Source organism: Anolis sagrei, chromosome 5 (assembly GCF_037176765.1).
Source record: "Anolis sagrei isolate rAnoSag1 chromosome 5, rAnoSag1.mat, whole genome shotgun sequence".
Classification (NCBI taxonomy): Eukaryota; Metazoa; Chordata; class Lepidosauria; order Squamata; family Dactyloidae; genus Anolis; species Anolis sagrei.
In genome coordinates, this window is record NC_090025.1 from 26,843,832 (window position 1) to 27,132,189 (window position 288,358).

A 288,358-nucleotide genomic window follows, 5' to 3' on the forward strand; every position below is an offset into this window, starting at 1 on the left:
TCATTATAGGTGTTTCACATTTTTTTAATTGCTGTTAACTGATCTGAGCTAATGGGATGGTGCAGGATAGCAATTGAAGTAATTATAGATTTGGTAATGGGATAGTCAGTGTTGGATGAACCATACAGAATCTATTTTATTCTAATCTGGAAAAAGTGTGTTTTGCCAAGCAACATCCTTGAACTCTAGATTCTAATGTGTTCTGCCTATGGCACCCTGAGTTCTCCTTTTGGCTTTATTCCTAAATGATATCCCGAGATGTAATCCTCAGCAACAGACCAGGAACTTTGTGAAATGAACACAGGTCTCTATCACACTACACAGTTGCAATGTTGACTATGACTTTAGCTGTCATGACCATATCCTAAGGTTCTGTAATTTTGTGCAGCAACTCTTTTCCAGAGAACTTTATTGCCTAATGAAGCTAAAAATCCTACATTAAAGTTGAGGCAACCTGCATTAATTCCACAGTGTGGAAGCAACAGTGTGAAAACAGTGTGTTTGTAGAGGGCTTTGAACATTCTTAAATTATAATGGTTACAAATTCAACATCTGGGATGTGACTGGTTTAACACAGGAGTGGATCGTTGTTGTCCTCCACATTTTTTTGCCCTTTAGATCCCATTAATCCAGGCCGTCATATCCAATGGTAAGAAATTATGGAAACAGAGGTCCAAAATCATATGGAGAACCACAATTGCTGACTTGTATAGTTCGATCTTTAGAGCTTTAGTGCCCTGCTTTCTGACAAATCACCCAAGGAGCTTATCTAAAAAAAGCCATTTTGGACACGAGGTGACACTTAGAATTCTCTGGAATTTCTGTGGTAACCAGATTTGCTCAAATATAGCTGAGCCTGAAGAGTAGGGTCTCAATTAAGGGTGGGGGGGGGGCTTTAAATAGTCTTGTTATTAAGTTAAGAGAAGTTTGATATCTGTGCACACAACTCACTGACTCTGTGGATATGGGCTTCTTACATTGTAGTAGTAGTTGTACTCTGCAGTATGGCAGGATATTTAGGGAAATGCTGTGTATTTGAAAAATGTATTATAGTTGAAATATACCCTAAATAATGAATGTTGCATTAAAATATATTTTCAACTCTGCTGTAATACTACTTGTGGATATTGGATATTGTGTGTAGGATTCTATGCTTTCCTGAATGTGAATACCAATCCTTTGTATCCTATCACATCAATTTCTGGCATTTTGGACTCCACAATGGACTCCACATTCTGTTCTAAGTTCTAAAAATGATATTCACACCAATACAAGGTATTCTGTTCCAAGTTCTAAAACTGATGCTCACATCAACCATCTGAAACAAACTCAGAACATTGTAATCTTCATATGTGTGCATGTGAGAAGTCTCAATGCTCATGTTAAACTGTTTAGTTAATGGTTAGGAATTGGATATGTTCACAGACATTAGACTTACCTTATCATAACTCCAGCAGCCGTCGCCACTGGTGCTATGCTTCACTATGGGGGATGGGGAATCTGGCATCCCACATCGGCCGGATCCAGGGAAGGGTGAGCACATGTGGGTAGAGTGAGCATGTGGCTTTCCTGCATAGACTATATGGCAACACAAGAACTCTGTTGTGTTGCCCTGCTGGCAACAGACACTGGCTCTGCCCTCCTTCACCCATGTAGCTGACATGACATCAAGTGATGAGAGCTGGCTGGCTCTGTAGGTAACCTGGGCTTAACCTGGGCTAAAATCGGCAGATGTTGCCAATTTTAGCCCAATGTGATGAGGTCATAAGAAAGCTGCACAGGTTCCCCTTTGACATCCTCTAGATATAAGAAATTAAAATGTATGCTATATACTCATGTATAATTTTTAAAAATAAATCCCCCAAACCCTGGGTCAACTTATCCACAGGTCAATGTAATTTCTAATTTCTTTCATTAGACATGCAAAGGTAGTATTTGTTTGCACCTGGTTGTCTAGCTTAGGAGATCAATTGTGTGTGTACAAGAAAGGAATGATTTTCTTTTTTGAATAGAGTGGCCAAAAGGAAGAGCTTAATCTATCCAAGGAGATGGACTAAGCTATCTCTATCTACTATCTTCATCTTTGTAGTTTTTAACCCTTTTGAATGCCTGGGTGGGGAAATGGTGCCCCCTCCCCTGAGACAGCATTGTTGCTCCCCCCTCTGTGAATAGACCCCCGACTTATCCATGGGTGATATTGAAATTCATAACTCTGCTACTAAAACATGCCCTTGACTTACACATGAGGTCACCTTGTACACACACAATTGATCTCTTAAGCTAGACAACCAGGTGCAAACAAATACTACCTTTGCATGTCTAATGAAAGAAAGCAAAAATGAAGTCTGAAAACCGAACTCATTTCAGACTGAGTCTGAGGTTGTGGTATGAATAAGAGCAGCATGTCTTCGAAAGAGCAAGTCAAAAGTCAAGAAGGTATTTTGCTGAACTAACACTGATGGAATAGATTGTTGAGTACTAGCGTTTCAACTTGGCCAGATCAACTCTTACCAGATGCTCCTTTTTCCATTTCTTCTCTGCCAAATTTGGAAATGAAGGCCCAGTAAAGAAAAGAATACAGGAGCACCAAAACATACAATGTCAAATTGCTTTGTATGTTTTTGTACTACTGTATTCTTTTCTTACTGATCTCTTCATTTTAACTGTAGATGGTATGTCATTCCGGTGGGGTAGAATGCAAAACATTTGTATTCATTTCAATTGCAGAACCCGAGCTGTGATGTGCTGCCATTATGCATGGGCAGGGGAAGACTTTAGTTGCACAGCTTAGCCATTCAATTTGTGTAGCACAATCAGGGCACTGTTCCACATATGGACATTTATGCTGTGTACACAGAATAGTATAGTATCTACTGTTGAGGATAAAGTATGGGTAGCTCAGCAAACTCTTGCCGTAATTCTGCTGGACACTTTGCAGTGTGTATGAAGCCCGCATTTATAGAAAGAAAGGAACTTGATTCTTCACTACCTTTACATTAAAATCCCATTTGTGTAAATAGCATACAAAGAACATGAACATGTGCAATAACACTTATGTAATGTCTACAGCCAGGCTGGCTGCAAATTATTATAGTTACTAGTTACCATGGAAGAAACCAAATGATGCTAAGCTGCAGAAAGGCTGCAAAGCAGACATTGCATATAATACCCATTTGCTTTTATAGTAGAATTCCCAGAAGAACATTACTGCACTTTTTATACTGCTGCATAAACCATCTTAGTGAGGCAAATTCATTAGTTCAAAAGTCATCTGACTCTGTATTGGGAACCTGCCTTAAATGGCACCCACTTTGCCTGAGCACAGGAAACAGATTTGGTTCATTTGCCAAACATCTTCTTCTGTCTAGTCCCATTTCTCACCACAAAGAATTAAATATCTGTGCCAACCTGCAAGACCTTGGGCTTTTCTGTAGTAACATAAAACAGGCCAGCTATAATTTCATTTTTATTCTTCTGCAGCGTATATTTTTTCATCACACTGGATCTGCAGTGTGGAAATAAATTATGTATTTAGGCATTTGACAATTTTATTAAAGTTTCATTCCCATCTGATTTCTTTCAAATGATCCACATTTCAAGGATTTCATCCTTAATTAATCTTGGCAATACCAAGGAATATTGGAAGATGGTTTGGGGAAGAAAATGTATTAAATTGTGCTCTTCCCATTCCCTTTAGAACTGCTCTCTCAAGTTACAGACACTTTTTTTTGCTTCTTATAAAGAAAGATAACCTCCTCGCATTTTATTACTAAGTTTGGAGCTGCTGCAAATATTTACTTTGCTGTGATTACACAGTTAAAGCCACAAGTGATAGCTTAGTGTGTTTGTGCGATTGCCCCATTTCTGACTCTTCTGAACATATCACCTCCTCTATAAAAGACCCTTCTAAGGCGAATTCCTTCACATCCCACACCAGAGGCTCCACCAAAATCTGATAGTTTGGTGGTTAGGGGAAAATATTTCAACAAATCTTTAGCTCTAGCCTTCTGGGGTATGAAGACTAGCAAGATATCTTGGATTTGAGAATGATTCCGTTACATATCCAGGATGTTCTCCATGATGGGCTTTATCAGGCATAGCCAAAGATTTGCTATACGTTTGGTCAATGATATTTCTAAATGATTCCCTCCTTTCTCATCCTCCACTTCACCAATGAAGATAATGGTGATAACTACAGTTTACCAGTTCCAGTTCTCAGTGACCAAATACAGATGACTCAACCCCACCTGCATCCCTTCTTCAGAAAGGATCTGGACCAACTCAATTATTTATCCACTTTTGGCAAATGGTTTTGAAACCCAATGCACAATTCAATATGATACAATTGTTTCCATATTGAAAATGATGTTTTCCGTTTATTTTCTCCTGTCCCACCACCTTTCCTTTAGACTTCCAGTCATGGCCACTGGTCTTCTGTATCCTCTCATGTCATTTTCAGTCACTGTTTCTGATGGCTCTTTCAATTTGAATGACTACATGTATATCTTACAATTCCTTCATATATATATTTTAGAATGCATACATAGATAGTGTGAATGTTGGTGGCTAATTCTAATATGGTGGACTAATACTTCTATGCATGAAACTGAATGCAATTTTATCATATTAATATGGAAATTAGCTCTGCTTCTATAGAAAACATAATGCTCTACAGGAAATGCTACATAGACCTGATTGCTCTTGGTGCTCACAGCAAAGACTATTGGATTTTCAGCTAAATTTCTGATGACAGATGATTGCTTTTACACCTCCTTCAACATCTGTTCTAGCACGGGGCGGGGAAGCCTGTGCCCTGACCAGATGGTTTGAGGGTATAATTCCCACAATTCTGAATGTTTATGAACTAGGACTTCTGGGAGATGAAGTCCAAAAACATTTGGAAAAAAATGTTGCCTAATAGGAGAAAAGGACCAATAGGGTAACCAACAGAAGTGAGAAAGTCTTCCAGGTGACACGTTCGCTCCTCTAATGAGCAGCAGCTCAACCAGGGGTGACTGGTGCAAATATTTTCTCCCAGAAAATAAGAGATAATGCCAAGGGCAAGGATCTTTGGAACAGTTATAGAAAAGTGTAACCAAATGATTCAGAGAATGGAACAACTGCCCTAGGAAAAAAGTTACATTTGGCCTCTTTAACTTAGGAAAAAAAGATAGGTAAGATGGGAAATCATGCATAGCAAAAGTAGATAGAAAGAAATCTCTTTTCTTGGGCCCCGTACTGGGAGAAAGGTAGAATATAAATTAAACAAACAAACAAATATAAAACTAAAACCCAAGATCATCCACTAAGTCATATTGGCAGGGGAGTCAGTGTTGATGAAAGGAAGTCCTTTTTTCCATTGTGCATAGTTAAACTTCAGGATTCAGTGCCACAAGATGTAATCGCAACCATCATCCTGGGAAGCTTTAAAAAGAGATAATTTCTTAGAGAATGTGAATATTGATGCCTTGTGGTCAACTCCATCAAGTGCATGTGTCACCTTCAACCTGAAAGGAAGTTCACCTGAGAAACAGCTCATGAGCTCATGGCAAGCTTTCCATAGGCAACTGATTGCCCCCCGTGTAAATGGTTTGGTACACTAGATATGGTCCTGTTCAAAATGGTTCTTATGTTCTTATGACCTGCAGGAATAACTGGTGGTGGAACTTCTTCAACATCTACAAAGCACAAGAGACATTTCCACTATTCAAGTAGCAAACATTGTTGTTCGGTTCTAGATTGCTTGCCAGCCTTCTCAAAACTCCAATATATGCCACCAAGAGATGTGATTGTTAGGAATGGAAACTTAAAATATATTAAAGTTCTATAAAAATTACAATTCCATCAAATGTTGCATTTATATTCCTGGGCCCTGAATCTTCCTGTCACTCGTAAACGATCATGAGACATGAAACACGGTGTCCTGTAATTAGGGAACAGTGTTTGGAATTGTTCTTTCTTCAAGCCTTGGATACTCAACAGTCCTTCTTTTGCTGGATTAAAAGTGTGAAATATGGAGAAAAGGCACGTTCAGTACTCCATGCTGACAGACGCTCCTGTGCAAGAATCTGTTTGCATAATATCAATATTCCAAAAATACATCATGAAGTGTGGCATGTTTGGGATGCAATGTGTGGGACTCTAAATGTGTGTGGTAAAATTAAAGCATTTCACTTTTAGTCATCTCTTCCTCCACTAGCACTTCGTTAACTGTAGAAAACAAATCAGAACTGAAATCCTCTGAACTATCAAAACATGGTATTAATGTAGATCAGAAATTAAATCCAGAGAAAACATCTGCACTAATGTAAACTACTAGTGGGGAAGCAATTTTGAATGAATCCACTTAAAAGGAGACACAATTTGTGTTCAGTTTAGCTTAGATTTAAACTTTAGGCTCATTTTGCCACAGGTTTTGTTTCATTCTTGACAATGTCAGTGAGATCACAATATGGCTCTCTTGAAGGGCTGCCTTGTAAAATAAAGAAACTAGGCTCTGATCCCTTTCATGGGTGTGCAGAATATGGAATTTCTTATTAGCACCAGAAATGTGATTTCTCATACATATGGGTATTGCTACTTAGTATATGCAGTGGAGTGGAGGAATTGTGGTCCTCCTGACATTGTAGGAGTACAAGTTTTTGGTTGGAATCCTGTTGGAGGACTTAGTCCTGGAGATGTTGTGGAACTATGGTTCCTTGGTTAGAATTCTGTTGGTTAGCTAAAATTAGAATAGACCCACTTACCATATTTTGGGTGGTGAGTCAACATTGAGGGAGCATTGAACAATGCTCCCTCCCAACCTTCTCTTCTGCAAGCTAAACATACACAGCTCCCTTCTATAAAGGAGTGGCTTAGTCAGTTGGGCATGCTTAGCTTGGAAAAGAGAAGGTTGAGAGAGAGAGGGCATGATTGCCATGATTAAATATTTGAAAAGGTGACATACTGAGAAAAGGGCAAGCTAGTTTTCTGCTATTCTAGGGACTCAGGAATTGATACAAATGGCAGGAAATGAGATTTCACCAAAACATTTGGAAGAACTTCCTGACAGTTAGAGCTGTCTGACAGTGGAATATGCTGCCTTGGAGCGTGGTGGAGTCTCCTTCTCTGGACAGAGACTGGACGGCCATCTGCTGGAGAGCTTTGATTGTGTGTTCCTGCATAGCAGGAGGTTAGGCTGGATGGCCCGTGAGGTCTCTTCCAACTGCATGATCCTAGTCTGTCTAGGATTAACAACCTGATTTGTGAGCCAGCTTCACCTGTGCCTTGGGAAGTCATGCTTGGCCATGGTGGCCCATGCTCTTGCATAGACTACTGCAATGCACTATACGTGGGGTAGTCCAATATGTGGCTGCCAGATTTCTAACAGGAGCAGCATACAGGGAGCACACAACTCCCCTGTTGCGTCAGCTCCACTGGCTGCCGATTTGTTACCGGGCCCAATTTAAATTGCTGGTCTTGGTCTATAAAGCCCTAAATGGTTCTGGTCCAACTTACCTGTCTGAATGTATACCCTTGTATGAGCCTAGTAAAACTTTAAGACTGTCTGGAGAGGCTCTGCTCTTGGTCCCACCCCCTTTGCAAATGCAATTGGTGGGGATGAGAGACATAGCCTTCTCAGTGGTGGCCCCTCAGCTGTGGGACTCCCTCCCCAGCGACATGAGGCAGGCCTCATCCTTTCTAGTTTTTAGAAAAAAGTTAAAGACATGGCTTTGTACACAAGCGTTCAAAGAATAAGTGACTACGGGCTTTGACATGGTTTGAATATGAATTATGAACAAGGATCTTGGACTAATGGAACTATGCACTTTATATGTTTTAATCTGTTTACTGTTTTAATGTGTTTATTGACTAATTATTAACTGTTTTAATGGAGGGGGTATGTTATTGTTTTTACTATTGATTTTACCAGTATCGAATTGTTCTAGAGTTGTAAACTACCTTGAGTCCTGAAAGGGGGAGAAAGGTGGGGTATAAATGAAGTTAATATATAAATAAATAAATATAGCTCCCAGAGAACCAAATCGTATTGCAACCCTAGAATGAACAAAACACACAATCCAAGTCTTCTTTCTGGTGAGAATTAAAGACACATACTAGAATACTTCAGGCAGTTATTGAGAGGAGCCTTATATTCATGCACATTTTTATTGAGTAGTAATATAAAATGCTTTTTTCTCATTGTTACAAGTGCATGCTTTGATTGCCAACATTTCATAAGTCAAATTACAAAGGCAAGGCTGTAGGCTGTAGTGAATTACTTGGGCACTTATACAATTGTTAAAAAATATCAGTGGACTGCTTTGTTGGTTTTTTTCCTCTTCCTTTAAGAATGCACCAGTTGTAACCCGTAACTGATATACAAAGGGAAAAAAGTGAAAAAATTACACATTTTGTGGCACATGACAGAACGTAACAAAATGACTAAACCATCATGACATTAACAGTTATCATGCATTTAGTTTCACATGTAACTACAAACTTAGTTTTAATTTCACAAGGTTTGCTAAACATGCTAACCATCTATATGTGCACTGACAAGCTTATATTAAAAACTTTAAGAATACTCTCCCCCTTAGATTTTTCAAAGCTTTTTTTGATTACAAAATTTCAAAGGCATTAGCATTTTCTTTTTTTAGAGAATATAAAGTACGCCAGTATACATACATTTCCAGTATAAGTCAGACCACTAAGCGCATTACAGTCCCATACAGGCCTATACAGCCAATTTTTTTTCTTAAAAAACATGCATAGGCAGATTTTTACAGAATATAGATGCTTTCACTGCACTTAATATGGTGTCTTGTTCACTATACTTAAAAATGCACCACTCATAAATATTTAAATTCAGCAAGCCACAACCAAGACTTGATTTTTACCCAAAAAAATCCTAAATATAAACAGCAAAAAAGGAAAAGAAAAGAAAGAAAAGAAAAGAAGGGTATCATTATTCCAGTTTTTTTTTGTCCTTAAAAACGTAAAAGAAAAAAAATAATAAAGAATTATCACTGCCAAATTAATTAAGGTAAATGTTATCTTTAAAGAAGGGCATTCAAGCACACTAAAGAAACCTGAGGTAAGCATAATCTGTACAAAATTAAACTGTCCTTTTTTGGCATTTTTAAACAAATTTTGCAACATTCTTTTTTTATTTTTATATATATTTTTAAGATAGCCTAATTTTTTTAAGATAGCCATTGTCTGACATGAGTAGCAAAACATTATCAATAAATAGTCTCCTTATTTAGTTTGTACATCACTTTTGTTAAAAATGTTTTCGATGTTGTCCATGTTTAGTGCTGCAACTGTAAACGTACAATAGTTAGTAAGAAATCAGACAAAGTTGTCATGTCCAGTAACATAATAAAAGGCCTTTCAGTTAACATATCTAGAAGTTTCCAATGCAGTAGGAAAACATGTTCATTCCCCTAACTTTGCAATATATACCAGCATTAGCTTTCATTTAGCTTTTCTACAAGCATTTTAAAGGCATATCCAAGGAGGTCTTTAACCCCCAACCCCCCACCCACCAAAATAAAGTTTACTATCTCTTCTTAGATGATATTGTAAACTGAATCCAACACCTGGCCCCCGTAAGCTATCATCAGAGGCAAGAACATCCAACTGCTGATGAGCAGCAACCCCATCATGCCCTGCAGCTCATAAACAAAAATACATCAGAAATGGTCACTGAATATTGCTGCTATTACTGCCATTACTGTCAGTGCCATTAGTCTCTGAGGAGATTGCCTTGTTGATGGAGTTCAGGTTGGCATCTGATGGCATGGCATCTCTGCGGGGAGGCATCCGCTCATTGATCCGGTCCAAGCCTTTGGCCTCTTCAAAGCTCGTGATCTTGTGCTGCGGCGAGAATCCTTTGATGGCTACATGGGAAATGGGAGGGAGGGGGGAGGAAACAAAACAAAACAAAAAAACAAAAACAACAAAAAGGGAAAAGAAAGTGAATGGCGACACGAAGGGACAGCCTTTGGACAGTTTTATCGAACAGTCAACTGAGTGGGGAGATTCCTTTGTAGTGACGAAAATAAAATGACAATGCAATCAAAAGCTTCCAGAAGTATTTGAAAACAGCTAGAAAGTAAAAAAGCCAATGTCTTATGAGCAGTTAAGATACCTCCAATAAAATTCAGTCCTCTGCTTTTTTATACTGCAGTTTTGGGAACAAGGTAATGTTCTTTTTCACAACACACACACACACACACACAAAGAATAGAAGCAACTGGCATGTGTTATCTTCAAAGTCTAAGGGCCAAAAGTCACCTTTTTTGTTTGAGGAAAGGAAGTTCTTATTGCAATTTCATGCACTTAAAATGTTTGCTTTCATGAGCAATGCAGAGGTAGTTGTGCAGACCATAAAAAATTCACAAATCTTATGTTGCAATAGTACTTTTGGAAGAAAATGCCTGTCAAATGGATTTTAGGTAGTAAGTGCCTAATTGCCTCATAGCCTTTAGGTTTGGGTGGAACAGACAAAATCTGGCAGCACAGCAGCTGTCAAGGACTTCATATAAAAACATGGAATTTTCCAATATATAGCTTGCCTAGGAACTTTTGTGACTGTTTACAGCCATATTCACTGCTGAACTAAGCTTTTGAAGAAACAAGTACTGTATATAAAAGGTAAAGGTTTCCCCTTGACATTAAGTCCAGTCATATCTGACTCTGGGGGGTAGTGCTCACCTCCGGTTCTAAGCCAAAGAGCCAGCATTGTCCATAGACATCTCCTAGGTCATATGGCCAGCATGACTGCATGGAGTGCTGTTACCTTCCCACCAAAGCAGTACCTATTGATCTACTCACATTTGCATGTTTTAAAACTGCTAGGTTGGCAGAAGCTGGGGTAACAGTGGAAGCTTACTCCTCTCCCTGGATTCGAACCACTGACCTTTTGGTTAGCAAGTTCAGCAGCCCTGCAGTTTAACCTGCTGTGCCACTAGGGATTCCAGTACTGTATATACTCATGTATAAGAGAAGAAATCTTGGTCAAAAATGTGACACTAAAAATGTAGGTCAGCTTATCCATGGGTCAATGTAAATACTGCATTTAGCATTTTTTTTTAGCAGAGTGGTGAAAGACAAGAGCTTGATCCATCTTCTTGTTGTTGTTCATTCAGTCATTTCTTACTCTTTGTGACTTCATGGACCAGTCCACGCCAGAGCTCCCTGTCAGTAGTCACCACCCCCAGCTCCTTCAAGGTCAATCCAGTCACTTCAAGGATACCATCCATCCATCTTGCCCTTGGTTGGCCCCTCTTCCTTTTTCCTTCCATTTCCCCCAGCATAATTGTCTTCTCTAAGCTTTCCTTTCTTCTCATGACGTGGCCAAAGTACTTCATCTTGGCCTCTACTATTCTTCCCTCCAATGAGCAGTCAGGCTTTATTTCTTGAAATATGGACTGGTTGGATCTTCTCGCTGTCCAAGGCACTCTCAGAACTTTCCTCCAGCACCACAGTTCACAAGCATCTATCTTTCTTCGCTCAGCCTTTCCTTTGTCAAAATCCAGAATTTTGGTACCCAAACCTGCTTTCTACATGAAGTTGACTTATCCATGAGTATATACAGTATTGTTATCTAGAGAAAATTATCAGATAATCACGTGAAAGATGAAAGGTTTTTTTAAAAAAAGACCAGGGATACTTGAAAAATGAGTTCTACATCTTTGCAAGGGCATTGGGCAGTTAGCGAGAATTAAGTGACCAGGACTGTGCTAATAAGTCTCACAGCCATTTGGACATTTTCCCTGCTGAACCTAGTCATGATGAAATGCTACATCAGAATACAAATTAATCACAATAGAGCTTCTTCTTTTATTAGGATTTGGTAACTTGTTTTAAAGCTTAAGTAAGAATCTTAGTTAAAAAAGCATAATTTGGATTTCTGAATGTGATTACTGATGCAACATTACACCATGGTCAAGGTAGGGACAGAAACTTCATGTATTCTAAAAAGGAAGAGGATGGGGATAAGTAGGATTTTATTGAACAGTCTGTTCCTTTAATCATGGTAAAGAGGCTGTTCCCATTATGAAGGCACCTGTACAGGGAATTTAAGTGGTTTTATAATTTGAGGAAACTCTTAAAATGAATGAGACAGAAAGCCCTCACTGTCTTCACTACGGGGGAAATGATCATACACTACTCAGGAACAATAACCTTCTCTGTCAGCCCTAAAGCACTACACAATAATCTGGTTAAACTGCAATAATTCAGTGTGACATGGACTTTGAATACCATTCCTTTGGCATATTTGCCCTTCTTAACTTTGAAAGTGTAAGAAAACAGGAGCCAGTAACCGAATTTAAAAGTCAACAAACCTGCCCTTCAACAATGACATTAAGAGTCCCACAATTTCTCTTACTGGGCATTTTTTCAAAAAGCCTCAGTGAGATGCTTCCTCCCCTACCAGCAGGGCCTGATACAATGCTATCCATTATGGGATTTATTTTAGAAAGTGTATAAAACACAAACATGGGTGATGTCACTTTGGGTGACAGTCCATTAACAAAGTTTTCAGTAATTTACTGACACTACCCTCACTGAATTTGTTATAATTTCTCTATCAAGAGGTTTGATCTCCACTGAGAAAGTGTAACTCATTCTGAAACCTGTAATATGTTAACATTTTATCTTAAAGGCATTTTTTTTAGTACAACTTGAGTTGACTTTTGTGGCAAGTCCATCTTCTCTTATGTTGACACTGTACTATCTACTATGCCTATTATGGACAACTACTGATGACTGATCCGCTTTACCAAGTGATGATATTTTCTTTTCTTCTTTGTTTTAAAAAATAATTCATAGCTATATGGAATCTACTGCATGTTGGGCCATCTGAAGAACATATCAAAATTAAAACAATTAGTTAGTGAAAAATATAGCAGTTCATCAGTGGATTGGATCCAAGGTCTGAGTGAAAAAGAACTAGCCATTGGTGCAATTTCATAACAACTTGCACCAGAATTCACACAGTGCTTTACTAAAGTGCTTCTGCCACTAGAAGCAGAAGAATTTACAGTTGGCCATCCACATTTGAGAGTTTCACATTTGCTGATTTCATTATTTGCAGATATGATTAATATTGTTTCTCTAGAAATCACTAGGTTTTCTAGTGAAATTCTATAGTCAACAACCAGCCATAGAATCAAGTTGGCCATAGAATCATGCTGGAAAATCTAGACCAGTGGTTCCCAACCTGTGGTCCATAGACCACCAGTGGATCTCAAGAACTAAAATATGGTCCACAGCCTCACCATTACTACTTACTTGTAGTACGGATAATAGCATAGTGCTACCAATTTTTTTTCTTGGTGTCTCAATTTTTAGGCCTGTTTCCGGGGTTATTTTGGGTGCCGATTCAGAAGATTGCATTGGATAGACCACATAAGCTCTAAATTATTAAATGAGTTGCCTTTGGGCTGAGAGAGGCGGCATAGAAATGCAGTAAGTAAGTAAGTAAATAAATAAATAAATAAATATGGTTTTATGTGGGTGAGCAGATGGCAACTATTGGACGGCATATGTTCTGTATCAGAAATTAGAGCTGATGTGGTATATCCAATACAATTTTCTGAACTAGCACCCCAAATAATCAAACCAAATCTAAAGTTGACCAAAAACTGATTTGTACCCATTTTGTCACTAATGTTGGACAGTGGTCCCTGGTCAAAGTGGTCCCTGGTAAAAAAAAAAAAAGGGGGGGGGAGCCACTGATCTAGACATTCTTAGAGAGATGTTATCTCAGGTTAAAAAAAGTACTTTTTAATTAATTTTAAATAATTGCTGGGACCCTGTGACCTTTAACTCCAGCGAATGTGGAGAATTTGTAGTTACATGGGGTTCCATTTTCCTTTGCACAAGATTCTAGCACAAGGTTAATCTGGCCTTAAAAAAATTAATCATTTGTTTAATTGTATTTCAATGTTTTAAACTATCTTGTTTTAGTCCTCTGTGTGTTGGGAGTCAGGATGATGTAGTAGTTTCAATGTTGGACTACAACTTTGGAAACCAGGATCCCAATCCCTGCAAGGGCATGGTAACTCACTGGTGACCTCATACAAGCCAGCTCTTTAAGCCTGAGAGGAAGGCAAGGGCAATCTCCTTTTGAACAGACGGTGTCATGAAAGCCACATGAAAGATTCACCTTAGGATCACCATAAGTTGGTAATGATTTGAAGGCACAAAACAATAACAAGAAGCTGTACTGGACTCCATGCTGGTAAAAAGATGATATATTCGTAAAGAAAGACATCTTCGTCATGAAGAAGAGACATTTTGGATCCAACCCAATGTAGGACTGCTTCAGATAGCTTAATTTGTTCTGGAACATTCTGTAGAGCAAACTCACTCTTGGTTGTCTGGAACTGCCCTTCCTCACATGTAAACCAACATTAAGTCCTCCACCCATTCCTAACCAGGTTTCACCAAACCTTTATAGCTCAGATGAGGCTAAATGAAGACGCATACCATATATCCAACCTGCCTTTACATCAGTGCTGCCAATTCATACCTAGTCTCTTCAAACGGGTGTAAAATGAAGGGTAAGTTCAAGTGTAATGTGGACTGACTTTGGCAGGACATTCTGCTGCAGCTGGAGGTGTAAACATTAGTCTCCCTTAAAGGCATGAACAGGACCCCAGTGAAGCTAGTCATGTAACCAAAATCTTCAGTAGATTTCTCAAAGGAGAAAATATTTTAAATAAATAAATAAAATACCATAAATTAAATTAAAGTAAAAAAAGAAATTAATTGTTTAGAAACCAAATATTCGATCACAGTACAACATAATGATAAAGAGAAATTTAACTCGAAGAACACATATTCCCAGAATGGGCTGCATAAATGTTAAACCCGGTGTCAAGCAGACACAGTTATATACCATCGTGTTGAAGAAAGTGCTCTGCCGCAGTTGCTGGTCAGACAATGATTATTAGCAGTTTACATTGAGGTAATACTAAAAAAACACAACACAGTCACAGAAATCACAGGAAAAGAAACAGCCAAACTGTCAACAAGAATGCACACTGCAGAGTAGTTTGCCAACAGGAATAGAGGATTCCAACGTAAATAGCAGCTCGCTCACTGCTATTTAGAAAGCAGTTGTATTTTCTCTTACTTCTTTATAAGAATTTTTCTGCTACTGTAACAAAAAGGATTTTTATTCAAAAATAGACAGAAGGAGCCAAAATGGCACTCTTACTCCTTGCCAAAAGAACTAGTAGCTAATTATTTTTTTTAGAATTATTGTTATTATTCTTTTTGGAAAAACTCACATTTTAGGGGGGCAAGAATAAAATACAACTGAAGATTTTTGTTTGTTGTTTTGTTTTAAAGGGGAACTTATGAGAGTCTTCTTGCAAAACAATTTGAATGCTTAATTGTATCATCACATACATAAATATTAAAAGATAAAGAGTTTGGTTGATGTCTTAGCTTAACTTGCTTGAATTGCTTAGGAATGGAGAGAAAAGAATCCTTGAAAAAGGCAGCTGGACATTTCAAATAGTTTTGAGAGCAATTCATGTTTTATCAGCAGTCATTTAGAAAATAGTGGTGGTACTAAAATCAATGTTACAGAAGTTCCCAATGTTTGCAGAAAAAAATGCATCCTGCTGTCATGATTTTAATTTTCCCCTGACCTGGAGGGGACATTTTAAAATATTCTGAACTAGAGTGAAGACTCAATAAAAATAAGTTTCGTTAGGGACCTCACTTAAGGGAGAACATTTAACTCGATGAAGTCACATTTTTTTTCCAATTTTGAGATCTAGTTGAAGATGACGTGAAGAACGTGCCCCCCATCCTGGGAAATGGGTTCTTGTCAAATGGCTTTTACTGAAGAGCTGCCATGGCCACTTTGACTCGAGAGGCGAGATACGATTCGGCACTTTTAAGCTTCAAGGACACAGATCGGAACATCGTTGCCACTTTAAGAAACAACACCAACAACAAAAGAAACACTTTCCCCTTTAAAGCAAGTAAACTTAGGTTAATACTGAGCCACGGTTGTTAGCTCAACACCCACACACTCTATACAAGCTACAGCAAAAAAAGAAAAGAAAAATGAATACACCCAGCAGAGCCCTTATCTGTTGCAAAAACAACAGAAAGGGGTCTGGCCAATTTACCTTCATCAGCCTCAATAGCCTCAACAGTAGCTGAAGAGAAGAAAGGGGTAGCAAAACGAATGAGAAAAATGAGCAGAGGATTTCACTCTAAGAACAAGTCAGTGAATAGCAAAGGAGCTAGTACACTTAAAGGTTACTGTAAGTGCTGGATTTTGACACAGAAGACAACACAGAATGCTACACACAAAACAGACACAAGTGTTGTAACTTGCAAGCAATAGATTTCTTTTTTATTGTTTGGTGGTGGTGGGGGAGATGAAATATAATTGTTTCCTCTAACATAAACATTGCCACACTGATTATATTCCTAGGGGGTTATTGGTGTTCAGCGTCTTGTAGTACCTTAAGGACTGACACATTTTATATGGCCACGGATGAAACCAAATAAAACTGAACAGTCTTTAAGGTATCATCAAGGCTTTTTGGTTAGTAAAACAAAATTCAATTTTAACTTTAATTTACCTGTACCTTATTGCCCATCAGCCTACAGTGTTAATAGGATTAAGCACACATGCAGCATTGAATGGGGCAAGTTAGTCTGAGGAATGCACAATAGTGTGAGGCTAAGCCAGCGAAGCAACCCTGACCAATAATGAACACCACAATATTAGAGTATTTCCTGTGGTCAGTATACGGGCAATAGCATTGTCTTGGAAAAAGAGCTGTTCATGATTTTTCCTCCATTTCTTTTTAAAATGCAGGCACACATGAAAAAAGAATTACGAAATTTGCAGGGTGTTCAAAGACAGTGTTCAATTTTACCCATCACACACCATTTTCATATTATTTTTAAAGTGTAACACTAAAAAAGCTGATCTTAACTGAAGTTGTTTATTTTTTTTTTAAAAAAAACCAAACAACCAAATCTAGATTCATTTTAAAATTTTGGCAAAACAATGACATGTTTCATAATTGCTTGGTAAGATAGCATGGATATCAAACCACAGTAGCCTTCTGAATTGGTTTTAAGGGGAATTTGCAAGCAGAACTTAATATTAGAAATGTTTTACATTTTATATCAAATTCTCTTTGGCAGCCAGATCCATCTAAATTATGAGTTGAGAATGGCAGCATGGAAGAGTATCCTGCCCGTAAAGAAAAAAGATGGAACAAGAGCTATCCAATTTAGGTTATTACATTTTTTTGCAGTTACAATGTTGAATATGGAGATCAGTGGAATCTCATTAAGTGTCATCTTGTGTCAAAGACAAGTTCCCCCATGGAATCTATAGCCCTCAGGTGTGGCAAATAAGAGAACTTAACAACCAAACTAAACTAAATATGTGTAATAAATATGGAAGAGAGGGAAACAATAGAAAATAAGATGAGTGACAGGAATCCAAATCAGCATGGATACGGTGAAAATAATGGCCACTAGGAATGTACACATTTCACAGAATATATTGATCATATTTTCTGTTAATACATAGAGCAGTGAGAAAAATGTGCTTAACAGAAAGTATGTAGATTTCAGTATATTTGGTGAACGGTGCAAGGTGTTATCTAATGAACTGTGTATAGTAATGTTTCACTAAGCTACAACACTGCAGTATGAGGAGCTTTGCCAACACCCAGTTTAGTAAGACTTTTGGATACTGTCACCAAAGTGCTTTCTAGTTACTGGGTCAACTGCAGAGCATCTGTTGGACTGAATTTTATCAAAACCAAGGGACTCATGATGAAGACCTTCTAATATATGCATCAAAAAATTCCTTGAGTGTGACAAAAGTACATGGGTTATCATACTGCAGCATTTACAAAGCAGAACATTACCATGTGTGTAACACACAAGCCACCAAAAAGAGAGTTTACCACAGAATACCTGAATCTTCTAGATAAGAGAAAAAGAGACAGAAAAGGGAAAAATACAGGGAAGAAACTCCAAGGAAGAAACGGAAAGTTAGAGGCTGAGACTGAGTTATTGAAAAGGCGAATGTCCATGTCTCACGTGCATGGGTGCATGAAGTATATGTTATACAGTAGTACACACAGATAACAGGGTACAGTTCATACATTAAAATACTTGATTGTGGCTCCTCTTTTCAAAAGGAATACTCTACTAGCTATAACTCTGTAGCATCACTTTTACAAAACATGACTTGAAGCCATGAACTGACTGGAGAAAGTGCTTCTGTGTTTTCCTAAATAACAAAGCCACCATTAACAAGTTTTTCCCTTCAGGTTTATTCAAGTAAATTTTGAATTTATCATGCATAAGTTAAGTTTTTTTTTCTAGAATGGCTCCCAGAAAAAAACTGAATTCCCATTACAGAATATCAGTTTTGTAGTTCTTTGTGAACCAATGACGATATTTTTTTTATTAGTCAAACTAAGAGTTTGGTGCATTGCCCTACTCAGCTGACCCTACTGTATACATGTATGTGATCTGTTATACTTCTAATGCCCATTAACTCCCTTTCTGTGTATATGTACTGTTTGTGTCCGGGTTTATTGTCCAACTGCATCTCCTTGTATAGACCATATCATGCACTGCAGTCAGTGGAAGAGGCCCTGCTCTCGGTTCCACCCCCGTCACAAGTACAGTTGATGGGAATGAGAGAGGGAGCCTTCTCCATGATCACTCTTCATCTCTGGAACTCCCTCTCCAAATAAATAAAAATGGCCTCCACCCTCCTCTCCTTTTAAGAAATCTCTATGGAGAGGAGGACAACTAGGACACTCTAGATCAATTGGAATGTTGACTGACCTACTTGTACCTCGTGGCCACTTGGGTACACTTCAAGAACAACTAGAATCAGCCAATTCGGTGATGTGTTTTAATATTTTATATTGTTTTATACTGGTTTTATTATATTATGTACATTTATGCTTTTCTTATTGTGGGCACTGTGCTATCCTGGTTGTTAGCTGCCCTGAGTCCTTCTGTGGAGGTGAGATAGGACGGGATATAAATGCCCTAAATAAATAAATACATTCCATTTATTTTAATTGTGTGTTTTTTTCATTTGAGATGTTTTAATGTTGATTACTGTAACCTGTTTCTATGTGATTATTTGCATCTTGTTTTTCATTTTGACATCAGTTTTTTATACAATAAGTTCACTGTCATTATTGTGTTTATTATATTGCATTGTGTAATTTTAAAAAAATATTTGTCTGGGCATTGAATGTTTGCCTTTTTGCGTTGTAAACTGACCTGAATTTCCTCTAGGAGAGAGGGCAGTCTATAAATAAAGTATTATTATTATTATTATTATTATTATTATTATTATTTTATAGACATATTTGTAAGGAAGGCATATCAGAAGTATTCCTAACATTTGAACACACCTTCCTCTATGTGCGAAGCACAATTCTCCACCATTTCTTCTGATGACTAACACTGCTGGGAGATCTCCCCATATGAAATGGGAGAATCCTCTTATATGATGAGAAGCAGTACTCTTACAGGGAAACAGTCATTTTCTCACTTTCATCAACTCACAGTCATAACAGTCTGTCAACTAGAATATTTGGGAGGCTGAATGGGAATTTGTTCCAAATTTTGTTTGTTACCTGGAATTGGGGTATGGAGGGTTGCAGGTTAAGGAGATGGATACGTAGTGGAAGGTTTTGTGAGATCACTGGTTACTGTTATTGAGATTATTTTGTGTAACTATTTTTAACTGACTAAATCCACTGACATTCTGTTGCATGTTGTGCTCAATGCTTGCAATGCAGTACAAGCAAATATGGTCATAAAGCACAGCTGGAGCACTACAGTTGCATTGCAGCATAAGCAAAGGGATCCCTTGTTAAGTTTCATTAAGTAACTTAATTAGGCTGCTGATATTGAAAAAGGAATTGAGCATAAGTAATTCATTATCTGTGACTAGTTACTTCTACATTCTTCAGTGGTAGACCTACTTATGAGTAGAAGTTGGAGAGGATTAGTTGTGAGCCATGCACATTATTTGTTCAAAATTAATGGTATGAATTCAGCTGCAGTGGCATGTTTTTGAAAAACAAAGTCTCCAGGACCCTATTTTATATAAATAAAATTTCTCTCTATTAGTCAATCTGTTATTGCCTTCTATGAAAATGGCTTGTCAGAGGGATTGTCTGGGCTGATCTGACTGCATATGGAAATGGACATCCAATTGTTTTTTTCACTCAGATCAAGCATTATGTTTGGTGGCAGGCTACCTCAAGATCATCTGGAACTGATGTGCAATGTGAGGAATGGTCTAGGACCCAAACAGATAAGCATTTACTCTCCATTTACTCTCTCTGTCCTTCCCTCTCTCATTCTATTTGAGTACCATATAAGCCAGAATGGGCAACTATGTGTGACCAATCCCTCACAACTCTTTCATTGCAGGTTACCCAATAAACCCAAATACCCAAGTTTTCTTCTGCCAATACCCTCAAAATGGTGACAGGAAGAGACAGTATTTGAAGGTGCATCTCTTCCAGTTGCCATTCTGAAAGTGGCTGCAGAAGGAAACACAGATATATGGGAGAGTACACTTTCTGGGATGCTTATGAGAAGAGGAGTGGAGGGGGGGGGGGGAGAGACTTTGTGTAATTAGTGCCCGGCTCTAAGGACTGCAAAAGTGGGACATGGGACTTATGTGGTTTAGGAGCCACACTCTGCATACTCATGTTATAAGCTGATGCAAGTCTCTGTTCAGTTCCCCATGGAGGGGTGCCCACTAGTTGTGGCTATTATATGGCCTAATTTCACCCTAACTTGTTTGGGCAAAGGAGGAGCATAGTTGTGTATTCATGTTTTCTCTTTTGACACAAGGCAGTGTAGTCCTGGAGAACTAGAATGAGTGCAGAAAATGCAGTCATTGCACCACCCAACTTTATCTTCCTGTTCAACAAATTGCAAATCCCCTCTCTGTGTGTAAGAATCCTTGCTCACACCTCACATAATGTCGGCTATACCCCATTGAATTGGGTTTGTTCATTTGTTGAAAATCAGCCAACAAAATCCACCCCAATTTTCTAAACCCGTTTCTAGCCACTTTGAGCTCTTGCTCCCTTTCCCTTTTCTTAAAAAAATGCTGCAATTCCATAAAAAGGAAAAGAACATCAGGAATTCTGTAGTTTGGCAGCTGGATGTTTACGTACATCACACCACACATGCACAAACACACTTACCGCTTTGAAGAGTCTGCTTCCCTCCAGACAGCACCCCACTGGGCAGCATTCCTGTTGGGGTCAAGCCTTTCAGTGTCAACACACTCTCACTCTCTTCCCTGGGAAGAACAGGAGGAAACAATATCAATGGCAGCTAACAACCAACTGAATGAGGCAGAAGAGGCTCTAGCCGAGGAAACTTCATTTCTTCCAGGCAGTATATTGCATGTCATTGATGCTTATTTCTCTGCAGCGCACTGGATGTCATACTTTTTTTTTTTCAGAAATAGAAGGTAAATGCAGAATAAACTAACTACTTCATTCTTCCATCACTAAAATGTCAAAGAAATTGGACACATGTGAAGAAACGTAAGGTGGCAAAAGCTCGTGTCTCACCTTTATACCTGCAAATCAATTTCCTGAGCAGAACATTAATATAAGGTCTAAATTCCAATTTAGTTCACAATTTAAGATATGGTTAACACATCTTAGCTACCTTCTCTCTATCTGGTATACTTACATTTTAATGACTGTGTCAGACATGGATATTCAGAGTGTATTCAGAGATGTATATATGCTGCATAAATCCACATGAGGAGTGGGGACGTGTTTGTAGGAAGAAGAATGGTAGGTAATTGCTTGTTACTTTTCCAGTGACAATGGGACTGTGCTGTAACCTTTTTACCTTATAGCTTTTTGGTCATAACTGGGATTCCAAGAGCTGTGCTTGCTAATCCATACCTAGATCTAATATTACCACTTCAACATAAATCAGAATGGACTTCTTGTTGTTGGCCAGACATCTCACAAGAGAACTATAAACAAACACTTTGTGGAGTAGGAAGAGGCTTTCAGCAGATTAGTGCCCTAATACACATGAAGCACCTAAAAGCATCTCAAAGTGGACTGAAAAGGAATAAACAACAAGGTAAGTGTTTTGTAACCTTTGCAATAAGCAACAAGGTATGTAGAAGTCATACCTCAGCACAGAAAATACTCGAGCCATTTTGCCGATTGCCCGGATCTTGTTCCTTATAACTTCTTTTCGAGCTGCAGCAGTGGCACCTATGGGAAAAAGGATTTTTAAAAAAATATTGTAATTTTTAGTATGCTGCAATTATTGTTTTTATAATATTTCCAATATTTTCACAACCCAGTTTTCCAATTGAAGGTAGCATATATGGTTAAAAGTATTTTATCCTTTTGATCACCTTTTAAAAGCCCTATACGGTTCCGGCGCAGCTTACTTGTCTATGATCCACCTCAGAGCTTAAGATCATTGGGGAGACCCTGCTCTCGATCCCGCCACCCTTGTAAGCACTACTGGTGGGGGAAAAGAGTCAGGGCCTTCTCTGTGGCGGTCCTTCATCTGTGGAACACATTCCCTGTTGAAATCAGGTTGGCCCCTTCCCTCCTGTCCTTTATCATTGCTATGGGACCAAGCATTGACTGTAAACCGCCTCAAGTCGCCTCCGGGTTGAGAGGGGCGGTATATAAATATGGTAAATAAATAAATAAACATTCAAGCAGCAGGCACAGCATTAATAATGCATACGATTTCCTTGATTGCCAACGGACAGACCTCGGACTATGACTTTGGATTTGTATTCGGATTTGGTGTTGGATTTGTTAGATTTTAAATGAATGTTTTAATTTATTGTTTAGTGAATGTTTTAATTGTGATTTTATTGCTATTGTTTGTATGGTATCTAATGAGTGCTAATTGTAAGGTGCTTTGGGGACAAGAAAGGTGGGATATAAATGTCCAAACTAAAATAAAATAAAATAAAAATGAGCATAGGTATGTTTACTGTGTGCACACGGATTAGGCAGATGCAAATGTTTAATGCTAGAGTATATAAGGTCTTTTAAGTTTGAGTTCAGTTGACAATGGATTTTTACAACACTCTGTATGCTAAGTATGGAGTCAGAATATTCTGGAATTAAAACGTATCTTTTCTTTTGATTGATATGAATTGGTTGCAGTGAAACGATGTATAAAACTGCGAAGCATGCCAACTTCAAGTAGCTCTGAGTAAAATGCCTCTCTTCATTGCTTTCAGAAATATTTAACCACCCCCTTCTCTGTTCCTTTTAGGGCAAAAATTATACTGAGCTCCTACTGAGTTGGTACAATGACACACAGTCTTTGCTATGCCTGGGTGTACACCTGAAAGAATAAAGTACATTTTGATAGATCAAAGCCTTTCTCTGTAAGGAATTGATTCTGCGTAGTAACTCTCTGTACCCAGCTGTAATGTTTAACACAGCTTGCCATATGGATCATGTAATCACATGGAGAGGCTCCATAGAAGCATTTTATGCTTTGAAAAACATACTGTACAGACACAGAAACTCTCCATGGGATGGGGAGGATATACATGGCAAGCTGCCCTTGGCAACACACAACTACAGTTAACACATGACAACAGTATTCCACAGAGATTATATATTTATATATATTTACCAGTTCTTTGTCAGATGATACTCTGCCAGCATTATGATTTTAAAAATGCTTAACCAAATTATTCTTCAGACATATTTTCCCCATTACATTAGGGAATTCATATAGCTTTGTGTGTGTGTGTGTGTGAGGAGTGACTTGAGAATCTGCAAGTCCCTTCTGGTGTGAGAGAATTGGCTGTCTGCATGGACGTTGCCCAGGGGACGGCCAGATGTTTGATGTTTTACCATCCTTGTGGGACGCTTCTCTCATGTTCCTGAATGGGGAGCTTGAGCTGACAGAGGGAGCTCAGGATCAAAAATTTATAGATCGTGTCAGTGGTTCATGAGTGATCACCACTGCAGCAGACTCTCCATGGATTCAAACCACTGACCTGTTGGTCAGCAGTCCTACCGGCACAAGGATTTAACCCATTGTGCCACCAGAGGCTCCATTCATGAAGCTGCTTCCACCCAACTCCTATCCCCATACATTGGCGAACTACTTAACCACCAGGAAATATACCTGTACTTGCTCGAGTCTAATGCACCTTTGAACCCAATGCACACCTCAATTTTCAAAATCCTGAAACCCAAAAAAGTATTTGCTGGCAAATGTAATGCACAGTGGCAAAAAGTGCACTTTTCGCAATTTGGCCAAAGAAGGAATGCATTACAGTTTTGCATGCTTATAATTCATTCTTTCAACACAAAAGTGTCAGGACACCAAAGTTTTCAGCAATGGAAAAGAAAACCTTAGGGTGCATCTGTGCTGTAGAAGGAATCCACTTTAACTGCCTTGGCTTAATGCTATGGGATCATGGGGACTGCTAAAGAATGCTGATGCCTCACCAAACTACAAATCCTAGCATAGCATAGCATTGAGCCATGGCAATTGAATTAGAGATTATGTCCCTCAAACAGGAGCTCAGGTGCTTCTGACGTAGCTTCCTCTTTTGCTTTGGCTCAGCACTATGATCAATTTGACTACCAACTATAGGCATGAGCTATAAACTTGTAACCATCTAGCTTGAAAAGGCTGAATTTAGAATGTAGCACTTTGTTCCCTCTCTGTACTGAAGAGAGAAAGCATGTGGTCTGCTTTCTTTAAATTCATCTTTCTTCAAACAAGTATAAACATTAATGAAATAATAATGGTGGGCTAATGCAAATATGAGACGAGCCATTTTTTCTTCCTGTGCCTGCATGATGGACCATAGTAGTGCATTTCAGTGCAGCCATTCTTTTGGCCACCCCCCCCCCACCCAATTTGTTTGTTTTGGAGGATGAGAGGGATCAGAACAGCAAACTATTTCCATCTTACATGGGTTTTTTGTCAAAAAAAACACCCCAAAATCAGTCTCCAAAATATAAATACGGAGTTGTTTGTGGGGGTCCCAAGGGTCCCATGAATGACACTTTTTACCATTCTGTGGGAGGCTTCTCTCATGTTCCTGCATGGAAAGCTGGAGCTGACAGACAGAACCTCACCCCGTCTTGCAGATTTGAACTGCCAACCTTCAGGTCAGCAGTTCACCTGGCACAAGGGTCTAACTAATTGCGCCACCCGCGGCTCTATATATTTTTTAAAAAGTGTAATGATGGAAGAGCATTAGTGTAATAGCAGTCTGTGTAGATTAAATCAAGGATATAGAAATTAAATTCATAGAGCTGACTCAGGACATGCCATGAAAAGAAGTTTCCACACGAATTTGGTAAAAACAAAAACAAAAAAAACTGCAAACTGAACTAGCTTCTGATTAGATCAAGTAAAACAGAAGAAAATATGACCAGACAACCCTTTCAAAAATAATAAAGACAGAAAAAAAAATCTGTTGATGGGAAAAATAAGATAGAAAGGAGAATCTCTTGCAAGGAAAACATTTTCATGAGCCAAGGACTGCTAAGTCTAGAGAATGACTAAAAACAGTAAAATATTCTTTGCACAACATTTCCAATATAATGGAGTGGGTTGAAGAGGGAAGATAGCAACATAAGCCGATAGATATGCTTCTTTCTTTGTCGATTTCTATTTTCTTTTTACATTTTGACAGTAATGGTAACTATTAATATTAATATAATAATGGGTAATATCCAAGTTCTTTTTGTCCAATGCCAATAGATTAATTTTACTCAGTCACAGAAATAAATCTGCCATGCTATTAAGGAAGAAAAAAGTAAATACAATATTACTTGGGGAAATGTGTATTAAAAAGGAGGAAGAAAATGTAAAGTTTGTATAAATGGGCAAAGTACATGCAGCCTGTCTTGAGGGGAAAAAAGATAGAATTGTTGATTAATATTAAAGAACTGATCGACATGACATTTCTAGGTTGGAATCCAATTACTATTACTCTATTTAGAGCAGAACAGTTGAATCAACGTAATTTATGTTGTTTCTAATTTATTAATTTCATGCTGCTTTAATGAGTGAACACTACTTGGACTAATAGTTAACTTGGGCCATCAGTGACTCAAAAGATCCACAAAGGTTATATAAGAAAAATGGAGGAAGAATGAGAATATAAAGAATATATGGTAAGAATGAGAAGGTATAGATCAGGCATGGCCTAACTTTGGCCCTCCAGGTGTGTTGGATTTCAACTCCCAGAAATCCTAACAGCTTCAGGAAAGGGCCTGAGGCTGTTAGGATTTCTGGAGTTGAAGTCAAACACACTTGAGGGGCTGAAGTTTGCCCATGCCTGGTATAGATCAATTCAATCCCATGTTAGGAGAGTTAACACATATGTAAAATCCCTTTGATTCCACGGCTCTTTAGGTCTGACAACAAGATTTAGATCTATAAATGTTAGGTTGTATTTTTCATTATCACATTAATAAAATATTGTTTGAAAAAATAACTGTTGTCGTTGTAGTTCATGGCTGGAATCACTGGGTTGCTGTAAGTTTTCCGGGCTGTATGGTCATGCTCCAGAAGTATTATCTCCTGAAGTTTTGCCTGCATCTATGGCAGGCATCCTCAGAGGTTGTGAGATCTGTTGGAAACTAGGAAAATGGGGTTTATATATCTGTGGAATGTCCAGGGTAGGAGAAAGAACTCTTGTCTGTTGGAGCTAAGTGTGAATGTTCCAATTGGCCACCTTGATTAGCATTTAATGGCCTAGCAGTTTTCAAGGTGTGGCTTCTTACTGCTAGTTTTCAACAGACCTCACAACCTTTGAGGATTCTTGCCAAAGATGCAGGTGAAATGTCAGGAGAGAATACTTCTGGAACATGGCCATACAGCCCAAAAAACTTACAGCAACAAAGGTAAAATCATTTTATTGATCCCTGGAAATAGATTTAAAAGTCTCTGGCCATGTCAAGTTCTGAATCCTTTCATATTTCAATCAGTATATCCAACACTAAGCCTTCATAGCATTAACAATAAACTGCCAGATTTATATCAAGAGATTTCTTTAATCTAAGTCCCAAGCTGAAAATGATAACAAACCAGTCTGTTACTGTAGCTTTACCTTATTTATGCAGAAAGCAGAGTGTGTGCAACTTAAAGGAATATTTACAGGGTGATCCTTTCTCTAACTCCCAGCCTGTTGTGTAAGACTAATAAAAATACATGGTGGAGGCTGCTGAAAATAAGAGCTCGCTATGTATGTAGGATGTCGAAGTGACTGGACTGACCTTGAGGGAGCTGGGGGTGGTAACGGCTGACAGGGAGCTCTGGCGTGGGCTGGTCCATGAGGTCACGAAGAGTCGGAGACGACTGAACGAATGAACAACAACATGTATGTAGGAGGAAATATTCAGAATCTCTCAGATATCATCTTGGACTATTACTTGACACATTCCCCCCACTTCCCATTCTTTATATGAGAATGAGATAAATGTAACTTTAAAGAAATATCTTCTGCTATTATATTATACCTACTAAAAATATAATCTTGTCCTTCCTGACTTTAGGGCAACCATCTCCTCAAGAAATGTATATATTTTTTGTGAAACGATGCTACAGAACAATGCTAATTAGGTGCAGCAGACATGGATAAAGGTGAGGAAATTCAAGAGGTTCCTGAGTTTTAGCCCTTGAAAAAGTCACAGCACACCAAATTAAATAAAAGCTCTTCTTGCCCAATTAATAATACCTTTCTTCTGTGCATAATAAGGATCTTCTTATGAAATTCCAATGGGGGGGGGGAGAGAGTGAAGACAGAAGAATTTAAAATAAAAGAAAGAAAAGAAAACTATAAAACAGGACAACATCAATGGGAAAGTAATGCTTAAATAATTCTGAAAAATAGAAAAGAAACAAATTAGGCAGGGAACATTAAAAAAGGAATAAAAAGTGATGAGAAGAAGAACACTCAGCAGATCAAAGCCTTGTTAGTAACTTGTGCAGTAAACTAAAAACTCAGCTGTAAGTTCAGTCTGCTTTGGGCCATGCTGCACTGGGGCATGCATTTGTTTCTTTTGGGAGACAAGCTGCACAAGTTAACCAAAACAAGATAGACTCACTTATGTGTATGGCTTTGTGTTCATTTAAAAAAAAAAAAAGCACACTTCTGATAAGACTATAATAGACACAGTGACTGTTAAAAGATGTTAAAAGAATCCTAAAAGAAAACTCAACCTTCTGCAACTGTGGAGCAGAACCCTGCATCTGTATGCTTGTCCACAATGTCCTGCCTCATGTACAGAGGAAGAGTTGTTGGAGGCTACAGACAATATGGTTGCTGTTGCCCGTTTTTGGTCAAAAGGTATTTAACCACTTATGCTCCTTGTATTTTTATCAGTTTTATACTAATTTATGCAATGCTTTTTGATAGGAAATAAATAAATAAATCTGTTAATTGAATGCCTTCAAGTTGTTTCCAACTAATGTCAACCCTAAGGTGACCCTATCATGGGGTCTACTGGGGCTGAGAGTGTGTGATATGCTTAAGGTCACCCAGGGAGTTTCCATGGCCAAGCAGCAAATCATATCCTGATTTCCAGAGTTGTAGTCCAAGTCCATTCCATTATTCTGCACTGGAGAATCTGGCAAACATCAGGATTGGATAAACAACCAATGGACCTTCTATTTGTGGTTTTTTAGCTTGCTGTTCAGACTTGGCAGCTGTTGGAACTATAGTTTATCTGAGCCTTGTATTTCTATTGAGGGAACTGCCATTTTGCTATATAATATATTCACTGGGAATAGGAAAATATCACACAAGCCTGGAAGAGCCTTGAGATCTAAAATTATGAAAGAGTAATTGAGAGCAGCAGAAAGAAAATATGCTATGGCATTATAGAGACTTTCCTATCTGTATCTTAAGCTTACCTGATCAAACGAATGAAACAGAAACATATGAATTGGTAGATGACTCATTTGTGGGTCAGATGAGTGAAAACGGCTTATGCCAGGATAAAATACAGTTTGAATCCAAGCATTTAAAAGAAACCTGTGTTTTTTCCCTTCATTTGTTTGTGTGTATGGCCAAAGTCAGAATCAGAATTAACTGAGTAGGAGGGGGCAGTGAGATTGATATATATATTCTTTTCATGTTGTTTGTCCATGAAAATTCATATATTGACAAAGGCTTTCAGTGTCGAGATCACTGGGGTGTTGTGTGGTTTTCAGGCTATATGGCTGTGTATTAATAGCACTTTCTTCTGATATTTCATTTTGCATCTGTGGCTGGACCCTCTGAAGATGCCAGTCACACAGATGCATGTGAAACATCAGGAGAAAATGCTGCTAGAACATTGCCAAACAGCCCGGAAAATACACAATAGTCCAACGTTCATATAGTCCTCTGCCTATTGTCACAAATGTTAAAGACCTGCACATGTAAACTGCTTCACTCTGCTTAGAAAACTGGGAAATGAAGGTGAGGGGGTGCTGGCATAAGAATAATTATTTAAGACGTGCCTTTTTGGTGGGAGCACTGAGTGGAAAGTCCAACAGAAATTGCAGACAACCCACTGTCATGTAAATAATTATGCATAGGCTATTTGAGAAGGTGAACTGTAGAGAAATGCAACACTACATCAAAATCTACTTGAAAATAATTCCACTCGGTGTTCTTGTTGAGAGTTTGGACATGTTTTGCAACAGCATTTTCACTGTTGATAGTTTCTGTGCAGCACTATCAATCTGCATAACACAGGGGAAACTATTGAGATTTCTTCATGTTCCGTGGCCTTACTTGATGACTTCAAAAATTTGAAACCACATTTCACTTTCATGTGCTTTATGGTATATCCACCCATTCATCTATCTCTGTGTTTCTCCTGATTGTTTCTCTTCAGTTGTTTCTTTAGCTCTGCTTTCTGCCTTTCCTCATAATCTCACAATCGGTTATTTGTTGTTTTCTACTACATAACATTTTTAAAAGCCACTGTGTCATTCTCCTGCAGCATAAAAATGAATAGAGGAAGGAGAGACAAAAGGAAATAAGGCATCACCTAAGAAGTGGGTTAACATATATCCATGAAAGTCCTTGCAAAACTTTAAAAAAACAGTTGGACTTAAAGATGCTGCTGCACTTCTTTTTAATCCCCTTCCTGTCTTCCTTTTTATATAACACAGCATATTAGAGAATATATTAGGCCAAGATTTTGAGTGGTTCAGTGTATTCTCACTGACAAGACAAGGACTCCACTGGCTGCCTGACAACTTTAAAGCACAATTCAGAAAGCTAGTACCGACTTCATGATCACAAGAGCTGTTCAGCAGTGGATCTTACTACCTCAGAGTGTGGTAAAAGCCTTCTTTGGAGGCTTTTAAACAGAGGTTAGATAACAATCTGCCAGAAGTGCTTTGATTGTGCTTTTCCTGCATGGCAGTGGGTTAGATTACATAGATTTTGTGGTCTCTTCCAACTCTATGCTTTTATGATTCTTTGACTTGCAATACACAAAACAACACTGGGCAAGGTATCTAATCTTCTAATTTACCATGTTGGCCTGAATTCTTAGATCATCATACTCTCCTTTCCATTACAGATGAAAGGGGTGAAACAACAGTATTTTTGTGTGTAGCAATGACTCAATTTTATGAGAAACCTTTGCTATTAAACCTGCCTCTTAGTGCTACTTTCTTTTAGGTGAGAGATGAAAGCCATTTTATTTTTTCATGCGAAGTTTCAGATATGTAAAACACTTGAGGATGGCTATTTTATCAGCTGGTTATGATATTTCAATTGTGTCATCTTTTGGTGATATTTTAATTGTGTAAAGTGCTTGGGAACCAGTCCAGATGGAGGGCAATGCAGAAAATTTCAAATTAAATTAAATGAACAGCTTCTGTAACTATTAGTACTGTGCAAAACTATATTAGGTCTGTTAGTTGTTAGTAATTCATTAGATTTGTTATTAAGAAACATGTAGGAAAGGGGCCGGAAAGATTTAAGAATCAAAACACTCACCAATAATTTTTGTTAAGATTCTGAAACATTCGGAAGCCTCCCAAAGTCAGTTTAAATTTCAGTATATGAATTAAGCAACTTTGGTAAAGTCAAAGAGGCCATTTAAATGAAGCATTTAAATGAAGACCAAGACGGCTTGCTGGTCACCATAAGGAAAGGTAGCTAGCTGGGCTGGGCGGGAGATTGACAACACAACATTCTGGGAAATGTAGTTTGGGAAGGTGAAGCCCCCTCTGACAGAGAATTCAAAGGGCCCTGCCCTAAACTACATTTACCAGAATGCAGTGCTCAGCATCAGAAAGACCCAATGAGGGCTGCAAAAGCTAGCAATTTAGAGTAAGTCTAATAATAATAAATAAAAGAGTACTAAAGTAAGTAATAATATAAATCTGTGCTAAGTTGAAGTTCTATGGTTAACTATATGCCACATAGACACACTGTTAGACATCCAAGGGGATTGCTGTTGTGGCTTTTTGGGGGGCATAAATGTTTTTGTCTAAACTTTTAAAAATACCCCAAAATCACTAGATGTGTGAATCTTTCTGAAACTTGCAGGAATCGATACCCTGGTTTTCTCTTGCATTGTATATAAAATTCAAGTAGATAGATATAGATATAGTTTGTATAAAATTAAAAAATTAGTGGATGGGTGTAAAATTCTGAAATTTGGTGGCTAACAGTGAAAAATCTGTGATACAATTATAGCAGGTTTCATCATGATAGCTCTAAAAATGAGGGAGAAATGAGCCCCTGAAGTTTCCCCATTTGTTCAATTACTTAATGAAAAAGTAACAAAAATTAGTTATTTCGTTACAGTTACAACATTTTTTAGGTTCATAATTTTGGAAACACCCTCAAAAACTACTCAGCCCGCCCCAATTTTGTAATAAGTACTGAAACATTTTTTTTCATTTCATTTTGTAATGAGTACTGAAACATTTTTTTTCATTCAGTAGCCCTAGTAACTATTTTCCTCACTAGGAACTATTACATTCTGAAGAAAACAGGAGAGAGAATATAATTTTGTAGGGGAGTAACATTTTGATCACCATATCAACTTTCATGCAAAATGTCATCAACACACTCCTCATGCTAGACTACCAATAGTTTGCTTCCTTAGCAATCTACACGCATTTCAATAAAATTAATCCAAGAAAAAAAATTGACCAGGTAATTAAGAATAGGCACTTGTACTGTTGATGTTAGGGCAGAGGCCAACTCGAGGCATCTGGTGTCAAGCTGTCTATCACGTAAGTGCACAATTTTAATTAATACCTCCTAGAGTATTTAATTATTTCTGTCAAATCCACCTAGCAAGGCATACCATTAATTAGGATAGTAACTCAAGATGTGGAATTGCTGCAGTGCATGCACGTATATGAATACTGTGTTTACTGCATTTACTGATTAATGTTATTTAGTAATAAGATAAGCATACACCCAAAAGACATTAGGCATGTTGGCCCCAATCCAACTTAAAGTCCCAATTATAGAAAACTCATTGAATCAATGAAAACTTGTTATATCAATAAACTATTAGAACAGATAATGATGAGAAACAAAGCCTATTTTCCTGCTATTAACTACCAGTCTCTAACTGACCTATATCCCTTCCAAGAAGCTATTGTTTTAAAATATATGTATACTGTTTGTTTATGGGAGTTGCATTCAATAATAAATACTCTTTATAACATCTACTTATGCCAACCAAAACCCGGAATCAAGATTATTTTGGTGAAAAGCATATCCGAGATTTGGGCGTTCATTATTTCAGTGCTATTGCTATCCTAGTCTTTATGACATTTTCTTCTCTTATACTTGAGTCTCATTTATCTTCACTACATTTGATTTAGATTGATTGAATGACACATCAGATTCTGTTGACGACATTATGACTTCACAGGTGTCTATAAGTAAAATCATGTGGGTTGCCAAAGTAGATAAAATTGAACAGCAGTAAGAACAAGTAAACTTTAGAATAGTGAAAGCAAAGAAGAGAAATGCTATTATGTTGTGGCAATGCTGACGTAAGCAAAAGAGCATCAAAACTCTCAAAATACAGTGCACATCTAGCACAAAGCGGGGTGGTTGTGGTGGCAGTGTTCAATATCCCATTTTAAAGAAATATATATTGGAATATTTATAATATTAACTAATTTATCAAAGGTGACTCTCATATTCTCCATCTTACATGGTAATTTGTTACCCTGGTGATGGTTCTGTTATAGTTCAGCCAGGGGCTGATGGGTTCACTGATGAATCAGAAAGGATTGTGGGATTTCCTAGGATCCATAGTGATGAAGATTCAGGCCAGATTCAAAGTGTTGATGATTCAGGCCAAGGAAATGAAACTGGCTGAGACATTGCAGAACTCCAAGGTGGAGCCAGAAACAACATCTTTAGATAAGGGGTCAAGTGAAGAGCTAATTGAAATGGAAAGCTCTCAAGAGAAAGCACCTGGTGTTACGGAGATTAACAAAGGTAGTTGTTTACAGTTTAGAGCTGAGAACTGGCTCTGTAGGTCCAAGAGATTATATGGGAAAGAGACAGAGAAAACTCGTGGGAAATGAAATGATTTCATAGCGTGTTGTTTACCTTAAAGTTAGTTCAGGCAACATTGGTTTTCGAGGGAGAAGCTAGGCCTGATTTCTTTGGTCCTTGTGTCAAGTCAAGTCCTGGTTTTGCATTCTGAAAGTTTTTATATTCTTGTTTTATAATTCCTGCAAGTTTTTCTAAGTATACCTTTTGCTATGGATTGATGCTGTAATTGTGATTTTTGGCTATTCCTGGACTGTGTTACCTTTGGATTTTTATGAGACATTTGGATTCCTATATGTTTATCATCTATTGCTAAGCCTTTTTTGGATTATTTCTCCTCTTTCTTTATTCCTGCTTTTTCATATATTTTAATGTATTTTTAAACTGTTTGCTTAAATTCTGGACTCTTGCGTGGTGCTGTGGTCATAGGTGGCTCCAGGCCTGGGTGCAACAGGTTCACATGGTTTGTTGGGGAAAGCAACCTTATCATCTATAAGCACAGAAGCAGGGACACTAATGGCAAAGAAGTAATGACCCTAGATAAAATTTATTTAGACTACGGAAGGAACACTGTAAATATTTAGACTTGTTTACCATGCTAAAGTACTCCAGAATAGAACTAGGGAACACTAAGCACTGAAATGAGGAGAAATTTAGTTTAAGCATAGCAATTAGGGAAAGAAAAAGACTCAGAAGAAGTGATAGGAACATTATTATGTTAAAATGCAGGTATTAACTTGTTATACCCATTAAGATAGATTTCAGTAGAATAGTTTACAGCATTTGATGCATTAAGGAGCCCACAGAAATGACAGATAATAATACTTTTCTATCACAATTAAGTAAAATTATAAGCTACTCCTATGAAATATGCCTGAAATAAAAGGAATTATCTTACACCCCACACACAAACACACTGCTTATGATGAAGCTATTTTACTAATTCTAATTTTCCTCTTATCTGAATTAATTGGACCACTTTTTCAAAAATAATCTCAAGATCAAATTCTTCATAAAAGTTGATATTAGTCAAAGTAAGCAGACTGTGGAATGAAGCCCTAAATTTCTATTTTCTCACTATTTATTTGTTTTTTGTAAGGATTATTCCATTTGCATTCCTATACATTTTATTTTTAAAATTTCTGCGAGCAGGCTGACACACCAATGGGTTAAGTGTTCTCTATTGTTGTTCATTTTGGTAAGCACTTGAAGACAGACTCAAAGTTGGACTTTAGTTATTTAATAATAATAATTTTCTCAAATGGCTGAAATTTTCTCTTTCTCATGCACACAAAAATCATATCCCAGTTTAAATGGGAAATATCCAAACATCAGTTCTTTGCACATACTAAAAATAGAGAGGAGATAAATGCATTGAAAGGCCTCATAAAGATATATCATAGAGGACATTGGTAGTGATCACATATAATAGTTTAGTACATTTGTAGATCCTATTTAAGGAGGTATGGCAGTGGCCATAATTAATATTATCCTCCCATTCCGCAGTTTGCATATTATTGGAGAGAGAGAAAAAACATAAACTGGAGTGGGAAACAGAGTTCATTACTTTGTGAAGACATAAAGCAAGACTTTTGAATGTCTTATATGGTGACTGGAGATATACGGTTTCCTTCCTTCCTTCCTTCTTTCTTTCTAGAAACCACAGTGGCACAATGGGTTAAAGCCTTGTGCTGCTAACTGCTGACCTGAAGGTTGGCAGTTTGAATCTGCGAGACGGGGTAAGCTCCCGTCTGCCAGCCTAGCTGTCCTGCCAACCTAGCAGTTTGAAAACATGCAAATATGAGTAGATAAATAGGTACCGCTTCGTCAGGAAAGGGTAAGAGACACTCCAAGACAACTTGACGGCCACACAACCAGGAGGTGACAATGAAGGCTCCTCAGATTGAAAATGGAGAGAAGCCTCTGCCTTTGTTTGTGTTTGCGTGCTTCATTAAATATGATTGTAAACACATTGAATGTTTGCCTGTGTATGTAAATGCTGTAACCTGCTCTGAGTCCCCTAGGCAGAATATAAATAAAGTGTATTATTATTATTATTATTATTATTATTATTATTATTATTATTATTATTCTGACACAAAAACACAGTATGTCACAGCAAATGATATATATGCTGGATTTCGTATCACAAAATCACAAACTGAACACTTCCCAAGCATCTAGGACTGTGTGATGTATTTTTGAATGATGCGTGCAGATCCGAGCAAGGTGGTTATTATTATTATCATTATCATCACCATTATTATTCCATCTACTTTGGACTGGTACAAATTGCTTCAGAGCAAGTTGGTCTGTCCTGGACATGAAATGGGCTAATTTAACCTGTTTTGAACCTGAAAAAAATCAATCCAATTTTCTTTGCATGTCAGGATTTTTTCAAAGTGGTTTCAAAGTCCTAGTTCAGACTAAAGATCAGTTTACTCCTTTATTTTGCCTCCTGATATAGCCAGATATTTCCTGAAATTTCATAAGCAGGGCATGATGAGGACAACCATAACTATTTTGTTTTTAACTATTTAGGCCCCTTGTCGACTAGTAAGAGTGGATAATCTTATGCTCTACAAATTTCCCTCAATGTTTTAAGGTGTTATTAGGTGGTAATTAATTCCATATTGATTAACATGCTGGGCCAAATCAGATTATTTCTGTTCCTATTCCCTTAAATCACTCCCCTTGATATGCTATTTGTATCAAGTGGCAAGTACTGTTCTATACAACAGCATGGCTTCCCATATGTAGCAACCCTATGATGCACTTAACAGGCATGGAAAAGATATTCGAGTACTAAGTGACATTTTGGTTTGAAAAATAGGAAAAAAGAGACATATTTTCAATCTCTCTTTACAAACCATGCATATAGGCAAACATTTTCTAGCAAGAACACTCTTTTGGGCATCAAACCTGCAGAGTTTCATCCAAAGGAGAAACTTGCCTTAGGATTAATAAACAAGATTTCTCAAGCAGAAATGTTAATCTGAGCAAACTACTTCAACAGAAGGCACAAGGCTCTTACCATCAAAGCCATCCTCCTCTGTTCCAAGTTCATCATCTGAGCAGATGTTCAGCACGTTGACCAGCATCTCTGTCACTACAAGGGAAATCAATTGGGAGCCATGAGAGAAATAGAGATTTCCAAAGGGCCTGCCAAGGTAGTATGGTTAAGGATGATCAGAAAACAAAACAACACACAGTGTACATCAATAGCACAGAGAAGCTTGTGAGAACATACAGTGACATCCAAGAATTTGTGCGGTCAATATGAGATGATTAGTTCTGTTTCCTGCCAATATCAAAGGACCTGCACATATTAAAACTCCTGCATTTAAATAAGGCCCCCATATCCACGAGGGATACATTCCTGGTCTGATCAGCATTACCTTTTTTCGTGTCAGGAGCAACTTGAGAAACTGCAAGTTACCTCTGGTGTGAGGGAATTGGCCATCTGCAAGGACATTGCCCAGGGGATGTTTGATGTTTTACCATCCTTGTGGGAGGCTTATTTCATGTCCCCAGATAGGGAGCTGACAGAGGGAGCTCATCCGTGCTCTCCCCAGATTTGAACCTTCGACCTGTTTATCTTCAGACCTGCTGGCACAAGGATTTAACCCATTGTGCCACTGGGAGCTCCTTTCTGGCAGTTACCTGAAACCATGGATATGACTGAAGGCCACTAAATTACCTGATAACTGGTCCCAGCATGTTATAGAGATGCTCTGGAGGACCTAGAGATTCCAAGACAAATATCATACCCAAGATATCCTTTGGAGGAGTCTGCTAGGTCTCCTAGCACAACTTTATCATGACATCTAAGGGAAGCATACCATAGAATTGTCTGGAAAACCTAGCAAATTATTATCCCTTTTGTGGGTAAGTGAAACCACAGATGTCAGTTCCATGATTACAAGGGTCTCACTGTACAAATGTTTACATCTCTCCCTTTCAAATGAAAACTGGCAACCTTTTGTCAGAAACATGGCTTGCAAACTGGATTGGAACAACTTTTGTTAGGATTTTTACTGTTCCCACTGAAATTTTGCAGCTCATATTCCCATCTCTTTCTCCCATATAGAAGGCAGAAGTGGAAAGGAGGTATTGCAAGTTACAAATGAGATATTTTAGCAGAGAAGCTGGAAAGGTTTAAACAGGGGAAAGAGATATTTATGTCTATGAATGTTCCATAAAATCAGCACTAGGAGGTTGTTAATTCAAGTTGACAGTATCTGTTTAAGGTCAGGAGGTTTCTGCACTAGCAATTTTTGGATTTGCTGGGGGGGGGGGAAACACGAATGCCTCGCAACTTTACTGGAGTCAGAGTTTGTCTAAAAGGCAATTCCCAGGTTGATCCTTCCTACCTCATAGCTACTTGTACATTACCTACAACTGCAAAAACAGCTCCCACAACACATAAAAGGACAGGGAAAGTATCCTTGGGGCTGTTTTCATGCATTATGCAGCAACAAAACTAGCTTGATTACCAAGTGAATTTGCAATACGGAACTGCAGCCAGTTCTCATTTTGTGATGAGTAGACATGTATGGTACAATTATTTTCAATTATTTATCTGCTGTGTTCACACAGCATGTTTTTAGATGTACACTTAAATCTTAAGGTATTCACCTAAAGCAACAACTATGTGTGATACAGTCCTTAGAAACTGCACGTGCGCAGTGATTTGTCATGCTCAGCAGGGAAGATGTGAAAAGTTGCATAATTTCGTCTACCAAGATAGTATAAATAAAAGTACTAACAAAAACTATGCACTAAGTTCAAAACTTGGGGCAAACAGTCAGATTTTGTTGGATTTGTAAAGAAAATTTGTTTGGGTTTTTAAAAAAGTAGTACAATAAATTGGTAAAATAACCAAGGGCTATATATATTTGTTGATGCAGTAATTAAAATACTATAATAAGTGGTAGTAGAAAAGGCAAAAGAAAAAGTTTGGTTGGAAAAGAACTCTGTGCTAATAGCTTCACAATAATGGTAGGTGAGTTGCTGTGAAGTTTCCGGCCTGTATGGCCATGCTCCAGAAGCATTCTCTCCTGACTGGATTGTTGTAGGTTTTTCGGGCTATATGGCCATGTTCTAGAAGCACTGTCTCCTGATGTTTCGCCTGCATCTATGGCAGGCACCCTCAGAGGTTGTGAGGTCCTCACAACCTCTGAGGATGCTTGCCATAGATGCAGGCGAAATGTCAGGAGACAATGCTTCTAGAACATGGCCATATAGCCCGAAAAACCTACAACAACCCAGTGATTCCAGCCATGGAAGCCTTTGACAATACATATTTTTTCCTGACGCTTCACCCACATCTATGGGAGGCATCCTCAGAGACTGTGACCTCACAACCTCTGAGAATGCCTGCCATAGATGTGGGCAAAACGTTGGGAGAGAATGCTTCTGGAACATGGCCATACAGCCCGGAAAACACGTAGCAACTCAGTGATTCTAGCAATGAAAGCCTTCAACAACACAATGGTAAGTGAATTTCAAATAATATGTACTCTGCTTCAAAACATTTTTAAAAAGAAAAGCAGAAAAACAAGAAAACAGTTTATGCTAAATGTACTGCATGTTTTTGCCTTCATGAAGAAGGGGTCACATTTCAAATGTGCCAAAATATTTTGCATGCCAGTGTTCTTCTAGTGAACAACCTGTTCCCTTCATTGTGCTCTAGAGAGAAACTCATTTCAGGTAGAAAACTCTTTACATACCTTTTTCTCCAACAAATGGCAAAGACCAAGTAAAAACATCCATGAAATTTGGGAGCCAGTATGGGTGAGGAGAACAGTTAAACTGTCTGATATTCATAACGTTGTTCTCATATTTCAATACTGCAGCTGCAAAAGAAAAAAAGAAGATGAAACATATTTAGGCATTTGTTACTGACTCATTTTTGAGCCATGGTCCTCAACTATGTATAGTTAGCTGGGACCAAACTTAGGTAAGAGTGTGTGGCATAAAGGAAGAATTGCAAATTACCACAAACAATACATAAACACTTGCATTCAGTTTGGATTAGAAATGTCTCTGATAGTGTACAAACACGAATTCAAGAGATGTAGCCACTTGTCATCAGTATTTTCACTCTTTAATCTACTGCTGGGTTTACTCAGAACATATTTCTATTTCTTTAATCAAGTTTTGGATCAAGAATTGCATAGTTTTCTGAGCAGAATTGATATGAAAATGGAATGGAGGTTATGTACCCAAACTATTTGCCCACTGTTTCACCTTGAGACAGCCAGCATGATACAGTGGTCTAAGTTTGAATTATGGCTTTGGAGAGTAGGGGTTGAATCAATATTTTTAGAGGAAGGGTTGCCTTTGCTTCCATCAGGGGCTGAGAGAGTGTGACTTGCCCAAGGTCACCCAGTGGGTTTTCAAACAGCAATGTGAGTAGATAAATAGGTACTGCTTAAGGAGTGGAGGTATTTAAGGTATTCATAAGGAAATGTCAGAAAATGCCAGCAATTTGATTAAGGAGGAAGTTTACTAAGCTCTTCGGCAGGGAGATGGAGCAACAGCACTCCCCATGGCTGGAACTGAGCACAGCCTCCAAGATGCCAAAGATGGAAAAGCCTATATATATACCTCTATGTCTTGTCAGTGTATAAAAGCATTGAATATTTGCCATATATGTGTTCTGTGATCCACTCTGAGTTCCCTTTGGGATGCGAAGGGCAGAATATAAATACTGTAAATAATAAATAAATAGTTCAGTGTGCATTGTTGTTTGTTTTTTAAAGGAAGAAATTGATTTCTAAAAACACCTCCTATCCTATTTCACCTGACACTCATCAGATGAAATTATTAAAACTGCAGGTGGGGAATAGTAAATGGATATCTTATGGATTAATGCAATCCATCAATCAATTTACTGTAGTTCTATAATTAATGAACAACATCCAAATCATACTTAAGCTACATGATAGTAAATACATTTAAATCAGAAGAGAGATTTCACAATGTACACATTTAGATGGCAAGTAATATTTAAAATGTTCTCTGATGTATGGGAGGACATTTTTAAATCATTCTCTGAAAAGCACTGAATGTGGGCCACAGACGTGTAAATACAGACAGGGAGAGCATTCCTTATTTGGAATTTCTAAAATTCAAAATACTCCAAAATCCAAAACTGTCCACGTGAATGGGGAAGATAGCAAGTACAACACCTTAGCTTTCTAATGGTTCAATGCATACACATTTTGTTTCATCCACAAAGTTATGAAAGACATTGTGTATACAGCTACATTCAGGCTATGTGTGTGAAACATAAATAAATTCCATGTTTACTCTTGAATCCAATTTCCAAACTATTTCATTACAGTGCTGTAGCCAAGAGGGGCGGGTATGTTAAAAGTTCAACCCTGCCCTGAAATGTGTCAGGTTAAAAAAGAAACTTGGTTTACTTATAACTTGGTTAACCACTTAAAATTCTCGAGTAAACCAGATTTGGGGGGGGGGGGTAGAACCCTTTCAGGGGGAGGGGGTTAGATCCCTTAAACCACCACCACCACCACCACCCCGCTTTCTGTCTATGGCCCTGTCTCATTATGTAAGTAAAGGTAAAGGTTTTCCCTAACATTAAGTCTGGAGGGGGTGATGCTCATCTCCATTTCTGGCATTGTCCGTAGACACCTCCAAGGGCATTTGGCTAGCATGACTGCATGGAGCGCCGTTGCCTTCCCGTTGAAGCGGTACCTATTGATCTATTCACATTTGCATGTTTTCGAATTGCTAGGTTGGCAGAAACTGTGGCTAACAGCAGGAGCTCACCTTACTCCCTAGATTTGAAGCACTGACCTTTTGTTCAGCAAGTTCAGCAGCTCAGCGGTTTAACCTGCTCCACCACTGGGGGCTTCATCTCATTATGTACATATACCCAAATATAGGTATTCTGAATCTGAACAAATCTGAAACCCAAAACACTTCTAATCCTAAGCATTTTGGATATGGGATACTCAACCCATATATTCAAATTCTCCCTCTGCGAATGTGCTTTCACTGACCAGCTGAAAAAGCTATTTGCTCTGGGGAAGAAATGATGTGGAGAGAACAGGTTTTCCCTGACCCTCATGAGGAAAACCCCACTAGACTGCTATGTGAAGGCAATAAACAATGAAACTTTGCAGATCGGATCTCCTCACTGGATCCTTGAGTCTAGAGTGGAAATCCTGTATGGCTGAGAAGAATTATTTGCAATCTTATATCCCAACTTTGTCTTCACGCTTACACCCCTCTACTCTCAGGATGAGCCACCAAGGTTTTTGCACATTTGTGTAGGAGATATAAAAAGAACAGAACATATGCTGTTTTTCAACCTTCCCCCTAATGTTAGTTATTTTAGGTTGGATACATGCTCTGTTTTCTTGAAAAGACAAAAATGGCAGGCATGCCTCTCAGTTATTTGCAAGTTATAAAGCAAGTGAGTAATTTCAGAGTGACCTCTCTTTGTGACTTTTGCTGCCCCAGAATAACTTGGGATATTTAAAGCATGTGAACCCACTTTCTATGTTTTAGCACAGAAACACACATAAAAAGGCAGGCAAAGTGATGAGTTAAATGGCTGATAGCAGTGAAGATGCAGGTGTTTTTGTGAAACAGCCTATGGTACCCAAAAATCCCTGAATAAGTCATGCCGGGGGAAAGGGGGATCCCTCAAACTTGGATGTTACATCTAATACTTACAGTTTGTGAAAGCTAATGGAAAATACTTCTAAAAGTAACTCTTTTAAAAAAAAGGTCCTAAAATCCCCTCAAAAGCGCACTTAGCTGAGAAAATGCACACTTTTTCATGATTTTATAAACCAAGGAGTGATGAAATAAATAATTCATAAGAAGGATCTAAAAGCTACTTCAACTTACATCCCATTAATAATGTATATTGCTGAAATTGCACTCAAATACAAGTAACTTTAAAACAACAATTTAAACTGCTATGCCAAAAGCTTTCTTTAATTCAAAGGCCAGGGGGATAAAAAGCACCAAAGTCGTTTTCCAAAATGCAAAAAAGGAAACGTGTTTTATAACTGATCAATGTGGGAAAAAAATCTGCTACAAAAAAGAAGAGAGAAGAAATAACTGAAAGCAAAGCACAGATGAAAGGCAAGAGCCTGGTTCAATATGTTCTTGTGGTCTTATTGTGCTGCTAAATCTATAATGTTTCAGGATTGCCCATTTTCAAATATTGTACAAAAGGTAATTATGTTGCCCATTAATCTTTCAGAAAGGAATACATCAGTTCTTTCCAGAATTAATTCTTACTATTATCAAATGCAATTGAATGATCTGATTGCTTCTAGTATTCTGTAGCAGAAGCAAATTTCCACCTACTGCAGAAACTGTGTGGGTCATTATAGAGTTGTTCACCTCCCCTTTTGAACCCAATTAACTGCAACGAGGGTCTTTTGGTGATTTTTTAAAAGATGTAGAAAACTGCACAGTTCTCGTTATTGTACCTCCAGAGAGATATGGAACTGGACAAAATGCAGAAATGTTTAAACTGGATTTTCCTTTATGAGGATAAGTTACAAAAGTAAGGAGGATATATGAAAAAAAGAATGAGGTAGGGAAGATAATTTTTCTAACTGCTTCATCACACTAGAGAATGAATCCACTTTAAATCTGGTTTCTGCCTCCTGCAGCATTCTGGGGTTTTGTAGTTTAGTGAGGCTGTTAAAGGCTCTTCCCTAAACTACAAACCCCAGAATGCTGCAGGAGGCAGAAACCAGATTTAAGGTGGATTCATTCTCTAGTGTAATGAGGTATTAAGTCTTTCTTTTTCTAAAATGGGAGGTAAAAAAATAACTCACAAGCCTAACTATCTAATGCAAAATTTAAAAAGGATAATTATATCAACAATTCCTTTTAAAAAGTTACTTGGCAGCTCTATGGCCAATGGAACTCTCAATCCAATATTTGGGGGAATAATAGTTTTCCAACTCATTGTACAAGCTATATGTGGATTCTACACGTTGCTGAATGATGTATGAGGTATATAAATAAAGACGTTCAATGGTCTTTATTTTCCAATTTTCTTTTAGTTTCTAAGCAACACTGTTATGAGTAGTTATTACTAGTAGTCATGTTATTTTGTAAAAATAACACCACTGCCTCCAAAAAGTAGTGTCTGGGTGCTTCCATGGTAGCAGCGTGATGAATCAGATTCAAGTTCTAGGCTGAACTTTAAGGAACTGTCCAAAGTGCTAAACATACTTTGGAGATAGGAGATGAATCTACACCAGGCATGGGCAAACTTTGTCCCTCCACCTGTTTCAGATTTCAACTCCCACAATTCCCAACAGCCAGATTTCTAGGAGTTGAAGTCCAAAATACCTGGAGGGTCAAAGTTTGCCCATGTCTGGTCTACACTATAGATTTAATGCAGTTTGATACCACTTTAACTGGTATGGATCTATGTTATAGAATCATGGAAGTTGTGGTTTTACTAGGTCTTCATCCTTCTCTGCCAAATGGAGATGGTGCCTCACGAAACTACAACTCCCATAATTCCACAGCATTGAGTCAAGCCAGTTAAAATGGTGTCACACAGCATTAATTATATAGTCTAGATCAGTGGTGGCAAACCTACAGCATGCATGTCAGAAGATAAAAACAGTGGTCTCTCTCTGGAATGCATACTGTGATTTGCTTGCTTGCCTGTCTCCACTTGCCTGCCCCCTGCTCACTTGCCTAACCCAGTTCACCTGCTCGCTCAATCCCACCACTCCTTCCCCGCTTTCACAGGCTTATCACCCCTGCTTGCCTCTCCAAGTGCCCAATGCCCACCCCCACCCCGGTTTGGGCACTCCATCTCTAAAAGATTCACCATCACTGGTTTAGATTCATCCAGGGTTCACCACCTCTTCAGCCTCAATCGAAGAGCAAAATCCACTGCCTTGTCAATGTGTCTCTTGTTTCTAAATGCCTTTCATTTCCCCCAAATCAATCTTTATGTTGTTGTGTGCATTCAAGTTATACAAGCATGCATAGTGGATAAAATAAGAAATATGTGCTATTAAAAATTTGGCCAGTATCAAATTAATTTCCCATTAAAACTAATGACCGTACATTGACAATGTGAATAGTGCCACTCTATGTTTTATGGTTCTACAGGCAAGTGTTAGAAATCTTGTTTTTTAACTGTTTTACAAATTGTTTTTTTAAAATAAGAGTTTAGGTACAGTGAATACATTGACCTGTGGATACGTCAAGCCACTGTTGTAGGGTCCATTTTTTGACTAAAAGTTCTAGTCTATTTGCCAATATATTCAGACCATGAATCAGTCAGCTAAATGACTCCACACAGAAGGGAAAAGTTATAACGCAGTGCAAGTTTGAATCAGTTTGTCACTGATGGAGAGCGTCATAGGGCTCTTCCAGACAGGCCCTAGATCCCAGGATCGGATCCCAGGTTTTCCATTTATCCCAGATTATCTGGCAGTGCCGATTCATATAATCCAGTTTAAAGCAGAAAACCTATGATCATATCCTGGAATATATGGCCTGTTTGGAAGGGCCCACAGATTGACTCTTTGGTTGTGTTTGTTTTATTGCCCCTTCCCTTTCTTTTTCAATTAACAGCCTATTAACAAATCCCTACAGAATACATGTCTAAAATGATAGAAACATTAGATCTAATAATAACAGCAACAAAGTTAACTTAGCATGGACATTTAATATTGCTACCTTCTATCACATTACAAATTATTACATGCAAATTGTTCAACATTAAGCTATGATCAGCTAAAGGAAGTTGAAAACAACAGCACCAGCTGAGCCAAATGATGTAAAACCAAAATAGTCAACTTTACGGTACAACAAGCTTGCAGCGGAAGAAGTTACCTGCTCTTACCTTTGTTATTGTATACATCTAGATAGTTTGGTGCTGAAAAAATTGTAATTAGTGAAGGGAAGCCTGTTGTCTGGCTTTTCCTGTACATACGATACCTACAACAAATTGCATAAGTAATTATATTAGTATCATTAATTGCCCACAGAGTAGTTGATTTAGAATCTGTTACAAATACAGTTACATAAATGCACATTACATGGATTTGTGTGACTTACATGTGAAATGATGTGCTCAATTGGATGCAACTTAGCTAGTTATACGGCTTCACTACTACTGTTATTTAAGGATTCTGAGGAAGAATACATACAAGAAGGACTACAAACTCAGGACAAACCCACGGAAGCCTGGAAAGATTTTCTTCTATTACAAACATAAGACAAAGGGTGTGTTTTGATGGGTATTAAGTATGAACAAATAATTCAATATTGCTTTGGATGTGAATCAAGTTGTTTTGATTCTCCAAAAAGCACCAAACAATCTAGCACTGGCCAAATGTGTTTTTAAAAACATAATTATGACCAGGGCACAGACAATGTTGTGCCAGTCTATGAGAAGCCTGTTGGATTCAAGGATGTGACACGTGTGGCTAACTTCAAATGGGAGGGCATTTCTTTAACATTGACTTGATCACTAGTGAAAATACAAAACCCCAGCTAACCAACAGAAGTGGTTTTATATCCCAGCGAGGAAAGGTAATGATCTGACACAGCTTTTTAGTTTTTCTTAGTTATAGAGAAAATAAAAGGAAAAAAAATATTTGCAGCACAATGAGAAAAACAAATCATTATGTTACTCATAACAATGTACGTATATAAGAAATCTATAGATATTGGCTTTCTGCACACTAATAGTGAAAATGAAACTTGGAAATTGCTAAATTGACCAACAGCAATATGTGGTTAATATTATTAAGCCTACAAATACGTTTTGGTTAACATTTTTACAGACAGATGTTGTATGGATACTTGCAACAAAGGTGTGATCGATTTCATGTGGCAGGTGAGTTTTCCATTACAGTATTTATTGCAGCTTGGTGCGTAGCACAATAGACAACTTTCAAAACTAGTTTGTAATGTCATAGAATCATAGAGTTGGAAGAGACCTCCAACCCCCTGCCAAGAAGCAGGAAAATTGCATTCACAGCACCCCTGACAGATGGCCATCCAGTCTCTGTTTAAAAGCCTCCAAAGAAGAAGCCTTCACCACACTCCGGGACAGAGAGTTCCACTGCTGAACAGCTCTCACAGTCAGGAAGTTCCTCCTAATGTACAGGTGCTTTCCTGCAGTTTGAAGCCATTCCACATCCTAGTCTCCTAGTCTCCAGAGCAGCAGAAAGCAAGCTTGCTCCCTCCTCCCTATGACTTCCCCTCACATATTTATATATGGCCATCATGTCTCCTCTCAGTCTTCTCTTCTGCAGGCTAAACATGCCTAGCTCTTTAAGACACCCCTCATAGGGGTTGTTATCCAGACTCTTGATCATTTGAATCACCCTCCTCTGGACACATTCCAGCTTGTCCCTCCCAGAATTGGACACAGTATTCCAGGTGTGGTCTGATCAAGGCAGAGTAGAGGGGTAGCATGACTTCTCTGGATCTAGACACTGTACTTCTATTTATGCAGGCCAATATCCCATTGGCTTTTTTGCCACTGTATGACATTGTTGGCTCACGTTTAACTAGTTGTCCACAAGGACTCAAAGATCTTTTTCACCTGTCGAGCTGTCGAGCCAGAAGTCTCCCATTCTGTATCTTTGCATTTCATGTTTTCTGCCTAAGAGGAATATCTTGCATTTGTCCCTGTTATTTTGTTAGTTTTGCCCTTCTCTCTAATCTGTTAAGATGGTTTTGAATTCTGTTCCTGTCTTCTGAGGTATTCGCTATCCCTCCCAGTTTGGTGTCATCTGCAAACTTGATGATCATGCCTTCTTAACCTTCATCTAAGTCATTAATAGAGATGTTGAACAGGACTGGGCCCAGGACGGAACCCTGTTTATGGCACTCCACTCATCACTTCTTTTCACGATGAAGAGGAAGCATTGATGCGCACCTGTTGGGTTTTTTCACTTAATCAATTACAAATTCACCTAACCGTAGTTTTGCCTAACCCACATTTGACTAGTTTCATTTCACTAGTGGTTCATGGTAGCAGGCTGCTGTTAGTGGGGAAGGCGGAGCATTTTATATGTGGGTATAAAACCCTATATGGATTGAGATCTTATATGGGATTGCATATCTGCATAGCAAACATCAATTTTTGACAATTGTATCAAAAAGATTTTATCTAGTGTACTAGTTTAGACTACAAGATGAAGCTCCCATAACTGAACAATGTGGAAATATCACACATGAAGTCCAAATAAGAGCAAGTCTTCCCCCAATATTGTAATGGGAAGATTATTTCTTTTTTACAGAGATATATATGAAACCCAATCTCAAAAAACAAAAAGCTTGAAAACCACAAGTTTCAGGGGATAAAAATGTTTGCTCTTTGCATGTTTTGAACAGAAGATAATCTTCTGAAAGGAAATTGTGCTTTCCCAAGCTTTTCCCAGGAAAGTAAAAACATACATTTTAAAAGAAGTACAAACAGAAAGGTAGATTGCCCCAACACACCTAACAGCATTAGGAGTCTTAGAAAACCTCATTTGATTTTATTAGGCCTTCTCTGAAGCCAGTTATCTCATTGGAAGGAATCTGGTTGGAGTTGTAAGTTGTCACATTTTAAGTATCTTATGCCTGGTCTGTAATGGTATGAATTTTTGAATTAGAGAAAAACAAATTATAACTCAGTTTCAAATCTTCTTCTACTGCTAAACTTCCACCTTTAACAAATACAGACAACTCTCATCACCATTTTCTTTACAGAGTCTTATTTGTACCAATTGTTACTTTACTTCACTAAGGGAACGCTCTAAATATGTGTTGCCATGAAAAATTAGAGATGTGCAGATTACACATCTCTAATTTACCACTTTTAGTTTCAACTAAAAAATCTTTCCTTTGAAAGAAAAATATCATGTTGGAGCAACAGTAAGAATCCTCCAACAAATTCTGAAACCGAAAAGAATAAAGAAAGAGGCACATGGCGACAGATGCATTTGGTGACTTGATTCAACATACTAGTTATTTTCTTTGAAGTCTTGATTGTGTTAGAACCAGTGTAACTAAGACTTCTCTATGCATTTTTTAAACTTTTAAGATCAATGAATAAGTCTTCTTGTCACACATTTACCAGAAACACAAGGAAGTGCCTTGTCTGTACCTGTACCTAGGCTGGAATATCCATCTAGTATGCACTTCATTGTTTCTCACACACTCTGGTTCATTACTTTTTGTATGCATTTCTCAATCTGGATTTTATATGGCAGTGTAGAAGGGGCGTAAGATGCACAGTAGCTTTTGGTTTTGCTCACCACCTCAAGTGGACCTTCAAATAGAAGGTGACGGTACTAGTGTCTGGTGGAAAGTCTTCTAGATACACTGGCTGAGTATCAAGGTACTGTAGCTTTCTCCAATCTCATTTTTCCAGTTGCAGAAGGGAAGGGAGGATCAGATCCAACTAGTTTATCGCCTCAAGACCATGATTCTCTTCTTTCTCAAGAGGACAGATTTTTAGAAACCAGACATATTTGGCACGCTTTGCATGTTAGAAAGGTAGCCAAGAATGAACTGGTTTGGACTAGTGGGCCAAATTTGGCGGGTTAGCCACTGATTCCATATTATGTGTGTTAATGTTTTCTGGGATAAACTTCACTTTAGCAGACCTAGACAGGAATATAAAGATGGTAATTGTGCAGAAGCATAATTTATTTAAAAAAGATATATAAATGCTCACCCGGCATCCTGGGCTTCATGGGCTCGAAGTACAGATAACAAGTTATTGTGCTGTAGGAAGTCGCATACAGCAGGGTAGCTGTAAGAAGCAGAAGGAAAGTGTCATTAATGAAAAGACCACACATTTGTGTCCAACATTCATGAATATTTGATTAAATGGTACTTGTTCAGTTAATGAAATTCTATTGATTCATGGGAAAGGCCACCATTTCACTGTATAAAACAGTGGTTCCCAACCTTTTTTTGACCAGGGACGACTTTGACAAGGGACCACTCTCCAATATTAGTACCAAAAATGTTAGGAATCAGATTTTGGTCAACTTCATATTCAGTTTGGTTATTTGGGGTGCTGATTCAGAAAATTGTATTGGATAGACCACATCAGCTCTAGTTTCTGATATAGAACATATGCCATCCAGTAGGCCTGTCGGTTTTAGTTCGTTAATTCGTTTTTCGGAATTTATTCGTTATTTTTAGCATATCCGACGCGATTTCAAAACATATTTTCAAACCCGGAAGGGTTTAAAAATATCGAAACAGCAGCCCCATTTTTTTTACGAGCTTCAGCTCGTCTCGTTAATGGGATGGAGGCTGCTGTGCTGCTGGTGCCTGGGAGCCCTTTCCCTTTCCCTGCTTCACCTACGGAAAGCCTGAAGGGACATACTTTCTTCCTCAAAAAAAAAAAGTATTTGAATACTTGCTTGGTCTGTGAAGCTTGGTTGGCAGGTTGAGGCGTGTGCGGGGAGGGAAACTGATGGTCAAGGCGAAGGCAGGGGAGAAGGGCGCGCTCGAAAGGGAGGGAGATGTGATTGGCCGGCGGGGCAGATGATTGACAGAAACAGGAGAAGGTCGTTGCAGCCAAGCGAAGAGAGAGAGAGGAGGGCGCCCTCCTCCTCCTCCTCCTCCTCCAGCTGGGAAGAGAGCAAGCGAAGAGAGAGAGAGAGGAGGGCGCAGCAGCCCGAGCCGATCGGATGGCGCGCGCGCTCCTGCGCCCTCCTCCTCCTCCTCCCCCTCCAGCTGGGAAGAGAGCAAGCGAAGAGAGAGAGAGGAGGGCACAGCAGCCCGAGCCGATCGGATGGCGCGCGCGCTCCTGCGCCCTCCTCCTCCTCCTCCCCCTCCAGCTGGGAAGAGAGCAAGCGAAGAGAGAGAGAGGAGGGCACAGCAGCCCGAGCCGATCGGATGGCGCGCGCGCTCCTGCGCCCTCCTCCTCCTCCTCCCCCTCCAGCTGGGAAGAGAGCAAGCGAAGAGAGAGAGAGGAGGGCACAGCAGCCCGAGCCGATCGGATGGCGCGCGCGCTCCTGCGCCCTCCTCCTCCTCCTCTCTCTCTCTCTTCGCTTGCTCTCTTCCCAGCTGGAGGAGGAGGAGGAGGAGGAGGGCGCAGGAGCGCGCGCGCCATCCGATCGGCTCGGGCTGCTGCGCCCTCCTCTCTCTCTCTCTTCGCTTGCTCTCTTCCCAGCTGGAGGAGGAGGAGGAGGAGGAGGGCGCAGGAGCGCGCGCGCCATCCGATCGGCTCGGGCTGCTGTGCCCTCCTCTCTCTCTCTCTTCGCTTGCTCTCTTCCCAGCTGGAGGGGGAGGAGGAGGAGGAGGGCGCAGGAGCGCGCGCGCCATCCGATCGGCTCGGGCTGCTGCGCCCTCCTCTCTCTCTCTCTTCGCTTGCTCTCTTCCCAGCTGGAGGGGGAGGAGGAGGAGGAGGGCGCAGGAGCGCGCGCGCCATCCGATCGGCTCCGGCTGCTGCGCCCTCCTCTCTCTCTCTCTTCGCTTGCTCTCTTCCCAGCTGGAGGAGGAGGAGGAGGAGGAGGGCGCCCTCCTCTCTCTCTCTTCGCTTGGCTGCAACGACCTTCTCCTGTTTCTGTCAATCATCTGCCCCGCCGGCCAATCACATCTCCCTCCCTTTCGCGCGCGCCCTTCTCCCCTGCCTTCGCCTTGACCATCAGTTTCCCTCCCCACACACGCCTCAACCTGCCAACCAAGCTTCACAGACCAAGCAAGTATTCAAATACGTATTTTTTTTTTAGGAAGAAAGTATGTCCCTTCAGGCTTTCCGTAGGTGAAGCAGGGAAAGGGATTGCTCACGCCGTCAAGCAGTAAAGATGGCGGCGCCCAGGAGAGCAAAGTGATAGCGTTCTGGAGGGGGATCTTTTGGCCAAGCAGGTAGGTGGCTCCTCATAGTTACTCAGGCTATTTATTATAATAATAAATAATAAAGGTGGGAAAGAGAGAGAGAAATATGTTTACTAGGCCTGTTTGATCAAGAAAAAAATTGTTTCTAAAATGTTTTGTAAATATTTACGAAATTTCGTAAATAACAAAACATTTTTTTGGAAAGTTTTGTAAATATTTTAAATATCGAAACAAAAAAACACCCCAATTACAAATCGATTTTAGAAACAAATTTTTTCTTGATCAAACAGGCCTACCATCCAGTAATCACCATCTGCTCACTCACAGAAAACAATATTTAATAATCCAGAGCTGATGTGGTAGAAGCAATCTTTTGTCTTTCGTAGTCAGCCTCTCTCCTCCTGACATCCCCATTGCCTCAGCACTAAAAGAGGGTTTTGTGAAACCAGTTGCTCTTGTTGCCACATGGTTTCGAGGCAACAGTGTAGTAATGGTGAGGTCATTGACCATAGTTTTGTTCTTGCAGACCACCGGTGGTCCACGGAGCATAGATTGGAAACCACTGGGATAAAAATATTCTTCTCTTATACCAGTGTAAACAAACATTTTAGAAACCAATTGGAGGGAGAGAGGTGGGGGTAGGCACTCAGGGGCTGGTGAGTGGAAGACATGCCGAGTGGGGGTATCGGTGGGGAGGGAGAGGGTGAGTGAGCAAACAGAGACAAGCAATCAAGTGAGCAGGGGGAACAAGTGAGGGGGGAACAAGTGAGGGGGGAACAAGTGGGGGGAGTGAGTGAGTGAGTGGGTGATGGGTTGGTGGGTGTGTGGGGCAAGTGGTTGAGCAAGTGGGCAGGGGTCAGGATGGCCAGTGGTGGTGGGGGATTGGCAAGGGCACACAAGCCAGAGAGATGGCACTGCATGTCCCTTCTGTAACGCATGTCACAGGTTCACCACCACTGTCATATATTATCTCAAGAGAAAGTCTAAGAATGGAACAAGTTTGAACTATCACTATACAAATTAAGATTTAACAGGTGATCTGGTGTATTATTTTGCACATAAATACTTTTTACCAAAATAGCGTTTACTGCATGAAAACCCCAAGTGTACTTTTCACAGAAAAAAACCCTGTGGAAGAAAACTTTATATTCTTCCTCCCAACTGTTTCCCAAATGTTGGAAGACCACCTCACAAAGGAGCAAAACTACAGGAATTGTTCACAGCATGATGAGAGAAAGTTATATACATTTTTTTTTCATTCTCCAATAAGGGCTGGTCTATGTGTTAGGTTCCCCTCACCCAGATTAAAACATAGAACTTTTTAATAAAGAGTTTATGTAACTTTGATGTTACAAGGGAAAGTCATCACAAGTGAACAGATCTCTAGTATTGAAAATTGCAGCGCAGTTCCACAGCAGTCATGGTCAGAATGAATACGAAGTGTCTATAGTCAACACCTTTGCTTCCAAACTGCTATAATTTTGTTTTCTTGATCATCCTTTTGTCATTCTTAAATGTAGCTCTCATCTACTTCTTCTATTTATTTACATCCTCCCTTATTCATTTATGTTCCTGAGACTCGTTTACACAAATTAATTCAGATCCAGAAATTCCAAGGAAATGTTAATAAAGGTTTTTTATGTCAATGTGTTTCAGCATGCTTGCTATATATTAAGTAGCTTGCAAATGCTCTGAAACACAACATAATACATTGGGAAAATACCACGGGTGGTTCTTCCAGTTATAAGCAACATCTAGGTCTTCTAACAGAAAGCCTTTGTTCAAAAACCCCTTGAAACTACTTGATTACATGGGAGAATCCTTTATCGTTACGGATATAATATTTAGTCTAACAACTGATTACATGAAACAGTTTAATGCTTTTGATCACTTAAACAAGTGCTTCAGATTAAGGGGGCATTTGATGGAAGCTGCACTGAGTCCAAAGCTGGAGTGAGCAAAGGATCCTTTGTAGTCAAATTAATTACTGCGGAACTGAAATGTTTATACTCATTTCAAGTGGAAGATACACTTGTTTCATACTAAGATGTCATGTTTATGGGCCTATTTCTATTTTAAATTGAGTGAACTTTTATTCTGAAAATGCCTCTATTGTTGATTTGAATACATGTTTTTTTATTGTAGAGCATGCTAACTAAACTAAATCTATGGTCCTTATTCAAATTTAGATTGTGTGTGTATGTATATGTGGCTTCATGCTGTTTGTTGCCTCATGGCAACCCTATTAATTTCACATGGTTTTCTTAGGCAGTGAATACTTAGAAGCGATTTGGCCAGTTCAGCACCTGGTATTTTTGGTAGTCTCCCATTCAAGTACTAATCAGGCCTGACTTTGCTAAGTTTCCAAGATCAGATGGGATCTGGTGCCTTTAGGATACTTATGCCCTATTACAACTGACTTGAACAATTTCTGCTCTTGCCACTGACACCTTGCTTGTAGCTGAAGGCTTGCAACACAAATTTACTGGGCTTGAAAATGGGAACACATTTCAGCATGAGTTCCCTTAGCCGTGAATTGAGTTTCTGCTTGCCATTTAAGATGAAACAAGGTCAGTCTAACTGCTGGGAAAACAAACAAATATAACACTTTTGGGCCATAAAACTTTTGTGTCTATCAAAGACTGTGTAGACAAACTATTTACTGCAGGAATGGCTTAGCAGAGTTCCAGAAACATTGCATGCCTCTCACCAGAACATAGAGAGTCACACTCTGATGTGTTTACGTAACTTAAAAAAGCATCAGCATTTTTGGGAGGGCCATAAAGGGCAATTTCATACAGATTTTTATCTCATTCTAAGCTGTTTTATGCTCAGGACATGACCAGCTACAGCTACAAAAATGATTATATTTGGGAAATCAGACAACTATAGCAAACAGATCTGAAATCTGGACTGATATATGAAATCAACATGCCTTTGTATAAACAGTAGTCTTATTCAATGTACATAGCTCTTAGCTTTTTATGATGCAAAGCATTTTGGAAAAACAGAGATATGGATATTGGGCTTGAAGAATCCCCATTCTTCTGGCTGATCAGTGCCAAATGAAGTCAATGTTGCTTCCTGAAGAAGAGCCCAAAATGACCATGATCCCAGGGCAGAATCCGTAATTTCCAATTTACTCTGTGGCACATAGAGTTGCACATCCATCTTTCTTTTCAATTCCTTGATTTCTGATATTGCAAGTGTCAGTGTTCCTGCTAACACTAGAACCCTAATGTGTCAATATATGAGTGCATATACAGAGTGGAGATGAAAAAAGCAGGCTCATTTAGATACCTATGAAAAATCCTTCTCTCTTTCCTTTGGACTATTAACAGATAGGCAGAAGATGTATGTTCATATCTGAACACTGTTAATTGCATTGGTTAAATATCAGTGGTCAGATTGATCTGTAACAAAATCCACAAAGGATCCGCACATTGCAAGCTGTACAGTAGGTCCATGTATTATGCAAGACATCAATTCTAGGACCCTTTGTATAATACAATTTTAGTGTTATCTGGAATTCTATCACCTCTTCACACAGGGCATTTTTGCCCTAGTTTGCCGCTTTGCTTTGTGTCAAGGATGGAGCCTGCCATGCGCCATCATACGATGACCAGAAGGCCTCACTGACTTTCCTCCCAAAGTTGGGGGAAGTGCCAAATGGGGCTTCCTCCATAACTACAGAGAGGAAAGTGTATTTTGGGTATATCCGATGGAGGTACCCACACATTCCACCCCATGTGATGGAGAAAAGGGAGATGGGGCAACGTGCATTGCCGCCCTTTCTGCCATCTGCTGGTGGGAGGGAAAGGGTGCCAAAGCACCCTCTCCCATCCCCTCCATGTGATATGGGGAGGGGGAAGAACACACGAGGATGCTGCAAGCCGCCCCCTGTGCCTTCCCTTTCACTGGTGATTGCCAGTGGCACAACCTGGAACGGCCATGTGGAAAGCTCTCTAGTTTCCTTACCTGAAATGAATAATGTCTTGGTCTTCTGCCAAAGCATACCATGGATTCACTTTGGAGAACCAAGAAAATGCTCAGAAAAGTATTCTCTCTAGACCTCCAGTACAATTTTATGGTCAACTTCCAGAAGAAATTGATCAAAGAATAAAGCTGGAAACGTGGGGGGGGGGGGGGGGGGGAGGGAGGGGGGCCATGCCTAGGCATCACGAGGTCCTCAAGAACCATTCTATGGTGTTCAAAGTTCCTCATGTATAAATGAATCTGTATTCAATGAGTATGCATAAGCAGGCCTACTGTATTTTTAATTTCACAGCTTGGAATCTGCGATCCACAGAGAGATGCAAAGGGTTTTGTCTACAATGTTATAAACTCTATTCTTAATGGTGACTCTAATGCAATTGGCTTTCTTTTTTCCTGTTCCACTGAATGAGGAAAAATTAATTTCCCTTGAGCCTGGCTTTACTGGCTAAAACTATAATGCACAATAGACCCACTGCTTAAAAACCAAGCTTGTAAATTTGAGGAGCTTGGATGTATTTAAAAAAGATAAAATAAAAGCATTTGCTAGCTTGACAGCATCAGCTGCTGCCAGAGATTTCTCATATTAATCAGTCCTCTCAGAGGTTTCTCTCTAATGCTCTGACAAACCTCAAGCTATGAAAGATTTCCTTGTTTTCTGAAACAGAGCTGGCTTTAAGAACTTCGGTTTTAAAAGCTGGGAATTTTCCTCCTCTCTTTGAAATGTGCAGGTACAAAAAATTATATTCAGCACAAATTTATAAAGTCAAACAGAAATTATGTTTCTATATCATTTAAAAATTGGTTGCCAAGAGAGTATGGCTTTGTATATGTAAGTTGGTGGGTACAGCTGCATGCATGTCAAGATGGTGGGCGTCCAGTGGGTAAGTGACTGGCTACCATATGAATAAAATACTGAATTAAATAAGTCTTTGTTCAGATTCTACACAGTTCGCCTTAAGTTCTTATGATCTTATGCTGGCAACATTATCTTTGCATCTGGAATACCCATCAAAGTAATATTTCAGAACTGAGGGCACCTCCAATTTTTTGAGAGTTTCCATAACCCCCGAGTTTGCTAGTGCCAAGAATGTCTGGTGACATTTTTTATATTGGGATGTTGAAGGTTTTTTCGGGCTGTATGGCCATGGTCTAGAGGCATTCTCTCCTGATGTTTCGCCTGCATCTATGGCAAGCATCCATAGATGCTTGCCATAGATGCAGGTGAAATGTCAGGAGAGAATGCTTCTAGACCATGGCCATACAGCCTGTAAAAACCTATAACAACCCAGTGATTCCGGCCATGAAAGCCTTCGACATTTTTTATATTCTTCATATATTTATTTGGAAATCAAGCCATTGTATAAACCATGAAATATGTGCTACGTAAAGCTGTTTTCGAACAGCTTTACTATGGTGAGTGCTTTGGATAGCAACCTTGTGTCCTCCACTTAATATATGATCGTATCAATGATGATCATATCTCATCATTGGATGAGAAATTGTGGTACTTATACTCTAGCATATCTGAAAGTAATCAAGTTAATACACTAATCTACAGCTCTAATAAAAATCCTGATGGAAGCCTAAAAGGTTATCTACTTCAAATCTTCAACAAAGCAAACACAAAGACTTCCCCATCAATTCCCGTTTATATTTACCATTCAGGTTATGGTGGTAAATAATGAAAACAAGTATGTTCTTGAATATGTATTGTTGTCAGTCCTCTCTAAATCATAGTCAGAAGTCACAATTTCACACAACAACAGCATGTAAGAAAATTCTGATGCATCAAATTAAGTGTCTATCAATTCCAAAGTCTACTTTGTAATGGTAGCTATCCAGATGCTTCCAAGAAACCCACACTAGGACATGGACACAACAGCTCTCTTTGTTACCTAGCAGGAGATATTCAGGCTGAATGGAATCTCCACATTCAGTCATGACTAATACCCCTACTGATAGATCTGTCTTCAAAAACCCATCTATAAGCCTATGGATATCTTGGGTAACAAACCCCACAAATTAATTATGACAATGTTTAGAAGAAATTTATTTTATCCATCCTGAATTTCTTTCCAACCAGTCTTGCTGGATAACTGTTGTGTTCTAGCATCTTCAGGGAGCAGAATTTAACTCTCTGCATTCCATAATTAATTTGATAAAGTTTTTTCATGTTTCTTGTCTCTTTTTTTCTTACCGTTCACTGTTTGTTGTAGGAAAGATGCCTAAACTCTTTAATCGTGTTATTTAGTATTTTCATGTGCCCTTTCCAGGTGTACAGTGTCTTCCTGGGAGAACATTATGGCAAAATGAATTTAATTAATTTTTTTATATGTTTCTGTTCTGAGACCCAGTCCTCAAAGGGAAAGCATGGGATGAAGATTGGCATGGCCACATTATTATTTATTCTTTGTAGAAGCAAAGAAGGCTATGGACAGGAGTGCAACCAGTAAAAAAATAATAATCAGAGATTACTGCTCTATTTGCCATAGTCTTTTGATTCACTTAACCACACTGGGTTAAGTGCTTTCTATGAATCTATCCCACGACATAGGCATTATACTGAAGTTGCTATGGTAACTGACTTTAGTTATATAACCATGTGAGCTACTGGTAATATGAAATAATGAAGAAGATTTTAGATATAGTTTCTCATGAAATTGGTCAGGAAAAGGTCTATTCATTTGCAATTTCTGATAAACATTTCACATTCACTGCAATGCAATCAACAGGCTTTACTTACCTACCATAATTCACTGTCATATACATTACCAGAACAAGGTTGTACGCTTTCTTTTGCTCACTCTTTGACTAATTTCATTATCACAAAAGAAGGGGGCACCCTTAATACATACTTAGCTGGTAATGCTGGTAATGCTGGTAATGCTGGCAAGTTATACAACTGTAACTGAAATCTTGTGCCCAGTTAGGCTCATTTAAAATGCAGTAATATGAATGTTTATTGTGAAACGCATATTATGGAATTGAATAAGACTCTCTTAAAAACATAAGCAAAGAATTAAAGGCTCCATTCACTGAAGCTCAAGACGTTCACTGACCATCAGCTTAAAGCTGTATAGCAGGGGCGGATGCGGCCCTCCAAGGTCATTTACCTGGCTCTCGCTCAGGGTCAAGCTAAGTGTGTAACAACTTGAAAGCACACAACAACAACAACAACAACAACAACAACAACAACAATCCTATCTCATCAACCAAAAGCAGGCCCACACTTCCCATTGAAATACTAATAAATTTATATTTGTTAAAATCGTTCTTCATTTTAATTATTGTACTGTTTTTAAGTGGGTTTTGCACTACAAATAAGATATGTGCCGTGTGCATAGGAATTTATTCATGTTTTTTTTTTTCAAATTATAATCTGTCCCTCCAACAGTTTGAGGGACTGTGACCTGGCCCTCTGTTTAAAAAGGCTAGGCTGAACAGGGGGCAGTATTGATTGATTTATTTTATTTTTATCCCCTCTTTCTCCTGGTAAGGGGACTCTAGGCAACAAATAACATAAATGACACAATACGATTAATTTTTTGTATCAGAAGCGACTTGAGAAACTGCAAGTCACTTCTAATATGAGAGAATTGGCCGTCTGCAAGGATGTTGCCCAGGGGATGCCCAGATGTTTGCTGTTTTACCATCCTTATGGGAGGCTTCTCTCATAGGGAGCTGGAGTTGACACAGGGAGCTCAACCTGCTCTCTCCAGATTCGAACTGATGACCTATTAGTCAGCAATCCAGCCGGCACAAGGGTTTAACCCATTGCACCACTGGGGGCTCCTTTACAATTAAAGTGAAGCAAATGCAATAAAAATATGTATCTGATATTTTTTAAACCATTTACATCCTTTGTGCCACAAAGCACAGAAGTATCAAAATCCATATGGAGCCCCCGGTGGCGCAGTGGGTTAAACCCCTGTGCCGGCAGAACTGAAGACCGACAGGTCATAGGTTCGAGAGGCGGATGAGCTCCCTCTATCAGCTCCAGCTCCTCATGCGGGGACATGAGAGAAGCCTCCCACAAGGATGATAAAAACATCAAATCATCCGGGCGTCCCCTGGGCAACGTCCTTGCAGACGGCCAATTCTCTCACACCAGAAGCGACTTGCAATTTCTCAAGTTGCTCCTGACACGACCAAAAAAAAAAAAATCAAAGTCCATTTGAAGCTACATTTAAAAACTACACAGACGATATGACAAGGTTGCCAGCCAATGATGACTTCACTCTACAATGGGTCTATCATTCTGATGTGAGCAAGCTATTGTGTGTGACCAGAAAGAGAGGCAAGCATCTCTCCCACTATCCTCCCAAGCTGGTCTAATGTTCTTGGCAGACTTTGCCCCAAGATTCCTTGGGGGAATCATGGAATGGGAATGCAGACCCTGTTGGATGTGGTTTATATTTAAAATCATCTAAACTTCTGATAATAAGAGAATCCCCAATATAATTACAACTGTATGTTGTTTGTCAGGAAATGGATAAAAAGAGGATTAAGAAGTCAATGGAGGCAACACTGTGTGATGAAAGCTACAATCGAGAGGGCTAGAGTTCTACTGTTTATGTGTTGGATTCAGATAAATATTGGTGTAACAGATCCTAATTCAGATCCTGAGTCTCAATTACACAAATATTTTCACCATATACCAAAATGTAGCAGTATAATGCCTTATCCAGCAATGTATGTCAGGCTCGTACAAGCCCTCAAACCAATTTGCAGAAACTATTTTATAAAGAAGACCCCTTACCTGTAGAAATATGAACACCCCCTAACTGTGTTGTGAGTGAAATGATCCTGAGTCTTCTCATTTCCAAAGTCCTCTAGAGGATCTGACCACAGGATATCACACATAGGTCCATATGCAGGGGGTTCCTTGAATCGATCTAACTGAGAAAAAGAGAAGACAAAGAGAACGGCTAAGTGCTACATCAGGAGAACCAGGTGCAGTTCTCTGCTGCTTTAAAGGAATCCATGCCTTTGTATAACAGTGTACTTAAAATAAAATAATAAATGTTCATAAGCCAATTGCATAAAGAAAACATTTCCCCTGGCTTGAAAAACTGCAAAGGAAACCAATATTTATTACTGGTTAAATAACAGATATATGGGATTCCTGCGAGAACATAATGATAAAATACACTTTTTTGGTGTTTCTTACTGATACAAAATATACAGCTGGCTCTTTTAATGCATCACACAAGCTAGAACAGAGGGTCTTAACTTGTATTGGGTGAAGGACCTTTTTGAGAATGTGGTAAACGCTAAAGATACCCTCCACAGCTGAGTGCCACACCTCAACAGGTTTGTTTCCACTATCATATTAATGAAGAAGGTAGAAAGAAGGAAGGCAATCAGTTTCATCAACTAAATAATTCCATATAGATAGACAGATGATCAATAGATAACAGTGCTATTTAATTTTCTATTAATCATAGTTGAAAAATCAATCAAATACTGATGCAATTGCTATAAAGAAATCAGAGTCACTTGGTCTTATTGGTATTAATTTATAGGTAAAGGTAAAGGTTTTTCTCTGACATTAAGTCAAGTTGTGTCCGATTCTGGGGGATGGTGCTCATCTCCGAAGAGCTGACGTTGTCCGTAGACACCTTCAAGGTCATGTGGTCAGCATGATTGCATAGAGCACCGTTATCTTCTTGCCAAAGCAGTACCTATTGATCTACTCACATTTGCCTGTGTTCGAACTGCTAGATTGGCAGAAGCTAGGGCTAACAGCAGAAGCTCACACCACTCCCCGGATTCGAACCTTCGACCTTTCGGTCAACAAGTTTAGCAGCTCGACGGTTTAACCCACTGTGCCACCGGGGGCTCCCTTTAATTTATTAATTTATACTTTTCTGTATTTTGTTGTATTTGTATACTGTTGCACTATTGAGTGCTTTATGTAAGCTGCCCCAAGTCCCTTCGGGGAGATGGTGGCAGAATACAAATAAAGATGATGATGATGATGATGATGATGATGAGTCAAGCAACCCATTAAACCAACAAACCATCTGAATGGGAAATCACCAAAGTACCTTAGGTGAAAGTGTATTGAAAGGCACATCTCTATATAACAGGGGTAGGAATCAGATGACCCCCTATATTGCTGAATGATTTGACCCTCCAGATGTTGCTGAACTGCCATCAGTACTAAATAGCACAACCAATGGCAAAACATGATGAAAGTACTGCTGAGTACATCTGGAGGTGACCATGGCTTTCAACCTCTGGTGTACCAAAATTCATGGAAATTTTGTTCCAGGCTCTTCAAGAGTCTCTTTTTTGCTATGTCTCTCCCTGCTATCTTAATAGAGAACTTAATAGAAATTACAGGTAAATGTCTATAAAACTTTTAAGAACCTAGGCATCTCTTGTTTGTATAATTACACCTACACATCTCATCAGCAATTGGACTGTGACTTGGATCCAAAACAATAATGTGCAATCGAAATGCACAATATTGGATTCAATGGGGAAGAAGCTGCTTGCCTGTTTTCAAAACTCTTTCATCTTCCTGCTACATGTCCCTCACAACACATGCCATAAAGATATAAAGGATCCTTGAAATCTATCATTGGCATATTTTCTTGTACAAATTCAAATTAACAACAGAAGTAATCAATATAATGGCAGCCAAGGTGAACAGTTTCTTTACTATAATCTTCTTCATTTTTCCTAAGAAGAATGAATAAATATCAAAAATTAATACTGCTGAATAACTCTTTGGATATGAAAAATAGCATGTTCGTTGTATTTGTAATCCTATTTTCTCATAATATAAGCAATGCTGATTAGTTGTTTTATTGAAAAATAATTGGTCTTATTTTAAAATATTTAAAATAATTTCAATAAAACTATTTTATGTAAAGTCTGTACTGGTTTGGATGTAATGTCTAAACTATATCTCTAATCAAATATTTTAGTGGAAATTAACTACTAGAGAAAACTTGCAAAATTAATATGAAATCTTCTAAAATACAAATAAAAATAATCAACCAAATATGACAAGTATGACAAATAAATTAGCTAAATCAGATCCCAGCCTGGAATTATTTTCAGAAAACCTTTATCCCTGAATGTATAAATTATCTGTAGCCCAGCCATGCAATTTGCACTGTTTGCACTTACCAGGGTTAGTAAATAGTGATGCACTGATCCAGATAATAAGGCTGACTCATAACAGGTCAGAAAGGTAATATCAGATGTGAATTAAGATGTACTGTGTCTATATTTTCTGGCACAAGTATAGTGCCAGAATAGTTGTATCCGGATTAGGGAGATTGAAAATATGGAATTAAACTCAATAGAGACTGCCTTTCATATATTTAATTTTTGAAGGAACGATGTGCTATTTATGTAATCCATGTTTCTGGCATCCACATTATATCAGTTTTTGAATAACAACAAAAGAAAATAACAAGAAACTTTGCTAAGATGCCTCCCATATACAAACAATAGGAAAATGGGGGGAAAGAGCAAGTGGATTAAAAAAATTAATCAGTGGCATACAGTGATACAGAACTTACTTTTCTGATGTCATCTAAAGTATTGATCTCTGGAGATAAGCCACCATGCACACACAGGAACTGTTGGTTCATCAGAGCAGCCAAAGGAAGGCAGTCAAAGGCATCCATGCAGGCATCATACACACGTTCTGAATACTTTATTTTACCTTTTGGACATTAAGGAAAGGTTATTGAGAAAGGGGATAAATGTACTGCACTCAAGAATTCAGTCTCACATTCCCAAGGCTTGTGAGAACAAACCATGATCTCCATGGGATGTAGCGCTATATTTATAGGTAGACTTGCAGCGATCAAAGTCTTTTCTGAACTACAATGCAGCTGGGCATAACCATGTTGGCTGTAAAATTATGGGAGCTGTAAAAAATATGTTTTCCAAGAACTGTTTAGGATATCTTACAATTCTTGTGAAGTTCAATGCATCTTCTCCATACTTTTTATAGGTAAACTAGCTGTGCCCTGCCACGCGTTGCTGTGGCCTATAGTAAAACTTATCAAAGTTGAGGTAGATATCTGGACTATTATGAAAGAGAGGTACCTACCTATTCCTTCCCCCTTTTCCTCCTCCTTTCTTTCCTTTCTTCCTTCTCCACCTCTTTCTTTCTTTCCTTCTTTCACTACTTGGTTTCATCCTTCTCTCTTTCCTTCATTCCCTCCCCCTTTCTTCCTTTGCCTTTCTTCCCTCCCTGTTTGCTTCCTTCCTTCACTTTTTATTTCCTTTTATTTCACCACCATCATAACAATAACAATAATGCAATGCATTGCCTCTGGGACCTGACACCTCTCCCATTCCCCCAGGGTCTAATAGGAATAATAATACCATAATAATAATAATAGAAATAACAACCTTTACCCGCCACGCCTTGCTGTGGCCAACCTTCCCTCTTTCTCTCCTTCTTTCTCTCCTTCCTTCCTTCCCTCCCATCTTTCCTTCTCCTCTTCCTTCCCTATCTCTTTCCTTCCTTCCCCCTTTTTCTTTCTCTTCTGGTCTCTTTTCTTCCTTCTCTCTTTCCTTCTTTCCTTCCCTCCCTCTTTCTCTACATCTTCCCCCTTCCTTCACTCCCTCTTTCCTTCCTTCATTCCCTTTTTTCTTTCCTTCTCTCCTTCCTTCCTTCCTTCCCCCTTTTTCTTTCCCTCCCTCTGTCTCTCATTTCTTCCTTCTGTACCTCTTTCCTTCCTTCCCCCTATTTCTTTCTCTTCTGTGGTTGGGCGCCAATGCACATGCTCAGTTTTTTTGCCGTTTTGTGAGTGTGTTGTTTTTCATTTTGAGTAGATATGTTTGTACCTTGTGGGTTGTGTTATGGGCATGGGAATTTTGGTCAAGTTTCGTTGGGTTTTTTTGAGTTTTGTTTTGCCGTTTTGTGAGTGTGTTGTTGTGTTGTTTTTCATTTTGAGTAGATATGTTTGTACCCTGTGGGTTGTGTTATGGGCATGGGAATTTTGGTTAAGTTTCGTTGGTTTTTTTTAGTTTTGTTGTTTTGCCGTTTTGTGAGTGTGTTGTTGTGTTGTTTTCCATTTTGAGTAGATATGTTTGTACCTTGTGGGTTGTGTTATGGGCATGGGAATTTTGGTTAAGTTTTGTTGGGGTTTTTTAGAGTTTTGCTGTCCCGTTGAACCAACCTAACAGATGTATATATATAGATAATGTATGGTCTCCTATTTAAAGGTACAAAACAACAACAAACCTGATGTTCCCATTCAGTAGAGGTGAAAAGAGATAAAGTTGAGGAGTTGCTATCTCTATGGAAACAGGGTTGCACATACGATTTCATTTCTTTTCCCACCAGTAATGCATCATTCTGGAGGAGTGTCTACCATACCTTTAACTGATTAAGGCTTGTTTGGTTTAATCCTCTGTATTCCGTGTCCATCCACCAGCTAAGACATTCATTTGAAGCTCTTCCCCAGATGCCCTTGCCTGCAGAAGTTATTCTGGTGGCCTTCTTGAATTAGAAATTATTTTCCCCTACACCGTGACAGCATAACTTCTTCCCAAAGCAAAATCCATACTGCTGCTGCATATTAGATCTCAGACAAAGTCTGTTCTTTACCCTTGAACTTTGAGGAATTAGTTTTCATGGTTTAGTTCAATTTATTCTGGTTTGATGCACTTCTTCCTGGTATGTTCAGAAGATGGCTTGATGGATTGAACTAGTCAACTGCAGCATTTCTCTCTTTTTTGTATGATGGAACAATTTTATTAGACATGCTGCTGTTTCCTTATGATAAATTCCACTTTAGGAATTTTGTCAAGCCAACTTGAATTCCATTTGAAAAACATACACTACACGAAGCTGATAAATAAACATATTAAGGCCATTTTAAATCTATGAAATAATGAAAACTAAATTTTACGGCACGAATTGGTCTTTAAACTGCCTATATATCAAATACGCACAACAATCATTTGAACTTTGGCTAACATTTCTATAATCATCTCAGATGTCCCTTCCCAAAAGCAACCATTTTTTATGTTGAATCATGCATTTCCTCATTCTATTAAAGGGCAGGTCAGCACATAAACTTTCATCCCACATCTAATTGCTTACAGAAATGTTATTACGAAATAAATGTGAACATTCAATTAATTGGAAATGTTAATCCACAAATATGCATGTTAATAACTCTATAAATTATGAAGTGTTCAAATAAATTAGAAGCCTTTTCATCCTCAGCTCTGCAAAGGAAATGTCACTGGAGACAGATCTGTAGGCCATCGTTTTTCAGTGGTAGCTTTTCAGGACTTCAATGCAGCTGCTTATGCAAAATGGTCAGACAACTAGAAACAAACCAGGAACTACTAATACTTCAAAGCGAGAGAGACAAGCAGGAGTGAGGAGCAAGAAGTAGCACGAGTGAATGGGAGAATGTGATGTAGGGGTTTGAATTTTGGACTAGGAAATTGGGAGACATAATCTGAATACCTGCTTGGCCTTGGAAACCTACTGGGAGCCATGAACCTCAAGAGGAAGGTAATAACAATCCACCTCCACCTTCACCTCACCTCACAAACAAATCAAATCAAGGAAACATCACAACATACTAATTGCCATAGGCTGGAAATTACTTGAAGGTAAACAGCAACAACCTCTCTTGTTTCTCTATACAGTCAACCTTCCAATTTAACTAAAGTAAGGGGCACAAGATCCCATGAAAGTGGAAAAACACCAACTTTTAGAAATGCTATTTGTTTACGTGAGACAACTCTTCTCTAGGAATCTCTAGAATTGCGCTGGAGGACATAGAGAGTGTTATGCATTTTCTATAGAAATCTCTAGGTCCTACTGGAAGACTTAAAATCCCTAGAGAGACTGTATTAATTTGATCTACGCATAATCAAATCCATCAAAGTTAAACCCATAAATGTTGAGGGCCAACTGTATATGTTAGTGAAAACGAATTTTAAACGGGTCAAACTTTCTGCCATTTTATTTACAGCTAGAACATCTTGTTTGGCCAGCTCCCAATGATCCTCTCATTTCCACTTTCCTAATACCTACAATCTTTCATTGAAATAACATTACTACATCAGAGTTCTCAAGTGGGATATAGGTGTTGTCCTATTTAAACTAAGGTCACTACAATTTGGAAAAAACCATTGACCAATTTTAATTCTATGGCTCTGCTTTGGGGGCATTAAACTCAGGAAAGGTACATTTTCCAACATTTTACATGATTAAGACAGCCAAGATCAGATACAGAAGTGAAGGAAAGGATTAAGTTGACTCCAAGCTGTAGCGATTTGTGAATACAACTTCATTTAAACTGATTGCAGATTTGATTGTTCTTATTCCTGAATGAACTTTTACACACACATGCACACACCAAAAAAGCCAAATAAAATTTTTTGATTCATACTTACATTCTTGTTTAAATGTGAAATACTCTGTTAAATGTCTACATTCATGATTCCCACGCAGTAAAAACAGTGTTTTGGGATAAAGAATTTTCAAGGCCCACAAATACAGCACACACTGCAAATAGAAAAGCAGAAAGAAGATTAAAAAAATGAACATGTAATTTTGCTTTAAAAACACTTTGTTGATATGACTTTACCCTTCCCCCCAATTGATCATGCTGCTAATTTAAGCATTTACAAAGATTTTCAGCTATTTTATATACATTCTGTTTTGTATGGTCTGCCATGATTTTAATTTAGTAAGTCATTGTGAATAGTAGTACTGTATGTTCAAGCATATAAGACTACTTTTAACCCAGGAAAATCTTCTTAAATGTTGGGTGTTGTCTTATAGGGCGGGTGCTGAAATTTCTAAGCTGGCCTGGAGAATCTGTAGTTGCCGCATATGGTGAGGGGAGGCCAACAACAGCCTCAACCGCATCCCTACCGTATGCAGCGACATATGAAAGCAGCAAGGGTGGCATTATACAAGTACGGTAGAAGAAAATCCATTCACCAAGATTCATTGAAAGAAGTGACATAATGGGGTCCTGATGATGAGGTAAGGGGATGCGTCACCAGGAAGGTGTAAGTGAAGGGTGGAGGAAGGTGTAAGTGAAGGGTGGAGCAAGCTGCAAGCGTCCGGGATGCCCAGGGTATGGAAAAAAGAGATAGAGTGGTGCTGTGTCTGGAAAAACACACCTCTTTTACCTATCTGGCCCTCCCTTATATCCTATTACTGTACATCCTTCTCTGCTTCTCAGATCTTGCTCCTGAGGACTGCAGTGAAACAGCGCAAATGCGAATGTGTGCGATCTGAGAGGCAGAGAAGGAGGTACGGTAATAGGAAATTTACCATATTGAAAACAAAACTGATGTTTTTTTTCTTAATTTTTATTTGGTGTGCGTTGGAAGAGGGGTAGTATTATATGCTGAGTATATTATTATTTATTTATTATTTGCAATATTTGTATACCGCCTTCTCAACCCCTAAGGGGATTCAGAGAGGTTCACAGTGTTGGCGACAATTCAATGCCATCGATAAAACAGTATAAAACATTAAAATTGACCCTCCCCTAATAAAACGTTAATCATTATTATAAAACATTAACATTATTAATATTATTATTATTAAAATAACATCACCTATCACACAGAGACATAGCAATTGTCATAAAAAGTCCCGGGTCACTGCACTTTCAACTTATATTCCCATGATGGGCCGAACCTTGGTTCCACAGCCAGGTCTTTAGCTGTCTCCTAAAGATCAGGAGGGAAGGGGCCAACCTGATCTCACTCGGGAGGGAGTCCCAAACTCCATATTTTAACAGGAAAAGTTGTGGGTTGTCTTATATGCCCAATCGTCTTATACGCCAGAAAATACGGTCTATTACAAATGACTGACTAGTAACATTTCTTTCCATACATTTTGTTTCATATTTCCACCCAAAAAGTCCACACAATTCTGCACCATCCTATTAAGAAAAAAGAATCCATCTGGATGTAATGTACAACACTCATTAGTTTAGAAGATACATCAAATAACGGCTAGTGTTTCATAATAAACAGCTACTCATTAGCTCTTTATGAAACAGATTAGTTTGTGAAGCTATGTGACCAAAACAGCTGTTTGCACCACATAAGATTCAGAAGAGTTTGACATAATGCTGACATTGAACACCAACCCATGATTTCTGCTAGACTCAGGTAAATTTCCAGCTACACTACTTGACTTTTTGAAGTGTAAACATTGCAAATCTTTGTTTAGAGCTGCCTTTCTGCTTTCAGCGTGCTTTCGGTTTGTTCTTTCAGTTCATTTCCACCTCCAAAGAGTAGCCACTGTGAGAAGAATGGCCAAAACAGTGGTCTACCAACGGTCTGTGAGTTCAGATAATAGCAACTCACAGTTGTCAAAGCTGTGACATACAAAATAACTTTAAATCATGGTTTGATGTCCTACTTGGCATCCTCTTCAGTATGTGCCATAGCAATGTGCAAACTGCTTCATTGTTCAAGAAAGCAGAATACAGGAATGTATTCCTTCATCCTTATACTTCACAAGTCTATGGAAGGCTGAACTCATTTCTCACTATCTCTCATGGGTCCCAAGGGCACCTCAAAATCTGACAAATGATCCCTTTCATCTGCCAGCCTATATAGGCCTATAATGAGATACTGTGATGGTTCCGAAATTATCTCTTTTTGTTTCATCTGACTGATGTTGAAGGGGATCAAACAGGTTTTTTTTAAATGCCAGTTAAAGACCTAAGGCCAGTTCATTTCCTTAACATTTCTCTTTGGTGGGGGAAAATGTGGGTTGGTCATATTGTCTATATACGTCCCAGAAAATTAAACAAGGCTTAAGTGGAAAAGGGGGGAGAGAGAGATACAGCTGAACTGAAGAAATGATGGAGGGTGGGGAAAATTATTTTTGAAGTCGTTCTTTTCAAAGCAGACATATAGTTATTCTTCATATCAAGTCACTTCCTCAACAGATACTTATGGGAAAATGAGGACGAAAGCTTCCCACAGGCTTTATTCATATATGAGATGCTGATTAACAAAAGCTAGCATATTAATCAACAGCACTCCTTTCAGCACCTTGCAAAATTAAGAACAAGTTACAGGACATTTCCATAGCTAATAGAAAGAAGAGTAAATATAATATTTAACAAATTTGAAAGTAAAAAAAAATCGAGTGGGGAGGAGTATAAATTGTATATATTCATGTATAAGTTGCAAAATCTTAAGACAAAAAGTCAGCTCCAAAAATCTGGGATGACTTATCCGCAGGTTAATGTAAGTACTGTACCATAACACACACACACACACACACACACACACACAAACACACAAAATAAACTATTATTTGAGTAGAAGGACGAAAGGTGAAAGCTTAGTCCATCACAGGGGAACCTAAAAGAATTACCAACACCTTCTATTCTCTCTGTTGTGGTGCTGCTTTGGCCTTTTTCGAAGGCTTGGGTGGGGAAATGGTGGTGGCAGACCGCAACCCTGGTGTTTTGACCTTTCTGTGGAATGAGCCTCAACTTATCCATGGATCAAACTAAAATCCATAATTCTGTCCCCGAAACCTTCCTTGACTTATTGAAGAGATCTGTCTAACTTCAGAAGAAGAGAAAAAACTGGGAAATTTATTTATTTACTATATTTATATGCCACCTTTCTCAGCCTGGGGGGCGCTCAAGGCGGTTTACAACAAACTAATGGCAAAAATTCAATACCAACAAACACGTAGATAGAAAAAAATGATAATAACTAAACATTAACACATAACTACAGATTAAAATCATTAAAATAACTAAACATGAGACATAAACATCATTTAAGCATTAAAATGCATTAAAACATCATAGAAGAGATATTAAAATCATATTGAAAGAGCCAAACAACTGTCTAACTTCAGAAGAAGAGAAAGAGTTGGGAGGCTTGTTACACATACTATTGTGACACCGTCTATAAAGCAAAGTGTATTACAACCACAGACGGTGAGGATTTACAGTGAAGCATATTCAGATCTTACAATATGCTGGCTGTATGAGCAAAATAGTGAACTGAGACATTCTTGTGTTGCATTTGTGCCAGCAGAGACACTATTGTAAGTTTATTAAATAATATGCTTGCAACAAGGATGGGTGACATTTCCACTCCATTTCTTCTTTGACTAAGAACTTCCCAAAAGTTGAAAAATCTATCACAAATCGAATTAATGTAAGATAGTACAATGTGAAACTGACATATTTGGCTGTCCCAGTATAGGGCAATGGAGGTAAGGAAGGGAGTTAAGAATCCTAACTCACAGATCAAGGATTAGATGACTTCAGTAGTAACTAAATGACATTTTCAGAAGAAGAGGCCATAACTTAAAGAACAGATGGAAACAATCTGCAGAGTACAGAGGCGTCCTTCTTATACAGCAGCGCATGGTAGCACTGTATAAATTGGATTCTATCTTGCAGCCCGAGCTTGATAGGCAATTATTCTTTTTCTCATTTCTTTTCAGTCAGTGTAAGGTAGTCAGTACCCTGTGAGTCATGCAAGCTTCTGGTACTGAAGTCTGCTACTGTCCTTCCTCTATTTAGGATCAGCCCCTTTTTCAGTATCAAACCTAAAGGAGTTTCAGCTAACTTGTTTTTTAAATGTAAAATTGTAATTGTTACTTGTAGAACTGGAGAGCTCACATAGGCTGGTGGCACAATATGTACTATGATGAACACTTGTTTTCTAGTCTTTTGGTGTATTTGGGAAACCTCTATATAAAAGAGAAGGAACTTGCTATCTAAACTCCTTCTGTTGTGTAAAATAGCTAAGGATTTCTCAACCTAGTAGCTTCTACATATAGGGGACTATAATTCCATCACTCCAAATATGAGACAATGACTTGGCATTTTATATGGTTTTAATCTGTTTGATTGATATGTATTTAAACTGCTATATATTTAAATTGATTTATATTTTGATGAGATGTGTTCTATTGTTTACTTGTGCAGCATTGAATTTCTGCCAGATTTGTAAGCTGCCTTGAGTCCCCTCCAGGGTTGAGAAAAGCAGGGTAGAAATGAAGTAAATAAATAATAATAAAATAAATATAGGGGTGAATTATAGCCTTATACATCTGGAAGGCACATCTATTTAAACACATACGGCATTAATGTGATAACTACCTGTTTTTTCTGCCCCATCTCCATATGACTGATAGTCCTAAATGCAGTGTGTGCTGATGTGTCCAGAGGAGGGCAACTAAAATCATCAAGGGTCTGGAGAACAAGTCCTATGAGGAACAGCTGAAAGAGCTGGGCATGTTTAGCCTGCAGAAGAGAAGGCTGAGAGGAGACATGATGAGGGCCATGTATAAATATGTGAGGGGAAGTCATAGGGAGGAGGGAGCAAGCTTGTTTTCTGCTGCCCTGGAGACTAGGTCACAGAACAATGGCTTCAAACTACAGAAAAGGAGATTCCACTTGAATATTAGGAAGAACTTCTTAATGGTGAGAGCTGTTCAGCAGTGGAACTCTCTGCCCCAGAGTGTGGTATGGGCTCCTTTGGAGGTTTTTAAAGAGAGGCTGGATGGCCATTTGTTGAGGGTGCTTTGAATGTAATTTTTCCTGCTTATTGGCAGGAAAACCCAAGGGGGTTGAACTCAATGGTCCACAAGATCTCTTCCAACTCTATGATTCTATGATTCTATTACATTAAGTTACATGATAAGTGGAACTAAATATCTTAGAATGGATGGGCAATTTGACTTTTTCAGGTGCCTATTTACCAGGGCTTATCATTAATACATTGCATAATTTCCTTAACATTCTTCAGTGTGTGTTTTCCTTCTCCCCGCCCCCTTTATTATTATTTTTTCATAGTATCATAGACTCAACCAAACCCTTGATCATTTTAGTCACCCTCCTCTGGACACATTCCAGCTTGTCAACATCTCCCTTCAATTATGATGCCCAGAATTGGACACAGTATTCCAGACATAGTCTAACCAAAGCAGAATAGAGGGGTAGCATGACTTCCCTGGACCTAGACACTATACTCTTATTGATGCAGGCCAAAATCCTGTTGGTTTTTTTCGCCACCACATCACATTGTTGGTTCATGTTTTACTTGTTGTCCACAAGGACTCCAAGTTCTTTTTCACACATTCTACTCTCGAGCCACGTGTCCCCCATTCTGTATCTTTACATTTCATTTTTTCTGCCTAAGTGGAGTATCTTGGATTTGTCCCTGTTGAACTTCAGTTTTTTAGTTTTGGCCCATCTCTCTAATCTGTCAAGATCGTTTTGAATTCTGCTCCTGTCCTCTGGAGTATTGGCTATCCCTCCCAATTTGGTGTCATCTGCAAACTTGATGATCATGCCTTCTAAGCCTCCATCTAAGTCATTAATAAAGATATTGAACAGGACCGGGTCTTTTGTGGTTAAAATTATCAACAATGAAAGAACTTCCATATGACTGACTTTTTGTTTGTTTGTTTGTTTGAAAGATGCCTTTATTAATGAATGATTGAATTGAATGAACTAGAAAATTTCATTAGTTTTGCTTGTGTCTCCCTGTATCTATGTGATCAGCTGAAGACCTGTACTGACAAGCTGGAATGTATCCAGAAAAGGCGACCAAGGTGATCAAAGGTTGGGAAACCAAGCTTATGAGACATGTCTGACAGAGCATGATAGGTTTAGCTTGGAAAACAGAAGACTGATACATCAAAATCATACATATCATGGCTAAATGTCTTGTAATCTATTTGTACAGGTCCTTTGTGCATTGCTGTTCTGAGATCTCTCTCTGTCTCTGCCCCACTGCCCACATAGACATGTTTGGTTAGGATATGTGAGATATGCTTTCACATCAGTTACTCTCAAGACATGGAACTCTTTTCAACAGGAGGCTAGCCCAGTTTTCACTGTGTTCTTCTTTCTCTGGAAGGCAATGCTTTTCTTATTTAGTCCATTATCTGGCTACACAATGAAACTACTAGAGTGGTTTCACTGTGTATGCCTTATATGTTCCAGTTATATTTTTACAATGTTTTACTTTTTTAAAAAATTACTTGGCCAAAACATACTAACATGTTTGTTTCTATGTGCTCCTTAATGCTACAAGTTACTGCTTTCCAGCAGTATTGTTTGCATTTCTGCCGCACACTGTCTTAGTTCTTAGCCTGATAGATATTAATAAATGAAATAAGATAGAATAGAATAAAATTTTGCACAATGATGTCAGACTACAATCAAAGGTAGAACCAGCAATCTTTGCTGCATGACTCTTACTCTGACTAATTCTCAAATGGTATTGCTTCAGATTTCAGTCTTCTATTGAAGTTCCCAGAAGTGTTTCTCTCCATGTACTCATTCTTCTATTATTCTTTGATGCCATTATTCCAGTCAGTAGGTGGCTAGCCAACAATCCTTCACACAGATACATTAGTTTGCTATGTGCTGGAACAAGTTATAGAAAAGTCTCTGCTGCCCCCGTCCACTCAGTTTAAAGTGGTATTACCCCAGTAAATACTACATGACCTTATTGATGGGGCACTGGAATTGTGAAGGCACTTAAACTCTGATAGTCATTCCATTGCATTCTTATTACAAAGATGCTTTTGGACAGCTGGAATTTTTTTGTCTCCTCCCCTCAAATCTCAGGATATTATTTCGTTCATAATAAGGAGCACCTCAAGAACATAGAAAGCAAAAATGAAACTAAATTATGTGCTGTGAGTTTTCTCTCCCCCACCCCACCCATGTTTCTCTTTAGCACAGTGGAAGTTATGAAAGGCCAGCTGAAGAATGTACATTTCTTGCAGAACGTGGCTTGTATATACACACACTTGAAATTGTTGCTGCTGATTCTTAAAAGCATAAGCAGATGACAAAATACAAGTCTGTTCTGAATGGATTTCACTTGGAGGTCAGCCTGGAAATTTCTGAGCATCATCTTCTTTCACAATTCTTCCAGATCTAGAGATCTATGATGGGAAACTGGATGAACGTATTCTTACTCCCAGCTAGCTTTTCAAGTCTCAAGGTTTTGGGTGACAGGGGAAAAAAGCTGAATGCAGAACTCTACAATGGTTTTTGTCATAGTTTCTTTCTCCTCTAGCAATTTTTACTACAAATGTTGTTCCCAAGATTTGGTTAAACCTCACCTGGATTAATTCTGGGCTCCACATTTTACAAAAAAGATTGACAAGCTGGAATTTGTTCACAGAAAGGGTTTGGACCAAGGACTTGTGGTCCTGAAGAGGACTTTCTTTCTCCTGTAACTCGAGAAGATAAAGCTTGGCAAATCAACCATCCAATTTTATTTAGGGAAAAAAATGCATTTCAGATTTCCACTATGACAGATCAGAATCTGAAGAGAATGGGAGCCCAGAGTCACAAGCTCTTACTTTCTAATATAGCCTACCAAGGTTGCCACATTCCTTCCAGTGCTATATTCTATATTTTAAGACTCATTTTTTATTCGTGAGATGGGTTTATACAGAAGGAATAGTGGAAAAGAAAAGTATGTGCTATCCATTTTGTGGCTTCCCTACTACACTGTGCTTTGCAGTCCAGGAGCCTGTAGCATGCAAATGAGTTATTGACTGCAGATTAGGAACCCCTGGTGGCGCAATGGGTTAAACTGTTCAAATCTGGGGAGTGGGGTGAGCTCCTGTATGTCAGCTCCAACTTCTCATGCAGGGACATGAGATAAGCCTCCCAAAGGATGGGGATTTTTTTTGGTCGTGTCAGGAGCAACCGCTCCTGTTGTGAGAGAATTGGCCGTCTGCAAGGACGTTGCCCAGGGGACGCCTGGATGATTTTTGATGTTTTATCATCCTTGTGGGAGGCTTCTCTCATGTCCCCGCATGAGGAGCTGGAGCTAACAGAGGGAGCTCATCCGCCTCTCCCCGGATATGAACCTGCGACCTGTCAGTCTTCAGTCCTGCCGGCACAGTGCTTTAACCCACTGCGCCACCGGGGCTCCCAAAGGATGGTAAAACATCCAGAAGTCCACTGGGCAATGTCCTTGTAGATGGCCAATTCTCCCACACCAGAAGTGACTTGCAGTTTCTCAAGTCGCTCCTGATACAAAGGAAAAAAACCCCTGCAGATTAGGAAGCAGTTGCTTAGTCTTGAATGGATATGATTAGTATTGAGTAGTGCTTGGTACATTTGGTGGGGAAAAATTTGAACTTTTAAGAAATACATTTTAGCCTACCCACTTTGCATTGGACCTATCCCATGTGGGCCTTTGACTTTACTGAGTGTTTAAGTGCAGCCCCAAACATCATCCCAAATTTCCTTGAGTTGAAAATGATTAATCATTTGTGGACTAGCACATTGCTTCTAGGGCTATCTGATCCAGTATTTATTGTTTCCCAGAATACACTACTAAGGGATCAGTGCTGACAGTTAGATAGGATTGTACAACTTGTGAACCAACAATATAAATTCAGAATTTTTGACTGTGGCAACCTATCAAAATCTTAGTAAATCTGCCCCTGATAACTCTTTCCCATTCTTCTCTTTTTTTTTTCAGCTGTCTGCCTAAGGTGGCAGAATTAAGGTTTTGACAAGAACTTGACATGCACCAATGTATGACTGTGACAGACAAATGAGTAAGTCCCAGCTCTTTTTAGTTTTTAGGAAAGTTACTGTATTTGAGCTTCAGTTTCCGCTCACATACAAAAAACTGAGGTATGAATATGATCTGGTCACCTTATACATGTGTTGCAAGGATTACGGCAAAGGTAATACAAATAAAGTCCTTTGAACAAAGCTATAATTGTTAATAGAAATGGGTTAATGTGTTCAGTTATTAAGTAACAGATTTTTAAAAATAAATTGTATTACATTAGCAAAATTCTGTGTTGAATATATATATAGGTCACAAGTTGGAAAATCTAGTACTAACATAAACAGAAAGTACTCCTAGAGAACGGTCCTCATTTCATCATATTCCTAACATGTATGCTAAACTTAAACAGCGGGTATCATTGAGTATATTTTTCTTACAATTTGGCAGGAAGAAGTAATGTACAAAGAGAGAAAGAGAGAAAAAAAACCCGAAGCACAAAAAAGCAGAGCTTTGCCACCCAAGACAGAACAAAACTCATCATCTTTCCTTTGTGCCTTGAAAAATAAACAATTCTATCTTTAAATTATGATTTATAAAGAGTGATGATACTATTATGCTGTTCCATATTACATTTCTTTTTGCTATGTGAACTTTATTATCCTTTCCAATGCATCAAGTTTCTTCCACCCACTTTGTTTAATTTCCAGTTCTTACAACAACAGCGATGTTTCCTTCAGCACAAATTATTTGCAGCCAACATACAAGGATAATTCCACCCACCATGGAAAGATAGACGCAAAAGAATTGGAAGGAGTTTTGTGTCCAAGCCATTGAACAAGGTCTGGATTCACAATAGATTCTATGTCTTCATGTCATTACAAGGTAAAAAATTAGAATACAGATTGCTCTAAAATTCTGACTCAGGAACAATGTGAATTTCAAGAACATAGCAAAGTATCACTTCCATTTTGTTGTTAAGAAAAAAAAATGGGATCCAACATGAAAAAGATTGAAGTATGACAGTCCACTAGGAATTTTATACTGTTGAAGCAAAGGGCAAACTGGTTTTTAAAAAGGAAATTGACAATGGCATTAGTACTACCAATTAATTCTTCTAAGTATTCTTTATTGACTATTCTAAAGCCTTTGACTACGTGGATCATAATAAATTGTGGCAAGTTCTTGGTGGTGCGGGGATAACAAGTCACCTTGCCTGTCTCCTGAAAAATCTGTATAACGACCAAGTAGCAACAGAAAGAACAGATCATGGAACAACAGACTGGCTCAAGATTGGGAAAGGAGTATGGCAGGGCTGTATACTCTCACCCAACCTATTCAGCTTGTATGCAGAACACATCATGTGATGTGCAATGCTTGATTAATCCAAGGCTGGAATTAAAATTGCTGGGCGAAACATTAACAACTTTAGTTTTGCAGATGATACCACTTTGATGGCTGAAAGTGAGGAGGAGCTGAGAAGCCTTCTAACCAAGGTGCAAGAAGAAAGTGCAAAAGCTGGATTGCAGTTAAACATAAAAAAACCAACATTACGGCAACCAGACTGACTGGTAACTGGTAAATAGAGGGAGAAAACATGGAGGAAGTGACAGAATTGGTATTTCTAGGTGCGAAGATTATCGCAGATGTAGACTGCAGCCAGGAAATCAGAAGACATTTACTTCTTGGGAGGAGAGCAATGACCAATCTCGATAAAATAGTGAAGAGTAGAGAGATTGCACTGGCAATGAAGATCCACATAGTAAAAGCAATGGTATTCCCTGTAGTAACCTATAGATGTGAGAGCTGGACCATAGGGAAGGCTGAGTGAAGGAAGATAGACACCTTTGAACTATGTTGTTGGAGGAAAATTCTGAGAGTGCCTTGGACTGGCAGAAGATAATGAAGCTTTCCTGGAGCATCATTATCTACTCCAGGAAAGCTTAGAGAAGATAATGATATTGGGGGAAATGGAAGGATAAAGGAAGAGGGGCTGACTAAGGATAAGATGAATGAATGGTATCCTTGAAGTGACTGGCTTGACCTTGAAGGAGCTGGGTGTGGCCATGCCCAACAGGGAGCTCTGGCATAGGAAGGTCCATGAGGTCTCAAAGACTGAACGAAACAACAACAAAATTCTTTCTGCCAGAAAAAAAGAAAAACCCATGTAATTTCTCTCTCCACTGGGAGAGATTTATTAAAAGCTACACAAATTCAATTCACAAACTGGAACATACTCTGCCAAAGTGCTTTTGGTATAAAAATGTGAGATTTTCTGCACAGAGCAAATACTTTTTCTGCAGAAAAAAAAAATTTCTGTGTAGCAATTTTTTTAGCTAAAACATTGTAATACCTTTACCAATTCATTCTTGGGGAGTGGGTAGAACTTTCTTCTCATTGGGTGAAAGTATGCAAATGTTTGCAAATTTTTGCATTTTGTGGCTTTTTGGTAAAAAAATGAAGGTCTTTTTGCAAAAAAACCATTATGTTTTGATTTAATGTTTTCTCAAGTAAAAACATATTTTTAATCTGTGAATTTTCACTTTTGTAGGGGTCATGTGCACATGTGGATGACTGAATTTAATTCTACCCTATTCCCCTTGTTGTCAAGACTATTGCAAGGCTGAATTCAAGAATCTTCTCAATTCATCCTACTTAACTGTCAGCTTTAAATTCTGTAAACCACACAAACTGTTATTTCTTTGATCAACTATGTTACAAAAAGTGTTTTTAAAATGGATTATAGGGACTGGTTTCTTGGGAAAACAGTAAGCTCTGTGCTTAAAGCTACAAAGCAATGATATTAATATCAAATGAAGCCACGACTTAACATCTTTAACAAATTCTTGAACATATTTTACAATATAAAAAGTATTTCTTTCTTCTCATAACTGAATTTATACCTTGCCTTATGTGCAAACTGCACTTATTGTGCTTGTCAATATATCTAGATTTTGTAAGATTAAGAAGCCAATCACAACAATTAATTGCATGGAACAGTAACAAACAGTAACAACAAATGCTACTGAAGGCATAAAGGATGAAATATGTTTATGTTGGACTAATGTTTGCAATTTTATGGTGGATTTCTTCACAAGTGGCAGTTAATACTAATTTAAGATTATTTCTTGGGTTTAAAAGACAATTCACTGCTTCTTGCTAAGTTGAAAGGAATCTTTCAGAAAAAAAGTCTTCTAATCTCTTCCTAAGTGATGTCAAACAATGGCGAGATTCACTCTTCCCCTTCCCAAAGTGATTACAGAAGATCATGTTTACTGCGCAAAATTAAGCTTGCTATTGAGTAATACAAATAATTGCTTATTAAGAACACTAGAAGTTGCAGCCGGTGTTTGTGGACAATATAGAAAATGCTTTACTAAACTCTTTAACTTTTATTATGCGCCTGTGTGTGTATGAGTAAGTGTCCTTAAGTAGCTGGCTCTTTCACATGAAGGGAAGAAAAATATGCAAGCAACATTTTACCTAGCAGCCAAGTAAGAAGCCTCTTTTGTGTTCTGTTGTGGCTATATATCATTGCAATACATATTTATTTTGTGTATTGTGTTTTTTTAAAACCTGTAAGCTTCTGGGGAATATTCAGGATGTAAATCACTGATTTACAATTTGAGAAAATAATTATTCTAGCTGCGGTAAATGTAACATTCTATCTAATTGTTCACTTAAAAATGAAATTTAGGGTAAATAATTATCTGGTCAGAAATCATCAACAATTCAGTGGCCTTTTTTGTAAAACAATCTCATATCCATTAGCTGTCCAGATTTGGAAGTGACCATTTGGATTAATCCTTTGTGATCCTGTTTTTTCAGTTGTCCCAGTTTCTCTCTCCTCCAATTTCCCTTTTCCCTCAGCTTATTTCACAGTCGCTGCAAACTGAATTCAAATTGAAAAAGTTGTTTTCCAATTAAAAGTTTACAATGTCCCTTCTTTTAGTAGATGTGTTAAATTTGTCCATTTCGGCGAAGCCCATCCTTTTTATTATCCATTCCTCTGTTGTTGGTATTGTTGTAGTCCTCCATTTCTGTGCATAGAGCAATCTGGCTGCTGTGGTCATGTATTGCCAACTTTTACCTTTACCTATCTTGGTTGTTTTTATCAGTCAGACCAAGTAGAAAAGCCTCAGATTTTAGCTAGACACATCTCCCTAAAATTCTCTGGATCACTATGTGTATTTGAATCCAATATTTTTAATTTGGCAGCGGAAAAGAGTGGACAGAATCTAGCCCTTTTCAGTAGGCTTGGGCATAAACAAACTCCTGCAACTGTTCCTAGCTTGTGTGTTCTTTTTCATTAAGAACTTTTTCATTTTGACAACTATCTCATCTTGCTGTTCTGGTTTTTTATCTACGAAATATGTACCATCTTCTCTATGATGTTTGTTATACACACAAGAGTGGAACCAAGTCATGTACTTACAAGTATAGTGCATTGATATGAAATAAAAGAATCTGTATTTAAAATGTATTTAGAATGAAAGAGATAAAGTAACACTTACTTCAATACTGAAGTACCCTCTGTCAACATAGTCCCCTAGAAAAAGGTACCGTGTGTTGGCAGGAGAACCTCCCACTTCAAAGAGCTTCATCAAGTCAAAGAATTGTCCATGTATGTCCCCACAAACTGAAAGAAAGAGGGAAAAAAGGAAAAAAAGATGTTTATATTGTATGCTATACACACTGCAATATGTACTTGATTATTGACATATAAATCTGATTTTGAGACTTACTGTTGATTTTGGGATTTAAACAACTTTCATCTAACTAGTCAAACTACTGACCATATAACACACAACGGATCTGACTGAGGGGTGAGCAACTTGTGGGACTGCCAAGTAGTCTTATCCCTCCTCATCAACAATGCAACCTAGAACTGATGAGCACTGCAAGTGAAAAACATACAAAGAACAACATGTTCTCCATCCATATCTTACTGAAATGCGAACACTTTCTTTATAGATTTTTTTTTTTTGCTGAAAATGACATTTGTACATCAGGGTAAAATGAAAGGAAACCCTAGACATAACAAATAAGCACATGTAGCTAAGTAACGCATCACAGTGTTTGCATGGTAAAAGGCATTCATACATGGTTTACTGGTTCCTCCTTCTGCGCAGTACCAACACGCATTAGCTACAGTGCCACTGTCATGGACTCTGAGAGATCATCTGCCATTGTCACTCCTCCAGTAACTGTTTAGCATTTTTAGCCTGGCTCCTCAGCATATGGGTAGGGGAGGGAAGTATTGTAATGTAAAGCGATGCTGGCTGGGAACCAGGAAGAAGATGTAATAAACTGGCCAAGAGAGCCCTCATGAGGTTGGGGAATTACCTGATGCTATAATGTGTACTAGCTGTACCTGCCACACATTGCAGTGGCCAAACTTCCCTCCCTCTTTCTCTCCTTCTTTCTCTCCTTCCTTCCCTCTCTCTTTCCTTCTCTTTTTTTTACTTTCCTTCTCTCCTTCCTTCTCTTCTTCTTCCCTTCCTTCCCCCCTTTTCTTTCCCTTCTCCTTTCTCTCCTTCCTTCTCTACCTCTTTCTCTCCTTTCTTCCTTCTTCACCTCTTTCTCTCCTTTCTTCCTTCTCTACCTCTTTATCTCTTTTCTTCCTTCTCTACTTTTCTCTCCTTTCTTCCTTCTCTGCCTTTTTCTCTCCTTTCTTCCTTCTCTACCTCTTTCTCTCCTTTCCTTCACTCTTTGCTTCCATCCGTCCTTCTCTCTTTCCTTCTTTGTTTCTCTTCCTTTTTCTCTCCTTTCCTTCTCTCCTTCCTTCCCTCCCTCTTTTCTTCCTTCCCTGGCGACAGATGAGGCTCCCCCCTTACCGGACCCACCATTGTTCCTAGCTCCTGGTCTGGCTAAAAGAGGGAGGATGGTTGGTGGTGCCTCTCACGCTTGCTGTGTCTTTGCGCAGGAGAGGACAGGGCTATGGAATTCATTTGTGTGCATGTGCTGTGTTCGCTTCTACCTTTTTGGATTTTAAAGTTCTTTTTGCTGTTTTTTGGTGATTTTTTTGAGTGATGGTCACTTCTTGGGTTAGTAGGTGCCTTGTGACCAAATTTGGTGTCACGTCATCCAGTCATTTGTGAGTTATGTGTGTCCCACAAACTAATATTACATTTACATAGATAGATAGATAGATAGATAGATAGATAGATAGATAGATAGATAGATAGAGTGTCAGGAATCCACTGTCTCAATTCAGCTTGTTATCAATGAAGTGGAGTGTGTGGAATATTTCCATTTTGCTGTTTTGCTTTCCAATTTTCTTTTATAGTTTTTTTTCTTCAGGACTGCTGTTGTGACGCCCAAGAAGGAATGCCCATCTATCAAGTGATGCTTTGAGAACTCACTCAAGAAATTTCACCAGAAGTACAACAACTTACCTCTTACTATCAATCTGAACCTACAACTATCAACAGAACAAATGCGTTTCCTGGAGAGTATACATCTACTAAGAAGACACTATACTGCAAATGTACTAACCACTACATATACTTCCATGCCTCCAATTTCTATGCTGAACATACCACTAAATCCATAGCTTACAGCCAATCTCTCCAGTACAAACGCACCTGCTCAGACTCACATGACAGGGATGCCAAACTCAAGGAATTACAACACTGAGCCCTTGAGAAGACAGCATCATTGTCCAGAATAGGTAATAGTTGATTGATTATATGTCTGAGTGGTCTCATTTAGGAGCTGTATATGACCAACTAATGGGTTTCTGTAGTTTCTTTTCCTAGATTAATCCTGGGTGTAAATCTTGTCTTTCTGGCTTTTTTAACTTCACATGATAGGTGCTGTACCTTGAGGAATGCTTGTAATTCTATGCGTAAGGGGAAAAGTGATGGTTTTTATATGGATCTGTATAGATTTAAATTATCAAACTTAATTATTGCATTAAGAAACAAATAATGCCAGGTTCAAACCTTCAGTGCCCCCTTAATATGCACTCCAAGTTCCAGATAACTAGATTTCATAGTCTTGGAGTCATGGCCCATGCAGGCAGCCATTCCACTCTACAACTGAAAAATTGTTTCTTTTTTTCTCACAACTTCACAGGGAGTTTAGTGAAATTCTCAGCTCTGTCATTTTGCTGAGGATAGCTATTTGAGGCAGGAGCAGCTTTCACTTTTTTCCCCCTTACATTGACAACTTTTTCTCCCTTTTCCTACCCTGACTGCACTAGTTGAAATGACCACTTTCTAAGGTGGTATACTGTTATGCTTTTGGTGAGGCATGCCAGGGAAATGAGGAGCTTTGGATGTTATATCCACACCTGCTATGGACAGATTTTCCACATACCTTTGGCAGAAGCCTGTTGGCAGTACATATATACCAGCAAGAGACTTCCGCAGGCATCCTGGAGATCTCCCAACACTGTGAGTACTATTCTGATGGCCAGCCTCCTTTCCTGACAGCAGAGTTGCTTCTATACCGCATCCCAGGGCCTGTGAACTAGTTTTCAACTAGCAACAGAACTGTACCCTTAAGTCGACTGATACATTATGCAAGAATGAATTTATTTTCTCTTGTTCTCCTTGAGTCCCTGCTTTAAAGGTGAGGCATAAACAAAAGTACAGAACAGAATAATAATCCTATTCAATTTGCCTTCTGTTGTTTTGTTCTGCCTAATCTGCTGAATGAATTTATCACTATCTATGGCAATACATAGTTGTAAATCCAGTGGTGCAGTGGGCTAAATCGCTGAGCTGCAGAATTTGCTGACCGAAAGATCTGCAGTTTGAATCTGGGGAGAGGGGTGAGCTGCCACTGTTAGCCCCAGCTTCTGCCAACCTAGCAGTTAAGAAACATGCAAATGTGAGTAGATCAATAGGTACCACTTTGGCGGGAAGGTAATGGCACTCCATGCAGTCATGCTAGCCACATGACCTTGGAGGTGTCTACGGACGTCGGCTCTTCAGCTTAAAAATTGAGATGAGCACCACCCCCCAGAGTTGGACATGACTAGACTTAATGTAAAGGAGAGACCTTTACCTTTATGACCATACAGAGACTAAGACACTTTCTGCTGTCTACAAAGCAACCTGTGCACTTCTCACTAGATGGAGACAAGTTAAAGTTTTCAAAGGTCCTTTCATTTTTCAAAACCAAAGTTGATTACTTTCTACAGCATTTCCTGTTCTTAGCAAATCCAGGTATTTATTGCAATGTAATCTGATGAACTTATTTTGAGAGACTGTTAACTATTCTAACTATAATAACATCATAAAGCCAAATCTGAATTATTTTTGAGTGCAGTTACCCTGCTGACTACCTTCCCCCAAAACCTGTGTATTAAAAACAGTTTTGCCTTATGTAGATTCCTCTGTCTTCAAAAGCCTGTGCAGTGTTGTTGTACATTCTGTGTTCACCTGATAATACAGATTCTGTAACGCAGATTCCAGAATGTATTTTAAAGAAAACACAACAGTCTTTGTGGTTTACAAATGTTTCAGGTAACTGAACAACAGAATCTCACGCACAACTACTCAGAAGCAAGATCCACTGTGACTTTTCCCCATGTAAACAGGATTGTTGCCTAAATCAAATATGTTTTCATTATTTGTTCTTTCTTATTCAATAATACAATCCAACATGAAATGAACTAAAATTAGTGAATGCAGGATTAGCTTACTGTATTGTAGCATTCAAAACAACAACTATGTATCATTTTAACTCCAAAAAATGCTTCTTTCGTGATATGAAAAACCTAATTATTACACAAAGTAAATTTTAGAAACTCTCTCATATCAAATAAAGATACATTCTACCTTCATAAAGCCATTAAGTCCATTTTACTAGCTTATTGCTAAGCTAATGCAATCAAATACATCTATAATGCAACTTTATTATGATAGAAAATACGTTTTATGAGAAATAAGGAGAAAATCTGAACCATGGAAAAATATCTGAATGCAGTTATCTCTTCATGATCTGATTTTTTTTCAATGGCTGCAAATGGATGCAATATTATTTATTGGGTTTTGAGATGAAAAAGCTTGTTTTGCCACCCACAGATATTAAATATTTTATCTTGAAAGCTGCAAAAAGCAGCCCAAGGGCTTTTGAGGGAGAACTCTCCTTCCTTAACCTACAGAGAACACATTTTTTAAAAGAGCTTTTTGGCCACAAGCCTTCCTTGACCCTGCAGAGCTCAGGGGTGAAGCTCAGTCAAGTATGCCCCTTAAAGTCTAACAAATTGGGAATCCCAAAACAAAACATCTTGAGGAGAAACAGCAATGGGTTGGTCAAAATAAAAACATTCTGATGGCTTATGGGTCATTTAATGATAATTGTTTCTTGTTGGACAAATTCTGAAAACTGCAGGTATCAAATTCAATTCAATTAATTATTCAGTCTTGTGTGCTACTTCATGAACTTTAGTCTTCATGAATATATATGTCCAGATAAATCTTCAAATAGAATACGTGGCAATATGATGTCTGTAAAGGCAAAGGTAAAGGTTTCCCCTGACATTAAGTCTAGTCATGTCCAACTCTGGGGGGTGGTGCTCATCTCCATTTCTAAGCCGACAAGCCAGCATTGTCCATAGACGCCTCCAAGGTCATGTGGCCGGCATAACTGCATGAAGCGCTGTTACCTTCCTGCTAAAGCGGTACCTATCGATCTACTCTCATTTATACGTTTTCAAACGGCTAGGTTGGCAGAAGCTGGGGCTAACAGCGGTAGCTCACCCCATTTGGCAGATTCAAACTGCCAACCTTCTGGTCAGCAGGTTCTGCAGCATAGCCTGTTTAAGCTGCTGCACCACTGCAGCCCCTATACTGGAGGGTAAATAAAATATCAATCAGGTGGGTAAATATCAATTGTGTGGATTCACACCAGTTAATTTAGCAGTCCTTTGCAGCTTGTTGGCCCTCCATATTTGTGGGTTTAACTTTTTGAAGATGATGAACTTCCAATGGAAGCTGACAATAGAATCACCATGGAAAATGTACACATTCCTAGAAAGACTACTCCTCTAGAAATCTCAAGATCAGTGGTTCCTAACCTTTTTTGGGGGGACCACTTTGACCAGGAACCACTTTGACCAGGGACCACTCTCCAAAAGGGTTACAAATCAATTTCGAGTCAACTTTAGATTTGGTTTGGTTATTTGGGGTGCTGGCTCAGAACATTGCATTGGATAGACCACATCAGTTCTCGTTTCTAATGCAGAACATATGCCATACAGTAGTCACCATATGGTTGCCCATATTTAATAATCTAGAGCTGATGTGGTCTATCAAATGCAATTTTCTGAATAAACATCCTAAATAATCAGGAACAGACCTAAAAATGAAGGCACCAGGGTACCCCCACTTTCACGCGCCACATGGAACGGCTCCGCTCAAGGGAAGGGAGGAGGAAAAGAAGCAGCAGTCAGGAAGCTTGTTGTTGTGCCTTTTGTGAGTAGTTAGCCTTTCCCCTCACGACATCCCCATTGCCTCGGGACTATAAGAGGGTTTCGCAAGACCAGTCGCTCTTGTTGAAACGGTGTAGGAACGGTGAGGCCACAGGCTAGGTATTTTAGTTCTTGGGGACCACAGGTTGGGAACCACTGCTCTAAATCTTCTAATGCAATTCTATGGGCAACTTTCATTGGAGTTGACAACAGAGTTAACCTGAAGGACCTAGCATTTCCTACAAAGGTGTTCTCTTAGGTAACAAAAGGGGTTCTTTATTATTCTCAATTTTTCCACTTTTGTAGTGGTCCTGCCCTGTAACCAGTGATCCTTTACAGCTAACTTGAATCTAATTTTAGCATCAACAAAACAGTTAAGGAATTCATAAAATAATCAAATTCTTGTCTGAATTGGGTTGCTACAAAGTATTCATTACACACAAACTTGTATTCTGGGACTATTAAAATAACTTGAGACACACACTTATCATTTCATCTGATGCGTTAAATATGTATGAAGCAGCTATGTTCATTTTTTGTCCTTCTGCTCGAAAGGAACTTTCTAAATGAGGGACCCAAGAACTGCAATTTTAATTTCTGAAAAGCAGTCTAGTAAAATAAATAAGCGACATTGGGTCAATAAGAATTGCAAATGAAGGGCACTTGATCCAGCTAAGAACCACAGTAGGACTCAAAAGGTTAACATACTACTTCCATATGAGGGCCCTAAAATGGATGAGGCCCATTCATTAATTCTGTATCACAACACATTTATTTAATCTAGCAACGTGACGGTCATATATTGGAAGCATTTAATTTGGCATTCAAAATGCTATAAAGTCCAACAGTTCTAGATACCATTTAACTATTATCTTATTCTACATTAACACACCGAGAGGAGTCGGATACAATGTAAACTTCCATGGCCTTAACCTATGGATTGAGACCATGTAACAAAATGTAATTTGGCGGAGTACTTTGAATTATTTGCTAGAGATCTCCAACACTCTCACTTGACCCACAGAACTAGAGGTATTTAGAAATGAATTATGGAAGTATGGAAATTAAACCATGACAGTTAAAGCAGTATCAAATCACTGTTATAGTGTAAGTCACACATCCTGCGTTTGAATTCATGACAGTTCGGGCAAAAATGGGTCACCTGACAGATTGCAAACTGACCTAGTAACAATGCTTGCTATTCAGCTGGGGAAAATGTTTTGCATGTATAGTCAGCTATTAACCATTGTCGATTTGACTTTTGTGGATTTGGTTATTCATGAATTTGATTAAAATATTCTCTCTGGGAATCTCTAGGTCCTCCAGTACAATGTGGCGGAAGTTGATCATAGAGTAATGCTGGAATAGCGATATATTCCTGGAAATGTGTTCCCTTGTGTAAAAAAATTGCAATGTTACTACTGACAGGTTTTCACTTTTGCAGGAGTCCTGTGCTTCTAACCTTAGCAAATGCAAAGGGCCGACTATAGTCACAAAAGTGCATACGAAGCTTTACATAAGGGAAAAATCTCCTCTGTACAGTTTTAAATTTTGACTACAAGAATGTCAAAGTAGAGAGACCTGGTATATAGTGGTTTGTATGCTGGACTGGGGCTCTGGAAAACTGGGGTTCAAGTCCCACTGGATAGGATTTCCATGAGTTTTAGAAAAATGCGCACCAAGGATAATTCACTGGATGATCTTGGACAAATCACCCTCTTTGAGATTTGGAACACTTCCTCTGAATAAACCTTGGGTCACTGCAAGTTAAAGTCCATCTGAAGGTGTGTTTCAACAACAAACAGTGCAATAAGGCAGCAATAGGAAACTACCATGCCAACCAGATTCAATGAGGATGATTGAGATGGTTTTAAATAGTGGATTTTAATGCTGAGATAAATAATTTTAATGTTTATATATGTGTATAGTCTATTTATGTCCCTATGTTGCGCTCTTCCCTGAGTCCCCTTTGGGGTGAGAAGGGTGGAATATAAATAAATAATAAATATATAATAACAAATGGGAGACAATGCAATAAATAAGTTCAGAAAGACTGCCATAATTGGCCTGTGTTGGCATGTAAACTTCATGAATGGGTAAGTTCACATATGCTAACCTGCTCTAACCCGCAACTTTAAATATCTGGAAATGAAAAGGACTGACTAGTGAGATTGGAAGTTCCATATAATTGGTGCAATGATTCCATTCTAGATTTTAGCGTGGATTTTAAAGAACGTCTGCCTGGTGATGAAAGACATTTAGTGGCACCTTTAAATGTCAACCTAAAATCCAGAGTAGATTCACTGGAATCAGTTAGTCACCACTTGCCTTTCCCCTTCTGCTCCATGCAAGATTTCTATGCTCATCTGTATCTTCAAAAAATGCTGAAGAAAACAGTCAGAGCTAACTCAACATTTCTGATTTCCCAGGGTGAGCAAGTTTTGAACAGCTATACAAAACATCTCTATACATCTGACAAGAATACATGCTGTCAAAACCAAAATTTCACAAGTAGCATCTTGTCAAAACTGATATTTTTAGGACTTAGTGCATCTTTTTTGTACAGTACCTCACTGTTGGAGAGAGATTTGCTGAAAATAAAGAAAGCCCAGCCTGCTTAGAAAGCATATTTGTATGCCAAGAAGCGTGTCTAATAATTTTATCAAGGACACTTAACAGACATTTGCAGCTTCACATACATCACAGGCAGTCCATAACACACAGCGAATTGAAAAGCAAGTAGCCAGAGTAGGTTCTTAATTGTTGGATCAAACTATCCAATACAGTTATAGCTTGATATAAGAAGAGAAAAATATCAGTAGTATTTTACAATGTGGGTACAGAAATATTAACATTTACCAAAGTTCTCACAGAGCATTTTCCCTGTAGGTTTAGGAAAGAACCTGAGCTGTCATAAAGATGAGAATCTGCCCTTCAAATTAGCACGAATCTTCAATTTTCTCCAAACTATAAATGCATTTAATGGTTTTTGATAGTTAATCAGTTGAATAAGTGCTTAGATCATCCTGGTATATAAAAGGTGTTTATCATGATAAATGGGGCAATATAAAATGATATGTATAGGTATTTCCTCCGAACATTTCATCTGCTTTATATGAATTTACTCATAAACTTGTTTACTCATTTAAATAAAATAAATGGCAACAATTATATGTGAAGAGCTCAGGAAGGAGATTTAGTGAGACAAACAGAAGCTGTTGTATTTCGAAGACATCATGAAGTTATGTGACCCATGATATGGAAGAGATTGCAATGCTCAGTAAAGTGGATGTGAATAGGGAAAGAAGGAAGTCACAGTACAGATGGATTCCTTCAAAAAGATATCCATAGCCCTGAGTTTGAAAGGCCTAAATAAAGCTGTTGATGAATCTTCCTCTTGGTAGTCTCTTGTTCATAGGGTCACCATACATCAGAGTTGATTTGACAATAAAAGCAACGCCAAATGTATCCAGTAGACTAATGCAAAGAACAGAGTGTCTAAATAACAGTCTTCTACCATTGCAGAAATAGGACTGTGCACATATCCAAATTGAAACTGATTCGTAAAAATCGGTGATTTCAGTGATTCCCCAAAACAGGGCAAGTGAGAGGGAGCCAGAAGGCTGACCAAAACAAAGCAAAAGGAGCTGGATCTTTGGGCTACTGGAGATGATGGGGTTAATTGCACTGTACCTTAGGGAGAGACCTGCCACGGGGGTCAGGTGGTCTTTTGTTTCTTCCCCCTGGCAGCAGCCTTCATGTCTTCTGGAAAACTTCCCTAGTCCCCTCCTCCAGAGAGGGCCCTGTTGGGAACTCACTTTCCCAACAGCACTTGCGTGGGGCAGGCTCTGAAAAGTCTCTGAGCTCCTCTCAGCAAAAGTTAAAGTTTTTCTCCTGGTTGTGCCCATGTTCTGATTGGCTTGGAATGGACACAACCAGTGACTAGAACAATTCCCAGAACCCTCTCTTGTGGTCTGTCTTATTTTAAAAAGTATTATGGTAAAAACTTAAAATAATTCCAAAAAATCAGCAGATTGGTGAATTGTAATGAAACTTGACAGGCCTGCAAGTCTACAACTGATGTCAGTTTTTATTTTATTTGTTTCATACATTTATATCCTATCCTTTCCACACACATTCCCCCCCCCCCCCCCGCGAGGGGGTGTGTGTGCTCAGGGCAGCCTCACAACTGGCAGCCATTAGAAATCAAACAGAAACAATTAAAATAATAATTTACATTTAAAACAAGTAGTTAAAACATCAAATATAAAAACATCTAATTAAAATTACACAATTAAAATTACACATGCGATTAGGCTTACAAATGACTAAGAAACAAGCCTCTAAAGTTTCCCCATTGTAGACAATGGGCCGAACCTTTCCAAATTTGGCAATTTCCTGGTAAACAGAATGAGGGATTATCCAAAACCGGACTGAAAAATGGCATGATTTTGTGCCAAATTGCACACCCCTATGCAGAAACCCTCTGTTTCTAAATCTCATGTAAGCATCTCCAAGACATTTTTGGGTTGGTCGTCTCAAACATCAGAGCAGAAACAGATGATCTCAGAACTTCTGCTTAAAAAACTTTGGGAACCATCTTAACTGTTATTTACTATTTTAAGTTATCTCCAGCACTACAAAATTTATTCAGATATAATATGCTATCCATTGTAATGCCACTTCAATTTTGAAGATGCACATTACAAAAAAAGTTTTTTTAATCAAATGTAATGTGCCCTTAGAATGGCTGACAGGCAAGAGGAAGCCTGAAAGTGTTCCAACTAGCCTCCTTCATAAGGCCTTGAAACCCCTGGGTTTTGAAGGTCATTTGATTGAGAACAATTGAAAATCATGCAAGGCTGGTGAGTTTGTCTGATGGAGGGCTGCAGGTGGATTTACATGCACAATTCTAATGTGTCATCAAATCTAATGCACACCTACATTTTGGCTATGTAATTTACTACTTATCACACTAGAGAATGAATCCACTTTAAATCCGGTTGCTGCCTCCTGCAGAATTCTGGGGTTTGTAGTTTAGGGAGGAGCCTTTACAGCCTCACTAAACTGCAAACCCCAGAATTCTGCAAGATTCATTCTCTAGAGTGATGAGGACAGCCAACAACGGAGCACATTAAACTTGAGTAAAATTGGTATATGGAAGAACTCTGCAGTACTTTTAAATAGAAGTTGAAAATATTGCTGGACTCTGTTAATAAAAATAAGACTTTTCCTCGTTCCTCCGTATTATCAGATGGGACATTGAGCCACTGGAAGTGAGATTTGTGAGTACTAGAAATAATGTTTATTCCACAGTGCAATGCTCTCTCCAGGCCAACCTGCCCTTCCTGCTTGCTTACAATTTTTCACAAAGATGGCAAAGGCATTTCTGTTTCTGGCCAATTAATTAGTTCATGTGACCTCATTCTGCTTCTAATTTGTGAGCCAATCTGTTCCACTGGTTTATTTATCTTGTGGATTAAATACCATTGTCACTGAAAAAGTGCTTAATTTTATTATTTCAGGTTTACATGATCCTCCTTCCTCCCAAATAGAGAAGCTTCCATGCATTTCATTATTAGGTTAAAGGAGAGGATGTATCAGACAATGGAAAACATCAGGTGCAGAGGCTAATTCAGATTCCATAAATGGTAACTTTCTTGGGTAGCTTTAAAAGGGGATTGGGTGAATTTAAGGGTGATGGGCCATCAGTGGTTAGTAGATAGGTTCACTATATGTCATTCCCATTTTCAGAGGCATTTATGCAGTTGGTGTGTGCAACTATTCTCATGTTCTAATGGCAACCTTCCTGTGGTCAACTGATTTCCTACTGTGTGAACAGACTGTTGGACCAGACAGGCCTTTGATCTCATCAAGCATTGAGTTTTAAAAGTTCTAATGTTTGAAAGATGTGATATCCAAAGATTGCAAAATATCTGAAAACTTTAGAATGGATAATGGTATCTTTGCACATAATCTACAATATTAAAAGGCAGGTAACCTCGTCAGATTTATTTATATGGAACAGTTAGTACCAGAATGTTTTATTTTTTCCCCACTGAAACCAACTGAATATATTAAGGGCTCAATTTCTGAGTGGAGTATGGCATTCATGAATATGTCCTAGATTGACAAATACCTGTAGTGCTATCTGGTTCGCACTATGTGAGGCTATTTGTAGACTCCTGTTTGCATACTCTTGGAATCATCAAAAAATACCTTGTCTGTACTGTACTAAGTGACTGGAGATGACAGCAGTTTGACTGCAGTGAATGTGAGAACACACACATGGATTTATCCACAGGGCTGGCAACCACATTAATATAGCAGGACAAACTGTTCTTGGCTTGAGATGAACCAGTTCCATTTCAAAGTTGATGGGGGAATGGATAATTTGATCTGGATTTAATACAGAACTCAGTGAAACGCCCATGTTGTATGTCCGCTACTTGTCTTGATGTAAATTGTTTTGTTCCTTGAAACATACAATCTCCTTGTTCAAATATCTTTAACAATTTCTCCCCGTAAATAAAAATATGGATACAAAATAATTATTAATTGTAACAATCATAAGATCAGTAACATATTTACAGATAACTTTTCTGTCTGATAATGAAGTGCTGATTTTTGTTGCTTTTTTGTGATCCTTTTTTTTTTTTTACCAGTAATGTACTTGCAAAAATCTTAGCAAAGACAACATATGGACATTCTTCATCTGTGAATCTTGGTGTCCTTTAACATGCTTGATATTTTGAAATGGTGTTGCAGTGGCCTAATGTTTTTTATTATATTTCATACTATACTCATGTCTTAAACTAGGAGAAAGTTCAGCTATGGAACAGAGAAAAAATGTAAATAACCCAGCTTACTTCCATATATACTCACCACTTTCCAAAAGGAAAACAGTTTGTTTCTATGGAAGCAGTGACTTTCAGATACAGTACACAAGGAAGCCACTTCCCTCAGCTGAAATGATGTATACACAAATAAAAACAGCATATTGTTTTAGTTTACCTACTGGAAATGTATTATTAATGTCTTAATTCCAACTCTTTAAGAGGTCTACTTGGAATACACGGATATGAATATCTACACATATAAACAGGAAGAACATGTAAATTTAGAAAGGATATAATTTCTAAAAATGGGTCTTAGGAGACAAATTAGGGTGTGCCATGTTATGAGTGAGGGAAACACTTTAGCTAAAAAAAAAAGCAGGTGACACACTCTATTTTTAATGGCTTGTGATATGTGCCTTTCTTCATCCTAAGAAAGATAGACTGATATCAGAAACATGAAAACAATGGGAAGAATCTGGTGATAGTAAGATGATAAAAGGAAAAGAAAACAAATATAAAGAAGGGATGATGGTAAGAACAATGGTTCTTTGGATCATGCAGCATATGTTTAAGCCAACTAAGTCCAAAAGACTTGCAGAATATAAAATCCCGGCACCTTACCACCTGTGCCTTCAGCATCCTGATTCTTTGCAGTAGTGGCTAAGTACTGAAGGGCATGTTTCACTTGCAAACTAACTCCTGTTCATTCAAATCCTTGTCAGAGCAGGCTTCAAACATTATCTTGGGTGGAAAACCGAGGTATTTGGTCCCAATTAATCAATTATCTTTTAAAAGTGATGTTATTACAGTTTGCTTTGGTATACTCAATTATTCACAGACATGGTTAATACGGTCCCTAGGAATCTCTAGGTCTTCCAGTGCAACATTATGGTCAATTTCTACTTGAACTTCACCACAGAGTATACAGAATGACCTTGAAATTCCTAGACGGATATTATCCCAGGTTTTTCCACTTTTGCAAGTATCCTGCACCTTTAACTCTGGTAAATGTGGAAGGCTGACAGCAGTTAAATATTTGTCCATCATATGAAAAAAAAATCCTGTGTTTGGAAAGCACTTTTTCTGATAGAGGATAAATTATGGAATTAACTACCGCAAGACAGTGGTAACATCAGCTTGGACAGCTTAAAAGGAAAAAGAAAAAAATCACAGAGGATCGGGTTGTTGTGACCATCAGTAGTGATGCAAAGTTAGATGGGAAATTTCTGGGTGCTTCATCATTTTTGATTTACCCGAGAATTTGACAGATCACACCCCAAACATAGGTAAGATGCACCTTTGGAAGGGAAACTCATGCTTAGAAGTGTCAAGGGGGTACAGATTTTCTATTTAAATGCTTCGCAGGCCTGTTTTAAGCCTCTAAATGCATTTTTTTAGAAACAGAAAAGGACTGGACAATTACTTTTGGATTCTATTAATAAATAGTGTATGGGGTGATGAACAAATCTAAGAAATATTTCAATTGAGTTCTAGATGGATGGAATTTGCCATTTGGTGGTGCAATTTGGTGGCAATTTCATGATCTTAGACAAGGATTGCATTTTAATCCAACAGTGCTTGTGTATGATCTTATGCTAGAAAGTCCATGTGCATCTCGGTTTGTGCTACTTTTTGTAGTACTAAAGTCCTAACTGTATTCCATATACTTGTTTCTCACGTGCTTCCTCACTGCTACATGGTGTGAGCATTATCATGGAGCCTAACAACTAATATCACACATGAAAATATAATAATTTTGATATATCAGGAGAAACAGCAGCAGAAACTTCTAACTAAAGCAATGGTTGAACAAGTGATATCCCTGATTTTTCTGTCCATATTCAGATTCTTTCCCATCTCTTTAACTTCTTCCCATAGTTAGAAGCAGCACTAGTATACTGCATTTGTCAAAGAACATTAAAACCTTTAGGGTGGGGAAGCAAATGTGAGATGAAATGAACACAATTCTATGTCTTCATCTAAGTGACAAAGCCTTGGGTACATGCATGCATGTGTCCTCTTTCTGAGTGCGTTCTTACTGGGGGAAAAGTTATTTAGTGCCATAACAAAACATTTATACGGCATTCAACATTTACGAACAAGCTTAAGAGTGGGGGTAAAGACAGTGGGTTTAATGAGATCTCCAACAAATATTATCACCAGAAATACTCCCTTAGAGAACGAGAACAGAAACCAAGGGAGAGGGGAACACCTCTTGTGCCAGAAAAAAATGATCTTATGAGCAATGTCTGCCACAGAAGTGCAACACACTCTGCAACAAAGTTATACAACAGCCTGCTTCACATATGTAGACCATTTCCGCTACCTTGGCAGCCACCTCTCCGCCAAAGTCAACATTGACACCGAAATACAACACCGCCTGAGCTCTGTGAGTGCAACATTTTTCCAAATAAAGCAGAGAGTATTTGAGGACCGGGATATCAGTAGAGATAACAAAGTGCTTGTTTATAAAGCTATTGTCCTCCCAACCCTGCTATATGCCTGTGTAATGTGAACTGTCTACAGATGTTACACTCAACTCTTGGAAAAATACAATCAGCGTTGCCTCTGAAAAATCCTGCAAATCTCTTGGGAAGACAGGCAGACAAATATCAGTGTGTTGGAAAAAGCAAAAATGACCAGCATTGAAGTGATGCTCCTAAGCCACCAACTCCACTGGACTGGCCATGTTGCATGGATGCCCAATCACTGTCTCCCAAAGCAGTTACTATATTCCCAACTCAAGAATGGAAAACAGAATGCTGGTAGACAGGAAAAGAGATTAAAAGTTGGACTTAAAGCCAACCTTAAAAACTGTGGCATAGACACTGAGAACTGAAAAAAACTGGCCCTTGAGCACTCTAACTGGAGGTCAGCTATGACCAGCAATGCTGCAGAATTCGAAGAGGCACAAATGGAGAGTGAAAGAGAGAAATATGCCAAAAGGAAGGCGCGCCAAGCCAACCTTGACCAGGCCCGCTGTCCACCTGGAAACCAATGTCTTCACTGCAGAAGAACACGTGGATCAAGAATAGGGCTCCACAGTCACCTACATATCCACCGCAATCATCCTTGGGCTACAAGGGATCGCCTAAGATTATATCATGATCCCTTCTTACTTGAGCCCTGGCAGATGAATTTGTAAAGAGGTTCCTCTAGTAAACCCTTGAGTGATACAGAAGTTCTAGGAGGTGTATTAAGATGTGTAAGGACAGCTGTCAACAGTGACAGACAGAAAGATATCTGTCAACTATATGATGCCAATATATGTAGAATGAATATTATGTGTCATAAAAAATCTCTTCAGTTTTCTGATCAAGGATAGCAGAGCCATTTAAGGTATAGAAAGAATAGAATGAAACAGAGTGGTGGAGGCTCCTTCTTTGGAAGCTTTTAAACAGGGGCTGGATGGCCATCTGTCAGGCGTGATTTGAATGCAATATTCCTGCTTCTTGGCAGGGGGTTGGACTGGATGCCCCATGAGGTCTCTTCCAACTCTTTGATTCTATGATTCTATGACCAGAAAGTGGTAGACAGACGTTAACAGAAATAAAGACCAATAAATGAGAAGGCAGCATTTAATGAGCAACACTGGTGGTGATTTTGCTTCTATAAATATATAAAGCAGTATACCAGACATGACTTCAGGCAACTAAACTGGCTTATTTCAGACATATTTCTGTGAAGCGTTCTGCAATGATGATGATCTTTTAGCTGGAATGTACCAAATGCTCTGAGATACTGAATGGATGAAAGATTTGGAGAGGGGTTTTTTTTTCTGGACAGGAAGAGATGGTGGAGGTGGTATGTGTGTGTTTTCCCAATTAATAGGACAGCTTTTACAGTAAATGCCTGGCAAGGGACAAGATGTCTCTGCTCCTTCTGCTCCACATAATGTAATTTGACCTTTTCACAGTGCACACATAGCAAAGCCATCTCAGAGATGTTACACATTGATTACACAACAGACAGACAGTAGGGGGTGGGAGGAAGCCTTTTGTTACTGCTGTTCAGTCCAAATCACAGGGATGCCTATATCGTATTTCTTGAAATGCTTTCAAGGCTACCACAGTGAGACCGGTTTTTAAAGGCTCTTTTATCAAAGCGCACAACATGAGAAGAGGGTGGGGATAGATTGAGTCAAGATTCGGCAATGGCTAAAATAAGATCAGCGTCTACTGGGATTGTACATCCATGGTGATGTTAGCAGTGGACTTTCTTTCCCACTGTTCTCAAAGTGTCTACTTTAATATGAGAATGGATGACTTCAACAAGATGTCAAGTAAAAAATCAAACATAACTTGAAATATCTTAGAAATCACACTTTCTAAAATCTGGATTGTCCAATCCCAGTTTGCATCTACCCAGAACCTAGTGTCTTAGCCCCTCTTATTACTTTCTCTATCAAAAAGGATACTGGTGTTCCACTTCTGATCATCTCTCACTTTTAGGAAGTTTTTCCTAATGTTCAGGTGCAATCTCCTTTCCTGTAGTTTCAAGGCATTGTTCTGTGTCCTAGTCTCCAGGGCAGCAGAAAACAAGCTTGTGCCCTCCTTCCTATGACTTCCCCTCACATATTTATACATGGTTATCTTGTCTCCTCAGCCTTTCTTCCACAGGCTAAATATGCCCAGCCTTTAAGCTGCTCCTCATTGGGTTTGTTCTCCAGGCACATCTGTCTGAAGTCTTGTGTCCTTGCTGGGTCCATCCATAAATATCCATGGAAGATTGCAAGTGCACAAAAGTGAAATATCCTGCAGTTCAAGCTGAAATTCTAGTATCAGTTGTTTATCTGCTCACCAAGATGGCAGCTGTCACACAAAGTGTTACATTATCTTGGACTCTGCCTTCATATAAATATGAGAGATGTCATCTCAGCTCTGCAAAGCTCTTGCCTCATATTTTGCTGGCTCAACAATCTTTTACTCAGCTGGGGGCCATGGTGACCCTGATCATTTGCTTTGTAAATGAAGCCTCAATATTACCATTCACACCCCCCCCCCCCACATTCTCCCATAAACCTAAGATCTGTATATATGTATAAAAAAACATTAGGAGAGATGGAGCTATATTTAACAATGGGGTTATCATTTTTTAACACTCAAAGGAAAGGACGTATATTCCACATGGTGAGATCAGTAGTCAAAAGGATTCTGCATGGGTTCCCCCCTCCTTGTGTAACTGAAGATTTGAACATGTCACTTTCAAAGCAAGGATTGCTTTCCGTCTTAGGGCCAATTTCTCAGAACAAGATTTTTTGTTTCAGGCTGTTTATACTGCAGAACTGATTTCATAAAAATCAGCACTTATGTATAGACAAAGCACCTACTGCTTATACAATACAGCTTTCAAAAAGTTGCATAATGCATGACCAGGTTTTTTTCAAGTTTTTTATATATACATTTCTGTGATAAAAGAAAGTTTAATGCAGTTCACTGGCTCTTCACAAATCAACTAAACATAATCAGCTGTAATTCATACAGATAATCATTAATCAAATGAGTAATAAGAACTTAGAGTTCGTTAGAAGGTTATGTGGAGTCCATGAAAAAACCTTAACTTCACATATATAGTGAAATCACATCTGATGAGCTGTAGAATGTGTCCTTAAATATGTGTATCAATTTTGTTAGTTTATAAGGTTCCACTGGACTTTTTGGTGTCTTTGCAACAAATCAACTACCACTGTGAAATTAGGTTTATTATTATTATTATTATTATTATTATTATTATTATTATCCATATTTTGAACCCTCCCTTCTCACCCCAAGAGGGACTCAGAGTTGCTTACAGTTTGGCACAATTTGATGCCACATTGAAACATAAACATATAAATTATAAATACATTAAACATTCTGTCCTTAAACATAAAACAATAATATATAAATGCAATTAAAACAGGCTTTAAAACAGCAATTACAACAACCATAAACTCCATAATCAGAAACCACGAGCCATTCCAGTTACAGTCACATTAATTCTCAGCTGTCTATTACAATGTAGCTAGTTTCTGATAGTTCCATTCTATCCAAATCTATAGAAAGAGAAAAGAAATAGGTTCCAAAGCCAAGATTTTACTTGTTTTCTGAATGCCAGGAGGGAGGAGGCTGATCTCACATCACTACGAAGGGAGTTCCACACTCAAGGGGCCACCACTAAGAAGGCCATGTCTCTCGTCCCCAATAGCTGCACCTGCGAAAGAGGTGGAACCAAGAGTAGGGACTCCCCAAACAATCTTAAAGCCCATTCTGGTTCATAGGGGGAAGATGTGTTTAGATAGGTAAGTTGGGTCAGAACCATTCAGGGCTTTATAGGCTAAATTTTGTTAGATTTTAGCTAGTCTTGTAAGCCGCTCCGAGCCCCAGGGGAGTGGCGGCATATAAGTTTAAATAATAAATAAATAAATAAAGCCAGGCCTTTAAATTGTGCTCAGAAGCAAATTGGCAGCCAGTTTAGCTGACGTAGCAGGGGGGTTGTGTGCTCCCTGCACACTAGTCCAGTTAGCAATCTGGCTGCCACCCGTTGTACTACATGAAATTTCCGAACAGTCTTCAAAGGCAGTTTTCAAAGACAGCTGCCTTCTCTAAGTCTAGGCCCAGTTCCCTTTAAAAGAGGATAACATCTGAATACAAAAAAATTATTGGAGAGGGGGAGGAAAAGGCATCAAACACACACAAACAATTACAAATAACGTGTATCTGGTCTAATAACAGCCAACTGGTTTTAGAAATGCAGAAAGCTACAGATGGACTGATCTAGACACAATAGGAAACCATGTTTTTCAGTTATGTGAGCAAACTATAGTAACCTTTGGATTCACACTGCTTCCCTCCCCTCACTTTCATGCTCATGAGAATATTAGATATCTTCCTTTGAACTGGAAACTAACCAGCTGTTGTGTACTTCAATCCTACCTACCAAAACACTGTGATTCAAGGTTTTAAATGAAAATGAGAACATTAGCAAATTAAAAACATATATAGGTTGCAGGTAAAATATAATTTGGAATTATATGTATGTGCCAGGCTTTAGCACAGCAGGTTAAACCACCAGCTACAGGACATCTTGTCAGTCAAAAGGCTGCCAGTTCGGAGTCTGGATCAGGGTGAGCTCCTGGCCTTAGCCCAGCTTCTGCCTACCTAGCAGTTTGAAAGCAAATATGAGTAGATAAGTAGCTACCTCTTAAAAGAGAGGGAGGTAGTTTGAGGAACCCATAAGGAATGCCGGCCATTTGATCAAAAAGAAGGAAGTTATGAACAAAATCTTGGCAGGGAGACAGAGCGACAGAACCGCCCCCCGCCCCCCATGTCCGGAACCGAGCATAAAGCCTTCAAGATGTCGAAAGATGGTAAAAGACGATATATATGCCTCTATCCATGTATTGTTATGTATAAAAACGGCATTGAATGTTCCGTGATCCACCCTGAGTCCCCTTTGGGATGAGAAGGGGGGAATATAAATACTATAAATAAATAAATAAATATAATTATATGTAAAGAATTAAGAATAATTTAAAATATATCCCTTAAAAAGACAGAGCACATTATTAAAACCCTTATTTTTGTCAGTTTCTCAAAACCTCAAGACGAGGGACAAGAAAGAAGCCATTGTTTTCAATTGCAGTCTGTCCTCCATATCCACAGAGTCAATGATTCATGGTTTAAATATTGTGTGTGTGTATTCTAAAAAGCAAACCATAATTGTTCCACAGTATTGAATGGGACGTGAGCACAGATTCTGGTGCCCACTGGGGTCTTGGAACCAAACCCCAGCACATACCAAGGGACCACTAAACTAGGCCAGGGTTGCTATAATACCATCACTTGATTTTTCATTTTTTTAAAATTGGCTACACGAGCAAATCTGGGTTTCTTTACAGTCATCAATAGTTATATCACAGTTTTCACAGACACATCCCCCCTGACTGTGTTGACAGCTCATTTGTCTGCTATACTAAATGCATGCCTAGCTTCCATTAATTCTTTGAATCACTTAACACAAACACTGGAATGGCACAGCCAATGTGATACAAGATACCTACTCTCTTACCCAACAAGCCAAAAATAAAGGCATAAATCCAAACAAAGCAACTCAGCCAGCTGTTTCCCTTAGCAGAGTAAATTCCTCCTTGTCATATTAAGCAGCATTTGTTGACAGCGCAATGCACATTGATCCAGAAGGATGTAAGATGAGATTTGCCTGTGCAATGAAGGGGGCTGAGTTTTCCTTTTCTGACATCATCTCATGTGATGCTACTCCTCTCTGACGCAGATCAGACAGCTTCTGTCAGTTCCATCTTTATTGTCTTATTGACAATAGAGGTAAGCTCAGGTTGGGGTGTGTTTTTAAACAAAGCGTACCTTCTTATCTTTGTGTAAAAATTATTAAATGGGGACACAGGGGAATTCCCAGAAAAACGTGAAAGCTATAAATAAGATAATAAACATTTAAAAAACTGACAAAAACCAACAACTTGAATCTTGCAAACATCTACAAGAGAATGATCTATAATGTGCAACTGCAAGTCATTTCTGGTGTGAGAGAATTGGCTATCTGCAAAGACGTTGCCCAGGGGATGCCCGAATGTGTTGCCATCCTGTGACCCCACATGGGAAGCTGGAACTGACAAATGGGAGCTCACCCTGTCTCACGGATTTGAACCGCCGACCTTCAGGTCAGCAGTTCAGCTGGCACAAAGGTAACTCATTGCACCACTGCAGCTCCCAAATCTCTTACAAATGTCTAAAGAAGTATTCTGCCTAGGAATCTCTAAGTCAGGAGTCCTCAAACTTTTTAAGCAGAGGGCCGGTTTATGGTCCTCCCTTGGACTGTTGTGGGGGGCAGACTATAGTTTGAAAATAACACAAATAGGTTCATATGCACGTGGCACATATTGTATTTGGAGTGCAAAAAATGAAAGAACAATACAATATTTAAAATGAAGAACAATTTTAAGCAACATAAACTTGCCAATATTTAATGGGAAGTATGAGCCTGCTTTTGGGTGATGAAAGGGTAAAGTTAATTAGGACCATTGTTGTTGTGTGCTTTCAAGTCATTTCAGACTTAGGGTGACCCTAAGTTTAATGTCTAGGGAGGGGAGCAGGAATATGACCTTGGAGGGCCACATCTAGCCTTCAGGCATAAGTTTGAGGACCCCTGCTATAGGTCCTTCAGCACAACTCTATGGCAGAAGTTGACCAAAGATTCACAATGGAGGACCTAGAGATTCCTGGAGAGAATATATTAATTAAATTCACTAATGCTTTAATCCACAAAGGTGAAAACTGCAAATGGGAGGGGCCAACTGTATGAAATAAACATAAAATCAAGTCAGGGAATGACTATATTTCTGATTCAACCTCATCTGTTAAGATGATCCTTTCCAGAACATGGATCTATTGCTGCCTGTCACACCTCTTCTAAATTCCTCTTCAAAAACTAGCAGGAAGATACTGGGAGTTGTAGTCCAAACAATTAACTTCCCTGGAGTTTGAGCCTACAGCTTATGATTTAGCCACCATTCTGAATGGAAACAATATTCTATTTAAATTCTTTAATCCACATTCATTCCTCTTTACTTCTCTGCATTGTCTTGCTCCCACAATGTGTCTTCCCCCTGGCAAAACAAAGTATGCGCTAATTTTATGTCTTGCATTACTCCTGTCCTATGCAAACAATAACAATTTGTTCAGCTAAATTGTGATTGAGAAAAAGGCACTTTGGAATAGGCACTATATTAACATTGTTTTTACAATTATGCTTCAAGTATACTTAAGCATATTTTGGTGAAGTATACTAATCAAAGAATATGCTGGATGGTAATCAGGAGGTGCCTGGTTCCCCAGAGCTGACATATTCATGTCTCCCGCGGCCGGCTTGCCAACTGAAGAGCAGTGCAGGTGGCATTCCACTCCGGAGACCAAGCACAGCTGCTCTGGGATTTTCCCAAGTTCCTCTGGCTAACTGTCCATGGGACTGAAGTCACTCTCCAAGCTGCATCATCACTTGTGGCTAGAACAGTCAGCTGTTACTTTATTTGTAGCATATAAATATATGTTGAGCTTCCCAACTATACTCTTTGCTGCACATATATTAAGGAAAACAGACTGGATCTATTGCTTCCAATTAGATGTATTTTCTGCATGCCCAAGTATATTTTTTGCTGCCAAAACTACAAATTTAACTTGGTTTACATTCCAATTTTAAAAAATAATAAATACAATACAACTCCCTTACTTGTGGATTCAATATCCATGGTTTCACTTACATATAATCCAAAAAATACCCCGTTGAAAGTATTTATAGGCACTTCATTGTGAGGTTCTTGTGGGTTTTTTCGGGCTATAGAGCCATGTTCTAGAGGCATTTCTCCTTACGTTTCGCCTGCATCTATGGCAAGCATCCTCAGAGGTTGTGAGGTCTGTTGGAAGTAGGAAAAATGGGTTTATATATCTGTGGAATGGCTGGGGTGGGGCAAGGAGCTCTTCCCTGCTGCAGTTAGGTGTGAATGTTTAGCTGATCACCTTCATTAGCATTTGAAGGCCTGCCAGAGCCTGGGAAAATCTGTTGCTGGGAGGTGTTAATCTGTGCCTGGTTTTTTCCTCTCTCTTGTTTAGCTGTTATAATTTTAGAGTTTTTTAATACTGGTAGCCAGATTTTGTTCATTTTCATAGATGCAGGCGAAACGTCAGGAGAAATGCCTCTAGAACATGGCTCTATAGCCCGAAAAAACCCACAAGAACCTAATGATTCCAGCCATGAAAGCCTTCGACAATACTTCATTGTGATTTCATTGTATGTCTCCATTTCTGGTATAGTCAAATTATATTATTCATGGTTTCAACTATCAATGAGTAATCTTGCAAACTGTGATGGCACACCTGAGCCTTTGGGAAAACTATATTGTCTGGCTTTACTCGGGGTCTATCTGATACCTTCTGTTAAGATTAAGACCCTTAGCACTTTAGGCAAGGTGAAAAGATAACCAAATGAGTTTACTGAAACAAAATGAATAAAGGGTTAACTCCACCCGAGACTATCATAAGGTTACTTAAAACAATACATTACAAAAGGAGATTTTGCTGGTTGAAGTCATCTTTCTGGAATCTTTGAAAGTAACTTGCCTCTGGTGCAAAGCGATAGCTATAATCTGTCTCAATCTTCTTCCTTATGAAGGTTAAGCTGATTATAAGCTTCTGTTGTCCTTTGGACTGCTGGTATAATAATAATGCAAAATGCAGGTGCTAAAATGTCTATTTTGATTGCTTGGGCCTAGAACACCAGACAATCTCTGTAGCTCTGCTGCAGAAAAAAGGAGGAGTCCAGCAAAGAGAAATGGAATAGACCAATAAGACTGGCCTCTGAGGGGATTTTAAGGTCCACCCAAAAACTAATACAAAGGAAGGTCTCTACGCTATTGGAAAGGCCTATAAACGGGGGAAACTAAAGCAGAGGAGAGGAAAAGGAAAAGACAAAGTCAAGATTTCACACAAACTATCTCCCATGGGTACTTAAGTCATATTGTACTTTTTGTTCTCTTTTAATATATATGCAAGAAATAAAGCAAACCATCATCGATCAAAAATACTTACTAACAGATCTTTGAAAACCATAGCATATCATTAATTTTCTGACATACTTCCCTCCCTTTTCCATCACTGCAGAGAGAGTAAAATATCTGCCAAAACATACCAAAAGAACCCATAACATAACATAACTTGCCACCGGGTGTCCTGTTTGCGGAGTACTAGATTCTCAATTATAACAACTTGTTTTTACATCGGGAACAATGGTGCTTATCTAAGGACTGATGCTGACCTCTCTTCCTGTTTGTTCCTGGAAATGATTGTACTTCAAACAAAGCTGACAGCATGGGCCACTATCAACTTCCTGTTAATCTCAGTTTGTGTGTACTGAAATGCTCAATTCCACCAATGTGCACAAATTGAGAGCAAATTAAATTTTGAATTCATGGTCATGCTAGAATCAGCATCATTCAAATTTATGGAAAATAAAACAAATCATGTAAAACTCAGAGGTTGTGCTTTCTGGATGGGAATCATGTATCCTTCCATGTGATGCTAGACAACAGCTCCCAATAAAAACTACTTTTTTTGTACCTTTGCATATGATAAAAATTATCAAGACAATCCTCATGGCTCTTTCCAAAGAGTATATATATGGGATGAGAGACCTGAACAAAAGTAGTTTTTTCTTTCAGGATATTCTATTATTTCTCCACCACAGAACATGAGTTTCATTTGTGATTAGGTGTCCTATAGGCCCACCTCTCAGTCCCACCACCATCTCAAGTGTGGCTGGTGGGAACGTGAGAGAGGGCTTCTCCATGATCACTCCCTCTCTCCTCTCCTTCAAAAAGCTATTGAAAACACATCTATGCAATTTAGCTTATGGAGAGAAGGAGGATTAAGAACATCTATATGCACCTTCCCTTAGCTGCGAACACCTGTTAATTCACTATTCAATCCCCCTTCCAACTATTTTAGCTGAATTTTAGAGACTTTTAATGAAATTTTAAGGATTTAATATGCTTACACTTATGTGGCTTGTGCTATGTATTGCTTTGTTTATTTAAGTTGTTTAATTTATTGACTTGTTTTTTATTTGTTTTATGTCAATTTTGTTTTGATTTGTTGGCACTAAATGTTTGCCGTTGTTTATTTTGTTGTAAGCCATCCTGAGTCCCTTTGGGGAGATAGGGTGGGCTATAAATTAAGTTTCAATTCATTTCATTTCATTTTGCCCATCTATGTACATATTCCTTGAAATTTTAATACCTTCCACTCAAAAATAGGGAAAGCAATTGCAGTGTTGAGTTTTGTTATGGGATGTCCTAATCTTCAAAGCAACTAATTACTGTCTACATGCAATTCTTGCAACACTGCTAAATGAATTAGACCACTGGTTCTCAACGTGTGGGTCCCCAGATATTTTGGCCTTCAACTCCCTGAAAACCTAACAGCTGGTAAACTGGCTGGGATTTCTGGGAGTTGTAGGCCAAAACACCTGAGGACCCACAGGTTGAGAACCACTGCATTAGTGCATTCTAGTTAAATCAATATCAGACCTTGGAAACCCATCTTTAGCATTTACCAGGATACGGTTTTGGGTGAATCTTAAGAATAGCTCAGTTATTGAAGCAGGTGCATTCCTGGGCATCATTTCTTTAACAAAAAAATTGGTGCCAGAGCCAGAAATAACATGGAAATAGTGGGGATAGGTCACCTCATCACAAAAAAAAAAAAAGAGGAGGTCAATATATTCCAGTAAACTTTTTATTCAAAACTAACAATATGCATGTAACAACCATATACCAGTATGCCTTAAGTAAGCAAACATCAACCTTTTAAACTTTCTACAGAGCGTCTACTCTGCCTTTTCCTGTCTGTGGTTTGTGCATGTTCAATAAGGAATTCTGTTGTTCCTTGCCTGTTCTAGACAGGCAAACATGGCTGCAGCAGGACTAGCTAGAGTACAATACTGCTTTTTCTCAGCTCAAATTTCATTGCACTGTTAACTGTAGACACACCTAAAGCTCAGTTAGGCAGAGGAAAGGGGGCTGAGCTAGGTGGGTGGGAATGAAAAAGACTGAAAAGAAGCTTCACTACCAAAGGCTTCGTAAACAAAAGTATACTTTTGTCCTAAAATTGAAGCAGAATGACAATTTGTTTTAGATTTTCAAGTTGCTCAGCTATCTCGAAAGATGTTTTAAAATGAGAGAGAAAATTTTCTGAAATGATGCAACAAAAGGGAATGATCCTAATGAGAACCCACTGATGAACAGCTTTTACATTGTGCACTGCATGATTTCAAGTAAGTCTGTGTTTTATGACAGATAATTGGAGATGTAATGCAATGTTGCAATGTTGACTTTTTCAGGACTACAACACTTACATTGTTCCAACCAACATGATTGTGCTGGTCACAGATCAGTCGCCCTTAAAGGGCTGAGAATTGGCCTTCAACTCCCTGAAAAGCGCAGTAAATAAATAAATAAATAAATAAAAGCGCAGTAAATAAATAAATAAATAAATAAAATCTTGGGAGCTTTAGTTTCCCAAAGCAACTTTCCAATCCCCATAATCCCTCTTCCTTAAAAAAAACAAACCCACCAGGTATGAGATTTGCAGTTCTGTACCCATTCTAGCTCATAAAATTAAGGAAATTTTAAGAGTCCTTTTTCTCTTTTCAGCCCACAATATTTCCCAAACACTTTAAGACTATAGTTTAGATATACCAAAAATAAGTGACAAGATGAATAAGAGCTTCCCACACCATTTTTCAGTGGAGGAGAGAAACTCCTTGGCTGCTTTTCCATCTGGAACAAAAGATGGAACAAAAAGGATGCAAAAAGATTGAACACAATTAGTTTAAATAAACCATGATCAGAAGTAAAGGCAAACTTGAAATCTAAAAGATATTTCAGAAACCAAGGAAACTTAACAAGGTTACCAATTTTCAAATTTCAAAATTGTTAGTTTCAGTCTTCCAGCTAAGGCCCATACGTACGAAAGCAATTCCCATGATTGAACACATGACTCACATTAAGTAATCCAGTATTACCACTGGGAGACTAAAGCCCAGAGGTATCAAATGATGCCACCAGATGGCATCTGCAAATCAGTTAACTTTGTACTAACACTGGATGCTTATAAACAAGCACTATTCATACAAAAATATCACCAATTATACTTTTGCACTTTGCGTCTTATTGGTTCATGTGTCTTTCCCCCTCTTGTACATCTGTGTAGACAAGCATGTGCATATGTTTTCATCCACATGCTCTAGGCATCTGATGAATGAAGGGCTCACAAAGGCTTATCCTACAATAAATGTAAAGGTCTAAAGAAAGGATTTGCATTTTACAGTAACTCTGCCTTATGGAAGAGTACTTCAAGTGATCTGCACCCAATCAGTTGCAATTTTCTATGTCATAAGCAGATTTGCTCCAGAAATGCTTCAACACTTCAAGAGTAGACTTGGAAGGGCTTAACCTTTTCGCCAAGATAAACTGCATATAATACAATGTTGCAAGTCTATCTCTGACCTAATAGCATAACCCTACTCATTCCCTGGAATAATACACAGGGCAAGAACTCTTATAGGTGAAAAACATATTTTAATGTCCAGGAGACAGGGAAATCAGTTCCATCCTGAAGGCAGGAATTTCAAAGCAAAATTCATGTCCTTTCTTGTACAGCTGAATGTTCAGATTTGCATGATAACGGCACTCAAAATATAACTTTGATTCTAGCTTAAACAGCACAAGCTGCTGGACATTTATTTCTCCTACTACATGACAGCAATCCCAAGGCCACCTAAAGACAAAAAGATAAGGGGGAGAAATCTGACAAGGTGATATGCGAAAGACAAATAATGAGGGCATGCACAGGAGGATGTAAGGATGCACCTGTCTGCTACCTTCAAGTATAATTTTTGTGGTTAGAGTGTGATGATAACAACAGAAGACAAAGCAAGATTTTAACTGGGGAAGAGGGTATACCCTTCACAGCTTCATTTTACGCCTCAGACCATTCTTTTTCCTCCCTCTGCAATTTCTTGTTCTGAGCTGATTCCAATGCCAATTGCCATGTGAGCCTAGAGCAATATCTCATCAGGAAAATGTTACAGCTCATGTCCTATTTGCAAGTACCTCGGGGCCAAACTAAATGTTACACCATAGCTGAGTGTAACTTTACCCTATGGCTGCTTCATCTTTACAGTGAGCTGTCAGGAGGGGGAAATTTGCGGCAGAAGGAATGAGAGAGGGAACACAAATGCCAGTTGCTTTTCCTGCGATACTCTTTCCTCAAATAACAGGCTACATGAAGAAAGTAATGAAATGGAAAAGAGGAGAGCCAATGAAAGAGGATGGTGTTGAAGTTGAGTCGCCGATAAGGCTGAGAGAGGCAGTATACAAGTATAGTAAATAAAATAAATAAAATAATAAGTTTGTTGCTGCATGCCCTCAAGCTGTTCTGACTTATGATGACCCTATCTTGGGGTTTGTTGAGAGGGGCTTGCCTTTATTTCCTTCTGTGGCTAAGGGGGTGACCCTGTAGTCCAAGGTCACCTTGTGGACTTCCATAACCAAGCAGGGATTCAAATTCTGGTCTATAGATTGCAGTCCAATATTCAAACCATGTCACCAGACTATAAACTGCAATCAAAACCTAATTCTAAATATATTTTCTTCAAAATATGGACTTTTTCTTCTGCTACATACTTAGCACTGTAGCCTTATTCCCAGTTAATGGTTGTGCTATAATTTATGCAAAGATCTACCTTCAAGGTAGGAAGAGCAAATAGTTTGGGAGGCAGAGTTTCAACCTCAAAAGCAACTCCTGCCATCAAAGGCGACTGCACTGAGTGATGTTATTCATTTATTTATCATATCAGGAGTGGATCAAACAGTTGTATTGTATTTTTAAAAACCACAAAGTTTGCAAACTTGGCATTCTATTAAATGTCCTTTGACCAGTAGCTGGCCACTTGGAGTGCCTCTGGTGTTGCCATAAGAAGGTCCCTCATTGTGCATGTGGCAGGGCTCAGGTTGCATTATATAGGTGGTCTGTGGTTTGCTCTTCTCCACACTCGCATGTCTTTGACTCCACTTTGTAGCCCCATTTCTTAAGGTTGGCTCTGCATCTCGTGGTGTCAGAGCGCAGTCTGTTCAGTGCCTTCCAAGTCACCCAGTTTTCTGTGTGGTTGGAAGGAGTCTCTCATTTGGTATCGGCCATTGATTGAGGTTCTGGGTTTCAGTCTGCCACTTTTGGACTCTCACTTGCTGAGGTGTTCCAGCGAGTGTCTCTGTAGATCTTAGAAAACTATTTCTTGATTTAAGTCATTGGCATGCTGGCTGATATCCGAACAGTTGATGGGCCAGAGATGTTACTGCCTTGGTCCTTTCACTATTGGTTGCTACATCCCGGTGGATGTCAGGTGATACAATACTAGCTAAACAGCGTAATTTCTCCAATGGTGTAGGGCGCAGGCACCCCGTGATAATGTGGCATGTCTCATTAAGAGCCACATCCACTGTTTTAGCAGGGTGAGATACGTTCCACACCGGGCATGCATACTCAGCAGAAGAGTAGCAAAGTGCAAGAGCAGATGTCTTCATCTGCTCTTGCGGGTTTGTATCTGGTTGTGGTCCCCAGGTTGTGCCAGTCAGCTCTCATTTGATATTGTCTCTAGCACTCACTTTTTGCTTGATATTCAGGCAGTGCTTCTTGTCGATCAGAGAACGGTTCAGGGTAACTCCCAGGTATTTGGGTGTGCTGCAATGCCGCAGTGGGATTCCTTCCCAAGCAATCCTCAGAGCTCGAGATACTTGTCTGTGAGATCAGGATGTGTGAATAAGTCTAGTGACCTCATCACATTAGAGAACAAATCTACTTTAATTCCAGATGCTGCCTCCTGCAGAATTCTGGGGTTTGTAGTTTATGGAGGAGCCTTTAACAGCCTCACTAAACTACAAATTTATTATATTTATTTATTTATTTCGGTCATTTCTACCCCGCCTTTCTCACCCCCTAGGGAGGACTCAAGGCTGCTTACATCCGGTACAATTCGATGCCAACAGTTACAATAAAATGCAATAGCAATAACACAATAGATTAAAAACAGACAATTAACACAGTACAATACAACACAATACAATATCAACTAAAACCGCTCTATAGCCCCAGAAGTTTGCAGGAGGCAGAAACTGGATGTAAAATTGATTCATTCTCTAGTGTGATGAGGTAGTAGGAGAGAATGGGATTTATGGGGAATGTGGATAAAAGGGGCTGGGTTTAGCATCACTCCTTCTCCTTCTCTGCCATGTATGGCACCTTTCTAAGGGTGCACATCAAAGGAAAAGCAGCTACAGAGCCAGCATTTACAAGGAGCCAAGGAGACATTTCTGTGAAAAACCAGCATGTTTGTACTTCAATATAAAATGTAAGTCAAGTAAACATGTATATCTAATTGCAGTGAGTTTAAAAAAATAATCCCCAAATTGGCTTATTATAGTATGTGCGCGCACATATTTCTGCAATTTCAGGGGGGAAACATAAGCAAGTATTATTATTTAGATAAAGGAGGTGTAGGCAACCTGACACCCCATAGGATAGGATTGCATTTACATTCATGCTGAGAAAACAGTAATGCTTGACAAGCAACCTGACACATCATTAATGCAATGGTTGCAGAAATCTAAGCACATCTGCTGCCTTCCTGTTTATTTGTGTGTTTTGATTTAGATCAGTGCAATCATCCTTGTAAAATACAGCATCGCATGCAGTCCTCTCTAATATACATGGCAGACTAGAGGAAGGTTCCAACGTTACAGCTGGAAGAATTCTTACATATAGAAAATTGATCACGGTGACAGTCCAAATGATTTTCAGCTCCCATAATTCTCCATCACTGGCTCTGCTATCTGGGGCATATGGGAGTTGCAGGCCACAAATATCCACAAATACCTCCCATGAAATAAACGGGATTTTGGCCTGCATCAATAGGAGCATAGTGTCTAGATCTAGGGAAGTAATGCTACCTCTCTATTCTGCCTTGGTTAGACCACACCTGGAATATTGTGTCCAATTCTGGGCACCACAATTGAAGAGAGATGTTGACAAGCTGGAATGTGTCCAAAGGAGGGTGACTAAAATGATCAAGGGTCTGGAGAACAAGCCCTATGAGGAGCGGCTTAAAGAGCTGGGCATGTTTAGCCTGAAGAAGAGAAGGCCGAGAGGAGACATGATAGCCATGTACAAATATGTGAGAGGAAGTCACAGGGAGGAGGGAGCAAACTTGTTTTCTGCTTCCCTGGAGACTAGGACACGGAACAATGGCTTCAAACTAAAAGAAAGGAGATTCAATCTGAACATTAGGAAGAACTCCCTGACTGTGAGAGCTGTTCAGCAGTGGAACTCTCTGCCCCGGAGTGCGGTGGAGGCTCCTTCTTTGGAGGTTTTCAAACAGAGGCTGGATGGCCACCTGTCTGGGGTGCTTTAAATGCAATATTCCTGCTTCTTGGCAGGGGGTTAGACTGGATGGCCCATGAGGTCCCTTCCAACTCTATGATTCTATGATTCTATGAAATGTATTCTCCCCATTCAGAAGAGCACACACACTAACGCAGTTTAGTTTCAACATGGTCATGTCAATGCAGGGCTAAAAATAAGCATTCGTCAGAAAAAGAGTAGGCCTACTGAATGTTGATTTACCAAAATCCCATTGATGTAATGGGTCTACTCCAGTTGGGATTAAAATAGGATTTAGACCGCATCTGCATATTGATTTTCTTCTTATTTTGAAACAGTGTGTCCAGAATAATTTATTGGCTAAGAAAACCAGTAAAGGTCTATGCCAGATGGGATTTAGATATAGACCAGCATTCTTAGCCCTGGATTTCACTGTACTGAAAGGCCAGAATCTGTCCTGTTAATTTTCTGCTGTGTCGAGGGGACCAAAGCCTGCCAGCAATTTTATAGGTGAAGTAGTATAGCTTTGTCATGGAGATTAGGAAACACCTGTCAGTATCATTTACAGAGTGTTATCTAGCTGCTGCTTCCAGAAAACAATTTTTAAATTAAAGTACAATGTCTCTGCATTAGTGAAATTATAACACGAGGCAAGGGAAGACAGAGTGCGGGGGGGGGGGGGGGGGAGCGAGACTTTCCTGAAAGTCTTTCAATGTATGCTTCAGTTTTCAGTATACTTATCTATATTGATCAACTAAAGATATAACGTGCTATTTCAGAAATTGATTCGCTGCAGTACGACAGGAAACAATCTACTACTTAGTATTATTTCTGAACAGAGATGTGAGCTTCAATTGTTTTCTCTTCGGCTTGTCAAATCTCATTACTCAAATTTATTTACTTCCATTTTGTCATTGAAGGTTGAGTTTTGTGTTGTTTTTTTTTTTTAAAAAAAAACAACAGTTCAGCTATATAGAGATTACAGGATTTGTGCATCCTTCCTCTTGGGTTACAGATGGATTTAAACAGCTGCTACTAAAACCAACAGCATTTGGCTAAATCTCTGATGTCAAAGCAGCCAGTGACAGAAACAGGTTCGACGCAATCGGAGAGGTAAGTGTACTAGTCTACTCCAATTGCAAAGAGAGGCAGAGAATCGCAAAGGTAACAAGGAAATGATTTATATTCTCACAATGAAACAACATCATTATCTTTAAATAAATTCTTCAAAATGATTTTTGGAATTTTCTGGAGTGTCATTTTTAAGTGGGGCAAGTAATTAAATAAATAAACACAAATAGATGTAAAATTATAGGTCACTCAGTTGTAGGTTTTTCAGGCTGTATGGCCATGTTCTAGAAGCATTCTCTCCTGATGTTTCGCCTGCATCTATGGCAGGCATCCTCAGAGGTTGTGAAGTCACTCAATTTCAGAGGTTTTTAAAGTGATATATGGCAGATAAAAATAAGATACAGTTAAAATAAGCTTGGTATTGTTCCATTATCTGGGCAGAGGCCAAAAGGGGGCACTAGATAGGGAAGGACAGTTCATTTTACGAGGGTGGGGGGGAATTGAAGGAGGAAAACCATTTAAGCTGGTTATTCCCCTCCCACTTCCCATGTCATACATGACAGCTTCATGGGTGGGGAAAATAACAGGAAAACAGGGCAACAATTGTGTTGGCAACGATTAATGCATTGATAAAAAACAGTATAAAACATCAAAATTGACCCTCCACTGATAAAACATTAAACATTATTAAACATGTCACATATCACACAAAACATAGCCGTTTTACTACTACATCTGTCCCTGCCCGCCCCCCCCTCAATAAAATGGACTATCCTTCTTTGTTTAGTACCCCCTTTTAGCCTCTGCCCAGATAATGAAACAGTTCCATTAGCTACAATAAAAACAACATTAGCTCCCGTTTTTTGTTGTTGTTTTTTGTCATGTCAGTAGCGACTTGAGAAACTGCAAGTCGCTTCTGGTGTGAGAGAATTGGCCGTCTGCAAGGACATTGCCCAGGGGATGCCAGGATGATTTGATGTTTTTATCATTCTTCTCTCATGTCCCCGCATGAGGAGCTGGAGCTGATAGAGGGAGCTCATCCACCTCTCCCCGGATTTGAACCTGCGACCTGTTAGTCATCAGTACGGCCGGCATAGGGGTTTAACCCACTGTGCCACTAGGGGCTCCCGGTGGTTCAGTGGGTTAAAGCACTGAGCTGCTGAACTTGTTAACCAAAAGGTCACAGGTCCAAATCCTGGGAGCGGCGTGAGCTCCCACTGTCAGCCCCAGTTTCTGCCAACCTAGCAGTTCGAAAACATGCAAATGTGAGTAGATCAATAGGTACCACTCTGGCGGGAAGCTAACAGCACTCCATGCAGTCATGCTGGCCACATGAGTTTGGAGGTGTCTACGGACAACACTGGCTCTTCAGTTTAGAAATGGAGATGAGCACCAACCCCCAGAGTCAGACACCACTGGGCTTAATGTCAGGGGAAAACCTTTACCTTTTACCTTAACAAAAGAGCAAGTGTAGGGACTGAATACAGAAAAGTGTTTAACTCCTGCTTAACTCCAAGTGGGGCTCAGACTCATGTGGAACCAGCAGGAACAGCTACTTAGAAGTTCTCAGTGGTTAGGCAGGATGATAGGGGACAAGTCATCCTGCCTAACCACTGCTTATTGGATAGGAACAATTATTGAGGAGAACTTCCATCTAGCCACTATTCCACCAAGGCAAAGTAAGCATCTCTGCAGATAATCTGCATTTCCAATTTGTACAACGTGTTGTGCTTTAATGCTTCTTCCCTTGCCCTACCTCCTTTTTCCAGGGGCATTTCACTCTGCTCTGCTTTTTTGGTACATTTTCCAGTCATCTCACTTTCATCCCTTGAATCCTGCATGAGCCTAACCATTACATATAAATCTTCATCTTAATTTTTGTCACCATATATACATCCCACAACAATAATTAATTCTGTATATATCAGGCATGGGCAAACTTCGGCCCTCCAAGTGTTTTGGACTTCAACTCCCATAATTCCTAACAGCCTACCGGATGTTAGGAATTGTGAGAGTTGAAGTCCAAAACAGCTGGAGGACCGAAGTTTGCACATGCCTGGTATATATAGACAGACTTGATGATTGTTGTTGGAATACCTTCAAGTCATTTTCAGTTTGCAGCGACCCTAAGGCAAACCTATCACAGGGTTTTCTTGTCAAGATTGGATCCAAGGGGGGTTGCCTTTGCCTTCCTCTGAGGCAAAGAGAATTTGACATCGCCAAAGTCACCCAGTGGGTTTCCATGGGGTTGTGAACTCTGCTCTCCAGAGTCCAGTGACTACACCACTGTCCAACACTGACTCTTTATTGCATGATTGTAGCTTTGGGTACAATAATGTAACTGTAAGGATAAGACAACAGAAACCATACATCAATCACATAGTGTGTTTAAAAAGAGAGATGGAAGTTAAGTACAGAGCGCACATTAACGGTGTACATATTTAGCATATCCTCGATTCTTCTTAAATTACACTTTATCCCTTATGGAATTTGGCAAGTGCATGTGCAAACACACATACGCACAAGTGCACACACACTGCTTTCCTTTATAATGAAGTGGTTTACTAGCCCAGTGAGCACTAGCAAAAGCTTTGACCGAGGTACGACACCTCAAGAGGTCTAAAGAGACTTCATATCCTCTCACAGAACTCTACTGACTTCCCAGCTCTTATGCATTTTCCACTCTATATCTCCTCTCACCTCTTAATTTGGGCCACCAAATATCTGACCCTACATCTTTAAATAAATGCCAAAAAAACTTTTTTAAAAAAAAAACAGAAGAAAAGTTAATGCCAAAAAACAAATTTGCAAATTATGCACAAATCTACGTATACTGCTTCTGTGTTTAATCACATCAGTTATATACAACCATGAAAGCACACAAGTGCAATAAGAAGCCCTGAAATTTATTCATGGGTATTTATCTCTTCCTTTCCCAATCTTACTCTTTTAGTGTCCTACTTTACTTGAATTGTATGATATTCACTTTACTTACATTGTATGATATTTTAATGTCTGGTAGGCTGATTAATAGCAGTTTATGACCTGCTACCTTTAATGTTTATTAAGTAGAAGCAAATACATGTTTGCGAACCTGTGAAGCCTGCTTTCCCCTTGAGGACATTTGATTAGACTACAGCCTGCTTTCTCTCTTCCTCACACAATTCTGAATGTTTAATGTTAAACATTTCAATTCATCTCTCAGCCGGGTTGGCTTTGAAACCACTCCTTTATAAGACTTGTAGATTACAGCACTTCTTGATCACTGGCAAATTTCTGCCACCAGTACTCCAAAAAAGCAGCTAGAAACAATCTGTTAGCTTTGATGCTGGCAACTGAGCAAAACTAAACAAAAGGAAAGTCTAAGATGAATATCAGGAAACATTTGGAATTCAAGATCCATCCACTGCAGTAATTTCCCAAAAGAGCCTCAGGCAGATTCAGTGAAGTAATTTGAAACTAAAATGGACAAAGCAGGGGTAAAAAGCCTGTTGGCACTTCATTTGTACTGAGAGAAGACAAGAACCTCACATGCCTAGTGCTTTAAGTCATTTCTGGAAAACAAAAACAACAACTTTATTTGTACCCCGCCACCATCTCCCTGAGGGGACTCAGGGTGGCTAACAAGGCACTCAAGGTGCCACACATAAATTAGAATTACATATCATCAAAACAATACACAATTTGACTGGATACAAACAATGGACAATGTTAATCGATAAAATTAAAAACTTAAAAAATTCTAAAACACAGTCATATTTGTGGGTCTTTGGGTTCCTTCAAGTGCCGAATAACAATGGTCGATGTCATCACATGACCATAGTACATTACTCCAGGTCAAAGGCCTGTGTAAATAGCCATGTCTTAGGCTTGAAAGGAAGGTTTGGAGATTTGGGGCTAATCTAATCTCTCTAGGGAGGGCATACTAGAGCCGCCACTGAGAAGGCCCTCTTTCTCATTCCCCACCAACCGCACCTGTGATAGTGGTGGGACCGAGAGAAGGGCCTCCCAGCAGATCTCAAGGCTCACACCAGTCCATAGAAGGAGATGCAGTCTCGAAGATAGGTTGGACCCAATGTGTATACACAAGTGGGACAGGAAAACAGAAAAACATTTTATTTCTAGTAACCACCAAGTTTTTTTTTAAAAAAAATTAGTTGGTACAATGAGAACAAGACTGTTGAATTGCTTTTTTAACTTTCACATGTTGTGAAAGTTAACTATAGTTAACTGTTGTAAGCCAAAACTGAGGAAAAGATGGAATAATAATAATATCTTCAGATGCAAGTGTTGTCAGCACCTAACTCACCAAGTAGTTGTCCTGAATAAGTGTCATCATTCCATGCTTAGATTGGAGCACTGTTCCAATCAGTTGTATATAAACACATTGGTGCAGTAGTATATGGCCCAAATTCTGAAAATGATCACATCTGATCTCTGTGGAAGGTACAGAAACCATCTGCTTGATCTATATTGGCCTCATAGATGGTGGTAGAAATTTGTGAAGGGTTTGACACCAAATTTTGGAGCTCTTATAACTGAAAATAAATGGGCTCTTATAACGGAGAGACTGTGTTGGTGCAATACTCGTGCTCAGATGTGGTTCAGCAGAAAATGTACAAAGTTACCATACAGGGTATAGATGGGTGAGAGGGGAATATTAACATTGTTTTCTTAGATCATCCCCCAAAGTCACTTCATTCACCACACAGGAAGTGATGCTAATAATAATAATAATAATAATAACAACAACAACACTTTATTTGTACCCCGCTACCATCTCCCCAAGGGACTTGGTGCGGCTTACATGAGGCCGAGCCCAAACACAACAATACAAGCAGTAATAATAACAATACAAGCAATTAAAACACATAGGCAATAAGAAACAACATTATCAATAAGACAACACATAATTAAAAACAGTGGGAAGGCCAAATGTTAGGTTAAAATTGGAAATAATGCTGTACATGTAATAGCTGTGCTGAGACAGGCATGTAGCCGGGGGGGGGGGGGGCTTGAGGGGCTTCAGCCCCCCCCCCCCCCCCCGAAATCCTCATGGTGGTTCGCGAAAAGGCCTTACTGGTGCATTATTTAAACTGTTATGTTTATTCATATCATGATCTGATCACCATACTCAATATATCCCATATGCATGGGGGTATTGGGGTAATGATACAAAAGGTTTGCTAGGCTAGACCCTCTTCCACTCAGACTCAGCCCACCCCCCCCCCCCCCGAATCGAAATCCTGGCTACGGGCCTGTGCTGAGACTAAACGTTTGCAGCTACTTTTAGGCATGGGTCTATTAAAACCATCATTTCCGGTCTTTACATTACTGGATCAACAATGTTCATATTTCAACATAACCTTGGGCAAAACTGTATCTTCTTGACTCTTGTTTCCAATTATCATTGTATTGCAAATGGCTTCTGGTCCTTATGTGCCTCTATTGTGGATGTCATTGGATATGGCTCTAATGCTATGCTTACAAAAGGATCGCTTTCCTGGGCTTGGCAGTATTTGTATTTGCCTTCAGGGAGCAAGACAAATGGTATTAAGAGGCATCTTTCCACAAACGGACCTTCCACAGAACCATTTGAGATGAGCTACATATTTCACATTACTTCTAGGGGATCCTGCCTTTTTCTCTCATTACAAACTCTGAAAAACAATTTCTCATGTTGATGAGGGATATATTTCAGAGTCAGGCTTCAAGAACGAAAAACATCATTTAATAAGAAGCTTAATAAGTGCCACTGAAATGAATGGCAGCTATGCTTCATAGAGCTCTCACAAAGCTGTTCAATTTTAATTGGCTCTGTGCAGAAGACCTTTCTAATGGCTAATGCTCTAGAAGGCAAAGTGCACAGCCTTCCATTCATGGACACCACCCAAAGTAGGGGAAGAGTAACAAAAGGACCAAGGTACAATGTGTTCCATATAAATGAATGAGTTGGGTGGGAAATATTTTCAACTAAAGGTAGAATCCAGTTGTTTTACCAAATACAATCCTCTTTGTTGTAACTTTTGCTTCCCTTTCCCATTTGATATTTCTTTTAACACTTTTTAACATTTAATATCATTTCTCTAGGACAACCTCACTGTTTCCTTTCCCATCCAAATTAATAATCATGCCCTAAATCTTATAAGTCCCGATTTGAGTAAAAAGGTAAAGGTAAATGTTTCCCCTTGACATTAAGTCTAGTTGTGTTCAACTCAGGAGAGTGGTGCTCATTTCCATTTCTAAGCCAAAAAGCCGGCATTGTCTGTAGACACCTCCAAGGTCATGTGGTCGTCATGACTGCATGGAGCGCCATTACCTTCCCACAAATGCGGTACCTATTGATCTACCCACATTTGCATGTTTTCAAACTGCTAGGCTGGCAGAAGCTGGGCCTAGCAGTGAGCTCACCTCGCTCCCCGGATTTGAACTGCCAACCTTTTGGTCACCAAGTTCAGCAACTCTGGTGGTTTAACCTGCTGTGCCACCGGTGGGGGCAATTTGGGTACAACCTTTGAGTCACCATTCAACAATTGATTCAGTAGGTCTAGTCTAGTTGGGATGAACAGGATTCAGACCTATATCAGTATGATGATTTGCCAAATAGATATCAGAATCTATCTGTTCCACTGGGGAAGTGGCATTAAATCATGATGGTACGAATCAGTTTATAGTACTTTATACAATGCTTTGGCAGCACTTTTAGGGCTGGATAAATTCGCCCTCTAGAAATTGTTGGACTGCAACCCGCATCATCTTTCATTTGGCTATGCTGATTATGGATGATGGGACTACAGCTCCCAGCAACAACTACAGAGGCATAAATTACCTATCTCTGATTTAAAAAAACCTTTCTTTGTAGATAACACAGAGGGGTCACGGTAGCACAGCAGGTTAAACCGCTAGCTGCAGGAAATCTGCTGACCAGAAAGTTGGCAGTTTGAAGCCATGAGTCAGGGTGAGCTCCCGACTATCAGTCCTAGCTTCTGCCAACCTAGCAGTTCGAAAGCATGCAATGTGAGTAGAGAAATAGGAGGGGAAATTATGTAAAATGGGATACAGGATGATGAAGAAAAAAACTGATTATTTTTGAGAACCTTAGACAGATGGTTATTTATAAGATGGTAACCAAAGGGAAATGGTTAAACGCTTGAAAATACTGAGGTATAAATATTCAATTGTATTTCTTTACCTTTGTATTATGTAATGAGAAGTCAAGGGTAAACGTACTCAGGAGGGAATGGGGAAGTGGTGGAATTGAGGGAAAAATACTTGTTTTTTGATTGCTGAATTTTGAAGATTGTACATTTCTCTGTGTGTGTGTGTGTGTGTGTGGTGATATCATATACTGTGAAGACATTTGTATGTACTTTTAAAAATTACTTTGCATTCCTGAAAGTGGTTCCACTTTCTTCAGAATTTACCTTTTGTACTTTGTATGCTTCACAGTGAGCTGTTGGTTGAACAATAAAGTAATCAACTTAATAGAACCAGAAAAAAAAGATACTGTCACAGCGGGAAGGTAAAAGGGGTATGCAGATATGCCGGCAAAACAATTGGAGCGTCTATGGACAACAGACTCCTGGGCATGGAAAAATGGAACAAGATCACCTCTCCATGGCTGGAGTTGAGAATCGCCTCCGGACACCAGAGATCGAAAAAAGGGGAAGGTTTTTATCTTTGTTTGTGTTGTATGTCATTGTTCATTGTGTGCAAAAGGCATTGAATGTTTGCCTCATATGTGTATATTGTATATTATAATCCACTTTGAGTCCCTCCGGGGAGATAAAGCGGAATATAAGTCAAGTTTTTTTTTTCTCGTGTCAGGAGTGACTTGAGAAACTGCAAGTCGCTTCAGTTGTGACAGAATTGGTCGTCTGCAAAGATGTTGCCCAGGGAACGCCCGGATGTTTTGATGTTTTTTACCATCCTTCTCTCAGGCTTCTTTCATGTCCCGCATAGGGAACTAGCTGACATTATTATTGTTGTTGTTGTTGTTGTTGTTGTTCTTGTTTCACATAACAAACAAAACTAATAAGAGAGGGAAGGCACCAGAAGAAGGACAAAACAAAGGTGAGATGTCAATGTTCCAAAGTAATAACTTTAGTGAAACCCAATGCATTTAGGTCCCTTTATTTTTGTTCTTTCTCAAGTTGAAATTTTTGCAAGCCATTTTTTAAATATGTGAAGACTGCCTTAAGCACTTTCTCTGAAAAACTTGGCCCAGCTTGCTTTTGAAGAAGAATGGTATTATAAGTCGCAAATGCATCTCACCCTAATGAATCAATTCCTGTGTACTTTCAAAGCATGTTCTCTTTGCCCCCTATCGTAGGCAGCAAGGTTCTTCTCTCCCACTCAAAGTCAACCTGACAGTGCTAGATGACAGAGACAACAAAATATAAATTCACTAGATAGGCTGAAATACACTTATTCTGATAAGTGATAGATTCTTGAGCATTGCACACAATATACATTTCCATATAACAAAGCAGCAGAATATATGCCACCACTCCACAATTATTTGCATCTACCTGTGACTGGAGCATCAATATCCAGCAAATTCTTTTCCTGGCGGAGAATTGAAGCACCCTCTGTTATTATTCTCAAAGCGACACTCTCTTCCAGTCTTCCTTCCTTCATAAGGTGTGCCTTTAGGATATCCACTCGGGGCTTTCCATCATTGTCAAACACTTCCTTAGCTGTGAGCCGATGGCTTGGAGGAAATGGGACGGCTGCAAGAATAAAGATAGATGAGTTGAATACATCAAATAATCACATTAATACCTCAAAAAGCAATGTCTTAGCTCTAATACAGGTTTTCAACAACTCTTTGTGTAATTACATTGGGAAAAAATAAGAATATTTGCTAAAACAATTACAACCAGCTTTTTAAACACTTCTAGTTTGTGATCACTAACAAATGAATATTAAACTGTATTGTTCTCATGAGCGGAGTGGAGGATGCAATGGCTAATGTATGGATTTTAACACTGAAAAAGAAGCACTTTTAGAATATGCATATTTTTTAAAAGAATCATAGAAAGGTTGCAGGTTTGAATCCAGGTAGTGATGTGAGCTCCCACTGTTAGCCCCAGATTCTACCAACCTAGCAGTTCAAAAATATGCAAATGTTTGTAGATCAATAGATACTGCTTCGGCAGCAAGGGAATGGCATTCCATGCAGTCATGCCGGCCACATGATCTTGGAGACGTCTATGGACAATGCTGGCTCTTCAGCTAAGAAATGGAGATAAGCCCCAACCCCCAAAGTCGGAAACAACTGGACTTAATGACGGGGGACAGGGATGGGACCTTTACCTTTACCTTACTCCAACCCCCTGCCAAGAAAAATCGCATTTGATCTCAACTACTCACATGTATATGTATGGATCTCCCGGTGGCGCAGTGGGTTAAACCCCTGAGCCAGCAGGACTGAAGGTCACAGGTTCAAATCCAGGGAGAGGCAGATGAGCTCCCTCTGTCAGCTCCAGCTCCTCATGCGGGGACATGAGAGAAGCCTCCCACAAGGATGATAAAAACATCAAATCATCCAGGCGTCCCCTGGGCAACGTCCTTGCAGACGGCCAAATCCCTCACACCAGAAGCGACTTGCAGTTTCTCAAGTCGCTCCTGACACGACAAAAAAAAACCAAAACCATGCATATGTGGGAGAATTCATTATTCTGAATTCTCCTTTATCATTTTCTGTCTTGGCAGTACTTGCTTTCTCCCCCAAAGGGTGTTTCTCACCACAGAAAAGCAATGCTACAAAATGTAACCATGACTGTTAAAGCAAAAACCCTACAACCATTATGACACCTTCAGCAACAGACAAAATGCAAGTCAAGAGTAGGTGAGTGCTACGGAGATGCCCTTCTTGAGTATGCAAACAGTCACAGGCCTACATGGATGTCAATTCTGATCCTTTAGACACCAGTGACCACATTCAAAGCACTTTCTTATCAAGGGTTCAGTCAGTGCAAAAGCCTTCCATTGTCAGGCAGAGAGCTAGGCTTTTACAGCATTCTCGCAATACCACTGCTTTCACTTTCTTGCTCCCCGCTGAAAGCAAGAGAGGTGACACTCTCAGTTTCGAGGATCAAGATGAAGCATTATCCCAGCTTAACCCCCTTTTTGAAGCAGCTAAATTGGAGTGGCATTAGAGAGTGCCTGCCTTGCCAGCTGTAGGGTAATTATACTGATCCAAGTTGCTGCTACTGTGGGTGGCTCAGATTATCAAAAACTGAATGAAAAGCTCTGGGGTAAAGTCAAAACTAGTACGTCTACAGTACACACAGAGGCCAAATCTCCCAACATATCTATGTAATTCCTAGAGTTAATAAAGCAGCAATACTGGGTTTCTTTATCTGAAAAAGATGGGGGAAACAGCTTTCATCAACCTTGGGTTCTTAGGGGCTTTTACATAGCACAACACCCATCATGGCCATGGTATGGGAACCCAAGATTAGGAAAGGCTGTTCTGAAGATGGTTTCAGATATATTAACTGTTAACTTCTTTAGTTATGAGAGTAAATAATTGCATTGTGGGAATTAGAAACTATTTGCATTCACATTTCAAAAGGCTCAGAATTCCAAGTGGCATTGCTTTTGCAGCTAACCTCACCCCCATGCATGAAGAAAGTATCCTAAAAATGATTTGGACTTCAGTAGAGTCTCACTTATCCAACCTTTGCTCATCCAACGTAGTCTGCCTCCCTCCCGGATCCACAGCTGTTTCAATACATTGCAATGTTTTGGTGCTAAATTCGTAAATACAGTAATTACTACATAACATTACTGTGTATTGAACTGCTTTTTCTGTCAATTTGTTGTAAAACATGATGTTTTGGTTCTTAATTTGTAAAATCATAATGTAATTTGACATTTAATAGGCTTTTCCTTAATCCCTTCTTATTATCCAACATTTTTGCTTATCCAACACTGTGCCGGCCCATTTATGTTGGATAAGCAAAACTCTACTGTGCCTATAAAAAGGACTACATGGGCTAAATAATGGTCTCATTGCAGGAAACAAAAATATTTTTCTATTGCATTTAGAAAAGTGTCCATAAACCTCCTTTAGGGTCCTGAAAAGGGGCCTCCAAATTTGTTTGCAAGATTAGACTATGCATATCTCTTTACACAGAGAAAGGAGAAAAAAGGCAAGTCTTTCAACAGCCATTCTTTGGGACCTTCAGTAGAATAAACCACTATTGACTCATGCCTTAAAATAAAAGAGAAAAAGCTGCACTTTCCCAAAATTTCATAAAACAAATAATGCAGATTGCTTCAAAAACAAACATTTTGCTTCAGGCTTGCAAATATTTTGTCCTAAATTTTATTCTAACCACTGTAAATATGTTCCATATTATTTGTAAAAAGGACTTTCCAGACAGCTGGCCCTATGCAGGTATAAGATATACTGGCTGACATTTGCTTCAGAACAGCCTCCTACAAGAAGTATGTCATTAAATTCAGTTCAGACTTGAGGACAACACGAGTGTGACTAGTATGAATATCAAACAGATGATGCGTACAAATAACATAAGCAAGTTCTTCCATGGTTCCCACTTACTGAGATGTTCCAAACAATACCATTTATAAGAGCCAGAACACCAAATACCATTAGGGATGGGGCCATGACACCATCCGGTTTCTTCAGCAAGTTGGGCGTGGGGAAAGGGAAGGGAGATCATGTTTACATCCTGCTGTGGAAATAGCAGGATGAAGTTTCAATTTCTCCTGCAGGTTGGAAAAAAGGGCTCTAGCTTGCTTCGTGATTTTCTACTTCTTACGTAAACAAACCATTAATGGAGAAATACCAAGGCCCAAAACAGGAGAAATGGTTAATGTTTTTGTTTGGTGCAATCTGTGCCAGCAACACCAATGTTCTTAGCACAGCTATGGGAATAAGGTTCTTAATTAAACAGTCACTACAGCGCCAGCAAAGGGGAACACAACACCATTCCTGGCACACACCTTATGTACTATTATGTTGATTCCCTTTAGCTTCCTGACATTTTAACACGATAGCTTGATTTCGATTTCACTTCCATGACACCCAAAGACATCTCTTCCCTCTCTCCCCACCCTATAAACATGCACACAGTCATACAAACATGGATCAGCAGAGAAACATGGCTGAACCTAGTCATTCATTAAGATGATTTTATTACTTTCCAACTCAGTAAATCCCAATGTTGGGCTTTCAGATGTTATTGGACTATATCTTCCAGAATCCTTGACCAGTGGTCATGTTAGATGGGGTTCTGAGAGTTAGAATCCAGCAACAAATTACAACAATATTTAGGAACTACCAGTCTAATCAAATTACATTTAATAGCATAGGCAGACTAGACACAGTCTCAACTCTTCTACTGTTTTCCCTCACCACTACCCTTCCTTTATATCAGTGGTTCCCAGCTTTTGGTCCTCCAGTTGTTCTGGATTTCAACCCTCAGAAATCCCAGCCAGTTTACCAACTGTTATGAATTGTGGGAGCTGAAGTCCGAAACACCTGAAAGGCCAAAGGTTAGGAAACACTGTGCTATATCAACCTCTACTGTTTGCAATACTGTTAATACACATTCCAATTTACATGATGGTCATAAGATATGGGAGCTATAAGAAGAAGCTAGGAACCAGATCACATTTCAGAATTACAGCACTATTATTCAACTTCAGTTTTCACGGTTTCATTTCATGGAAGTCTGGGTTTTACAGTTTGTTTGTTTGCTTGTTTGTTTATGACATTTCTACCCTGTCTTTGTCAACCCCGGAGGGGACTCAAGGTGCCTTTACACATATGCAACTATTTTATGCCATTAAAACAATATACAATTAAAAGGAGCATTTAAAAAGGATTATAAAATACATCAAAATTATTTAAATACATTTAAACCAATATCACCATTTCAAACCACGCTATCCATAATCGTAATCCGGACTGTTCCAACAGTCCTAGCACATAATTCTATATCTGTTTATTGCACAATTTCTCCAAAGGCTTGATCAAAGAGCCATGTTTTTACTCTCTTGCAGAAGGTCAGGAGGGAGGGGGCTGATCTAATATCCCTAGGGAGGGAATTCCACAGCCGAGGGGTCACCACTGAGAAGGCCCTCTCGTCCTGCCAGTTGCACCCGCTAGGCCTCCCTGGATGAGGAGGAGATCCGTTTGAACAGGTAAGCTGGGCTGGAACCATTTAGGGATGAGCATTAGGAATTCTCAGCTGGAGTACTTTGCCTCACCAAAACTACAAACCCAAGGATTCCACAGCAGTAAACAATGGCAGTAAAAGTGAAATAATAGTGTTATAACTGTGTAGTATGAATAGGCTCAAGGTAAACAGCATGCATACTATACCATATCCTCAACAAAGGAGAACAAGAGAGGAAATTTTATTTAACAGTGAAGGAATGTGGGTACGGGTGAGGGCTGCTCTAAAGGAAAAAAGTAGGTATGCTTGTCCTTCCTAGAAAGTGAGGTTAATGCTGTAAACACAAATCATTTTACATGAACTAGATTTTTGGAATGAAGTGTTTTGCAATCAGATGGCTTTCTCAATCCAGGAAAATACAAGCAGCCAAACTAAAATTTGTGAAAGGGAGTATGCTCACATAAACATCTACCTTTATATGTTTATATATAACTGATGTTAAATTAGATTTGCAAAACAGGAAGAGCGCAACTTCTCGTTCCACTTTTTCACCCACGTTCAACTCAGCATTTACTTAAAAAAGCATTTACTTTATAAAAGTTCAGCGTTATATATAGATGACACCAAACACACACAAAGAGTTTAGTCATACGTCTGAACAGAAGAAATAACAGGCTTCATTTCAAATGTAATAACTGCCATATATTTTTGGTTTTTTATATGACATTTTGCAAAATGTTTAGCAACAAACTACCCTCAAAAGCTATCAGGATTTATGCCACTAAACTCAGGCAGCCTTTCAAAAACAATAATAAGCAAATGAAAACCCCATCCCCTCAAAAAATCAAGTTATTGAAAACACAGTTTCTGTCCTGGTCCTGGTTCTGTTTAACATATTTATTAATACCTTAGATGAAGGGTTAGTAGGTATGATCGTCAAGTTTGCATACAACACCAAATTGGGAGGGATAGCCAATACTCCAGAAGACAGGAACAGAAATTATCTTAACAGGTTAGAGAGATGGGCTAAAACTAACAAAATGAAGTTTAGCAGTGACAAATGTAAGATACTCTAATTAGGCAGAAAAAATGAAATGCAAAGATACAGAATGTGGGGCGCCTGGCTTGACAGCAGTACGTATGAAAAAGATCTTGGAGTGAAAAAAAAATTAAACATGAGCCACCAATGCGATGTGGTGGCCTGCATGAATAGGAGCATAGTGTCTAGATACAGGGAAGTCATACTACCCCTCTATTCTGCCTTGGTCAGACCACACCTGGAATTCTGGGAACTGCAGTTGAAGGGAGATGTTGAAAAGTTGGATTATGTACAGAGGAGAGTGGCTAAAATGATCAAGGGTCTGGAGAACAAGCCCTGTGAGGAGAGGCTTAAAGAGCTGGGCATGTTTAGCCTGAAGAAGAGAAGGATTGGAGGAGACATGTATAAATATGTGAGGGGAAGCCATAGGGAATGGGGAGCAAGCTTGTTTTCAGCTGACCTGGAGACTAGAACAAGGAACAATGGCTTCAAACTACAGGAAAGGAGATTCCATCTGAACATTAGGAAGAACTTCCCGACTGTGAGAGCTGTTTAGCAGTGGAACTCTCTGCTTGGGAGTGTGGTGGAAGCTTTTAAGCAGAGACTGAATGGCCATCTGTCAGGGGTGTTTTGAATGCGATTTCCCTGTTTCTTGGCAGGGGGTTGGGCTGGATAGCCACAAAGTCTCTTCCAACTCTATGATTCTATGATGCTCCTGACTGGAATGACTATTCATCCTAAACTAGCTAATTAAAATACTTTTCAGCTGCAAACTGTTAATGGTTAATTAGCACAACATTAAAAAGAATCGGGAAGAAAGGAATGATTTATTGACAATGTGCCTTTTGTTACTTTGGTTGTACATATGGAAGGTGTGCAAATATTTCATTTGCATGAATACATTAAAACACAAAGCCAAATTAGGTCAAAAGGAGATTCTATTAACTATGTAATACATGCCATCACCTAAAGAGGGCAGTAATAACTACTGCAATAAGCACATGTGGTCAGCTGGTATAATTAACAGTAATTTCAAGTGCAAAGCCTTAAATAGAATTTAAATTTCTGGTAAAAGGGAGCAGGGAGACACATATTTCAGGTTTCAAGAACAAGCTTTGGATTTTATTTAACCCTGTGATTCACTAGAAGAAGCCAGATGTAAATGACAGACTATGAATCAGAATTCTGATCCCAGGGATTTGTCCTGAATATGACAACAACAGAGGAATGATACTTTTTCAGTGTGATACTGCTGTCAAAGTTATCTCTGGATTTCTTTATTTCAGTAGTATAATTTAGAAATGCAGTGTTATGTGATGCTGTTTGGCTCTAGGACTCCTGTGGTTATCAAAATCCATGGATGCTCAAGTCCCATTATACACAATGACATAGTAAAATATATTCCTTACATAATACATATATTTTGGATTTTTTTTTGGTGGGGAGGTAACATTTTCAAGCCTCATGTGGTTAGATTCAGGGATACCGAATCCATGGATATGGAGGGCCAACTGTTCAATAGCATTTTGTTGCTTTTGTTGCTATACAACAGTTAGAATTTTTTTTTGATGAAGCACTAGAGACCAGTCTTCTTTCTGCTCATTCTGTCACATGAAACACAATTTCCAAAGATACCCCATTTTAATGAGTTTCAGAAAACACAACAAAGAGTTTAGTAGCCCTTTGAAGTGACATACACTTTTACAGATGAGAATCCACTTTTTCAGGAGTACTGTACACAGATAGCATTAACCTCAATTCTTAGGTATGCATATTGCATATATGTTCCCAGGTTACTGGGATAATACATAGGTTATACCTACAAAAGGTCCACTGCTTCTCTTTTGTTGGCACAACCTGCAACAAATGGTGTCAGGAATAGAGGGAATGAAGTGGAAAAGTACAGTTTATGACTGTCATTTGTAACGCTTCAGCTAAGCTTCACAACAGTGTCAACTGATGGTAACAAACATTCCAACTTTGTTATTTGCTACTTAATGTAGCAGTGTACATTAATTTAGAAAACACTTTACAGAAAAAAAATACTTGAAGAGCTAACTGGAAAGGGCAAACCTAAAATGCAAGTTTGCTGAAACACTGTATGAAGAAATGAAAAAAAGAAGACTCAACTTTAATTTTAAAAGGACACTGATAAAAAAAGCTAAAGGGTCAACAGAAAAGAATACAGAAGAACCATGCTGGATAAGAGCAAATGCCTATCTAGCCTACAGATTTAAATGTTAAAGATACATTACTTGTCTATCAGTGTATTCCAGTTATATTACTGATTTCAGTGGAGCCCCCGGTGGCACAATGGGTTAAACCCTTGTACCGGAAGGACTAAAGACCGACATGTCAAAGGTTCAAATCTGGGAGAGTGCGGATGAGCTCCCTTTGTCCACTCCGGTTCCCCATGCAGTGACATGAGAGAAGTCTCCAACAAGGATGGTAAAAACATCAAACATCTGGGCATCCCCTGGGCAATGTCCTTGCAGGTCGGGGGGGGGGGGGCATGGATGCATAAACAGGATACTGCTAGACAAAAAGAACTTCCTAGTACAAGCTGCACTATGTCAAGCATGGCTTCTAATGGTAAGTGGTGCATATATAAATGCTGCTTCTGTCCATGTCACTTATTATGGATTTTATTTAATTTTAATAATTTATTTTTACAGCACTGTAAGTACTTTAGGCAACAGAAACTCCCAATATCAAGGATCCTGTAGTGCATGAGTGTTTCTTTGAAGTCATTAATTTATGTTTACCACCGATTCTTCTGAAAACCTTGGTGATGGAAGATCACAAAGACCAGGACACCTTTCAGAGGACATTTAACAAGAGAGATTGGCAGCAAAGTAACAGATGATAGAGCTCTTTTGATGTCAAATTCAGACTGTCTTACACCTTTGAGGGCAGTCTGTTGTCTTCAGCCATCATACACCAAGGTCATCAAATTAAGGCCTTCCAAGGTTATTTACCCAACCCCTGTCCTAAACTTTATACTTGGGGTCACCCTAAATCTGAAACAACTTAAAGGGACACAACAGCAGTCCTAATTGACTTGACTATCTTATCAGCCAAAAGCAGGCCCATTGAAATATTGCTAAGTTTATGTTGGTTAAAATTATTCTTCATTTTAAATACAGGCAGTCCCCAAGTTACAAACAACATAGGTTATGTAGTTTTGTTCTTAAGGTGAATTTGTATGTAAGTCAGAATGAGTACATTTTTAAGTGTAACTTCAGGCTGAAAAACAGCTAATTTTACTTTCTTTGTCACATAAAGACAAAAACAAAAGATCTTACCACCTCTACCTCAACTTGCACATGACATCTTCCAAAGGCTCAGAAAAGAAAGCACAAGGGACTGCATGTTAACCAAGCAGACTCTGTCCCTTGGGCTCCTGGCTCCCCAGATGATGTTGCAACAAGTTGAAAACATAGATGTTTTTTCACCTTCTGATTCTTGTAAATTATTAGAAAAATAAGCTGATGTTTTCATTTTCATCTCACCTGCATTGGCTTGACAAAGCTGTTACTCAAAATTGTAAACATGACATAAAGAATCATGTTTACAGGACTCTGCAAGTCATGTTTACATGGTTACAGAGTCATGTTTACTAATAAACTGTGATCCTGGTGTCCCGAATTTTGGTGGGGGTCCCAATCCGTTTTTTGGGACTCTCCAGAATTCGGGAGGACAGAAATCAATTTTTGATCAGGGAAGCTGAAAGATTCATTTTCTATATGGCCCATTATGGGCAGAGCTTTCCAGGCTCCCTTTCTCATCATTTTAAGAATTGTTTGTCCTTATAACCTTCATTAGGACCTAGATTAAGAACATCAGAGTTAAGATACCACTCTTTCTGTGATCCTTTCCCTTTTGTCAGTAGAGGAGACCAGGTTTAAAGCTTAGTTCAAGCTGTTTCTATTCTAGAGGAGACAAGTGCTGCAGGTGCGCATGGCACTCTCTCCCTTTCTACAGCATGCAGCTTTCCAAGGCCTTTTAAGGAGGCTTGAATCCTCACTTCCCAGGGCAGGGAAGGAAGAGTGACAGGCATGGAGCTATCGTACCCTGGATTTCCTTTAAAAAGCCTTCTTTTTTTTCTCTTGATTTGTAGGCCCTGGAGTGGTGCCTTGCCTTTTTCCTCCTCACCTTTCTGCTTCGGGTTTAATGCTTAGTAGTTAAAGCAATTTCTACTCTTCTACTCTTGAGGAGACAGGCACTGCAGATGCATGTGGTGCTTCCTCCTTCTCTGCAGCACACAGCTTTCCATGGTATTTTTAGGAGGCTTTAATCCCCACTTCCATGGGCAGGAAAAAAAGGGTAACTGGCGTGAAGCTATCCTACCCTGGGCTTCATTCAAAAAGCCCTTTTTTCTTGATTTGCAGGCCCTGGAGTGGTGTCTTGGCTTTTCTCCTCTTGTACTATTCCTTCTAGTGGCTGCCTCCTTCCCACACTCCATTTGTAACTGAAGACAGCCAGTTTTTGGCAGCTACTCTTGTGTTGTACCTGGAAAAAAACATGAAGACTAAGCCCTTGCTGTTATGGCCAACCAAACAAGCCAGACTAGTCGGATTAGCCGAAGGGAACCAGCCACTCCGAATCTGTGCACAAGCCTAATGTTTACACAGTTACAGAGAAAAAAGTAAACCATTATACCATATTTTCCTCACCAGGTTATTTTGTTGGATTCCTCATACCATAGAAATGTGAAAAGCCACTGGTTCTGTGGATCTAAAGAATGTATTAAGTATTAATGCCCTGCATTGCTTATATACCAACTCTGGGTTCAAGTGAATAATGATTTCTTTCATTGCATGTTTGCTAGGAAAGCAACACAGCCGAATTTTAAATAGTGGAGTCAAAGTAGTATGCCATCAACATTTTAACTCTCAGCATAGGGGAGGTTTGGTACAGGTTTTTGTTGTTGTTTTCAATCCAGGCAGAATAAAGCACTTAACACACTCGAGAATAAAGCACTTAACACACCACCATAAAAGAACCAAATCACTTCACTGTATTATATAGTATGAAGTTTGACCATAAATATTGCAATTCATTGGCAACACAATATTTACTTTACTGTATGACTGCCCTATTCACAAGACTGTTACACCCAGTTTCATTTATCCACATTTGTCAAAATATGTCCTCTCTAGGTGTTTTCTGGGCCTTTCAATGTGATTCTGGTATTCTTGGGCAAAGGTCCTTTATTTCATAGGGTTTGCTATTATCCACAGTTTGGTATATCCACATGAGGTTCGGGAATGTATTCCTCCATGAATACAGGGCCGTACTGTATTATCCAACTTCATTATTCCAAATAAAGTAAACAAATCCTTTTGAAATTTTGGCCTGCTAATGATTTGGACACTATGCTATCTGAAGTAAAATACCAGTGAAACTCTTCTCTATTTCATACTGTGCAATATCTAATTCTTTAGAGTGAATTGTTTCACTGCATGCTAAATGCAGATGAAAAGCAGTGCATCAGTATTTATCGGGGAGGATGTGGGGGGAACCGTGAAATACATGCCCCCAGCATGACAATTAAAGCATGGATTCTGCACCTGCGTAAGTAATACATGCGGGAAAGTAAGAGGCACATTTGGAGAGAACAATTGCTGTGAAGTTAACAGCTATTTTAGTCTTATTTTGCTGGGTTGCTTGTTTCAGGTGATATACTGTACGTAGAAAGTGAGTCATGACAGCCCCTGGTTGCTAAGGAACAGCCGAGTCGCAGCCCACTTAGAGTAGAGAAGCCTGCCAAAGATCTAAGCCCAGAACTTCTGTGGGATGGATGCAAAGAGGAGCTCTGCCTACCTGTTGTGTTACCTCCTGACAGTCTCTGCACCCTGAAGGCGCCATAAATTAAAGAGCAACAAAAACAACATCATAAACAAATAAAACCCTAGCTGACTTGAGGCTTCTGAGAGCAGGACTTACTATATAATTATAATAATAATAAACTTTATTTATAACCTGCCAAAGGGGACTCGGGGCAGCTAACATGAGGCCAAGCCCAAAAATAATACAACATAATTAAACACAAAACAGCAAGGAAAAAACATCATAAACAAAACATACAAAATAATAAATAAAATAAAGCAGTATAACATAACATTGTATTATCAACACAACGGGCAGGCCAGATGTCTGGAATGAAATGTTAACATTTAAACCCTGGTTGTGATAGGACCACAACGTGTATTTGTAAGTAAGGAACCCAAGAAGGAGGAGCAGTGGGGTTTAGCCTTTTTAAAGCTGCTTTATCATGACAGTGAATTGTAGGTGGAAACAAATAAATGGGTTGAGTGGTCACTTTCTGAAGGCATATCAGAAGAGAAAGGTTTTTAGCTTTTTCTTGAAGGTCAATAGGGTTGGGGTTTGCGTAATCTCCCCCCGTAGTGAGTTCCAAAAGCGGGGGGCCACAGCAGAGAAGGCCCTCTTCCTCGTACCCAAAAGTCGAGCCTGTGATTAAGGAAGGGGCGAAAGAAAGGTCTCTCCGGAAGATCAAAGAGATTGTGAAGGTTTGTGGTAGGAGAGACGGTCACGAAGGTAGGAGGGTCCCCAAACCGTTTAGGGCTTTTATAGGTAATAACCTGCACCTTGAATTGGGATTTTATATATATATATATATATATATATATATATATATATATATGAATGATGTATGGGCAACCTTGGCTCTCCAGGTGTTTTGGACTTCAACTCTCACAATTCCTAACAGCTGGTAGGTCGAAGTTTGCCCATGCCTGATCTAAGGCAATGCAAAGATGGCTTTTGAATTTGTAGATGTTGCCCACGTATCATTTTGAAATGCTCTGGAATGAACACAGAAAGTCCAAAAGACATTAAAAGCATTTCCCCGCACCCCACTTGTATTCTTGATTCATCTTTGGTTCCTATTTGATTATGAGAATCTCTGATGTTTTTCTTAGAGAAAATTGATAAACATTTAAGAATTTAAAATTATTATTATTATTATTAACTTCAAAATCATCATTTATATCTGCCATTCTCTCAACGGTAGGACTCAAGGAGACTAAGAGCATATTTAAAAACAATACAGACTAAACTATACAAAGCCATTAAACTATATAGAGGATGTGATTGGTGTTTATGTATTTGAATAGATTTTAGATATTTGTAACTATTTTAATGTTCCTATGTTTTTGGTTTTAAATAGAACATTTTTATTTTATTTTTTAAACTTTGTTAGCTTCTCCCCCAGTCAGCGGTTTGAATCCGGGGAGCAGGGTGAGCTCCCACTATTAGCCCCAGCTTCTGCAAACCTAGCAGTTTGGAAATATTGAAATGTTAGTAGATCAATAGATATCGCTTCTATGGGAAGGTAATGGCGCGCCATGCAGTCATGCTGGCCACATGATCTAGAAGGTGTTTATGGATAACACCAGCTCTTTGGCTTAGAAATGGAGGTGAGTGCCACCCCCCAGAGTTGGACACTACTAAATGTCAGGGGAAACCTTTACCTTTATAGCTACTCTGAGTTTCTTTTAAGAGAGAGACAGCAGGATATTATTATTATTATTAATCTCAATCTCAATGTTATTTAAAAAGCAATTTAAATGTATAATGTTAAAACACTGAAAGACCGCATTAGAACAACATCAAAGAAAGGTTTTTGAAAACTTTGCCAGAAGCAAGCAGTAAAGATTTGGGAGGCAAGAAACATGTCCCACAAAAAGCCTCGGAAGCAAAAAACAAACTAACTAAAAAACAAAACAAAAAAGGAAATTTTACTGAGAATTTCAAACTCAACAGTATATTGTACAATGTACAATTTACCACCCATAGATTACTATGCACAAACCTGCTACTATGGCATATCCTACTTGTGTTGCAAAACAAAATAACAGCAACCAGAAGTGCTAATCAGAGCAGGAGAAGGCAAATTGTAGCCACATGCAATTTCCAGCCTCAGAGGAAGGCAATGGCAAGTCCTTTTTGAACAAATCTCTGTTTTTATGGGCCTTGGCTCTCCATTCCTGCTTTTCTGGCAAACAGAAGGGATGGAAATTCACCTTCTAAATAGGCTGGATCCTCACCATTCATAAACTGTTTACTGCATTTTTACTGCATAGACATATTTTGTTGTTACTCCAGGTTCTTGCGGGGAAAGTGGATTTGGCTGAAATGTGAGAAACCGCTTGGCCCTGTAATTCTGTTCATGAATATTCAAACCAAAATTGGTCAATGGGACTTTGCCTGAGGGACATGAATTTAGGATTGTGCTCTTATAGCTGTTAATAGTCATTTTTTTTAACTATTTTTCTCTAACAGCAGTCTTACAACAGCATTGCTAACATCATCAGGCTGCTCATCTACTTTCGAAAGTCATATCAGTTTTCAAATAGTTCTCCAAGACTGCATCAGGAATCAATGTTTCAAGAAACTCAAGTCTAACGACCAGGAGCCTATTCACATTACACAGCAATAGCACTGTGATTCCACTCGAGCTGCCATATTGTAGAATCCTGGGTTTGATATTTTGGAGAAGTACTACTATTCCCTAGTCAACCATTTTAAATACAAATCCTAAACTACAAATCCCAAATTCCACTGTATGTTGTCATGACAATTGAAGTGAAATCGATGCAATAACTGTATAGTATGAATGGGCCTCTGGTTACTAGGGGCCCTTCCATACAGCCATATAATACAGAATATCAAGATAGAAAATCCCACAATATCGGCTTTGAACTGGATTATCTGAGTCCACACTGCCATATATTCCAGTTCAAAGCAGATAATCTGGGATTTTGTTCAGCTCTGTGGATTCAAAGAACAGCTTGAATTGTGCAAAATGGAATTCTGCTCATGGATCTACTTTTTAAAGCCCCTTCCTTCCTTCCTTCCTTCCTTCCTTCCTTCCTTCCTTCCTTCCCTAAGCCCTTGTGTGCCCCCAACGCTGATTTAGAAGTCAGCAGAACCTTGGGAATAGCTTTCTCTGCAGGGTGAGGCTTGAATCACCAGAAATCAAGGATTCCCATTTATGTGTGCATACATCCCTCTCATCTCTTTCTAGGCCAATGTTAAGCCTCATGATACATGCCCTAGCATACGCACATTATCTCTTGTTTACTTTCCAGTTGTTATTCAAAACATCTTAAAAACAATGTAGAGAAAGAGCCCTTTAAGTATACACCAGTGCAGGGAGGATTACATATGGAAAAGCTGATTGCAACTTCCTGATCTCCATCGGTGGAATTTGCTTTTGAACTTGGCATCCCACCCAAGTTTGTTCTGTAAGCTTCCAAGCAGTGTGTTGACAGATTCAGCTTTTATTAGCGATTGCACAAAGAACAATAACATCCCATTTAAAAGCTGTTAGGAAAACAATTAGCTTTACCAGAAAGCCTAGATGGAGAAAAAATCTCCATGCTACTCGTTGCTAAAACCATGTACTACAGTGGGAAAAGCACTGTATTTTTGGTAAATGTGATCTATAGAATGTATCTGATGACAGAATCTGAGTTTATAAATACCCCTGTTTATAAACTAATGCATCTCCCTTCACCAGAAGTGGACAATGATGGTGGGGAGATCCAGAAGCATATTACATGCCATAACCATTAACAGGAATTATATGGTCTGCCAAAAAAATTAAAAAGGAAGTTGCAGAAGTTTACTTCTAATTTTGTGGGGAACAGATTAATTTTTCTATGTTAAATAATGTGAAATCTATTTTAAAAGTTGCACCTGCAAGTCTCTGTTATTTATCTATTATCAATCCCTCTGTCCATCTATTCATATATGTATCAATCTATTTTTGCTCAATTAACTAATTAATTTTATCTTGCTTTTCTCTTTGCCCAAGCAGCCTTCTTCCAATTACAGCAGAGTACATCTAAAAACAAAATCTACTTTACAAAAATTTCCAAAAAATTGAAATATTTATATAAAAACACAAAGTGAGGACAGTTTAAACACATTTAAAAATGTAATAAAAAGAAAGGGCACAGCCCCATTGAAAAGGCCCTTCTCATCATATTAATCATAAGCCAAAAGTCTGTCTAAGTAAGATTTTTGCCTCCCAGGGAAAGAGAGGAGCGATGAAACCATCTGACCCTCCCATGAGAAAGAATTTCCCAGTCTCAGAGAGGCAACTCACAGCATTTGGGACAGAATAAAGGGTAGTCTTTTTGGTTCCAGTAGCACATAAAACAGCATCGGGGGCCACATGGAGTGGCAATGTTATACTATGCTTGTCACATCCAACATCACTGTATTCCCTCAACTGAAAACCTACACAACTTCAACACATCAAATGAGAGTTTGTAGAAACCTAAATCTCCACAGTATAGCATTCTTTTCAATGAGGGCAAGTACTGAGAAATATTCGATTCTGAAATTCCACCCTAATCATCTAAAGCCCTATTTCTTCCGGAAAACCTACCTAGACAGTGTCTAAACATGAATTTTAAACATATGTCCTTTGTTTAATACATGTTTTGTGTATTTACAACAACAACAACATTTTATTATGGTGCAAAGATCCCTTTTCTCCAAAGGTGTACAAGGTTAATAAGGTTAACAGCAGCCAACTGATTAGACACATAAATTTTACAATAGTTAAAACTGCTTAGAATACAGAGCTAAAGGACTGGTAATCATACACGACGAATTTTGGACTGCGATTTCAATTACGAGATGCATGGATTATTATTGGTGGCCCAATAATTTGTATTGTATATGTGTTTTAGGTTTTAAACTGAATACTGTTTTTTAAGTGTTTTTAAGTGTTGTAAACCGCAATGAGTCACCGACTTAGGCTGAGATATTAGTGGTATACAAGCGTATAAATAAAATAAATTAAAACTGCTTGATGCCATACATGATGGCTAAAAACATAAGTTAAAAATGACAAAGGTACTGGAATTTTTCAGCCTGCATCGTAAATTGGGAATTGTCTAATCCTGGCTGCCATGGAAAAAAACTTGGCAACCGCCAAGGTCACGTGGGGAAGGTCATCACCAAATAGAAACTTCTAAGGGCAATCTGGCTGCAACATCTGTCACCCCATTGATCGCCAGGGTTTTGTGTATTTTAATATGTATTTTATAGATATACATTTTAATATGTGTATTGTGGTAATTTTACAATGTTTATGTGTTTAAATTATTCTGTAACCCACCTTGAGCCACAAGGAGAGGTGGGTAAGAATTATTATTATTATTTTACTGACACAAAACCACAGTATGTCACAGCAAATGAGATATATATGCTGGATTTAGTATCACAAAATCACAAGTCAAAAACTTCCCAAGTGTCTAAGCCTGTGGGATGTATTTTCAAATGATGCGCGCAGATCCAAGTAAGGTGGTCTTTTGCAGTTGACAGATCATGATTTTATCAATGTTTATTGTTTCCAAATGCTGGCTGAGATATTTTGGCATGGCACCCAGTGTACCGATGACCACTGCGACCACCTGGACTGGTTTATGCCAGAGCTTTTGCAATTCGATTTTGAGGTCCTGATAATGGCTGAGTTTTCCCTGTTGTTTGTCCTCAATGCAACTGTCACCTGGTATGGTGATATCAATAATCCATACTTTTTTCTTTCCCACAATTGTGAATAATAATAATTATAATTATAATAATTATTATTATCAATGACCCAGATGCCTTACTACATTTACCAGAGGATTTGTGTACACTGATATACAGAAACAGAACTAAAGCTGAATTCTAGATATACTTCTGGATATTCCCTAGATGTACTTAAAATCACAATCAAAATTAATGCAGAGATTCAGGAAATGGGTGTGGAGCATTAAGGAACCAATGGATAAAACACAGGGAACACCTTACTGCAGTAAATAAAAGGCCAACATTTTATTGGCTCCAGTTGGAAGGCATTTCCAGCCTTTGGCCCACACCCCAAAATGAATCCCAGAAAGCCTTGGGCATAACATTGGAAGGTTTTACGAGATAGGCAACCTTCCCTCTCACCACCACTTCCAGCCACGTTAAACAAGGCTCATCTTGTGAAACCCAACACCTTGTGAAATCAAACCCTGTTGAGAGTCTCCACTTCTTTGACAGAGCAAAACAGTTTTTAAGACCGCTCTGGAGATCAAACCTTTACTAACCTTCAAATGTCAGTTGCCAGATATGGGAATCAATAAGTTCAGCTTTGAAAAACCCAGAAATTTTATGTCAGGGGTTTTTTCATAAGTTGATTATTTTAAAAAAATGCTGTTCTTCTTATCCTCTGTGGCACAGCATATTTTAAATGCCTCTTACAACTAAGAAGTCCTTATTTAGGTGGGACAGAAATCCCCTTACTTTCTCCAACTTACAGATAGGCAAGAAAAAACTGGAGAGGGTGGAGATCACCATCCTACAGTGCCATATGTCCTCAACTTGGCAACATCAAATGCATTTGGGTCAAGAAAAAATAACTGTAAACACTCCGAAACATCCCCCAAACAATCTCCCTTAGCTGTGCTGAAGTCCAGTTCTTTTGTGACATGCCAAATGCTGGTTTTATTCCTTCTTTTAAAAAAATGTACAAGGTAACCACAGTGCTGTGACATTCTAGCCAAGTTACAATCATTACCTGTAGCTTAATACAAATGTTCTAGGCACATTTACTTTGTATCTGAAAAAGAAACCATTTCCTGGCTCCTGATGTTTCAGGCCCCATGGTGGCTCCATTTAGAAAGCTAAATGTTTGACATTTTACAGCTCAGAAAGGGTTTGGGAAAATGTAAGCTAATTACACAGGTCCAACTGTACCTAGTTAAACTCCCAGGGAGCGTCCCAGGAGTGTGTGGGCAGCACTGTGTAGGTAGGAGTAAAGTTGTTGCTGATTTCACTGCATGAGCTCTGCAACCTTCTTATAAGCTGTTCAACCATTTTATTTAAATATCTCAATCAGCAGCAAGAAAACAACTTGAAAAGACAACAGCATCATTGTTTGGTTCCAGGCAACGAAAAAAGCTGCACCTCTATTCCTTTATGTCACCTTTACAAAACATACAAAAGAAGCACATTTTTACCAATGAGTCACATTTATGTAAAAACGGCAAATTTTCCAAGCTCTGGAATAAGGCTACTTTGCAAATGGGTATGATTTCTTTACTCTTATTATACTTGTCACAATCCCCTTTCCAAATCCAGATCACAATACCTTCCACTCTCTTTACACACTAAGAGCATCGTTGGCTGTATCTTGTTTAGCATACTGTGCCTCTCCTGACATTATGTTTCCATGATGATCTAGCATGGTACCCATGTGCCTGTGCAGGCTTAATTTGAAGGGAGGGGGTGTTTTTTTAATCAGAAGCCTTGCTCCCCTCTCCCAGTTCTAGGAATGACTGATGATGACAGGTAATAGGCAGGGCATCATTTTCATGAGTACTTTTTCCATTGTGAATCTTGAAAATGAAATCCTGCAAAATGCCTTCACACAGCTCTAGAAAAAGCAAAACATGCACGCACACCAGAAGATGAAGACATGTTAGGGGCTTTACTTATGTCACATTTCAAACACTCAACAGAATTACCCGGTGCTTTTTTGTATTTTCAGGATATTGTATTTGGGCACTCCTTATAACCTAAGGTCCTTAACTAAGGCCAGCACTTGTCAGAAAAATAGATAAGATAATATGAAGCAATGTTACACACATTCAGCAATGTTTCAAAATACACATAACAATCTATTCTGCTTGAAGCCTAGAACAAGTTGGGAAGGGAATAATTTGTGTACAATTGGTAAGATCCTCATGAAGTCCACTACTGAAGCTAAGATCATACTCTACAGCAATGCATCTTAAGCTGTCTGATGAAGAGGGACAGATTTTTTTAATATGCCAGAGGACAGTCCATATTTGTGTCCATTGGCTACAGGTAGTCCTTTCTTTCCTGGAAACTCACTAGGCACTGTCAGCCTATTGACCAGTCCCAATCCATGACACACCAGTCTGAAAAACACTGCTTTAGTTCTTGTGTGCCTTCATATAACTTTTGACTAATTGTATTCCTGAAACAAATCTATTACGGGGTTTTCTTGGCAATATAGGAGTGCCATTGCCTTCTGTTGATGACGAGAGGGTATGACTTCACTAAGAATACCCAGTGGGTTTCCAAGGTGAAGAAGACATTCAAACCCTGCCAAAGGCCTAGCCCAACACTCATACCAGTACACTATGTTGGTTTTCTAGCAAATGGACTGGATCCATCGCCAAACTAACCACACAAGGCATTTTTGTGACTCTGAGTCAATTTGTTGTGGTTAATCTACCCTAGTGGAGACGAAGAAAGAAAACCCTAACAACAACATCATTCCTCTGATTAATCTTTCAGGAACTTGTTCATTTTAAATATAATTATTTTATTATTGAAAGACTTCTATGGATGAAAATTGATTTCACTAAGGTGATGGTAAAATATCACATATGCTTAATTTTGTCTATTGTAAAAGACCTGTAACTTAATATACAGGGTTAGTCAAAATGCATAGGCCAATAAGCCATTCAATTGAATGGCTTATTAGCCTATGCATTTTGACTAACCCTGTACAATCTTCAGTGAGTTTTTCTATAAATTGCACCAACATTTTATTCTAGCAGTTATCTGCTGAGCATGATAACGAAACAATTAGAATAGAAATCAAGCTGAAATAGTGGGAAATAACTTGAGATATGACATCATTTTACAAAACTCTGCAGTTTAATAAGTCTTTTTATGAAATATTTAGTTAATGCTATATTAGTTGACCTAGGAGACAGGTAAAAGAAAAACACATATACCCTAGGTCTTTAAAATACTTGATCATAATTCAAGTCCTTCTTCAATGCATATAATTCACTCTAATGAATCAGAATAATCTGTCTTTCTATGTATATGCCTTCAGGACACCTGTTCATTTATGGCAGTGGTTCCCAACCTGTGGTCTGTGGACCACCAGTGGTCCACAAGTATGAAAATATGGTCCACGGCATCACCATTACTACACCATTGCCTCAAAACCATGTGGCAACTAAAGTGACTGGTCTTGCGAAACCCTCTTATAGTGTCGAGGCAATGGGGATGTTGGGAGGAGAAAGTCTGACTACCCACGAAAGATTACTATTACCACAACAGCTCTAGATGATTAAATATGATTTTCTGTGGGTAAGCAGATGGCAACTACTGGGTAGCATATGTTCTGTATCATAAACTAGAGTTGATGTGGTCTATCCAATGTAATTTTCTGAATCAGCACCCCAAATAGCCAAACCAAATCTAAAGTTGACCAAAAACTGATTTGTAACTCTTTTGGTACTAATGTTGGAGAGTGGTCCCTGTTCAAAGTGGTCACTGTTCAAATGGTCCCTGGTCAAAAATGTGTTTGTTTATTTATTTACTTCATTTATACCCCGTCTTTCTCACCCTGGAGGGAACTCAAGGCAGCTTACAACTCTGGCAAAAAAGATTGAAAACCACTGATTTATGGCAACCCATGCATTTCATGGGATTTTCTTAGGAAAGGAACACTTAGAGATGGTTTTTCCAGTTCCTTCTTCTGAAATACAGCCTATAGTACCTGGAATTCATTGGTGGTATCCCATCCAAATGCTAACCAGGAATGACCCTGCTTAACTTCCAAGATCAGACAGGATCTGGTACCTTCCATTTACCTAGGCCCTAAGAATCAAATGCTAAGATATTTTACAGAAAAATAGCCATGGAATGCTTCGCACAATTTGAAATGCATCATAGATCAGAGGGAAGTTTTTATTTAGGCTTTTCATTGCTTTATCATATTTGTAGTCAATTTGGAGTTATTTCTTGTTTTACTGCTTCATCTTACTCATATGAATTGGAAGAGACATTTCAGCAAGGTCCACTTCCAAATAAGGGTGCTTCTTGCTCTACCAAATCTACTTAATTTATCTGTAAAATAAGCAATAAGAATAAAAAAGATGGATTGCTTTACCAGGATTGCAATTTCCAAAACATTTATGGTGAAAATCTTGTTGAAGGTAGTGATATTTACATGCTAAAAAATTTATTGGGTTGTGACAATTTATCTGCTTACATAAATAAAAGCAAGCTACACAATAACCTTAGCACAAGAAAAGATACAATGATATCGGTAAAACTGAAACAGTTTGCTTAAACAATAATTTCATGAATTAGTTTACTCTTAATTCATTTCTAGCACTGGTACTTGAGAAAATTATTATATTGGGTTGTTGTGTGTTTTCCGAGCTGTATGGCCATGTTCCAGCAGCATTCTCTCCTGACCTTTTGCCTGCATCTATGGCAGGCACCTAAGAGGTTGTGAAGTCTCACAACCTCTGAGCATGCCTGCTATAGAAAAAGGCAAAATGTCAGGAAAGAATGCTTCTGGAACATGGCCATACAGCCTGGAAAACACACAACAACCCAGTGATTCTGGCCATGGAAGCCTTTGACAATTATTATTTTGTTCCACGGTTTATTAAATGAGATAGGGACAAGGGTTTGGCAAAGTTAAAAACGAATTTCTTTAGAAATACGTTTTTATCTGAGGCAGTTGCACAGCATGAGGGCAAGCATTAACATGCAAGATAGAGACATCAAGAAGATATAGTTGATGAATGTACTAGGAGACTGAAATCCAAGATTTACCCTGGTGGAAAGATATGTAAACAAGGATGAAATAACTGCTACCTCATGTCTAAATGGATAGCTGGGTTACGGATAAAAAGAAGGAAATACCACACAAGAAGGACTAATGAAAGGAACATGACAGAGGGACTGGAACTAGCAGTAGCTTAGGTTGCAGTATGATTTTATGCCTAATGTTCTTGCTTTCCCCCCTCCCTTTTGAGGCAAAGAACTGAACCCATCAAATATAAACACCTTTCTCATTTTCCTGGCACAACTGTACATTATTTAACCATACAGTTCCACAGGGGCTATCCATAGGTCCAGGAGGGCATTCAGCACTAAAGGAGAAACAGGGCATTTGGGACCTTAGGTAGCCTGTTTTCCCTTCTCACAATGTTTCTGACAGACCAGAGAGGAGATTTGTTTTATATCTCTTCTCACTCTGGGGAGAAAAGTGAAGTTGCTAGAAAACGGAAAGGAAGGACAAAGGAAAGGAAGGACAAAGGAAAGACAAAGAGGAATGCTCCCTCCCCAACTAGGGTAAAAATCTATCCCTTTTACAGCAAGACGTAGAGGACGGATCTTCACTATACAATTATAGATGGTGCCACTTTATCCTGCTTCCCATCTACAGGACTTTTATATTGTTTGTGTGTGTGTGTGTGTGTGTACACACACAGGGCCGTAGCCAGAGGCAGGGAAAACGAAAATTAGGGGGAAAATGGGGAAGATAGGTGACCTCCAGTCTATCCTGATGTACTCACAAAGAAAGCTAATACCATATGCTTCACCCTCTAGACCTCTCTTTACCAACTCTTTTCTCATATTATAACAACATCAACAAAAAACCTTTGATTTATTCTTCAAAACTCAAAATTGGCAGGACCTACTCTTCTGAAATGGCTGAAAAGGGACTTTTATTTTGCTGAGGAACTTAGTACCTCAACAACCTACAAATACTTGGATTCTAGAGAAAAGCACAGCAAGGAACTATGTAGTGCCGATTTACCTTAAAGTAAATGTGATGGGCTTCCAAAAAGAAAAGAGAAGGAAGATTGCAATACCAACAAAGCTCAAGGAGGGACTAGTTCTAAAAGTGCAAGGTTGTGGTCCAATAAATCTTACTGTAAAGAGATGGTTCAAGACATGTCTACAGATATGCCCAACAACTATGTTTCATATATCAGTATTATAAATTATATTGGAATAACATTGCTTGCCTGAAGAACTCTTTATGCATATCTTGTGTGTATGTTTAAACTTCTGGCTTGAGTGAAAGGGTATTTTATGATACTATTGCAAACTTGGTGGTCGGTAGTGGGTTAAGGTTACATTGCACTGATAAAAACCTGATGAGTGAATTGCAACCCTGACACTTTATTTCACTGGCTTTAGGGATTGCAATTCAAGCAATCATTCCCACCATTTATGAGTCTGTTGGAAGTCAACTTATATGGGGAAGAGTGGAGGAACATACTGTGGTTCTGCTAGTTTGACAGGCCTTCAGAGAATGCCAAGCTCAGCTGTTAAAACAGCTGCTAAGCCTATCAATTTTCAGATCAGTTACACACAAAAAACTCTACATAACTAGGGTCTCCCAAGCATATTGCTCCCCGTAGGCATCAATAACCCCTTCAGATGCTTTTCTTTGGAATCATCCTTTCGCTACCTAAAGGAGAAATTCAGTTCACACAGCAACTCTTCAATAGCAATATAATTACATCACTCTACTAAGCAAACATAAGCGCCAGAGCACAAACAGGGTTCAATTCTAATTTTAAGAAAAGAGATGCAAAACAAGGGTCTCCTCTCTTCCTTTCTGCGAAACACAATATGACCTTGCTCCTTTGGAGAACCCAACAATATTCTATGCTCCAGATAGGGTCACCTTAATTTTTGTGGTCTAAATGAAACTACATAAGAATCCCTTAAAAGTGTGTGAGGGGGAAGAGACTAGTCTAACTAGTAGCATATTGGGCTGGCACTTGGGCAAACACAGGTCCTCACCAAGATTTGACATTCATGAGTAAAGTGCGTTAGACAGACACTTTTGAGTCTGGAAAGGCAGAATATGAGAATTCTAATAAATCATTACACTCTACAGAAAGCAATATATGGACCTGTTAATGGCATTGGACTGTAGTTCTCAGCATTGGGCATGCTTTCTAAAGCTGAAGAGAAAAACAGCTCAACCTCATCTGGTGGTCCATAAGTTGCCTGCCATTGGTCTCCGTGAAACTGCTCAAGTTTTATAAGGTATCCATGGAGACTGGCTGTTAAAATTGCTTTAAAGAAGTGCTAAGCTTTAAAGAGAGCGATACAGCTTCAATTATTTCTTTTTGCACATGCAAAAACAAATCGTTTCTCTTTACTAGGTGTGATTATGGAAGTTTTTGCACACATTTCATGATTTTTAATATTCTAGATTTTGCTAAAGATTTCTTTGGTGCTCAAAGTGGAAGAGAAGAAATCTGTGATTTAAACTCTGTTGAAAAGCAACAAAAAAAGAAGTCCCCACATTAGAGAAACCAGCAGAAAGTGCTGTTGCTTTCACAAGCTCCATAGGCATGAGTCAAGTCACTGATCTGATATCAGTTCATCAGTTTAAATTGATTAATCTCCTCCCTCCTCAGACTGCATGTCTTCTCTAGCAAGGATTTTAATATTGGATGGTTATCTCTCTAATATAGTGTGGCTGAGATCTCAATTTTTATCCTTGTACCGTCTAAATTGGTTAGATTTGATTAAGGAATTTTAACCTCATGACTTTTGATAGCTTTTAGGTTATCCAAGCTTACCTGACCAAAAAAAAAAAACTTTACATGACGGTGGAAGATAATGATTTTACCAACTAAATGGGTACAATCTATTGTATTTTACTTAAAGTGGGGAATCTTTAAAAACTCATGGGTCTATTGAGTGCCTGGCACTGTCTGTGAGATATAGTCTTCAGCAAGAAAATAGAAGAAAGACAGAATATATTTTCAGTATGATATTCTTTCAGACTGGGGGTATTGTGTTAGACAGATTATCCAACAGCCCCAAGGAATGTGACTGCAGGTGTTAAAACTGCTAACAGAGAAATTAGGACACTTCCAGGAAAAATATCTAATGGGTGATAGTGAAAGCATTGAAGATTATTTGGTCAACATGAAACGAATGTGATTGAACACACAACCACAGTTGTTACTCCAATCTGTGTGATCTAATTTTTATGTGCAGCCAGAAAAAAAAAGATTATATATTGCAAAATGGAATGTGAACTGAGATATAAACTGGTTCAAACTGTTTTCTGTTGTGATGCTTCCTTAACTGACTAATCTAAACTTTCTCTCATCATTGTGGGTGTGTATCCACTTCCATAAAGAGGCCACATTGAAAGCTGTCCAACAGTACCTTTTCCTGAACATGCCTACAGAGAATGGTGTGACCACCTTTAAAGCAAAAAACTGCATTTATTCCACACCGTGTTTCTTCACATTCCATCTATACAATTTTATTATTGTATAGTGTTGGTATTGCTAGCAGTGACAGGTTAAGCTGATACGTTACTACTCATGCACAAAATTGCTACCTGAAAGTCTTTGAAGTATCCATGCCTCAAGTTCAAGCTACACATAAAGAGAAAAGGGAGTATATGACATTACCATTTTTCTCACTCTTCTTTGCTTCACTATTTGCTAGACATTATATTTAGTGGCACAGTGGTCATTATACCACTGTGAAATCATATGGCTTTGCAATTATATGGTGTCATAGAGAAGCTGGTTAGCAGTATCCCAATAATGTGATATCACATGGCTTTGCAATTATACAGTGTCATAGAGAAGTGGTCAGTAGTATCTCATTCACCCTCTTGTAATTTGTAGTTTATAATATCACATAAAATTACAGGGTTTTTGTTTAAAGTAAGAAGGTTGCCACATGGCATAGGAGGCTGCCACATGGCAAATCAAACCACTTGTCTGTCTAGTCAATTCCTGACAACACAGATGAACAGGAGCATCCCATTCTGATGGACGTTTTTCAAGCCATAGTTACCTGGAGATCAAGAATTCTAAATGGAATCTTCGATAGGAAAAGCATGTCCTCCTTTCATTCAGCTATGGCCAGTGCTCACCTATGGTTCCACAATTAACATGTACATGAAATTTTAACATCTACATGAAACCACTCAGTGAGGTCATCTGGAGTTTTGGAGTTCGGTGTCATCTGTATGCATATGACACAACTCTATTACTCATTTCCACCAAAATCCAAGGAAGCTTCCAAGTCCTGGACTAGTGCCTGGCAGCTGTGACAAACTAGATGAGAGTCAACAAACTGAAACTTAATCCAGACAAGACAGAGGTCCTCTTGGTCAGTCGTGAGGCTGATTGGGGGTATAGAGTGGCAACCTGTGCTTGACAGAGTTACATTCCCCTGAGGACACAACTTGGGGGCCTCCTGGACTCATTGCTGACCCTTGCCAGGAGGACCTCTGCATAATTAAAACTTGTGTGTCAACTGTGACTGTACCTTGAAAAGCCAGATCTGGCCATGGTGGCCCATGCTTTTGTTGCATCTCATATGGATTGCTGCAATGCACTCTACATGGGGCTGCCGTTGAAGATGGCTCAGAAGCTACAATTGGTACAAAGATCAACAGTCAGGCTGCTGACAGGAGCGAGTTATAGAAAATGTGCCACCCTCCTACTAAAGGAGCTTCAATGGTTGCCTACATGCTTCCGGGCCCAATTCAAAGTGCAGGTTATCACCTACAAAACCCTAAACAGTTTGGGTCCAGTCGACTGCTTCTCCCCCCATGAACCTGTTCGGGCTTTAAGATCTGCCAGGGAGGCCCTCCTCATAGCTCCACCTCAGTCACAAGCACAGTTGGTGGGGACGAGTGAGAGGGCTTTAACTCATCTATGAAAAATAATATCGAAATCTGCTTCTTGTCCTAGCATGTAGTTGACTGCAAAGATAGTAGGTTTAATCGTCCCATGAAATGAAACGCTTGTTAATGGCTGGCCTCTGCAGATGAAAATTTTTGGCAGGAGTCCAAGGAGTGGGGAGGGGGTCAGGATAAAGGGGAGAACATCAGTTCTCCAATTCTTATGCTTGCCTCTCCTAAAATCTCATTACACTACTCTTTCAATGTCCTGAACTTATCGTTGCAGTCAATTCATGACTGTCCTTTGACGCCACCTTTACCAGCTACTCTATATATTCATGTATAAATCAACTGAGGAAATCTGGGTCAATTCATCCACAGGTTACAGTAATTGCTGTACCTAACCTAAAGGAGCCATCCATATCTGTGAGTTTAGTCCAGTGATTCTCAACTCATGAGTCCCCAGATGTTTTGGCCTTCAACTGCCAGAAATCCTAACATCTGGTAAACTGGCTGGGATTTCTGGGAGTTGTAGGGAGACCCACAGGTTGAGAACCACCAGTTTAGTCCATCTCAGGAAAACATAAAATAAGCATCAACCTCTTCACTCTCTCCACTGTGGCATTGCTTCTGGGCCTTTTTGAATGCCTGAGTGTGCAAATAGGAACCAATGGTGCCTGCCCCCTGAGGAAGCCCTGGTGTTATTCATTCTCCATAGAATGACCCTCAACTTTTCCATGGGTCATATCAAAATCCATAATTTTGGCCTTTGACTTGTATTTGTGGTAATGTATACAATTCGCATATAGGGTAGTTCTTTCTTTAATGAGGGGAAGGAAGAAAAATATTGATTCATTTGTTAGGAAAAAAAAATCCCCTTTCCCATAAGATACAACCACAATGCATCTATAGTAGCACGTTCCTCTTCAGTGTCTTTGTGTGTGAGCTGCAACATTGACATTTGTGGGAAGAGGCTCCTTTGAATTAGGCTACTTTTGCTTTCTTCCAGAAATGAAGAGGAGAAGGGAAATGATATACTGGAAGAATTTAAATGCATGAAAGCCCCACATGAACACAAGGTCTATGAATGCTAATTAATGTATTGAGAAAAAGGAGAACATTTCAATTTGGGGTTTACAGAAAGCAGAAGGAAAGGGATTCATATTTTAGTGGCACTGTGGGAATTCACTCATGTAAAAAAGAGGATTACAACAGCATTTGAGCTGGAGGACAGACAAAATTCCAGAGCACGTATGGACATCTAGAATGAATTAAGTACCGTGTACTCATCTCCTTCTGTTTTGTTTGGGGGTTTTTTTTTTATCTCTCTTGGGAGGGGAAAAATGTACCTTTTGTTCTATTAACTGGAGTAACGTATATTCAGGAATGTCTATAAATTCAATTGAAATGACATCAAAATGAATGAGAAAAAGTAATAAAAATGTCACATTACAACCTGGTTTGCTTGGCAACTAATAGTTAAACCAAGATTTAGCATTATAGGTATGAATTAATGCAAGCCCAGGCAACATATTGAGCTGAAGCACTACCCATCTCTTCTCTTCTCCTACTGCACAGTTGCTGAGAGAATAAGTGATGAAATAGTTACTCTAACCCAGGCATTGGCAAACTTTGGAGGGCCAAAGTTTGCCCGTGCCTGCTCAAACCCCATTTCCTATCTTGTAATATTTTTGTTTGTTTTTCAAAAAAAATCATTTTCACAAAACTACTCTCTGATACTGCTTTGTCTACCAATTAGCAAACAATGACGTCTGTTAGTTTCTATATCATCGAACAGTGAATCTGTTCTGAGTTTTTGTCTGAATTTTAAGAGTGCTCTCCAAGGGGTAGAACCCTATCTCCAATATTAAAACATTATCCTAAATAGCCCCTTTAAAGTTCAGCCAGCTTTCTTTATCCACAGATTCTCTATTCACGGATTCAAAGTGGACTGTGGCATGACATTCTGTAATACTTGCTGAATTGAACACTATTTGTGTCTTAATATTTGCACTAAAATGTGTGATGCAAGGCCAGAAAGTTATTTTTGTTCTTTACAATATGTTCTGTCTACTTGATCTTTATGAAACAAAGTAAAGACTTTCTGTATATATTTCAGATTTCAATATTAATGTCAAAAATACATAGTATGTTTTTAAAATGTTGTGGTTTTTCTAACTTCCAAGAAACACCCTTGATTTTGTCATTTTATGTAACAAACACCATTTTACTACACCCTAGTGTATAATGAGGTTTGAACATCCACATATTTTGCACCCACATGGTGGTGATCCAGAAATCAAACTCTAGCAAATACTAAGGGCCCACACATTGTAGACCAGGAGTTGTCAAACAATGTATTGTCAAAAGCTTTCATGGCTGGAATCACTGGGTTGTTGTAGGTTTTTGGACTATATGGCCATGGTCTAGAAGCATTCTCTCCTGATGTTTTGCCTGCATCTATGCAATTATCCTCAGAGGTTGTGAAGTCTCCTTCAGGAACATTACAGGAGTTGGGCTATAGGGTTTTTTAATGAATTAATTCCTACGCACTCTGATGAGATAATCAAGTGCATTGGTATTGTTGTTGTGTGCCTTCAAATAGTTTCAGACTTAGGGTGACCCTAAGTCTAAAAGTTAGGGTGGGGGCTAGGCAAATGACTTGGTGGGCGGTACTTTGTCCATGGGCCTTGGTTTGAGGACCCCTGGTTTAGACTAAAAGTTGACAACTCACTAATATCATAGTCATCAGCTATTTTTAACCATGAGTCCTGGTTTGTGTGAGAGAACAAGTCAAGAAAGACAAAGGGAAACAAAACTATGGCTTTTTTCTCTCCTTTTGATCATGCAGGAGAAGAAGAGAAGAAGCCTTGGATAGGCTTACAGAACCTCATGTGCTTAACTTTATTGTTTTATGTTTTGATTACTTTTTTATTTTTAAATGCAATTATTTTATGTTATTTAAAATTCTCATTTGTAGGAGAAATGTGGGGGCAAATATAACATAATTGTTATCATATTTGTTCCCATATTTCTCCTAACAAATAGGAATTTTAAATAACCTAAAATAAGTGCATTTAAAAACAAAAAGCGATACTGTTCCATTATACAGGCAGAGGCCACTAGGGGGTGCTAGAGAGAGAAGGATAGTCCATTTTATGGGGGTGGAGGGTGGGTTGAAGGAGGAAAACCATTTCCCCTTATTTTCCTGTTATTCCCACCACCCATGTCCCCATTGTGGAAAAAAGCCTAGTTTATGATATAAGAAGGGGGGAGGGGCATAACCAGCGAAAACAGGGGTATATGGTTTTCCTCCTTCAACTTCCCCCTGTAATATGGACTATTCTTTTCTCTTTATCACCTTCTGGTGGCCTCCGCCCAAATAATGGAACAGTACCCGAAAACAGTAATTAAAACAAAAAATGGCTATGCAATTAAGACAATCAGTACAGTGGGAGCAACTCTTCTCTTGATGAAATGCTTCATTGTAGCAACCCAGTATAATGGCAAAGGTCTGGAAGAAAAACAGGGAAGGTGGGCAGCTTAATCTTTCAAGACAGATGTTTTACTATTAGGGTTGTGTATGTATTTCTCAGCCTAATAGAACTCACAAGATTAATTGGTAGATACATCAAGCCAGAACCTCAGTGGAAGGAGGATATCAGTTGTCTCCTTCCACTCCTCAGTGGAGGGGAGACACTCAGAGATTCCATAATCAGCCCTCCACATATTCTGCATCCATGTATTCAATCATCTATGACATGAACATGCCTCTCTCTCCCCCTCCCCTTAAATTCCAAAAATCAAATCCTCATTTTGCCATTTTTATATAATGATACTTGGCCAATCCACAGATTTTGGCACCCACAAGAGGCCCTGGAACCAAATCCCAGGAGATACCAACTCCCCTTCTCTGTATTCCTAGCACAGATACACTCATAATCCTCACATCCACCACAAAATTCTTTGTGGGTATTGGCTTTTAAGGATTTCAACTACTCTTTCCCCAGCTTTGTAGAAAGAAAATGCTATGTGGAAGAATAAGAATTTGACTCAGTCACAATTTAAGATAAATGGAAGCAGGGACAGGTTAAGCCTGGGAGGATAAGGTTGAGAAAGAATGTGTGAATCAGAATGAAAGCTCTGGGTAGTTTATGGGAGTGTTATGTCCTTCTTTTCAACTAACTACAGAGAAAGAAGTAATGAAAGAAAGGACAATCAACCGCACTTTTGGCTCACTGTTTTTAAAACATACTTTTGTGGAACTCTGGAGGGAGAATTAGAAAGAAAAGGGGCTAAACTAAAGGGAAGAAGGTATTCTAGGGCATTTAAGCCTGTTACACATTTTTTTAAAAAATCATTTAATTCAATTCAATGTGATAGTTTCAAGATAACAGAACACTACCTGTTTGTAAGTGAATGGATCCAAAACACACAGTCAGCACCCAAACAAAGGATACCATATTAATCATGGTAACAGGTTAGCAAAATTTCTGTTTGTATGATATCACTTTCTATCTGGCAAGTACAAGAGAAAAATCAATTAGGATGTCTCCCTAGAGATGTAGTACTGCCGAGTAGGCACACCACAGTGTAACAAAGAAAGGTTCCTATTGATTTTAAAGTAGCAGGCCATTCCAAACAACAACAACCACCTTGTCTCTGCATGCCTTAGCCTATATTGATACAATTTGGAAGAATGAATACTTAAGTAAAATACACAATCAAATATGGTAAATAAGTTAACAAATGGTTAGCTGTTAAAAGAAAATTGGATCCAATTCTCGAAGCTTGCAAATACAAAATGATTAGTTAGAAACAATGAGTGCAGTTTTGTAATGGACGTGGAAAGAGACCAGCATCCAAATCTGAAAATTAAGGGGATGGTGTGAACTGAAACAATGAATTGATATTCTCTTATCAATTTTTAAAATAATATTGCTCCTGAAAAACACAAGATAAACCAGAGGAGGTCCAAACTTTCAGTTCTGTCAATTGACAGGATGCCAAGGGAGTATTCTACTACAGTTCTCTCCGTGTGTATCTTCAAATCACTCCTCAACCTATGTTAGCATCACAAATTTTGTAAGATTTCCATGGGCACTCAGGTGTTGTTTTGCCAGCTCCTTCTTCTCACATATAGCTGACACCCCCTGATGTTCACCTGTGCTCTCCCATCCAAGTATTAAGCAGAGTTTAGCTTCCAGGGGTCAGATGGGATCTCATGCTTTTAGAGTTAGACATATTTTACAGTTAGACTAGGTGTATATGGTTCCTAGCATTGAAAATAATATTGCAAGTAGACAGCAAGATGATCAGGAAGATGACTACATTCGCACTGTTATTTCCTTTTTCTTAACTGTAGGAGGATTTTATACACAGGAATACATACAAACATTTAACCATGCCATAACCTGTCTAAAATCTGAAATTGTATACTCCTTAATATAGAGATTAGAGTGCCCCTCATCAGAATCAAAAGGATACAGAACAAAATGGAGAACACATAGGGGCAAGATTAAGCATATCCATAGAAACTTGTAAAATTTCTTAAATTCTGCCATCCATATATCAGTGGTTCTTAACCTGTGGGCCACGGACCACTAGTGGGCCATGAGGATGAAAATCTGGTCCATGAGCCTCCTTCCTTCCTTCCTTCCTTCCTATTTATTTATTTATTTATTTCCTCTTCTTTTGTGCTGCCAGCCACTCCTTCCCTGTCACAGACCATGGTATATGTTGTATATCAGAAACTAGAGCTGGTGTGGTCTATCCAATAGTATTTTCTGAATCAGCATCCCCAAATTGCATCTAAAGTTGACCAAAAACTAATTCATAACCCTATTGGTGCAAATGCTGGAGAGTGGTCCATGGTCAAAGTGGTTCCTGGTCAAGTAGTCCCTGGACGCATCGTCCCTGCGTAAAAAGAAAAGGTTGGGAACTACTGATATATATGAATAATAAATGTCATGTGTTTACCATTCCAGATCCAACATAAAACAGAAAGATTCTAGGATTAAAACATAATGGAAAACTTATATTCTGTTTTATCTATAATGGTAACTACAAACTGAAAGTTTACTCAAAAAAGAAAAAGGAAGACAGATGTGCAGCCTAAAATACATGACCTGCAAGTATTTGCACCCAAAGAATGAGAAATAAGTTGTTTATAGCATATTTTTCTCCCTGAAACTGTTTTGTAAAAATAATATGGAGTTGTTAGGACTTATCTGAACCTCTCTGCACAGGATGGCGTGTCTTACGTTTACTGCTAATGAAATGCTAAATGTTTACAGGGTTAATAACGAGGAAGGAAGGGGAATCCCATAGGAATTCTGGAAAAGTTTTGATATTTCTATATTGCAGTCATGAAAACTTCATTTGGGTATTTACAAATAGAGTTCAGACACCCAAAACAAAGGAACAGGCAAGGTTTCCAAGATAATACAAATGCAAAAATTGTAAGATATCTAGATGTGAATGATTCTCAATGTCTCACTCTCTGCCATGCTGGAAAAATTGGGAAGAAAAATAACATTTTGGGTGACCAGAATTCTTATTGGGAGAGGGGGGAATGCTTCCATTTTTCCATCTCCATAGTTACACACCTGGCTCAAAATAGTACGAAGCAGAGTTGGGAAATGTTGATGCCTGTAGCAAAGAACAAGATAGAATCCCTTCCTTTCACATGTCGATGATCTGGCGGTTGGCTTTTACTTTGCTACTTTGAACCAGGACACTCTTGAGAACTTTCGAATAGCAAAGTAACACATGGCAGATGGTAGGCATGAACACCTGAGTTCTGTCCTCCAAAGTTGCTCCAGCATTCATTCCCTTTCCTGATTTCTGAAGCAGTTGCTTCACTCTGCATAACACTCTGAATATCTGATTCACTACATTGCATCAGTCTCTGAGGAAAAGTGCCTTCTATTCTGAACCCAACAGCTAGCTATAGCTTCTAGAATTGCACCCTGAAGCAATACTCAGTTTCAAGCAAGGCAGACTTTCACAGCCTGCTTTACAAACCTGAAGGGTGGAAATCCCAGCTCAAGGGATTACAAAACTCTTTATCTGGTTTACAGCAAAACCAAACAGTTGTCAAAACAAAAGGGCATTTTGTACAACCAAGCAGAATTGTAGACATGCAGCAGCTGGCTGAAAAGGATAGTCCTGATTCTCATGAAGAAATTTAAGCTGCCTTGTAGGCACAACTTATATGAAATAATGATCATCGCAAGAATGAAGTTGTTGACTCTTCAAAGTGATAAAACTGTTTATGGCTTCAACATTCGTACTAACTAACTACATATCCTGAATACAGCATGGTGCAGCTACTAATTAATGGGATTTCAGTTATTTTTGCAATATCAGAAATTACTTCAATTATAGTAATAAATTAAAATAATAAAACAGCAACATTATTAAGTTTCTAACAGTACTGAATTTCTAACATAATTCCATATGTGCACTGATTTAATCCTATTTGTACTGGGGGTAAGCACAACAGAGCTGAAAGTACCTTACTCCTAAGTAGTCATTTTGCCACTAGACATGCTCCTTGGAAGCTTAGGCTTTGTCTTCTGATCATGAGAACCCAAAGATGAGACAACAGAGAGTCATGGTATCATTGCAAACTGTGAGTATCGAGATTTCATTTTTCAAAGTGATCAGAACACATTTGGCTGAAATTGTACAAATTGAAGTAGTTACCAGGCTGTTTTTAGACTTAATGAAAAGTGTTTGTTTAGGATTGAGGCAGATCATGAATGGTCATGAAAGAGGCTCATCAATCTAGAAAATGAAATGATCCACATCTCCCTATCCTCTCTATCTGTGCTGTTGGTGCTGCTATTGTATTGTCGAAGGCTTTCATGCCCAGAATCACTGGGTTGTTGTGAGTTTTCCAGGCTGTATGACCATGTTCCAGAAGCATTCTCTCCTTATATTTCACCTGCATCTATGGCAAGCATCTTCAGAGGTTGTGAGACTTCACAACCTCTGAGGATGCCTGCCATAGATGAAGGTGAAACATCAGAAAAGAATGCTTCTGGAACATGGCCATATGGCCTGGGAAACTCACAACAACCCGGTGCTGCTATTGATGTGTTCCTTGAAGTCAATGTCATCTTAATGGCAACCCTATCATAGGGCTTTCTTGGCAAGACTGATTCCAATCTTAGTTCAACTTGCTAAGATTGCCTCCATCTTATTTCAACTTGCTCACGATCAAGTCTGAGTTAGACTCTAGTCTCTTGGTTCCTAGTCCAACATTCAAAATCATACAGCATATTGATTCTTTCATTGTGCTATACTTCTACTTTAATGTCTTCCACTTCTACATTCTCACTTCACAGATGCTAAGGGACTCCGTACATTACCAAATAAATGTACGCTTGCCCAGTTTCTGCTGTCTGAAAATAAGAGCCTTCTTTTGATAGTTCTTCATTGCTCAGCCAGGCTGGGTACAGTGAGAAATCAAATATGTCAATGAAAGCAAAACATTCATCATTAACAAGTTACAGATAATAGGCATTAACAATTCTTAACATAACAGTTGCTGCCAGCTGCTTGTGAACTGTACAGTGTTATGAGATTACATACTAATTGAATTTGTTTCATACAATGCAAATTTCAGTAAAAAAAAAGTGGCACATTATCTGGCATACTGCATCATTCATGTATTACATGAAAGGAATCCAGAACTGCGTATTTTACTACCAAGAAATGCAGATAGCTGGAATCATACCATGATATATCCATCTAGTACGTTTATGAAGACATATGAATTTGTGTTTTGTTACAGCCAAACTAAATGCCACTAGGTCTCATGGAGATTTTATTTGTTTTTGTTTTTAAAGGCAAAACTGCTCCAATGAGATTGGAAGAGCAGTATATGAACAGATTAGAGAGATGAGCCAAAACTAACAAAATGAAGTTCAACAGTGACAAATGCAAGATAATCTACTTAGGCAGGAAAAAATGAAATGCAAAGATACAGAACGGGGGATGTGTGGCTCGAGAGCAGTACATGTGAAAAAGGTATTGGAGTCCTCATGGACAAGAAGTTAAACATAGCCAACAATGTGATGTGGCAGCAAAAAACAAAAAAAACAAAACAAAAAACAATGGGATTTTGGCCTGCATCAATAGAAGCATAGTGGCTAGATCCAGGGAAGTCATGCTGCCCCTCTGTTCTGCCTTAGTTAGACCACATCTGGAATACTGTGTCCAATTCTGGGCACCACAATTGAAGGGAGATGTTAACAAACTGAAATGTGTCAAGAGGAGGGGAACTAAAATGATCAAGGGTTTGGAGAACAAGCCCTATCTGGAGCAGTTCAAAGAGCTCATATTCCTAAAGCACAACCTGATCAGGTGGAGGGGTAGATTTGGACAATTGCATCACAAACAGTTCGGCCACTCCCTCCCATTCGTTCACCAAATACTTCCTGTTGACCTTCATATTAATAATATGCAAGCTTCGCAGTTACAAATGATTGTTGGTTTGGATTGTTATAATGTTGTTGTTTTATTTTTGTTTTATACTGTTACATTTTACCTGTGTTGATTGGGCTTGGCCCCATGTAAGCCGCCCCAAGTCCCTTCAGGGAGATGGAGGTGGAGTACAATAACAACAACAACAACAACAATGCTACCTTACTGTGATAATCAGACTGATCAACAGGGACATGAAAAAACCCTCTTTTTATCATCTATCTCATACATGTAGCAGAATGGCATCATATCTGCTTCTAATCAACAGCTGCCACTGAATTCCACTATTAGTCTTCTGGGCAACTTTTGAGTTCTTTAATTTTCATGCCATAGCTGTGTTGATGAAACTTTTAGTAATACGAGGGTCAGCAGGAAGTCTTTAGTAATTTCTTTGCACCACATTTTATTCATCACAAATTATACCTTGTCATCTGGCTACTGTGTGGATTGTGTATCTGATTAAGAAACAAGGAAGCTGCAATACAGGCTAAGTTTAGCAGTTATTCAGGGGCATGATGCACTGCACAGATATTCAGAAAGAAGCAGCAGCAGCTATGGAACAGATTGCTTTTCATTTCCCTTACATTAGGAAGGATAATGGAAGAGAAGTTGAGAAAGGAATAGTGCTTTGAAAGCTGCAAACAGCTGTCTTTTTATTATTATTCTGGAAAAAAATACAAACGCTTCGACACAATCATAAGACCCTTTCTATTTTCATCACAGCAGCAGCACTGTGATTTGAGGACTTCAAAGTTTTAGGAACCAAAATATTTGCTTTGTCCTTGACAGCTTCCCTCCTGTTTTCATCAAGTATGTCTTTAGATCACACATTAGGGTCTTTCACATGAATGTCAGCTTTCACATACTTGGATGAACTCTTTATTCCTTACTGCCTACCACAGGGTAGAATGCATGCTGCTTCTGGGAACCCTTTTGATTCTCAGGTCTTTCCTGGGTTTCTGGTCAATGCTTCCATCACCAGAAAAAAAAAGGGGACAAGTTGCTGTTCCTAGAAGCCTCTTAACAACCTCCAGTACCTGGTGCTACCTTGAAAAGAGACTTTACAAAGCCAGAGGCAGACTTCCAAAAACCATATTTACTTGAGTCTAATGCTCACCCTTTTTGGTTAAATCACACAGCTAAAATTGAGGTGTGCATTAGATTAATTGGTGTGCTAGAATTGTGTGAAAACACTCTGAAGGTCCCAGAACCCCCCAAGACCAGAAAGGGAGGCAGGGGATAAAGAGACAGTTCCTGGGGACAGCAGTGGCCTCAGGACTCCATGACACCCCGAGAAGGAGGAGGAGTGCCTGGCTAATGACCCAGTTGTTCCTGCCACTTAGCTGTAGAAGGACTGCAGGGCCTTGAGGTCTTTCTGGCTGAAGGAATGGGAAGTTTAACCTTCACCACCTCCCACTGGGCCAGGGCTTGGACATGCATCCTGTCTCCTACCAGTCCTCAGGGTCCTTCACTCACCCCAACCCCCAGGCTCAGTCTCATGAGGTTCCCAACTGGCCTCGTTCATTTTCCCTCTTGGAAAACCATGAAGGCCTCATGAATGAAGTCAGTTGGGAACTTTGTGAAGATAGTGAGTTTGCAAGCCTCCGTTGATAAAGGACATGGCTTCCCAACTGGCTTTATTCGTGCTGCCTTGAGACACTATGCATCCTATGCCTGCACTGTTGGGTAATTTCCATTCAACTACAAATCTTTTTTGTTTGTTTTTGTAAGATGCAGTTTTAAAATTGAGGTGCATATTACATTTAATGGTGCATTATACTCAAGTAAATATGGTATTTCTAGTGTCATTTCAGGCATCTGAAGTGGTTTACAATGGGGTCCTGAGGGTGGATAGTTGGCACCCAGACCTTGGGAGTTTCTAAAACCCAAACAGCATTCACACATATTTCTTCCCAAACTGCTATGGGCCTCTCTTTGCCATGTCTTCCAAATTCTTGGCCCTAGAAATTATTTAAAACAGCTTTTCCACACTTAGGTCCTAAATGTCTTTAAACTACAAACACAAGTGCTTACTTATTATTCTTGAACTTTTGAAACCATGGGAAATTTCTAATGGAGTCTGTATATGTATTGTGCTGTTCAACAAAATACAGCCACTTATCGTGTACAAGACTTGGGTGTGCTCTTCTATAGATCCCAATCAGAAGTATTAAAGGGATATTGTTCATGGAAAAATGGGAAACAAACACATTTTAGAATGTTGCCCTCAGCTGTAGCAGTCCAGTTTCTGTGTTGTAACACCCAAAGAAGCTCAAATGCATACATGGAAGATTTATAGTGATAGGTTGTTACTGATGCTACTGTTCTTATATACTATGTGACCATTATCAGCTTCTCAGCTTTACATAGATATACAAATAATAGTAGGCACACTAAAGAGATGAAGAAGGCTTTCTTTCCTTTTTCTTTGACAGATGTTTTATACTTACCAACTTTGGAAAGAATAACAAAGTTTCTATAATACCATCTGTTATTAGAGTTTTCGACCGTCCACATCCAAAACTGGATAGCAGAAAAATAAAATGAAGAGCAAGAAAGAAATATAAAGGATCTTTCTGGATGATAAGAGAGGGAAAAGAAACACTGGCAAAGCCTTGTGAACAGAGCTTGATACATTGTTGATGACTGGCCATGCTATCAGGAGTATTCTAGGAGTTGGAACACAAACAGTAACGTTTCCCAATCTCTGCTCTACAACACAGGAACAATACAAATCTGCATGTCCATAGCAAACCAGGAAGCAGTTACATTAATGATACAAATGATATATGCAAACATAAACTAATGGGTGCCCTTGGCCAAAGGTTGCAATCACCTGATATAAATACAATGATTAGGATTTTTACGTAACTAAGATTCAACCTTGGCCCTACCTGGAAGAGACAAATCGAAATGAATTGAATTTGTAGGTCATGGGTAATTTGAAGTCCATTCATTTCAATGCTTGCGCTCTAGATAAGACTGACACTGGATATGAGTTATACATTTATTATGAACAGTGCTGATATGTGCTAGATAGAAACTCTTACTGAGAATCCAACATGCACTCAGTGTCTGACCTTTGACCATTCTTCAAGGGTGTCAGGATCTACACATGGAAGATCTGCTCTTGTCAAAAGTGTAAATAGAGGCATTGTTTATCAGTGAAAATGTTGACTAGGGAAATCCAAGCTCAAGTCTCCACTGAGCTATGGAACTCTCTGACTCACCTGGACTAGTCACTCTCTTTTTCTTGACCTACCTCTCAGGGTCATTGTTAGCATAAGTAAAGAGACAGAGAGCCATGTGCACTGGGGGAAAATCAGACCAAATTTCAACTAAGAAAATTAATGTAATTCAAACTTGCAAACACTATTTTATTTAATGTAAATTGTTTAAATATTTTATCTTAAAAAGCAAAATATCTAGGCAGACATTAAAATATTACTGCCCATGGATTTAAAAGGTTTGATTGAAAACCGTGAGTGTTTACCTGCCCAGTTTATCTGTCCAAACGTATTTGCCTCTACTAACCATCAAGGACCTTAAGATCATCCGGGGAGGCCCTGCTCTCAGCCCCACCGCCATCGTAGTCATGTTTGGTGGGGATTAGAGACAGGGCCTTCTCCGTGGTGGCCCCTTGACTGTGGAACTCCCTCCCTAATGAAGTTAGATCTTCCCCCTCCCTCCTGACCTTCTGGAAAAAACTTAAATCCTGGTTATGGGATCAAGCATTTGCAGAATAGACTGTTTTTAGTGGTGAAGACAAGATTTTATTTGACTGCATTTGGACTGATTTGGACAATGATTTTAATCTGGTGAACAGTTTTTAATGTATATTTATAATTATTTTAATGTATATGGTTCTATTTTATTATGTGTTTATATGTGTTGGTATTGAATTGTTGCCGGTTTGAAAGCCGTTCCGAGTCCCCCCTTGGAGGTTGAGAAGGACGGGGTATAAATGTCCTAAATAAATAAATAAATAAATAAATAAATATGACTTCTTTAAGCCATCAAAAGTATTTTTTTATTCTATTACTATACAAGACCCACCTTCCACATAACATACATGCAGTTAAATTCTCTATTCAGCCCTTCGGTATTTCAAGACAATATATGCCACAATATGAAGATGTGATCAAAACACATTTCTCGCATTTATCAATTCCTGAGCATTACGAGAGGTTATTAGCAGCCTCAGCCTAAAGGTACAGTTTCCCCTACATATTAAAAGCATAGTTGGAAAATCCCTTTTTGTAAATAAAAGTCCTAGGATACATCTTATGAAGTCAGCAGTCCACACAAAGAAAGATAAGTCATCAAGATTATGTGCAATGATTATTGAATCAACTTTGGACCACAGTCTTTGGATGGCATGATTTTAATACTGAATATATTTTTTTTTCAAATGCTTAACTTGAATTAATTTTAACTCAAGTGATTTTAAATTTTTAATGTCTGGATGTGTTGTAAGGCATTGAATAAATGCCACATGTGAGGCACCTTGAGTCCCCTTTGGGGTAGTGAAAGTTGGGGTATAAATAGGGCAAATAATAAATAAATAAATAAACCATGTCATCCAGTGGCAAAAAAGGCCAACGTGATTTTGGCTTGCATAAACAGGAGTATAACATTTAGATCCAGGGAAGTCTTGCTAACCCTCTCTTCTGTCTTGGTCAGACCACGCCTGGAATACTGTGTCCAATTCTGGGCGGGAGATGACGGGTGATGTTGACAAGCTGGAATGTGTCCAGAGGAGGGCAACTACAATGATCAAGGGGAGGAGCAGCTTAAAGAGTAGGGCATGTTTAACCTGATGAAGAGAAGGCTGAGAGGAGACATGATGGCCAAGATGTGAAGGGAAGTCATAGGAAGGAGGGAGCAAGCTTGTTTTCTGCTGCCCTGGAGTCTAGGGTGTGGAAGAATGGCTTCAAACTACAGGAAAGGAGATTCCACCTGAACTTGAGGAAGAACTTCTTAACTGTGTGCACTGTTTAGCAGTGGAACTCTCTCTTTGACTCGGGGTGTGGTGGAGGCTCCTCCTTCTTAGGCTTTTAAACAGAGGCTGGATAGCCAACTGTCTGGAGTGCTTCGAATGCAATTTTCCTGCTTCTTGGCAGGGGGTTGGTCTGGATGGCTCACGAGGTCTCTTCCGACTCTATGATTCTATGAACAAATCAAAAAGGCAAAATACTCTTTGTTGTTTCTGCTTCATGTACAAGCTCTCTTTCTTCCATGAAATGTATTCCTTTTCAGCAGTGCTGACCCTATCATTAAGCACAATGAGGCAGCAACTACAAACAACAAATTTTGGGTTTTCTGAAAAGGTTAACCTATTTATTGCTTTCTATTTTTGCTGCCAGAGTTGGAAAGAATACCTTTTGGGATTTTCTGCTTCATTTGGCAAAGTGGCACCATTGGTTTGGAGTACTTTTTCCCTTGTCTAGTGGGATGGCACTGCTAGCTATATTACCTCAGTCAGAAAATGTCTTGAGCTAGCCCTATTTTCTGGGTCGACCATGGACTCGTCTGGGTAGTGACCACTTTCCAATGCAAGCTCATGCCAAATTGCTCGGTCAGGAATGGCTTTTGAAGTTGCAACATGGAAACTACACATGAAAAACGGAGACATTTCACCTGCCTGCAAACATCAACCCAAATCAATACATAATTGAGCCTAGGAACTGAAAACCTGGCAGAATAAAAAGAAAGTAGACATGTGGCTGGCAATGTGAACTGATTCCCTTCCCATCCAATTTGCCATATCAAAAAAATCTCCCCAAAACCATACAGAGTGCCACTTCATGAAATATGAAATGTATTTTAATATCCTTCCTCCTTGGTTGATAGCTTCAAAATGAGAAAGGTGACATCGGAAAGGTTTTATCTTTTTATCCATGTTTATGAGAACAGAATAGCCTGAACCATCACCACAACAATGATCCACTTAAGCTCTTCAATACAAGGCACATTTCTCTATCTCTCTGCAGCGTCCTACAGATAACTCTTTAATGGATTCTATAATTGATTACTTCAGCTTCATGGGTTATAATATCTGAGCATGCCCCTTATGAATTATAGCTTTGCTTTAGTCTTCAGCATCTTCTTATGCACATTTCGTCCGCCCTCTTTAAAAAACACTCCAATTCAAGCCTGTAGGAACACATTACAGCTTTATTTCATTAGTCACTGAAATGAGTCATCAAGAGAACCTTTCTCTGCTTATGCAGAATAGCCAAGATTTTGCATCATCTAAACCATTTTAGTTCTAGGAGTTCTGGCAGATGGGTTTTCCACTATCTCTGTGCTGGAGTCTACTCCAAAGGAATACGTTTTACTCCATGTTGATTTCACCAATCTCTTCCAGTTATTCTATGATTCCTTATCTCATATTTCTCGTTTATGATATTTATAGGCTTCCAAAATTGTACTCCATACCTGGTGTGCAATCAGCCATACAAACTGTTTTTATTTTGTAGCAATCCAAATGGAAGATTAGGAATAAATTGAATGCTGTCAATGTTTTTTAGTGCAAATTACTGAAAGTTAATCTTGTTGGGAATCAGAATTGTTAGTCTCAAAAATGACCCTCACTTGGTGTGATTCCACCATGAATATAGCAAAGTGCTAGAGGCAATCTTCATAAACAGCAGAAACTTACGTGTGGTGAGTCAGGATTAGCGTCAATTCAACAGGATGGCACAGGACTCCAAAGTCACAACTTTAGGTTCAAAATATTTATTGAAGTTAAAAAGAAATCCATTCTAGATAGGGTCTTAGATTTAAGTACTGTATATGTTCGAGTATAAGCCTAGTTTTTCAGCCCCTGTTTTAGGCTGAAAAAAATCCCCTTGGCTTATACTCGAGTCAAGGTTATTTATTATATTACTCTGCTATTAGTATTATTTTTTATTACATTTATTATTTTACTCTATTATTATTATTATTATTACATTTACATTATTTTACTCTATTATTACTTTTATTACATTTACATTATTTTACTCTATTATTATATTTATTGCATTTATTATTTTACCCTTATTGTTATTATTACATTTTTTACTTTATTATTATTACTATTGTTATTAAATTTCCATTATTTGCTCTATTATTTTTATTACATGTTATTACATTTATTATTTTATTCCATCATTATAGGTAATATGTGAGCACATTTACATTGAAGGAGATCGGAATAATGGTTGAATCAGAGTTGGGCAGTCTTATCTTAAATTATGGTTTTGTGTAAATACTCAAAAACATTTAACCTATGGACGATTACCAGTAGAAGCTACATTTCTCACCCTCGGCTTATACTCAAGTCAATACCTTTTTCCAGTTTTTTGTGGTAAAATTAGGTCTCTCTGCTTATATTTGGGTTGGCTTATACTTGAGTATATACGGTAATTATTCTAATATAATATTAGAATAAATACATACTACAAAAAAGTATCTTGGAGCTAGCTAGCTCTGATTCCCAACAAAGGGTTATTGAGGCCCAGATACATGTGCACTGAGCAAAAAGGAAAATAGCTTTAAAAGACTGGTTGAAGAAGGAGCAGAGAAAGATTTTCAAAGAAATTTTTGGAGCCTTTTTTATTTTAGAATATTTTTCTTCAATTTTGTTTTTTGAAACCTTTTTTTAATTTTCTTGGAGCATTTTTGGAAGCATAGAACCATGGAAAGGAAGCAAGAATTTCCTTGGAATCTTCCTAAATAGGAAGATGAAGGGGCGAACTTTTTAAATTGGAAACGCTAGCTGATGTTGACACCGAGTCCCAAGCAACTGGAAGTCTGTGAGCAGGATGCACCAGCAGCTGACAGTCAAGGATACGGAGAGTGGGTCCAGACTGACAGATCGTCGATTATTTCCCATACCTTATCAGAGAGAAATTTCGAATTTGCTTATAAATTATTATTTTATTTAAATGCCCAATTCTGGTCATTTAAGAGAATTTGTTTAAAAAATACAGCTGTTAGCATTTCTTGTTTAAGTCTGCATATGCAGTTAAGTAGGAATGGGATGCTTCTTGGCTTCAATTCCCATCATCCAGCACCCCAGCTATATGGGACTTCCAGACTGGCAACATCTAGAGGGCCGATATTTGCCAGACGTTTGAATAACCTTTTCACTGATCATCTAACTTTACACTATTTTAGACTAAAGTCTATGTATGAGTGGCAGATAGTCCCACAGCTTATTCTCTTTCTTTCAATCATGTCATATACTAGGCTCAGCTCTGAAAACAAGCAATTCCTTCTTGGACTAAACCAAGCCTCTTGAAATCAGGGATATATTTTTCCAAACCCCTTAAATCAGGATGCTGACAGAATAGCTCATTTAATTAACAGAGGAAAATAAATGAATAAAATTCAGGTACTCCCTCCACAATGTTCTTCTGAATTTATACAAATAGTTTTAAATTCCTGAAACTCCTGAAATGGGGAATATTTAATCTCTCATGGACCTTTGAAAGGTTACTGTTTCAGACTCCAACTCTCAGAATCCTCCAACCAGTCTTATTAGGAAATTCCAGGAATCACAGCAGAAAAGGCAACTATTCTAAGGGTTTGTCTCTTGTATCATTTTACCCAAAACACTCCTAAAATATACCCCTAACTTCTTTTAACTGAATAGAAACTCAGGCAAATGTAAAACTCTGAAGGGAAAAAAGGGTCAACACAATTTGATGGCCGCTTTGGAAAATCTGTCCTGGCTGGGTGGCCTAAGGCATTTTCTTAGCAAAACCTATGTAAACAACATGCAATGTTACTGCTTGAGCTAAAAAAGGTAAGGCTCCATAGCAGTGTTGGGGCAGACTGACATAAATATTCTGCAAACATGTCATGCAGCTGGGCTTGTAATCCCCTTCCTGTGTTGTTTATAGCATCAAGACAAAACAGTTTAGCCTTAAATGCATTTGTTTTGGGAAAGTAATCCAATTTCCCATTACTACACTAAAGAGAGATGTTGAGCTGGGAAAACATAGGACCTTTTTGCCCATGGTTGTACCTCATAGAATCGTGAGCAGACCCCGTGGATCTAAAGGAGATCAGCTTCCAAACTATAAAACAATACTGGCTTGTGTGTTATTGTGGTTTATTGTGACATGTGGGTCTTGCTACCACACTGTTTATTCTTATAACAATGGGAATACACAGCACTCTAGTTGGTTCCTCTTTTGGGATTAGTTTCCTACCTTGCATGATAATATTAATAAAGTACATTATTTCTAATGATCTCAGATCCAGGGTAGATTTGGCACCATTAGAGCCAATGCTTGCCTAACATGCTACAAACCATAGTGTCAAACAGAGTAAGATAAGCTCTTCTAAAATTCTTGATTGCATGGCTACACCAGTAAGTGGGCGATGTAAAATATTCCACATCAAATGCCAGCTAAGAAAATTAATCCCACTAACTTGGAGTAAATTTGAAAGGACTCTTTTCTCCCACCATGGAGGTTTATGGCAAAATTAAACAAGCAATCTTTTTCAAAAACGATATTTTACAAAACCCCACCAGAACCCCCAAAATAATATCATATACTGACAGTCAATTCCTGTTTCATTCTACATTGTTATGTATTATGTTAACATTTTTTTCACAAATTCATAAAAAACTGCCTTCCTGTGTGAGAGCCATGGATCATATAAAGCCCTATTTGACTTAGTAAAGGTAAAGGTTTCCCCTGACACTAAGTCTAGTCATATCCAACTCTGGGGGATGGTGCTCATCTCCATTTCTAAGCCGAAGAGCCGACGTTGTCCATAGACACCTCCAAGGTCATATGGCCAGAATAACTGAATAGAGCACTGTTACCTTCTTGCAGAAGTGGTATCTATTCATCCACTCACATTTGCATGTTTTGAAACTGCTAGGTTGGCAGACGCTGAGCTAACAGCAGGAGCTCACCCTGCTTCCTGGATTCAAACCGCCAACCTTTTGGTCAGCAATTTCAGCAGCTAAGCGGTTTAACCCGCTGCACCAGTATATTTGACATAGGTCCAAGCTATCTAGGTCCAGGTTATCTAAAATACTGTTCTCTTCCTTAAGCCTAGCAAGATTGCTTCATGCTGTAAAGAATGAGTTCCACTGAGGATTTTTAATTCTTAGTATTTGTGCATGTATGTGTGTATGTCATTTCAAAGAATAGTCCAATTTTATTCTGGTTCTTCATTTGAAAATGCACACAACTTTCTAAGAGTTGCCTAGGGTGGATACAAAAAAGGCCTTTCCCAGTGGCCAGTCCAGGACCCTGGAACTCTTTCCTAAGAAATGTTAGGTTGTCTCATTTTGTGCTGTCTTTCTGCCACCCTTTTCATTAGATAGGGATTCAGCATCTGACATCACTTGGTACAGAAAGGGCATGTTAAACTGAGTAGATGCTGTAAATTGCACTTTTCAGAATGTTTGCAAACATTCAAATTCCTCTTTATTCATGTGCATGTTTTAGCTGGATTTGTTTTAATTATAAACCACCTTGATACCATCCTTGGGATTATAAACATAATTAATAAATCACAGGTAGCTCATTCCATATTTATGGAGCCCAATCTTCCTAAACTAGTTGGCAGCAGTTTCTCAAACATCCTTCAGGTAACCCTACCTGCAATAAAGAAACTAGAAATACCAAGGACTGACCTTGGGACCTTCTCATGTAATATACTACAGAGTAAAGTTCTCCCAGTACTATATCTGAAGAGTCGGCCACCCAAATAACTTTGAGCATTAAAAAAATACAAACAAAGCAGAGTTCTTCAAGAGGAACCAAACTCTCAGTATGGTGGAGATGTGAGAGATGATCTTCTAAGTCAGTGGTTCTCAACCTGTGGGTTCCCCGATTTTTTGGCCTTTAACTCCCAGAAATCCTAACAGCTGGTAAACTGGCTGGGATTTCTGGGAGTTGTAGGCCAAAACACCTGGGGACCCACAGCTTGAGAACCACTGTTAAGGTTTTTAAAATGGGACATTTTGTAAAGAATATGCTGGGTGCTTTTGATCTTTAATAGCTTTTTATCTTTTTAAAATTATGTTTTATTCTTTTAAATTGACGTTCAAATTGTTTTAAGACTGAATAGCGAAATCCTATCTGCACATTCAGTTTTTGCCCATTTTATTTGCATTGCTCTTTTAAATTGTAAGCTGCTTTGAATAGCAATTTTCCGAAAAACATAAATAATAATATTTGGAGCAGAGGGTAGCACTTAATGCATTGGCTAAGCTAGTTGGGGTCTATGAAACCTTGTGACACAGAAACATCTTAATATTTATTTATTTATTGTGTCAGAAGCTAATTGAGTGTAAAGTTGTAATGTATTTAAAAACACAAAGTTTAAAAACTTGGAATTATATTAAATGTCCTTTGACCAGTAGAATAGTCACTTGGACTGCCTCTGATGTTGCTGTAAGAAGGCCCTCCATTGTGCATGCGGAAGGGTTCAGACTGCATTGTAGTAAGTGGTCTGTGGTTTGCTTTTCTCCACACTCGCATGTCATGGCATCTACTTTGTAGCCCCATTTCTTTAGATTGACTCTGCATCTCGTGCCAGAGCACAGTCTGTTCAGCACCTTCCAAGTCGCCCAGCCTTCTGTGTGCCCAAGGGGGAGTCTCTCATCTGGTATCAGCCACTGATTGAGGTTCCGGGTTTTAGCCCGCCACTTTTGGACTCTCACTTGCTGAGATGTTCCTGTGAGTATCTCTGTAGATCTTAGAAAGCTATTTCTTGATTTAAGGCATTGGTGTGATGGCTGATATCCAAACTTGAGGATGGGCCAGAGATGTCACTGCCTTGGTTCTTTCATTATTGGCTGCTACTTCCCGGTGGATGTTAGGTGGTTCAATACATCTTAATGTGTAAGACTGTAAGGCTTTCCTTTATAACAATGAAGCCCATGTTCCTAGACAATACCCCTTCCATCATGCACAGGTAAAAGACAAATTGACGTGAAATGGCTATGGGCACATGAAATTAAGGGAGAACCATACTGAGCCTCACTACCATTTGACTAATACACATTACAAGAACATGGAGTTCTCCAGTTTAGAGGAATATCTCATTGTACCTACCTATGGATGTAGAAGGGTTGGGGAAGAAAAATCCACCGAGGTCCCTCCAAGCCCTGGTTGACCTCTTTGTAGCCTGCTGTGTTAAATGTTTTAAACCACTCTAAATGCATAATGACTAATTCATGTAATACAGCAAAGAATGAAAAAAGGGGAAATATACAGCTCGGCAAGCTTGAAATTTGCCAGGTTCATTTTTGACGAACTGACACATACATGCACACAGCACAGCACTATGTCTTGGGACCAGCTGCCTATGGTTGCCTTGCGAATTCTCAAAACATTAAAATGAATAATGTTGCACAGAATGGAAAATTACAAAGTGCCAGTGATAGATCAGATCCCTTTACAGCAACAATGCTCCTTCAACCTGCCCCAGCCTCATATCTTCCAGATGTGGACTGCAACTTTTTATAATTACCATCCAGCAAAGATAACACATCTGGAAAATACTTGTTTAAACCTGCCCTAACTAATCAGTGGGGCTGAGAAGAACAAATGATGACAGACACATTACATCAGCTGCTGAACTACAAATCAAAACACATTTTAAATCAATTTGTTCCAATAGTTCTAGTCTCCCTAAGAATAACAGTTGAATATAGGTCTTAGCTGAGCCTATCTCAAAGGATTAATGTCACTGGATTAAGTAGAATGTAAGAATCATACATACCACCTAAACTCTTTTACAGAAAAGGGACAGCAAATATGTAGTCAATAATTTTAAAAGTCTGCTTGCAGCAAAGTTAGAATTTTTCCCTACAGGCTTAGCCTTTTTTCCATTAGGCACATGTATTTTCCTTCTGCTTAAACCTCTGGTATTTACACTGAATTTAGAGTGTTTATTCTAATGCTCCACACCCTGTGACTCCTGTAATCCCACACAACATTTTCACTGGAAACAAACACTATGTTCGAAGTATTTGCGAATAAACATTCCAGCTAATTTACTTGATAAATGTATATACTGCTTTTCTAAACAGAAATATAAGTAGCAATGATGACAACCTCCAGCATCAAAGTTCATTACTTATCCGAGACACAGATACTTGCAGCTTTCGAAGTACAATACTTAAAACCTGGTCCGCCAGCATCATCGTTTTCAACAATGAATTTTAAACTCATGTCTTGTGTTTACTGTATTTTAATCTTTGTTCTGTGTATTTTGATATATACAGTTCATAGAAATACATTTTCATATGTGTATTTTACATAATGTTTTATATTTATGTGTGCTTGAACTATGTTATCCCTGCCTTGAGAAGAGGCAGGTGAGAAACTATTATTATTACTACTTGATACACAACAAGATTAGTACAAAACAAATAAGATCACTATGCTGGTTTTTGTATTGGATCACATGTTGGACACTTCCGATGTGTTTAGGACTGTGTGATGTATCTACAAATAATGTGTGCAGATTCGAGTAGGGTGGCCTTTTGCAGCTGACAGATGGTGATTTTATCAGTGCCGATTGTTTTCAAGTGCTGGTCAAGGTCTTTAGGCACTGCAACCAGTGTGCCGATCACCACTGGGACCATCTTTACTGGCTTGTGCCAGAGTCTTTGCAGTTTGATCTTTAAATCCTCATGTTGTGTAAGCTTTTCCAGTTGCTTCTCATCAATCCTACTGTCACCTGGGATTGCAACGTCGACAATCCATATTTTGGTTTTTTCCACAATCGTGAGATCAGGAGACTTGTGCTCCAAAACTCTGTCAATCTGAATTCAGAAGTCCCAGAGTAGTTTGACGTGTTAATTTTCTGTAAATCTTCCAGACTTGTGATCCCACAAGTTTTTTGTCACAGTCAGATGGTTTTTATGTCACAAATTCCAGTGGATCATCTGAGCAACATGATGGTTCTGCTTGTAGTCCGTCTGGACAATCTTCTTGTAGCGACGGAGTATGTGTTTCATCATTTTATCTGCTTCCTTGCAGAGTCTAATTGTTGTTGTTGTTGTTGTTGTTGTTATTTTAAGCTTCAGAAATGGAGTTTAAGTTGTTATTTGTCAATACTATTCTTGGCATAAATTCTTCTTTCTTTCCTTTCCTTTCCTATTCCTTTTTTGCTTATTCATACCCATTTAATGTTTTTTTTCTTTAATTTTAGACAGACAGTAAGAATGAATCCCAAAATTAATTTGGTCCAATATTTGTGTGTCAAAAGGAGTGTCTCGGTGACATGTGGTATTATGGACACAATTTAGTAATCCTATACTACCATATCCATTTCTCCTTTTCAGGGAAGAACTCTGGATAAGGTTGAATTGGCATAAAACTATACTTTTTTATACAGAAGGCACTCCACTTTTGTGCTTGGAACATAGGACCCCCACAAAAGTGAGAAAGCCACGAATAGAACAAATTTGTTTTTTAACTTAACAAAATATATCTCTAGGAATCTCTAGGTGCTCTAGGATAAGTATGGTCAATTGCTGCTATAAAACAGTCCAAAGAACTGGCCTGAAATGCCTAGAGATTCCTGGATAAATTGTCTCAATTTTCACTAGCTGTTTCACTAGATTCCTAGTGAAACCAACCAAATCCAAACATAATAAAGTATACAAAGCTTAAGCATGCAATGTGGAAGGCTGACTGTATATATCAGTGGTTCCCAACCTTTTTTTGAGCAGGGACAACTCTCCAACATCAGTACCAAAATGGTTACGAATCAGTTTTTGGTCAGCTTTAGATTTGGTTTGGTTATTTGGAGTGCTAATTCGGAAAACTGCATTGGATCGACCACATCAGCTCTAGTTTCTGATACAGAACATAGGCCATCCAGTAGTCACTATCTGCTCGCCCACAGAAAACCATATATATTAAGCCTCGGCACTATAAGATGGTTTTGAGAGACCAGTTGCTCTCATTGCAACTGTGTAGTAACAGTGAGGCCACAAACAATATTCTTGTACTTGCAAACCACATATCAATGGATCTCAGGTTGGGAACTACTGGTATATATAAATCAATATTTTGAAGTACAAAAAGTAACCAAAATATTACTGTTCTTACTTCTATAAAACCCGTTAGCTACGCTGTATAAACTGTAGTGTAAGTGCAGTCAAAGAACGAGACCTTTGTCATCATCAAATGCATTGAGCAACTGTCTGAGGGGAACAAAAGCATTTAGGAGGTGTTTCAAATGTAGACTTCAAAAAGTATTGGAGCAGGTGTCAAACTGAGGGAGGCTAGGTTTGGTCTTACAAAGAATTCAGTAAGAAAATAAATTGCTTCATTTTTCCCTTCTTCCAATTTCCAAGTTAGGCATATGTTCTGTAATCTTCTGAAAAATGTCCACATTCAAAAACTAACTGTGAAAGATTGTTAGTCAGAACTAAAGCTTATGGATTTATTACCAAAATGTATAGTCTTTTATTAAGCCATAAAAAAGATTCCAGTAGTAATTTTAACCCTCTTTCCAGTACATCTTCTAAACAAATGAGAGTTGCCATGTATTGTTCCATAGAAGAATGTTCACAAGAATGATGAATGATGAATAACCAGGGAATGCTACAATACTCAAATGGCAAGAGACAGGAAAAATATGGAGAACATTGGTTTTGAGTAGGTGTCAGCTAACTTTATTTGCAATGAGTTTAAATGAAAGTATTATTATAACTATTATTCTATAGTTTTTCCCAAGGTTGGAATCTAAAATAAAATTATTTTTCTATTACTTTATAGTTTTTCCCATGGTTAGAACCCAATATTTTCAAAGTGCTGGCTTTAGCCTTTAAAGCCCTAAACGGTTCTGGCCCAGTTTACCTGTCCAAACGCATCTCTTCCTATGAACCATGTTTAAGATCATCTGGAGAGGCCCTGCTCTTGGTCCTGCCTTCTTCACAGATCCGATTGGCGAGAACAAGAGACAGGTCCTTCTCAGCAGTGGCCCCCCGGCTATGGAACGCCCTCCCTAGGGACATTAGATCGGCCCCCTCCCTCCTGACATTTTGAAAGAGAATTAAGACCTGGCTGTTCGAGTAGGCATTTGCAGAAGCAGTATAACTGATTAATTGAGACTCATGGAATTTTAATGATGAGACACTGAGAACTGTATTTTATTTAATTGTTAATTATTTATTGTTTTTATATGGTTTATACTATTATGTAATTGTTTCGACTGTATTTTATCTTGTGGGGCATTGATTGTCAAAATGTAAACCATCTCGAGTCGCCTCCAAGCTGAGAGGGGTAGTATACAAGTATAGTAAATAAATAAATAAATAAAATATAGTGGCAAAGGATTTATTTAGACAACCTTAGGTAGGATACCACTCTAGGTCATCCAATACAACCCTATCATATGCCAGTATCAGAAATCATTCAATTTAATTGTGTTAGGCTTCAGGTAACTGAAGTCCAACCAGGAACCTAACCCCATGGATTCAGGCATCTTGCTATATTTGTTCAGACTTTGGTTTGTACAACTGGCTTAAATAATATTTTAATTTAATTTAACTTTGCTTGAAGCCCTGAAAGGCAGAAAAGTAGTTAACTAATAGCCGACCACTCTTAGCATTTGGAGACTTCCCAATTCCCCATTTCCATCTGATAAACACAATAGGGCAGTCTTTGCCAACTTGGTGGGCAATAACTCACGTCATTCCTGTCTCAACATGGTCACTAACTAAAGGAGCTCTGTTATGTCTCTTGCCTTCTATAGGTCAACATAAGAAAAATTACTAGCCTCTTTAATGTGCATGCAGAATGTGTTTTCCTCCGTATGAGTTGACTAAAGGCTGTACAAAAAGTAGTAGAAGCAATGTAAAACTACTCTTTCACCTAAGGCCTAAGACCACGGAAAAGGACACAGGTATTTGTTTTAAAGCAATTTGGTGCAAGACTTTAGCCCATTAATGAAAGTCACTTGGAAAAGATCAGTACATAGGTTTGAAACTTTTCTTTTGAAAAAGTGCCAGAGGCAACATGATTTCAATATAACCTTTGAAACAGAATCATCAGCATAAGAATAATAAGCATAATTTGTGAACCAGCAGATCTAAAATGTCTTCAGTATTCGTTGCCATCCATTAAGCACCTTTTAAATGGTAATAACCACATAAATAAAATTCCTTTCTGGATATTAGATGATGCAGCCTTTTTAGCGAGCCACCAGTGAGCCCATCTCCCATTACAGACCTGAAGAGAGAAAGTAAGGAGAGTGTGTGTCCTTATGAACTTTGCTCTTCCCCTCATTAAAAGCCACTGAAACACTGCCAAGATGCTGTTCTGATACTGTTATAGTGCCAATTATACTAAAGATACAGATGAACTGCGTAGCAAACTGTTTTGCTAGGAGCAAGCAGAAGCAGACTCTGGAACAGCGCAACAGCAGCCATGCATGACACAGTATCTGAAGGCACCAAGGCTGTCTAGTTCCCTTTAACAAGGTTTTAGTAAGTAGGTCAGCTGTCACCTGTGACAGGGTTCAACTACTCATTGGAGGAACATATTATCTGTGGTATCCCAGTATCGTTTTTCAGCAGCTGAGTCTGGAATCATTTGCGCCTTCAGAACCCCTGGTATATTTTTCAACTAAGGGCTTCATTTCTTTTTCAGGATCTGGGTGTAGCTGAGGACAGACAGTAGAAATTCCGGGTCTTACAACGTGGCTTAAAACACACACCCTTCGCAAACTGGTTGCCATTTTGGATTTTCAAATGCTGCCTTTCGGGTTTGCCAAATAACATCTACAGAATGATGCAGCATGTGTGTGTTTTAATTAAACAGAACTAAGCTCTGTTAAGCCTAATGGATTGGCTGGCAAAACAAAATCCTGAATACTGATCATAGTTGGATCAAGCCCGATGTGCGTTCTTTCTTGATTTTTAACTCTGCAATGTCTTTGTTCCTGTGTCTCCAAACCATCAATTGTAAGTACTTGAAATACCTTTTAATTTCAACACTGTTATCTTCAACTATTCTAATTACACTGAGAAAAAGAACATCCCTCCCATAGCAGAACTACACTTTTCTTGGAATACTCCTCAAAGGAAGGCAAGAAGCAGGTCATAAAACAAAAATAACATTTTTTTAAAAATTGCACAACAGCTAATTCTTCTTCATTAACTGAGCAAAAAAGAGCAGTTACATTTCAAACCAGTCTTTGATGCTGAAAAATGGGGTGTAATCTGGATCAGAAATTGCAAGGAGTGAAGAGATGCTGTATTTTTTTAAAGGAAATTACCAATGTCAGATTAACTGCCAGTTTTCAGCCCCGTTCCCAATGTGATAAGAATAATGGATAAACACTAGAAAAATCTTAATTCTAGTACCAGGTGTACCATTGAATGCAAAAGGCAAAACTGAGATAGTTCCTGCATCTCAGACCAAACCTAACCTATAGGGTGGCTGTGAAAACAACATATAGGCAGAAAAGACCATGGAAAGAGAAGTAATCTTTTTTGGTAAATGTACAGTAGAGTCTCACTTATCCAACACAAACGGGCCAGCAGAATGTTATATAAGCGAAAATGTTGGATAATATGGAGGGATTAAGGAAAAGCCTATTAAACATCAAATTACATTATGATTTTACAAATTAAGCACCAAAACATCATATTTTACAACAAATTGAAAAAAAGCAGTTCAATACATGGTAGCATTATGTAGTAATTATTGTATTTATGAATTTAGCACCAAAACATCACAATGTATTGAAACAGCTGTGGATCCAGGTGGGAGGCAGGCTGCGTTGGATAATATAGAACGCTGAATGAGTGAAGGTTGGATAAGAGAGACTCTACTGTATTAAAATAAATCCATGCACATAGGGCCCCAGTATCACCATTTATAAAGACCAGGTTACACACTTCAAAGGCAAAAAGTGATGAGCCTCATTTGAATGACTAATGACCAACTGTAAGTCCAGACATTTGGTAAACAAGTCTTTATTGATAGTCAACACACTATACACTCCCACTGAAGAATTTAACTTTTCAGTATCCCTACCTTCAGCTCCCGCCATAACCCTAATATAATAAAGAACATTGTATTAGTATGTAGTTGGGGGGGCTCTAGACTGGTCATTGTTTTGAATGGGGACACTATGTGCATTCAATATAGAGGCAAGTTGGGACTGAGGGTTCTGGCTATAAAATGCCCTTTTGTGAACCCTCAACCCCAAGGTGTAATGACAGCTGGAGAGAAGTTTGTTGTTGATGAGATGATGTCACCTTCAGGAATCCCCCGGGCCCTGCCAGCAAAGCAAGTTCGCTTGAGTAGTGGCACGGTCTAAAAATAGGTGTCTTAGAAACAAGTTAAGGAACTTGGGTTGTGGAGAAAGGGGGAGTAACCAAACCGAACTTATTTTAGCTGTACTGCTTTGCTCTGCAAAACGTGCACATGCATGTTAGAGAGAGAACATGAACAAGAAAACAAGAGATACCAGGAAGTTTCATTTGAAGACACATATGTTTGCTTTTTGATACTTGAATACAAGGAATTAAAACTGCATCTCTTGTTTTGTTTTCCATCTACCAGCAAGCAAGGACTTCAAAGAAACCCATTGTCAATTGGCCACGACAGTTTGATGGCCACATCTGCCGTTCTCTGCATCTGAAGAGCCTCATTCATCCAATTTGCATTATGCAGTGCAATGGACTGAGCGAAGGAACTAAATGAACCTCAACAGAATATGAAGTGGAGACTGGACAAGCCCTCTTCTACAAATCTAAAATAGTTCGGAAGCCAAACAAGATCTTATTCTGCTTAGCATACTAATTTGTGCATTCTTAACCTCTCACTATGGAAAGCACTGAACTGCATTGGCTTTGACCACAGGCCAGTTTTTAAATCCTCAGAAAACATTTCATACAAAACAAAAATTGTATGTAGCAGTACATCTTTGAAGAGAAACAACATGAACTTCTAAAACACATACACAGCCTGTTTAATGCTTTGTGTTTCAAATGGCATCATGCAAATATTTTTTGGGCTTCACAGAATTTTATGCAAATTCTTTGGCTGAATATTCCTTTACAATGATGCACTGTGTGAAGGTAATCTTCAAGTAAATATGCATTTCACTCATGTTTACGTCACAGTTCGGAACCTGTTTGTGTCATAATAACCACATTCAAACAGCACAGGTCCAATTTCCCCCCGAAAACTAACATAAAAGAAAAAGTACTGACAGTACATGAAAGATTGGGGGTGAGATTGCTTTTTTCCTGATATATGCTGCCTTTTCCTGCAGTATCAAGGTAAACTGTAAAATCTGTTCACGTAATAGTTGGGGCAATGTATAAACAAAAGCTGGCTGCAGAATTCTGGGCACTGTAGCCCAATGTGGCAATTTTCTTAAGCCCTTTGGGATGTTCTTCCTTTCCTGGAGACCGTGCTGCCCTGGTTTTCCTTGACAGATAGCTTATTTCTGCCAAAGTTTTTAAGGCTCTCTTTCTCCATCCATTGAAGTGATGTTACTGCTACCACTTTCAAGATTTTGTTTCCTTTGAAATCAATCATTTCTGAATTTCAGCTCCCGCTGACACTTTACAGGTATCCTAGATCACAAAATAGGAGACTACTTGGAAATAATTTTTAAAATCCTAGTTTGTTGCTTTGTAAATTGTAAATAATTTTGTTTGAAAGGCAATCAGAAAATCATATTATCCAGCAGCTTTCTAAATCTAAATTTTACACCACCAAATCCATTGCTAAACATGTTGCTAAGATGAAAAGCAACATCTACCAGTCAATGCTCTTAGAAATCTTTTGATTTGGGGAACAGTGAAGGCTGGCAACACTCTTCTTCCATGTTATAGTACTATTTTAGGAAAAATATTTGCCATGATAATACACCCTCATAAGTAGCAGAGTCCCAGGTTGTAACTCTTAGCTATTTTACCTAGTAACAGGTATAGTGACTGTTAGCCCTATTTGGAGACATGGAAACTGCAACCCTCATTTCCCTCACTATTAACTATGTTGGTCAAGACTGATGAAAACTGTACATCAACAACATGTAGAACAGTCGCAAACCTTCTTCACTCTCACAAAGCAAAGCGTTGACTTCATTGATAATGTTACTACTTTAAACAGAGCATTGTAAATGTCATGGCTATCAACTCCAACAGTTTTAATGGGGAATTAGCAACTCATTCCAGATTATAGAATAGTATTTGATCTTGGTTTTAACTGTATTTGTTTTGGTGTTAATAATTTTGTATTTTTGTTTTGAATACTCTGTATATTTCTACTGTGTCATTGCATGTATGGAAACTACCCTGAGTCCCCCAGGGGAGTTAGAGCGGTATATAAATAATAATAATAATAATAATAATTATTATTATTATTATTATTATTTTCACTGAAGATAAAGTTATCTATGACTAGTAGTTACAGCACCTACATTCTGATCCCAGTATCAGAGCATCATGTCTCTGAGTACTTTACTTACTTAGGCGATCCCTCGTTGGACAAGTAAGATGGTCTTCCTTGATGACTATTTTTGTGGGTTTGTAGGTGGCTGTGGAGCCCTATTCTTGAGCCCTATTCTTATGTCTCTGAGTATCAGTGTCAGGAAAGGAGATTGTCATACCCTATGAAGGCCCTCACTGTTTACCTCTTTTTAGTTAGAGGTTAATATTTTGTGTACAGTTTCTGGGGAGATCAGACTAGATAGCCTCTTTGAATTTGAAGCCTCTGTTACCCTGCCCCTTTAAGAATCCTTTCAGGGGCAGAACCTCAGGCAAGGCACTTCTGGTTCTTTGAAAGAGTCAGCCTTTTCATCACTGGAAGATGAAGAGAGAGGAGGATGTGGGGGTCAGAGATGTATGAGCTGTATTCAAGTCTAGTCAAAGATAAATAGTGCTCTGACCAGGCATGTAGCCGGGGGGGGGGGGGGGGGGGGGGCTCGGGGGGCTTCACCCCCCCCCCCAGAAATTTTCATGGTGGTTCGCGAAAAGGCCTTATTGGTGCATTATTTAAACTGTTACGTTTATTCATATCATGATCTGATCACCATACTCAATATATCCCATATGCATGGGGGTATTGGGGTAATGATACAAAAGGTTTGCTAGGCTAGACCCTCTTTCACTCAGACTCAGCCCCCCCCCAAAACCCCCCCTGATAAAAAATTTAGCCGCCCCCCCCCCCCCCCCCCGAAACGAAATCCTGGCTACGGGCCTGGCTCTGACCATCTCAGAGACAGTTGAATACCATACAAGAAAGAGACAATAAGAAGAAATAATGATTGAAGAGCCTCAGTTTGGCCAGAACTGTGTCTATGTCTCCGAGACATTACCTCTTATCAAAAAAACTTTGTAGTGAGACTCAAGAGGAGAGAAAGCCTAAAATTCTTGTCACTAATAAATTCCTGTTTGATTCAACTATATAGTCTCCAATTTGTTCCCTGTGCAGCCAGTTCACCTTCCAAGTAGTTAAGGTAGTGTGGAGACAGAACAGGGATGTAACCATAATGTTATATATAGACAAACTCCAGTATAGAAAACAAAAGCTCTCAAAGTCAAGAAGCTTTATTTAAGAAAAAAAAAGAGTTGATGTTGTTAGGCCTGAGGAGTAAATAACTGTATAATAGATTAGAAGGTAAAGCAATTCAAATATTTCACAGGATTTCATCCCATTTATCAATGGGGTTTTTCTTTCATTTTTACTTTTACCAAAATATCCCAGAAGTATCCCTTGCAACTTCTGGTGGTTGTGCATTACCTCTGCAGCTAGTCATAAATCTACCAGACTAAGTTAAACAATTCCAAGTTAATGGAAGAAAATGGCATTCTACATCATGCCAACAAATATAAGCACGGTTAAAGCATGGCGAGACCCACCACCAAGTGTTCAGAATACATAGCCAATTCAAGCACCTTACATTTTAAAAATGGAGAAAAAGCATGTCAGGGCTTATGTTCCTGACACTTCACATCCCGCTGCAGTCTTTGTGTAGGTATTTGGTTGGTCTCTGTAGGAAACAGAGTGATTGGGCCTTTGCTGTGATCTTGCAGGATTCTTCTTAGACTAAAACCAAGGGATGACTCACCAAAAAATTCAAAGAGTGTTAAGGTGATGAAGAACCTAACCTTCTGCAGATATAAACCAGATTACTTCAGCTTTTATTGCTTTGCACCATTCTGCATCTGGCACAGCTTTTTATGCACTTCAGTTTTTATGGGATCCTTCTGCAACTCTTCACAGCCTGCTCTGGATGAAACGGTCTTGGATAATTGTGTATCATCTGCTAAATGTCACTGACGGCTGATCCTCATTTCTTCTTGCCAAAATCTTATTGTTGGTCACTTGTTAGCCAGGCCAGTACAGATCCTTGAGGAAAACCGTCCATTTAACTTCTCTTGTCCAAGGGCAGACTATTAATTGATTTGTGTATGTGATGAATCCATGAAAAGGTTTTTTGTTCTATTTTAATATGACTTTTTAGAAGGAGTGGTTTTGAAGAACTGCATTTGCAAAACTAATTATATTCAAATAATTGCTTTTATTTACAGGCTTGCTGGCAGTTTCAAATGGAATAACACAAGGTCTTGACCCTCTCTTTTACAAAAGCTATGCTGCGCTCTTGTTTTATCAATATGCACTGTAATTACACAATTCTTTCATTACCGTATTTGCTTTCATAAACTGTGAAGTACTAGAGTTAAAGTTAACTATTTATGTATAATCCCATGCATTAGAAGTAAACCCCAACATACTCAACAGGATTTACTCTCTTGTAAGTACAGGACTGCAATACATGTTTTGAAAATTATTTCAAATATTTAGGAAAACTGCTTGGAATTGAATTCATATCTCATTTGTTTACCATTTTTTAAAAGATTTAATTATTATTTTTATTTGATTTGTAACCTACGAGTTATAGATTTGCAATACTTCTTTCATCATGTCCTAACATCATCCTGCTGTTTTTATTGCAAAAATTACCATAATTTATAAATATTTTAAAAATTTCAAGTGCCTGAAAACTAAGATTCCAAATAAAATGGAGATATCAGTTTCAAAACAGCAACCTGGTTTGTTGCTGTTCTCAGTTTTTGAATTGCAAATATGTATGCTATGTGTTTTTGTCTTGGGAGTTTATTATGCAACTCCAGCCAAGCGGGTGGTATGGAGACAAACAGGTAAATCAAGCAGAGTTAAACAGCCCAAGACTCATCCAATATGCACTGAATGTCAAACATCCAGACCAGAATAAAAAACTTTGTTTTTTTTTAAAGGTCCAAGTGAAATCTTATTGGTCTTTTGTGTCAACAATATCCTCATTCTCACAAAACAGCCAAGAACAAGATGGTAGCTCTCTTTTAAAGCAAGCTAAAAACCAAAGATAAACATTAGATAGAATGATGTCACCACATTAATTAGAAGATGCAGTGGGACAACACAGAGGTGCAGAATGTGAAAGATGCAGTGCTACTCAACTGTTCTATACCAACTAAGCTAGAATGCTATCATCAAGTGGAGAAATACTTTCTCCTCATTGCAACTGTTGAAGGAAGATACATTAATCCAGGGAGAAGATGCAGTGAGATCTCAAATACAACAAATACAACGCATCTCTTAGGGAGGGGAATTTTCCATTTTGCTTCAAAGCAGCAGTAGTTATACTACTGCTGGATCCCCTGGATCTTATGTAATAACTACAGACCAGTGTCTAACTTTCCTTTTCTGGGCAAAGTGATTGAGAAGGCAGTTGCCCTTCAACTTTAAGCAGTCTTGGGTGACACACACTTCCTTCACTCATTTCAAACCAGCTTCAGAGCTGGATGCGGAGTTAAGAATACTATGATCATCTAGTGGATGATCTCTGCCTCAACACCGACAGGGCAATAGTGTCCCTGTTAGTACTTCGAGATCTCTCAGCAGCCTTTGATATCATCGACCATGGTATCCTTCTGGAATGCCTGGAGGGGCTGGATATTGGAGGCACTGTGATGCAATGGTTCCGGTCATACCTCTCAGGCAGGTTCCAGATAGTGGTGCTTGGGGATAACTATTCCTCAAAAAAGGAGCTGCTATGTGGTGTCCCACAAGGTGCTATTCTATCCCCAATGCATTTTAATATTTACATGAAACTACTGGGAGAAATCATTTGTATGCACGGGGCAGGGTGTTATCAGTATACTGATGACACCCAAACATATTTCTCCATGACTTCAAAAGCAGCTACAGCTAAGGTTAGTGTGTCTCCTCTGAATAAATGCTTGGAGGAGGTAATGGGTTGAATGAGAAAAAGCACATTGAAACTGAATCCAGACAAAAGAGAGGTACTTGTAATCAAGAGTCCTAATCCGGGGATGAAAGTGGGTCAACCAATCCTGGGTGGGGGTTGCACTCCCCCTGAAAGACTGTGTTCACAGCTTGGGAGCGATACTGGATTCGTCTCTCCAAATGTCTGCCTAGGTAGGTGCGACGGTCAGGAGTACTATCAGATTCGGCCGATACACCAGCTGCATCCATTCCTAGATTTGGAGGGCCTGAAGATGGTAGTGCACACACTAGTAACCTCAGGGTTGGACTTCTGCAATGCATACAACATTGGAATACATTTGTAACAAGTTTGGAAACTCCAGCTGGTTCAAAATACAACAGCCAGATTGGTTATGCGAGCATCTAGGAGTGAGCATATTATACCTATCCTAAAGTCACTCTAATGGCTGCCAATTAGTTTCTGGGCAAAGTACGAGGTGTTGGTTATGACCTTTATAGCCCTGCATGATTTGGGTCCAGATTACCTAAAGAATTGTCTTCTCCGTTCAATCTACCCCGTACGCTTTGGTTCTCTGGGGGACAATTACTCCAACTAGCCAAAACTGGCAACCATCACCCAGAGGACCTTTTCATCGACCACTCCACAATTGTGGAATGACCTGCTGGTAGAGCTCCAACAGCTGGATCACCTGTCAGAATTTAAGATATAAGTGAAGACCTATCTCTTCTGGTAGGTCTACCCAGATCGTTTTAATGATTAATTTTAAACTTCTACTGTATGTCTGATTTTTGTTTAGTGCATTTTAATATGTATTTTATGGAAATATGCTTTATATATGTATTTTACAGAGTGTTTTAAAATGATTGTGTGGTTTTTTATGTTTTAGTAATGCTGTAACTCATCTTGAGCCGTGAGGAGAGGCGGGCAAGAAATAAAATAATAATAATAATAATAATAATAATAATAATATATTATCATCATCATCATCATCAATGCCAGAATGCCAGAGGTAATTTGATATCAAAGAGGCAGGATTCTTCACCTGTTCCATTCCCCCTTTTATGATTATTGCTTATTTTACACTTATATTTGATCTTTTTATTTTCCATTGCTGAAATTGCAAAATTGCTCTAAAACAATGCAGCAGAAATATCGGAAGGCATGGTTGAAAGCATATGTAAAACTATGATCATGTAAGTTTCCCACTGTCGATGGTGAATGAAGAGAAATGTGATACTGAAGGTGCTCATTCTGGAATGTATCTGCTACCTATGATAGTGAGACTGCAATGGAATAGTGGTGTATGATGAAGTCCATAAACTCAGAAAGCTAGAAACAGTTTTAAGTACTGACCTTCTAAGGTTCACAGCCAACATAACACCCAGAACATACTGGTCAACCTCTGTGTAAAATGGCAGGTTGCAATTCTTCAAACCAATTGACTTTGTTCAGAACAGTGTGCAATGCATTACATTTTATTATGACTATATAATACCTCTCTTTTTAGAAAAATCTGGTTATCATTTGTTTTCAACCCAGTTACCCCCACTGGCTTCTAGCAAAATTATTTATATCCTTGCCAGAATCTGTACTAGAGATCATTTAACTTCCCAAAATCAACAATTGCAGATTAGAGCAAATATATTTTGATGTATAGCTATTAACTTGATGCATATTTTCCACTGCTACATTTTTTGACAAATCTGATAAATCTAAGACGGATCCTGCAATCTGTAAATCTAGCAAAGAACCACAAGACTGTTAGATGCCAAGTCACAGTGCACACACAGGAAATCCAGAAATGTCTTCTTTCATGACTTAGTATTAGCAGCTTTGAGAGTGTGCTAAAAATATCATTGGCCAAGCTTTCCAGGTGGCATTGACCTATTTATTTATTTTGTTTATTCATATGCTACCTTTCTCTCAATGTGGGACCCCAGGTAACACATAAAGGTAAAGCAAGTTCAGCTAAAATGTAACAATTGAGAAACAGTTGAAAAACATCATATTAAAACCATTTTTTATTATTAATATGATTTAAAACGTGACAAAGTCAAAAATAGAAAACACCCCCTTCCAAAATAAAATAAAATAAAATAAAATAAAAGCTCTCTGCAAGCAGTTACGACTTAAAAAGCCTGTTTGAATACAGAGATCTTTGAAAGCCTGTCAATGAAAGGAGGACAGAAAGGGGCCAACTTAGTCTCCATAGAAGTGAATTCCACTGGATGGAAACAACCGCTGACCTGTGATAGTGGTAGGACTGAAAGAAAGCTCTCCCTGAAAATATTGCTACTCTGAGAGTTTCATATAGGGAAATACACCTTTTTCAGATAGGCTTGTCCTTCTATATCATTTTTTTCACCTTCCTTCATTTCACATCATGCCTGTACATGTATTTTCTGACTTGTCAGTTTCACTTCCTTTCCATTGCCTAACAATAAATGTAATCAAACTGCCAACACCCCAAAATGTATCGTGAGACCTACATTTCTGTCATCCTGCACCCAACACTTATGCCTGATTGTGACTATATAGTGTGAGGCCTTTTCCAGTGCTAAAATATTTCTGTTGATGCAAAATGATACCCTTGCTCTGTTTGGTGCCAAGGTACAGAAGAAAGTTGTTGTTTGGCTTTAAATTCAGTTTGAGGCCATGGGTTGGGGTGGGATCTCAGCTGTCAGCCCTAGCTCCTGCCAACCTAGCAGTTCAAAGATATGCAATGTGAGTAGATCAATAGGTACCACCTAGGCAGGAAGGCGAAAGGTACGCATGCAGCTATGCCAGCGAAACACATCCAGGAGACTCTAAGAGACAACAGGCTCTTTGGCATGGAAAATGGAGCATGAGCATCTCCCCATGGCCAGAGTTGAGCATTACCACCAGAGGCCAGAGATGGAAAGGGGAACCTTTGCCTTTGTTTGTGTATTGCATATCCTCAGAGGGGACCAGGGGACAGTTCCATCTTGTCTCCTGCATATGTCATCAGTTGTGGACCCCTCCTCCCAGCACTAACTGATGCCCTGGGCCAGAGTGAAGAGTGAGGGGGCCAGAAGGCAGTTCCACCTTGTCTCCTGTGCTAATAATATAATGTATAATATATTGCATATACTTATATTATTATAATGTAATACAATATAATACTACTAATACTACTACTAATAATAATATGATATAATAATTATATATTTTATATTACATGTAATGTTACTAATAATCTTACAATATAATGGTATAGTACAATATAGTAATATATAATCTGATATTGTACTGTGCTAATAATATAATATCTTGTGTGTGTGTGTGTGTGTGTGTGTGTATGTTTGTATGTATATGTGTATGTATAGAGAGAAAGAGAGAGAGAGAGAGTAAGCCGCTCTGAGTCTCCTTCGGGGTGAGAAGGGTGGCATATAAATAAATAAATAGATAAATAAATAAATAAATAAATAAATAGTGTATGTCATTGTTCATTTTCTGAAAGGCATTGAACGTTTGCCTATATGTGTATACCATAATCCGCTCTGCGTCCCCTTGGGGAGAGAGAGGAGAATATAAATAAAGTGTATTATTATTATTATTATTATTATTATTATTATTATTATTAATGCTATATTTATACCTGGATCAGTTTTATCACAAAGGATGATTTGAGCCAAATATTCCACCTAAATCAACCATCTTGGTAACAGGTGACTTTCAGTAATGCTACCTTATCTTTCAAATTCCCTTCTCTTATTAGCCTGAATCCTCTTAACCTTTGTGTTGACTCGATTAGTTAAATAGGTCTGCTTGAGTTGGGTATAACCAACAGGATACCAATGGCTGTGTAAGTGTGTTTTAGGACCTTGTAAGTCTGAGAAATGTACTTTAAAAATTAATTTTGACTTTTCCAGCCTTAAAAGCATCTTCTTGATGAAAATATCCACCTCTTTTAGTACTATTTTGTCTATAGTGGATTTTTTCAACCTCCAGCTATTATTTATATTATTATCTATGGTTTATTTGTGCGAGCTTCTTTGAAGAGAAACCAAAAAAGCATTTTAAATAAAGAAATAAATTAAATATGCACTTGAAATGGTGGATGTTCGATATTTTCAACTCGGTGTATAATGGGATTACACCTGCATACCATATATATACCTCATCATGCTATCATCTCTGTCATACACAATCCACATGCGCACATTCATTTCACACACCAAGCCTTCAGTATACAGTAGTGAAGTCGATAGATTAACAGTAAAGCTGCTTTTTCACAGTTTTGCTCCAGCAAATTAAGTAAATGAAAAAACAGTTTTAGCACAGGAAACACATGCTGTTGCCTTCCTTCCCCAACTCTTAATCTACAGAACAGTCTCATTAGCCTAGTAACAGGCCTGAGCCACTTTTAACCAGCTTAAACCTTGCCTTCTGCAAAGTGCTCCTGTAAAATCTACAAAAATAAGAGTATTGTTTTGTTTGAGTCAGACAAAACACCCTAATAGGCCAGTTCATTAAAACTATCGAAGTTGTCATACATGGTGACACATTTGTTTCAGACCAATCCTCTCAACCCCTCAATTATATTAGAAAATAAGTGCAGAGGACAAGAAATTAAATGAGATAATGCTGACCATTTTTGTAGCAATGCTCTGCTGCCACATAAGTGCAGAGAAATCCTGTCACACGAGTGCTTGCTGTATTTTCTGCTCCCCTTTTGAATGACAGAATGATTTAGGATACAAGGTTATCTGCTTGAAAGCTATGTGTGCTTGGTTCCCAATGCAACTAACAACTTTGCATCAGTAGAAATTTCTAGCCCTGGTCAGATGCAAAGCTAATTGTGTTAAAAAATAAAATAAAGATAACTCTTTGGAGTCTAACAGTACATGTAGCTGGAGAATAGGAAACAGAGAAATTATCTGACACTAACTTTTTAAAGTATAAATTTACAGTGGACAAAATATGGACATTAAATAAATACGTCAATTGAATGGGTTGCTGTGAGTTGAATGTGTTCACTAATATACATTATTTCATTAGAATGAAATAATGTATATTAGTGAACACATTCAACTGATTTAATGTGTTGTCGAAGGCTTTCATGATCAGAATTACTGGTTGCTGTAAATTTTCTGGACTGTATGACCAAGTTCCAAAAGCATTTTCTCCTGTTGTTTCACCCACCTCTATGGCAGGCATCCTGAGGTTGTGAGGACCTCTGAGGACCTCACAACGTCTGAGGATGCCTGCCATAGATGTGGGTGAAACATCAGGAAAGAATGCTTCTGGAACATGGCCATACAGTCCAGAAAATTTACAGCAACCAGTAATTCTGATCATGAAAGCCTTCGACAACACATTAAATCAGTTGAATGTGTTCACTAATATACATTATTTCATTCTAATTTTAGCACTTAGTGTGTACCCAAAGACATTAAATATTCAGGTAATTTTACATCTTCTCCAAATGCTCCATCTAACAATTCTATAAAATGGAGACAAACATGAAAATCCCCATGTTGAAGGCAGTCAGAATACTGATTAGTTCCAGATCACTTCAGCTAATAGCAATGATCTAGGAACTTGTGAGTGAATTCATGGAATTGTCATCTACCAATGTGCCTCCAACTAGCTTTATCTTTCCAACAACTGTTACTGCATTAAATTCAAAAGTTCAAGCTACTGGGTGCATCACTATGGCTAAAGAAAATTAGCTCCCAATATGGAACTATCTAGGCCACTGGTTCTCAACCTGTGGGTCCCCAGATGTTTTGACCTACAACTCCCAGAAATCCGAGCCAGTTTACCAGCAAGAGGGTTTCTGGGAGTTGAAGGCCAAAACATCTGGGAACCCACAAGTTGAGAACTACTGATCTAGGCAGCAATAAAAAACAATCCCCTCCACATAATATGCCTATACACAAATCAAATTCACACAAGAAATAACTCAAGATTTTGCTAGTGAGCCAAACTATTTTTGGAAAGATATGACAGGGTACGGAGGAGTCAATATGGCTGGTCAGTCACCAAAGAGAAATTTGAAATTCATTTGATAGGAAACACTTGTGTTTGCAGTGAATAGAGATTTCACACACACAATGGGAAAGAAGGGGAAAAGTCTTGATCTTTCCCCCAAAATGACGTCTATTCTAACACTGGATAAAGGCAGAAATTATTAACACACCCCAAACCAATATAATTTACTCCATGTATTCATGTATAATTGAAAGGTCAACCCCAAAAATCTGGGTTGACTTATCCATGGGTCAAAGTGAATATTGTATCTTAACTCTTATCAGAAAATGAACTGTCCCCTTCTCTGAATAGAGCGGAGAAAGGCAAGAGCTTTGCTTATTCTAGGAAAACCTAAAAGAAGAAACAACTCTGCCTCAACTCTCTGCCATGGTGCCATTTCTGGCCTTTTTTAGTGTCTGGTGGGGAAATGTTGGTGGCAACCAAGGGCGGCTGGCAACCTGAGATAACATTGTGGTTTCCCCTTCACTGTGAATACCACTTGACTTATCCAGAAGTCATATCAAAATCCATAATTTTGGCCCCAAAATCTGCCTTCAACTTATACATGAGGTCAATTCATACATGACTATATACGGTACATTAAGTTTGGACAAGGACATAAAGAGATGAGATAAAGCGGAAAAAAATGAGTAGAGGATTAAGGTGACCTGAACAATTGGGAGTCATGCAGGAACTTGTTCTAATATGGGTACTTTTTGTCATTGCTAGTAAGCTGGTTCAGTTTTGTAATTAGCTCTCAGTGTCACAGAATGTTCTCAAGTACTCATTCTCCATGCAAAATCTGTCAAAAAGAAAGAGAGAGTAAACTGAAAGCCTGAGGGTATTTCATTGGAATACACACCCTGTTTAGAAATGTTGTCAGGGAGTACAAATTATCTCTCTTTCAAGAGCTGGCAAATTTATGCCTCAGGTTCCACCTTTCATTCCTATTGTTCAACAGGTTTTAGCTTCAGCCAGCCAGCAAGGATACTGTTCCAAGTCACAAAAGCAGGTAGGTCGGGTTTTGGGGCTGGCAGAAAGGAGAGACAGAAATCTCTTAATTTCACTAACAGTTTACAGCAAGATCACCGTAACCCATATATGATTTATTTATTCTCATACTTGTGTCTCACACTTTGCAAGAATTCCTAGCAGATAGCTACAATGTAAACACAACCACAAAACAATGAAATATTTTGAGATCCAACTCACCCTGTCAGTGGTTTCATTCCAGCACCAAGTCAAACCAAGACTTTTTTTCATTTTCTTTGGAACCCAACATTCATTTAGTGTGTGAAAATGAGTATACCAAAATCAGCTTGTGAAAACTCAGCAACGATGAGTAGAAAAGAAATGTAAATTTCTATTAGCTTTGGTTATTTCTTATACTATTTTCATGTGTGTGCATGTGTATCTATGAGAATGAGAAGGGAGTTACCATATATACTTGAGTATAAGCCAAGTTTTTCAGCCCATTTTTAGACTGAAAAAGCCCCCCTTGGCATATACTTGAGAACAAGTTATTTATTATTTTACTCTATTTTATTATTATTATTACATTTATTATTTTACTCTACTGTTATTATTGAATTTCCATTATTTTATTCTATTTTATTACATTTATTATTTTACTCTGTTATTATTGGATGGACACTTAACAGATTTACATTGAAGAAGGTTAGAATAATGGTTTAATCAGAGTTGGACAGTCTTATCTTAAATTATAGTTTACGTAAATATTCAAAAGCATTTAATCTACTTTAATCTAGAAAGGAGAGTCCATCTGAACATGAGGAAGACCTTCCTGACTGTGAGAGCCGTTCAGCAGTGGAACTCTCTGCCCCGGAGTGTGGTGGAGACTCCTTCTTTGGAAGCTTTTAAACAGAGGCTGGATGGCCATCTGTCAGGGATGATTTGAATGCAATATTCCTGCTTCTTGGCAGGGGGTTGGACTGGATGGCCCATGAGGTCTCTTCCAACTCTTTGATTCTATGATTCTATGATTCTACTTTTACCTCAATTAATGTAGTTTTATTGGTAACTATTTTTATTTTGAAATTCACCAGTAGCTGCTGCATTTCCCACCCTCGTCTTATACTCAAGTCAATACATTTTCCCAGTTTTTTGTGGTAAGATTAGGTGCCCCAGCTTATATTAAGGTCAGCTTATACTTTAATGTATACAGTATGTTTGATGTTTAACATAAAACATGAAGAGCCTTATTTTATACGGCGAACAGGGTACAAATCAGCTATGAATATCTTGGTAATCAAAGAAAAGTTGTTTCTTTGTTCTGTTTCCTTTCTAAAATACCATAAGGGTGGAAATAAGACTTTTAAAAAAATACAAAATAATTAACATTTAAAAATAATAATTTAAAAAATAAAGATGAATGGATGGACCTACTGATATAGAAAAAGAGCGATGAAGAGCAAAAACAAACATTATAATAGGTGCTAATCTTCTATGACACCAGAAACGTAAAAGGAAAAAAAGAAATGATAACCTGCAATGGCCTGTATCTTAAATGAACAAAAGAATGTTTTTTTGTCCTTGGGCAAGTTTCAGATAGTTCCCTACAGTATTCGGTGCTCTTTTAAGCTGTCCCAGTTTTTATTCACAGATGAACCTGGTGTGTGACACTTGCTACTATAATTTAACTGTTGTTACATCTGGAGCTGTAATTTGTGATACAGGACATGATTTTCACAGATTATGTATTCCAAAAAATCTTAACACACCTCTAATATATTCCTTCACTTTTAGACACAGGCATCTCTGGGGAGTTGTTACTAGATAGTGCCCAATGACCAAATGGTAGCAAGCTTTTGAAAGAGTGCAACAAAGACACTTTCCCTCACATGTTCCTTTTACCAAAAGTTGGTATGTTTAAAACTAGAAGTCCAATTCCAAGTGCGTTATACTCATATGAGAATCACCTCTTCTTTCATTGAGTAAGCAATACTGTTTCACTAGTTTTATTATTCTGCTTTTAATGTCCACATATCCTGCTCAATCTCCATGGAAGGCATTTTCTTATGTACTCATCTCAGATGTTTGTCCATTCTGATCTACCACTGATTCAAGACCACAGGTATCACCAGTAATTCCTTCATTTTCCAACCATCTTTACTAAATTGTTCTCTATTTATCAATGACACTTAAAATGTTGAGAAAGGACATTGCCAATATAGCACAGAAACAGATACTTCGCCCATAACAATGCAAGGAAGACTCCAATAAGGTTGAGATTCCTGCAAAATTCAGCTCTAGGACCACGGGAAGAACAATTATATGCCAAAGGTTCAGAGCCAAAGTGAACCCTGTGAAGACAGTAGCTGGAAGAACCTCTCAGAATGAAATGGAAGAAACTGTAGGACATTACATCTGAAGCTGTCACTCTGGTATTAGAGAAAGGCAGAAATTGTTCAATATTAAGATTTAAAAATAAAAAGGCTTAGAAAAAAAAGAGATACCTTTGTTATTACTGCTGTTAAAAATTTAGGGCATGGATACAATATGTACACTTGGAGCAAAAAAAAATATCATTGGTTACTCAAGCTGGTTTTTAGTAACATTATCTTATCTTAACACAACATACATTTGTTATAAATCTCTCCATCAAAAAATAAAATACCGGTACATGAATGTCTCTTTCATGCTATGCTAATTCATCTAGAACCATTAAAGTAAGTGGGCCTATTTCCGTTCCACAGAAAGCCATATGAACCCTATGAGACAAAAGAGAGAAGCAAAACTGGAAGTGGCTGGAAGGCTATGTACTTCTAGGCTATTTGGCAAGTGTATGCTTGTGGGACCTTATGACCTTTTCTTGTACTTCCTGTGTTTCTGGAAAATTTACACAACAGAGGGGGAAACTCAAGTTAGGCTCCAGGAAGATTTTGGTTGAGGTTGGCACTGAGGAACTGCAAAAACAAAACTTTGGGGCTCAATGCAGTCTATGAGCCATACTCCACCCACCATGTAGAATAATGATTATATAAACCATCAAAGTAACTAGTGTAGAACATGACCCTTATTTCACATTTAATCATACATGCTAAACCAAGAAAAGCCCGCCCGATTTAATCACTGCTGTGATCTCAAACAAAACAGTGGTTCAAAATATTTAGTAGTAGTGGTGGTATGCTGTTGTTATTAACTGCTACCAGTCAGATTCATGGCAACCATATCAATAAGAGACCTTCAAGCTATCCTATACAGGTCTTGCCGATTCAATACTATTACTTCTCTGATTGCGTATTATAAAGGGCGCACATACTGAATGCATTAAGACAACATATATGCCTGTCTTCTAGCCAAAACTCTGCAAAATTAGCATGGATTCACAAATCCATCCCATTCAGAACATGATCCAGCATGTCTTTCATGTGGGACCCCAAAGTGTAGCAGCATCTGGAAGACATAAGGACCTGGACATCATATCCAGCTGGTGATGATGACAGTCATACTATTCTTCCCTCTAAATCTCAAAATTGCTTTTCCTGCTTCAGTTCTCTGCTGCCAGTGATTAAGCTCTAACATAAGTTAAATTCCCTGCCCCAAATTTCTCTGCTGTAAAGTATTGCTGCAGAAAGATGAAACTGGAACAGGATTCATCATCAAACAAAGAGCCTATAGGGACCATTTGGTTGAGACTGGCTGTTGCAAGTGGTGATTGAAGAATATGAGGATATTATTCATATACAGGCAGTCCACGAGTTACATATATCTGACAAATAACTCATAGTTAAGAACGGGGATGAGACAACAGGAAGTGAGAGAAATCTACCCCTCGGAAGGGAAATTTACTTCTGAAAGAGTTATCATGGGAAAAAGTTGGTTCAACTGAAGCTTTATCACCAATCCTTGTTTCCACAACAAGCCAATGTTTTCAAAATCCAATTATCACAGGGAGAGAAAGTGAGGTGAAATCTTCTGAACAGCAAAACAGACAGCAAAACAAACACTGTGTGGATGTTAGCCCTTCCCCATACTATCCAAAGATAGATAGATAGATAGAGAGAGAGAGAGAGAGAGAGAGAGAGAGAGAGATATGTAGATATCTGGAGTTACACTTTAAAATGTACTTGTTCCAACTTATATACAAATTCAATTTAAGAACAAATCTACAGAACCTATCTTGTTTGTTACTTTGAGACTGCCTGTACAGTTCAAACCCATACCCACAGGACTGGTACCATGGTTTCACCTACCCACATCAAATACATACCCTCTATGAATCGTACAGCTCTGTAGGTCTAAAACTCCCAACATCCCTTCAGCACTGGCTATGCTCACTGGGGCTCAAGGGAATTGCTGTCCAACAACATCTGGAGGGACTAAAGGTATAATTTACCCATCCCTGAGATAATAAGAAGTAGAGAAGACCTTAGGTTAAAATATATTTCAGCTCAATGGATTGAAGAGAGCTGTGGTTAATTTCACAAAATACAGAACGTATTTGTTGCACCCATAAAGCTGCAATGAAAGGAACTGAAGAAACTAGGAGATTCTAGAAGGCAACAGAAATAGATCAGTACTGTTTCTGGGAAGGAGAAGAAACAGCCACTAAGTCAGAGAGAATAATTTTATAGCTGACCTATCACACCCTTTGCAAGCAGGAACACCAGTCATATTGGGGAAAAGCAGGCCAGATTGACGATATCACACTTGAACTGCCACCAAGTCTGCTTTTGTGAGAGTGCAACAGCCTGTGCAGAGGCAGCGGCAGCACCGTAGCCAAGCATTCCCAGTCCACTTTGTGCTTTCCGCAATTGCAAATTGTCAAATGTTGTATCTTTCAAAAGCATAGTATCAGTAGCCTTTGGAAGTGAATGGTCTATAGGAAGCAAGAAAGTAATCTAAGTAGTAGTCAGAATTGCAAGTACACAAGTCAAGTGGGACTCTGAGTTAGTTTTATGCTAAAGGACTGAAGACGCTTACAATATGTTCAACACAAAGAAACCATGTTAAAATATATAACAATTTCCATACAGATTGCTGTGAATTTTCCGGGCTGTATGGGCATGTTCCAGAAGCACTCTCTCCTGATGTTTCACCCACATCTATGGCAGGCATCCTTAAGAGATTGTGAAGTCTGTTGGAAACTAGGCAAGTGGGGTTTATATATCTGTGAAATGTCCAGAATGGGAGAAAGAACTCTTGTCTGCTTGAGGCAGGTGTGTATGTTGCAATTGACCACCTTGATTAGCATTTAATAGCCTTGCAGTTTCTAAGCCTGGCTGCTTCCTGCTGCTTGGAACTTCACACTGCTAATTCTGAACACAAATTAATGAACTTTTTCCAAGTTGAACTGCAGATGGAGGACACAATTGTTTGTCTTCATTGTTAAGGCATTTGGCCTGCGTTGCCTTTGCTTTTGAGCCTTTGATATCCTTTTGCATTCCAGGTGACAATTCATACTCCTGAAAGCTCTTCAATAAACTATTGCTATAAATATGTGTAAATGCATAGGTAAAGTAAAGGTTGTCCCCTGACATTAAGTCCAGTCATGTCTGACTCTGGGGTGTGGTGCTCATCTCCATTTCTAAGCCGAAGAGCCGGTGCTGTCCGTAGACACCTCCAAGGTCATGTGGCCGGCATGACTGCATGGAGCGCCGTTACCTTCCCGCCGGAGAGGTACCTATTGATCTACTCACATTTGCATGTTTTCAAACTGCTAGGTTGGCAGAAGCTAGGGCTGACAGCGGAAGCTCTCGCCGCTCCCCGGAATTGAACCTGCGACCTTTCGGTCAACAAGCTCAGCGCTTTAACCCACTGTGCCACCGGGGGCTCCCATATCTATAACTATATCATTATAAATAGAAGACTACCATATCAGGAAGGACTGAAGTCTTATCTTTCCCCATAAATCCTATTTGATATAGGGAACAAAAGATCATATTAAGAGGGTGTGAGGAAATACTTTTTCTCCTAGGAGGCAACAGGTGAAGAAAATGCTTCACACAATGCACTGCAATCTCTACTAGTGTGGGATTATGCTTACTGAAAAATGGATGGTAACATATCTACACATTCCGGGCATCTGCCTATGTTCTTATTAATGAGAAATCCTGCCCTCTGGACTTCATAAGAGATGTCCATAAAGGGAAACGTATGGGAGAAAGTAACATTTACTCTTGACCAACTGCTAGATAGACTGGAATCTCCCAGACTTGTATCCATATATGAAGTTTCTGGAGAGCAACCCTCCATTAAGAAGTCATGTTCACACAAGTAATGCATCCCAGAGGACTTAGTCATATCATTTGGTTCTGTTTCTGAAGTCATTCTTTGTACTTGTAAGCAACTATGAACTTCACCCAAGTCCATATATTAGAGTTGCTTTACATATTACATTTTTATTGTGTGCCCATAAAACTTTCATTGTGTTTACATAATCACAAAATACAAAAAGGGGAAAGGCCACTGAGAGTATCCATTCAACCAAGAGTTTTTTCCCTAGTTTTAGTCTTAGCTTTGGTTTCTGTGAACAAATCACACTGATTTTTAAGAGGCCATTATTTTGAGCTAATAGATTCTGAGCACACATCTGCAGGTTGGGATACAACCCACAAAATTAGTTATTTCCAGAGGGTTTATTTGAGCCTCTGCATTAAGGAAGGAGAGATCATTGAGCAACAAAATATTAGATTATCCAAATTACTTGCTCAAAATGAAGTGCCACCTTACCACCTTGAGTACCTCATTTCAGAAAGATACTCTGAGAACTGTTATAACAATAGAGCTGATGTGGCAATGTGTATATCTAATAATAATTCATAGGGTACAGGTGCTCTGTTTTTTCTATCTATAGCGTTAGGACATGATTATTAATTGTCAGTATGAAATAAAATTACAAAACAGAAACCACCATAACTTACAACTTTGTTGTACAGAGTGAAGTCAGTTTGACTTATGGCAACCCTATGATTGAAAGATCTCCCAGAAAGCCAGTTATTAATAGTCCTACTGAGGTTTTACAAACTCAGGGCCATGGATTCTTTGATTGACTTAATCTACCTGAAATGTGATCTATTTCCTTTCCTACAGCCTTCAACTTTACTGAGAGATATTGCCTTCCCCAATGAGTCATGATGTTTGATAGCCACAGATTAATCATTTTGGCTCCTACTGAAAGTTTAGGTTTGATTTCTTCTTGGAACCATTTATTTGTCTTTTTGATGCCCCATGCAGAACTCTCATCCACTATTCACAGTTTAAATTGTGGATGTTCATTCTTGACTAACCACATCTAATATCCACTACACAGAAACTGGAAATAATAATGTACCATGGATACTTTATTTGGTATTTAATGATATATCTTTTCACTTATCTAGTTCCTTCAGAGTTGTCTTGCAAAGTTTTAGCCCTCTTATGATTTTTAAACTTAAATTCCATTTTGATTGATGATTGAGATGAAATATAGGAAATCTTTAAATTACTTATATGAATTCATTATCCACATTGACACTATGTAAATCATTTATGGTCATTATTTTGTTATTTACACAGTAACTGTTACTCTGCTTTTGCACTTTCTTCTTTAACTTTAATCACTCTTTGTTATTTAATGCTAATAACAAGGAGTCATCTGCATGGTTTACATTTCAGATATTCCTTCCCCCAATGTTATGCCTTCTTCCTCTGAATCTAATCCCATTTTCCACATATCTACAAATTATATATATAGGATGATAAAATGTATTTTTCCCAATTAATCAGAAACTGTTGTGTTTCTATATATTCTGTCCTGAAAATGACCCTCTGTCCATGCTATAGCTGGCACATCAGGAAAAAAAAAGGTATGTGTCACTCCCATTTCTTTTAGGGCATGATCTCAATGGCTTTGTTATAGTCTTTAAAGCATGTACTGATTTCCTTTGGAAGTTCTTTGATGCATTCCATTAGCCAACATATGTTTGCAATATGCCCTCTAGTGTCTTTTCCTTTTTCTGAACCATAGTTGGATGTCTGGAATCTCTCTCTGCAAATATGGTAAACCTTAGTGGCTACAAATAGAGATGTTCTACATTCTTTCCTGATAACATCCCTGCAATCAATACATAATCTTACTGGTTCATGGTCAATTGGGTCTAGTATCAAAGAATCAGAAGAGATCACAAGGACCATCCAGTTTAACCTCTGCCACGCACTCCTGACAGATAGCCATCAGTCTCTGTTTAAAATTCTAGGGAAGTGGGCATACTGGGTGCTGCCAGAAGAGACTGTGGAATTGTATTACCTCATTTATGAAATTTATAGAAAATTAAAGCATCATAATTTTCACTCTACAGACCTCCTATGCCCCCCCCCTCTCCCCTTACCAGTATCTTTTTAAGAAGTATGCAAGAGACATAACAATGGCTCCTGATTGCTCAGAGCCTTCTGTGTGGAAACATTCATTGGTCTCTTTTACACTCCACAATTATAACACTTTGATACCACTTTAGCCACTATATCTGTATTCTTTTGGGATTCTAATTTGTAAATTAGTAAAGCACTACATAGCTGTGAAAATCTAAATGCTAAATACACGTATTATTGGATATAAAATGATTGCATACTCAAGCACAAGGTGCTGCTATGAGGTTCTAGATGTGGAGAAAGAAAGGACAAATCAAGGGCCAGTAATATAAGTGCATCTCGTGGTATAAAGTGCAGGAATCACTGTGATTTGCTACAACTCTTTGCTGCAAATTAGATAAACGGATTTGGGTATTTGCTCATCTTTTTAAAGCAAACAAATTTCTGGTTTCACTGCTATTCTCACCATTATTTTCATATGAAGATTAATAGCTGAAAAGGAGTTCTATGTTTAGAGGAAGCTCTAAACCTGGAGGCCAACATAGGAGGGATGGGCCGGAGCTTGCATGCTTCCTTCCTCACAAGTTTAATGAATGTAATTTGCTATAGGCCAGCATATGACTCTATGATTCTAGGTGAACATACAATTTTGTAGTTTCTGCCTGTTGATTAGACAGAACAAACTTCTCATCTTATCGCTCATCAGTCAAAAGCACTTGTTCATAATGCCTTCTGGAGTTTCCCCTCAAAGCGAGTTTACGTTTTCCTTGGAGATACATGATTAAATTTAAGAACAAATATCAGCCACCTCTACTTCAGAAATGCATTCACCCTGAAAATCTTTCTAAAGAAATTACAGAGAGAGAGAGAGAGAATGCAATAAGGAAAGCGACTGCAAGAGTGCACATCTGTAAGTCTGATTCAGGTATACATGGTGAAAATTAATGAATCACATCTAGCTATTACATAAATGCTTTCTCTACAGTTACACAGTGTTTGCAAAAATGAAAGTATTGTGACACTGTAAAATCTATTGACTGTATTATGGCATCAACATAAAGACAAACACTGTTATTATGGCATGCAGTTTTGTGGTCTACAGTTGCATGTGATAAAGTAGACTTTAGCCCAGAAGAGTGTTTGTCTTTAAGAGGCTGCAATATGCATTGCTGGCTTCACAGCAATAGAGAAACAGTAAGATAAATTTCTGAAAGGCAGCCACATTGAATTATCTATGTCTCTACATTTTTTTTGTTTTTCAAAACAAACACAGCAGGAATACTCAAAAGAATTGGAGAAGGAATGTGCACAGTTGCTAAAAGTTGCTGTGAACGTTAATAGACTATGGTTGAAATCCTTTATGGCACAGGGTGGTCTAACAGTTACACAGAAAAACATATGCCACATCTCCAATTAATGTCATCTAGACCAGGCATGGGCAAACTTCGGCCCTCCAGGTACTTTGGACTTCAATTCCCACAATTCCTAACAGCAGGAACGCTGTTAGGAATTGTGGGAGTTGAAGTCCATAATACCTGGAGGGCCGAAGTTAGCCCATGTCTGATCTAGACCTACCATTTAGCTGCTATAGTCTCCTTTCCCTTAGAAAACCACCCAGTGGGTGCTGGGAGAGTATGGCTATTTTCCCATAACCAAATGCATACCAAGGACTGCCTCCACTGGCTTGCACTATTTCCTTCATTTGGTTCCTGCTCCAGCAAACTAGCTTCTCTGATAACTAAATAGTAACAGTGAAAGGGCTACAGCAGCTAAACCATGAGCTCAAGGGAGCTTTGGTCATAGTGGCAGAGAATGAGAATAACTAACTATAATGACCAAAAACAGACATGCACAGTCATAAGAGGATGCCAGCCTATTATAGATTGGCAGTTTCTATCATCATAGTGCAATACATGGTTACACAATTATAAACAAAGTATATTTTGTATTGTCAAAGACTTTCATGGCCGGAATCACTGGGTTGTTTGTTGTAGGTTTTTTGGGGCTATATGGCCATAGTTCTAGAGGCATTCTCTCCTGATGTTTCGCCTTCATCTATGGCAAGCATCCTCAGAGGTAGTGACCTCACTACCTCTGAGGATGCTTGCCACAGATGAAGGCAAAACATCAGGAGAGAACGCCTCTAGAACATGGCCATATAGCCCCCAAAATCCTACAACAACCCAAAGTATATTTTGTACAGCAGTTATTTCAGACAAAGTTTATTTTTGAGAGCAGTTAAAACCAGTGAAGTCGTACCATAGCTACAATCTCAGTTTGGTGCATTTATCACTGTTCTGTTTTTCTCTAGGTGATGAAAATGTGGTCCCTACATGTGTTTACGCGTGAGACAGCTACACCTGAGATTCATAGCCTTAGGGAAATAACAACAACACAGCCAGAGTTAACTGGGAATTCTTATTCTCCAATGCAGTCATTTTCTTCAGAGAGAGTTTAACTTTTTTGCCTCTTCATGTTTCAAAATAAAACAAAATACCTGTCATGAATGAACTTTCAACAAAGAAATTTGACCAAGAAAAGGCATGAACACAAATACACAAGACAATTAATTTTGAAAAGCCATTTATGCTGCCACTACACCAATTAGAGTTCAAAACACTTCATGGTCATTTAGGAGTCAGAGCATTTATAATATAGGACACCATTTTTATTTTTGCATAATGTGAAATTCCACATCACACTTAATGTTCTTAAAACAAGCACCCAGGGAATTACTAGAAATTACTGGCTTCTCTAGAAGAGTAAGATTAGCTGTAGAGTATTTCTGAGAAGTCAGGTGTCAGAATACACTTCCACAAACTAGAATGTGAACTCAGCTGCTTAGTGATCCTCATAGGCCAATCTATTTTCAAAATTTAACCAGAATATTTCAATGAGAGGGTCAATATAAAAGGCAAGTGACACAATGCATGTGTGCATATGTGTGCATGTCTTCATGTTGTTTATTGTTTTATGGAGATCTCATGGATTTTGTAATTTTGGCCTAGGCAAGGAATATTCAAAGGTGGCTTTGCCAGTCCTTTCCTCTGAAATAAAGCTGAAATCTCCTAGTATTCATTAGCACTCTTCCATCCAAGTACCAGCCAAAGTTGACCTAGGTCAGTTTCAAAGTTTAGATGGGATCTGGTACCTTTAGAGAAGTGGTTTCCTACCTGTGGTCCGTGGACCCACCAGTGGTCGGTAAGAGTGAAATATGGCCTGTGGCCTCATCATTACTACATTATTGCCTTGAAACCACATGCAACGAGAGTGGCTGGTCTCGCGAAATCCTCTTATCGTGATGAGGCATCAGGGATGTCGGGAGGGGAGAGGGTGACTATCCACAAAACATTAGTACTACCACATCAGCTCTAGATTATTAAATATGTAGGTGAGCAGATGGTGATTACTGGATGGCATATGTTCTGTACCAGAAACTAGAGCTGATGTGGTCTATTCAATGCAATTTTCTGAATCAGCACCCCAAATAACCAAACTGAATCTAAAGTTGACTGGAAACTGATTCATAACCCTTTTGGTACTAATGTTGGACAGTGGTCCCTGTTCAAGTGATCCATGGTCAAGTCCCTGGTCAAAAACAGGTTGAGAACCACTGCTTTAGAGCATTTAGGACACAATTACAAATATTCTCTTATAATGGGCTATTAAATAAAATTCAAGCCACAGACCAGCTATGGCCCTTCTTCCTTGGTCATCTTTGCATCCACCAAAGGAAAATCCAGATTTGGAATTCATTTTGCCTCTGACCTTTTGCCACTACACTAAGGAAACAAACAAAAATTGAACAAGCCTTTCAGAAGTGCAAGTAGGAAGCAGATAATCTGCCTCATGGCATCTGAATTGTCTTATCTACCAAACACTTAGTGATATACAGGGTTAGTCAAAATGAATAGGCCAATAAGATGGTTTAAGGCAATAATATTGGCCTATTCATTTTGACTAACCCTGTACTTCCACATCTCTCTTTTGTGAAATAGGGAATACCTTGCCATTAACCTCCTGTGACAATTTACACAAACTACTCCATAGTTTTTTCTAATGTTCTGGAACAGGATTTGGAGGTTCATACAGAGCAGCAAATGGGGGGGGGGGGGTCATTGATTCCATCAGAAACAAGAAGAGCCAACAATAAAAACAAATGCTGAATTTAGAGGCACATTGCAAGCCAGCCAGTTATTATAATCTGAAAGTCCTCCCCATGTGCTACCATTTTCTGGGTTTGAATTTTACAAAATAGATTAAAATGTTATCTCTAGGAATCTGTAGGTATTCCAGAAAAACTCTATAGTCAAGTTCTGCCAGAAGTTGATCATAAGTCACATTGGAGAACCGAGAGATCCCTCAAGAGAACATCTCTTGAGGGATCTCTTGGTCTTCCAGTGTAATTCTACAAACAAAATGTGGTAGAGTTGTTGTGTTGGAGAACTTAGATATTCCTAGGAAGATGTCCTCTTAGCTTTGAAAAAGAATATTTTTACTCACAGTTTTCACTTTTACAGTTATCTTGTATCCCTGACTTCTGTGAATATGAAGGGCTAACTACTATCTAGACCTACTAGAGAATTATAGAATAGTGCAAGTACAATTCAGAATGGCCATTGATTATGATTTTGGATAAGGTAATATTAATAAGTGTTTTAAGGTTGGATATGTTTTGAATGATTGTTTTAATATATGTTTATTTTATTATATATGTATGTTTACATGGCATTGAATCATTGCCTATATATGTAAGCCACCTTGAGTCCCCTATGGGGTTGAGAAAGGTGGGGTATAAATAGGGTAAATAAATAAAATAAATATCTACATGGTGTTACCAGTGGAATTGAAAGGGAGATCAGGAAAGAAACCAATAATAAAGGATAACCAAGGCTGCAGAGAACTGTGGGATGAAAATAAACCAGCAACATGTGGAAGATGTAGGAAAAAGTTGAAGAGCATTGATATCAAGTTTAGTTTTCTGAGGCTGAGAGTGTGATTCACCAAAAGTCATCCAGTAGGTTTCAATGGCAGAATGGGATATCAAACGCTGGTTTTCGGAGTCATAGTCCAAAGCTCACCATGCTGGCTCTTTAGAAGAGCATTATGGAGTGGCAAAAGAGATGGGGTAGTAAGAAACAGTGTGACATGTTTTTACATCAGTCTTGGAACAGGCTTGGTCCCAGGAGGGTATACAAAAAGTATAAAACAGAAAACAATTTGTCCCAAAACAAAAAGGCTGAGCAGCACCTAGCACCTGACTTATCAAAAACTATTTGTTTTATTGACAAGCCAAATATTATCAAATAAGTGTCAAGTATTTTAGAAGCATTACAATTACATGATAATCGTCAACAGATTTGCTACTTATGTTAATCACAAATTGCAAATTAGGTAGCTGTAACTGTGAGGAAACAATATTGGCTTTACAAAAATATGTTCAATTATTTTATTGCTTTTTTATTCTGTCCTCTCCTTGAGGAAATGAGCATGGCAAGCATACTCTCCCTTCTTCCAGCCAACATTGTGTGATATGTTAAGACAACAGCATGCAAGTAGCTCAAAGGTTTTTTTGACAGTTGTGTTTTATTGAAAATAGCTTAAAACAGAATATCAAGACCGACAGCAAGTATATATATAAAGTAAATGGTCGAAATGTTGCTGTTACAAATGTATTCTTAAGAGTCTACCAACATCCAACTGGTCTTTAAAGGCTCCGTCATAAGATCAAGTGTACAGTTATGATGTTATTAGTCTTTGAAAAATTTCTGATGTAAAGGGATTGCCTTGTTGTTCAAATAATCAATTGAAACATTTTTTCAACAAACCTGTTCTCATTTATTTCTTCTTTGATGTTCATGGTCAGTTTTGCTAAGTCCAAATCTCCTTGGAACTATGCATGGCCTAAGGGTTTGTTATTGATCTGTCAGGATTTAACTCTGGTTCTTCCGCCAACTAGTCCGACTTACTACAAAAGAGCCAATACATCACATATAAGACTAATAAACTAATCTTCTGATTCCCCAAAACATACTAGATAAAGAATGAAAAGACTTAAATACCGTATGTGGCAATTCCTCTTATTAGAATCTGTAGTTTCAAGATGGAGACACATATGGTATCAAATGTCTAATATTTATAGCTATGAAAAAGACCTTATTAACATTTGCTTATTACTTCTAAACCTGTCCACAGATTCCACACCATGGTTCTATCATAGAAATCAAAAACAAAAATCAAATAGACAACTGAAGAACTTTGGGTAAGGTTGAAATGTATACACTAGGGCTGGGCGGTTTCGTTTGTTAATTTCGTAATTCGTTATTAATTCGTTATTTTTTTGATAACGAAGCGATATTGAACCATTCAGGAGCAACTAAAAAAAGAAACGAATTTTTCCAATTCATTTCGTAATTGTTTCGAAATTGTTTCGTAACTGTTTCGAAATTGTTTCGTTATTATTTCGTTATTATTTCCGTATGTCTGGTGCAAGTTTTATAGTCGTTGTTTGTTTTATCAGTGATAAAAAAAAATTATCACACCAACAGTCAACAACAGAGGGAGAGGGAAGCTTCAGAAGTTCCCCCTGTCCCATTTGGAGGGTTTTTTTTAGCGTATTGCGCAATTGCGTCCGCCATTAACGAATCGATTCGTTATTGTTTCGAAATTGTTTCGTAATTTCCGAAATTTAGTAAATATCGAACTTTTTAAAAGAAAAATTTCGGAATTCTTTTAAATAACGAAACACAAAAACCCCCTAAAAACGAATTGAGTTTAGAAACAAATTTTTCCGTGGTTGGACAGCCCTAGTATACACATATCAGACCTTCATCTTGCCCAGGTTATATAAACAGATGCTAAATTCTCCATATAGATTTCTCCCTATAGATCTGTGGTTCTCAACCTGTGAGTCCCCTGATGTTTTGGCCTACAACTTCCAGAAATCACAGTCAGTTTACCAGCTGTTAGGATTTCTGGGAGTTGAAGGCCAAAACATCTGGGGACCCACAGGTTGAGAACCACTCCTATAGATAGAAATGAAGAATATCAGACAGAAAGGTCCTTCCACAATACATCATTTTTTTCTCTTTTATCCACGAAATGCTAGTGAAACTACTGAGCAACAGTCTCTAAAGAGAATTAGGCAACTGGTTTGAGATTATGAAAATTATAAGTCCAAAGGATCCAAAGACAGCAGGTAAGGTCAATCCACACAAAGCAGACCCAAAGGAAATAGCTAACAACAGTGTAATTTTCAGAAACAGCAGATGATGAAGACAACATGTTTCTAGGGCAAACTATTTCCTTCTAAAGATGGAAAGGCCTTACACAAATGAATGCTATGGAGTACCAATAATTCTTTTCCAGGGAGAAAGATTGTACTGTCAGATGCATGACCACCTCACTGCCTTTGCAGACCCTGGATAGGAAAAAGAAACATATGGCTTCCATATTACTTCTACAGCAATGTGCTATAGGATCTGTTCAGCCAGAACTGTCATACATTATAAAGGACTGCTCTAAACTAACTAACTTTTCCAAAATTGCACAATAGATCCCAGAAGCAAAACACAAACAGATGTTCCAATAACATCCCCGAGTCTTGGTGAGGGATGTAGTTTCTCAACCCTATTTAGAAAAGCAAGCATTACAATTCCAAAATCACAACAATTTGCAGAGGCATGTTGCAGAAAAAGTTTCAGACTATGGTAGTCACTCAAACCTGAATTCGCAGGCAAATAGGAGAGCTCTCGAGCTGACCATGTGATGGAATTTTGGTGGAACTTGTCAAAATCCACCATAGTAAAGGTAAAGGTTTCCCCTGACATTAAGTCTAGTTGTGTCCGACTCTGGGGGGGTGGTGGTGGTGGTGGTGCTCATCTCCTTTTCTAAGCCAAAGAACCGGCATTGTCCATAGACACCTCCAAGGTCATGTGGCCAGCATGACTGCATGGAGCATCATTACTTCTTGTCAAGGCAGTACCTATTGATCGACTCACATTTGCATGTTTTTGAACTGCTAGGTTGGCAGAAGCTGGGGCTAATAGTGGGAGCTCACTCGAACCACAGATTCGGACCGCCAACCTTTCGGTCAGCAAGTTCAGCAGCTCAGCAGTTTAATCTGCTGCGCTGCCAAGGGGAGGGGCAAAATCCACCATAGTGCTAGCAAATTCATGCATGAAGGCATCCAGAATCCTCCCAGAATTATGACAGACTACTTGCTGAAAGGCAGTATAGAAATCTAACAAATGAAATACATCCAACCCAGAATTCCCTTATGGACAATCGTTTCCAAATATTCAGGTGATAGGGTAATGGGATAAATCCTGAAGAACACAGATTGGTTTGCTCATCCCCATTAAAAAGCATTGTAGTAATGTAGAGCACACAAATGGACAGCATAAATTAATAATGAATAAAACATGAGATCGATGGCATCTGGTGGTGAATCCATTTCATGTTTTAGCCCAGACTTTACTAGGCAGCTCCTTTAAAGTTCAGATTAAAACCCAGCGCTGGTGCAGATGAATACACTGAGACAGAAACCATCAGTTACCACTGCTAGTAGTAGAAAAATATAATGGGTTGAATTCAGGCTAAGACATACTCAACAGTAGACTTATGGAGTTTAAATTAATCTAAGAGTGCCATCCCATTCAAATACAAACCCAACAGACTAGTTGTTTTGACCTCCATTCAGGAGCAAAGTAGAATACAAATAAAATAAATAATTAAATATGCTACCCCTACCATAGGTGTCCCGTGCCGCAAATTGTACAAATCGGATATGAGTTAACATTAATGTTTATTTGACCAAGATCTACTGGAAAAGAACTCAGGATCACACATGGTGGGATGAGGGACAAATGGCAAAAGAGAAAGAGCAGAGAAGGAAAAAGTCCAAACACTATTGGGATGTTGGGTGTTTTTTTACAAAGAGGAATAAGTTCCGACTTTTCCTCTTATACTGTACTATGCAGAACATGGCTGCAGTTAAACACCCTGTATCATCTTTCCAGTACTCAAAAGGTTTTATACCTCCAAATAACACGCACTGATCACTGCAAGCCTTAGTTGGCATCTCCCTTCTCATAATTCATATAAACCAAGTTATAAATCAGAAATATAATTTGCTCTGCTGTCTTTTGGCATCTTAACCTCGGGTCTTTGTATAAACAAGTTAGCTGGGACATGATGTTGGCAGCCTTGTAAAATCTTTTAACAAAATAATAAGATAGCCATGTTGACTTCCAAACAGCCTTGTTGCTATGCCAACAACAACATGCTGTGTCTATAAAAGAAGATATCATAGGCACTCTTTAAATATTACCCTAGTCACATGGAAGCCCATTTTTCCATATGTGGCTGCCACTGCTGCTGGAATAACATTTAAATAACCCAAACATATGGGTTCAAACCACAGATTTGCCACTCTCCAGGTTGGGGAGGAAAGAGAGTCCCAATTCCATATACAGGCAATCCCTTAGTTGCAAACATCTGACTTACAAATGATTCATAATTAAGAATAGGGGTGAGCCAACAGGAAGTAATAGAAATCCACCCATAGGAAGGGAAATTTACTCCTGAAGGAGTTATCATGGGGGAAAAGTGGCTCAATTGAAGTTTTATTACCAATCCTTATTTCAACAAGTCACATTTTTCAAAATCCATTTATCACAAGGATAGAAAGTGAGGTGAAATCTTCTGAACAGGGTCAGAGACAGCAAAACAAACTCCATGGGGTTGTTAACCCTTCCCTACGCTATCCAAAGCTAAAGAATGAAAATATATATTTCTGTTTAAAAGATGTTCCTGTTCAGACTTACATACGAATGCGACTTATGAATAAACATACAGAACCTTGTATGTTCGTAACTTGGGGACCACCTGTATAAACAGACTGGACCATTTACACATTAGCCAAGAGGCAGTCAAAATGGTCTTCTAGCTGCAATTTCCATCAATGCACTAATGGTTATGCTAGATAGGAATGACAGTTGTATCCAACAACATCCAATGAGCCATAGCTTTCCTCCTTCATTCTATGAAGTGCTTCAGGAAAAACCTTTTCCCTAATGTTTGAGAAGCTGGATTATCATTCAAAATACTTGCAAATTACCACAGGGTTTAATTAAACCTATTATTTCAAGAGCATCAACCTTCAAAATACACAAATACTATGAACAGCAGCACCACAGGTGTCAGTAGGAAACAGCAAGGATAACTATACTAGCATGTCTTTATATTGCTATCCTATACTTTTGGAGACTATAAGGGGAAACATACAAGAAAGAGAGAATGAGGTTAACCATACAAAATTAGTGTACTCACACCTTGCTATTTTCAGATCTTTTCTTAGATAAGCAGCCACATGACATATATCAACAAAACAGTGCACACAAGCTTAAGAAAACCAAAGCTAGACTGTATTGTTTTCTCAATACTAATGGCTTTACCTCTTGCCATGAATGCCCATACTTTACAAGCACTTTCAATATCTTGTGAAATATATTAACATCTCGTGTATGCCAAGCCTCATTACTACAAGCCTCTATAGAGTGCTACTGTTTGGTACCTTGTGACTGTATATAGAGACTAACACCCAATGGATGCTTTGCATTTATGGAAAACAATTCCACCAGATTTACGTTGATTCCACCTATTTTCTGCAGGTCTCTGCTCCAGATAGTCCCTTCCCCCTCCACCACAGACCTTGAAGAGTGAAATCTGTGTCTCATGTAGATATAGGGAATGTCACCCTGTATGAGTAGAAATACTTTCACTAAGACTAGAGTATATCCCTAGATTCAAATCACAATGTCCACATCATGATTAATGTGCTTTATAATATTTGTATCCAACAAACAATGGTTCACAGTCTAGATCTCTGCATGCAGAAAGAAAACAAGTGGTGTGTCCACCGTATGAAAGCATCAGCTAGCTTGGTCTACTGTTTACCAGCATTCTACAGATGTGTCAGGATATCTAGACCACTATAAGAAATGTGTATTTGGTTATATATTTATATATTTATCATACCATAAGCAAACTGAGGGTACAGTAGTAATGTATTTAAAAACACAAATTTTTAAAACTTGGCATTATACTAAATGTCCTTTGACCAGTATCTGGTCACTTAGAGTGCATTTGGTGTTGCTATAAGAAGGTCCTCCATTGTTCATGTGGCAGGGCTCAGACTGCATTGTAATAGGTGATTTGTGCTTTGCTCTTCTCCACACTAACATGTTGTGGACTCCACTTTGTGGCCCCATTTCTTAAGGTTGGCTCTGCATCTCGTGGTGCCAGAGCACAGTTTGTCCAGTGCCTTTCAAGTCACCCAGTCTTCTGTGTGCCCAGGAGGGAGTCTCTCATCCAGTATCCGCCATGGGTTGAGGTTCTGGGTGTTAGCCTGCCACTTTTAGACTCTGCCTTGCTGAGGTGTTCCTGTGAATATCTCTGTAGATCTTAGAAAACTATTTCTTGATTTAAGGTGTTGGTGTACTGACTGATATCTGAACAGGGGATGGGCCATATATGTCACTGCCTTGGTCCTTTCATTATTGGTCGCTATTTCCTGACAGATGTCAGGTAGTGCAATACTGGCTAAACAATATAATTTCTCCAGTGGTGCAGACATCCTGTGGTAATCCTGCATGTCTCATTCAGAGCCACATCTACTGTTTTAACATGATGAGATGTTTTCCACACTGGGTATGCGTGTTCAGCAGCAGAGTAGCAAAGCGCAAGGGCAGATGTCTTCACTGTGTCTGGTTGTGATCCCCAGGTTGTGTCAGCTAGCTTGTAGCATGTATTTGGTTAAAACCTACACACAATATACATTAGGTAGCTCAAATAATCTATGATGTTGAGGTCACTACAGACAACTTGAGAGGCCTGGGTGAGTTTTAGTAGCTTGTTACACAGTCAAAATGGCAGAATGAGGAGAATGTGGATGGATGTTTCACGTGATTGTCTGCTTTGGCTTGTGGCCCTAGCTTGCTTAAGTGTTGTATTTTACTACACATTTAAGTGATATTCTGCACTTCTCCAAAATGGGACCCAAGGTGGCTCAGAACATGATATAAAACAAAGTACAGTATTTAAAAACTAGGAATAAAAACATTGAAAGCAATCAAGTAAACTACTTATGAAAAGATCAATATTTTAAAACAATATAAAACCATTTAAAAACATGACAATAATAAAAGTGCAATGAACTCTCAAATGCTTGGTCAATAAAAAGATCTTTACCAGGATAACTTATAGTAGACTTAAAAATTGTCAGTGTTTTAATAGTACTATTATATAAAAGAAGACCACATGATAAATGTGTGCCTTTTGAACACACAAACATATTTTCCAACCAAACACATATCCTTAATTTTGCAACCAAACATCGTTTATTATGGGTCTTGTCTTTAGCATAATTTTATGATAAATTAAGAAATTGAGAAATATAAAAAGAGAAAGTGCAAGAAGAGACGCAGATAGTATTTCAAGAGCATGTTAGATCCCCCTTCCTCTTCTTATTACTATTGTGTGCTTTCAAGTCCTTCTGGTGACCTGAAAGTGAAGGTATAATTGTGGTTTCTTGGCAAGATTTCTTTAGAGGGGACTGCCCTTGCCTTCTCTCTGAGGCTGAGAGATGTAACTTGTTTAAGGTTTCCTGGTGCATATACATGGCTGAGAAGAGATTGAACCTTGGTCTCCAAAGTCATAGTCCGATGCGCAAACCACTACACCATGCTTAAGTCTTCATTTTACTGTTTATCTAACAGCAAAATTGTGAAAGTTTCATTGTACAATGTTGTTTTGCTTTGTTCAAAGAATTTTTACAGAGTTAAAAGATGCTAAAGGCAGCAAGCAGAATGGATCTTAGCTTCCAAGATCCCTTCTGATCTTGGAAGTTAAGCAGGATCAGTTGTGTTGAGTACTTGAATGGTAGAATACTACTGAACACTAAGTGTTGTAGGCTATATTTCAGAGGAAGGAGCTAGGAAACCACATCAGAGTATTCTTTGCTAAGAAAACCTTACAAAATACATGTGGTTGCCTTAAAAATGGGAACTTGAAGGCCTATAAGCACACACAAGAGGATGTCCTCTTTCACCTACAACCTTTCCTTGTCCTCTGACTGCTGCTTCTATCCCTCATCTTGACACAGAAAACCTACTAAAGACGACAGAATAGTTCAAGAAACATTTTGACTGGTAGTACTAAAATTCTCCTTGCAGAAGCATCCCATAGTCTAACTAGTTGCTAACCAACTTGTGAGGGTAACAATGAAACAATGGGAACTTAAATGAACACTTAGGCAAAACTGATTCAATAAAGTTTACTTAAGTTCTGATTAACAACGGCATAATCAACTCAGCTGATTATGCCATCATAAATTAAAACACAAGTTGAAATCATGGAGCCTTGGGGCCCCACATGATTTCCTCCAGGCCTGCTTTTGTCGCTCTTACCACCACTAGACTGTCCAAAATAAGATGGTGAATTGGCTGTATGAAAGTATTTGAAAGCAGTAATTCAACAGTTAAATAGGTTACTGTCCATCCATCCGTCCACCTACACCTTCAGAATATTGAACCATTAAAAAACAAAGTAAACCTTTTGCTTTGAGAGAAGAGCTGTTCATTCTTTAGCAATTTCCGTAGCCCCTGCAGGTTCAAGAAGCAGATATAGTTCCTTAAACTCACTGCTCTAATATCAAGCCTTCAGTGTAAACAAAGTACAGTAGAGTCTCGCTTATCCAACATAAACTGGCCGGCAGAATGTTAGATAAGCAAAAACATTGGATAATAAGGAGGGATTAAGGAAAAGCCTATTAAACGTCAGAGTACATTATGATTTTTAAAATTAAGCACCAAAAACATCATGTTTTACAATAAATCAACAGAAAACGTAGTTCAATACATAGCAACGTTATGTAGTCATTACTGCATTTGCAAATTTAGCACCAAAACGTCACAATGTATTGAAACAGCTGTGGATCCAGGCAAGAGGCAGAACTGCGTTGGATAATATAGAACATTAGATGAGAGAAAGTCGGATAAGCGAGACTCTACCGTAATAGTAAAATCTTGTTACATTCTTTATTACACATGAGAAAAAGTTTCATTGTTGCATACAAGAAAATCTTCATCAATAACCACTGGGTAGTATTTAGTTACAGAAAAATAATGTGTGAGCCATGAGCAGGTTCTAGAAAAATTGAGCTAAATATAATCACTAACCCCAACTAGAGTAAACCCTTTGAATCAATGGGAATCTTTAAAGTTAACACTGAAGTTCCACTAAGTTGACAGAGCTGATTACTCCAGAATGCTGGTGGAATTGCACAAGCATTTCTGTCAAAGACAATACTCCCCACAGGCATCCTAAACACAGTTGATGAAGTTGGGAGTGGCTGATGAGATGAAACACTCTTTCCCTCAGCCCTCTTTATGCCTTTATTATTGCACTCTGACTTAAGTATGAGAGTCCTACATTAGATAAGGCCTGAGTTCCTCATAAAGATTGTGGGGACACTTTGCCTTAACAATATCCAGAAATATGAACAAGAAACCAGTCCATTGATCATCAATATGCTCACATGTCCCATAAAACACAGAATTGGTGGTTTAACAACTGCAAACCCTTCTTTCTCCCTGTAAGAAACCCAAGTGGGAAAAGGGTTGCTGTAAAGAGAATTTAGTAGTTAACTGTTCTTTGGTCAGAGGCAAAGGACATCTTCAAGCTCAGCATGCTTCCTGGACAATACAGAACTATCTTCTTTCCCAAAATGTGCTAAAAGGTAAAGGTAGAGGTTTCCTCTGATATTAAGCCTAGTCGTCTCTGACTCTGGCAGGTGGTGCTCATCTCCATTTCTAAGCCGAAGAGCCAGTGTTGTCTGTAGACACCTCCAAAGTCATGTGGCTAGTATGACTGCATGGAGCGCCACTACCTTCCCACAGAAGAGGTACCTATTGATCTCCCCACATTTGCATTTTTCAAACTGCTAGTTTGGAAGAAGCTGGGGCTAACAGTGGGAGCTCCCCCCACTCCCCTGATTTGAACCACCAACCTTTCGGTCAGCAAGTTCAGAAGCTCAGCGGTTTAACTCACTGCAGCACCAGGAGGGCTAGTGCCTCACCAAACTACAAAAGGCTAATTACATGATGTCTACAAGGGGTTAATTTGTAGCATACAATGCTGGGTAAGATAACACCTCTTTTCCCAATTCTCTGATATGAAGAGATTTTGCCCAGATCTCAAAGTTGGTCTTCAACAGGGATGGGGATCATATGGTCTCCAAGACTGCATCTCCCAACAGTAATAGTCAGCAAGGACAATATTGGGAAATCTCTGGGCCATATCTCCACCACTGTACAGAGAAAGGGTATGAATGCATGCACATAGGCTGCCACCAAGCCTGTTACTGCTTTTGCCAGTCTATGGAAACTGTAATCCTCAGTAAACAGTAATTGTATATTTCCTTCAATTACAATTTAGATTGATCTGATCTATTAGCCAACTCCTCAGGTTTTAAAAAGAGGGGAAAGGCAAGTAAACAGGCAAATTAAAGGATTCTCTCTCCTTGAACCCCACTATAATTTTACTCGTTTGCTCACCCTCAACTTGCAAATGACATATCTTCTTATGGAAAGAGAAGCAAATGGAGGAGCCGGAGTCATTTGATAAAACTAAAAACACAGGCCTGTTTCTGAAAAATATGGGTTCAGGTATTCACAGGAAATAGCACATTCACCAAGTTCTGCCTTGAAGTAGCATTCATTTTTGTAAGCTGTGGCTTCATTCATTTGTCTTTATGAGACTTTTTGAAGGATACATAAGAGCAATGAATATACCTTTCAACATGATTTATTAGTAACATCACCCTCAGCTGTAATGCTTACTTTGCCATGTTTAAGCAACAGAGGCTAGAATTCATATAAAAATACTCTTAAGAGCATATTTCCAGTTTTTAGAGATAGAAATCAAAACATTTATAAGTGCTACAGCTGCTAGAAAGATTCAGAGAAAGAACCAAAATGTTTTAATGGTTTTTTTCCCCAAAAACACTGATTAAGCAAACTTAATCAGGCATTTGGGATAAATACTGAATACATTTACCAGGTCCATTGGATTCCTACTACACCTTTTCCTTTTTTGGATAAACAAGAACAACACTGTGTTGTAAGAATAATGTTCAGGGTGCAGAAATGGAAAACAGTTCGATATAAGATCTAAGTCTTTGCTTTATCCAATACTCACTCAAGTAAACCTTAAATCATAATTGCAGGTTTGCTCCCTGAAATCTTCACGTGATACATGTTTTATAAGGATGTTTCTTCACTATAGCTTTCAGGTGATATACTGAGAAATGGAAGTTCATGTGCTCTGCTACGCTGGCCCAAGTTTGAAGCAATAAGGAAGTGGCCAAACATGCTTTCATGTTTGTGTCTAGAAATACCTCTCAGACAGGAAGAAACAAAAAACAATTAGGAAACACTTGTCTTCAGCAAACTTTTGCCAACAGGAATCTAGCTGCAAGTATACTTATGCATGTGATTTTAAAGAAAACTGGTAAAAAATGATGTATTTTGCATTTCCAACATTTATCTTGCATATTTTTATAATGTTTTGCTTCCAAAAGTTGGCAAAAATATTATATAAATATGCAAGATAAATGTTGGAAATGCGAAACATATGCAGGCACTTTTTACAACATGTGGTGGTTCTGTAGAATCGCAAATAATTACTGGAAAAATATTCATGAAATAATCCAGGAAATACTGAAAATAAGAATTTAACTGAAACCAGAATATTTCCTTCTGGGAATGGCAGACCTGAAACTTGAGAAAGGTAAAGATATCCTATTCAACTATCTGGACACACTGCAACAATAACATACGCAAGAAAATGGAAGGCTAAAGAAATCCCAACAACAAAGAAATGGCTACTGAAAATAGTAGATATAATGAGTATGGTCAATCTGACCCAACAACTTAAAAATATCAAGGCAACCCAAAAAAAAATACAGTCTGGACACTGTTCAAACAAGAAAAAATGAAAATGATAATTTCATTAATGGAAAGATATAAAGGGAAATTGTTGATACCAAAAAGGGTGAATGGGAGAAAGAAACAAGACCTAAAAACGTATAAAGCAGTGGTTCTCGACCTGTGGATGTCCAGATGTTTTGGCCTACAACTCCCAGAAATCCCAGCAAGTTTACCAGTTGTTAGGATTTCTAGGAGTTGAAGGCCAAAACATCTAAGCCACCCACACGTTGAGAACCACTGATATAAAGACTTATTCACCATGATAAAAGAGATTGGAGGTCAACAAAATCCCCCCCCTTTTCTCCTTCCCCCATTTCCTTGTCTCCTATTAGTAGTAAGTGATTGCTTTTTCCTTTCTCCTTTTTCTTTCTTTCTCAATATAGGGGTTAGTGACTTCCCATCCCTCCCTGCCCCCTCTTTCCCACAATTCATGATATTGTATTAAATATATTTATTAATAAAATTATATTTTAAAAAAGAATCTAGCTGTACGTTCACTGCATCTACAATTCATTCCAAACTTTATGAAACGTATTTGGCCTGTTCTGTTTTAATAGAACATTAAAAAAAAAAGAATAGTGCAAAATTCTGCTAACTGATGTAATGATAATCTCACCAAGTCTAATATGGCAGTTGTTCAGGCATTTAATAGGCTCAAAATGTCCCACCTTCTGAACAGTGCCTGTTCTCCTGCAGTGGCATTTATCAGCATCCTGCTGTTGTGAAGACAGTCATTGACGGTTGGGGGATTTCACTTAGTGGCAAAGAAAATGCTCCCAATTCACATGCTGGCTGACCCTGCAAAGCAGGAGAAACATCTAAAGCAGTTCTCAACATTCCTAATGCCAGAATTCCTAAATACAGTTCCTCATGTTGTGGTGACCTCCAACCATAATATTATTTTTTTTGCTACTTCACAACTGTAATTTTGCTACTGTTATGACTCATAATGTTAATATCTGATATGCAGGATGTATTTTCAATTGACCAAATACCTGTTATGTCCTAATTTCAGTACTGGTGGTGTTGGAGGAGATTATTTTGTCATTTGTGAGATGTGGTTGATGGCAGTTATAGTTCACCTATAATCAAAGAGCATTCTGAACTCAACCAACATGGGAATTGAACCAAACTTGGCACACAGAACTCCCATGACTAATTGAAAATACCGGAAGGGTTTGGTGGGTATTGACCTTGAGTTTTTGGAGTTGTAGTTCACCTACATCCAGAGAGCACTGTGGACCCAAACAATGATGGATCTGGACCAAACTTGACACGAATACTCAATATGCCCAAATGTGAACACTGGTGGAGTTTGGGGAAAATAGACCTTGACATTTGGGAGTTATAGTTGTTGGGATTTATAGTTCACCTGCAATTAAAGAGAATTCTGAACCCCACCAATGATAGAATTGGGCCAAACTTCCCACACAGAACCTCTATGACCAACAGAAAATACTGTGTTTTTTGATGGTGTTTGGTGGCTCCTCCTACAACACTTCACAACACCCCCCCCCAGTAGTCCCAACCCCCAGGTTGAGAAACACTGATCTAGAATGGCTACTCAACCAAAATTGATGAAAAATAAACAAAAGTTTCTATTTGCCAAAGCAGCCACTCCCACAATCCTCTCATACACTCCAACCATTTCAACAGATTACATTAGCCAACTTCTAATGCCCTTTAGTGTCCTTTTAGTTTTCCAGCTAAAAGGGCACTAAAGCAGGAATTGTAATCACTGAAACAACTTCCACAGCAGTTAGAAGGCCGTGTTACTGTAGCACTCCAGTAGTTTATCTTGCAACGTCCACAATCTTTCCTGGATTTCTTCATTCAAATCATCATTTACTCCTACAGCAATTATACTGTTTATGTGTCAGATACAAAGCAGTCTTATGACTTGTGGCAGTGGGAGAAGGAACACAGAGTATGAAAAGGATTTGCACGCATCTACCTTCTGTATTTTTATACTGACATTATGCAGAAATGTGAACTTTTTATAAACACAAGCATATATGCAGAACAGATTGGCACATGCTTGTTGACGTAAACTGCTTAACAAAACAGATGTTAATCCAATACTTTTCCCCTCTCTTCACCTGGACAAATGTTGGAAAGGACTAATGCAAACCTAGCCTTATGCATCACAGCTTTGGTCGTCAACTGTCAAAGAGAACCTGCCATCACACATCAGAATATGCAATTTCCAATGGATATTGGAATAAAAGACTAATGTCTCAGACAACCCTCTAATATTGACAGAGACTAACATGTATGTAGAGTAATCACACTTCTCTTGATAAAGGAAATCTTATGGGTTGTTTTTGGAAACTGGTAATTACTATACGACACTTACCTTGTCAGTTGTATTGTTCTTGTTTTTTTAAAGAGAGCTTGTCATTTGAAAACAAGAAAAAAGGTAAACTGATTGCAGGTTCTATGAGCATTATTTATTTATTTATTTATTTATTTATTTATCATATTTATATACCACCCCTCTCAGCCCAGAGGTAGTAAAAAGCAATGAGCAATGGCTTTTTAAAAAGTCTATGATGGCCTTCTCTGCCTAGGAATCCTCTGCTACTCATGGGGAATTCCTGCCAGCCATTCTGCTAGACATCTAGGACTTAAATTACATCTCCCATGTGGATGTAATGCTTGATCAGCCGTAAGGCAAGTAAATAACTTTTTAACCCCTTCTGATACAGCTATAGAGACATACAATTTGATATCTTCTTGAGATTTGTTAGGACTTAAGCCAAGCATGACCTCAGAGTCACTATGGTTTGCCATTAGGAGTCTTGACTCTAAAAGCCAATTGTAGTATGAGGACATAGCTGTAGAAGTTTCAGGTTCAAATATCCACTCTGCCACTAAAATTACATGGTCAGTCACAATCTGTCATGTCTGAAATGTCCCAGGGTCTCTATAGTAAGAGCAATGCAGTTATTTATCAGAGATAATTGTCACACAAATTTTGAGATATAAAGAGCACAAATGGGAATTCAGTGAGTTTTCAACAAGCTCAAATTCATCTGTATTACATTATTATCACCATCATACGACCAATATAGGAGCCCCTGGTGGTGCAGGAGGTTAAACACATTGAGCTGCTGAACTTGCTGATCGCAAGGTCGGTGGTTCAAATCTGGGGAGCAGGATGAGCTCTTGCTGTTAGCCCCAGCTTCTGCCAACCTAGCAGTCTGATAATATGCAAATGTGAGTAGATCAATAGAAGGGGAAAGGTAATGGTGCTCCATGCAGTCATGCCAGCCACATGACCTTGGAGGCATCAACGGACAATGCCGGCTCTTCGGCTTCGAAATGCAGATGGGCACCAACCCCCAGAGTTGGACTTGACTAGACCTAATGGCAAGGGGAAACCTTCACATTTACCTATGACCAATATATAAGTAGAAACCTGTCTTTGCACTTAACAGACTTAATGTTGTTATACCAACATATGAGTGGTTCTCATACAAACCTTGAGATGATGTTGGCCTGTAGCTCCCAACATCCTTCCCCACTAGTCAAGATTACTGGGATTTGCAATTCAACCACATCTGGAGGGCTACTTCATTCCCTCTCTCGTTTTTGTCCAATTAAGGCACAGAGTGAGAGAGGTCACAGAGAAACTGAAACTGGCATTCCTCCAAGGACGATGAAGCATTCCCCAACCAAATGAGGAGAAAACAGAAACAAACCCAATTAGGTTTCTTCGAATACCTTGCCTAACTGTGCATTATTTCTGAATCACAGGAGGTGTTCCAATGTTGTGCTAAGTTCCCTGAAGAGAAGATACCGGCCCAAAGAACTGATCAGTGCTTTGTATGAATTGCTAAAGGCAGAGTAAGGCATGTACTATATAGCACCTTCCTCAGTAGACATATCAATACAGACAGAGCTCGTTTGCTTTACTAAATATACAAGATCTATTTTGCAATGCATCTGGGAGACACAAACACTTTGTGCATCTTCTAGAGCACTATTTTGACAACACATTCCACCTGAAAGTTCCTGTTGCAACTATTTGCACCCATCTCTTTTGAGAAATATATTTTTTAGTTTACAGCTGCTCTTTGATTTTAAAACACATGCTTTTTCTTCTACTACTGCAAAGTTTTCATTTGAGTGTTGTGTCCGTAATCTTGGGCATGTAAAAACTGATACATGCTTACGAATATGCAAAGAGATCTTACAGCACCTTAGAGACTAATCAAGAGAATCAAGTTGGTAACCTAAGCCTTCGTAGACTATTGCTTCAGATGCTTCAGACTGCATACAATTATAGCAAATCTCTGCTGCACCAGCAATGAACTAATTAGTTGGAATTCTGAGGAGGATGAAGGAAGAAAATGTTAAAAATGCCTTTTTTTATCTCTTGGGCCATTTAAATCCTTTATTCTTGTAACGTATAGAATTTAGATACCCATTGTAACATGGTTAGGAAATGTTGGCGCATCAATCCACAACTCCCATCAGCCTTTCCAAAGAAAGGCTAATATCAATCAAATTATTATTTCAGTCATAGACCAGCACTAAGGCTAATAGTAGGAGAGGTTGCAGTCAAAAATACTTGGAGGGCCACAGAAACCACAGTCTTGCAGCATATGGTATCATAGAGGAACTTGCCATTTAACTTTTAAAACTGCAGTTCTTTACCCAGTTACTAAGCTATAAGTCTCACTGACTCAATGAGACTCATTTCTGAGCACATACTCATAGGAATAGTGACCTATTTCAACCTTTGTCCCAGGATAATGCTTGCCCTTAAAAGATTTAAATGTTTCAAATCCCTTATCTTAAATGTTTGGGATTAGGAGTGCTTTGGCTTCATAGTTTAGTTTAGGGGTTTTTGGGGGGTGGGGTGGGATTGGATGCTGTATTTGAATGATATAGTAAAATAGATAAAGGTAAAGGTTTTCTAGTCATGTCTGACTCTGGAGGTTGGTGCTCATCTCCATTTCTAAGCCGAAGGTAATGCCACTCTATGCAGTCATGCAGTCATGCAGCTGGCATGACTGCATAGAGCGGCATTACCTTCCCTCAGAAGCGGTACCTATTGATCTACTCATATTTGCATGTTTTCAAACTGCTAGGTCAGTAGACACTGGGCCTAATAGCAGGAGCTCACCCCATTCCCTGATTCAAACCGCCGACCTTTAGGTCAACAAGTAGCGTAGCTCAGCGGTTTAACCCTCTGTGCCACCAAATGCTCCTGTAAGGCAAAACACCTTAAACATATTGCCTGAAGGTAACTTTATACTATATTTTAATGTTGTGCATGAAACAAAGTCTCTGTCCACTGAACTCTCAGAAAGCAAAGGTGTCAACATCTAAGCCATCCATGTGGATGATATTTGATTTTCATTTATTTCAGGCTTTGAAATCCTGGATAAGGGATGTTCAATCTGTAATTCTGTAAAACAACATAGCTCTAATCCATACAATTTGCCAATTGTCTCATTACAGCAGAATAACTGGCCAATACTGTACTGGGCACCATTTTTCTACTGCATAAGTGGCAAATATATAAGATGGGGTGATATTCTTGGTCCAGCATCTACAAAATAAGGTTATTTCTCCCATAAAGAGACGACTGGAACGGAATATGGATTATGAGATTGGTTACGATTCTACGTTGAGACGGAGCGGATTTTTTTAGTGTAACTATATAATTGTTGTATTATGGATATGTTGTTATTTTGTTATTGCCTTTTGTAAATTGCCTTTTATATGTTGTACACCGCCGTGAGTCGCCCTAAAGGGCTGAGAACGGCGGTCAACAAATGCAGCTAATAAATAAATAAATAAATAAACTACAACAATACATTTTCTTATAACTATCACACATTTCTTCACAAGACATTAGGCAGCCACTTAATGCAACGGGTTGGGACACAATGATGTTCCTCCACATCTCTGGCACCTGCTTAGTACGTAGAGTATACATCACATTACAGTTATGTATTAAGAATGATGCAACTGAAAATAAATACTGGAAGCTTTTTCCCCCTGCATACTTTCTGCTTCCATAGTCTCATTCTTCCAGAATGTTTCATGTAGATACGAGTCTTTCAAGGCGTGCTCTGAACAAATATGACCAGTGCCACAATTCATTAATCATAATTACTCCTGGGGAAAGTGAAAACAGGTGTAGTATTAGCTTACAAAACCTTGCTGTTAAGCTTTCAGAAGCACTAAATTCATGTGGGCTCATACCATGGACAGAAAGTTATTAACATTCTGAAAGCATACCTATAGCCAGTAGATTGCTATGGATGCTTAAGAGTCTTAACCACCTGGGTTTCAACATGCAATACCACACTCCAGTTGCATTTTTGTCAGGATGTTAAGAATTTGGCATTCTGGGACAGAGCAGGGAAAGCGAAGACTGAAATGCAAAAGGACAGTGGAGTAAGAAGCTCATAGCCAAAACTTTGTGTTAAGTCATCTCTTCCATTGCCTCAACTGTACTGGCCCGATTGGAAGAATTAAGTTGAATAGAACAAAAAGTTGTGAACTTCTCTGGCTTTGTGTGTGTGTGTGTGTGTGTGTGTGTGTCAGGAGTGACTTGAGAAACTGCAAATCGCTTCTGATGTGAGAGCACTGCCCGTCTGCAAGGATGTTGCCCAGGGGACACCCGGATGTTTGATGTTTTACCATGTTGTGGGAGGCTTCTCACATGCCCCCACATGGGAAGCTAGAGCTGACAGACAGGAGCTCACCCCACTCCCTAGATTTGAACCGCCAACCTTTTGGTCAGCAGTTCAGCAGGCACAAGAGTTCAACCCATTGCACCTCCAGGGGCTCCTATTTCTCTGGCTGATCAAGCAGTATACAGATAAAGCATCTATAGATACAACTAGATTATTAAAAATTAAACACAGGGGCACACAACACAAGATTATCCATATTATTGTGCAAGGGTTAATTATTCCAGACCTGCAGAGAGGAGAGAGGATAATGTTCATAGGATCCATGCAAAGTCTCTACATGAATTTGAATGCTTATGCTCTAGTGTTGTGAATCATAAAGAAAATCACTACAAAGGCAGGAGACGCTTCCCTTCATACACCCTTAATGGGAAGGTGGTAATAGCAGCAGACAAGCATGCTCTACTTCCTCTTGTTGTTTGTTGTTGTCATGTGCCTTCAAGTCATTTCCAATTTATGGCAACTGGGGATTTTGTGGTAAGGTTTGTTCAGGGAGGTAAGGGTGAGAGTGTGTGACTTCCTCTGAGGCTGAGAGTGTGTGACTTCTCAGAGTCATCCAGTGGGTTTCCATGGCTCAGCAGTTATTCAAACTCTCATTTTAATAGCCAACTTAAGGCTACATCACACTGGAGAAAAATAAATCCACTTAAAATCCAGTTTCTGTCTCCTGCATAATTCTCAAGTTTGTAGTTTAATGAGGCTGTTAAAGGATCCTCCCTAAACTACAAACCCCAGAATTCAGCAGGAGGCAGAAACTAGTTTTCAAGTGATTTTTCTCTCTAAGTAAATGAAGTATTTAAACCATTATACCAGTGGTTCTCAACCTGTGGGTCTTTTGATGTTTTGGCCTTCAACTCCCAGAAATTCTAACAGCTGGTAAACTAGGAAAATTGGGTTTATATATGTCCAACAGACCTCACAACCTCTGAGGATGCCTGCCATAGATGCAGGCAAAACGTCAGGACAGAACGCTTCTAGAACATGGCCATACAGCCCAAAAAACCTACAACAACCCAGTGATTCCGGCCATGAAAGCCTTCGACAATACAACTGGTAAACTGGCTGGGATTTCTAGGAGTTTGGGCCAAAACACCTGCGGACCCACAGGTTGAGAACCAGTGCACTACACCTATCATTAACCCATTGCACCACACTGGTGGCCCCTCTACTTCCGCATGCATTCAGCATATAAGGTTCCTAAGTAGGTTCATTTCACATGAGCTGGCCTCCCACATCATGAAGAGCTGTCAGCAATCTTTGTGGGACTGCATGAAGCTGGAGCTTTTAAAGGGCAAACCAATAGCATGTATGTATAACTAGGGGAATGACTCCCAGGATTTCAGGAATGTAGGATTTCAAATATCATTCCACAGGACATGGAAACCTTTGTATGTACATTATGCAACAGAAAGGAGGATTTGCAAAGTAAATAGACACATTTCCCAAATGCTGCTTGATAATTTTTTTCCTTCCATTTTCATCTCGTGAATACAGTCTACCTTAAATTATATTATATACCAAATACCAGGAACAGTCTTTTTAAAATGTAGGCATTTTTCACCCCCTCAAATCTACCACCAGCGATTACATAATAGCGCCTACCTACAAGCTCCTCTGAAAAGAGAATTCTTGCGATAACAAAACACCTCCAGTTTTCTGCTGTGAATTTTTGAAGTTAGGAGTATCTTTGCACTTTTCCCTCTTCCCATGTCACCTCACTGCAGCAAGAAGGTTTTGGGTACTTTTTTCCCCCTCAGACAACTAAGAAAATGGTCTAAAGCCAAGACGAAAGTTTCATTCCAAAACAAGCGTCTCTAATATAAATCCAGTTGTTAGAAGGCTCCCCATGATCCATTCCCAATATCCTGAATCCAAGTACAATACTGAAAGAATAAACATTTATGATCACTCCCTTGAGGGGAAAAAAACTATTGACATAATTCTAATACATTCTAAGTCAGATCCTTAAGGAAATACCAAGGAAATCCTGTGCATATTTATTAAGAAACAACGGGCAAAAAAACAAGGTGAGACTTATGTTGTCGAAGGCTTTCATGGCTGGAATCACTGGGTTGCTGTGGGTTTTCCAGGCTGTATGGCCATGTTCCAGATGTTTCACCCACATCTATGGAAGGCATCCTCAGAGGTTGTGAGGTCTGTTGGAAACTAGGCAAGTGAGGTTTGCAACCAGCCAGGCTTTAAAGCTGCAAGGTCATTAAATGATAATCAAGATGGCCAAATGCAACATTCACACTTGCCTCAAACAGACAAGAGGTTTTTCACCCACCCTGGCGATTCCACAGATATGTAAACCTCACTTGTCTAGTTTCCAACAGACCTCATAACCTCGGAGGATGCCTGCCATAGATGTGGGCAAAATGTCAGGAGAGAATGCTTCTGGAACATGGCCGGACAGCCCGTAAAACTCACAGCAACTAACAGTGAGACTTACTTCTGATAAGCAACACAGCATGTTGAGCTGTCCAAAACATCTAACATTTGAGCAAGAACATAAGACATAATACCACTAGCGACAACATGAACTTTTTACAATGTATCCGCTTTTGCATGTATGTATTAAAACTGAAGTGTGATTTAACAAAGATAACAACAGGCTTATTCCATGTTATCCTACTGCAGTTCCATTGTTGACTTATGACTCTACGAATCCTCTATCACTGACCATGTTGACTTGCCTTTGGGGAATTCAAATCCAAACAGAATTTGGCAACCATGGTATCATTCTCATTTTAGAACCACAATGCATTATGCTTCTTAATGTGTTACTTTACATGCTTGTTAAATGTGCACCAAAACAGGTTAAAGTGTTCCCTGACTTTATGAATAAAATACAGGCCTGTTGAACCATCATTCCCATTTATTCTCATTGTCTTTGAATAAAGCATTCTACAGCAGGGAAGGATCTGGCTGATCCAATGACCCTCCAGTTAAGACATTAAGGAACTCTTGTTATATTTATGCTACAGGAAAAACTGGAAGAACTGAAGGTCACTTCCATGTTAATTTGGCATGAGCTTTGTAAATATCGTTTGAAGCCTTATGAAATGGAGACCTTTAGATACCAAATCTTCCCACTCTGTATTTTGTGACAATGGTATGTTCTTGACTTCAGAATGCATTGGGTTTAATCTAGAAAATAGATCTAAAACATCTTGACCTGTAAACTGCTTTATTTGCAATTGCAGGTCCATTCAACATATATTTATCAAGAAGTACAGCTGGCAGAATAAAATGTTTTCCCCCCTTCAATTAAGCATTTATGTTCAGCCCTTAAATACTGTAATGCTGGCATTCAAATAGGTAAAAAGCCAAATATTAAAGAAGGCATCAATTTTCCAGAATAACAAATCAAGAATGTCAAATATTTGGATATTCCTATAAACTGCATGGAATCTTTCACAATGCTTATGAAAGTTATGCTTCCATCTTCAAAACCAAGGACGTATTTTCAGAAGATGAAATAAGGAAGTCCAATAATTACTGCATCGGCAGATTAGATGTAAAGGTTTCCCCTTGGCATTAAGTCAAGTTGGGTCCGACTCTGAGGGGTGCTGCTCATCTTAATTTCTAAACTGAAGAGCTGGCATTGTCCATAGACATCGCCAAGGTCATGTGGCCGGCATTGATCTACTTACATTTGCATGTTTTTTAACCGCTAGGTTGGTAGGAGCTGGGGCTAACAATAGGCGCTCACCCCAATCTGTGGATCTGAACTACCAATTTTCTGGTCAGCAAGTTCTGCAGCACAGCGGTTTAACCTGCTATGCCACCTCGGCCCCATGGATTAGAGGTACAGTCTCTGAAATGACTTAGAATGGCATGAAAAATGTCCCAAAAGTCAGTATCATTGCGCTCAGTGTCCATGCTCTCAAGTTCAGTCTATAATCTGGTTGAGGTCTTGAAAGACAACCCAAATTCTGCCTGTTCAGAAATACTGAACTTAATAACAGTTAAATCTCTCCAAAGTGCTTAGGTTTTCCTGAGATAAAATGAATTTTGCATTGTAATGTAGAAAAGACTGAGATGCAGGAGAGCCATATGTAAGAGTTTGACTTGATCAATAGCTGGCAGACACTAAAGAAGACTTGGAAATTTTGTATTGGTCCAAAGCAGTGTTTCTCAACCTTCCTAATGTGCAACCCCTTAATACAGTTCCTCAGTTTGTGGTAACCCCCAACCATAAAATTATTTTGTTGTTATTTCACAATTGAAATTTTGTTACTGTTATGAATTGTAATGTAAATATCTGAGATGTAGGATGTATTTCCATTCACTGGACCAAATTTGGCATAATACCGGATATACCCAAATTTGAATATTGGTGGAGTTGGGGGGGGGGTGATTTTGTCATTTGGGAGTTGTAGTTCCTGAGATTTATAGTTCACCTACAAACAAAGAGCATTCTGAACTCCACCAACAATGGACTTGAATCAAACTTGGCACACAGAACTCCTATGACCAACAGAAAATACTGGAAATGTTTAGTGGGCATTGATCTTGAGTTTTGGAGTTGTAGTTCACCTACATCCAGAGATGTAGGTGGGCTCAAACAATGATGGATGTGGACCAAACTTGGCACAAATACTCAATATGCCCAAATGTGAACACTGGTGAAGTTTGGGGAAAATAGACCTTGACATTTAGGTGTTGTAGTTGCTGGGATTTACAGTTCACTTGTAATCAAAGATCATTCTGAACCCCACCAACGATAGAATTAGACCAAACTTCCCACACAGAGCCCCCATGACCAGCAGAAAATACTGTATTTTCTGATGGTCTTTGGCAATCCCTCTGACATCCCCTCGTGCGCCCACCCCCAGGTTGAGAAACGCTGGTCCAGAGCATTTTACAGAACCATGCCATAAAGGCCTTTTAACAATCCTTTGTTAACAATCCATGTTTCCTTTGAAATGCTTGAAATGTTTCTCAGTCTTCAAAGATTTTAAAGTTGTCATCCTGATTCATGAAAACCATGAAGATTATCCCAGCTGAGGTGGGCTGCACCCTTGAATACAGCTCCAAGCATTTTACTTGGAAGAAATACTGCTAAAACCAGCAGGATGTAACTTTTCCAAATAAACAGGTCTGAGATTGGGGTGGAAGGCTAAAACCTTGTACACAGTTCCTAGGCAGTATATCAAATTTAATCCAGTGTGGATACCTGAGTCGGTATGGTTAACTGAGCACTCCTAAACATAGGGTTGCTGTGAGTTTTCCGGGCTGTATGGCCATATTCCAGAAGCATTCTCTCCTGATGTTTGGCCCACATCTATGGCAGGCATCCTCTGAGGTTGTGAGGTATATTGGAAACAAATCATGTGGACTATTTCAACAGAAAGGAGGAAACCATGAAAATGAACCAAATCTGGCTACCAGTATTTAAAAAACACTAAAATCAGGACAGCAAATAAAGAACAACATTCTGAAAACAGGGGAATTCCAGACATGAAACAATCAGGGCCAGCTAACACCTCCCAACAAAGGATTCCCCCCCCCCAGGCAAGAAGCAGCCAGGCCTTGAAGCTGCAAGGCCATTAAATGTGATTAATTGCAGTATTCACACTTGCTTCCAACAGACAAGAGTTCTTTCTCCCACCCTGGACCTTCCATAGATATATAAACCTCCCTTGCTTAGTTTCCAATATACTTCACAACCTCTAAGGGTGCCTGCCATAGATGTGGGTGAAACATAAGGAGAGAATGCATCTGGAACATGGCCATACAGCCTGGAAAACTCACAGCAACCCAGTGATTCCAGCCACGAAAGCCTTCGACAACACACCTAGGCATATTTACTCAAAAGTAAATCCAACATCAGCCAATGAAGATTGTACATGATAGGACCTAAGGCTGGTGTGTTTACATTGTGGCTTCTCCACAATGCCATACATAGCCTTTTCCTTTACACAGACACACAGACACACACACACTGATGCAGCAAAGCAAAAAAGAAAACAAGCTATTTCGATGGAATGGTCAAGTACCCTATATGTTCATAAGAACATGCACCACTGCCAAACATGTCTGCTAGATGGCTAAGCATCACTGAGATGTAGGTTGCAGGAGGAGGAGGGAGAGTCCCAAATGATGCTGGGAAGCTGCTCATGGATTGCACTGGGTTCCCTTTGTGCTGGAAGGGGATTGCCCAGGTGGCACATCTGCCATCTTCCCCATGAAATCTAACAGGGGTGAAGAGGAGAGGAACAAGAGGAGATTGGAGAGAAAGGCAGGGATCCAAGATCCAAGCCATGAAGGGATGGCATCCCTCAAAGATCCTTCCTGCGACTGCAGTGACACAGCCTCGCCTGCTCCCATCAGGATGGATGGATGGAGGAGGAGGAGGTGGGTGGGAGAGAAAGAGAAGGCACAGGCAGACAAAGAGAGGGAAGGAGGAATGGAGGGTGGCAAGAGTGGCAAGTGGATAGGTGTGGGCTGGGCTCCACTGCCTTGCAAGCAGAGAAATGCCCAAATCAAATCATAATAAAATGAGGGAAGGCATCAAGATGGGGTAAGGGTGGGAGGGGTCCTCTCTTGCCACATCTCAAAGCAGCCTGATCATCATCAGAAGCAAGGCTCGCCTGCCTTGGAAACAGAGAAATGCCCAAATCATAATCATAATATTCTAAAATGAGGGAAGGCATCAAGATGGGGAGAAGGGGGTCCTCTCTTGCCTCACATCAAAGCAGCCTGTTAATCAGAAGCAAGCAGCTGTGTCCAAGGAAAAGAAGGGAGGGAGGAGAGGAGGAGGAAGGAAGGAAGAGCCCCAGCTGTCAAAACCTGGAGATGCAGCGCGGGCGCGGCATTTCTCTGCAGGCGGGCGGGGTAGGGATTCAGGGAAGGGATCTCGCCCAAGAGGAGCCCAGGCCCACTCCCACTCCTCCCCCTCCCCCTTCTTCTCCTTCTCCTCCAGCTCGGAGGTGGGCGGAGAGAAGGCGGAAAGGCCCGGAGGAATTGGCAAAAGGGGGCGGCGGGCAGAGAAAACCGCCTGTGATGCCAAGCGCGCGCACACACATACACACACACACACACGCCGGATCCTCCAGCCGCAAAGAAGGAAACGGAGGGTTTTCCTGCCCCCTCCTTCTCCTCCTCCTCCTCCTCCTCCTCCCCCATCTTGCCTCTCTCTCTCGCGAGTGGAGGGAGGGAAGGAAGGAGGGAAGAAAGACTGCTGCAATGTAGCAAACAGGCGGAAGGCGAGGAAGGAGCCGCAAGTGTGTGCCTCTCTCTCTGTGCCCGTGCCATGTCATGATCCTTGGAGGGTCATGGAAGCCAGCCATGGAGAGGCTGCAGGAGGGCCAAGGAAGAGAGGAAGGGAGGATCCAGCTATGGAGGGGCTGCAGCAGGGAGAAAGGAGGAAGGAAGGGAGCCTCCAGGTCCAGCCTGGCCTTGGTCACGGAGCCACCCTATGCAGGAGTGGGCTGCATCCTCCCTCCTGCCTCCCTCCCACTCCTCGCTCGGTGCCCACTTCCAAGACCCACAAAGCCTCCTCTTCCTCCTTCTCCTCCTCCTCACAAGCCTCTTCCTCCTCCCCCTCCTCCTCTTCTTCCTCTTCCTCCTCCTCACAAGCCTCTTCCTCCTCCTCTTCCCCTTCTCCTCCTCTTCCCCCTTCTCTTCCTCTTCTTCTTCCTCTTCCTCCTCCTCACAAGCCTTACCCATATTTTGCAACCGCAACCAGACCTGCCGCAGCCCCCCCCCCCCGTTTTGTGTCTCCCCCGAAAGCGAAGGAGGGGGAGAAAAGGGAGGAGATGGGGATCACGGGGGAATCTCCCGCCTGGCAGCCCCCTCAAGCGCCGGGTCCCAAAGCCCAAGCCTCCCCTCCCCCCCTCTCCCGCCTCGGCTCCCCTTCTTACCTTTCACCACCCTCTCCGTCGTCGACAACTTCGGATCCAGCGCCTTGTGTTCCGACATTTCCAGCAGCCTGGCGAACAGGAGGCGGAGGAGGAAGAGGAGGAGGAGGAGGAGGAAGGCGCTTCTCCCGCGCCAGACACAAAGCTGGAGGCGGCTGGAGCCCTTCCCCCGGCTGCAGCAAAGCGCGTCTCTAGCCCTCCTCCTTCTTCTGGGCTTCCTTCTGGCCCCGGCTCCCTTCTGGGGCTCCGCGGAGGTCCCTCCTTCGCTTTCTCCTCTCCTCCTCCTTCTTCTCCTCCGTTCTCCTCTTCGGTGCTCGCTTTGGGCCCCCCGCTCCGGACGTCAATCAAGCCTCTCCCTTCGGAGAGAAGAAGGCGAAGAAACGGAAGGGAGCGAGAGAGAGAGATCCAAGTCCCGGAGGGGGGAAAGGCGCAGCGTCAGTCACCCAGCGACAAGGGCTGCGGGACAACGCATCCGTCCGCAGCGGAGGAGAGAGACCCCTCGCCTGCTCCGTCTATCCGTCCGTCCCTCGCCGCCTCCTCCTCCTCCTCCTCCTCCTCCGCGTCGTCGCTGCTGCTGCTGCTGCTGCCGCCGCCGTCTCCTTCCTCGCCTCCTCCCCTTGCTTTCTTTCGCAGGGGCTCTCCTCCTCCTCCTCCTCCTCCTTTCCTTCCTTCCTTCCTGCCTCCCTTTCACTCAACGCAGCCCGCTCCGACGCGCAGCCTATCCGCGCCTCCCTAGACGGACCGCCTTCCTCGCGGCCAAAACGGGAGCGGCTCCGCCATTGGCTCGGGACGAGCTGCCAATCACTGTCAAAGGGGTAGCCCGCGCCCGCCTTTCTTTCGTTCCCTCCGCCTCTGGAAGGCTTCCTCGCTCTCTCTCTCTCGACACCCCCTCCCCCCCCCCCCTTTTTACTGCCCGCCTTCCTGCTTTCCTTCCTTCTCTCAGGTGTTCGCCGCCGTCATGCGCCAGGGAGCGCGCGCGCGCACACACACACCCACACCCACAGAGATGGATATGTACACACACGCGCGCACGGGCGCGCGACACACACAACACCTCCAGGCCCTGGAAGCTGGCGAGGGGAAGCGTGTGGGCTGAGAGGCTGTGGGAAGAGTGGGAGAAGGGGGTCTGAGAAAAGAGGTTTCTGGGTTGCTGTGAGTTCTCCGGGCTGCAGGCATGTAGTGGGTGAGGCGGGCTTTGGGGGCTTCAGCCCCCCCCCCCCTCGAAATTCTCATGGTCGTCCAGGAGAAGGCCTTACTGGTACATTATTTAAACTGTTATGTTTATTCATATCATGATCTGATCACCATGCTCAATATATCCCATATGCATGGGGGTATTGGGGTAACGATACAACGTGGGGTTGCCTCTGAAGACTGCCCGGAAGCTTCAATCAGTCCAACCTGCGGCAGCCAGATTGCTAACAGGAGCAGGGTACAGAGACCATAAGCCCCCTATTACGCCAGCTCCACTGGCTGCCAATCAGCTTCCGGGCACAATTCAAAGTCCTGGTTTTGACCTATAAAGCCCTAAACGGCTCTGGCCCAGTTTACCTGTCCGAACGGATTCTCCCCTATGAACCATCAAGGCTATTAAGATCTTCCGGGGGGCCCTGCTCTTGGTCACACCACCCTCACAATCATGGTTGGTGGGGACGAGAGACAGGGCCTTTTCGGTGGTGGCTCCCCGGCTTTGGAACTCCCTCCCACTAGAGGTTAGATCTGCCCCCTCCCTCCTGACATTCAGGAAATCACTAAAAACCTGGCTCTGGAATGCGGCATTCGAGGACTGAACCTAGAACCTCTCCCTGTGATGAATTATGATGAACTGTGACTACGAGTATGAATATGACCATGACTGGATTGACGATTGGCTTAGGTAATTGTAATGATGATGTTTTATTGTACTGTATTTACTATTTTAATATGTAATGACTTTGCACTTGTTGTTCTTTATATGATTGTATTTTATATATGCTGTAAACTGACCTGAGTCCCTCGTCGAGGTGAGAAGGCCGGTATAGAAAACTTCTAAATAAATAAATAAATAAAAGGTTTGCTAGGGTAGACCCTCTTTCACTCAGATTCAGCCCCCCTCCCGAATCAAACTCACCCCCCCCCCCCCGAATCAAAATCCTGGCTACGGGCCTGCCGGGCTGTATGGCATTTTCTCCTGACGTTTGGGTATGGTTAAACGGAGCTATAGCCTATAACATTATATTATAATGTAATGCAATATAATACTAATACTAATAATATATAATAATAATATGTTTATATTACATGTAATATTACTAATAATATTAAATATAATGGTATAGTACAATATAGCAACATTTAATACTGATATCGTACTATGCTAATAACATAATATATATATTGTGTGTATATATATATGTGTGTATGTATGTATAGATAGATAGATAGATAGATAGATAGATCTTCCGGAGGGGCCCTGCTCTTGGTCCCACCATCTTCCCAATCGCGTTTGGTGGGAACGAGGGACAGGGCCTTCTCGGTGGTGGCTCCTCGGCTTTGGAATTCCCTCCCACCAGAGATTAGATCTGTTCCCGCCCTCCTGACCTTTAGAAAACTAATAAAAACCTGGCTTTGGAATATGGCATTTGAAGATTGAGTCAATAACCCTTGTCCACATGGAAGGATGGCGATGAGTTGTGACTGTATTGACAACTTGGCTTGTGTAATGTGATGATTATGTTTTTATTGTACTTATATTTGAATGTATAATGATGATGCATTGTGTTATTTTGTATATTACTGTACATGAACACATGTTGTGAACCGGCCTAAGTCCCTCCTCGGAGGTGAGAAGACCGGTATATAAAACATACATACATACATACATACATACATACATACATATATATGGCCGCTCTGAGTCCCCTTCGGGGTGAGAAGGGTGGGATATAAATGTCACAAATAACAGTATTTTTTAGCCTTCCTGATGTTGTGACGCCTTAATAGAGTTCCTCCTGTTGTGGTGACCCCCAACCATAACATTATTTTCATTGCTACTTCATAACTGTCGTTTTGCTACTGCTATGAATCGATCAAGGGCAAGATGGATGGATGGGATCCTTGAAGTGACTGAATTTACTCTGAAGGAGCTGGAGGTGGTGACGGCTGACAGGGAACTCTGGCATGGGCTTGTCCACGAGGTCATAAACAGTTGGAAACGACGGAAAGAATGAACGACAACACAAATCGTCATGTAACTATCTGATATGCAGAATGTACTTTCATTCACTGGACCAAAGTTGGCACAAATACCTGTTATGTCTAAATTTCTGTACTGGTGGTGTTGGAGGAGATTGATTTTGTCATTTGCGAGTTGTGATTGCTGGGATTTATAGTCCACCTGCAATCAAGGAGCACTCTGAACTCCACCAACGATGGAATTGAACCAAACTTGGCACATAGAATGCCCATGACCCAACAAAAATAGTGGAAGGGTTTGGTGGGCATTGACCTCAAGCTTTGGAGTTGTAGTTCACCTAAATCCAGAGAGCATTGTGGAATCAAACAATGATAGAGCTGGACCAAACTTGGCACGAATACTCAATATGCCCAAATGTAAACACTGGTGGAGTTTGGGAGAAATAGACCTTAACATTGATCAAGTCTTCTGTGTACCCAGGAGAAGTACCCTTATTCGGTATCAGCCATGGCTTGAGGTTCCAGGTTTTAGATTAGCAATAATAAAAATAAAGGTTTCCCCTTGACATTAAGTCTAGTCGTGTCCAACTCTGGGGGGTGGTGCTCAACTCCATTTCTAAGCTGAAGAGAAGGAATTCACTGGCATGAGCTTCCCTCCAGCCTTACATGCTCTCCCTTGCCCGCACATGCACACCATACTGCAATGTGCCAAGCACGCCTGCTCTCCCCTCCCTGCTTGAAGTCTCAGAAGCAACCCTCCCCTTGGCTGAGAGGCTGGACAATCACAGCAGAGGAAGGCTTTTGGTGGGAAGATTCACTGTCTGCCTCCAAAAAGAAAGAGAAGAACAGGCAGAGAGATCTTTAGCCTTCTCTGCCAAAAGAGTTCCTAAGACCATAAAAAATATGTGGGTCCGGACCCAGCTATGTATGATAGCTGGGACCCAGCTATGTATGATAGCTGGGTCCGGAAACTCCGAGCATTACACATATTCTGCAACAGAGGCAGGAATATACTTTGTAGTTGCATTTGGTGGAAAGATAGAAAGGAGGGGAGGGTTAGGATAAGGTTTAGGGTTTGGGGTAGCGTTAGGATTAGGGCTAGACTTAGGGTTAGAGCAGGGGTTCTCAACCTGTGGGTCCCCAGATGTTTTGGCCTTTAACTCCCAGAAATCCTAACAGCTGGTAAACTGGCTGGGATTTCTGGGAGTTGTAGGCCAAAACATCTGGGGACCCACAGGTTGAGAACCACTGGGTTAGAGTAAGGTTTAGGGTAAGAGTTTTACCATTACAGAACTCTTACATTCCTTCTACAATATCTGTGTTCCATTCAGCGTTGCGCAAACAGCGCTCCCCTTCGAGCAAAGCGGAAACAGCGTAACGTTCAGAGCTTCCAGACCCAGCCTTTCATACTATTACCATACTATTACCAATATTTCTAATGGTCTTTGGACTGCCTTGGAGTGCCTTGGACTGCGAGAAGATCCAACCAGTCCATCCTTCAGGAAATAAAGTCCGACTGCTCACTGGAGGGAAGGATACTACAGACAAGGTTGAAGTACTTTGGCCACATCATGAGGAGACAGCAAAGCCTAGAGAAGACAATTATGCTGGGGAAATTAGAAGGTAAAAGGAAGAGGGGCCGACCAAGGGCAAGATGGATGGATGGAATTCTTGAAGTGACTGGACTGACGAAGGAGCTGGGGGTGGTGATGGCCGACAGGGAGCTCTAGTGTGGGCTGGTCCATGAGGTCACGAAGAGTCAGAGACGACTGAACGAATGAACAACAACAATGGTCTTTGGGGGGGGGGCTGAGTCTGAATGAAAGAGTCTACCCTAGCAAACCTTTTGTATCATTACCCCAATACCCCCATGTATATGGGATATATTGATCATGGTGATCAGATCATGATATGAATAAACATAAGTTTAAATAATGTACCAGTAAGGCCTACTCGTGGACCACCATGAGAATTTCAGGGGGGGCTGAAGCCCCCCAAGCCTCCCCCCTGCTACATGCCTAGTCTTTGGTGACCCCTCTGAAACCTCCTCGCGACCCCCTCCCCAAAGGTGTCCTAGGTTGAGAAACGCTGCCCTAAAGGAAAGGGTGCTGAATGGTGCTGAATTCCTCCAGATGCAGGAGGAGACTGTGGGGAGACCTTGGGGAGAAGAAGGGAACAGCTGTACTGTCTCCTTATCTTAGTATTATTATTATTATTATTATTATTATTATTATTATTATTATTATTCGGACTGACTGCCATCCTTGGCGATGGAGCCGCCGCAGGGCCTTCTCGCCGCCGTCCCCCCTCCTTCCCTCCCTCTTGGCCCCAAGGCTACAGCGAGAAGGAAACGCGGAGAGGCGCGCGCGGGTCATTAGCAAGCGGGGGCGGGCCCTGCCTGTCAATCACAGGCTCCGCCGCTTTGCTACAGAACGGGCAGCGAGAGAGGGAGGGGGAGCCCTCGCTCCTGAGTGAGCACTGCGCCTGCGCGCTCTTTGCAGCAGCAGCAGCAGCTCCAGACACGTCTCCTTGCGTGCGGTGTTGCGGCCAACCTGGGCGCGTGGGAAAGGAAGGGGAGGAGGGGGGGGGGGGAGAGAGAGAGAGGACAGCCGTCAGGTTTCCTTTGGGTCCGGTCGGCTTGCTGTCCTCCCTCCTCCCAACCTGAGGCGCCTCTCGACGCAAGCGCTCGCCTTTCCTCTCACCCCCCCCCCCCCACCAACCAAGCAGCCTCTCTGCAGGCTTCTTGGGGAAGGAGAGAGGGAGGAGGAGGAGGAGGAGGGCTTTTGCTTCTTCCTCTTCGTCTCCCTCATAACCGCGAAGCGTGAGAGATGAGTGTTCTCTATCAGAAGCGCTCTCCCCCCTCCCCACCCTTTTTTGGCGGGGGAAAGGCGTCAAAGCCCACGTGCTCCCCCCAGTGACGCCAACAATGCCTTTTAATCTGGAATGTTATCCCTCTTGATGCTCGGATCTCTCTGAGGAAGCCAGGGAGGGAGGGAGGGAGGGCCGCTTGAAAGCCAACTCGAGGGTTTGTTTTGGTTTGTTTCGGAAGGAAAGAAGGGCGCTCGTGAGAAGCGCAGAGCGCACACCTAGGCAGGCACACGCCATCGATCCGTGTATTTCGGTCACGGAGCAGAACTACAAGGCGTAAACAAACCAAGGGCACCGGCGTCGTGTTTACATCAGACCCACAGCAGGTCGAAAGCCTGCGACGTACAAAGGAAACGCAGTTCAAAACGGCACACTATAACAGGTTCAACTCCCACGTGTCAAGGTCTCTTTTCCCCAAACTCCACCAGTGGAAACAGGCCCGTAGCCAGGATTTCAATTCGGGGGGGGGGGGGGGGGAGGTGAGTTTTGGGGGGGGTGTGAGTTTTGGGTGGGGTGAGTTTTGGGGGGGGGGCTGAGCCCCTCAAGCCTCCCCCCCCCCCCCCCCGGCTACATGCCTGAGTGAAAGCATACCATAGGATAGCACTGGAGGATAGAGGAAAAACCCACAAACACGGGGGGGGGGGGGGGTATTTTTGGAGCGTAAGTGAAACCATAGATGTCGAATCTGTGGATGGGGGGGCAGGCATGTAGCCGGGGGGGAGGGCTTGAGGGGCTTCAGCCCCCTCCCCCCGAAATTCTCATGGTGGTCCACAAGAAGGCCTTACTAGTACATTATTTAAACTGTTATGTTTATTCATATCATGATCTGATCACTTAAATCTAGAAATAGTTTTCTAAGATCTACAGAGACACTCACTGGAACACCTCAGCAAGCGAGAGTCCAAAAGTGGCAGGTTCAAACCCAGAACCTCAACCAATACCAAATGAGAGACTCCCCCCTGGGCACACAGGACTGGGCGACTTGGAAGGCGCAGAACAGACTGCGCTCTGGCACCACAGGATGGGGGCTACAAAGTGGAATCCTCAACATGCAAATGTTGAGCAAACCACTGACCACCTGCTGCAATGCACCCTGAGCCCAGCCACATGCACAATGGAGGACCTTCTTGCAGCAACACCAGAAGCACTCCAAGTGGCCAGCTACTGGTCAAGGACAAGGAGCATTACTAGGGAAGTAATGCTACCCCTCTATTCCACTTTGGTTAGACCACACCTGGAATATTGTGTCCAATTTTGGGCACCGCAATTCAAGAGAGATATTGACAAGCTGGAATGTGTCCAGAGGAGGGCGACTAAAATGATCAAGGGTCTGGAGAACAAGCCCTATGAGGAACGGCTTAAAGGAGCTGGGCATGTTTAGCCTGAAGAAGAGAAGGCTGAGAGGAGATATGATAGCCATGTATAAATATGTGAGAGGAAGCCACAGGGAGGAGGGAGCAAGCTTGTTTTCTGCTTCCCTGGAGACTAGGACGCGGAACAATGGCTTCAAACTACAAGAGAGGAGATTCCATCTGAACATGAGGAAGAACTTCCTGACTGTGAGAGCCGTTCAGCAGTGGAACTCTCTGCCCCGGAGTGTGGTGGAGGCTCCTTCTTTGGAAGCTTTTAAACAGAGGCTGGATGGCACCTGTCAGGGGTGCTTTGAATGCAATATTCCTGCTTCTTGGCAGGGGGTTGGACTGGATGGCCCATGAGGTCTCTTCCAACTCTTTGATTCTATGATTCTATGTGGTAGCAGTAATATTTCGTGGGTAGTCAGCCTCTCCTCTCCCCACATTCCCGTTGCCTCAACACTATAAGAGGGTTTCGTGAGACCAGTTGCTCTTGTTGCTGCATGGTTTTGAGGCAACGGTGTAGTGAGGTCACGGATCATATTTTCGTTCTTGCAGACCACTGGTGGTCCTTGGACCACAGGTTGGGAACCAGTGCTCTAGTCGCACACAAATTTTATATGTGAACTTTAGGGCAGAAAACAGCATTTTCTTCACAGGAAACAGCATTCTCTGCACAGAAATATAATTCTCTGCACTGGATATGTGGTTCAATGTGCTGAAAATACTGGCTTCGTATAACACTACTGTGTACAAATTCTATGCAAAATATGTTTCAAACTGAATAGTTTTCAAAAACAATCGTGTTTTTGAAAAAAATGTAGGGGGAAAAGTGTTCAAATTACTTGTTGCCTATGAGAACAAAATCAGTGAAGAACTAAATTCCTAGATTTTACTGATGTTGTACTCAAATCCAAGATTGCAGAAATGCTTGAACCACTGACACATGTATTTGATTGTTACACATACCCTTGATTTTCAAAAAGACGTCACTAGTAATATAATAAAAGTAATGTGTAGTTTGTCAGTCAGCAGGAGTACCTCAAACCTTTCAGATTACGATGTTATTAACTGCTGTTAAGTCAACTCTGACATATGAATCAGAGACCTCCAAGTCACAGAAATATCCTGCACCCCTCTCAGACATTGCAGATTCAGAGCTATGGCTTCCTTGACTGAGTCTCTCCATCTGAAATAAGATCTTCCTTCTTTCCTCCTGTATTCTATTTTACTAAGCATTATTGGCTTTTCTAGACACTCATATCTTCTCATTATATATTCAGAGTACAACAGTCTCAGTTTAGTTATCTTGGTTTCTTGGGCGAGCTCAGGTTTTCTTTCTCTAGCACTAATTTAGTCTCTGTAACAGTGGAGGTCACTTGTGTATTATCCCCCTATTAAAAGAAACATTTAGAGAAAGACCTTTAGAACTGTATCCTAATTGCTGTCCTTGTTCAAATTTTGTATTAGACCTCCATTCTATTTCTTCAACTGGATGGAAAAGCCACCCAAAGGCATGGGGACAACTTTTCATTAATGCAGCATTTTTCAACAAGGGAGTCAGGACCCCGGGGGGCTTACAAGGGGGATGTCAGAGGGGTCCCCAAACACCATCAGAAAGCACAGGACTTTCTGTTGGACACAAAGGTTCTGTGTGGGAGGTTTGGCCCAATTCTATTGTTGGTGGGGTTCAGAATGCTCTTTGATTGTAGGTGGACTATAAATCCCACTCCAACTCCCAAATGTCAAGGTCTATTTCCCCCAAAATCCACCAGTGGGCATATTGACTATGTGTGCCAAGTTTGGTACAGATCCATCATTGTTTGAGTCCACAGTGCTATCTGGATGTAGGTGAACTACAACTCCAAAACTCAAAGTCAATGCCCACTAAACTCTTCCAGTATTTTCTGTTGGTCATGGCGGTTCTGGATGCCAAGTTTGGTCCAATTCCATTGTTGGTGGAGTTCAGAATGCTCTTTGATTGTAAGTAAACTATAAATCCCAGAAACTATAGCTCCCAACTGACAAAATTAACTCCCCCCCCCCCCCACAACTCCACCAGTATTCACATTTGGATATATCAGATGTTATGCCAAAAACCAAGAAGGCAAAATGGTTGTCTGCTGAGACACTGGAAGTAGCCCAAGAAAGGAGGAAAGCAAAAGGAAACAGTGAAAAGGGGAGATGTGCCCAGTTAAATGCGCAATTCCAGAGGTTAGCCAGAAGAGATAAGGAACTATTTTTAAATAAGCAATGCATGGAAGTCGAAGAAGACAACAGACTAGGAAGGACAAGAGACCTCTTCCAGAAAATTAGAAACATTGGAGGTAAATGTCAGGCAAAAATTGGTATGATAAGAAACAAAGATGGCAGGGACCTAACAGAAGCTGAAGAGATCAAGAGAAGGTGGCGAGACTATACAGAAGATCTGTATAGGAAGGATAACAATATCGAGGATAGCTTTGACGGTGTGGTGAATGAATTAGAACCAGACATCCTGAGGAGTGAGGTTGAATGGGCCTTAAGAAGCATTGCTAACAACAAGGCAGCAGGAGATGATGGGATCCCAGCTGAACTGTTTAAAATCTTAAAAGATGATGCTGTCAAGGTGATGCATGCCATTTGCCAGCAAATATGGAAAACACAAGAATGGCCATCAGACTGGAAAAAATCAACTTATATCCCCATACCAAAAAAGGGAAATGCGAAAGACTGCTCAAACTTCTGTACAGTGGCCCTTATTTCTCATGCCAGTAAGGTAATGCTCAAGATCCTGCAAGGAAGACTCCAGCAATACATGGAGCGAGAGTTGCCAGATGTTCAAGCTGGGTTTAGAAAAGGCAGAGGAACGAGAGACCAGATTGCCAATATCCGCTGGATAATGGAGAAAGGCAGGGAGTTTCAGAAAAACATCTACTTCTGCTTCATTGACTATTCTAAAGCCTTTGACTGTGTGGATCATAATAAATTGTGGCAAGTCCTTGGTGGGATGGGCATCCCAAGCCACCTTGTCTCTCTCCTGAGGAATCTGTACAAGGACCAAGTAGCAACAGTCAGAACTGACCACGGAACAACAGACTGGTTCAAGATTGGGAAAGGCGTACGGCAAGGCTGCATCCTCTCACCCAACCTTTTTAACTTGTATGCAGAACACATCATGCGAGGATGTGCGGGGCTGGATGAATGCAAAGCTGGGGTGAAAATTGCTGGAAGAAACATTAACAACCTCAGATATGCAGATGACACCACTCTGATGGCCGAAAGCGAGGAGGAGCTGAGGAGCCTTCTAATCAAGGTGAAAGAAGAAAGCGCAAAAGCCAGGTTGCAGCTAAACGTCAAAAAAACCAAGATTATGGCAACAAGAATGATTGACAACTGGAAAATAGAGGGAGAAACCGTGGAGGCCGTGACAGACTTTGTATTTCTAGGTGCAAAGATTACTGCAGATGCAGACTGTAGCCAGGAAATCAGAAGACGCTTACTTCTTGGGAGGAGAGCAATGTCCAGTCTCGATAAAATAGTGAAGAGTAGAGACATCAGACTGGCAACAAAGATCCGCCTAGTCAAAGCCATGGTATTCCCTGTAGTAACCTACGGATGTGAGAGCTGGACCTTAGGGAAGGCTGAGCGAAGGAAGATCGATGCTTTTGAGCTGTGGTGTTGGAGGAAAGTGCTGAGAGTGCCTTGGACTGCGAGAAGATCCAACCAGTCCATCCTCCAGGAAATAAAGCCCGACTGCTCACTGGAGGGAAAGATACTAGAGACAAAGTTGAAGTACTTTGGCCACATCATGAGGAGACAGGAAAGCCTAGAGAAGACAATTATGCTGGGGAAAGTGGAAGGCAAAAGGAAGAGGGGCCGACCAAGGGCAAGATGGATGGATAGCATCCTTGAAGTGACTGGACTGACCTTGAGGGAGCTGGGGGTGGTAACGGCCGACAGGGAGCTCTGGCGTAGGCTGGTCCATGAGGTCACGAAGAGTCGGAGACGACTGAACGAATGAACAACAACATGCCAAATTTGGTCCAGTGAATGGAAATACATCTTGCATATCAGATATTTACCTTACAATTCCTAGCAAAATTACAGATATAAAGTAGCAAAGAAAATAAGTTTATGTTTGGGGGACACTACAACATGAGGAACTGTATTAAAGTGTTGCGGCATTAGTAAGATTGAGAACCACTACACTAATTTTTTATTTCTTCAATATCACTTATTGCATCTTCTGATTCTTCTGTTATATGCACTTATTACAAACCATGTATGGAACCAGCCTATCGCCTGTAAATAATCCCTATGGTCCTTTGGGTGCCGAGGGGATCTTTTTTCCTTTCAGAAAAATGAGTTAATTAATTATTTTGGGGTTTGGGGGGGGGTGATTTTGTCACTTGGGAGTTGTAGTTGCTGGGATTTATAGTTCACTTACAATCAAAGACCATTCTGAACTCCTCCAACAATGAAATATGAGCCAAACTTGGCACACAGAACTCCCATGACCAACAGAAAATACTGGAAGTTTTTTGAGTTTTGGAGTTGTAGTTCACCTCCATCCAGATCTTGAGTTTTGGAGTTGTAGTTCACCTACATCCAGATTTAAACTTGTTCCAGGTTTGAATTTGGACCAAACTTGGCACAAATACTCAATATGCTCAAATGTGAACACTGGTGGAATTTGGGGAAAACAGACTTTGACATTTGGGAGTTGTAGTTACTGGGATTTATAGTTCACCTATAATCAAAGAGCATTCTGAACCCCACCAATGATAGAATTGGGCTGTATTTCCCACACAGAACCCCCATGACCAACAGAAAATACTGTGTTTTTTGATGGTCTTTGGCAACCCCTTTGACAACCCCTTGTAACCCCGTTGAGAAACACTGGTTTAAAGGATGCTATGATTTTGTTTTATCATTGTATTTTATGTTCTTTTGAATCATAATGATCTGTTTTGTATTTTATAATAATGTGACCCTCCCCCCAATCCACAGATTCAATACCCATGGTTTTACATACCCACACTCCAAAAATATCACCCTGCCCCCCCCCCCCCAAGTATTTGTGGGCTTTTCTATATCCTCCAGTGCTGTTCTATGGTATGCTTCCAGTCAAAATATTGGATTCACTGCTACATGTGGTTTCATGTATCCACAGGGCAGCTTCATTGTATCCCTCCATGAACATAGGAGTCATACTGTATTTTTATATTCCTTTATTATAAACTGCCCAGGAAACTTTGCTATGGAGCACTATTCAAATGTTGTAAATGGGGATCATGTGGCCCTCTAAATGTTGCTTAAGTGCATCTACCAGCATTATGGTTATGGTTGCTAGGACATGTGGTCCAGTACCATCTGGAGGTCTCATGATCCTCACTTCTCTTGTAAATAAATAAAACAACCATGCACTAGTGTACATGTGCAAGAAAAACAAATATTAAGATTGTGTTTTATATTGTTTTTCCTATCTACTATGACTTTAGTGATCATGAAAAGGCCAAGCCTTCCTTTGCCCCAGAGACAACTGTTTAGAGGAGGAATTTGCCCCTACTTAGTTGTAAGACATGAGCTGTGCTTGTGTTCAATAGCCAGTAAAGTTAACCTACTGATCTCTGATTGAGGCTCATAATTATGCAATGTTCCCTACAGAGATGTGAAGCAACTAGAAGCTGTTGATCTTCAACCTCCAGTATTCTTCACTGACTACTTTACCTAGTTCTGATGGGAGTTTCAGTCGAGTCATATCAGGAAGGCAACATAACCCCCACCCCAATATATATCAGCCATGACCAGATAGGGACATTTTGTTCTTCTGCCAGAATCAGAGAAGCCTTCTCTTCTGAGCCAGTTTGGACTGAAAATATAGGCCCTTTTGTTTGCATTATGTCTCTCTGATTGGAACATAGTGTTAAGAATAATAAGCATGCCCTTAGGGGGTGTGGGAAAGTCAGTTTTATCAACCAAAAGAACTTGCATAACCTGTGAAAAAAATGGGCGCTCTAAGAGAACAAGGCTGAAGCTAACTGTATCAGCATGCTCCTGCCTCAACAAAGGTTATCACCTCTCATTCTTAGTAAAGCTGAAGGTTACATTTTGTTTGTTTTTGACCAGTTTCATAATCACATAAAAGTAATGGGGAAGATATTGTAAGGGGAGAGGCAATAGGAAGCATAGCGCATTAGCTAGAAAATGAAGCCAAAGCTATGTTACAAGAATAATTCTTGTTCAAGCAATGTGATATTCCTCTGGCCCTAGGATGACTGCAACTAGCAAACGGATGTGAACTGGACATCTTCATTGAACAGCACACCCTAAATATTTTATGTATTTAACATGTTTCTGAATTACCTCAGCACTCAATGAGTTCTCCATACAACTTGCAACAACATTTCAAATACAGGAAAATTAATGTGTGTTCTACATCCTGCACTCCAACCTGTCTCATTGTAGATCGAGGAGTATGGATTTCTAGGATGTCCATCAAAATATCAGTTTTATGTTTTTCTGTGTATCATATTGTGTTATAAAAAGAAGTGGTCATAATATTTGATGGACGGGCCAGGTGAATGAGATAAAAGCTACATCATAGTAAAGCAGTGGTTCCCAACATGTGGTCTGCAAGAATGAAAATAATATGGTCCGCGGCATCACCATTACTACACCGTTTCCTTGAAACCATGCTGCAACAAGAGTGACTGGTTTTGCAAAACCTTTCTTATAGAGCAGGCAATGGGGATGTTGGAAGCAGACTACCCACAAAAGATTACCTCTACCACATCAGCTCTAGATTATTAAATATGGTTCTCTGCGGGCGAGCAGATGGCAACTACTGGATGGCATATGTTTTGTATCAGAAACTAGAACTGATATTGTCTGTCCAATGCAGATTTCTGAATCGGCACCCCAAATAACCAAACCAAATCTAAAGTTGACCAAAAACTGATTCGTAACCCTTTTAGTACTAATGTTGAAGAGTGGTCGCTGTTCAATTGGTCCCTGGTCAAAAAAAGGTTGGGAATCTCTGTAGTAAAGGATCATAGGAACAGTAAACCTCTACCATCTGGAAAACCACCATGCAGAATCATAGGATTATAGTCCCACACATTTGAAAGGACACCGTTTTCACACACTTGCTATACATGATACAAACTGACTTCAATAAACAATTTCAAGCACTGTTTGGCTATGAAATAAGATAGCAATGCAATATATACCATGAAAGTTGTTGGGAGCCATTCCATTTTGGAGATATTTAGTAAGGAAATCTCTCTAAGACTGGGTCCCTTTAAATACAACCAACCTCATAAACAACAAAAGGCAGATTGAATTAGGCATCTTCACAACAAGAGTAAATTCTCATAATATATTATGTATTATTAGTACCTTGTTCAGACATGACAGCTCTGGAAGCTCTTATTTTATTTTTATCACCCAAACAAATCTCCTACTGTTTACATAATGTTCTCATTGGGTTAGCAAGTCCAGTTACCAAGCTGCTAGGTAGCTTTTACATTGCACTGACACTTCATTTTTTCCCCTTGTCAATGCCTTATATAGGCCTATCTGCCACTGCAAGAAGACAAGCCAGTCCCACATCAGGGACAGTCATTCCAGAGGAATTCTGTTGCTGTTGTCGAACTGCTTCTATATATTCTCTAGTGTGATCCTTCATTTTCGACTCATACGAAGGCACCCTTGATTAGTTAACAGTAGACACAAAATTGCTTTGAATCTAGGACAATTCTGTCTTGCATGCCTTTAGCTATTTCCATGTATACCTGAATTAAAGAAATAGATGAGTTCCTGGGCATTATTCCATTGACAGAAATTTTGGTAACAGAGGAAGCTATAACCTAGAAATAGTTCTTGTGCAATAAAAGAGAAGAGCAGTCTGATACATTTCAGCAAACTTTGTCCAAATGTGAAATAATAATAACAAAAAAAAAACACAACAAAAAACAGGTCAAGTAAGCCTTGCATAAGTAAACAAAACTATTTCAAACTTTCTAGAAACCATCTTACATTTTTTCCCCAAAATGCATGCAGGAGTTTTTTCCCACTGGCTTCTCCATTTCTCTTATTGTTGCTCTTGCTGATTTGTGGCAAGAGATACAGATCCATTTTTAAAAACATGCAACAGAGTTGGTGAAGCAAGTTTATCTATGGTTTCCTTTTATCTCTTTTTTGCTGTTCGTGTTAGCTAAATAAGTGATTTTTGACACAACTGTTTATATGCCTATTGTGGTTAGGTACACACAGTACGGTTAGCTAAAGTAGAATCCCAGTGTCTCAGCTCAAGCTTTATTGCATTGTTTATGGTAAACATACTACTGCAACCTAACACTACAAGTCTGTTTTTCATCCTTCCAATGTCAATGCTGCAAACAAAACAAAACAGAACTTCCTACCTTCCAGCTAGACAGAAACAAGGAGGAAAAGATAGCTAGCCAGGCGTAAAGAACTTTGCATAAAGGAGCCTCTTGGTCAGAAGATTTCTTAGCCGAAGTATACCTGTTATAGTTATTGCCATAAACAATTTCTTTCACTAATCATTGGGATGACAACCCATAAACAACTCACAGAGTAAGTAATCTTTGGGATGACAGCCCTAGGCAACCCACGGGGCAACCATTTTTCACAAACTTATCCTGTTTCCATAATTGTTGTAATTTTTTTTTCTCATGTCAAGAGCGACTTGAGAAACTGCAAGTCACTTCTGGTGTGAGAAAATTGGCTGTCTGCAAATATGTTGCCCAAGGGATGCCTGGATGTTTTGATGTGTTTACCATCCTTGTAGGAGGCTTCTCTCATGTCCCCGCACGGGGAGTTGGAGCTGACAGAGGGAGCTCATCCATGCTCTCCCCAGATTGGAACCTGTAACCTGTTGATCTTCAGTCCTACTGGCACAAGGGTTTAACTCATTGCACCACTGGGGACTATTGTTGTGATTATACACAGTGTAATATAATGAAGTCTCTAAGCAATCCTTTGGTATTAACTATGCTAATTAGGGATGATGGAATTTTCATCAGCATCTGGAAGGACACAGTTCTCCACATTCTGTTTAGGAAAGAATATCACTTGGATTAAAAACCAAGTATGGAAAGAGAGACGGTTGCATAATGAGCTATAGGCAAGTATGTCCTATTGAGATTTGTTCTGTGATACGGGTATGTGCTTGCGTGCTTTGTGTGTGTGTGTGCCTTTCATCCATATTTTATGCATTTAAATATATAAATATGAACCATGAATTAATTTTAAAAGATTATCAAGTTTGAAGTAACCATTAGTTCATGGATCATATTCTCTGGAGACCAATTAACAAAAAGTATAAATCCAGTTGCATTCCTATCATAAGAATATTCATGACGAAGCATTGCACATTCTGTGGTCAATGAACCCACCTGCTCAAGTCAGGCAATCTTTTCATAGGACCTTGTAATGGAAAAATAAATGCTAGAATAGTTAGCTCTCAATCTGTTCCTATAAAAAGTCAAATATTTACAAAGCAACACACTGAACCTTGAAGGTTATTGTTCAGTCAAAAAGGTTTTAATGAATAATAACTGCTTTGGAACGTGCCTATCACAATGCTTTTGGAAAGGTTCAAACATCTGTTCTCCCTAGGTCCTCCAGCATGACTTATGGTCAATTCCCAGTCATACTGGGAGGCCTAGAGATTCCCAGAGAGAAAATAGTTATATCAATCAACAATGAAATCTGCAAAAGCTAAATCTGCAGATGAGGAGAGCCGACTGTAGAGCCATAATCTTACTTTAGATCAGACTTGCACAAGCTGTGGCCCTCCAGGTGATTTGGATTTCAGGTCCCAGAATTCCAGATTCTTGGGCAAGCTGACCAGGGCTTCTGCGAGTTGGAGTCCCAAACGCCTGGAGGACCACAGTGTGTGCAGGCCTGATCTCAGTGCCAGATTTACCACTGTGCTTAAACACAGGGCCCCATGGGCCAGGTGGGCCATCTTCCTGCCATTTTTTTTACAAAGGATTTTTCTTATATGTTGCAATTCTAAATTTGAAGGCTTTTTAGAGCAATTCCAGAGATAATGATAGTTGATCGTTATGGGAGTGTGCCACAAAGTAGTCAGTGTAGGCCTACTTGGCCAACCTCCTTCAGGGTCCAAGTCAGGGGCCTCATAACTTAACTAACACAGTGTTCCATTTGTCCCAAATCCAGCACTGCCTGCTCTAGATCAAGGAAGATACATATACTCCAATTGTTCCGATCTGGCAGGGACAGTCCTAATTAATCCACTTTTGCATTTGCCTTTAAAGTATTCCAGTTTTTCTCCCATGCTTCCACTTTCTTTCTTTGTCTTTAGCTTACTTCTCCTGGTGCAAACTGACTGCAAACTGGAAACATCGTTTGCACTCTGTTAACTCATCTGAGGTGAGGGGAGGGGAGAGTGGAATTTTGCCCTTTCTTGTAGACTCAGGCAAAAGCAACCGCTGCAGCTGCTCTTACCTACGGTGAGGTGGATCTGTAATTGGTTAAATGGATGAAACCAGAGGGTGCTCACCAATGCTTCCTCTTCATCCTGGAAAGAAGTGACGAGCGGAGTGCCGCAGGGTTCCGTCCTGGGCCCGATCCTGTTCAACATCTTTATTAATGACTTAGGTGAAGGGCTAGAAGGCAGGATCATCAAGTTTGCAGATGACACCAAATTTGGGGGGGGGGGGGGGGATAGCCAATACTCCAGAGGACAGGAGCAGGATTCAAAACGATCTTGACAGATTAGAGAGATGGGCCAAAACTAACAAAATGAAGTTCAACAGTGACAAATGCAAGATACTCCACTTTGGCAGGAAAAACGAAATGCAAAGATACAGAATGGGGGATGCCTGGCACGAGAGCAGTACGTGTGAAAAAGATCTTGGAGTCCTCGTGGACAACAAGTTAAACATGAGCCAACAATGTGAGCCAACAGCTGGAATGTGTCCAGAGGAGAGCGACTAAAATGATCAAGGGTCTGGAGAACAAGCCCTATGAGGAGTGGCTTAAGGAGCTGGGCATGTTTAGCCTGAAGAAGAGAAGGCTGAGAGGGGATATGTTAGCCATGTATAAATATGTGAGAGGAAGCCACAGGGAGGAAGGAACAAGCTTGTTTTCTGCTTCCCTGGACTAGGACGCGGAACAATGGCTTCAAACTACAAGAGAGGAGATTCCATCTGAACATAAGAAAGAACTTCCTGACTGTGAGAGCCGTTCAGCAGTGGAACTCTCTGCCCCGGAGTGTGGTGGAGGCTCCTTCTTTGGAAGCTTTTAAACAGAGGCTGGATGGCCATCTGTCAGGGGTGATTTGAATGCAATATTCCTGCTTCTTGGCAGGGGGTTGGACTGGATGACCCATGAGGTCTCTTCCAACTCTTTGATTCTATGATTCTATGATTCTATGTTCCATTATGATGATGATGATGATTTACGCCCCACTTTTCCTCTCCACCAGGAGACTTTTGTCAACTTGATCATAATCTGATGTTGCTTGGCTACACATGTCATGACTGTCATCTGTGAAATATTGGAGATTATGAAAGTGATTTTAAAGAGCAGCTTGTTTCCCTTTATTCACTATAGTGTTCAGTTCATTGTCATGGTTTATTATGTTGCTTCTTGCTTTTCATTGCTGTTTGTGCTTTTGAAAAAAGCTGTATTACTGACATGGGCATCCTCCACACTGTTAACCACCATGCCATAAAAATATGAAAAACCCTTTTAAAAATGCATTGAAAATGGCCTTTAAAAGTAACTAAAAAGTAGCTCATAATGTTTTTCCTTACAGCAAGAATGAACAAATAAGTTGAAGGAGATTTTTTTTGTTTGAGAGTCCTGGTGTCCATCTGCAGAGAATCCTAAAAACTGGATTGCTGGGAGTTTTCTGAGCTGTATGGCCATGTTCCAGAAGCATTCTCTCCTAATGTTTCACCCACATCTATGGCAGGCATCCTCAGAGGCTGTGAGGTCTGCTGGAACTAGGCAAGTGTGGTTTATATATCTGTGGAATGTCCAGGGTGGGACAAAGAACTCTTATCTGCTTGAAGCAAGTGTGAATGTTGCAACTGGCAACCTTGATTCGCATTGAATTGCAGCTTCAAAGATTGGCTGATTCCTGCCTGGGGAAATCCTTTGTTGGGAGGTGTTAGCTGGCCCTGATTGTTTTCTGATTGTCTTTGGTAACCTCTCAGACACCCCCTTGCAACCCTCCCAGGGGTCCCGGCCCCCAGGTTGAGATATGCTGCCATGGACTCTTAGGATTTGTACTAGTATTCTTTGGCTGATAATTCTAAATATCCTTGTATAAACTGCAATTCTTAGGATTCTGTGGCATGAAAACATCTGTTGCTTGAGAAAACCCTGAAGTCTGTAAATGTGAAAAAAAAGCCTTGTATTTAAAAAACATCAATCAGTAATGGATAGCAAGAGTTGGCCAAATGAAGCCCAATCAGGATCGAGCATATCTATTAGTCATGGAATGTCGAGTGACAGCCTGGAAAACCCAACCACACTGTTGAAATCTCCTAGAATGAGATTGGCTACCTTAGGAAAAACACAAAAGGATTTTTGGGGTCTTCTAAGGACTTTTTTTATCCTGAGTTTTTTGCCTTATTTAAATATTTCCTCCCCTAAAGACTCCACAGTCTTTTAAATCTTCTGTTACTGTTTTGTAAGTAGAAGCCAAGTCACTGTGTTTGAATTAAATTACCTTCCGTTCAGGGTGGTGCACAGTACCAAGTGCCCACCCAAATAAATATGCAATAAGATCTGTCCAATGTGATTTCCAAACAAGGAAGCTTGAGGTTTAATTCATCTCCATCCTCCCTGCTCCATTTCTTCCACCATGTCAAATTAGGAATGCAATTCCATATGTGTAGATGTTGCCAAGAGCAAAAGACAAGCAGCCAGCTTCCATCTGCCCAAAAGACTTCAGAGAAAAGCTAGGTAATATCACTCTAGAAATTGCTAGGAATCATAAGATTGGTGAAGAGGCTTAGCAGTGACACGGAAGAAAATTGGTTGTGTAAGAACGATGGAAATATGATGATAGAAAATGAGGACGTATAGCAAAGATCGCATGCTTAGTAGCATATCGCCTTACACATCATTTCCTGAGAGAATATCCATCACAAAAATGTGAACGAAAAAGAACATAGGCTTTGCATAAAATTTGAAGAGAGAAACTTTTTATTCAGGAAGCTCTCTACAACTGCAGTCTCATCTACAGTGCATTATATGGTCAGTGTAGATGCGCATAAGGCAGTTTAACTGTATTAAACTGCATTATATGAGTCTATATTGATCATGTAGTTCAGTTTCAAACTGCAGGATAGATTGGCCTGACTCTCTTGAGAAAACAGATTTGTGTGTGTGTGTGTGTGTGAGTGTTTGTATGTGCCAGGAGCGACCTGAGAAACTGCAAGACACTTCTGGTGTGGGAGAATTGGCCATCTGCAACCCCCAGAAACCGCAAGTTGCTTCTGGTGTGGGAGAATTGGCCGTCTGCAAGGACATTGCCCAGGGGATGCTACGATGTTTTGATATTTTACCATCCTTGTGGGGGGCTTCTCTCATGTCATCACATGGGGAGCTGGAGCTGACAGGGGGAGCTTATCCGTGCTCTCCCCGGATTCCAACCCTCCAACCTGTTGGTCTTGAGCCCTGCCGCCGCAAGGATTTAACCCATTGTACCACACATTTTGATGGCTTAGTGCTATACTTTTTATCCCTTATTATGTGCTTTTTATATTTGTAAAAGTGTTTTAATTTTATGATTATTTAACTGTTCTTAAGAATTATAACATTTTACTTTGTTTTAAATCTCTGTCAACTAGTATCACTTTTCTTCTGTACCTGAATGAGTGAATGAGCAAATTAGACTAGATGAAATGGTAGAAACAATTACAGTATGAGTATCCCCTATTTGAATTGCTTGGTAACCGAAGAGTTTTGGAATTTTTGGGTGGGGGGGGGGTTGTATACCTTTTTATTTAGGAATATTTATATTTGCATAAAGGTAAAGGTTTCCCTGACATTAAGTCTAGTTGTGTCTGACTCTGGGGGGTGTTGCTCATCTCCATTTCTTATCCAAAGAGCCAGCATTGTCCGCAGACACCTCCAAGGTCAAGTATGACTGCATGGAGTGCCGTTACCTTCCCGTAGAAGCAGTACCTATTGATCTTCTCACACTTGAATGTTTTTGAACTGCTAACTTGGCAGAAGCTGGGGCAAACAGTGGGAGCTCACCTCACTCCCCGCGTTCAAATCACCAACCTATTGGTCAGCAAGTTCAGCAGCTCAGTAGTATAACCCACTGCGCCACCAGGGGGTTATTTGCATATATGTCCATAATGAGCCATTTTGGCAATGGGACCCAAGTCTAAAATACACAACTCTTTATTGTTTCATATACACATTATACATTATACATGAAGGTAATTTGATACACAGTATTTTAATAGGTTTTTTGAATGTAACTAAGTTTGTGTATACTGAACCAAGAAAGCAAAAATGTCACTGTCTCAGCCACACATGTGGACAATATTGGATAGTGGAGTATTTCAGATTTTGGCATTCCAGATGATGGCCACAATTCAAACAGAAATACAAAGTATTTTTATGTATCTTCAACCCAACTCTGAGTTATGGTGACCTCATTCTACATTTCATGTGCCTTCAAATCAATTCCAACAGTATTATAGAGTTTTCTTGGCAAGATTTATTCCAAGGGTGTTCCTCGCAATCTTTCTCAAGCTGAGAGGTCACCCAGTGGGTGTCCGTGACTGATGGGGAATGTCAACCATGGTCCCAGTCCAAAATTCAAACCACTACACCATGCCAACTTTGTAGGGCAACACTGATGCAACTTAAAATTCAATTAACCTTGATAAGGTCCTACACAACAGAAATTGCTACTCAAGTGGAGCTCAATAATTCTGGAAAATATGTATTTTATGTATTTCTATTTTAGCCCTGACTCTTCTATCTCAAGAATCCTTTTCTGACACGTTGCAAGCAGCCCTGCTGTATGGTGTGATGTCTGTGCTAATTTTCACACCTGGGAAAATGGATGAATGCTTAGTCCTAGATTTGCAGTCTAGAGGAGCACATAACCAACACCCATTCAAATATGAGCTCTTGAGATGCAGGAAGATATCATTTTAATGCTCTTTGAACATTAAAGGGGTTCTGGGTTCAATACCAGGATAGAAAGGAATAGCCATTGGGATCTTTTTGAAACAGCTTCCCCAAACAAATGACAAAAATAAGTTCACAAAACTTTGATGCAATAGATATTTTGGTAATACTTATGACCGTAGCATTGTCACATCTCTGCCATTCTCATGTGCCACATTGCCTGGACTCATAGAATCACAGAATCATAAAATAATAGAGTTGGAAGAGACCACATGGGCCATCTGGTCCAATACCTATGATCCATGGAGTTCACATGGCCAGTTCCTTGGAGGAGTTTGGCGTAGGCAATGATACCTCTATGGATCCGGGCTTGGTGGAGAGTTTTGGCTTGCATGGCTTGGTGATAAATTTCAGCTTTATGGCTGGCTGCTCTCAGAGATATGTAACAGATGTGGCAATTTTGTGATCTCACAGCTATTATCATTGCAATTTCTCGCCATTGGCAATGCTGCATAAGAATGCATCTACACCAGATAATTAATGCAGTTTGAAAACCACTTTAACAGCCATGGCTCAATGCTATGGAATCATGGGAGCTCTAGTTTTACAAAGACCAATGAGTGCTGGTACCCTCACCAAATTATGACTCCCATGATTCCATAGCATTGAGCCATGGCAGTTAATGTGGTGTCAAACTGCATTATATTGACAGTGCAGATGCATCCTAAAATTGCTAGGAGCTACAATTCAACAACATATTTCCCATTCCCATTCTATAGCTTGCAGTAGCTGACTTCCTTCTCTGTACCTGACTTCCTTCCCTGTATCTGAGGCCCACTTTTGTTTGTTGCTGCAATAGCCATGTAATATCCCTCTGTGTGTGTTTTTAATTGGGCAACTCTCTTTTTTTTTTAGCAACAACGTATTAGAACAAAATCCTGACAACAGTATAACACTCCCTAAGCCTGTGGAGGCGAATTATGCAAAACAAAAACAAAACATCTATGCACTACCATAAGCTAGTAATGAATCTGGGTGATGGGATTCTGGGAGTCATATTCCAAAAGTATTCTTCCCAGATCAGGAAAGATATATTATATGCAAAGAATACGCATGAATTAGACTTTCACTGGGCTCCTGACAGACACTTTGGGAGCGCTCTGCAGTCACATTACTTCTTTGGCTAGGATCGAATAGTTACATAACTCTTTTCACATTAGAAGGGCTATGCATGAAACATTAAGTAAGAGAAGTTCAGTGAAATGGTGTCAAGACATAAATATTTAACAGAGAAGGGAACATAGTATTTCCCTGTCACATGGAACGGTTAAATAGGGGACATCCTAACTAGGATACATTTTGTTGAAACATTAGTTATAAAGATGCATCAGTGAAATGTTTATCACAAAACATTTTTTAATATTTTAATATTTTTTCCACTTCATCTCCAATTAGCCATACAATCAAATGTGGAATTTTACATATAGTTAAAAACTTTTCTGGTTTGTTACACAACTTGAGGTTCATTTAGCATTAAAATCAAAATTACATGTGGAGAATGTGATACCCAAATATCACTAGAAAGTAGTCTCAATCTCAGGTTGCTTGTTGTCCATATTGTGGATTGTATCAAATTAAATTTTCCATTGCTGTTCATTTCATGCATTTTCTTTTTTTTAAAAAAAGAATGCCAAAACAGTTGAATATTTCATGTATTATTGCTTAGAGTTAGGTTATTTTAAGACCTTGAGTGCAGGGGAAAACTTATTGTGCCTCCTACTGGGTATAAGAAAGGTTTTCTAGGCCCCTTCCAACCTCTTTTATTTTTCTCAAAGAATATCCTGTACTCTGGATACAGTGATGTGCAAATCTTAGCAAATGGGGAAAACAACACTAGCTGAGCATATTTATTATAATAAAAGAGAATGTTTGCATGTCTGTAGCAAGTTAAATCTGCAGGTTTCTTACAGAAACCTTGTTGAAGACATAGCATTTTATACACCCATATATACTCATGTATTAGTTGACCTCAGGTACAGTATATGTTGAGGGTAGGTTTTGGAGCCAAAGTTACAGATTTTATTATGACACATGGAAAAGTTGAAGGTACTCCCATGGAGAGGGGGAAATGCCAGCACAGCCTCAGTACTGGCATTCCTTCCCCATTCCTGCCCAACTTCCCAATTCCTGCCAAAGGCCAGAATTATTTATGTATTTAATTATTTACAGTATCTATATTCTGCCCTTCTCACCCTGCAGGAAACTCAGGGCGGATTACAATGCCCATATACATGGCAAACATTTAATGTCATTTAGACATGCAACATATATAGACAGACACAGAGACATTTAACATTCTAGCTATTCCGGCTTCATGCGAGTATGCTCAGTTCCAGCCACAGGGGGAGCTACCACTTCACCGTTCACTTGTGACACTTTTGATAGAGTGAGTCTTTTGATAGAGTACTTCCTTATTCTTCTGCATGCTGCTGGAAGGTTTTATGTCATCATAAATTAGCCTCCCTGCCTAAATTTCCTACTTGACAGATGCAACTGTCTTTCAAGCTGCATAGGTCAACAACATGATTGGAGCTTACTCTCACCCGGGCTGGCTTCAAACTCATGACCTCTCGGTCAGTAGTGATTTAGTGCAGATAACTACTAAGTAGCTGCACCACAGCCACAGCACTAGTCATGGGCCTGGTTATGGTTTTATCCATTTGTGTCATGTTTTGTTCTGTTTGTTTCATTCGGATGGCATGAAACAGTTCAACCCACAAATACAAAAATAACAGTGAAGGGAAAAGGAAAGTAGCATTGGTAACCACGTGGTTGCCTGCTTTTCAGGCCATGTGGTACGGCACAGGGAATATTTCTGCTTTGCTTTACCTCTGAGCCCAGTTGGGCCAATCAGAGAAGAAGAACATAGTGACATGGGCATGCATTGCTCAGGGTATTGGGGCAACCACCCCCAAAGCACTCATTGTGTGGCATGCGTCTATCAGTACTGGAGCCCGCTCTTGTGCTTGCTTGCCTTGCTGCCAGCCAGCCACTGATTTTTTTTCCCGTGCTTGGCTGCTTGTGCTTGGTTGCCGGCATCTTTTTGATTGCTTTATTTTTATTTCATTCTTTTTATTTTTATTTAAAGGGACTGGGAGTTTTGAAGGGTGGAAATGGGTTGCGCTGAGCATTGCCCCTTGGAGCCAGTGAGTGCGCACGGGGCTTTGGGGAGAAGGACATCTCTTTGCTCACTGCTCAGATTCTTTCTTTTCTTTCCTTTACTTTTAAAATATTTTAAAATCTTTGGGTGGCTCACAGAACCTTAGTCAGAGTCTATTTTTCAAAGGAAAGTAATTGTTGGCCTTCAGTAGAATAATTTCTCCACCTTTTAAAACCACTATCTCTCTATCAAACCTTCAATCTCTCTCTCTATCTCTGTACCTGGCCTGCCTTATTCTGCCCTCAATATCACTCCATTTCTAGAAATAAATCACATCTGTAATACTTTTTAAGAAAAACAGCCATAGGGTTGGGAAAAGGCGTCGTAGTGTCACCTTCAAAGGAGTTTGACCAAGTTGGTGGGCTAAAAGTGGTAGATATGCCCTCCATGTGTGGTGCTTTTCACCCCTTTAGCCCTAAAACTGAGGGGAAAGGAAGCCTGGGAAGCCCCCCCCCCCCCAATTGCTGCCAATGGTCCAAACATTTTTGTTCTTTCAGATGCGGAACAAAAGGTGCCGTTTTCGAAAGCAGCGCTCAAAAACAAAAATGGGGCCATATGAATGAAATAAACAGAAATTGATAACGATTCTACATAAGTGCACAAGACCAATTAACACCACAAGAAAAAAGAGTAAAGGGGGGTTAGTACTTCTTTTAGAATGGATTAAGCTCTTATATTTTCTTTTTTCAGTTCCTATTTTGAGAAGAGTTATGGTACAGTAAACACATGGATAAGTCAACCTAGGTATTTTTTTGACTAAAATTAATAGACTTATGTATAAATGGTACATACTAAAGGAAAAAAGTTGCATAAAGATCAATTTTTAAGGAGAATCCCAAGATATAAATAAAATGACCAGCTGATTCAATGGATGACAAAATGTGTGATGTATCCAAGCTTACATTAGAGAACAAGGTTTAATTACACTCATTGACTTAGATTCCCCTTGTCATGTAGCTCTCCTTTCCAGCTTGCCTGAAATACTGCCATCTGTACTATAAATGAAATGTGTTTTTTGTGCTTTTTTGCTAAGACCTTCTCTGACCCATGCATTATATTTGCACATCTTTTTCCTATATGATGCTGGTGGCAAAAGTTTGGCACTGTATAGCTTCTATTAAATGTTTGACTTTTAAAAAAACACTGAAAGTTCATTGATGACTGCTAGAACATGTTGCTTGCTTTCCCAAACTTTGTTTATTTCCCTTAAGATCACTCCATCTGTTGTACTCAGCTGCTCAACAAAATTTCCTATGTTTAACAGTTTTAACCCTGGCAAACATTATATTTTCCCTATGTCTTTCCAACTTTAATGGAGTGGTTATAGTTCAAACGGCATTTAGTAGAAACAGAAAAATAAGACCCATCTATTGCAAAATTTACTGAAATTCTATCCCTCTCTTTTTTTTTTAAATAGTATTCTTGCACTGTACTTTTGGAAACCAATCTATTTTGCTTTCTTGGCTTCCTCTTTCAAAACTTGGAGGATCATGTTTAAGGGCATGCTGAAGGCCAAGATTCTATTTGAAGCTGGTGGAGCAGAAAGTGTTGCCAACATTAGAGAGGGAGGACAAAGGCAGCCAGCCCAAAAGTGGCACGAGAGAGCTTTCTTGGCACATCCTTGTGGCCTATCTGTGACTGTTTGGGTTGGAGGGCAGAGCTGCATTCAGGTGCTGCTCAGAAATCATTGAACCACTAAGCAAAACTGTTGCACAAAGAGGTACTGGATACCTCCTTAATTAATGTCAGGAGAAGGTCTACCAGCATAGCCTCTGTTTGTCTGATCATGAAGCCTAGAGGGAATTCCAGCTTAATATCCCAACATACATTTCTTGGCTTTTAAGTATTTTACTTTGGGTGGCTCCTGCCTTTAGTTAAGACTCATCCAGTTCTTTTACAGTTAGACCTCATATCAGAGGTACTTGCTCCACTGGAGCAATTATTCTATCAGACTAAGGGCCCTTCCAGACAGGCCTTATATCTCAGGATCTGATCCCAGGTTTTCTGCTTTAAACTGCAAGATCCTGTGGTTTTGCTTAGTTACACCCTCTGAAAGTGGATTAATCATCAAAATACAACTGTGGCTTGACTTTGCAAAGTGCATTTGTTCCCTCTGACTTGTAAATGCATATACATCACAAGTTTCAAATGGCCACTGCTTTAAATACATCAAATGGGCTACCTGAAAGGTATACTCAAAAAGCTATGGCATGCAAACAGAGGATGATTTGCTATGATAGTTTCAAGGTAAGGCTTTAATAGAATAGCCACATGATGACATCTTCAAAAGCATGAACTGTGCTGTTTGGGAGTGTGGACATGTCTAATATTTATAGCATTCCTCCACACTTAGCCTGTTTTTGACACTGTTTTCTTAACAGGACAAAGTATAACCCCGGGTATTAGCAACAACAGTATGACATAAAAATAATAATCACTAATAATAATGTAATAGTATTTTGGCAAATATTTCCAAAATTCTATTACATAGGATTTCAGCTATTTATTTCAGGTAATAACATGTAATGACTCATTTAAAAAGTATCACAATCATTTACAGAGAAGAAAACGAACCATGCAGCCATTGGTCTCTGGAACACCCTTGCCTCTCCACCAACAATTTTTTCCCCAGAAATAATTGTCTTAGTATACTTTTTTCAGGTAAATGTTTTTTCCAAGAGTCCTGGGATCTGGCACTTTACTCTCCAAAAGTTGGGTTGCTGTGAGTTTTCCAGGCTGTATGGCCATGTTCCGGAAGCATTCTCTCCTGATGTGTCACCCACATCTATGGTAGGCATCCTCAAAGGTTGTGAGTTCTGTTGGAAACTAGGCAAGTGAGGTTTATATATCTGTGGAATGTCCATGGTGGGAGAAAAAACTCTTGTGTCCTTGAGGCAAGTGTGAATGTTGCAGTTTCAACAGAAAGGAGGAAACCATGAAAATGAGAAAAATCTGGCTACCATTATTTTAAAAAAACCCTCTAAAACCTTTTTATTTTAAAAAAAACCTTTAAAACCAGAATACAGAGCAACACTCAAAAAGCAGGGGAATTCCAGGCAAAAATCAATCATGGCCAGTTAACACCTCCCAACAAAGGATTTCCCCAGGCAGGATTCATCTGGTCTTTGAAGCTGCAAGGCCATTCAATGCTAATCAAGGTGGCCAATTGCACCATTCACACTTGCCTCAAGCAGGCAAGAGTTCTTTATCCCACCCTGGATATTCCACAGATATATAAGCCTCACTTGCCAAGTTTCCAACTGACCTCACAAACTCTGAGGATGCCTGCCATAGATGTGGGTGAAACGTCAGGAGAGAATGCTTCTGGAACATGGTCATACAGCCTGGAAAACTCACAGCAAACCAGTGATTCTGGCCATGAAAACCTTCAACAACACTCTCTAAAAGCTGTTTAGTGAAACACCCCAAATAATGTGGGGGAAAAATCTAGATACATTTTGGTAGCCAAAATGCTTTTTTCCACATTCAGCATGTTACTTCTGAGTACTGCTAGGTGTACTACTGTGGCCCATCATCTCAGGAACCAAAAATTGCCCTCTGCCCCTGGAAGATTCCCTTCTCTAATATGGATTGTTTTATGTGTTCAGAGCACTTCAAATACGTTATCTCAATCATATCTTTAATAGTCTGTTAAGTGATGCCCAATAAGTATTCCCTTGTGTCGTATTACTGTCTTGCACATAGAGAGTCATAGAATTATAGTTTCCTGGAAATCCATGAACTAAGAAAAGAATAGATCAAGTTAAATTGCTAGCTCCCAAATCAAAGCATTGGTTAGTAAGGATGCTTTTGTCATTTGTCAGCCTGCTCAATTTTCATGCAGGTTCCATCAAAGTTCAACTGGGGAAAAGCTGATTTTCCTGGAAGTTACATAGTACATAACATATTAGCATTGTTAAATAGATAGCTTTGAAATAGGGTCCATCATTTTAAATCACCTTGCATTATAGGTTGTGTGAGTACTTAGTATGTATATCTGCATTTTTTTACTGACTGTATTTTTTTTTACTTCTATGAGAACTGTTATAAGGAATGCTTCCCCTTCAAAAGGTGAAATTACATCACCAGACTTCCTAGGCTTGATTTAACTAGAGAATTGAATTTGGATTTTTGGAGCAGAATTTGGTACCAAAGATGCCTTACTAAACTGGTTGTCAACTTTCTGCTGAAGGCCTAGCAACCTTTAACACTGTCAACTTTGGGTATGTTAAGTATGCTGTTAAGAGAGGAGATCCTCATGTGTCATGTCAGTTATGCTTGCTTAACATGATCTGGCTTTTTGTCCAACAAAGCACACAATTTTCCCCCTGTTGCATTAAACTTTTCTGAAATGTCTTCGTATCACATTATGTAGTGCAGCCAAGTGTAAAGCAACCTCTTGACACTTGCGTTAGTTTTGTCAAGTTCTGTTTGCAAATTCAAAAGGACCTGACATAAATAGCTGTCAACGCTTCCTTATTACAGTGACACACTCCACCACTATAGTTTGCGTACATGGAAAAGTACTAAAATCTTATCTCTAAAGTGATTGCCAGTTTTGTTCTCTTGCTGTCCACAGTTGGGTTTGCCTAGGAAATCTAATCATGTCACTCAAGACACAGTTGCCAGAACACGACAGCTGGGTAGGATAATACCACCCATTTGCTTGGCTGCCTTGACCTAAGAGAGAGGGAATACATGAAAAGAGTTGGATGGGTGAACCCATCTTTTTCTTCATCTCAGCAGGGAAAGCAACAAGGCCGGTGAAGGAGAAAAGGGAAACATATTGATCGAGGGAAAATGAAATGATTCAAGTCAAAAAGATAAGATAATCTGTCAATTTCACTTTATCTATTTAAAAAAATAGCTCTTTTCATCCAAATTATTCTAATATTTAGCTAATTTGATCATTTTTATTTAGCAAATTGAAATGAAATGTTGCCCATACCTGCTAAAGAGCATAGGAGTACTTTCTTTGTTCATCCAAAGGAATTGCACCAATATAATAATCATGCAGCTTCTATATCATGGTTTTCATTGTATCAGTTCTGTAGGGAGAATGACATAGCACCATGTTGCACTGAACATGTCGAGCTTTATTTGACATGTGGAAGTTATTTCAGAACCACTGACAATAATCTTTGAGAGTTCTTGGAGAACAGGAAGCACAGAGTGTTTGAGGACTGGGACATCCATAGGGAGACCAAGATGCTTGTTTATAAAGCTATTGTCCTCCCAACCCTGCTATATAAACGTGGACTGTCTACAGACGTCACATGCAACTCCTGGAATGATTCCATCAGTGTTGCCTCCAAAAAATCCTGCAAATTTCTTGGGAAGACAGGTGGAGAAATGTCAGTGTGCTAGAAGAAGCAAAGACCACCAGCACTGAAGCAATACTCCTACACACCATCAACTTCGCTGGGCCAGCCACGTTGTCTGAATGCCCGATCATCGTCTTCCAAAACAGTTACTCTACTCTGAACTTAAGAACAGAAAACAGAATGTTGGAGGACAGGAAAAGAGATTTAAAGACAGGCTCAAAGTCAACCTTAAAATCTGTGGCATAAATACCAAGAACTGGGAAGCTCTAACTCTTGAGCGCTGTAGCTGGAGGTCAGCTGTGACCAGCAGTGCTGTAGAATTTAAAGAGGCATGAATGGAGGCCAAAAGAGAGAAATGTCCCAAGAGGAAGGCACATCAATCCAACCCCGACTGGGACCACCTTCTACCTGGAAACCAATGCCCTCACTGCAGGAGAACATGCGGGTCAAGAACAGGGCTCCACAGTCACCTACGTACCCACTGCCAGGACACTGTACTTGGAGGACAATCTTACTTGGACAATGAGGGATTGCATAAGTAAGTAAGCAAGTAAAGCAATTTCAGAACTAATCATCTTTGAGAGTGTTTGGAGAATGGGAAAGTTCCAGCAGTTTGGAGGAGGACAAATGTGGTCCCTATCTTCAAGAAGAGAAAAAAAGGATAACCCAAACACGTACCATCTGGTCAGCCTCACATCAATACCTGGCAAGATTCTGGAAAAGATGTTTACAAACAACGCTGGCTCTTTGGCTTAGAAATGGAGGTGAGCACCAACCCCCAGAGTTGGACACAACTGGACTTAATGTCAGGCAACAACCTTTACCTTTAGATTTTTCAACTCTGTTACCACTGCCTTTAAAAAAAATCCTTAGTAAGCATTTTAAGGCTTCAAAAAGAAATGAGGGTGAGGAGAATAAATGTTACACAGAAAGTAATAGTGTCACCAGTTGTTATATTATTGTAAAAGAAACATCACTATTCCTTCCATTTCTTTCCAAAGTGGCATGAGCAACCTCCAGGAGTGATTCTAACATTTGGCTTCAAACCAATTTATTTGCACATTCAAGATGTTAAATTAAAAGGAAGGAGCCCAGAAATTGTAAATGGGCCTTGATTAATCATTTCTAATCCTCGCAAAGGTTATCACAGGGACATTTTAGCAGAAAGTTCTCCTGTCTCATTGAATTGCCCAGGTAAGAGCTTGAAAGGAAAACTTTTCAACTGCATTTTGCTTGTTCAGCAATAAATAAATTGCATGGCAGATGAGTGGAATTTGGAGTCACTGCAATCATGCAAGGACTTCAAAGTGACGGAGGAGTGCAACATACTGTTATTTGACCCCCTTCTATGACCTTGTGACACATTTTTCTTAACCAAACAGGAGTGGTGGTCATCATCAAACACCCTGACACTAAGCAATTCTTTTGGGCAAGGGTGCCTGCCTAAGAAGCCTACATTATTAGAAAATATTTCAAAAGAGTTCTGCTAATAAATTGATTTGCAGTGTTTATATTTACTCATTTTTGATATGTGATTTTAAAGTTCATTATTTTTGAAATGTGGAAGCGGACAAATTACCTAATTTAATCAGGGACAAATTACTGGATAAGTTTTGAAAGAACTGAGAAATGGTTTTATACTTACATAAAGAAGGAAAGGTTATGCTCATGAGATGTGAAAACTGATAGAAATAGAATGTTTTTTAAAGAGAAAATGGGTATTAAAGAAAACTTCAAGAAGTTTTTAGATTCAAAGCTTTGGAGGGTAGGAAGTCAGCATTCTTATTTTTGTGGCGGGGTGTACTTGATTGATTGTGTTTAATGTTAATTATTATTTAGCGTACTCTATTATTTTTATGCTGGTTGTATGTAGGATGGCAGTGGTGCAGCGGGTTAAACCACTAAGTTGCAGAACTTGTTGGCCAAAAGGTCGGCGGTTCAAATCCATGGGATGGAGTAAGATCCCATTGTTAGACCCAGCTTCTGCCAAGCCAACAGTTTGAAAACATGCAAATATGAGTAGAACAATAGGTACCACTTTGACAGGAAGGTAACAGTGCTCCATGCAGTCATGTTGGCCTCATGACCTTGAAGGTGTCTACGGACAACGCTGGCTCTTCGGCTTAGAAATGGAGATGAACACCACCCTGCAGAGAGCCAGATTCAACTCGACATAATGTCAAGGGGAAATCTTTACCTTTATGTAGAGTAGTTGTCTAATATGTATGTGTATGTTCGAGTGTGTTCGTTTTCCAAAAAAAAAAAAAAAAGAAAAAAAGAAAAGCATTACAGCATTATTTTCAGGTTCATTGTTTAAACATTTTAGGCACAGAACTCATTTGCCTGTATAAGCCCCCAGCCTACCTCAGTGCAAAAAGATAATTTTAAAAAAGAAGTGCGGCATGATTTTTCCTGCTAAATAAATTTATATTGTAACACTTATGTTGATAGCCTTCAATTCCAAGTGATCATAAAAATGATTGATAGGTGCTCTAAAATTTGGCAGTTTTAAAGACTAAGCCATCTGTAAAATGTTTACAAATAGGGAAAATGTACATAGTCCTGATATTCTAATAGGAAAACCTGAGTACATCAACTGAAATTTGTTCTAGGAAGGACATTTATCATTAGTTCTCCCCTACCCACTTTTTGTGCTGGTTTTTAGAATGATAGTATCATAAAGTTGAAAGAGACCACAAGGACCATCCAGTCCAATCTCATCTGGATAATAATAATAATAATAATAATAATAATAATAATGCTTTATTTGTATACTGCTCTATCTCCCCTAGGGAATTCAGGGCAGTTTCCACATAAGCAAGCACACACACACAAAAACCACAGAGTAACCATTTAAAAACATAGACATAAAACTATTAAAACAATCCTATACATTAAAACAAACTAATTCCGACATTATTTCATTGTGCATAGTTACCACTGGCCTGACTTTCCAGTGGGTCTAGACAATTTGAAAGGGCTAGGTCAGGGCTTGTGCGGTAATAATATAGGCCAAGAAATGGATAAAGTGCAAAGAGTGGTACTAACTAATAGCCAGGGTAGGGCCTGGGGCTACTCGTTTCCAGAGCCTAATAATAATGCTAAAGAAAGGATGATGCTGGCATGGCAAATAAAGTAGAAGAGAGTAGTATGACTGTATGGGGCAAAAGGGGCCACCAGAATGTCATGAAGAGATGGTACTTACCATTTTTGATGGAGGACTATGCAGTGGGTCACTATATTTACAGTTCTGATATGTTCTCTTTCATGTAACCAGGTTGAAATTTTACAAGAATTTAAACAGCTTAATGAGCTCAGCATGCTTAGCCTGCAGAAGAGAAGGCTGAGAAGAGACATGATGAGGGGCATGTATAAATATGTGAGGGAAAGTCATAGGGAGGAGGGAGAGGCTTATTTTCTGCTGCCCTGAAGAGTAGGATGTGGAACAATAGCTTCAAACTACAGGAAAGGAGATTCCACTTGAACACTAGGAAGAACTCCTTAACTGCATTCAGCAATGGAACTCTCTGTCCCGGAGTGTGGTGGAGGCTCCTTCTTTGGAGGCTTTTAAACAGAGGCTGGATGGTCATATATCAGGGGTGCTTTGCATGAGATTTTCCTGCTGCTTGGCAAGGGGTTGGACTGGCTGGCCCATGAGGTCTTCCAACGCTATGATTCTATAAGACAATTATGTTCACCATATTTTGGGGCCTTATAATATAATATAGCTCGAACCTGTCTTATAGGGTCAGTGTAGACTCATATAATGCAGTTCAATGCAGTTAAATTACATTATATGAGGATACTCTGGTCATATAATGTAGTTTCAAATTGCATTATATGACAGTGTAAATGGAATCTGTGAAATAACAGCAGTACTTGGAACACTAGTATTCTCCAACACAGTACTTACCCCAACTTGCCCATGATGATTATAAATGATAGTAGAATGCCATTTTCTCAGGTTACCTATTATTTTCTTGGCTGAAAAGGGCTGCTGGTTTAAGGAGTTCCTTGGGTGAAGCAGGCCAGACACTTCTGTTCTTCTCCATGCTTCACTGTTGCTGTCATGGTGTCAGTTCTCAAGGAAGACATTTGTATGGAGTATGTAGCATTGTGGCAAGATACTGTTAAGAATATGTATATGTCTTATTCTTTGCCAGTCTTATCAACAAGAGCTTTGGACAACTCAGTTAATCACAATGTTGGAAAGTGACAAGTAATTTATGTGGGGCATCCAAGTGAATGCCACTCTAAACTCTGTATAGGCTCATTTTTTTTTGGAATATGCCAGATATTAATGCATAGAAAGTTACGTTTTGAAACGAATTACTGCCATTATTTCTGCAGTGGTTGATTATTTCCACGTCACTGGGGTGCTGAATTTTAATCTGAATGCTAATGGAGCTCTCTAAGGTGCTGAACCCTATTTCCCCCAGATATGTTCAGGACCTTTGCTAAACTCTTTCCATTGACAGAGAAGCCACCAGCCTCCACTGCATTACCCATTGCTCAATTTTCTCAGTTACTTGTTGTGATGAAAATTGCACACATATCACAATACTTGTTACTTTCTATTTACTTTTTGTACCTATTATAGAAAGTCATCTATAAAATTGAGAAAATGTCATAAAAAATTCCCCCAAATCTGCCCCCCAGGTATTACTAAGAAAACAAATGTGAAATCATCAACATAGTCATCATAGAAAATACAACTTTTTTCAATGTACTTTGAGGTGTTGAATTAACCCCCCCCCCCCACACACACACAATAAAATATTGTACCATACACAACACATTACTATTTTCATTACTAATTTCAATAGTAATTATATTAAGGCACATATTACAACATAAAAGCATCAAAGCGAAACTGTACATGATGAAGGCTCCTTCTTTGGAGGCTTTTAAGCAGAGGCTAGATGGCCATCTGTTGGGAGTGTATTGAATGTGATTTTCCTTGTTCTTGGCAGGGGGGGGGGTGGACTGGATGACCCACAAGATCTCTTCCAACTCCATGGTTCTATGTTTTCCCAGATACATAAATCCCTAATTTAAAATTTTCCAGGATTCCAAACCATAAATGGAGCCTCCATAGATAGAGGATGTTTTCCTCTTCAAATAGTTACCCACTACACACTGAGACCCCAGTGGCACAGTGGGTTAAACCACTGAGCTGTTAAACTTGTTGACCAAAAGGTCACAGGTTCAAATACGGGGAGTGGCGTGAGATTCCGCTGTCAGCCCCAGCTCATGCCAGCCTTGCAGTTTGAAAACATGAAAATATGAGTAGATCAATAGGTATTGTTCCAGTGGGAAGGTAACAGCTCTCCATGCAGTCATGCTGGCCACATGACATTGGAGGTGTCTACGGACAACGCCAGCTCTTCAGCTTAGAAATGGAGATGAGCACCAACCCCCAGAGTTGGACTTAATGTCATGGGAAAACCTTTACCTTTACCTACACATTAAGAAGGATAGAATGGGTTGAAGCTAGCATGCTTAGCTCCCTTATCTCTGTCAATTTTGCTGCTTATGCTAATCTTAAATGACTTACATGATTCTGTGAATAGAACTTAGCTTTGTATTTTGTGGTCAATTAGTAATAGGAATGTACTTGTGAAAGCCCACCTCTCAAGTTTGTTTGATCACTTCTACAATCAGATGTTTCAATTTGGCTGTAGTGTGTGTGTTTGAGGAATGGGGTGCTAAGGTGTCATTTTTCTTTGGGGAAAAAGAAACAGAGTAGTTAGTTACCACTGTTTCTGCCAAACATATTTTTCTGAGTTACTTTGAAAACTATTGGGAATTGAAAAACACTGGTCCCTTATAGGTAAAAAAAATCAACAAATCATTTTGAAGAAACAAAGTTAGGGACATAGGCTAATTTCTTGAAACTACTTATTGTTTTATTGCTTGGTTATTTTAACAAAAGTGTGATCAAATCACTGGTTCTCCCTCTCCTACTTTACATGCCCTTGAATAGCAAGGCTGTGTCTTTCAGGAGAAAAAAAATGTGTAGCTATGGGACTCATTCACATTACATAGTTATAGTACTATTATTCAATTTTAACTGCTATGGTTAAACATCAAAGAAACCAAGATTATGGCAACCAGACTGATAGATAACTGGCAAACAGAGGGAGAAAACGTGGGACAGTGACAGACTTTGTATTTCTAGGTGCAAAGTTTACTGCAGACGCAGACTGCAGCCAGGAAATCAGAAAATGTTTACTTCTTGGGAGGAGAGCAATGATCAATCTCAATAAAATAATTAAGAGTAGAGACATCACACTGGCAACGAAGATCCACATAGTTAAAGCAATTGTATTCTCCATAGTAACCTATGGATGTGTGAGCTGGACCATAAGGAAGGTTAAGTGAAGGAAGATAGATGCTTTTTTTATCTGAGTGTCTTGGACCGCAAGAAGATCCAACCAGTCCGTACTCCCAGAAATAATGCCTGGCTGCACTGGAGGGAAGGATATTAGAGGCAACACTGAAGTACTTTGGCCACATAATGATAAGGCAGGAAAGTTTAGAGAAGACAATGATGCTGGGGAAAATGGAAGGGAAAAGGAAGAGGGGCCAACCAAGGGCAAGATAGATGGATGTTATCCTTGAAGTGACTGGCTTGACCTTGAAGGGGTTGGGGGTGGCCACGGTGGACAGGGAGCTTTGGCATGGGCTGGTCCTTGAGGTCCTGAAGAGTCGGAAGTGACTGAACAAATAAACAACAACATGGTTTCATCTAGTGGGATCCAACCAGCCAATAATACTGTGTATCCAAACTACAAAACTCAAGATTCCATAGGATGCAACCATGGCAGTTAAGGTGGAGTATTTTGTTTTTGTTTTTTCACATGGTGCTATAACTGTACAATGTGAGCAGGCCTTTGATTATCAAGAACAAAATACTCCACCTTAACTGCCATGATTATCAGTTCACAAAGAGACCTGGCATTTTCTGGAATACAAAGAGTGAGATGTTTGTGGAAGACCTAATTCTTTCTTCATTCCTTCTTTTCATACCAGATGCTGTCAGAGGACCTAGGTAGGTTACAATGGAACTGGAATAAACACACTCATAAACATAGAGAAAAGCAAACACACAGTTTCCTTTTACAAACCAATGAATGAGCAGTTACTAGATCAACCACTTATGAGCATGTGTAAACACAATGGGTAAAGTTATTAAAAAACAAAATATCCCAAGCATGTTGAACATATGGTATAATGGGTTTTAAATTTTACTGATAATGGGTTTTAAATGAAGAATAAGATTTGCATGCAATTTACCAAATTGTACATTTATTTTGTTCTTGTGGATTGACAGTCATGACTTACATTTGGCAACATTCCCCAATCTAGTATCCTCCAGGTGAGACAGTCCCAATTAATCCTCCAGATACTGAACTGCAACTGCCAATGTTCCTCGCCATTTTTCATGCTGGCTAGGGTGAGTGTGACTTGTAACCCAACAGCAAACATCTCAAGGACTGCATGGTTCCCACCTCTTGTGTACATGCAACACATACTTAGAAATCTTAACATCCTGGATTCACATATCATCCCATGCAGATCTCACCAAATCTGAATACTTCACCTTGCCATCCAACAGGAAGCCTTTCAGTGGGAAATATATCATGCACTTGACTTTCCAATGGAATGTGAAAGCAGATTTATGGATTTCCTTATAGCACTGCCGGGCAACCATGACAAGAGTGAATGCCACCTTCCTGGAGAAAATGTTAAGTGTCATTTCTTGTCAGGATGGAACATTCCACCCATGTGTCTTCTGGCACCATATCCCATTTGAAAATAATTAACAAGCTGAAAGAGATCAAATATATTAAAACAGTTTAAAATGATTTACATTTGTATTTGAGAGACCCCAATGATGTCCAAAGGTTTTGATGAAAATTCAAGTATTTACTTGGCACCTAACTCAAATCTGTGTCAGCACCTTCAAGAGGAGAGCAAATAATGATGTATCATCTGTTCCTTACAACCATGTAATGGTCAGTCTTCTCAATTTGTAGTTTATTGCTCTGACAGTTCATACAGGAACTAGAACAGTCTCCTTCCTTACTGAACTGTGTCCTATTACAGAAGACTTAAAGGTAATTTTGCGTTTGAGGGCTCTCAAATCTGGTTGAAATAAGACCTTGAAGTTGCCCTTCACCAATGAACACTTAGGAAGATCTACACTGTAGAATTAATACAGTTTGACACCACTTTAACTGCCATTGCTCAATGCTATACATTCACTGGAGCTGGTGTTTCACACGGTCTTTAGACTTCTCTGCCAGAGAGTGCTGGTACCTCCCCAAACTACCAATGTTACAATTTCATAGCTATGAACCATGAAAGTTAAAGTAGTATCTAACTGTATTAATTCTATAGAGAAAGCTTGCTTTCTGCTACCCTGGAGACTAGGACACGGAACAATGGCTTCAAACTACAAGAAAGGAGATTCCATCTGAACATTAGGAAGAACTTCCTGATTGTAAGAGCTGTTCAGCAGTGGAACTCTCTGCCCTGGAGTGTGATGGAGGCTCCTTCTTTGGAAGCTTTTAAACAGAGGCTGGGTGGCCATCTGTTGGGGTATTTTTCCTGCTTCTTGGCAGGGGGTTGGACTGGATGGCCCAGGAGGTCTCTTCCAACTCTATGATTCTATGATTCTATGATTCTACAGTGTAGATCAAGGTCCTCAAACTTTTTAAACAGAGGGCCAGGTCACAGTCCCTCAAAGTGTTGGAGGGCCGGATTATAATTTGGAAAAAAAAACATGAACAAATTCCTATGCACACTGCACATATCTTATTTGTAGTGCAAAAAACACAAAAACAATACAATAATTAAAATGGAGAACAATTTTAACAAATATTAATTTATTAGTATTTCAATGGGAAGTGTGGGCCTGCTTTTGGCTGATGACATAGGATTGTTGTTGTTGTTGTTGTTGTGTGCTTTCAAGTCATTTCAGACTTAGGTTGACCCTGAGTGAGAGCCGGGTAAATGACCTTGGAGGGCTGTATTCGGCCCTCGGGCCTTAGTTTGAGGACTCCTGGTGTAGATGCTCCCTTAGAGAGTAGACTGAGTAGGCACACCTGAACATTCTTCTCCGATTTGCTGAGATTAAGTGTATTTCTGATTAAATCACAGTGATTATATTTAAACGTCTACCTACACATTCACCTTAGCAAGTGTAAATTGTATACAAATCAATATCTTCTTCGTTCAGTGATGCATTTCCTTCTTCTTGGCAGTTCTTAGGTAGGCAATCTATGGTATGAGCGTGTAGGAAGTTGCTCATGTCAGAGGTTCCTTCCATGCAAACAGACCAGAATCCTATGATGTTCTTTGTTTTGATGTGTGGGTGGAAAATATGATAACAAGCCATTCCCCCAGCCATCTGTGGAAAGAGAATCTAGTTTGAGGAGCGGGAGTAGAAAAGAAAAATTTAAATAAAATCCATGCCACATCTCTGATATTTGAACTAGTCACAGAAGGCATTTAAGTAGTACAGAAAAAGCAGGAGGCCCTAGTCAAGGATACTCCTGTCAAGTTTAATTTGACCAGCATAGTCCAAGGGTGGTTAACGTGGGACTCTAGAGGCTAAAGCACTGCAGTCCCAATAATGCTTCCTAATAGGCCATGCAGGTTTTGGCTGATGGGAAAAGCATGTTCCCTATCTCAGGGTAGCTTTTATTAGATACTAGCTCTGTTTGGCTATACCAGGCATGGGCAAATCTTGTCCCTTGAGATATTTTGGACTTCAACTCCCACAATTCCTGACAACCTGGAGGTCCCAGAAAAGTCTTAGAGAGGACATATCTTGTCAGGCATGGGTAGGTGAAATCGTGAGTACTGATCCCATAGTTACAGGAGTTATACTTTATTAGACTCTCTCTCTCCTGCATTAGTCTACAACTTACATTAAAATATACTTTAGAGATAAAGTTGTTGAAGCAGAGTTCCTGAAGTGCTGAAAAATATCTTACTATTTGTCAGTTGATGAATGTTGTTTGTCTTGGTTGATTTATTATTATGTATACTTTTTTTCTATTGTGAGCCGCCCCAAGACACTTTGGTGAGAGGGGGTTGGATATAAATAAATTATTATTATTATTATTATTATTATTATTTTACTGACACAAAACACAGTATGTCACAGCAAACGAGAACTATATGCTGGATTTCATATCAAAAAATCACAACTCAAACACTTCCCAAGCGTCTAGGACTGTATGATGTATTTTTGAATGATGCGAGCAGATCCAAGTAAGGTGGCCTTTTACAGTTGACAGATCGTGCTTTTGTCCGTGTTTATTGTTTCCAAATGCCGGCTTAGATCTTTTGGCATGGCACCCAGTGTGCCAATGATCACTGGGACAACCTGTACTGGTTTATGCCCGAACCTTTGCAGTTTGATTTTGAGGTCTTGATAGCGGCTGAGTTTTTCCTGTTGTTTTTCCTCAATGCGGCTGTCACCTGGTATGGCAACATCAATAATCCAGACTTTTTTTCTTTTCCACAATTGTGATATCTGGTGTATTGTGTACCAAAACTTTGTCAGTCTGGATTCTAAAGTCCCACAGTATTTTTCCATGTTCATTTTCCATGACCTTTGCAGGTTTATAATCCCACCATTTTTTTCCTGCTGGCAGGTGGTACTTGTGACATAAGTTCCAGTGAATCATCTGGGCCACAGAGTTGTGCCTCTGTTTGTAGTCCGTCTGTGCTATTTTCTTACAACAACTGAGGACATGGTCCATCATTTCATCAGCTTCCTCGCACAGTCTGCATTTTGGGTCATCCGCTGATTTTTCAATCCTGACCTTAATGGCCTTTGTTCTGATGGCTTGTTCCTGGGCTGCAAGAATCAGGCCTTCTGTCTCCTTCTTCAGGATTCCATTCGTAAGCCATAACCAGGTCTTCTCCCTGTCAACTTTTCCTTTAGTTTTGTCAAGGAACTGCCCATGCAATGCTTTGTTGTGCCAGCTGTCAGCTCTGGTTTGTAGCACAGTTTTCTTGTACTGGTTCTTTGTCTGCTGTGCTTTGAGAAGTTTCCGATTATTGACTTCAATTAAAACAGGTTCTTGGCTTTCCTTGACATATTCTGCCAGGGCGTATATTTCTTCTTCATCTGTTTGTTTTACTTGTAAGAGTCCTCTGCCACCAGACCATCTAGGCACATAGAGGTGGTCAACATCACTGTGAGGATGTAGTGAATTATGAATGGTCATGAGTTTTCTTGTTTTTCTGTCCAAATTGTCCAGTTCTGCCCGTGTCCAATTTATGATGCCAGCAATATTTCTTCTTCTTCTTCTTCTTCTTCTTCTTCTTCTTCTTCTTCTTCTTCTTCTTCTTCTTCCAGCACAAAGTCCTCACACCACAAAGAGTAAACCACAGACCACCTACTACAATGCAACCCAAGCCCTAATACATACACAATAGAGGACCTTCTTATAGCAACACCAGAGGCATTCCAAGTGGCCAGCTACCGGTCAAAGGACATTTAATAGAATGCCAAGTCTGCAAACTTTGTGGTTTTTTTTTTAAAAAATACAACTATTTGGTTCGCTCCTGGCACGATAAATAATAAATAACCACATATACTCTGTAAATTAGCTTGCTTTGTATTGTGAGTGATAATTGGGAGGTAGACTCCCAATGTTTGCAAGTCTGTTTGGTCTGGTGTAAAGCTATGCAAAAATCACAACTCTGGAAAAATTACGTGTTTTCAGCTTCCATTAACAGCCCTCTAACATATAGTAAGCCCTGGGATTCACAGATCTATGCTTTCTCCAAATTCCTGAAACTACAGTACTTTGTGCTTTGAACAATGTATTTGTGTGAACAAAGTAATATTGACACATTGTAAATAGTTTACAATGGCTTACTATATGTTTCCAGGGCTTACTATATGTTTCCAAATTCAGAAATACGAATCTTGACACCATCCCATCACTGCTAAAAATGAATTGGTTCTTGACTGCGAGCTTCTGAGATGTCCTACACTGATTTTGTGATGTGTTAAAGCACTTGTTCCTTGATAATAGCAGCTCCTTCGGAATTGGTCTCAGGTGTTTTGAAGAAAAAGATGAGAACAGAAGATTGCCATTTTTCTTTTGATCCCTTCTAAAAATATTCTGTGTATTTGTCAAAAATGTGTTTTCAGACCTAGAGTTTGGAAATGTTTCTCCTTTTTAAAACTAAACCTCCCAAAAGTTTCCAGCATTTCTGAATGAAAGTTTGGGAAGTTTCTGTACAAAAAGCAAGGTTTTCTAAGCTCTGGTTTCACCAAATAAACTGAGTATAAACTAGAATAATTAAAAGTCAGTCGAGGACTAACTATTTATTTTTATTTATTGAGTCAGAAGCGAATTGAGAATACAGTGTATTAAAAAAGCACAAATGAAGTTAAAAACTTGGCATTATACTAAATGTCCTTTGACCAGTAGCTAGTCACTTGGAGTGCCTCTGATGTCATTGTAAAAAGGTGGGTGTTGGTGTGTAAAGATTTTAGTCTCCACCAATTGGTTACACACTGAGCACAACCCTGAATCTTTTAAATACCACGTATTAGAAGTAGTCACACAATCCAAACACATGGACTTTAACATTAAACTCCTACAAAGGGAAGCATATTGGATCTTCAGATTACGGACGGAACACCCATATGGTCTTAATGAACACAATTCATACAGTTGCTATATATAACTTTGAGGTTTTTTGTATTATCCCTTGTATACTATACATCCCTGGGGAGTACATTACTCACAATGCCATCTAGTGTTGACATTTTCCACACCTATAACTTTAAATGAGCCTTAAATTAACTTCTCTGTCTCCTCTACATCTGATGCTCATTTTCCTCTTTAAATAGAGGAAACCCCCAGATCTTGTTCATACTCGCAATTAGAATCAAACTCAGAAGCAGAGTATCTAATTGGTGAAATATATTGGGAAAACATTTATTTTGATATATGTAATTTTTAAATGTTAATAGCCACAATTTGTTCCTTTTACCTAGATCCCATTGCAAAAAACTTAAGTATCTCTTATGAGAACATATGTAAAAGACTGAACTTTGTAAGTATTTCTAAATGCATTCTATTACTTTATGTTCAACCTATACAATTGTAAAATGTATTTATGTATGTAAAATTACAGACCACCCGAAGAAGGCTTGAAGCAAAGGCCGAAACCGGTCGTGGGAGGCTGATTCATGAACATACAACGATATTACTAAAAGACTGTATAGAACTTATTTCATATTGTTTAATTTTGTGATTACTGTGAATTGAACAGTTTAAGTTTCACATTCTACCTATTTGTTGGACTTATTCATTATCTGATCCTTATAAGTGGATTATTTGTGTTTAACACGTTTCATTAAGAGCCACATCCACTGCTTTAATGTGGTGAGATGTGGTGAGATGTGTTCCACACAGGGCATGCATACTCAGCAGAGTAGCAAAGTGCAAGGGCAGATGTCTTCATTGTATCTGGTTGTGATCCCCAGTTTGTGCCAGTCAGCTTTTGAATGATATTATTTCTAGCGCCCACTTTTTGCACAGTCCAGGGTATCTCCCAGGTATTTTGGTATGCTGCAATGCTCCAGTGGGATTCCTTCCCAGGTAATCCTTAGAGCTTGAGAAGCTTGTCTGTTCTTAAGATGGAAAGCATACATCTGTGTTTTAGATGGATTAGGAATCAGATGAGAGCTAACTAGCACCCAGGCAAAGAATGACTAAGGGTGCATCTACACCACTTTAACTGCCAAGGCTGTATGCTATGGAATCTGGAGATTCGTAGTTTGATGAGACACCAGCAGTCTTTGGCCAAGAATGCAAAAGACTTTATAAAATCACAAAACCCATGATTCCATAGCATTGAGCCATGGAAGGGGGAGCATACCATAGAATTGCCCAGAAGACCTAGCAAATTCCTCAATAGGCTTCCCCCTCCCTTCCCCCCCCCCCCCCATCCGCAGGTAAGTGAAATGATGGATATGGGTTCTGAGATTATTTATTTATTTATTATTACACTTGTATACCGCTAATATCTCAGCCTAAGTCGGCGACTCATTGCGGTTTACAACATCTAAAACAACAATATTCAATTTAAAAACATAAAAACACATATAAAATACAGAATTATTGGGCCACCAATAACAATCCAAATGCATCTCGTAACTGGAATCACAATCCAAATTCGTCGTCTGTAATTACCAATCCTTAATCGTCAAATTCGTTTCGTCGGATTATCCGAATGCTTGTTCAAACATCCATGTCTTTAGCTTTTTCCGAAACGCCATCAGCGAGGGGGCTGACCTTATCTCTATTATTGAAGTCTTACAGTAGTTTTAAAATGCCCTTTAAAGTGTTTAAAATCAACATTTTCAATAAGATTTTAAAATTATTTTTGTCAAGCTTCTGCACTGTCCATTATTTTAAGTATATCTTGGAAAATAATACTGTGAGCCACCTTGGGTTCCATATTGGAGGAAAAGAGGGATATAAAATAAATATTCTCTGGGGAGAAGTGATAAAAATACACCTGGAGACAACGATTTCATTTCTATTTGTTCACGTGTCTCTTATGCTCTAAAAATGGGAGACCCCTGTTATTTTATGTGTGATGAAGCAATGCCCTGTTTAACAAAACAAAGATGTCTGGTACAACCTGCAGTTTAACTTTCATGTGTTTATATTTGTCACTGATTTTCTTATTAGATTTTCTTGTAGCTTTCACACAGCTCTTGAATTTAAAAGTATCCAGATGGAATAGAAAATCCTGTCTCCTGTTTGCACACTGACCTTGTCTACCTAAGCTCTTGTAAATGAAGAATGAAAAAAAGGTGAGATACTCTACTTGGCTGTTGAATCAATCCCAGCTTGCATAACACACATTAGATCATCTTGTTATTCCTTTAGGTGAGAGAATATAGAAATATAAGAATATGAACTTGGGGGTGTCTAAGTGTCTCTGAAAGCATTCAAAAGGTCACAACATATACAAGAGTAAGTAAATTAAATAAAGCCCAAACCATGATATATAATAATAACTAAAAGATTTAATTTTGGCTGGCATCCATATATGACAAAGACATTTTGCCACTATGTTATGGTGGCAGGCAGAGCTCAAAGAGCAAATTGGAGGAGGTGACAGTGCCAGGTGGAAAGGCGTACAGTGAAAGGAATCTGCATAAGAAGTTATAAAGAAAGGAAAAATGAGAAAGAGAAAAAAAATGTAATGATAGATAATTTTAGAAGCTTGTAATAGTATGACTCATTTACAATAGCTGAACCTGCGTACAAAAACATTTACAACCCCCTCAAGATGATCCAAACTAATATAGGATCCGGATGTACTTGCAGGGATTCTATTGAGCTGTGTAGAGTACTGGAAAAGGAGAGGGGAAAGTTTTGTCCTCCAGTTGTTTTGGAACTCAACTCCCAGCAGTCCCAGTCAACTTGACAGAGGAAAGGGATTGTGGGAATTACAGCTCAAACCGTCTGGAATGAAGACCACAATTTACCCAGCCCTGTATTACAATGTTGAGGTGGAAGAATGGTCATATGCCATTTGAATTAAGTGTGATTGATTCCATATTTAGATCTTTCTATATGTTTTGAAAAATATCCTTTCAAATAATAATAATAATGAACACAGAAAAATACTGTGGGACTTTCGAATCCAGACTTACAAAGTTTTGGAACACAATATGCAGACATCACGATTGTGGAAAAGAAAAAAGTTTGAATTATTGATGTCACCATGCCGGGTGACAGTAGCATTGATGAAAAACAACAGGAAAAACTCAGCTCTTATCAGGACCTCAAAATCGAACTGCAAAGACTCTGGCATAAACCAGTACAGGTGGTCCCAGTGGTCATCGGCACACTGGGTGCCATGCCAAAAGATCTCAGCCGGCATTTGGAAACAATAAACATTGACAAAATCATGATCTGTCAACTGCAAAAAGCCACCTTACTTGGATCTGCACGCATCATTCGAAAATACATCACACAGTCCTGAGTCGCCCTTGGGCTGAGAATTGCGGTATATAAGAGCAGTAAATAAATAAATAGACACTTGGGAAGTGTTTGACTTGTGATTTTTTAATATGAAATCCAGCATATATATCCTGTTTGCTGTGACATACTGTGTTTTTGAGTCAGCAAAATAATAATAATAATAATAATAATAATAATAATTATTATTATTATTATTATTATATTTAACCTATCTCCCTTGGGGGACTCAGGGTGGATTCCAACAAACAAAAAGGCAAACATTCAATGCTTCAATGTATTGTCGAAGGCTTTCATGGCTGGAATCACTGGGTTGTTGTAGGTTTTTTGGGCTGTATGGCCATGTTTAGAAGCACAACCTCTGAGGATGTTTCTAAAACATGGCCTTACAGCCTGAAAAACCTACAACCCATTCAATGCTTCAATAACAGCAAGTACAAATTAATAGTTCAGAATAAATTAATTTACAAAAGCACCACAAAGGTTCACCGATGTGTGCATTGATTGTATGGCCAATGATGTTAAATGGACTAATGTGGTCCAACAAAGCCTGAATGCATTTATACTTTCCAATCAGCAGTTTGGTAATAGTCTCTCTTCATCTAATCCTCCTCCTTTCCATATGCTTGTGACCAAAGATAGGTTTTCAGCTGTAGTAAGTAAAGTGGAATCAAACTGCAGCAAGCGTACAGTGTAAATGCTCACTTTGTAAACCGTCTTGAATCCTGGGACAAAGGTGTTAAATAGAAAAACTTTTAAAAAGCACAATCAAAGAATGGACAAATAGATCTGTTCCATCACAAAGCCTCTGAATGTATACAAATATTTAAAAGTGAAAAAGTTATGTTCTACTCTGTTTGCACTTTGGCATGAAATAAAACACAGGGGAAGGGGGCTGCTGCGTTTAATGGACTGGGGTCTTCAGAAAATACATGATGAATTTTAAGGTTATGGAAACACCCTCAAAGACTGTAGAAATGTCTTTCTACAGAGTGATACGTCATAGGAACAATCTATTTGATTTTTCCCCCCAGACATTAATCCTGCAAGTCCTAATGGAGATTTTAAATAGAACTTCCAAAGTAACACCTTCCTCTGAACTAGTCTTCTGTGTTTGTTCAGGAAAGTTTATTTTGGAACTGTTATGCATTTGATTCTTGATATTGGACAAGTGTTTGGGTACACAAGATCCTTCTTTATCCTCAGAATAAAGTTGTTTGTATCAATAAAGGCTTCCCTGTTGTCTTGTCAACAAAGAGCCCCTTAAGGAAAGGGTGTTTTGCTCCCCAGGTTTTTGGCTTTCTTCTTTTTCTACATAAACTCCTAAGAAAGCAGCCAAGTGATTTTTCTATTGCAAAGCCAGCAAGGCAACACAGAGCACTGATTTGTTTGATTCAAGCAGACATGTTTTCATGATCAACAATGGCAAAAATGAAAGTATACAATGGTGTATGCTTCTATCAGTGTGAAAACCAACTAAAACAACTTTCTCTACGTCAAAGCTTTCAAGTTTATCCCAATCATCCTAGAATTTTCTTAAGAAAATATATTCAAAGGAAGTTTTCCGCTGCCTTCCTCCCAGGGTGAGATAGAGTGACTTGCCAAAGCACACCAGTATAGTTTTCATGGCTGAGTAAAGATTCAAACCATGGACTCTTGGAGGCCTAATTCCAAATTTTAGTTGTCAATCCAGTGGGTCTCTGTACATGGTTTCAATATGGTTTCAGCATGTCAGTTCTTGCTTGCCCTTTGGCAGTGATAGTTTGGACTTATAGGAGTTGTAGTATTAAATATCTGGACAAAGGTATGGAGAATAACCATATCCCATAGTCAATGCTGAAATAAGATTTAGTTGCCGGTCAAGTGTGTCTCTGTACATGGTTTCAATATGACGTTACAGTCAATCCCCAAGTTGCAAATGATATAGGTTCTGTAGGTTTGTTCTTAAAATGAATTGGTATGTATGTCAGAACAGGTACATTTTTAAGTGTAATTCCAGACACACACAGAGAGAGAGAGAAAGAGAGAGAGAGCTTTACCTGAATGATCCATAATGGTAGGAGGAAGCTATGGATTTTTTGCATATTAACATAGAACAGTCCTTCTCAAAAAATTTTAAAAAAACACTCCTTAATCCTTAAACTCCAATATTTTTGTGATAGGAAGAGCTGATGGGCTTTGCTTCAGAGAGTAAATCCTTAACATCTCATTCCTCAACTATATTCTTCCTGCTGACAAAAGGAAGTGGTGGCAGTGGGGGAATCCTCATTTATTTCAGCAGCATAAAAACAAATGTCAATCAAAGATACAATGCAGTTTTATAATTAACTCTAATGAAGATATTTTCCTTGAACTTTCAGTTCAAACTATCTTACATGCACTCTGTATCTTTGGTGGAGAAGATAGAAGCAGCTGCATAATAAGGAACAGCTGTGCACAGTGGAAATGGATCTTGCTTGCTTTTCAAGAATACACCAAAAACATAACAAAGCCACCACAACAAAGGATTAATGCTAATATAGCTGCTGATGCATTCACCAACAAGTATTTCTTCCTATTTTCATCACAATTGTTGCCATGATGAAACTCCAGCAGAAAGAGCATGTAACCCACCTATACCATGAGGATCTTACTGGAGGCAAGTGGGATGTTAAGTATTAATAATCTCATTTTAAAAGAATTATTCAGTATTGACAAGGACCAGGTCTTATGCTTGTGGCAGCCAGCTAGGGATCACATTCTTCACTGACTTTGTTCTTGAAGGAAGCAACAAGTAACTGTAGCACATTTCGTGCACTGGGTGAAATTTTGTAAACGAGTATACTATTTTTGAAGATTTTGAAGATTATTCTCAGTTCAGGATTTATTCCATGCAAAATGTGTATTTACATATAATTTAACATTTTCTGCACAGGCTATAATAGAACATAAAAGAAATAGACATAGTGGAAGGTTGTATGAAAAATGTGTGTATTTTTCACATAATAAGTCCTGAAAGATGAAGACTCTCATTAGTCCAGGATTCTTCTCAAACAGCATTTCCTGACACTTGGGATATATTTTTGACCATTTCCCATATATTTTTAAATTATTCTTTCCATCTCTCCTGAAATGTGTATCTGGGGTGAGGAACTTCTAGTCTCACTATGGAGCTAGGGAATTTTTTTTATTTTTGACTGCAATTCCAAGATTCTTCTTGTACCCAACTTTAACTAACAGATGGAATCCCGTGAGTTGTAGTTTTAGAAAGTCTTTAGCCTTCTTTGCCAAAGATTGCTAATGTATCATCGCATTAATGCTACAGTATGTTTGCTTTTATATATGATTTTAAGAATGCTTTTTTGGGTGTGTAATGCATTGCCTTTATGAAAATTAAATACAGGAAAGAAAGATATTTTAAAAACTAGGATGTAAGAGAGGAAAAACAGACATTCAGATAGCAGTGCATTTCTGCAAATGAATGAAACATGTCAGATTGTTTAGGGATTACATAAATAATGTACAAAACTCACCGAACTACAGCTTCCATGATTCCATAGTATTGAGTCATGGTAGTTAAAGTGGTGTCAAACTGCATTAACTCCTCAATCTGGGAGACAGACAAGGTATATATCCAATAGACAGATAGATAAAACAAATCTTTCCCCAACTCTGCCTCATGTTTGAGATCTTCAGAGTTCAGACACACAGAGATGAGTCTCCTGACAGATTTTTAGCTAGAATCTCTCTGATATTGGAATCATGACAGCTGTGCCTTATGCTGAGCTGCAAAGACGTGCCGAGCAGCACAAACCCATGGCAGGTTACTGTAACAGGTCCCTTGTGGCAGCTGCACTTGTCTTGGGGTCACTGTGAAAGATCCAGGCGGAGACAGTGAGGCTTAAGTGAAAGCTGCTTCCTTCACAGATCAGCAGACATTTCACAGTGCCAAGAGTGCTTTGGGAGCCTGGGAGACTTTCATCAGTGGTGGAGGGTGGGGGAGTGAGAAGAAGAAAACCAAGAGATGAGTCTCTAAGGCAAGGAGAGCATATGAAAGAACAAGTCACAGCCTTTCAGCACAAACGCTACCTGTACATGAAGGACAGGGCACGGGATGCTCTGTATTACATATCTGCTTTTGAGACCTACAGCAAAATCCTTCCATGACCCATCACAGCAGAACCGATTGCCATTCATCTGGGGTGAGGAACCCCAGTTGCCCAGGGATTTACTTAAAAGTTATAATTTTTTCACTAGTTTTCTTCTCATGGAAAGCAATGAGTAAATTTAACAGATTTAACTTTATTGCACCAAATCTTTGAAAACTGGGACACTTGCAAAAACTATTCACTCTTCTAAATCTGTTCTATGCAAAATTCACATAAAGTTGTTTTGCACAGAAAGCATTATTTTCTTTCCCCTTTTGCGCAGAAAATGCTATTTTCCCTGCAAAACAATCATGTGTGAATTTTGTATAGAATACTAAATAGTTTTGCCTGATGCTTCTTATACCTTTCTGCAATATTCATGGAACACATTTTTAAATTATTCCCATTCCTGCCACCCAACACTTTAGAGTTCAAAACAGTCAACTGGTCTCTTTAAAGGCATGTGGAGCTACTTTGTGCCATTCTCACCCAACACCACAACCCATGGGGTCTTTGTCTTCCATTTTTTTGGAGAAAAGACACCCCCTCCCAATTTCAAACAGGCCAGAAAGACTGAAAATGGGGAGGGATTTCCAATTGTGACTATTTCAGGCTGTAATTGGCTATTTTTGTTGGGTTCTAGTTATTGGTGGTGTAAGTGAATTACATATTAACCCACAAATATTGGAAGTCCCAATAGTCTGCAAGTGGTTTAAAGTGACATAATTTAAATACCCTCATTTAAAAGTCTAGACATCTTAATCAAAAATCAAATAAAAAACCTGGGTCAACATATTCATGAGTCAATTGTACTGTAGTTTAACTCTGATTTGTAAAAAGGAACCATCCGCTGAATGGCAAAAGGCAAGAATTTTGTCTGACTCAAGACAATATACAATACTCTCTGCTGTACCATCACTTTTTGTCTTTTTGAATGGGCTGTGGTGGCTGCCATGGGTGACATATGCCCAGAAGCAGTGCTGATATTTTCCCCTCTCTGCAGAATGACCCCCAATATCTACAGTTCATTTCAAAATCCCTAATTTTGGCTGTAAACCTTATTTTCGACTTATACATGCAGTCGACTTGCACATGAGTCTAAAAGTAATGATTATGAAGACACAAGAGAGAACCTTCTTGGTGGCTGTTCCAGTACTCCTGACGTCCTCTTTGCTATCTTTTTGCTGGCAGGAACAACCTTCTTATTTAAAGAATTCTTCAGTATTTAACTTGGAGTGAAAGAAGGATCTTTTAATGGGGCATGGTATACTTTTTTCATACATTTTAAATTTCTTTCAAATTACTTTGATTGTTTCTTTAATTATTTTTAACTTTGGTAATATTGCAGAGAGTGAACATGGCCAGGGTTTGGTTCCCCAATCAGCTATGGAAACTCACTGGTCAGGTCACACACTCTCAGCTCCAGAAAATCCTATGATTTCCAGAAATGACTTGAAGGCACACAACAACAAAATAATACATTGTGTCCTTGTATTTTAATTTTAAGCTCCCTTGGGTCCTACATTGGGAGAAAGGCAGAATATAAATTATTTGATTATTTAAATAAATTATAAACCATTTCCAACTCAATGATCTCATTAAGCAATGGATCCTGAACATACAGTGCCAATTGAACTGAGCCTGCTCCCCAGACTTTATTGATAATAAAGCTAATAGATACCTCACTGCCCCCATGGCATACCTAAAAAAAAACCTGGAGGTCCCCAAACACTGAAAGGCTTTTACCCTGGCAAGATGCCATGCCCTTCCATTAGCTGTATTGGAGGGGAGGTATCAAAAGATCCCCTTTAAGGAGAGATTATGCTCCCGTGAGTCTGAACACATAGAAACAACTGAGCATATGCTCCTTCAATGCATGTTCTACAAAGACCTTAGAACTAATCTCATTACACCATGGCTTCTAAAATATCCAGGGTGCACTGAAAAATATTATTCCACCCTGCTGCTTTCAGACTCCGGCACTACAATAACTTACAGTGTTGCTAAATTTTGTACTGCAGCACTTAAAATTAGACAGAGGATGATTGATCCCTCAAGGCAACACCCTATCAAGAATGCAGTTAGAGCAACCTGTTGTAGCTGAAATGTAATATGTCCCTCCTGTACCCCCAGTGATTTGATTCCTCCTATCAGCCCCCCCCCCCTCGGTTCCATACCTTATGCATTGACCTGTGTTTTTGGACTGTGGTTTCAGGTTGTTTTCTAATCTGTTTTCAATAGCTGCCTGAATAGGGAACTGTGTTTCCCCTTCCCAGGGCGTTTGTGCCTCACTTCGTGCTGGCCATGGACTGTAATAAAGTTTTGTATTGTACCATTTCAATATTTCTATTTTTTTTTTTAAAAAAAAAAAACAAGACATGTCAGTTGAAAAAGAAAGTGCTTAAATTTTTACTCGTGTCAAAGAAATAATGGAACCTAAAAGTGATGTTGGCCACCTTAACCTTCATGCCAAGAAAACAGTAAAACACATCTTAAATCTCTGTATTTGCTTACAGCTTCACCTTTATCCTTCCAGGATTGTGCATGATATTTCAGTCTCTATCTTTTCCCTCCACATGATAGGAGAATACCAGAAGTTGAGATCAGTATCATGCTAAATCTTATTTTAGTACATATTCATAAATGTCACCCTTCTTAATTATGACAACCTTCTTAATTATGACAGCTTGAACTTCAGATCACAATTCTATGCCATAGTTCTATGCTTATAAACAACTCATTCCCATATCTGCGTGGGATTGTTCTGGGACTCTGCATGAATGCAAAAAAACCACAGATGATCACACCCCTTATCATGCCAGTGATGTGAGCTCTCATACTTCAGTATGAACCTTTTCACATCACCACCATTTAATAATATGGGCTCCAATTTCCAGATGCAAAATCCATGGATCAGGAAGGCTTACTGTATTTGTAAATGCTATCCTTAAATCCATGTATTAGACCTGTGTGTGAGAGATATATTTCATTAAATATTTATCTATCAAGATTGCTACTATATCAGCATATAAGAAAAGCAGTTTGGCTCAGGAAACCAATCAAAGTGCTGATAAACACTATTAAAATCTCAAATGACTCAGTACAATGATACCCATGGGCAGGGGTGTAAAGCCCATTTTCACTGAGGGCCACGTCTGTTTACAGGGCTGTTTACAATTTCAAGACTAATTTTAAGGCAATGCCCTCTCTGCCAAGTGCTGGCTATGGCCTCTGTGTCTGCTGCATGTGAAAGGCAAAGGATGCAGCCAGTGTTGGGAATGATGGAAATTGCAACCCAACAACCCTTGTGGAGGAGGAAAGCTTGTCTTTTACTGCTCTGGAGACTAGGACACAGAGCCATGTATTCAAATTGCAGGAAAAGAGATTCACCTAAACATTAGAAAGAACTTCCTGATGGTAAGAGCTATTCGGCAATAGAATATGCTGCCTTGGAATGTGGTAGATTCTCCTTCCCTGGAGGTTTTTAAGAAGAGGCTGAATGGCCATCTGTTAGGGATGCTTTGATTGTGTGCTCCTGCATGGCAGGGAGTTGGACTGGATGGCCCTTGTGGTCTTTTTCCTACTCTATGATTCTATGTGGCTCAGAGGGTGGGGAAAGGTTAACAGACATTTTAAAGTCAGACATCATATCCACAAGCCTTGTATCTAAATTCAGATCCCACTTTTCTTAGAGAACAGAACAAATTGCAGCCTTCCAGATGTTACTGTATCACAATTCCCATCAGCTCTAGTCATTTTGTCTAATGGTGAGAAATACAGGAGTTGTAATCCAGCATCTGAAGGACCAATCTGTATCTACTCTTGGAATAAAGATAACTGATGGACAGATGTTTTTGGATGTTTTGTGACTCCAACTCCTAATAACATGGACAATAAGAGGGGGGATAGACCCTCAAGTCCAATTTAGAGGGATGCAATTTGCTCAGACCTGCAAATCTTTCCGACCACTAGGGTTCACTGTGGTGTACCAGTCCCTGTGTGCTATACCTCATCCAGCTGCTAAAGGGGGTGCCAAGCACCCATCTGAATATTCATTTATACATTTTTCCACTTCCAACTTGACACATAGTTCCTTCTCCAGCAGAAGGCAACACTCTATGGTGCCCACCTGAGAACCAAAGCTTAGTTGTTGGATAATGGGGAGCAGCTCTGCTGGGTTCATCTTTGTCCCGTCGAAGCCAAGTCACAACAAAAGCTCCAGGAATGCTGAAGCAGGGCAAGCCTTTCCAACAGTGCACCAAAGCCTCTCCAGCTAACACACAAAGTGGATTGGATCTTTGGGAATTGGACATCCAATCATGTGAGAGGAGGAAGAGAAGGTGGCGCTAAGGGCAAGCTGGCACGAGGGTATAATAATAAAAATTGTCTCTGGCCATCAAATGTGCAGTTTGTTGAAATGCATCCAGACCTCACTGGCCAAATAAATTGACGTGGCAGGTTGGATTAGGCCAATGCATAATCTTTTTGACACATGTGCTATAATCTTTTGCATCATATTGCCTATTCCATGTAATCACAAGGAAAAGTTGATACTTATCCTCACTATTCACTTGTTGAAAAACCTGCTTGATTTGACTGGGCTGTGTGTAACATGCCACACATTTTTGTAACATTTACTATTCTTGGAAGCTATGCACTTTTAGGCTTGGCTAGTACTCAGAAGCAAAACATATAGGAAATGGACAATGGCAAAGCATCTCTGTGAGCTCCTTGCCCAGGAAAACCCTGCAAAATCCTATGGAATTAATGGGGTTGCCATAAATAAAAAGTTGACTTCAAGACATGTACATTATATTATTATTTGTTTTCCAACTGCTGTCCCTATCTCTCTGGATGATGTTTTATATTCTTTTTATGTATCAATAAATCATCTTGCATCCCACCTTTAGAAATAAGGAGGGGCATAAATAAACCATGACAACCAACTGTAAAGCTTATTTCAAAACATTGAGCACAACAAGCATCTAATAAGATATAAAAATGGATCCACAATAAATCTAACAAATTAACCACCCGAGCACATCGGATTCTGAACAGCAGTCTTGTTTTGTTTATAAGTGGGGGGAGCAATATCTTTTCAAGGTTCCAATTTACATATTTTTGAATAAACCTACATATTAATTTTCTGATATAAAATCCACATGAGTTTGCAAATAAATAGAGCTTCTGAACCTCCTAGGAATATATGTCAAGGCACTGACTGGCTCATTGATTGTCCAGCTCTCTACTGCAAGTTCCTTCAATATATGGAAGCAAGATCATTCTCTAGAAAACAGATGGTGTTATCCTATCATGCTTTCAAAGTGTAATACTCCAAAAGTGCATTTCTGTACAATTATCCCTTTTACCCAGCAGTTAAGAAATATTGGAGTGCATGCCTATGGCAATTTTGTAGCCAAGGAAGAGATAGGGGCACTTAAATAGCATATGGCAGATGAGAGCATATATTGCTCTTCCAGATTTCCAGTGATGTCTACTCTCTTTTCCAAGCTGTAGAACTGCAAATAGACTACTAGTCATCTTCCTCTGATCATGAAATGGCCATGTTGAGCATGTTTCCCCTCTTCGAAGCTGCCTTCTTAGTTGAGGATTTGTATAAAGAGGCCCTATATAGCTTCTTCTATAAAATGCCCAAAATGCTATATTATGGTGTAGCCCCAGATTAGACCGGTATATGATACTCTCGGGATTTCAACCAAAGTGCCCAGGTTAAATAGTACAAGTGATTCCTGTATACATGGAGGATTCATTTCCCGGCTTCACATGTATGCACAAAACTGCAGAAAAATAGCAAACTCTATTGAAATGAAGGAGTTCCAACACAATAATACTCTAGTTTAAAATCATGCTGAAGCACCTAGAACAGTGGTGTCAAACTTGTGGCCCTCTAGGTTTTTTGGACTCCTGCATTTCCTTGAAATTGGACAAGCCGATTATGGCTTCTGGGAGTTGGAGGTTCAAACATCTGGAGGGTCATAAGTATTTTCTCTAGTGATCTCCAGCTCATCCCTTGTTTGGGTATCAGCCAGCATGTCGACGACTTAAATCTAGAAATAGTTTTCTAAGATCTACAGATACACTCGCTGGAACACCTCAGCAAGCGAGAGTCCAAAAGTGGCAGGCTTAAACCCAGAACCTCAATCCATGGCTGATACCGAGTCGCCTTCGGGCTGAGAGGGGCGGTCAATAAATGCAAAAAATAAATAAATAAATAAATAAATACCGGATGAGAGACTCCCCCCTGGGCATACAGAAAACTGGCCGACTTGGAGGGCGCTGAACAGAATACACTCTGGCACCACGAGATGCAGAGCCAACCTCAAGAAATGGGGCCACAAAGTGGAATCCACAACATGCGAGTGTGGAGAAGAGCAAACCACTGACCGCCTGCTGCAATGCATCCTGAGCCCTGCCACATGCACAATG

At 39.4% G+C, this 288,358-nt stretch overlaps 1 protein-coding gene across 4 annotated transcripts; it reads right to left on the reverse strand.

Moving 5' to 3' along the window:
- Positions 1–8,129: 8,129 nt before the first annotated feature.
- Positions 8,130–231,363, reverse strand: PPP3CA (protein phosphatase 3 catalytic subunit alpha). 4 transcript variants are annotated; one of them, XM_067468613.1, is made up of 15 exons: positions 230,654–231,363; positions 121,800–122,000; positions 80,449–80,573; positions 66,815–66,926; positions 62,956–63,101; positions 60,174–60,313; positions 49,299–49,376; positions 45,462–45,556; positions 39,316–39,441; positions 36,618–36,692; positions 27,779–27,805; positions 22,214–22,298; positions 21,255–21,352; positions 16,146–16,175; positions 8,130–9,884 (listed from the first exon to the last, which is right to left on the reverse strand). In XM_067468613.1, exons 1-15 carry the CDS (start codon positions 230,709–230,711, stop codon positions 9,688–9,690), a joined length of 1,593 nt encoding a protein of 530 aa, XP_067324714.1. In that variant the 5' UTR covers positions 230,712–231,363; the 3' UTR covers positions 8,130–9,687. The 4 variants fall into 4 exon arrangements, with proteins under 4 accessions (XP_067324714.1, XP_067324716.1, XP_060635147.1 ...); XM_067468615.1 differs by lacking the exon at positions 16,146–16,175; XM_060779164.2 differs by lacking the exon at positions 27,779–27,805 and having other exon boundaries at positions 230,654–231,362.
- Positions 231,364–288,358: the final 56,995 nt, after the last annotated feature.

Excerpts from the sequence above, each read along its gene's own strand:
- PPP3CA (XM_067468613.1), bottom strand. The coding sequence starts at position 230,711 with ATGTCGGAACACAAGGCGCTGGATCCGAAGTTGTCGACGACGGAGAGG. Across the intron at positions 63,102-66,814 it reads TTTCACATTTAAACAAGAAT|GTAAAATAAAGTATTCAGAA; the intron begins GTAAGTATGAAT and ends AATGTCCAAAAG. Across the intron at positions 49,377-60,173 it reads GGGTGTTCATATTTCTACAG|CTACCCTGCTGTATGCGACT; the intron begins GTAAGGGGTCTT and ends TGCTTCTTACAG.